General features: G+C 27.2%; 11 protein-coding genes across 21 annotated transcripts in view; 6 read left to right on the plus strand and 5 right to left on the minus strand.

Annotated features, from left to right (window-relative positions):
• The first annotated feature begins 7,142 nt into the window (after positions 1-7,142).
• Positions 7,143-95,283, plus strand: LOC109609534 (tyrosine-protein kinase Dnt-like). The gene is made up of 11 exons (XM_020026201.2): positions 7,143-7,248; positions 36,621-36,748; positions 64,851-64,957; positions 65,017-65,144; positions 80,778-80,952; positions 84,169-84,373; positions 92,159-92,327; positions 92,769-93,078; positions 93,133-93,292; positions 93,344-93,480; positions 93,533-95,283. Exons 1-11 carry the CDS (start codon positions 7,155-7,157, stop codon positions 93,642-93,644), a joined length of 1,725 nt encoding a protein of 574 aa, XP_019881760.2. The 5' UTR covers positions 7,143-7,154; the 3' UTR covers positions 93,645-95,283.
• Positions 95,284-102,061: 6,778 nt separating this feature from the next.
• Positions 102,062-113,236, plus strand: LOC109609538 (kinesin-like protein KIF21B). Of its 2 annotated transcripts, none has more exons than XM_020026215.2 (10): positions 102,062-102,415; positions 102,470-102,520; positions 106,876-107,067; positions 108,767-109,028; positions 109,311-111,234; positions 111,288-111,619; positions 111,682-111,839; positions 111,886-112,062; positions 112,620-112,677; positions 113,022-113,236. In XM_020026215.2, exons 2-10 carry the CDS (start codon positions 102,483-102,485, stop codon positions 113,202-113,204), a joined length of 3,324 nt encoding a protein of 1,107 aa, XP_019881774.1. In that variant the 5' UTR covers positions 102,062-102,415; positions 102,470-102,482; the 3' UTR covers positions 113,205-113,236. The 2 variants fall into 2 exon arrangements, with proteins under 2 accessions (XP_019881774.1, XP_019881776.1); XM_020026217.2 differs by having other exon boundaries at positions 102,071-102,415; positions 111,892-112,062.
• A 7,865-nt stretch (positions 113,237-121,101) lies between these two features.
• On the minus strand, positions 121,102-129,552 carry LOC109609536 (SKI family transcriptional corepressor 1 homolog-B). 2 transcript variants are annotated; one of them, XM_049962014.1, is made up of 5 exons: positions 129,503-129,552; positions 125,402-125,504; positions 125,185-125,326; positions 124,274-125,124; positions 121,102-121,160 (listed from the first exon to the last, which is right to left on the minus strand). In XM_049962014.1, exons 2-5 carry the CDS (start codon positions 125,477-125,479, stop codon positions 121,137-121,139), a joined length of 1,095 nt encoding a protein of 364 aa, XP_049817971.1. In that variant the 5' UTR covers positions 125,480-125,504; positions 129,503-129,552; the 3' UTR covers positions 121,102-121,136. The 2 variants fall into 2 exon arrangements, with proteins under 2 accessions (XP_049817971.1, XP_019881762.1); XM_020026203.2 differs by having other exon boundaries at positions 125,185-125,332.
• Positions 129,553-140,347: 10,795 nt separating this feature from the next.
• LOC126264361 (uncharacterized) lies at positions 140,348-141,491 on the minus strand. 2 transcript variants are annotated; one of them, XM_049962016.1, is made up of 2 exons: positions 141,007-141,491; positions 140,348-140,741 (listed from the first exon to the last, which is right to left on the minus strand). In XM_049962016.1, the coding sequence occupies exons 1-2, from the start codon at positions 141,447-141,449 to the stop codon at positions 140,711-140,713; spliced, it is 474 nt and encodes a 157-aa protein (XP_049817973.1). In that variant the 5' UTR covers positions 141,450-141,491; the 3' UTR covers positions 140,348-140,710. The 2 variants fall into 2 exon arrangements, with proteins under 2 accessions (XP_049817973.1, XP_049817972.1); XM_049962015.1 differs by having other exon boundaries at positions 140,348-140,818.
• Positions 141,492-142,722: 1,231 nt separating this feature from the next.
• LOC126264362 (uncharacterized) lies at positions 142,723-143,668 on the minus strand. Its single transcript, XM_049962017.1, has 2 exons — positions 143,185-143,668; positions 142,723-142,975 (listed from the first exon to the last, which is right to left on the minus strand). Exons 1-2 carry the CDS (start codon positions 143,583-143,585, stop codon positions 142,798-142,800), a joined length of 579 nt encoding a protein of 192 aa, XP_049817974.1. The 5' UTR covers positions 143,586-143,668; the 3' UTR covers positions 142,723-142,797.
• Positions 143,669-148,465: 4,797 nt separating this feature from the next.
• LOC126264326 (germ cell nuclear acidic protein-like) lies at positions 148,466-151,277 on the plus strand. The gene is made up of 6 exons (XM_049961823.1): positions 148,466-148,568; positions 148,885-149,106; positions 149,504-149,593; positions 149,988-150,077; positions 150,510-150,590; positions 150,988-151,277. Exons 2-6 carry the CDS (start codon positions 148,995-148,997, stop codon positions 151,275-151,277), a joined length of 663 nt encoding a protein of 220 aa, XP_049817780.1. The 5' UTR covers positions 148,466-148,568; positions 148,885-148,994.
• Positions 151,278-154,198: 2,921 nt separating this feature from the next.
• On the minus strand, positions 154,199-154,953 carry LOC109609535 (protein KRTCAP2 homolog). The gene is made up of 4 exons (XM_020026202.2): positions 154,858-154,953; positions 154,578-154,796; positions 154,462-154,528; positions 154,199-154,406 (listed from the first exon to the last, which is right to left on the minus strand). Exons 1-4 carry the CDS (start codon positions 154,859-154,861, stop codon positions 154,295-154,297), a joined length of 402 nt encoding a protein of 133 aa, XP_019881761.1. The 5' UTR covers positions 154,862-154,953; the 3' UTR covers positions 154,199-154,294.
• A 264-nt stretch (positions 154,954-155,217) lies between these two features.
• Positions 155,218-174,405, plus strand: LOC109609537 (endophilin-A). 7 transcript variants are annotated; one of them, XM_020026205.2, is made up of 12 exons: positions 155,218-155,345; positions 164,041-164,107; positions 164,170-164,238; positions 164,294-164,644; positions 164,897-164,963; positions 166,162-166,221; positions 166,605-166,705; positions 166,884-166,987; positions 167,044-167,132; positions 168,767-168,853; positions 171,098-171,213; positions 171,279-174,405. In XM_020026205.2, exons 2-12 carry the CDS (start codon positions 164,063-164,065, stop codon positions 171,396-171,398), a joined length of 1,209 nt encoding a protein of 402 aa, XP_019881764.1. In that variant the 5' UTR covers positions 155,218-155,345; positions 164,041-164,062; the 3' UTR covers positions 171,399-174,405. The 7 variants fall into 7 exon arrangements, with proteins under 7 accessions (XP_019881764.1, XP_049817970.1, XP_019881767.2 ...); XM_049962013.1 differs by lacking the exon at positions 168,767-168,853 and having other exon boundaries at positions 164,294-164,402; positions 164,460-164,644; positions 167,044-167,294; XM_020026208.2 differs by lacking the exon at positions 168,767-168,853 and having other exon boundaries at positions 167,044-167,294.
• Positions 174,406-177,809: 3,404 nt separating this feature from the next.
• LOC126264328 (uncharacterized) lies at positions 177,810-179,060 on the plus strand. The gene is made up of 3 exons (XM_049961824.1): positions 177,810-178,053; positions 178,689-178,847; positions 178,999-179,060. The coding sequence occupies exons 1-3, from the start codon at positions 177,864-177,866 to the stop codon at positions 179,058-179,060; spliced, it is 411 nt and encodes a 136-aa protein (XP_049817781.1). The 5' UTR covers positions 177,810-177,863.
• Positions 179,061-186,898: 7,838 nt separating this feature from the next.
• LOC109609533 (uncharacterized) lies at positions 186,899-194,311 on the plus strand. 2 transcript variants are annotated; one of them, XM_049962009.1, is made up of 7 exons: positions 186,899-187,111; positions 190,508-190,781; positions 190,853-191,079; positions 191,136-192,351; positions 193,319-193,657; positions 193,818-194,021; positions 194,076-194,311. In XM_049962009.1, the coding sequence occupies exons 1-7, from the start codon at positions 187,040-187,042 to the stop codon at positions 194,210-194,212; spliced, it is 2,469 nt and encodes an 822-aa protein (XP_049817966.1). In that variant the 5' UTR covers positions 186,899-187,039; the 3' UTR covers positions 194,213-194,311. The 2 variants fall into 2 exon arrangements, with proteins under 2 accessions (XP_049817966.1, XP_049817967.1); XM_049962010.1 differs by lacking the exon at positions 194,076-194,311 and having other exon boundaries at positions 193,319-193,667; positions 193,818-193,960.
• Positions 194,312-205,511: 11,200 nt separating this feature from the next.
• The window catches only part of LOC109609532 (lachesin-like), a gene marked incomplete at its 5' end in the record, with an annotated part of 106,603 nt that continues 23,756 nt past the window's right edge, over positions 205,512-288,358 (minus strand). The window contains 8 exons of the mRNA XM_049961825.1: positions 205,512-207,187; positions 208,580-208,820; positions 208,875-209,045; positions 217,188-217,307; positions 225,738-225,866; positions 234,415-234,604; positions 241,940-242,125; positions 253,253-253,359. Of these exons, the coding sequence (XP_049817782.1) occupies positions 207,121-207,187; positions 208,580-208,820; positions 208,875-209,045; positions 217,188-217,307; positions 225,738-225,866; positions 234,415-234,604; positions 241,940-242,125; positions 253,253-253,359 (1,211 nt within the window). The remainder of the gene's footprint in view (positions 207,188-208,579; positions 208,821-208,874; positions 209,046-217,187; positions 217,308-225,737; positions 225,867-234,414; positions 234,605-241,939; positions 242,126-253,252; positions 253,360-288,358) is intronic.

The following is a 288,358-nucleotide window of genomic DNA, read 5'->3' on the forward strand; positions in this document are numbered from 1 at the left end:
GTGAAAAATGTGATTATTGTTTAGTAATAAAATTAATCTCTTTATTTATAGACCTATTTAGAGAGAAAAAGTTGACAATTTCAACATTTCTGAAAGCAGGGAATAATTTCTAAATAATAACTAGATAAATAAATCATTTTTCTCCTTTTCAGTATTTTTTATATAAAAAAAAACAGAGAGAATTCAAGGAGATTCAACTCGAAAATCTACTACCAATTTTGATTTTGAAAATATATTTTGAAATTTACAATTGTCAAGGATAATTAAGGTTTCAATATTTAGAAATGTTCACGTCAAAAATGTGATTATTGTTTAGTTATAAAATTAATCACTTCATTTACAGACCTAATTAGTGAGAAATAGTTGACAATTTCAACATTCCTGAATGCAGGGAATAATTTCTAAACAATAACTAGATAAAAAAATCTTTTTCCCCCTTTTCACTGTTTTTTATAAAAAAACAGAGGAAATTCAAGGAGATTCAACTCGAAAATCTACCACCAATTTTGATTTTGAAAATATATTTTGAAATTTACAATTGTCAAGGATAATTAAGATTTCAATATTTAGAAATGTTCACGTGAAAAATGTGATTATTGTTTAGTTATAAAATTAATCACTTCATTTATAGACCCATTTAGTGAGAAAAAGTTGATAATTTCAACATTTCTTAAAGCAAGAAATAATTTCTGAATAATAACTAGATAAATAAATCTTTTTCACCCTTTTCACTGTTTTTTATAAAAAAATCAGAGGGAATTAGAGGAGATTCAACTCGAAAACCTACTGCCAATTTTGATTTTGAAAATATATTTTGAAATTTACAATTGTCAAGTATAATTAAGGTTTCAATATTTAGAAATGTTTACGTGAAAAATGTGATTATTGTTTAGTTATAAAATTAATCACTTCATTTATAGACCTATTTAGTGAGAAAAAGTTAATAATGTCAACATTCCTGGAAGCAGGAAATAATTTCTAAATAATAACTAGATAAATAAATCTGTTTCCTCCTTTTCACTGTTTTTTATAAAAAACAGAAGAAACTCAAGGGGATTCATCTCGAAAATCTACTGCCAATTTTGGTTTTGAAAATATATTTTGAAATTTACAATTGTCAAGAATAATTAAGGTTTCAATATTTAGAAATGTTCACGTGAAAAATGTGATTATTGTTTAGTTATAAAATTAATCACTTTATTTATAGACCTATTTAGTGAGAAAAAGTTGACAATTTCAACATTTCTGAAAGCAAGAAATAATTTTTAAATAATAACTAGATAAAAAAATCTTTTTCCCCCTTTTCACTGTTTTTTATAAAAAAAAACAGAGGGAATTCAAGGAGATTCAACTAGAAAATCTACTGCCAATTTTGATTTTGAAAATATATATTGAAATTTACAATTGTCAATGATAATTAAGGTTTCAATATTTAGAAATGTTCACGTGAAAAATGTGATTGTTGTTTAGTTATAAAATTAATCACTTTATTTATAGACCTATTTAGTGAGAAAAAGTTGGCAGTTTCAACATTCCTGAAAGCAGGAAATAATTTCTAAATAATAACTAGATGAAAAAATATTTTTCTTCCCTTTCACTTTTTTTTATAAAAAAAACAGAAGGAATTCAAGAAGATTCAACTCAAAAATTTACTGCCAATTTTGATTTTGAAATTTACAATTGTCAAGGATAATTAAGGTTTCAATATTTAGAAATGTTCACATGGAAAATTGTGATAATTCTTTCATTTCTAGACTTATTTACTAAGAAAAAAATGATATATAAAATTTCAAAATTTTTGAAACGAGAAAGTGATTTTTGACAATTGGACAAAAAATCTGTTCCTATTTAATGTTTTATTTTATAATAAAAAAGGAATTTAAGTAGATTCAACTGCCAATTTTGATTTAAAAAGTATATTTTAAATTGTTAAGAACATTTAGCATTTGAATATTCGCATGAAAAATGTGATTATTGTGTAGTTAAAAAATAATCACTTCATTTCTAAATAAAATTCGTAAAACTCATCAGAAAATTCGACATATTTTCATAAGAAAGATCCTCATTATCACAGAAACTATTCAGCTGAAACACAAGATATTTGCACAACGAACACCATGGGAAATCCGCCAAAAACCAACGTAAAACCGCAGACTACGACAAAATTTGTTAAAACTGCATTGGATGGTGACGTGTAAAAAACGTTTATGCGTGATGAGAACAAGACGTATCCGTGATTTTTCGTCGTTTTTCACGGATTTTCTATTGTGTTTATTGTGTGAATCTGTCCCGTGATGTTTTATGTTTCATCTGACACTGATTTGTGAGATTTTAACGCAGGATTTTACTGTAATACGCCCGGTTTTACTGGGTGTTTATTGGGAAACTCATTTTAAAAGTCAGCTGTATTATAGCTGTAATAAAAAACAGTCACATTTTTCCCAAATATAATATTAATTGAGAAGGGTTGAAGACTGGTTTCCCACTGTTCAACAGTTTCCTGCATTTTGCCTTTTTATAAGGAAGAGTTTAAAAGATGATTCATTTTATTTTCAATTCTGTAAAAAAATATTCAGAATAACGAGTAACCTAACCCAACTTCTTACATCTCTGGCCCTTTCTGAAATATGTTTTATAATCTGTGATATATTAAATTACATTTGGCTGAAATATTTTCGGTAAATTTCGAGATTTTGATTAAAATCAATAGTAGGCATCAATTTATAATAAATTCATATTTCATACAAATTGGCAAAATATTTTAATATTGTTTACATGGTTTAATTAAATTTGTTGAAAACGGATTTATTTTTACTGGGACTCGTTAATTTATTATTCCTCATTGATTTTAGTTAATATGAACATTTATTCGCAGTTTATTTAACTTATGACATTCAATGCATGTAATACTAAATGAATTTATTTATGACAATCAATAAAATTTTAAATTTCCAACCAAAAATAGCACAGCTTGTTCACAAATTTTTGATTAGCAGTATATTTTATAACCTAATAAGGTATTTGAAGCCGTATAAATGAATTATTGCAAATGTATGGATTCTCTCATCTCCCCGAACTAAAATCATATTCCGTACTCAACACTGGCAAATTCCTGCAAATCCAAGCATAAAAATTTAAAGTTTTTTACGAATTGTATCCCCGTTTTGAACATATATTATGATTTTATATTTTACGTCGATTTTACAGAGATTTGGAATGGTGTACAACTAAAATTAAAAATAAGTGCTCTATTTGGAGGAGCCTTCCATCCTGCTCGTGTCCATGTATTGCAGGATTAAGTGGAAATAAATATATAAATGGAGCATTGAGATTAAGATAGAAGTTTGTAAAGGAAGTGCATCAAAATGGTTTTTGCCATAATGAAAACTAATGGTCGTCTCCTTCCGATGCTTTTTCAACTGACACCCCCGAGATAAAAAAAACTGTATTGTAATGGTCAAATAACTGAATTAAAATGTGTATGTATGTTATATAAGCAACTTGCATACGTTTAGATGTTCATGCATATACGTCACATAAAATTGCAATTACAGTTCCATCCAACTTCTGAATTTCTTCGGGTTTTATGGTTATTGCAGGTATAAAATAAATTGTTGATCTTCAACAGACTTTGTTACTTACTACTTTGAAAGCAGATATCCCGACAATTTGTTACTGTAAAATAATTGCTGGCGTTATAAATGACTTATTCAACATTCCGGAACCGGCAACGAATGAAATTTGCATTAAAACTTACTTATTACTAAAATGTAAAGTAGCTATGTGAGCATAATACCGCATCACAATTCCAGAACGTCATGTATAAACCAATTTATTCATCAATATCAAAGTTGTGTTTGGAACAACACACATGCTTTATAATAAATCTAAACAAATATCAATGCATGTGAACATCATAGATTCATCGCATACTGATGGCTCGTGCATAGATACAATCATTTGTAATTTGAAATTCGTTTTTAATTGAATTAAAGTGGCAAAACACAAATGGTACCTTTAAAATTTTACCAACAAAGCTCTGAATATAGATAAAAAATTAAATTAATTCTTTTCGTTTAATCTGGAAACAAGAAATTTGACAAGCTACTTTGAGAGTCTCATGTTAGATTGTTCAGTTCTGGCTGATTAAAGTGTTGAGGAATCGTTAGATTTGCTTCAAACTCACTTTCGTTTGTCTTCATTGGATGTTGATTTTTCTGTACCGTCTTCCTTCAGTACAGAAATACTGTTGAAGGCTGTGAATGGGACTTCTTCAGAATATGGTACAGGTCTTATTAATGAATTTAGATTGAGATACCTCCATTCCCATGCTTAGTAATACTTTTAATAATAAAATATTCTTAGAAGAGCTTTTGCTGATTAAGACATTGGGGAATGCTAAATATGCTTTGAAATTAGCTGAACGTTTGTATTTCTGTACCACCTTCCAACAGTTCAAATCAGTGGTAAGTCAAACTCTAGAGACTGTCCCTCCAATCGTTCACTGCAACATCTGTTTAAACAAGTTACTGACGAGTTATAGAGTTTAAAAAATAGAGAAAAATCTTTGTTATCATTTTATATTGCCGTTACGTACATGCGAAAAATATTATTTTATTTTATTTTATTTTATAAGATGTTACATCTTAATCTATATATTTTCAGCCACTTTTTGAAATTAATTGAACATACATTTTATTAATAATTTCCCTAAAATTAAATATCATATTAATTTTCACAGACAATACTATAAATTACGTAATTTTCAATATTAACAATATTATTTTTGTCATTTATGGCTTATGAGTTTTCATTTCATACTTTCACGTTTCATTATTGTCGTTAAAGTTTTACTACAAATGCTTAAAGATTCAATTTAGTATTTATTATATTAAATTTCTTGCTGGTTTACGATAACTTAAAAGATGGGGAACATAGTTTAAATGAAATAATTTATATTTGTCGTTTCAGTAGACATTTTATTATTTGATTGTTCAATTGCAATTAATTAAAATCGGTAAACGTAACATACAAAATTTATTAGCAAATTATGAAAAAGGAACTCCAATCAAATTAGACTTACCAAATTAATTGTTTATTAGCAGTAATTGATTATTAATACCTATAATTATTAAAGCAACCGTAAAATTAATTTTATCTAAACATATATAATAAATATATTATTGTACAAATTATAATTTAATTTCCCGCACATATTTCATTTCCACTTCATGTAGTTAACTTCACAAATATTATTTATTATTATATTACATAAAAAATGAAATAATTGCTTTCAATAAATAATTATTGATATATTATTTAAATTTTGTGAATGATGTGATTATTAAAATCTTAAAAATAGATTTAAAATATGGAATACAAAATTTTAGCTTTTATATAATGCATATTAGTACATATGGTTACAATTATTTCAAAAAATGTGATATAAGTGATTAATTAAAAATAATTATTAATTTTAATTAATATAACTATTATTTAATCTTCAGTTACATTATAAAAATTATAGAGAATCTTAAAATATAAAATATAAAATTATATATAACTTTTATATGTTACATATTTTACTGTATAATTCAGTATAGAACAGTGTAGTACAGTGTAGTGCAATATAGTACTGTATAGTATGGAATAGAACAGTATAGTCCGGTATACTACAATGTAGTCCAGTGTAGAATAGTATAGTACAGAATATTAATGTATAGTACAGTTAGTACACTATAGTATAAAAATATGTAGTATAATAAAATATTGTTCTTTAGCTTACAAAAAAATTTTAAATATTAAAATTATATTATTTGTAGATATTATAAAAAAAATAAAAAAAAAATTTTATGAAATTATTTCACAATAAGTAATTTGATCATATTTTATATTAAATCAATTATATTACAGTATAGTACAGTATAGTACAGTATAGTACGGTATAATTTAGTATAGTACAGTTAGTACAGTATAGTATAAAAAATATGTAGTATAATAAAATATTGTTCTTTAGCTTACAAAAAAATTTTAAATATTAAAATTATATTATTTGTAGATATTATAAAAAAAAAAATTCTTATGAAATTATTTCACAATAAGTAATTTGATCATATTTTATATTAAACCAATTATAGTACAGAATAGTACAGTATAGTACAGTATAGTACAGTATAGTACAGTATAGTACAGTATAGTACAGTATAGCACAGTATAGTACAGTATAGTACACTATAGCACAGTATAATTCAGTATAGTACGGTATACTACAGTATAGTACAGTATAGTAGAGTATAGTATAGTATAGTTCAGCATAGTAGAGTATAGTACAGTATATTCAGTATGGTACAGTTAGTATAAAAATATGTAGTATAATAAAATATTATTCTATAGCTTACAAAAAAATTTTAAATATTAAAATTATATTATTTGTAGATATTATAAAAAAAAATTCTTATGAAATTATTTCACAATAAGTAATTTGATCCTATTTTATATTAAATCAATTATAGTATAGTATAGTACACTATAGCACAGTATAATTCAGTAAAGTACAGTTAATATAGTACAGTATAAATGTACTATAGTATAGTATAGTATAAAAAAATGTACTATAACCAAACTATTGTTTTTTAGCTTACAAAAAAACAGTTTCACATATTATAAAAAATTAAAAAATCCTTATGAAATTATTTCACAATAAGTAATTTGATCCTATTTTATATTAAGTCAATTAATAACAATATTATATTTATTATATTGGTAATAAATGTTACGTTACAAAATTGGTGGATGCGACAGTTTCAGACGTGAGAAAATACTGTAATGAAATCCACTCGATACTTCCATACTTTTCCTTCCATTTTATCTTTATATTGTTTAAACAAAAAAAAAACCCTCATTAAAGTTTAAGTCGCTGTTGGGGCGCTGATAACGGCTTGTGCCCGACGAAGGAAACAGAGAATAGAAAAAACGAAAAACAAAAAAAAAAAAAAAAGAAAAAATAGCGTTAGTAAAAATCGGGGTAAACAAATCGTGCAAAAGCGGAACGTGTCGAAGTTGATCGAATAGTGTTTAGAGTTTGTTTGTAAGGCCTTACAGACGTCGAGACGCGTAGTAGCGGCCGAGGCCGCGTCGCGTTGTGTAGCGTCGCGATGTTGCTACCGCTGCTGTTGCTCGCACTCACCACTCGTTTGCACGCGCATCTCAATTTTTTTCTCACCCACGAGGAAGTTCTGAAGTTATTAGGTAAGGCTAACTGTTGAATGTGTGGCAGGATGATTTAGTATTTATTACGTGGGTTTACGTTTTATTTTATTTTATATATTTTTTTTTTTTTACGAGTTTAGGATTATTATTATTGATGGGGGTTCAACAAGTTTTTCGGCGTTTTTAGGCTACGCAACTTTCGGCGTGTGTTATGAGGGGTTAGACCACATTAATAAGGAGACGTTTTATATAGTCCTTATTTTTGATCTTTATACTTGCTACGTGGTGTTTGAGTTTGATGGTGGAAGACTCTGTACGTGCTGTTTAAGCTAGTTAAGCCATTCGCTAGTTGATGAAACTATAATCATCCCTTTAATTTACTTTGTATGAACACAAGGGTGATTAACTGTTGTTCTAATTTTCTACTAAGCATTAAATAATGATAAAAAGTACGAAATTACTAGAACATTGATATTTAAGACTGTTTATTAGTTATGTTAAAATACGTGATAAAGATTATGTCTTAAATTAGTCGATTTTAGATATTATGGTTATTTCCAGACTAGTCACAAAAAAGTGACATAAACGTCCATATTTTAAGCGTTGATTGCCGCAAACCGCATTTTGATGCCTTTGACCATTCGTGAAATATTTACCAAAATTGGCTGTTGGCAGATTTCAAAAAGGTGATAATTAACTTATTTATTTATTTGATAAACGATAAAAGCTTTCAATACATTTTTAGCTTGTCACAAAAATATATCTCCTCAAAATTTTTAATATAAAATGTAATAAAAAAGCAAGCTTCTGAAAATAATATTTTAAACTAAGATAAATATAAATTTCGAGATATTTAATGTTGTCTAGAAAATGTATAGAAAGTATTATTTGCCACAGGAGAGAATGTAAAAGCTTTCAAATATGTTATTCGACAAAAGTTTTATAATGTGTCTTAATCATTGATTATTTGTTTAAAAATTCATAATTATAAATTTTCTGAAAAACACTTACATGCATATTTTAAGTAATAAAATATATTTCCCCAAAAATTTTTATTTTAAATTGTAATCATGATTGAATTTACATTAAAAAATGTTAGAAAAAAGAGTATGTAAAAGCTTCCAAATATGATATTTGACAAAAATTTCATAACCATTGATTATTTGTTTAAAAATGCATAGTATATATTTTCTGAAAAACTCTTAAATGCATTTTTTAAGTAAATTTTAATTTTAACTGAAAACCCTGATTGAATTTATCTTAAAAATGTCAAAAAAATAAATTTTTCCCAAAATATACAATTTATTATATGTTAAATTATCTATTTGAAACTAAGATATTTCTCATAAATTTCGAGATATTTAATGTTGTTTAAAAAACTTATGGGAAATATTATTTGCCATAGGAGTATGAAAAAGCTTCCAAATATGAAATTTGATACAAGTTTTATTAACGTGTCTTAACTATTGATTATTTGCTTAAAAATTCGTAATTACATCACAATTATTTATTTTCTGAAAAAATCCTATAGGCACTTTTTAATATATTATATTTACCTCAATAAAATATATTTCTCCAAAATTTTTATTTTAAATGGAAACCCTGACTGAATTTACCTCAAAAATGTCAGAAAAAATCAAGTTTCCCCAAAATATACAATTTATTATATGTTAAATTATTTGAACCTAAGATATTTCTCATAAATTTCGAGATATTCAATGTTGTCTAGAAAATTTATGGAAAATATTATTTTCCTCAATAAAATATATTTCCCCAAATTTTTTATTTTAAATGGAAACTCACAATTTACCCTTAAAATATCAGAACAAATAGTTTCCTGAAAATATACAAATTATGATATATTACATTATCTGAAATTCAGATATATCTCATAAATTTCGAGATATTTAATGTTGTGTAGAAAACTTATGGAAAATATTGTTTGTCACAGGAGAGTATGTAAAAGCTTCCAAATATGATATTTGACAAAAGTTTTATTAATGTGTCTTATCCACTGATTATTTGTTTAAAAATTCGTAATTATATCACAATCATATATTTTTTGAAAAATTCTTATAAGCATTTTTTAAGTAAATGTATTATATTTACCTCAATCAAATATATTCCCCTAAAATTTTTATTTTAAATGGAAACTCTCAATTTACCTTTAAAATATCAGAACAAATAGTTTCCTGAAAATATACAAATTATGATATATTACATTATCTGAAATTAAGATATTTCTCATAAATTTCGAGATATTTAATGATGTCTAGAAAACGTATGGAAAATATTGTTTGTCACAGGAGAGTATGTAAAAGCTTCCAAATATGATATTTGACAAAAGTTTTATTAATGTGTCTTAACCATTGATTATTTGTTTAAAAATTCGTAATTTTATCACAATCATATATTTTTTGAAAAATTCTTATAAGCATTTTTTAAGTAAAATATTATATTTACCTCAATCAAATATATTTATTTCCTCAAAATTTATATTTTAAATGGATACCCTGATTGAATTTTCTTTTAAAATATCAGAAAAAAGAAACAAGTATCCTGAAAACGTATAAAAACTTATAATATACATACATATATTATTATACACTTTTGGGCAGTTTGATATTTTTTAGTAAGTTATTATGCTTTTTCATTTGAAATAAAAAAGCTATATCTCAAAATTTAGAGAGGTATAATTTTTTTAAAAGTACTAATATAAAAAAAATATAAAAAATTTTTCAGATATTTCAGAAACAGTTAGGCTGAAAACCCTCGTAACAGCCAAAATAAACCAAATTGAGACCACAGAGTACATTTATATGAAATACATATTGGAATTAATTGCAATAATTAAAATAATTATAGTTGTTATATTATTAATACCAATGATCATTTAAACATATTTCTGTATATTGTTTTAATTAAACACAAAATAAATTAAAGTGGGTGCTATTGTGGGTATTAAAGTACGTGATATCATTATGTTATTCAGATGTGATTCGATTGAAGCGCAGACCTGCACACTCTCATCACACTCACAAATTCTTATTTTGGCACAAAATATTCACCTGGAGATGTCAGATAAAAATTGTCCTTTATAAAACTAACATACAATGGAATTAATTCTGTTATTAATTAAGTGTTAAAACACAATTTAATTCCCACACAAACACATTTTTGTCATGCAGGAAACAATTATTGTCGTGATTTTTTTTTTTTGTAATTATTATGGGTTCACCGATTTAATTAATTTAAACATGAAAACGTTGAAATCCGTAAAACAACGACAGGAGATTAAGTGCTTATTTATTATGAGGCTTTTAAAACTCAAAAATTAAAACAAGTCCTTGTCAACAGATTAAATTGGATTTTCCTTAATCCAGAAATGCTAAATTATTATCCTCGGCAAATTCCCACATTAGATTTCATTTAATTAAACTCACAAAGCCCCAAAATTCACCTTTAATGTCCTACGTATCAATCAGAGAACAAAGCTATGGCACGGATTTAAATTCCAATGGGTGTGCGTGTTACGGAAAAATTATTGAAAGTATTAGGGCACCACTTTTGATGTTTTGTTTTGATTTTTAACCCCCAGATGTTGTTTATTAATTACTTAGGTGGTGTTTGTTAAACGTTGCGTAAAACTTGACGTTATATTATTTGCTGATGTACTAAAAATATGAGCTGAAAGAATTTAACAAAGACCTGAGTAAATAATAAACCTGTATACATTATCTAATATTTATTATGGTCTCTTTCAGCATCGTACTATCATTTACAGACCGTAAATTAGAAAACTTTTGTTTACTATTTTTAATTAGCTTTGAGTTTAGCAATTTTAATCCGGTATGTGTGTGCATCCCCTGAAAATAATGTAGGAATTAAAACGCATAGGGTCTGAGAACTTCTCAACATCACCTCAAAACTTTTGTTCTTGTCAAAAACATTAAAAGTTACTTATTGTAATACAAATAATTGTTTTTAGTCATAACTGTACATGTACGTAATTTAATTTTGAATTTCTAGTCATTTGAAATATAAAAGTTATGTCCGAAAACTTTCAGAATATGTAAAATTTTTGAGATATTTATCTTATATACATAAAAAAGTGCCTTTGCCAATGTCAAAAAACATGAAAACAGTCATTTGAAATGTACCAAATGTCAGTTTTCATATATTTCAGAAACAGTGAGTTCCTATTTATACTACAAAAAATTAAATGTTTTACGAAAGTATCACTATACACCATTGTTTCACGTCATCAGATTGGCAGACGGTTTTAAAAATTTTTCAAGAAACAAATAAATACCCCTAATGTCTTAAGTCCTTAAAAATACAAAAGTGCAATTTTATAATTATGTACTCACATTTAAGTAATATAATTATATTACTTAATGGAGCCTTTCTTGTTAATTATTCCAGAATTATGACTTGAGTTACTCCAGAATACTACAGTATTAAAATTTACATTCTCATACAATGTTTATGGGGTTGTAAGTTTAACGGGAATATAATGTAATTACGTTTTATTAATTACACTACTGTTTAATAAGATTTAGTTTTGCTAAATATATTATCCTCAAAAAAAAAAGGATAATTCTAAACTTAATTGTTGAATTTCATTTTTACCCTTTGTCTGCAATTGATTTGGTTTAATTAACCTTTATGGTAGACTTTATTCGATTTTTAAACTTTAATGTTGTTTACATGCCAGTTCATTACAGAAGTTTCGTTTAGTATTTTTAATTAGCTTCGGCTTTATTATTTTTAATCTGGGTTTTTTGAATTAAAGCTAATTACGACTGTAGGAGTTAAAGCTAATTGTTTATACAATTAATTATGAAATTTCCATTGACAAAATAATGAATGAGAAAATACTAAGTACTTAAACTCAACATACATATATACAGGGAGGTCGTAAAATAGCTTTACTTGAGATATTAATTTCTATCTACATTTTTTCCTTTTACTTCAGATATTTTACATTATATTATAATAATAATAATTATTAAACATTTAAATTAATGTTTATTGTAGGATTTTCGAATGTTTTTGATTCAGTTTCGTGTTTTCGAACATGTTTCCTTTTTTAAAGTAGGCACAAATGAAGTTCTCGAGTTACATAAACGCTATGCCTTTGTTTAAATTTTAAATGAATGAAATGCTCGTAAAATAGTATTGATTAAACCGTAAATGTTTTGTTAATAATGCATTTCATCCAGTGTTTATAAAATCGATATAACTTTGAATTTTAAACAAGCCACAATTGAAAACTGAATTGTTTTTTTATTTTCGACACAAAAGAAACAAATTAATTACATAAACTCTCGTTTAAATAATCAACGTACTGTAAAATTGCTAATAAATAAATATTTTGAAATGAAATTATCACATAATGGAGTGCAATTGTAACAAGACTTGGACGTTGGGTTTGACTGTAGTTTTATCAAATGGATTCCCACTGAAGGAATACTTTTAGTAATTGTTATTTATTTGTGTGAAAGGAGATGCAAAACGTGAGAGAAGTATTCGCTATGACGGTTACATGTTTCATAATTCAATCAGGGCACTAAAAAACCTTACTAAAAGGTTTTAATTTTCTGGCTTTACCGGCGTATTCATCCGCGGAGCTCTAACAAAATGATATCTCCTTTTACATTAGCTCTCGACGAAATCATATTAAATAAGATGGATGCTCTGAGAGTATTATAATTTTTTTAATAAATTGCTTGTAAATGCAGGTCTCATTAAATTATTATCTAAAAATTTAAATAGATTGGCATGAATGTGAAAGAACGTTTTAATTTAATTAGACGTTGAAGTGGATATCACATTTCTTGGATGATATTTGGGGGCAGATTTCAAAATGGCCATTTAATTTATGTACTTCACTATTACCCTCAACTACCAGTTAAAAATATAACAAGTTTCTGTACTTCTCTATTAGCCTCAACTGCCAGTTAAAAATGTAACAAGTTTAGCACCACTTAAACATTTTCTGGATTACTCTGGATACAAGTAATTCAACAGATTCCTCTGAGAGGTTCAGGTCTCTTATGAGATCGTTGACTTATAACTGATTAAAATGTTGGGGAATTGTTAAATCTATTAAAATTTCTGCACCATTTTCTGACAGTATAAGAAAGGTTCTATGGGATGAAATGGGTATTTCTTCTCTCTATTTCGATTTCAAAAGATATAATTCTTTACTTTTGTCTTTTATCTGAACTAAAATGGTGGTCAGAGGAATAGCACACATTACTGTTTATTGTCCTATATAATGATAGGAAAAGGTACCCCAAACCAACACACACCAACAATATTTGGATCTTGATGTTTCATGTTACTTAATATTCCTTCTTCTGTTATTTGCATTAATTTAAAGCATTTATATTCAATATTTTCAGTCAAAAAATGTGCTAAATACAATGTAAGAAAATAATAACTGTTATTCATTTATTAACTAATTCTATATTCATCCATGATTCATTACAACGTTTTAATTTAATTAAACGTTGAAGTAGATATCACATTTCTTGGATGATATTTGGGGGCAGAATTCAAAATGGCCATTTAATTTATGTACTTCTCTATTACCCTCAACTGCCAGTTAAAAATATAGCAAGTTTAGTACCACTTAAACATTTTCTGGATTAATCTGGATACAAGTAATTCAACAGATTCCTCTGAGAGGTTCATGTCTCTTATGAGATCGTCCACTTCTAACTGATTAAAATGTTGAGGAGTTGTTAAGTCTGTTGATGTTTTTGCACCATTTTCTGGCAGTACAGGAAGAGTTCTGTAGAATGAAATGGGCATTTCTTCTCTTTTTTTCGATCTCATAAGATATATTATATTTCTTTACTTATGCCTTTTAACTGAACTAAAATTGTGGTCAGAGAAATAACACACATTATTGTTTATTGTCATATACCATGTCAATAAAAGGTACCCCAAACCAACACACACTAACAATATTTGGATCTTGATGTTTCATGTTAATTAGTTTTCGTTCTTCTGTTGTTTGCATTAATTTAAAGCATTTATATCCAATATTTTTAATCAAAAAATGTGCTAAATACAATGTAAGAAAATAATAACTGTTATTCATTTATCAACTAATTCTATATTCATCCATGATTCATGACAACGTTTTAATTTAATTAAACGTTGAAGTAGATATCACATTTCTTGGATGATATTTGGGGGCAGAATTCAAAATGGCCATTTAATTTATGTACTTCTCTATTACCCTCAACTGCCAGTTAAAAATATAGCAAGTTTAGTACCACTTAAACATTTTCTGGATTAATCTGGATACAAGTAATTCAACAGATTCCTCTGAGAGGTTCATGTCTCTTATGAGATCGTCCACTTCTAACTGATTAAAATGTTGAGGAGTTGTTAAGTCTGTTGATGTTTTTGCACCATTTTCTGGCAGTACAGGAAGAGTTCTGTAGAATGAAATGGGCATTTCTTCTTTTTTTTTCGATCTCATAAGATTTATTATATTTCTTTACTTATGCCTTTTAACTGAACTAAAATTGTGGTCAGAGAAATAACACACATTATTGTTTATTGTCATATACCATGATAGGAAAAGGTACCCCAAACCAACACACACCAACAATATTTTTAATCAAAAAATGTGTTAAATACAATGTGGGACTGTTATTTATCAAATTCCATATTGAATTGTACATGACATAACATGTGCTTATATTGAAATATAGCTGATGTCCAATCAATGTTGTTGGGGCAAAGTAAAAACTTTCGTGTGTGGGTTGTATAATTTTAAGAATTTAACAGTAATTGTTGAACGTGCCTGATTGAGGTTGGGCTTCATTAAATTGTATACGACGTGTCAACAAAACTGTCAAATACAGATTTGTTTCCCCATATTAAATCCCCTAATCTTTGCTCGCCCCTCCGTATGACGTTTGTTAGCATTCTTTCGCGCGTATACAAAAATCCAACCCTCGAATATATATAAAATGTAAATAGCGAATGCCTGTCTACATTTTATTGGAGCCAGGGATTACCGTAGAGTTATTATGCGTTTTTAGCGACATAAATAATTAAAATTTTACGTGTGCAATAAAGAAAAGCACTTAATTATAATTTTAGGCAGAGTTGGAAAGACAATTTACCCGGGTATTATTAAAATTATCGTTTAACATTGTTCGTCCGAAAATAATTAGCAATATATTCTCCCACAGCTGTGACATGAACAGTTTAAATCTTTATAAGAGCCATAATAAAAGTTTTTAGATTCTCATTAAGGTCTTCCACCTATTTTAACCACAGGTGTCTGTTTATTAATTTAATAATTCTCTTCTGCAAGACTTATCGATTCAGTTAAATTAAATTTGGATCAAACTTGGTAAACAACCACGACGTAAATTATTCTCTGTTGTTAGCCTGACACAGATACATACTATAGTATCTGTGGAGGGTTTGGAAGACAATCAGTGTAAGTCACTTTTTAGCTTTTCCTTGATAAAAGTTTCAGTCTTTTTTTTCTACTGTACATAAATTTGTGTTTTTACCTCTAATAGATCTATTCACAAGTAATTACTTGCCACAGTACTTGGCAAATTTAATTTTTTTTTGTCGAATTAATTCATTTATTTAACAATTTATTCTTAGCAGATTTGTGTTATTTTATTGATTAACTCAGTGGGAAGAAAGACATGTTGCACACCAGAGAAGAGGGAAATAATAATTAGCATGAAACATCAATGTTGAAATATTGTTAACCTTACTAAAAACGAAAAATGTTATTAACAAATATGAAACAACACACTCAATTGGAAATACAATAAGGAAACATTCTAAAAAAACTTTTATAGACAGACAAATTGGAAGAATCAGTAAACGAAACCCTTCCTTGTCCTCTAGGCAAATAAAAAATGAATTAATTGAGTCGTACAATATTAATGAGTCTAATAGAAGAGAAGTTGACATAGTGAACAAATCTTGTAAGGATGTATAGTAGTAAAGAAACCATTGGTATCAACAACAACAACAAGACTGCTTGATTGCTCAAAATATCAGAATATTGTCAAAGAGGAGTGATGAATCATTGTTCAATAAATAGGATCAGATAGTAAACAATACGTTGGACAATAGCTTGGATCTCAGATATACTAAACAAAGATTTTAAACATGATGGGGGAAACGTTGTGGTTTGGGCTTTCTTTTCTTGGCATGGTGTAAGACCATTACAGAAGATTATTGATAATATGGACCATTTAATATATAGAGATATCATGGGAGATGTAATGGAATTATTTACCAATGATACTTTACCATTTACATGAAATTTTATGCATGATAATGATCCAAAGCAGAGGCCAAAGTTGATTAAAAGATAATCATGTTGAGGTTCTTGATTGGCCAGCACAAAATCCGTATCTAAATCCAATTAAAAACTTATAGAACAACATGAAACCATCAAATTTAGATGACCTCTGTACATATATTAAAATAAAATAAATATTAGCTACATAATTAATTTTTCAGCATTAGTATTGTTGCCTAATTTTAATTTAGTAAATTAATATATTACATATTGCATTTATTTTTGATAATACAGCATTTTAATTAAATTTGCCATACCATGTATACGTAATGTAAATTGTAATTAAATACGGAATAAAAATTAATTAGTTCAATTTATAATTCAGATTAAATATGTGCTGAAATGAAATCGACGTTCTTTCATGTATATAATATTAAGTTAAAATAAAAATCCCCATACCTTGCTGTAATATGTCAAATATATCAAGCATGACTGGAAAGTTGAAACTGTATCCTACAATATTATATTCTGTAAATGACAGATATGATGTAGGTAAAAGTGAAGATTTACTTCTCTGTTGGATCGTGTTCGTTATTTTGGAATCAGTCTTTAGAACTTGAACTTTGTATTCTACATTGTCCACTAATAGAAAAGTTAAACTATTTGACGTATACTTTAAAGTTTTAGATTGCTTTTTAAAAATCCGGTAATTGAGTTGTCAAGAATTTTGTAACGGCCACACTTTTATAAATCTTTTTATAAATATAACAATTCTTATTTGATGGGATCGACGAAAATTTTCGCGCTCAATAACTTTACACAGGATCTCATTAGATGTTTTGTCAATTAGTAAAAATGAACGGGGAGCTCTCAGTGTTTTAATGAATGTCGATTTTATAAATACCATTTGTGCATGACATTTTTAATTTCATCTTAATTAAAAAACGTTTACAACAACAGTGTAAATGACAACGGATTTGTTTCGACATGGAATCAGGCGATTTGAAAGTTTTATAATTAACTCTCGATACAAATTTACAACTGGAAGGAACTTCTAGGGATTGTAATTATTAAATAAAAAAACTATTGAAGATGAAAACAACTCCTTAAGTCTTTTATTTTTAATTCGATTTTAATGAATAAAAGCTGGAAACGTAGACAAGTCCTTTATGTTTTTATTAATATTAATAACAGCAATCAAATAATCAAGTTGTATAATAAATATAAAAATTTAAATTTTTAATTAATTTGTCGGTTTTTTTACATTTTAAGTTCATAAAAAAATGTAAGAGATTTTGTTTAATTTTCATTTAATCCGATGAAAGCTGTTAAGTATCTGGTAAAAAATAAACGTTTTTACTTCGTACTCGTTTAATTAAAATGTACAGCAATTTATATAAAAATTGGAGGACCTTTTGTTGTCGTTTTTTGTAACTTTTTAAGTGCATACAACAATTTGAGTGCTCCTGTCTATTTAATTTTCATTTAATCCGACGAAACTGAACAAAACTTGAAAACATGAGTTTAAAAATGAATTTATTTGTTAATTTTATTTACATTAAAGTATTTTTTTACTTTGCAGTAAATGAAATATATTCATGTCTTCAAATTTAAATATTAAATAACTAAATTCAATTCAATTAATACTTGAATTCATCTAAATTTGATGGTTTTTGGTGTTTCAATAGAGTTTTTAATTGGACTTAGGTTCGGACATTGTGGTGGACAATCGAGAAATACAAATCTTTACCTAAGATATAACGATATTTCTGTTAAATCTAGAAATATCGTTATATTTTTAAACTATTTTTTATAGTTAAACATTATTTGAAATTATTTAAACAGTAACTTTACTTCATAAAACACCATTTACTAAAAATAATTATTACATATAATAGAAACTGAGGTAATATTTTATGTTTATAGTCACTTTCGTAGTTTATTATAAGATATAAGATTTTTAAAAGTTAAATCCAGGATAAACCATTTTACATTTTATAGTGGATAAAGGACGAGTATTAGAACTGTAATATGTCACATAAAATTTAGGTCGGCATCCAGTTTTAAATGCAGTAAAGTTTTAATAAGATTATTATGTACTCGACACGATTTTCTGATTTTCTCAGCATAATTTACCAACTATTTAGTAATTTTATAAAGTGTGTAAAACATTGAATTTGAAATAGAAAATCTTTAACTTTATTAATTAATATTGCAGTATACAAAAAGGGGGAAATTATTATTAAAAACACACATTTTGGTTTGAATAAAATAACTTGGTTACAATATTTTTTATTTGTCATTTAAATTTAAATTTTAACATTCACTTTATATAAATTGTGTGTGTGTATTGTTCGGTGGTAAACTTGTATGAATTGTTAAAAAATATATTTAATTAAAAACTAAATTGAATTTATATTTAATTATAAAGGATTATGAAGTTTTGCGGTGTAAAAAATAAAAAAATAGTTCTGTTGATACAAATTCAGAGGTTCGTAGAAAATATTTCATAATTAATTAAAATTGCAATTTTATTAAGAAAAAGGAAATAATGAAATGAAATATGAAACACAAGTATACCTAATTAAAATAATTCTTTCAAAAGAAGAGTCCACAATAAATTAATTACTGAAGTATTAATTACGTACTTAATTAATATTTGTTCTATTTAAACTCAAGTTATCACGTAACTTGCTTATTAGAACCATTTTATATTGGAAATTGTATATAAAAATGGAAAAAATAGACACAATTTAATTAAAACTTCTTGTTTGGTCTGTTATTTTGAGTATTTGTGTTTTATTATAAGAATTTTTAAGTTTGTTGAAAACCAATTAAAGTAATCCGTTTTGTATTTCACACTTGATAAAGTACGAGTACTAAAACTACGATATTCCATTTAAAAATTTGGGTCAGCTGACAGTTTAAAACACAAAGTTTTAATAAGATTATTATGTTCCATTTTTCTCTACTCTTGTCAATGGGTATGTATATTGTAAAATGTCACCAAAGCTCGACACGAAATGTTTTATTCGAGTATTCGCCGTAGTAACAAAAAATTAATGATTTACCTCAGCCAAAAAATAAGATGGGGCCCCGAAAGAAAGGAAAGTTATCGTTAATTTATAAAAGGAAGTTGCCGAAAAATGTAAATTCAACTTTTCAACGGCTTTAATTATAAAAGTCTTGTAATTTGACACAAACATATCCTTTTATCTGGTCTTAATTGTAGCCAATGGGGTCGGCAGAGGCGGCGGAACTTACAAAGCTTAAGATATTCTAGTTAAATGCAATTCGTACCAATTTAACCCTCTGAGGGACTGTCGAGTGAGATTGCCACTTGCCCAGTTTTAATGAGTTATTTTCCGTCCTCTTCTTTCAGTTTATGTCTGTAAATAGATACTTTAGTTTTATCGGTTGATGCTTTGTTTTCCAAACCGATGTGTTATAAACTGTCCAACCCCCGTCCCAGCACAATTATTTCCCGCTCATGTGGGTTAATCGAAAAACCCTTCTCTAATTGTTTCATTATTGTCTTTCACCACCCCACACACAGTCACACCCAAATGCGCAATTTGAATCTGTGAAATTTATTTACAACTTTCAATACGTTATTGTTTTCTAGTCCAACTTGCCCAACTTAACGTTTTCCTTCGAAAATTTCTTGTCAATTGAAAATCGTGTTAACTTCATTTTTGCACACTTTTATTTATACAAAATTTCATTAAATATAAAATAATTACAAAATACGGTTTTAAAATTCGAATCTGTTCTGCATAAAAAAATAAATGGAATTTAATTGAAACAATTATAAAATTATGGACAACGATGAATAAATATTCAATTTTATAACAGCACTTAGGTATTTGGGCAATTTTAATTAGAGCAAATTAAATTTTAGGATATTTATTTAATTTGACAGGAATTCAGTTTGATATGAACATTTTTTACATTAATTGTATTAATATAAAATGTAATTGACTTATACAGGTTGTTTTTAAAAGGTTTGTTTATCTAAGCTTACCTTGGCACAAAGTTCTTTTATTTTTAATTTTCTCCATTTGTTTTATACGTAATTATAATCGTTGTAATAAATTAGTTTTTGTATGAATATTTAGTATAGTAATATATATTCTGAATTGATTAAACCAATTAAAAGTAAACAATTTACTTAATGTGCTGCCAACAAAAAATCGACTGCATTGACTAATTCTGAACTGCATTAATTAATTAATACTGATATTGTTGACATTTGGACAAATTTAATAAGAGCAAATTTGAGAATATTTATTTAATTTGACAAAAATTCAGATTGATGTGCAAAACTATTTACTTTAATTGCATCAATCCAAAATTTAATTGAATTAAACAGGGTGTTTTTGAGAGATCCTTACAAAGCCCCACCCCTGAAGGTTACTATTCTTTAGATTCTTTAGATTCATTAGATTCTTTTCTTTAGATTCTTTAGATTCTTTAGATTCGTTAGATTCTTTAGATTCTTTAGATTCTTTAGATTCTTTAGATTCTTTAGATTCTTTAGATTCTTCAGATTCTTTAGATTCTTTAGATTCTTTAGATTCTTTAGATTCTTTAGATTCTTTAGATTCTTTAGATTCTTTAGATTCTTTAGATTCTTCAGATTCTTCAGATTCTTTAGATTCTTTAGATTCTTTAGATTCTTTAGATTCTTTAGATTCTTTTCTTTAGATTCTTTAGATTCTTTAGATTCTTTAGATTCTTTAGATTCTTTAGATTCTTTAGATTCTTTAGATTCTTTAGATTCTTTAGATTCTTTAGATTCTTTAGATTCTTTAGATTCTTTAGATTCTTTAGATTCTTTAGATTCTTTAGATTCTTTAGATTCTTTAGATTCTTTAGATTCTTTAGATTCTTTAGATTCTTTAGATTCTTTAGATTCTTTAGATTCTTTAGATTCTTTAGATTCTTTAGATTCTTTAGATTCTTTAGATTCTTTAGATTCTTTAGATTCTTTAGATTCTTTAGATTCTTTAGATTCTTTAGATTCTTTAGATTCTTTAGATTCTTTAGATTCTTTAGATTCTTTAGATTCTTTAGATTCTTTAGATTCTTTAGATTCTTTAGATTCTTTAGATTCTTTAGATTCTTTAGATTCTTTAGATTCTTTAGATTCTTTAGATTCTTTAGATTCTTTAGATTCTTTAGATTCTTTAGATTCTTTAGATTCTTTAGATTCTTTAGATTCTTTAGATTCTTTAGATTCTTTAGATTCTTTAGATTCTTTAGATTCTTTAGATTCTTTAGATTCTTTAGATTCTTTAGATTCTTTAGATTCTTTAGATTCTTTAGATTCTTTAGATTCTTTAGATTCTTTAGATTCTTTAGATTCTTTAGATTCTTTAGATTCTTTAGATTCTTTAGATTCTTTAGATTCTTTAGATTCTTTAGATTCTTTAGATTCTTTAGATTCTTTAGATTCTTTAGATTCTTTAGATTCTTTAGATTCTTTAGATTCTTTAGATTCTTTAGATTCTTTAGATTCTTTAGATTCTTTAGATTCTTTAGATTCTTTAGATTCTTTAGATTCTTTAGATTCTTTAGATTCTTTAGATTCTTTCTTTAGATTCTTTCTTCAGATTCTTTAGATTCTTTAGATTCTTTCTTTAGATTCTTTAGATTCTTTAGATTAGGTTACTCAAGCTAAATTTTCATTAATACAAAATTGCTTTGTTTGTGAGTTATGTTGGCAATTTTTAAAATCGATTTTTTGTTAAAATTTAAAACGACTTTATAATAAATATATTATTACATTTGTATGAATATTACATTCATAATAACCAACTGGACATTCAAATCAAATATGCAGTGGTGACACAAATATTTTATTTATGGTATATTAACCAGGTTTTGGTACGAATTTAAGCAACATTGTACTAATATAAGTTAAGCTGAATCGACATAATTTGGGTCGTACTTTTTCTGGTGGAAATATTGTACATTATAGAACATATATGTTCTTGTAAGGTTACAATATTATTTTAAAATAAAATATTAAATGTTTCACTGATTTCACACATTTGTAAATTTAAATATCATGAATTTTGAACTATTGAAAGAATAAATCAAGTAAATCTATTTAGTTGGTAAGGGGAGATAAATTTTTAGATACTGCTGTAATTAATTTAATAATACTGATTTTCTTAACGACCCTAATTCAGTTAATTGGACCTTTTTTAATGAAGGATAATCAAGGAGTTAGTGAATTTAGGATCAGACTTTTGCATTTGGTGTAGAAATCAGACCAATCAAATGTATTAATTTTTTTTTTTACATATTCACGAGGCACACAAAATTTTATTAATCATATTTTGTAACAAAATACATATAAATGTTAAAAACTGACATCAAACATTGGGTTAGACAAACTTAATTAATTAAATTTAAATATCACCCCCCAAAATAAATATAAACCATATTTATTACAGTAATTGAACAATTACTTAGATACTAATTTCCATAATCTGGGAAACTATGAGTACCAGTTTAAATACGCCACACCCAAGTCTGCAAACTTGGCTCTTTGAATATTATTAGTTCAGTTTGTGTGCCATAATGAGTGCTACTTAATATTTATTAATTAATGAAGTCATTTTTGTTTATAACGTGCACTCGCATTTATAACGCTGGAAACGGTAATCGCAGATTTTCATTATAAAAAGCTGTGGAAAATTTGTGAAAGCAATTACATTTACAAATTGTTTTTGTGGTACGGTGTAGTTGTCATCGGTTAAATGTTATATGAATATCAATCAGAATTTTTATAATATAAATTGCCATTGGACGTTGTTGGTGGTGTACAATAAAAAATACCTAACTTAACCCTGTATAATTTTGTTTATACATCTAAATTAGCACGAGAGTTCCTGGGAAGTTTAAATATTAAACACTTCGGAGAAATTCATAAAAAATGTAAATTTCAACATTGGAAAGTTTTCCCCTCGCAGAACAAACAGTTTTAAGGAAGATTATAGCAATATATTTATTTTGTATTAACTGTGTTAAGGAAAATTTTTAGACTAACAAATCAGGATATTAGCTTATAGCTTTTCGGGCCATTGTTTACATAATATCTTGGAACAGTCTATAAGAGTTTGGTCGGTTCAATTTTATAACACAATTCACGTAAGTCGCAAAGAGGATTAGTTTTTCGAATGCACAAATAGAAACATCAAAACAAAATAATTTCAGTAAGTCCTTTGCGGGACTTTCACATTTAATGTCACAATTTATTTTATACGAACTAAAAAAATACTGTGTACAATCAGTGGCGTAGAAAATGGAACACAGATCCATTAGACCAATTTTAGGCTGAGACAAGAATTAAATTTTGGTTTTTAGAAATGTAAATTAATAATTTTGTTTATTTTTTAATATAACTTATTAATTTAATTTTATTTTAATATTACAATAAAAAAATTTATAATTATAAATTTAAATTAATTTTATTTTTTTTTAATTAAATTTGTTAATTTCAATTTTATAAATTTATTATTATTATTTATTTTAACTTTTTATTTTTTTTTTAATCTAATTTGTTAATTTTATTTTAATTTAATTTAACTTGAATTATTTTTAGTTTTTATTTATTTAATTTAATCATTTTAATAATAAATAAATCCAATTCATTTTATAAAATTTTAAAAATTTAAATTATTAATTAATTCCATTTTATTTTTAATTTAGCTTGATAATTTTAATTTTTTGTGTTAAAATTTTAATTTTTCAAATTTCATAAATTTAAATTATTAATTTAATTTTTAATTTAGCTTATTAATGTAAATTTCTTTTATTTATTTATTAGCATTTTTTAATTTAACTTATTAATTTTATTTTATTTTAATATTACAATAAAAAATATTATAAATTTAAATTAATTTTATTTTTTTTAATTAAATTTATTAATTTCAATTTTATAAATTTATTTTAGTTTTTAATAATTTTTAAATTTGACATTAATGTTAATTGGTAATTGTTTAATATTTTTTAAGTTGATTATTTATTTTAACTTTTTATTTTTTTTTAATTTAATTTGTTAATTTTATTTTAATTTAAATCAACTTGAATTATTTTTAAATAAATTCATATTATATTAAATTATTAATTTAATTTTTAATTTAGATTTTTAATGTAAATTTATTGTATTTATTTATTAGCATTTTTGAAAACTCAATTTAATTTTATAGATTTGAATGACTAATATTCTTTTCTTAAATTTAATTTTTTTGTTTATTTTTTAATTTTATTTTCAAATTCAACGTATATATTTAAATTTTTTAAATATATTTTTAATTTATTTACTTTAATTTTTTAAATTTAAATTTTTAATTTTAATTTTTTAGATTTGCAAATTATTTATATTATTTTTTCTTAATTTAATTTTTAACTATATTTTTTCAAATTTAATAAATTTAAATTGTTAATTTAATTTTGCTTATTAATATTAATATTTTTGTTTATTTATTGGAATTTTTCAAATTTAACTTATTCAGTTTATCACTTTAAATATAAATTAAAACTTTAATTTATTGTTTTAAATTTTTAATTTGATTTGTTAATATTAATATTTTATAAATTTAAATTATTTATTTAATTTTATTTTATAATTTAGCTTTAAAATTTTTAATCTAAATTATTTATTTCAATTTAAATTAAAATTACTGAATTAATTTTAATTCTTCAAGTTTTATAAATTTAAATTTTTAATTCAATTTAATTTAATTTTTAATTTATCTTATTAATATTTTTTATATTTATTTATTTAAAATTTACAAATTCAACTTATTTATTTCAAGTGAAATATAAGTTTTTAATTTTTCAAATTTTATAAATTTAAATTATTAATTTACCTTATTAATATAATTTTGTATTTATTTTCTTTCATTACAGCATTTTTCAAATTTAACTTATTTACTTATGATTTTTTAAATTTTATAGATTTAAAGGAGTAATTTTCGTTATTTAAATTTAGATTCCTAATTTTTTTGTTTTTTTTTAATTTAATTTGTTAATTTTAAAAATTTAAACTAATAATTTAATTTTATTTTTAATTTAGCTTGTTAATATTAATTATTAATAATTTATTTATTAATTGTTAAATTAAAATTACCTGAATTAATTTTAATTTGTCAAATTTTATAAATTTAAATTTTTAGTTTAATTTAATTTAATTTTTAATTTATCTTATTAATTTTTTTGTATTTACTTATTTAAATTTTTCAAATTGAACTTATTTTTTTAAATTTAAATTTCTAATTTTAATTTTTTAATTTTAAATTTCTAATATTAATGTTTTAGATTTACATTTAAATTATTTTTTCTTAATTTAATTTGGCTCATGAATATTAATTTTTTTGTATTTGTTTATTTTAATTTTTTAAAAACTTTACAGATTTAAATCATTAAAATTTAGTTTTGAAATTTAGATTATTTATTTTTTTAATTTAATTTTATTCAAAAGAGTAAAATAAAAGAAATCATTTTTTTATTTATTTCATGACTTTTGCTAAGAAATGTTTTTAATTTTACATAAATTACGTAAACTTGGTTGCATACTAGAACATGTGCAAAATAAAATAAGGCGAATTATTTATGACATAGTGTCTACATCTCTTCGGTACAAATATCACGAAGTAATCAGTAGATTGACAACTGCTTGTCACCCCATCCATATTTTCATCACAATTTGTCTCCAAAATACGTTCTCCTCATAACTTCATTTATATTTATATTTTCCCAGCATGCGGTTCCAGTACAGACGATTATTTGTTATAATTATATCATAAAAAAATTGTCTAATATCCCTAAATAATAAGTAAAATCGATCAAATGCACTAAGGAATTCTTCCTTGTTACTATTAAACACTTGTTCAGTGATGGAAGCACATCTTCTGTCGCCGGTAATCCGATTAAAACAGACGTTCCTGCACACGTTAGATATACTGTTGGAGTCTTCTGTATTGTTGACCTCTAAAACTTCGCACATAGTTTTGTTGATGTTCAACAAATCGTAGTTAATAAACTGGCTGGCTAAAAGGTAGCCGAGAAACAGTGAGAACAACCGGTCCATACTACGAACCAAACTTTACACTAAACTGAATGATCGGCCGATCATTGCATGGGATATTTATATACTCGTGCTTTGAGCACTTAACGTTGTGCAATATTTTTCGAACTGTTGTGCAATATGCTATAACATGTACAGGTCCCACTTTGATATTGAATTTTCTATGCGCACAAGAATTTTACTATTGGAAAGATTTGCAGTTCTTTTATTTATTAAATTTTTTCTCTAGATTTTATATTTCAGTTCTGAATTAGTTTGCAGGAAATAAATTTAAAAAGTTCCATATGCATATGTAGGAAATAAATTTTCGTGCTTATGCATATTCAAATCAACGAATTTTATTCAATTCTTTGGTAGGTTTCGGTCCAAAAAGATAATTTATACGTGAAAATTAAAACTGGAAGTGTAAATTCCTATTTATGCATTCCATAAATTCTGCATATAAAAAGGTGTATGTTGAAGGAAATCAATAGTTATTGTGTATACTTACGATAGTGTTTTAATGGAAATAATTTTGTGCTTTTAAACTCTTATTAAAGCATAAGTGGTACACATGAATTCCATTCTTAATTAATTAAGTGCGGGACAAAATAACTTTATTCAGCTAACTTATGTGACACAAAATGTTTTTAAATTTAATTTTGTTATAAATCTGACGGTAGATTAGGTAATTTGTTTAATAAAAGACAAAAAAATTAAAAATTGCAACATCAGAGCAGCATATTGCCCAAATTAAATAGCTTTGAACCATGGTAAGTTTAGATAAATGGGGACTAAATAACACTGTTCAGCTAATTTATAAAAATTTATTTTTTGATATAACAATGACAGTAGATTAAATAAATTGTTTACTAAAAAAGACAAGAAAATTTAAAATTGTAACCTTAGAGCAGCTTATTGCTCAAATTAAGGAACTTTGTATCAAGATAAACCTAGGTAAATGTGAGGCAAAATAACATTATTTAGCTAACATGCAAAATTATTTTAAATCTAATTTTGTTATATCATTGACAGCAGATTAAATAAATTGTTTACTAAAAAACAAGAGAATTCAAAATTGTAACCTTAGAGCAGCTTATTGTCCAAATTAAGGAACTTTATACCAAGATAAGCATAGATAAATGAGGGACAAAATAACACTATTAATTTTGTTATAACAATGACGGTAGATGAAATAAATTATTTACTAGAAAATACAAGAAAATAAATATTTGTAACTCTAGAGCAGCTCAAATTAAGGAACTTTTACCAAGGTAAGTTTATATAAATAGGGGAAAAAATAACACTATTCAGCTAAATTATATAAAATTATTTTAAATTTAATTTTGTTATAACAATGTCAGTAGATTAAATAAACTGTTTATTAAAAAAGTCAAAAAAATTAAAAAATGTAACTTTAGAGCAGCATATTACTCAAATTAAGGAACGTTGTACCAACGTAAATGTGGAACAAAATAACACTATTCAACTGACTTATACAAAATTATTTTAAATTTAATTTTGTTACAACAATGAGAGTAGATTAAATAAATTGTTTACTAAAAAGACAAGAAAATTTAAAATTTAGAGTAGAATGTTGTCCAAATTAAGAAACTCTATATCAACGTAAATTTAGATAAATGGAGACAAAATAACTCTATTCATGCAAAATTATTTTAAATTTAATTTTGTTATAACAATATCGGTGGATTCAATACATTGTTTACTAAAAAAAATGTTATCTTACAGCAGCATATTTCCTAAATTAAGGAACTTTGTACCAAGGCCAGTTTAAGTAAATAAACATTTTAAAAACGACCTGTATAAGCAAATTAATTTTTAGATTACTACAATTAAAGAAAAAAAAATGTTTCCAACAAACTGAATTCCTGTTAAATTAAATAAATATCCTAAAATATAATTCGCTCTAATTAAATTTGCCCAAATGCCCAAGTGTTGTTATTAAATTGAATATTTATGCATCATGGCCCATAATTTTACAAACGTTTCAGTTAAATTCCACTTATTTTTTTATGTAGAATAGAATCGAATATTAAAATCGTATTTATTCATGATTTATTTATTATTTTATAAAAATGATAAACTGTGTACAAATAAAAGTATGCAAAATACGTTTAAATATAAAAATAACAAAATGGAAAATAGGTTTACATGGTTACAGTTTAAAAAATAATAAATTACTAACGAATTTTTAAAATTAAAATTAAAAGTGGAATTTGGGAACTATTTAAAATAAATTATTAATTTCAGTATATATATATATATATATATATATATATATATATAAATAAAAACACGGTCCAATTTAAACAATTTAAAATTTACGACTCAAATTAAGTCAGTGTAGCTCAACTTAACTAGTCCAAAATTGCTTAATGTAATAGTCATCCAAATATAATAAATTTATTATAAGGTTTTAACGAAAAATCGATTTTAAAAATTGTCAACATAACTTACAAGCGAAGTAATTTTTGTATTTAAGTAAATTGAACTAAATCGTCTCATCTTGAGTCACCTTGAGGGGTGCGGCATTGAAAGGACCTCTCAAAAACACCCTGTTTAATTCAATTAAATTTTGGATTGATGCAATTAAAGTAAATAGTTTTCCACATCAATCTGAAGTTTTGTCAAATTAAATAAATATTCTCAAATTTGCTCTTATTAAATTTGTCGAAATGTCCACAATATTGCCAGTATTAATTAATTAATGCAGTTCAGAACAAGTTGATGCAGTCGTTTTTTTGTTGGCAGCACTTTAAGTAAATTGATTACCAAATAAGTTAATTTTAACTCTTTTAGTTTAATCAATTGATACAGGTTGATTTTAAACCCTTTAAAATCAACCTGTATAAGTCAATTAAATAAATTCAATTAATGTAAAAAATGTTCACATCAAACTGAATTCCTGTCAAATTAAATAAATATCCTAAAATTTGCTCTAATTAAATTTGGCCAAATGTTCAAGTGTTGTTATAAAATTGAATATTTATGCATCATGGCCCATAATTTTACTATTGTTTCAATTAAATTCCACTTATTTTTATGTAGAATCGAGTCGAATTTTAAAATCGTATTTGTTCATGATTTATGTTTAATAAAAATGACAGACTGTGTACAAAAATATACGTTTAAACTTAAAAATAACAAAAATAGGAAATAGGGTTACATGTTTTCAATTTTCAGTAGTCTCCTAAAACTATAAATTACTAATAAACTATTTACAAATAGACAACAAATTTTCATTGATTAGTAGGATTTGATAACACAGAACCTATTTATTTAAAATAAATTATTCATTTCATCTATGTTAATATAACATAACTTTATATAGAAATAAAAACACAACCACAAAGTTGGGTTGTTAATATAAATAGTTGTTTCGTCTGTTCTTTTAGCAAATTACATTAAACAACGTTTATCAGAACCGATATTTCCTGGTGGCAGGGTGAAATTACCCCGTTTCCAGCAGGTACGTGCAAACAGTTCTGAGAAAAATGTTGTGTAAATAATTTGCGGGCGAATATGAAAGCGCTGCTTAAAATAATGATAAAGGGTAAATACAGTGATAAAGTTGCGTTACGATGTCTGAAAGTCATTTTTATTTGAAGTGTATAAGGAACACGTATAAAAAATAATGTTGAACTTACGCTTGGTTGAGTACGTATTGCGGAAAATATAAAAGACGCCTCGTGGGGCTTTTTTATTGTTTTATCAGCCAAAAAGATATTTACCTTTCATACATTTTTCATTCCGTTTATAAATTACACATAGCCCGAGCATCATCCGTACGGTTTTTGGTGAGTGGAACAAATCCGCAAACTCATCTTTTTGCCACCTAACCCCTGACTACCCTAGACGTTTAAAATGTCTTAAATTATCTCGAAGCCGTAATTCACTTACAATGTAAACACAAAACATAATTGGCTGTATTGAAATTTTGTTTGGTCAACTCAAACACGGAAAACTCATTGAAAAATATATTTGAACTGGTCTGTTTGCCATAATAGCACTAATTAAAAATGTTATTATCCGTTTACCGGAAAAAAATAGTGGTAAAAATCAATTTTGAATAAAGATTGTATGTGATCAATAACAGTGTTCATGTTCCAAAACGTCTGACCTTAGGCTGCATTTTAAAATAGATATTTCCAGTGTATATCGTTCAAGACAATCAATGAATAATATATGAAACAGTGGCCACTAATGTCGCTGTATTACGATACAGGGAACTTTTATAACTCATTATTGCATTTTCATCATTAGATTCGATTGATTTTCAATAAAAAGGGGTCAATTAATGTATCCAACTTCATAAACGCTCCAAACATAATTTTTTTTTATGGTACACTATCGATTTATTTACGGGTGGTGTGTTTCGCTTCATGGGATGATAGACACAAAAAGTAGTTTTGAAGTAAACAATTCCAATTTCAATTAACCAGATAGTCCAATAAAAGCCTGTGGCGAGAGTTCCGCTATTGCTATATCTTGTTACAATGTATTTGAGGCTCTTGTGTGAAGTATAGTTAACATTCCTTTGAATGCAGAATAGATACTTCAAAGCATGTAGTGTCAAATTGTCGGGGTATTTCTCATTTTCTAACATTGATTTGTTCTGGTATGCAATATTATGTATGAATCACGAATAGCAATATAATGGAATGCTACTTATGCAGATAAATTTTGAGGCTACCATTTCATTTAGATTATACACTAATATTAATCAAAGTTTGGCATAGAATTTATGTCTTCAATAAAATTTTAAATTTATAGAAAGTGGATTTAAAAAATGGAACTTTAGAGTTGCATTCACCAAAACTCTACTACTAAATGGACTTATTTTGAATAAGTTGGTTGATAGAAAAAAAACTGACTTAAGTGACCAGTACACTGTTTTGAAACAATATGTGAAAGCTTTCCAAAAAATCACCAATACCAATATAATAGATGGCTATTTATGTAGATACATTTTGAGGCTACCATTTCATTTAGATTATAAACAAATATTGGTTAAAAGTTTGGTATAGAATTTATGTGTTCAATAAAATTTTAAATTTATAGAAAATGGATTTAAAAAATGGAACTTTAGAGCTTCATTCACCAAAACTCTACTGCTAAATGGACTTATTTTGAATGAGTTAGTTGATAGAAAAAAAACTGACTTAAGTGACCAGTACACTGTTTTGAGACAATATGTGAAAGCTTTCCAAAAAATCACCAATAGCAATATAATAGATTGCTAGTTATGTAGATACACTTTGAGGCTACCATTTTATTTAGATTATAAACAAATATTAGTTAAAAGTCTGGCATAGAATTTGTCTTTATTAAAATTTTAAATTTATAGAAAGTGCACTTAAAAAATGGAAAATTAGAGCTTCATTCACTAAAACTAAACAACTACTAAATGAACTTACTTTGAATAAGTTAGTTGATAGAAAAAAATGACTTTAGTAACCAGTACACTGTTTTGAGATATGTGAAAGCTTTTCAAAAAAATGACCAATTCCAATATAATAGATGGCTATTTATGTAGATACATTTTGAGGCTACCATTTCATTTAGATTATAAACAAATATTGGTTAAAAGTTTGGTATAGAATTTATGTCTTCAATAAAATTTTAAATTTATAGAAAGTGGATTTAAAAAATGGAACTTTAGAGCTTCATTCACCACAACTCTACTGCTAAATGGACTTATTTTGAATAAGTTAGTTGCTAGAAAAAAAATGACTTAAGTAACCAGTACACTGTTTTGAGACAATATGTGAAAGCTTTCCAAAGAATCACAAATAGCAACATGATAGATTGCTAGTTATATAGATACACTTTGAGGCTACCATTTTATTTAGATTATAAACAAATATTAGTTAAAAGTCTGGCATAGAATTTGTCTTTATTAAAATTTTAAATTTATAGAAAGTGAATTTAAAAAATGGAAAATTAAAGCTTCATTCATCAAAACTAAACAACTACTAAATGAACTTATTTTGGATAAGTTAGTTGATAGAAAAAAATGACTTTAGTAACCAGTACACTGTTTTGAGATATGTGAAAGCTTTCCAAAAAATGACCAATACCAATATAATAGATGGCTATTTATGTTGATACATTTTGAGGCTACCATTTCATTTAGATTATAAACAAATATTGGTTAAAAGTTTGGTATAGAATTTATGTCTTCAATAAAATTTTAAATTTATAGAAAGTGGATTTAAAAAATGGAACTTTAGAGCTGCATTCACCAAAACTCTACTACTAAATGGACTTATTTTGAATAAGTTGGTTGATAGAAAAAAAAACTGACTTAAGTGACCAGTACACTGTTTTGAGACAATATGTGAAAGCTTTCCAAAAAATCACCAATAGCAATATAATAGATTGCTAGTTATGTACATACACTTTGAGGCTACCATTTTATTTAGATTATAAACAAATATTAGTTAAAAGTCTGGCATAGAATTTGTCTTTATTAAAATTTTAAATTTATAGAAAGTGCACTTAAAAAATGGAAAATTAGAGCTTCATTCACTAAAACTAAACAACTACTAAATGAACTTACTTTGAATAAGTTAGTTGATAGAAAAAAAACTGACTTAAGTGACCAGTACACTGTTTTGAAACAATATGTGAAAGCTTTCCAAAAAATCACCAATACAAATATAATAGATGGCTATTTATGTAGATACATTTTGAGGCTACCATTTCATTTAGATTATAAACAAATATTGGTTAAAAGTTTGGTATAGAATTTATGTCTTCAATAAAATTTTAAATTTATAGAAAGTGGATTTAAAAAATGGAACTTTAGAGCTTCATTCACCAAAACTCTACTTCTAAATGGACTTATTTTGAATAAGTTAGTTGATAGAAAAAAAACTGACTTAAGTGACCAGTACACTGTTTTGAGACAATATGTGAAAGCTTTCCAAAGAATCACAAATAGCAATATGATAGATTGCTAGTTATATAGATTCACTTTGAGGCTACCATTTTATTTAGATTGTAAACAAATATTAGTTAAAAGCCTGGCATAGAATTTGTCTTTATTAAAATTTTAAATTTATAGAAAGTGAATTTAAAAAATGGAAAATTAAAGCTTCATTCACCAAAACTAAACAACTACTAAATGAACTTATTTTGGATAAGTTAGTTGATAGAAAAAAATGACTTTAGTAACCAGTACACTGTTTTGAGATATGTGAAAGCTTTCCAAAAAATGACCAATACCAATATAATAGATGGCTATTTATGTAGATACATTTTGAGGCTACCATTTCATTTAGATTATAAACAAATATTGGTTAAAAGTTTGGTATAGAATTTATGTCTTCAATAAAATTTTAAATTTATAGAAAGTGGATTTAAAAAATGGAACTTTAGAGCTGCATTCACCAAAACTCTACTACTAAATGGACTTATTTTGAATAAGTTGGTTGATAGAAAAAAAAACTGACTTAAGTGACCAGTACACTGTTTTGAGACAATATGTGAAAGCTTTCCAAAAAATCACCAATAGCAATATAATAGATTGCTAGTTATGTACATACACTTTGAGGCTACCATTTTATTTAGATTATAAACAAATATTAGTTAAAAGTCTGGCATAGAATTTGTCTTTATTAAAATTTTAAATTTATAGAAAGTGCACTTAAAAAATGGAAAATTAGAGCTTCATTCACTAAAACTAAACAACTACTAAATGAACTTACTTTGAATAAGTTAGTTGATAGAAAAAAATGACTTTAGTAACCAGTACACTGTTTTGAGATATGTGAAAGCTTTTCAAAAAAATGACCAATTCCAATATAATAGATGGCTATTTATGTAGATACATTTTGAGGCTACCATTTCATTTAGATTATAAACAAAAGTTGGTTAAAAGTTTGGTATAGAATTTATGTCTTCAATAAAATTTTAAATTTATAGAAAGTGGATTTAAAAAGATGGAACTTTAGAGCTGCATTCACCAAAACTCTACTACTAAATGGACTTATTTTGAATAAGTTGGTTGATAGAAAAAAAACTGACTTAAGTGACCAGTACACTGTTTTGAAACAATATGTGAAAGCTTTCCAAAAAATCACCAATACAAATATAATAGATGGCTATTTATGTAGATACATTTTGAGGCTACCATTTCATTTAGATTATAAACAAATATTGGTTAAAAGTTTGGTATAGAATTTATGTCTTTAATAAAATTTTAAATTTATAGAAAGTGGATTTAAAAAATGGAACTTTAGAGCTTCATTCACCAAAACTCTACTGCTAAATGGACTTATTTTGAATAAGTTAGTTGATAGAAAAAAAATGACTTAAGTGACCAGTACACTGTTTTGAGACAATATGTGAAAGCTTTCCAAAGAATCACAAATAGCAATATAATAGATTGCTAGTTATATAGATACATTTTGAGGCTACCATTTTATTTAGATTATAAACAAATATTAGTTAAAAGTCTGGCATAGAATTTGTCTTTATTAAAATTTTAAATTTATAGAAAGTGAATTTAAAAAATGGAAAATTAGAGCTTCATTCACCAAAACTAAACAACTACTAAATGAACTTATTTTAGATAAGTTACTTGATAGAAAAAAATGACTTTAGTAACCAGTACACTGTTTTGAGATATGTGAAAGCTTTCCAAAAAATGACCAATACCAATATAATAGATGGCTATTTATGTAGATACATTTTGAGGCTACCATTTCATTTAGATTATAAACAAATATTGGTTAAAAGTTTGGTATAGAATTTATGTCTTCAATAAAATTTTAAATTTATAGAAAGTGGATTTAAAAAATGGAACTTTAGAGCTGCATTCACCAAAACTAAGCAACTACTAAATGAACTTATTTTGAATAAGTTAGTTGATATAAAAATAACTGACTTAAGTGACCAGTCAACTGCTTCGAGATAATATGTGAAAAGTTTCAAAGAAATCACCAATAGCAACATAATAGATTACTATTTATGTAGATACATTTTGAGCCTACCATTTCATTTAGATTATAAACAAATATTAGTTAAAAGTCTGGCACAGAATTTGTCTTTATTAAAATTTTAAATTCGTAGCAAGTTGATATAAAATATGTAACTTTAGAGATGCATTCACCAAAACTAAACAACTACTAAATGAAATTATTTTGAATAAGTTAGTTGATAGACATAAGTGACGAGTCCACTGTTTCGAAATAATATGTGAAAACTTTCCAAAAAAATCACCATTAGCAACATAATAGATTGTTATTTATGTAGATATATTTTGAGGTTACCGTTTCATTCAGTTTATAAACAAATATTAGTTAAAAGTTTGGCATAGAATTTGTCTTTAATAAAATTTTAAATTTATAGAAAGTGGATTTAAAAAATGGAACTTTAGAGCTGCTTTCACCAAAACTAAACAACTATCAAATTATATCATTTTGAATAAATTAGTTGATAGAAAAAAAATCTTACTTAAGTGACCAGTCCACTATTTTGAGATAATATGTGAAAGCTTTCCAAAAGTCACCAATAATGGAATGCTACATGTGTAGATAAATTTTAAGGCAATAATTTTATTTACATTATAAATGAATATTAATTATAAATACATGACATTTATATCTTTGATAAAATTTTGAAATTATAAAAAACTGGATAAAATCCTAAAAACTAAAGCTATTTAATGTTCAATAATTTGGATTAGTTTATTTCCTGCAACATTTAATTAGCCCCACCAATTTTGAATTCCTGAACTAATAAATTAAGGTCGTAACTTTTTTCATCAGTTAAGTAACACATAACGCAAAATAATAAAAACCCGTGCTAAAAGCCACATTATTTGGTAATATTTTATTCGGCTTCAATTAGACTAATTCACTGTTTTGTGAAATTTGTTGATTAAATTAATCTCGGCTGTATTCGAACACGAAAACCCGTAATCAGCATTTCGCATAATGAACCAAAGACTAACAAAACTGAGCTTATATTAATGCATTAATTTACATTTTGCAGGGATTAACACTGATTTGTTCTACATTGAAAAAGGCGTCATCAACAATTATGCCCTGACCTTCACTGTATTGATACCGGCGCATGTATCCAATATATTTTTCTCGTGGCAGAGTCTCACCAACTATTCGGTAAGTAACTTTTACGTTCAAGCTTTCTATGAATTTTTTAAATGCTTTGAAAGCTCTAGGAATATTTACTGTGCGGTGCAGATGTGCACTATTACTTTTTGTCGACGAGTTGATGCACCTAATTAAATTTTGGATCACTGTTTGAAAATAGTATTTCAGCTTGTTTGATTTTTGGAGGCTCCAACGCAGCGGTTAATTATTCGTAGTCGCTACATAATTATTGGTATGATAATATGATTTATATATCGTACGTTGCTGAACCTTTTAGTGCAAACAGAGGCATGGTAATTTAATATAGTCGTTTAACATGTAACGGCTAGACTGTAAAATGATGTGAGTCTTTAATTAACTGTTTGTTGGGAAGTCTAACAACTCCTACCGTTTGATGCACTTTCTTGGATTCGGTTATTTCGATATGAAACAATAACAAAAATTGTTCGTCTTCAACGCGACACGTGTAAGCAAACAAAAGTCAAGCCTCGTAGGTTAATTGCATTTTGTGCTGCCTCCTTTTTATCATATCAAACGAAAAACAATACCAGAAATTTTTAATTTTAAATTGAGCAGACAGTAGGAAAAGGTCGAGTTACCGCATTGACAGGGTCTTGTTGAACAAGGGAAACAGAATCTAAAGACAAATCTCGACACTTCAATGACAACGTACAACTTTAATTGAATACCAAACATTCCTGTCCCTACGTTGGAAAGAAGCTACGCCATTTATTGACTGTTGGGCCTCATCGATCCTGGTGTCAATTCTGGTTAAAACACTTTGTATTTCAAACTGTTTGCTACACGGTTCTATTTGCTATTGTTTTTAATACACGGATTCAGGCTTTTTAATGGGTTCGTTCAATAATGTTAGTATTTTGGTTTAGTTTGTAATTCAAATTACTGGGTAATTTTTCGTCTATTTCGACGTTTTCCCATTTGTCCGCTTTTATTTTGGTGAATTTGGTTTTGTCATTAATAACTAAATGGTTGTTTCTTGAATGGTGACAGTTAATTCATTTGATAGAGTGCCTTCAAGGAATAATCATTGGTGGAGCGACAGCTCAAGTTCAGCTCCGTCGTTTTTTTCCCTAGAATGACAGGACTACATCCTGTTCTCCTCTTTTTAAGACTGTTATCCCATCATCAAACCTTTGTACTATTGTGCAGGATTGCTGCAAAATTAATCATTGCTCTTCGAATATCTTTTATCTGTCAACGTTTATACAAATTCAACTCACTTATGTCTATATTTTCTACTAAAGTGAAACCATCTTTTGAATTTCTTAAATTAAATAGATTTAGAAACAGTTACAATACTTTTATTACCAGTGATATTATATAAATATTTGCAGACCATTCATCATTTAACAGAGTATCTTCAAGGAATAATCATTGATAGTGCGGCAGCTCAAGTTCAACGGTTTCTTTACCTTCATCGTTTTCCATCAGAAAGACAATCTGAAATCGTCTTTTGAAGTGGACTATTTGTATTTATATATTAAATAGATTTAAAAACATTTACAATACTTTTTTTACCAGTAATATTATATAAATATTTGCAGACCTTTCATTCATTTGATAGAGTACTTTCAAGGAATACTCATTGATGGAGTGACAGCTCAAGTTCAACTTTTTTTCCCTCCATCGTTTTTTCCCTTGAATGTGTATTTTAGTAATTTTAGTAGACCTACATCCTGTTTTCCATTTTTAAAATTCTAATCACGTCTTCAACCCTTTGGTCTACTGTGCAGGATTGGTATAAATTTAATCAGGACATTCTTCATTACTCATTAAATATTTTTTATCTGTCAACGTTCAAATTCAAGTAAATCATGCGTATATTTTCTAGTAAAGTATACAAATGTTTAAGAAGAAGTGTTATTTCAGAAAGACAAACTGAAATCGTCTTTTGAAGTGGAAAATTTGAATTTCTTAAATTACATTTACAATACTTGTTTACCAGTAATATTATATAAATATTTGCAGACCATTCATCATTTAATAGAGTAGCTTCAAGGAATAACCATTGATAGTGCGGCAGCTCAAGTTCAACGGTTTCTTTCCCTTCATCGTTTTCCATCAAAAAGTCAACCTGAAATCGTCTTTTGAAGTGGACTGTTTGTATTTATATATTAAATAAATTTAAAAACATTTACAATACTTTTTTTACCAGTAATATTATATAAATATTTGCAGACCTTTCATTCATTTGATAGAGTACCTTCAAGGAATACTCATTGATGGAGTGACAGCTCAAGTTCAACTTTTTTTCCCTCCATCGTTTTTTCCCTTGAATGTGTATTTTAGTAATTTTACTAGACCTACATCCTGTTTTCCATTTTTAAAATTGTAATCACTTCTTCAACCCTTTGGTCTACCGTGCAGGATTGGTGTAAAATTAATCTGGACATTCTTCATTACTCAATAAATATCTTTTGTTTGTCAACGTTCAAATTCAAGTCAGTCATGCGTATATTTTCTAGTAAAGTATACAAATGTTTAAGAAGAAGTGTTATTTCAGAAAGACAAACTGAAATCGTCTTTTGAAGTGGAAAATTTGAATTTCTTAAATTATTGATAGTGCGGCAGCTCAAGTTCAACGGTTTTTTTCCTTCATCGTTTTCCATCAAAAAGTCAACCTGAAATCGTCTTTTGAAGTGGACTGTTTGTATTTATATATTAAATAAATTTAAAAACATTTACAATACTTTTTTTACCAGTAATATTATATAAATATTTGCAGACCTTTCATTCATTTGATAGAGTACCTTCAAGGAATACTCATTGATGGAGTGACAGCTCAAGTTCAACTTTTTTTTCCCTCCATCGTTTTTTCCCTTGAATGTGTATTTTAGTAATTTTAGTAGACCTACATCCTGTTTTCCATTTTTAAAATTGTAATCACTTCTTCAACCCTTTGGTCTACCGTGCAGGATTGGTGTAAAATTAATCTGGACATTCTTCATTACTCAATAAATATCTTTTATTTGTCAACGTTCAAATTCAAGTCAGTTATGCGTATATTTTTTAGTAACGTATACAAATGTTTAAGAAGAAGTGTTATTTCAGAAAGACAAACTGAAATCGTCTTTTGAAGTGGAAAATTTGAATTTCTTAAATTACATTTACAATACTTTTTTACCAGTAATATTATATAAATATTTGCAGACCATTCATCATTTAATAGAGTAGCTTCAAGGAATAACCATTGATAGTGCGGCAGCTCAAGTTCAACGGTTTCTTTCCCTTCATCGTTTTCCATCAAAAAGTCAACCTGAAATCGTCTTTTGAAGTGGACTGTTTGTATTTATATATTAAATAAATTTAAAAACATTTACAATACTTTTTTTACCAGTAATATTATATAAATATTTGCAGACCTTTCATTCATTTGATAGAGTACCTTCAAGGAATACTCATTGATGGAGTGACAGCTCAAGTTCAACTTTTTTTTCCCTCCATCGTTTTTTCCCTTGAATGTGTATTTTAGTAATTTTAGTAGACCTACATCCTGTTTTCCATTTTTAAAATTGTAATCACTTCTTCAACCCTTTGGTCTACCGTGCAGGATTGGTGTAAAATTAATCTGGACATTCTTCATTACTCAATAAATATCTTTTATTTGTCAACGTTCAAATTCAAGTCAGTTATGCGTATATTTTTTAGTAACGTATACAAATGTTTAAGAAGAAGTGTTATTTCAGAAAGACAAACTGAAATCGTCTTTTGAAGTGGAAAATTTGAATTTCTTAAATTACATTTACAATACTTTTTTACCAGTAATATTATATAAATATTTGCAGACCATTCATCATTTAATAGAGTAGCTTCAAGGAATAACCATTGATAGTGCGGCAGCTCAAGTTCAACGGTTTCTTTCCCTTCATCGTTTTCCATCAAAAAGTCAACCTGAAATCGTCTTTTGAAGTGGACTGTTTGTATTTATATATTAAATAAATTTAAAAACATTTACAATACTTTTTTTACCAGTAATATTATATAAATATTTGCAGACCTTTCATTCATTTGATAGAGTACCTTCAAGGAATACTCATTGATGGAGTGACAGCTCAAGTTCAACTTTTTTTTCCCTCCATCGTTTTTTCCCTTGAATGTGTATTTTAGTAATTTTAGTAGACCTACATCCTGTTTTCCATTTTTAAAATTGTAATCACTTCTTCAACCCTTTGGTCTACCGTGCAGGATTGGTGTAAAATTAATCTGGACATTCTTCATTACTCAATAAATATCTTTTATTTGTCAACGTTCAAATTCAAGTCAGTTATGCGTATATTTTTTAGTAAAGTATACAAATGTTTAAGAAGAAGTGTTATTTCAGAAAGACAAACTGAAATCGTCTTTTGAAGTGGAAAATTTGAATTTCTTAAATTACATTTACAATACTTGTTTACCAGTAATATTATATAAATATTTGCAGACCTTTCATTCATTTGATAGAGTAGCTTCAAGGAATATTCATTGATGGAGTGACAGCTCAAGTTCAACTGTTTTTTTTCCTCCATCGTTTTTCCCCTTGAATGTGTATTTTAGTAATTTTAGTAGACCTACATCCTGTTTTCCATTTTTAAAATTGTAAACACTTCTTCAACCCTTTGGACTACCGTGCAGGATTGGTGTAAATTTAATCAGGACATTCTTCATTACTCATTAAATATCTGTTATCTGTCAACGTTCAAATTCAAGTCAGTTGTTCGTATATTTTCTAGTAAAGTATACAAATGTTTAAGATGAAGTTATATCTTAGAAAGACAACCTGAAATCGTCTTTTGAAGTGAACATTTTGAATTTATTAAATTAAATAGATTTAGAAACTTTTAAATATTTATTTTGATTGATAATATTATTGAAATATTTGAAGCTGCTTCATTCATTCGATAGAGTGCCTTCAAGGAAAAATAAGTGATGGAGCGACAGCTCAAATTCAACTGTTTCTTTTCCTCCCTCGTTTGTTTCCCTTGAATATCTACTTTAATAATTTTAGTAGGACTACATCCTGTTTTATATTTTTTAGAATGTAGTGACATTATCAACCCTTTGGACTATTGTGCAGGATTGGTGTAAAATTAATCAGGAATCTTTTTATTACTCTTCGAATATCTTTTTTCTGTTAACGTTGATTCAAATTCAACTCACTTGTGACTATATTTCTAGTAAAGAACTCAAATGTTTAAGAAGAAATATTATCCCAGAAAAACCTGAAATCGTCTTTCACAGTGAACAATTTGAATTTCTTAAATTAAATAGATTTAGAAACGTGTTCAACTTTTTTTACCAGTAACATTTATTTAGATATTTGCAGTTCTAGGCGGTCAGATTTGAACATTCTTAATTTAGCTAATTTTAACTGAAAATACCTCAAAGAAAAGTGGTTTAAAGTTCTGTGGTTGATGCAATTTTCTTTAATTTATGCAGAAGATTCACTGTTTATTAAAACGTTTCATAATATATTTATGAGATAATTGAAATTATCTACTTCAAAAGACAAAAGGCAGTATATTATTACATATAGAACAATACTCCAGTTGATTTTTTGATTAAGTAGAGAATTCGAGCACGAAAAACATTCATTAATGAAAATGTTTATGACGTCATTAAGATGGTTGTTGGTTTTCCACCACAATAATATTTTCAGTTCTCACATTTCAGTAATTTGAACCTCTCCCCCCTGTAAACGTTCCTTTCGCAATAAAATGCGGGGAGAGCCTTTGAAGTGCCTCGTACCTCTTAAATAATCGTTGGATGCGACGCTTAAAACGTAGAAAGTTTGGATATTGACATACATTGGTACACTTGAAACAAGGCGGATTTGATTTTGGAACGTAACTTCAATAACTGGTTACCCCTAGTAACCAATATCACATAATTGGCGGCGAATGCATCCGACTATATAAATTTTCATTTTATATTCGCCTTTTGCCGAAGTCCCGTTGCAGCTCACGATTATCCAATAGACACATGCTGCTGTATTGCCCTCGGGATGTTTAATAAACAACATCCCCATGTACTCGATCAAATTATTTTTATTCTTTGATGATAGGTATTATGTAAAGGGCTGAATGATGGCTGCGATAGGGTAATCTCTTTTTAAATGGAGTTTCCAGCACAACGCCGAAACTATTGCTTAACTCGGGGGGCGAATGTAATTTAATAATAACGAAAACGGATTAAATCTTAAATTGCATCCTGTTTAGCCCTTTGTTTATACCTTTAAAGTTGTCAATTACGCAGCAGCTTTCACACCTATTAAACTAAGAACGGTGTAATGTGTTACACAATAAGCGTTCCAATTAAAACCCTGTGTTTGCTAGCTGAAACAAATTCACAAAAGATGTGATAATTGAAATTTAAGAATGGAACTGGAATCTGCAAGTTACTACTAGACTTCATTCGTGTCTGTTTTACTATACTGGCTGCGAAAATATTAAAAAATATCTTTAATAAGTCTCACCTAATGAATTATATTGTACTACATCAAAAGTTGTCAATTGGCGTGCACAGAATTTACACGTTAAATTAAGGACAGTGTTAAATTCATAATGTGTTATACCAGACGCATCTAAATGAAAACTGTGAAGCAGCTTATTCACTGGAATAAATCCTTTTTACTTTCGTTTTAATATACATATTTTAACTTCATGTAATCACACAGCTAAATTTGTACCTATATGTCACACGGCCATGAAGTGATATTATAATATTTATTTTTGTGTACGTTTCCAGCCATCATTAAAAAGTTTTTATTCCCGTTTTCATTTAGCTCATTTTATTATTCCCCGGCTGATCCCCAGAAAAAATATTCGCCGTGTTCACATGGAAATTAAGTCGCGTTTGTTAATATTTCATCCCTCTGCAACCCTTTTAGCGTATATTGAAAATTCAAATACTTTGACTTCCTTTCATTTACCTTTCAGTCAATATATTGAAAAAAGGAAGTGGATTTGTATTTGAAAATATCATTCATGCGTATTTTTCTTTGGCGAGGGATGTTTTATAAATATTCCGTTCCATTTTATAGGTATTGTTAAATATTTAGTGAGAACGTTTTACTTATTATACTTTGACTATTGATCGGAAATATTGTACATTATCCTTTAAGTTGAAGTTTATTCAATGGGGAAGAGCTTTCTACGTTTTAAATTGGACTAAATCTGATGTCTCCTTCCATTTGAAACTGTGGTAAATTTTCCATTTATTATATAACAGGATAAAATGCTCTAAAGCTAAATATATCGAGTTTTAATTTTACTAGTCAGGACTAAAATAAACATTAAAATTGAAATATCGCAATAACGGCTGTAATAGTTAAAATTAATCAAGAGTATCTTTCTCTCTTTCAAATTGTGTAAATAATATGAAAAGCTTGGCATTTTTAAAATATATTCAGTGGCGTAGAAAATTGGGCGAAAAAAGGGGATACCCCTCCAGAATCTATTGCAACCTTATAGAAAAAGTTTATTACACAATATTTGTATTTATAACTATATAACTCTCTCAATTTTTTTGACCAGCTTGCTATGTTCCAACCTTATGTCAAAACATTTGAAACTTGTAAATTCAAAATTCATTTTTACGGAAATAAATTATTTTAAAGTGCAAATAACTTTAATAAAAAAAATATTATTGCCAATAGGTTTGGTATACGAGATGTTATAGATACATATTTAATATCTGAATTCTTCAAATTCAGTATTTAACGGCAATTTTACAGAAATAAATTAAATATATTACAAAGATAAATTACTTACAAATTCAAATTACTTCAATAAAATATATTAGTGCTAATAGGCTTCATATACATGGTGTTATAGAATAACAATTTAGAACCTAAAACTTCAATAACCAAATATTTTTAATGAAAAAGATTAGTGCCAATAGGTTTTATATACGAAGTGTTATGGAATACATATTTAATATCTGGCACTTCCAAATTCAGCATTTAAAGTCAATTTTACAGAAATAAATTAAATATATTACAAAAATAAATTATTTAAAAATTTAAATTACTTTAATAAAAAGTGTTTGTGCTAATAGGCTTCATATACAAGATGTTATAGAATAAAAATTTAGAACCTAAAATTTCAATATTTAAAAATTAATATTTAAAGTCAATTTTACAGAAATAAATATATTAGAAAAATAAACTATTTAAAAGTGCAAATATCTTTAATAAAAAATATTATTGTCAATAGATTTGGTATACGAGGTGTTATACAATTTAATATCTGAATCCTCCAAATTCAGTATTTAACGTCAATTTTACAGAAATAAATTAAATATATTACAAAAATAAATTATTTAAAAATTCAAATTACTTTAATAAAAAATATTAGTGTTAATAGGCTTCATATACAAGGTGTTATAGAATAAATATTTAGAACCTGAAATTTAAATATTCAAAAATCAATATTCAAAGTCGATTTTACAGAAATAAATTAAATATATTACAAAAATAAATTACTTACAAATTCAAATTACTTCAATAAAATATATTAGTGCTAATAGGCTTCATATACAAGGTGTTATAGAAAAAAAATGTGGAACCTAAAACTTCAATATTCAAAAATCAATATTCAAAGTCATAAATAAATATATTAGAAATATAAATTATTTAAAAATGCAAATATCTTTAATAAAAAAGATTAGTGCCAATAAGTTTTATATACGAGGTGTTATGGAATACATATTTAATATCTGACATTTCCAAATTCAGCATTTAAAGTCAATTTTACAGAAATAAATTAAATATATTACAAAAATAAATTATTTAAAAATTTAAATTACTTTAATAAAAAGTGTTTGTGCTAATAGGCTTCATATACAAGATGTTATAGAATAAAAATTTAGAACCTAAAATTTCAATATTTAAAAATTAATATTTAAAGTCAATTTTACAGAAATAAATATATTAGAAAAATAAACTATTTAAAAGTGCAAATATCTTTAATAAAAAATATTATTGTCAATAGATTTGGTATACGAGGTGTTATACAATTTAATATCTGAATCCTCCAAATTCAGTATTTAACTTCAATTTTACAGAAATAAATTAAATATATTACAAAAATAAATTATTTAAAAATTCAAATTACTTTAATAAAAAATATTAGTGTTAATAGGCTTCATATACAAGGTGTTATAGAATAAATATTTAGAACCTGAAATTTAAATATTCAAAAATCAATATTCAAAGTCGATTTTACAGAAATAAATTAAATATATTACAAAAATAAATTACTTACAAATTCAAATTACTTCAATAAAATATATTAGTGCTAATAGGCTTCATATACAAGGTGTTATAGAAAAAAAATGTGGAACCTAAAACTTCAATATTCAAAAATCAATATTCAAAGTCATAAATAAATATATTAGAAATATAAATTATTTAAAAATGCAAATATCTTTAATAAAAAAGATTAGTGCCAATAAGTTTTATATACGAGGTGTTATGGAATACATATTTAATATCTGACATTTCCAAATTCAGCATTTAAAGTCAATTTTACAGAAATAAATTAAATATATTACAAAAATAAATTATTTAAAAATTTAAATTACTTTAATAAAAAGTGTTTGTGCTAATAGGCTTCATATACAAGATGTTATAGAATAAAAATTTAGAACCTAAAATTTCAATATTTAAAAATTAATATTTAAAGTCAATTTTACAGAAATAAATATATTAGAAAAATAAACTATTTAAAAGTGCAAATATCTTTAATAAAAAATATTATTGTCAATAGATTTGGTATACGAGGTGTTATACAATTTAATATCTGAATCCTCCAAATTCAGTATTTAACTTCAATTTTACAGAAATAAATTAAATATATTACAAAAATAAATTATTTAAAAATTCAAATTACTTTAATAAAAAATATTAGTGTTAATAGGCTTCATATACAAGGTGTTATAGAATAAATATTTAGAACCTGAAATTTAAATATTCAAAAATCAATATTCAAAGTCGATTTTACAGAAATAAATTAAATATATTACAAAAATAAATTACTTACAAATTCAAATTACTTCAATAAAATATATTAGTGCTAATAGGCTTCATATACAAGGTGTTATAGAAAAAAAATGTGGAACCTAAAACTTCAATATTCAAAAATCAATATTCAAAGTCATAAATAAATATATTAGAAATATAAATTATTTAAAAATGCAAATATCTTTAATAAAAAAGATTAGTGCCAATAAGTTTTATATACGAGGTGTTATGGAATACATATTTAATATCTGACATTTCCAAATTCAGCATTTAAAGTCAATTTTACAGAAATAAATTAAATATATTACAAAAATAAATTATTTAAAAATTTAAATTACTTTAATAAAAAGTGTTTGTGCTAATAGGCTTCATATACAAGATGTTATAGAATAAAAATTTAGAACCTAAAATTTCAATATTTAAAAATTAATATTTAAAGTCAATTTTACAGAAATAAATATATTAGAAAAATAAACTATTTAAAAGTGCAAATATCTTTAATAAAAAATATTATTGTCAATAGATTTGGTATACGAGGTGTTATACAATTTAATATCTGAATCCTCCAAATTCAGTATTTAACGTCAATTTTACAGAAATAAATTAAATATATTACAAAAATAAATTATTTAAAAATTCAAATTACTTTAATAAAAAATATTAGTGTTAATAGGCTTCATATACAAGGTGTTATAGAATAAATATTTAGAACCTGAAATTTAAATATTCAAAAATCAATATTCAAAGTCGATTTTACAGAAATAAATTAAATATATTACAAAAATAAATTACTTACAAATTCAAATTACTTCAATAAAATATATTAGTGCTAATAGGCTTCATATACAAGGTGTTATAGAAAAAAAATGTGGAACCTAAAACTTCAATATTCAAAAATCAATATTCAAAGTCATAAATAAATATATTAGAAATATAAATTATTTAAAAATGCAAATATCTTTAATAAAAAAGATTAGTGCCAATAAGTTTTATATACGAGGTGTTATGGAATACATATTTAATATCTGACATTTCCAAATTCAGCATTTAAAGTCAATTTTACAGAAATAAATTAAATATATTACAAAAATAAATTATTTAAAAATTTAAATTACTTTAATAAAAAGTGTTTGTGCTAATAGGCTTCATATACAAGATGTTATAGAATAAAAATTTAGAACCTAAAATTTCAATATTTAAAAATTAATATTTAAAGTCAATTTTACAGAAATAAATATATTAGAAAAATAAACTATTTAAAAGTGCAAATATCTTTAATAAAAAATATTATTGTCAATAGATTTGGTATACGAGGTGTTATACAATTTAATATCTGAATCCTCCAAATTCAGTATTTAACTTCAATTTTACAGAAATAAATTAAATATATTACAAAAATAAATTATTTAAAAATTCAAATTACTTTAATAAAAAATATTAGTGTTAATAGGCTTCATATACAAGGTGTTATAGAATAAATATTTAGAACCTGAAATTTAAATATTCAAAAATCAATATTCAAAGTCGATTTTACAGAAATAAATTAAATATATTACAAAAATAAATTACTTACAAATTCAAATTACTTCAATAAAATATATTAGTGCTAATAGGCTTCATATACAAGGTGTTATAGAAAAAAAATGTGGAACCTAAAACTTCAATATTCAAAAATCAATATTCAAAGTCATAAATAAATATATTAGAAATATAAATTATTTAAAAATGCAAATATCTTTAATAAAAAAGATTAGTGCCAATAAGTTTTATATACGAGGTGTTATGGAATACATATTTAATATCTGACATTTCCAAATTCAGCATTTAAAGTCAATTTTACAGAAATAAATTAAATATATTACAAAAATAAATTATTTAAAAATTTAAATTACTTTAATAAAAAGTGTTTGTGCTAATAGGCTTCATATACAAGATGTTATAGAATAAAAATTTAGAACCTAAAATTTCAATATTTAAAAATTAATATTTAAAGTCAATTTTACAGAAATAAATATATTAGAAAAATAAACTATTTAAAAGTGCAAATATCTTTAATAAAAAATATTATTGTCAATAGATTTGGTATACGAGGTGTTATACAATTTAATATCTGAATCCTCCAAATTCAGTATTTAACTTCAATTTTACAGAAATAAATTAAATATATTACAAAAATAAATTATTTAAAAATTCAAATTACTTTAATAAAAAATATTAGTGTTAATAGGCTTCATATACAAGGTGTTATAGAATAAATATTTAGAACCTGAAATTTAAATATTCAAAAATCAATATTCAAAGTCGATTTTACAGAAATAAATTAAATATATTACAAAAATAAATTACTTACAAATTCAAATTACTTCAATAAAATATATTAGTGCTAATAGGCTTCATATACAAGGTGTTATAGAAAAAAAATGTGGAACCTAAAACTTCAATATTCAAAAATCAATATTCAAAGTCATAAATAAATATATTAGAAATATAAATTATTTAAAAATGCAAATATCTTTAATAAAAAAGATTAGTGCCAATAAGTTTTATATACGAGGTGTTATGGAATACATATTTAATATCTGACATTTCCAAATTCAGCATTTAAAGTCAATTTTACAGAAATAAATTAAATATATTACAAAAATAAATTATTTAAAAATTTAAATTACTTTAATAAAAAGTGTTTGTGCTAATAGGCTTCATATACAAGATGTTATAGAATAAAAATTTAGAACCTAAAATTTCCATATTTAAAAATTAATATTTAAAGTCAATTTTACAGAAATAAATATATTAGAAAAATAAACTATTTAAAAGTGCAAATATCTTTAATAAAAAATATTATTGTCAATAGATTTGGTATACGAGGTGTTATACAATTTAATATCTGAATCCTCCAAATTCAGTATTTAACGTCAATTTTACAGAAATAAATTAAATATATTACAAAAATAAATTATTTAAAAATTCAAATTACTTTAATAAAAAATATTAGTGTTAATAGGCTTCATATACAAGGTGTTATAGAATAAATATTTAGAACCTGAAATTTAAATATTCAAAAATCAATATTCAAAGTCGATTTTACAGAAATAAATTAAATTTATTACAAAAATAAATTACTTACAAATTCAAATTACTTCAATAAAATATATTAGTGCTAATAGGCTTCATATACAAGGTGTTATAGAAAAAAAATGTGGAACCTAAAACTTCAATATTCAAAAATCAATATTCAAAGTCATAAATAAATATATTAGAAATATAAATTATTTAAAAATGCAAATATCTTTAATAAAAAAGATTAGTGCCAATAGGTTTTATATACGAGGTGTTATGGAATACATATTTAATATCTGACATTTCCAAATTCAGCATTTAAAGTCAATTTTACAGAAATAAATTAAATATATTACAAAAATAAATTATTTAAAAATTCAAATTACTTTAATAAAAAATGTTTGTGCTAAGAGGCTCATATACAACGTGTTATAAAATAAAAAATTAGAACCTGAAACTTCAATATTCAAAAAACAATATTCAAAGTCTATTTTACAGAAATAATTTAAATATATTATTACAGAAATAAATGTATTAGAAAAATAAATTATTTAAAAGCGCAAATATCTTTTATAGAAAAGATTAGTGCCAATAGCTTTGATATACAAGGTGTTATAGAATATATATTTAATATTTGTAACAGCATTTAAAGTCAATTTTACAGAAATAAATTAAATAAATTATTTAAAAATTTAAATTATTTTAATAAATAATATTAGTGCCAATAGACTTGGTATACAAGGTGTTATGGAATACATATTTAATATCTGAAAGTTTCAAATTCAGCATTTAAACTCAATTTTATAGAAATAAATTAAATATATTACAAAAATAAATTATTTTAAAATGTAAATAACTTTAATAAAAAATGTTAGTGCCAATAGGTTTGGTATACAAGGTGTCATAGAATAAATATTTAGAATCTGAAACTGAACAATATTCAAAAATGACTATTCAAAATCAATTTTATTACTTTGAGTGGTAAGTATATATTTCAGGACAATACATACTGAATTTAAATACTACGAAATATTAGGGAAATTTGAGAAAAAAACAATTTTTGAAATTTTATTTTGTGGAGCTGTATTCCCTCAGCAGAGACTTCAGACTTTAATTTCTTCATTATTAGATTAACTACTCCTAAATTTTGACCACCCATTGTGCAAATACATTGTATTTAATTTTTTTTAAGTTAGTATTTATAACTACGTACTCTCTCAATTTCTCTGGCCAGCTTACTATGTTCCAACCTTGTGTCATACACAGATTATATTAAATTTTACGATTAATAAATAAATTCATCAAAGTTACAGAAGTAATTATTCGAATTAATTGGACATTTTGTAACAATATTGATTAATAATTTTTAATTACAATATCTAAAAATATGTGATCAAGCCTCAGAAACGTTCAGTAAGTTTTCCATTAAACTTAATTTATCGTTATTGGAGGAAGTTTATAAAATTATAAACTAAATTGTTGAGAATTCGTCGGAATAAATTCCTTATCAACCCGACTGTATGGTTTGCAGCAGAGCAATACGACAGTCGAATTTAATTCACTAACGAATATTCTGATTCCATTTTATAAAGTTACGCTTTAATAATTGGATAGCATAGCCCCTTTCTCATTTCTGTTTGACATTTTGCCAATTTCTCTCTTAGATAAACGCAACCGTTTCAAACACGTCGATATTTTACACTTTCGATTGACTGACACACCTTACGGAATTTTTTCCTCGACGTCGCCGAATTGAAAAGTAAATTGTGTACATTCATGGCAATTTATCACCGAGTAAGATTCCATTAATAAAATTCGATGCGAAAAACTGGCACGGCGTGGCTGAAGGATTTCCATAGTTAATTGGTTTATCAAGACGGACCGTGGGTGAACGGTGATAATATGATGGGAAATTAACAAGATTTAAACTTTCACTTTGCCGTCGTCTCACCCAGCTTTTAACTAATGCAGCTTTTGGCGAGCGAACAAAAAAAATGGTTTTGATAACGATAATCCGGCGACGGCTCATAAAAGTCTTTGAACGCGTTGTACCTAAGAGTTACAAATGCTGCTAAACCCAGAAAACATGAGGAAAAAAAAACACACTCATATTTAACTCAACGGCGGCACAATGGTCTTTATTTTGGTGCATGCATATTCATTTTATTCCTGACAAATACAGATGATATTGTGTACATTTTGCAGGCTAGATTTTAAACTGATAAATATGATAAAGTCGAGTCTATTGTTAAAAACTGACAGAGAAAAAACTAAATTATGAGGAAACAGTGAATTACAAATGGATCCGATAAATAAAGATTATACAGTACATTAGTCTACATTTGATGAATAACACATACATAAAAGTGTTACGATAATTCTGTAATAATGTTTTTTTCTTGGCTTTTGTCTCAAATACCTTTCACATAGGATCTAGATCAAATAAATATAACAAAAGTAACTGATTTAGATCAGCCATTTTGACTAACATTATAATATTAATATTTCCATGATAAATATAAAATACACATTAGCATTCAAACTACTCATATTTATATTTCATTTATAGTCTTATTACTCAGTAAATTACCATATAAACATTGCTTTTTATATATTTTATTGTAATGGAAAATATTGATTAATAAAGTCCATTCTTGGATATAAAATTATTCAATACTTATATATTATTAAATTTAAATAGTTTTAATTTACAAGGTGTTATAGAATTAATATTTAAAATCTGAAACTTTCAAATTCAAAAGTCAATTTTACAGTAATAAATATATTACAAAAATAAATTAATTAAAAATGCAAAAAACTAACTAATTAACGATGCAAAATTATTATTGCCAATAGGTTTAGCATACAAGGTATTATAAAATACATATTTAAAATCTGAAACTTCCAAATTCAAAAATCAATTTTACAGAAATTCAAAATACAATCTCTAAAGTCAATTTTACAGAAATAAATATATAACAAACATAAATTAATTAAAAAGCAAGTAACTTTAAAAAAAAATTATTAGTGTCAATAGGTTTAGCATACAAGGTGTTATAAAATACATATTTAAAAACTTCCAAATTCAAAATTCAATATTTAAAATCAAATAAATTATTTGAAAATGCAAATAACTTTAATAAAAAATTAGTGTCAATTGGTTTGTTATACAAGGTGTTATAGAATACATATTTAAAATCTGTAACTTCCAAATTCAAAATTCAATTTAAAGTCAATTTTACAAGAAATAGATATATTATAAAAATAAATTATTTAAAAATGCAAATAACTTTAATAAAAATTATTAGTGCCAATAGGTTTAGTATACAGGGTGTTATAAAATACTTATTTAAAATCTGAAACTTCCAAACTGAGAATTCAATTCAATTCATTTTTACAGAAATAAATATATTCAAAAAAAGAAATATTTAAAAAGTGCAAATAACTAATAAAAATTATTATTGCCGATAGGTTTGGTATACAAAGTGTTATAGAATACATATTTAAAATCTGTAACTTCTAAATTCAAAATTCAACATTGAAAGTCAGTTTTACAGAAATAAATATATTACAAAAATAAATTATTCAAAAGTACAAAATATAAATATTAGTACCAATAGTTTTGGTATACAAGGTATTATAAAATACATATGTAAAATCTAAAACTTCCAAATTCAAAAGTCAATGTTTAAAGTCAATTTTACAGAAATAAATATATTACAAAAAAAAAAATATTTAAAAATGCTAATAACTAATAAAAAATTAGTACCAATAGGTTTGGTATACAAGGTATTATAAAATACATATTAAAAATCTGAAACTTCCAAATTCAAAATTCAATATTTAAAGTCAATTTTACAGAAATAAATATATTATAAAAATAAATTATTTAAAAATGCTAATAACTAATAAAAAATTAGTACCAATAGGTTTGGTATACAAGGTGTTATAGAATACATATTTAAAATCTGTAACTTCCAAATTCAAAATTCAACATTGAAAGTCAATTTTACAGAAATAAATACAAAAATTACATAAAAAGTGCAAAAAAGCTTTAATAAAAATTATTAGTGTCAATAGATTTACTATACAAGGTATTATAGAATATATATTTAAAATCTGAAACTTCCACATTTAAAAGTCAATTTTACAAAAAAATATATTACAAAAATAAATTATTTAAAAGTGCAAATAACTTATTATATTAGTGTCAATAGATTTGGTAAACAATGTGTTATAGAATACATAATTAAAACCTGAAACTTCCAAATTCAAAAGTCAAGATTTAAAGTAAACTTTATAGAAATAAAAAAATTGCAAAAATAAATTACAAAAATGCAAATAACTTTAATAAAAATTAGTTCCAATGTTTGGTATACAAGGTGTCATAAAATATTTTTTTTAAAAATCTAAAACTTCAAAATTCAAGTCAATATTACAAAAATATTTGTTTGCCGAAATTGAATAAAAGAATGTGTATATTTTAAAATATACAGGGGGTCACTAATTGGTTGGTTTTCAAATCATTTATAAAATATCTACGAAGACTGACATTTATTTCGTAAAAGGAAAGGTTCAGAGACAACATTTAAAAAAATTAGTGCACAGTAGAAATTAGTATAATATAATAATATCAGAATAATAATATAAAAAAAAATAATTATTTTATCAACAAATAAGGATGATGAATTTATTAATTAAAGTTGCTTTTGTAACATTTGAATACCACTTTAGAGACAACCTGTTAGTTGTAATTGATAATTTAATTTTTACATTCAGTGTTGCAATAATTATTTTAATTTAATTAACATGATACACTGTTATTTAAACATTATTTTTTCTGCTCTATAAATGAAACAAAGAGAAATTGTATACAAACCATTACAGTGTTTTACCTCTGATTTGATATTTTAATGATATTCTAAACAAAAACATTTCAATTATATATGTTCGGAAAGCCAAACAACGATCTGTTTAATTAATTAATTTGCAAAATATTTTGTAAACATATAAATTTAAATAAGATTGGAGAAATCTAATACTAAATGTCAAATAAATAATGTAGTTACAAGCTCGTTAATTTATTTCCCTCTTGTAGGTAAGTCAGGAAAAGCTTTTACCCAAAATCTTTAACCGTAAACAAAGTTACAGACACAGACACAGACAATTTATATTATTCATGCCGTCCAACAGAAGTATCCAACAAATAAAGGAAATATGTAATATTAATTTCTTTAAAAAAAATTGCATTTGAATACATGCACATTTCCCCATTCCACCATTGTTTTTCATCTTGCAGGACCCGGAAATATCTACATATCCCGGTTGTACGCAATTTGCTAGTTCAATTTATTTTACGCCGAAACCAGAGACCTACAGAAACCTTATAGTCTATTTCGCATCAAAGAAGGCAGTGTTTGTTTTGATATGTTATAACTTGTCGAATTTCCTTTTAACAGTTCTTTCGTACGGCGGCGAAGACGCCGAACGTTAAAATAAAATATTTAGAGAAACCCGTTTTCGCATTTTCTGGCTTTGAGCTTTGAGCCGTGTCCCGTTAATTAAAACGAAAAAAAAACGCCTTTCTATTGCCATACGCAGGGCAGTTACTTTCTATTACGAATAATCAGATGTCGTGTTTGGCGGGAGTGTTGCCGGCATTAAAGGCCGAAGAACTTTTTCCATCTCCGCAGCCATAAAGTATTCAAGTGGCTTCGGACACTTTATTTAACACGGAAAAATGCATTGGAACAAACCGGAACTTATAGGTTATGTGTTTTAAGTGAGATATATTGTTTTTGGCGGAAATCCGGAGATAGTGTGGATACATGGTAAATGAATTAATGTTAATCTGATTAATAATGAAGGGAATCAATTAATACTCCCTAAAACATCGCTACTGATTAAACTGGAAGCCGGATAATGGAAAACGCGTTCAGTTTAGTTTACAACAATTCAGAGGTAACCTCTGATTAAAACTTTATCATTGGCGACATGTTCTTAAAAGTTTTTTCCAATAAATTCTAACCTACGACCCCTTCGACCAAACTAACAGCCAATTTTATATTTATTTTATGCTTTCCCTGATTATCTACATAGAATTGTCCATGTCAGATAAATGTAGCGAAAACTATCCAGAATGGGGTAAAAAAAGATATATGTGTCTCCCGATAGAGCATATTAGTGGGGTGCATAAAAATGAGTGTTCTCTTTGCCAAGAAAACTTCGAATTAATTCATAAAATGTTTGGGTTTATCATTCCCCGTTATTTACACAAAATGTTTTCGAACCAGTTGAATCATTCGGAACGCCCCTATTGATGAATAATGAGTCTGGAGATCTTGGAAGACGTAAACCATAAAGACCTACTCAGCAAACATTAAACACTTTTTATGTGTGTAATAAGCTAAATTATTACATCCACTTCTGACTAAATGTGCAGTTGTTAACCCGTGTACATTCCAATTAAAAACTAACCGGTAAGCTAATTGCAAAAGCGGCAACAGAGTTTTAACTTGTTCCAGGATCTAAAACCTTTGCCATTGAGTTTTCAGCTCTTTCAATTTCACGCTGTCTTGGATCAGATACAGAGTACTTCAGTTTCAGTTTGGTTAATAATTGTTGTTTAAAAAACATACACACACTATTGCCAAAGTTAACTAACTACGTTAGTTAACAACTCCGAATCCCCGGGCCAATTCGATAATTTCCGAATTTGGCAATCGGCAATCAATTACGCAAACACCCCCGAAATTTGGATCTTTATGGAAACGTGTGTGAGAGGCCCGGCAGGAAATGAAAATTTAAAGACGAAATATTTATAAACAGTTCTCAAAGTCCAAGGGTAAAATTTCCACCGGAAATCAAATTCAAGGGGGGTTGAATTAAACGTAAGCACTTTCAAAGAAAATTACAGATGAACGATCTTGTATTAAATGATATACAGGACCGGAGTTTAGGAATTTCACTTTGTTATTTAGAGAAAATACACACAATTTTGCTTAAAACAATTCTATAAATAGTGGTTTAATGGTTTTAATTTAAACGATTCAAATTAACAATTTGTAAATGTAAGTTACATTTAATCTATATGATAACTCTATGAAATTTCAAAAGGCAATTGAAAAAGTTTAAAAGAAATGATACTACTTCATTCTTCCTAAATATTCCCTTCGAATACTTGATTTTGTTATTTTTGTGTTGTCCATTGTATGGTTTCTTTAAATAAATACTTATTCAGCTGTAATAAAATTTAGAAAAAATGATGTTACCCTTAAATATTCTAAGAGGGAACATAGTTATTTGTTAATAATACTTAATTATTTTATTCCTGGTGGTTCTTTATAAAGTATACATTTTTAAAACTTTATGTATTATCAAATTTTTCTACGTACATTGAATTTTGCTGAAGATTTAAATTTACATAAATAATTATAAAATTATAATATACCTCAGAATGAAATTCACCATAAAATAATAAGTTTACTTTGACAAAAAATGATGGTTCTAAATTATCCTTGGTTATCTTCTAAAGATACTTAATTTTGTTATTTCTAAATTATTTTTGTGTTGACCACTATGTGGTTTCTTTCTTTATAAAGTTCTTATTTTATTTCAATTACGGTGAAACTAACAAAACGTTTAATTAATATTTTAGCACTTGGAAACTAAAGTGATTATATTAACTTACAAAAACCTCACTTATCTTAAAGTATACTTTCTTAAAACTCTATTTATCTTCAAATTTTTCTATATATGTTGAATTTTGTTGAAGATTTAAATTTACATAAATAATTATAAAGCTATTATATATCTCAAAATAAAATTCACCATAAAATATTAACTTTATTCTATATTGCACTTAAATATTCTCATTGGTACCTTAGTTATCTTGTAAAGATATTTAATTTTGTTATTCCTAAATTATTTTTTTTGTTTTTCACTGTATGGTTTTTTTCTTTATGAAGTTTTTTAGCATCTCACTTATCTAAATTATACTTTCTTAAAAGTCTATTTATCTTAATTTTTTTTATATATGTTGAATTTTCTTGAATATTTAAATTTACATAAATAATTGTAAAGCTAATATAACTCAAAATAAAATTCAATATAAAATATTAGCTTTACTTTGGAAAGAACTGTAATGCTATGATATACCACAAAATGAAATTCGCTATAAGAATTAGCTTAACTTAGAGAAGAAATGATGCTTCTATATTACACTTAAATATTCTCATAGGCAACTTAGTTATCTTCTAAAGATACTTAATTTTGTTATTCCTAAATTATTTTTGTATTTTTTACTATGAGGTTTCTTTCTTTATGAAGTTCTTATTTTATTTCAGTTATAGTAACACCAACGATATGTTTAATTAATATTTTAGATCCTTGGAAACTAAAGTGACCCTTATCTTGAAATGTACTTAAAATCCTATTTATCTTCAAATTTTTCTATGTACGTTGAATTTTGTTGGAGATTTAAATTTACATGATTAACTGTAAAGTTATGATATATACCTCAAAATGAAATTCACCATAAATATTAGCCTAACTTTGAGAAGAAATGATGCTTCTATATTATACTTAAATATTTTCATAGGCAACTTAGTTATTGTTTCAACTTTCAAAAACTTCACTTATCTTGAAGTGTACTTTCTTAAAACCCTATTTATCTTCAAATTTTTCTATGTACGTTGAATTTTGCTGAAAATTTAAATTTACATAAATACTTGTAAAGCTGTAATATACCTCAAAATAAAATCAACATAAAATATTAACTTTAACCATCAAATATTCTCATAGGCAAGATATTTAATTTTATTCCTAAATTATTTTTGTGTTATAGTAACACCAACGATATGTTTAACTAATATTTTAACACTTAAATCTTTGGAAACTAAAGTAATTGTTTTAATTTTTAAAAACCTCACTTATCTTAAAGTATACTTTCTTAAAACTCTTTTCTATGTACGTTGAATTTTGTTGAAAATTTAAATTTACATAAATAATTATAAAGCTATAATATACCTCAAAATAAAATTCACAATAAAAATTAGCTTTTCTTTGAAAAGGAATGATGCTTCTATGTTACTTGAAATATTACCATAGTTATCTTCTAAAGATATTTAATTCTGTTATTTTTTCATTGTTCATTTTGTGGTTTCCTCCTTATTTCATTTCCGTTACAGTAACATTAATAAAGTATTTAACGAAGCACAATATTACCATAAAAACTTAGATTTAAATTGAATAACTGTTCAAAAAAAGTATCTTAATATCAGGCTAATCATATTTACTACATAGAATAATACATCGATCAGGACTACAAAATAATTCATACATTTTTTTATTCAATTTCCGTATTGAAGTTACACAAATTTGATCAACTATTTGTATACGTATACACATGAACATTAACCAAATGATAGCTAAAGCTATCTAAAGCTTTCATATACCTCAGAATGAAATTCACAATAAAAATTAGATTTACTTTGAAAAGGAATGATGCTTCTATATTACCCATAAATATTATCATAGGTAAGTTAGTTATCTTCTAAAAATACTTAATTCTGTTGTTATTTTTTCGTTGTTCATTATGTGGTTTCCTCCTTATTTCATTTCCGTTACAGTAACATTAATAAAATATTTAATGAAGAACAATATCACCATAAAAACTTAGATTTAAATTGAATAACTGTTCAAAAAAAGTATCTTAATAACAGACTAATCATATTTACTACATAGAATAGTATATCGATCAAAACTACAAAATAATTCATATATTTTTTTATTCAATTTCCGTATTGAAGTTACACAAATTTGATCAACTATTTGTATACGTATACACTTAAACATTAACCAAATGATAGCTAAAGCTATCTAAAGCTTTAATATACCTCAAAATGAAATTCACAATAAAAATTAGCTTTACTTTGAAAAGGAATGCTGCTTCTATATTAACCGTAAATATTATCATAAGTAAGTTAGTTATCTTCTAAAGATACTTAATTCTGTTGTTATTTTTTCGTTGTTCATTATGTGGTTTCCTCCTTATTTCATTTCCGTTACAGTACCATTAATAAAATATTTAGCACACAATATCACCATAAAAACTTAGAATAACTGTTCAAAAAAAGTGTCTTAATAACAGACTAATCATATATACTACACAGAATAGTATATCGATCAAGACTACAAAATAATTCATACATTTTTTTATTCAATTTCCGTATTAGAGTTACACAAATTTGATCAACTATTTGTATACGTACACACATAAACATTAACCAAATGATAGTTGCATAATATCAAACTGTTACGAACACAAACAAACATTTAATTAGTTAACCAGACTTACAATTGCACGGAAATTAATCTGAAGTATCCGTAAACTTGGCTGATATCGAATTGGATTTAAATCTGGGGGATAATTTTCGTAGCCGCTTTTGTATTAGGTACTAGAATACAGCTCACAATATACACAGCAAGTTCCATAGTCCCAGCAGTGTCATTCATAACATTTCCCTATATAGGTGTACACCTATAAATTTCTGAAATTTTCTTGCAGATTGTTTTTTGCATAATTCAGGTGATTTATGTCCGACGGGTGGACGCCTTTGTTATGGGGAGCGAGTTTACCTTAACTTGAAATAGGCACATGCTTTATTTTTTATTGGATGCTCCACATTTCAGCGTAATTATGCACGGAAACTAGTTAAGTTGATTTTTGTGCGAGACGCACAAATAAAGAAGTTCGATTTACAACCGTAAATTTTAATTGGATACGGTGATATTAAAATATAATTAGTTAAGTGCGATGGGCCCGGCCCGAAAAGTAGATCTGTACTACAGCTCCAGGCGAAGCCGGCAATGCAGTCCCAAAGGCAATATGAAATTATTGCCACAACGTTGTTCATTATTATTTATAAGCCATTCCCTACAAAACTAATTTAAATACATTTTTCCATTACTGAATCGATGTTGAAATAAACAGGAGACAAATTCCGGATTACCCGCAGCGTAATTAAATCATTTCCACTTAACAAATTCAACAATCCTACCGGAAAATTATTTAGTTTTACGCCATATTACTTTACTGTGTATTTCATGACATGCACAAAGGTTTGTAGTGATTGTTTAATTTTTTTCTGCTCAAAATAGTCCATAAAGGTGCGAATGATAATTCGAAACCGGCCTGAAATATGTAAAAGCTATGCAAATTCCCTCACCTCGATACATAACCAAGCTCGCATAGTGATGTATTTTAATTATAGTGCACACCACTGCCATAAACAAACTTTTAAACTTTTACCACCGTCATTTCTAGGGCATCCCGCCATCGTAAATTTCACAAACTCTAATTTAAATTATGTGAATCACTTACGGCATAGTTGACCGTCAAGATATTCATTAATAAATTCTATGTTATATTCCTGGTTTAGAAAAACCCATATGATGACAATTTAATTAATAATTTTTTTGTGGATTAACGTTCTTTGCGCAGCAGTTGACTGATTACCATGCTAAATGTGAATAAGTGGAAGAACCGAGATTATTAAAAGACTGAATTAAAATGTGAGTTAATTTGAATAATTAGTAAATGGCAATTTAAATTTCAAGAGATAGTTCATAATATGAAAAATTCATTTAATTTTTAGATAAAATCGAGAGCGTTAATTACAAAAATATTTAAATTATAAATATGACATTCATTGGCATTGATCTAATGAGGTGATCAATTTTGTCCTTTACTTGACGCTTCAAAGTCTCTGAAGAAGGGCCAAATTCCTCCATTTATATAAAATTAAATTAAAAATTTAAATTGTGAACAAATTTAAAAGTGAATTAAACAATTCATTCAACATTAAACACTCATTAAATGTATACCAGATGTTGGCAACTTAAAGGATTATTTTGGAGATTAATGAAATTTTAATTAAGTCCTGATCGAGATAACTATTAACTAGAAATTAGTAATTATCATACTCAAAGGGAGGAAGCAAGTTGAGGAGCCAGAATTATTAAAAAGAAGCTGATGAACTGCAATACGAAATAAATTAAATAATTTATAAATGGCAATTTAAATTCAAAGGGGGATCAAATTGTTCACGATAAACCAAATTAATTTAATTTTTGATGCAAATTGTCTGTTCAAATTTCGCATATGCTTTACAAAGGGGTAAATTTTGATTAAATGATTTGGTCGGAAAAAATTAAACGAAACGTATCACATAAGTCATGATGAAACCTAAAATAAATGAATTAAACAGCTAAAATTAAATCAATAAGTTTTAAATTATTATTAAATATAAACTGGGTGTTGAAAAATTTAATCATCCTTTTCAAAAATAATGAAGCATTAATCGGCTAGCATAGCATGGAAATAACTAATAGCTGCTAATTAATAAATACAATACTAAAACTGAACAATTGGAGGATTATTAAAAACAGATAAATTACCATTTGAAATAAATTAAAATATTTATAAATGGCAATATAAATTCAAAGAGGGATTCATTTTGTTCATTATAAATAAAATTATTTTAATGTCTGACACACGTGACATCACGTGATTCACAAAGAATTAAATTTTGTAAAACAATTTAGAATTTTTTATGAAAAAGATTTATACAAACTAATTAAAACAAATTATGAATAAACAAAAGTGAATACGATTAACAAAGAGAAACGATTTGTAAATAAATTTTCAATTTATTTATTTAATTTAATATTCAGGGCAAGCATTTTAGTTAAAATTCAACGAAATAGTTATCAATAATTTTGCAGAAAGACTAATATCATTTCTAAACAAAATGTGCAAAACAATTCTTTAAATTTTATAAATTTATCTTTTTAATTTTAATTTCTTTTATTATGATTGGTTAATTTCCTAATATTAGAAATTTAATTTTTTATATATAATTAGTTAAATTTACTTTTTTAAATATTATATAATTAAATTACTAACTTCATTTTGTTTATTTTTTTAATTTAATTGAGAAATTTTAATTTTAGTTTAATTTTTTAAATTTTATACATTTAAATTATTAATTTTAAATTGTATCCAATTTAATTCGTTAATTTTAATTTTTTAATTCAATTGGATAAATTAATTTTAATTTTTTTACAGTTTATAAATTTAAATTTGATAACTATAATTTTCCTTTTCTTAATTAAATTTTTAAATTTTTCTTTAAAATTTTATTAATTTATCTTATTAATTTTAATTTTATTTAATTGGTTAATTTTAATTTTCCAATTTTATTTTTTTAAATTTAAATTACTAATTTATTATTTTTTTAATTTAATTTGTTAAATTAATTTTAATATTTTTCAGATCATAAATTTAAATTTGATAATTTTCCTTTGTTTAATTAAATTATTAAGTTTTAATTTTTAAAGTTAATTTTTTTAAATTTTTTTAATTTATCTGCCTAATTTTAATTTTTATCAAATTTAATTGGTTAATTTCAATTTTTCAATTTTATTTTTTTTTTTTTAATTTAATTGATTTTTACACTTTTTTAGCTTATTTTAATTAAATCAAATTACTAATTTATTATTTTTTTAAATTTAATTTTAATCTTATTAAATTTTAATTTTTTTATATTTATTTTTTTTTTTAATTTTATTAATTTAAATTACTAATTTTAATTTTATCAAATTTGATGGGTTAATCTTTTTTTTTAATTTATAAATTATTTATTTTTTTAATTTAAATTTCTAATTTTATTTTTAATTATTATTATTATTATTTTAATCTGAATTTTATGGGTTAATTTTAATTTTTTGAATTAAGAACTTAAAACTTTTAACTTTTGGTATATTAAATTATTCAACCTTAAATAAATTTGACAAATTATCCTTTCCACTATTCTTAACTGATCAGTAAATAGTAATTAAAACTATTTATTAAAGTGGATAAACCAGAACAAAAAAAAAACTAACTGACGAATTTCAATTCGAAATCAATTAATTATAAATTGTTTAATGATAAATTAAATTCAAAGGGAGAACAATTTGTTCATGGTAAACCAAATTAATTTAATTTCAGAGCACAGATTGTCAGTTAAAATTCAGAACATATTATCCAAACATTTATTTAATATATAACAACAAAACAAACAGATGTGTTTGTTACTAGAAAATTGATAGTTTAATAATAATCATTGCCCAAGACTACAAAGGAGAAGGCAAAGAAATCGCTGTGCTGTTAAAAGTTGAAAATAAACGACGACTGAACTTGAAGAAATACGTTTTCCAACGTTTTCAGATCAAACCCTTGAATTCGAGTTATTCCCAATATCAAAAGCTTTTAAGGCGCCATTTGACAGTCACGATTTAACGTTTGTTTACAAAAATAATATTAATTAAACTTTTAACTAAAACTTTTAATTGTTTCTCCGTGTCGGTCCTGTTAAACAAACGTTAAATAATAAAGGGAGGCAAAGCTGAATGTACCGAACTTTACAGCGGTCGGTTCAATATAAATTCATCATTGACGAGCTGATATAACAATAGGATTTAACTCATTGTTTGGTTCAGCATATCAGTTCACTGATATCTTACCTCAGGAAATTTGGCCGAAATGCGGCACGTTAATGAATCAATCCAATCGATCGAATCATTGTAATAAAATTTGCAATATGTGTTACCCATTAAATGATTAAGATGAATGATTTATAAAATACTCGGGGTGTATGAATGTACTTGGAGTGTTTATATTCCCAAGTATACTTGCATATTGGGATGCATAAACATCTCTTTAACGTGACGTTCTAAAATATTTTACAGTACTTTTATAGTTTACCCTAAGTGCATAAACCAGCCGTAAAACATTCCTGACATCCCCTGTATTGTGTTGAAATATTAAAAAGCAGTATTTCATTCGCACGTTGATATTTTTAAGTGTAACACCGAATAATATGACAACTGGTCTCACATTTTTTAATCGATACACGTATATGATTGCATGATTTATTCCTGGAGTCTCTGACCCCTAAGTAATATTTACCAATATTGATATTTCAGTTGCCGTATGTACTAGCGGTGAACTACGAAGGGGGAGAGGCCCTGCTGCCGCCCGAGATGAATATTTCAGCAAGTGGTGTGATTCCAACATCTGTTCAGACATTTAGGTCCGTATAACCGGAAATATCACCCAAGGAAATGTCTTTGATAATAATTATATTTTCAGAATCACACTGATGTGCACAGGACTAAAAACTGCCGAGATCTCCATTCAAGTGCAACTTAATGTCAGCCTCTATAACGGTTTCAATACCACGTCCTTGAGTTTCAAGAGGAATAAAGTCTGTCTTCAAGGTGAGGAAATATGTATATCAAGTTTTATTTTCATGACTTTTTTACTACGTAAAATTGTATAAATTTGACGCAATACACTCTAAAATTAAAAAAAAAAAAAACATTTTTAACAAAATTTTGATGATTTGTTGATCAACATTCAATAAATTTATAAATTAACACGAAGAAACTTTCTATGGTTTCCTCATAATTAAAATATTAGATTTTCCAGATAATGTAGGTTTTAAAATTTGTTAGTTTTATAAAGATTTGCAATTTTTAACAAAGTGTCAATAATTTGTTGATCAGCATTTGATTAAATTACACATGAATAGGAAGAAGCTTGCTATTGTTTCCTCTTAATTAAAATATTAGGTTTTCTAGATAATGTAGGTTTTGGCAATTATTAGTTTTATTAAGATTTGCCATTTTTAACAAAGTCTGTTGATCAGCATTCAATAAAATTATAATGAAACAAGAAGAACCTTTCTATGATTTCTTCATAATTAAAATATTTTCTAGATAATGTAGGTTTCCGCAATTATTTTTTTTTTTATAAAAATTAACTATTTTTTAACAGAATTTCGATGGTTTGTTTAACAGCATTCATAAAATTTTATTGTTTCTTTATAATTATAAATGAACAGGAAAAAACTTTCTACGGTTTCGTCATAATTAAAATATTAGATTTTCTAGACAATGTAGATTTTAATAATTATTAGATTTATGAATATTTGTTATTTTTAACAAAGTTTCGATCGTTTGTGGACCAGCATTCAATTAAATTACACAGTAATACGAGTAAATTTTTTATGGTTTCCTCATAATTAAAATATCAGATATTCTAGATAATGTAAGTTTTGATAATTATCATTTTTATAAAGATTAGCTATTTTTAACAGAATTTCGATGCTTTGTTGATGAGCACGCAATAAAATTATAAATTAACGAGAAGAAACTTTCTATTGTTTCCTCATTATTAAAATATTAGATTTTCTAGATAATGTAGGTTTTAACAATTGTTAGTTTTATGAAGATTTCCCATTTTTAACAAAGTGTCGATCATTTATTGATCAGCATTCAATAAAATTACATAGGAATATGAAGAAGCTTTCCATGGTTTCCTCATAATTAAAATATTAGGTTTTCTAGATAATGTAGATTTTGACAACTATCATTTTTATAAAAATTAGCTATTTTTAACCGAATTTCAATTGTTTGTTGATCAGCATTCAATAAAACTATAAATGAATAGGAAGAAATATTTTATGGTTTCCTCATAATTAAAAGATTAAATTTTCTAGATAAAGTAGGTTTTAAAAATTATTACTTTTATAAAGATTTGCCATTTTTAACAAAGTGTCGATCATTTGTTGATCAACATTCAATTAAATTACACAGAAATAGGAAGAAACTTTCTATGGCTTCCTCATAATTAAAATATTAGGTTTTCTAGATAATGTAGGTTTTGAAATTAACATTTTAATAAAGATTAGCCATTTTTAACAGAAAGTCGATGATTTGTTGATCAAAATTCAATAAATTTATAAATTAACACGAAGAAACTTTCTATAGTTTCCTCATAATTCAAATATTAGATTTTCTAGATAATGTAGGTTTTAATAATTATTAGCTTTATGCAGATTTGTCATTTTTAATAAAGTTTCAACCATTTGTTCACCAACATTCAATAAAATTACACATGAATAGGCAGAAATTTTCTATGGTTTCTTAAAATATTTGATTTTTTAGATAATTATAAATTAAAAAGAAAAAACTTTCTGTAGTTTCCTCATAATTAAAATATTAGCTTTTCTAATTAGTTTTAACAATTGTTAGTTTTATGGAGATTTGCCATTTTTAACAAAGTTTCGATCGTTTGTCCGTCGATCGATAATTTTTCTATGATTTCCTCATAATTAAAATATTAGATTTTCTAAATAATGTAGATTTTGACAATTATTATTTTTATAAAGATTAGTAATTTTAAGAAAATGTCGATGGTTTGTTAATCGACATTCAATAAAATTATAAATGAATAGGAAGAAACTGTCTATGGTTTCCTCAAAATTATAATATTAGATTTTCTAGATAATATAGGTTTTAATAATTATTAGTTTTATGAAGATTTCTCATTTTTAAATCATTTGTTGATCAACAGTCAATGAAATTACACAAGAATAGGCAGAAACTTTCTATGATTTCCTCAAAATTAAAATATTAGATTATTTAGATAATGTAGGTTTTCACAATTATCATTTTTATAAAGATTAGCCATTTTTAACACAATTTCAATGGTTTTTTGATCAGCACGTAATAAAATTATAAATTAATAAGAAAAAGCTTTCTATATTTTCCTCATAATTAAAATATTAGAATTTCTAGACAATGTAGATTTTAACAATTATTAGATTTATGAAGATTTGCCATTTTTAACAAAGTTTCGATCGTTTGTGGACCAGCATTCAATTAAATTACACAGCAATAGGAATAAATTTTCTATGGTTTCCTCATAATTAAAATATTAGATTTTCTAAATAATGTAGGTTTTAATAATTATTAATTTTATGAAGATTTGTCAATCATTTGTTGATCAACATTCAATGAAACTACACACGAATAAGAAGAAACTTTCTATGGTTTCCTCATAATTAAAATATTTGATCTTTTAGATAATATAAGTTTTGATAATTATCAGTTTTAGAAAGATTAGTCATTTTTAACAGAATTTCGATGATTCATTGATCAACATTCAATAAATCTATAAATTAACACGAAGAATTATGGTTTCCTCATAATTAAAATATTAGATTTTCTATATAATGTAGGTTTTAACAATTGTTAGTTTTATGAAGATTTGCTATTTTTACCAAAGTTTCGATCGTTTTTTGATCAACAGATATTCTATGTTTTAACAATTGATAGTTTTATAAAGATTTGCCATTTTTCGATAGTTTGTTGATCAGAATCAATACAATTATAAATTAAGACGAATAAACTTTTTATGGTTTCCTCATAATTAAAATATTACATTTTCTAGATAATGTAGGTTTTAACAATTATTTGTTTTATGAATTTGCCATTTTTAACAAAGTTTGATCATTTGTTGATCAACATTCAATAAAATTACACAAGAATAGGAAGAAACTTTCTATGGTTTCCTCATAATTAAAATATTAGATTTTCTAAATAATGTAGGTTTTAATAATTATTAATTTTATGAAGATTTGTCATTTTTAATAAAGTTTGATCATTTGTTGATCAACATTCAATAAAATTACACAGAAATAGGAAGAAACTTTCTATGGTTTCCTTATAATTAAAATATTAGATTTTTTAGATAATATAGATTTTGACAATTTTCATTTTTATAAAGATTAGCCAAATGGCCAAACAAAATTTAGATGATTTATTTATGAGTATTCAATAAAATTATAAATAAACAGGAATAAACTATGGTTTCCTCATAATTAAAATATTAAATTTTCTAGATAATGTAGGTTTTGACGATTATCATTTTTATGAAGACCAGTTTGTGGTTAAATAAAAATACATGAACATCTTCGAATTCTACATAATACTATAGAACAGTTGTTTGATAATTAAATTACTTGATAAACATGGTTAATTAAGTCCTTAAAACAGTTTTAATGAGCAAATCTAAGGAACATGGCTTCATCACGTCTTACATACCGCCACATCATTGTTAATTTCCAGTGAATTTCGGAAATTGATTTTCCATTAAACACGATGATACCGGAAGCTTAGCAAGTGTGAAATGGCGCAACGTCTGCGTGGGGACCTGACAAATTTGGACATATCAAAACGTGCGGATATAAATTTTAATATTGTGAACGTCTCACACGCATTTGGGCCGCCCGTTTAAACCTAACATTTTATTATGTCGTTCTAATAAGAAAAAAGGGGATTCACAGCGGATATTAAAACTGTATATTGGCTGGGGACGGGAAAAAAACCGAAAGAGGAGACGTTCGTTTTCATTTACCGTGCAATTTATTTCAGGTAATAGAAATTCATTCAGAAACAAGAGTTTGGGGTGGAGAATTACCTCTTTGTGTTTAAATTCTGGACAAATATTGTTGCGGTGCTCATTAATGACTATTCCAACAAAATGGATTTTTCATTCGTTTTCGAATACATTTGAGAGCAACATACATCAAAAAGGCACAAAGCGTGTGACACACACATACACACACACAAAAAATGGCACATTTGTTTTGTAACTTACACTGTTTTTTTTCGCCATGAATAGAAACTGGGATACACGTTTGGTATTAAAGAGCGGTGGGTGTAATTGTATCATACTGAATTATCGAAAGCTTCGACAATAGTTCGTCGTGTTGGTGTGCTGCGATGGAAGCTACGTTATTCGTGTTTCATTTGCTAGTCCCACACATGATGGCGCGTAAAAAATAGATGGCGGTTTAATAAAATGGAAAGTATGAAGTGTTAAAAGTCTTAATGGGCAGGTTTAAATTGCAATTTCGCTGAATCCGCTTTTAATTGCAAATAAAATTAACCGACCTATCTTCGGTTATTGTCAGTTCCAACGAATAAAACACTATGAGTCTCCTGTAATTAAACTAACGAATAAAAAGTTCAATTTTAGATTAGTTAAATTCTTGAGCTTGCTTAAATTGATCGAAGTTTAACAAAGTTGATATGTTCAGTTCAATAAATATGCGATAATTATCAATTTTATTCTGATAAATACCAATTTTTTAGAGTTTATGAAATTTTTTTTAAGAATAAGAGCTTTTTCAAGCTTTTTCCATGATTGACATAATAAAAGGTGTAATTTTTTAAAAGAATTACATAACATTTTAAAACAATAAAAACATTTTCCTAATATTAAGTATAAAATGGAATATTATAAAACATATTTCTTCTTTAATTAAGATAAAAAACAGTACACACACACATAATAATAAAGCATTTACAGACCAAGATGGGAATTAATGTAGTCATATTTCCATATTTTTTGTGGATATTTCAAAACCAGACGCCAACTTTAAAAAACCATTAATATTTTCGAAATCTTCAAGAACTTTTACTTCAAAAAAATTGTGTTTTGAAGAATGGACTTTTCCAAAATTTGTAAACTATCATCCAATTTTTTTATTATTATTTGAATAAACTGAAAAGTGCATTAATTGTCATAGTAACATCTAAATATTTTCTTAAGTCAGTATTTTACAAAACTTTATTAAGATCAATAATTTACTATTAATTCTTTATTTATGTTATTACACCTTGTGATTAATTAAACATTCTATTCTGTACCACCTTAAAAGGTAATGTTGTTACGTGAAATGGACTATAGTTTTTATCGATTCACCCTGAATAACTTTCTCCCCCTAAACACTTTCTTAGTTACACTTAAATTAATTCTATTGCTCTGCCCTTAAATTTAAAGCAAACCTTTTTCTCAATTTATTAAGTATAAATAAATAAACAGTGAAATACGTATTTTATTCATAATAATGATTTTTTAAACTTAGATTAAACTAAATTTCATTATTTCAAACAATTTGCTAATTATAATTAATAACTAAACTATAGGCTAAAGGTAAACAATATAGTTTAATAACAAAAGATCATTCGAACAATAAGTCTAACAAGAACAACAATTAAAATGTCGACTATCACTTTGTTATGTTAATTATGTTTTTATTATTTATAGTAATTAAGGGATGATTGAGTAAATAAAACCAAACTAATATTCTTAAAATAATTGTTGTAATTCAGTTAAGTTATGAAGATATAATTAATTATTCCTCAATTATTAATAATAAAAATATTAGTAAACTAAAATTGAAATGAAAATTAGTAAAACAAAGTGTATTTAGAAATAAATTAACCACAATTTTCACAGACACTTCCTTTTCTAATTAATATTAATTAAACATATTTTTAACTGATATTAACTATTATAATTATTATATATTGAATAATAATGTTAGTTCGATCATATAGAATCTCCATATCGACGTTAGAGAGTTTTCATAAATGTTTTAATCCAAGAAAAACTTTTAGTTGTAAAAACTAAAGTTAAAAGCTAAAAAATATAATGAAATTTGTTTACAACAATTTAAAAATGTTATAACTAACATTTACGTCTGTTCTTAAAAATATTAAATACACTTTGTTATATTAATTATTTTTATATTATTTAATTTATATGTAATTAAGGGATAATTGAGTAAATACAACTGAGTAATATCCTTAAAATAATTATTGTAATTTAGTTAAGTTTTGGAGATATAATGAATTATTCCTCAATTGTTAATAATAAATATATTAGTAAACTAAAATTGACATGAACATTGGTAAAACAAGGTGTATTTAGACACTTCCACTTCTAATTAATATTAATTAAACATAGTTTTTAACTTTTATAATTATTATATATTGAATAATAATGTTAGTTAGATGAAATAAGACATGAAATAATATTTTAAACCAAGAAAAACTTTTAGTTGTAAAACAACAGTTTAACAATGTTACAACTAACATTTACATCAGTTCCTAAAATATTATATAGTATTCACTTTGTTATGTTAATTATGTTTGTATTATTTATAGTAATTATGGGATAATTGAGTAAATAAAACTGACTTATATACTTAGAATATTTATTGTAATTTAGTTATGAAGATATGATTAATTATTTCTCAATTATTAATACTGAAAATATTAATAAACCTAAATTGAAATAAAAATTGGTAAAACAAAGAGTAATTAGAGATAAATCAACTACAATTGTCACAGACATTTCCTCTTCTAATTAATATTAATTAAAAATAGTTTTTAACTGATATTGTATTTTATAATTATTATATATTAAATAATAATGTTATTTTGATCAAATGATGATCAAATGATCAAATTTCAGGAATATTTTAATACAAGAAAAATTTTTATTTGTAAAAAATCAAGTTAATAACTAAAAAATATAATGAGATTTGTCTACAGTAGTTTAATAATATTACAACTAACTAATAATATTGAGATATTATCCATTTTGTTTTGTGACATTAAAACAATAATTTTCAATGCAAAATGTTAGTGGGTAATTGTTTAACCTTTAAGGTGAAGATTTTTTAAATAGTTATTATTTAAACTACTCATAATGACAGATAGGTACCCACTCAAATGATTAATCTCAATTTCTAGGGTAATAGCTATCATTATACGCTTGTTAAATAATATGCCATTTTCTAATAATACTGAAACAATCAATTTGGAATAATTTTATTTATAAATCCTCGTTCATTATTGGGTAACTAATTTAATTTCTGTGTTAAAACTATGTCTTCGTATGCAAGGAACACAATATTATTGACATATTCTACTATATTTGGCTCCTCACAAACTACCATGTATCCAATTTAACTGGCGAGAGTTATTGGATAATTGTTGAACCTATAAGGTGAAGATAATAATCTAGACACAGTGACAGCTAGGTACTCACTCAGATGATAAATTTCAATCTCTGGGGTAATAACTATCATTGTACACTTAGTACATAAACGCCATTATCTATTTTGTTTCCTAATACTGAAACAACCATTTTGGAATTTCAGTATTTCATCGTGTAACCAATTAAATTTCTATATTAAAACAAGAACTTGATACGTGTTTCCTCCCTACACTTTTACAATTTTGTTGTGCTTCTATTTATGGTACAATACTATTGATTCTAAACCAAGTCAAATCCATTTTTTAGTACAGAAAATAACAATTTTTACTACCTCGTTAAAGTAGTCACTTTAGGGTATAAGAAATATCAGGAAAAATATTGTCAGCGACGTTAGTACAAGTTATACGAGTCTAATAATATTTTGCGTAGTTCGTTGAAGTTAATTCCGCAGCGATGTGATAAAGCATGCTTTCCATAATAAAATGAAATTGAGCTTTCGCGTATTAAATTCTGCTTTATTAAATAAAACTTATACACTGTGACACATTTTTATGCGTTTATTGAAAATGTTAAAGCGGATTAAAATTAAAATAGTTTCCTGTTTCTATTATCCGATGCATTTTGTTTTATGGCAACATTGAAGTTAATAAACTAACAAACATCGGAGGAAACAGCAATAAAAAACGATTCGATATTGGAAATGTTATATACAATTACTGAATGAATTATAAAATTAATGAAATTTTACATGCCAACTAGTAATTCCCTTGTTGTAATCATGTTTATCAGTAAACATCAGCTCAAACCGTTTCAATCAATGATGTAAAATAACGGAATTAAAAACTCACAGGGGAGAATATTTTTTACGGTTGAGAAATATTAACACCCATTGATTGATTTTAACAAATACCCATCGAAAATTCAATGTAATCAAGCCCTTTTTCATAAATGTTGACAACATATCGGGTACTGAAATTTGTGTTTTAACGTTGATCAACTATTTTTTGGCAACGTTCTACAAGCAATTTTGACATGGGAAAAAATTGCTTCTGGGTTAGGTTCTTTTCAATATTAAACCGTTTATTACGTGCAAAACTGGACAATAACAATAATAACAAATAGTAAGAAATTTTATTTAACATTTTAAAGTGTTCATTTATACATTCAATTAAAATACTTAATTAATTTAATATATATTAAAATTTAAAATTAAGAAAATAAATAATTAAAATATATAAATTAAAATTAAAAGAATAATAAAATATTTAATTTATAAATTAAAAATATATATATTTAATTTATAAATTAAATATATATATATTTAATTTACTTTAAAAAATAATTACAATATTCAATTTGCATTTAAAAAAAAGTATAAATTTAATTTCAATTAAAAAAATTAAAATATTTTTTAAATAAAAAAATTTAATATTTATTTTAAAATTACAAGAGTAATAAAATTTTCAAATTAAATTAAAAAAGTAATTAAAATATTTAATTTATCTCAAAAAATAATTAAATTGAATATTTTAAAATAAAAAAATAAATAATTAAATTTAAATTAAAAATATAAAATATTTAATTTAAAATAATGAAATATTTCGTTAAAATTTAACAAAAAAATAAAATATTTAAAAAAATAAATAATTAAAATATCTAAGTTAAAATTAAAAAAAAATAAAATGTTTATTTATAAATTAAAAAAAAAATAAAATATTTAATAAATATAATATATATATATATATATATATATATATATATATATATATATATATATATATATATATATAAAATATATATATTTAATTTATAAATTAAAAATATATATATTTAATTTACTTTAAAAAATAATTACAATATTCAATTTGCATTTAAAAAAAAGTATAAATTTAATTTCAATTAAAAAAATTAAAATATTTTTTAAATAAAAAAATTTAATATTTATTTTAAAATTACAAGAGTAATAAAATTTTCAAATTAAATTAAAAAAGTAATTAAAATATTTAATTTATCTCAAAAAATAATTAAATTGAATATTTTAAAATAAAAAAATAAATAAATAATTAAATTTAAATTAAAAATATAAAATATTTAATTTAAAATAATGAAATATTTCGTTAAAATTTAACAAAAAAATAAAATATTTAAAAAAATAAATAATTAAAATATCTAAGTTAAAATTAAAAAAAAATAAAATGTTTATTTATAAATTAAAAAAAAATAAAATATTTAATAAATATATATATATATATATATATATAATAAAAAAATTAAAATAATTATTTTACATAAAAAAAATCAATATTTAATTTAAAATTACAAGAATAATAAAATATTCATATTAAATTAAAAAGAAATTAAAATATTCAAAAAAAAAATAATTAATTATTCAACTGAAATTTAAAAAAGCATAAATTTAATGTCAATTAAAAAAATTAAAATAATTATTTTACATAAAAAAATCAATATTTAATTAAATATTAAATTAAAAAGAAATTAAAATATTCAAAAAAAATAATTAAATTGAATATTTTAAATTAATAAAAAAATTAAATTTTAAATTCAATATTAACAAATATTCAAATTAATTAATCTAAAAAAATAATTAAATAGAATATTAAATTAAAAATATTTTTTTTACATTTAATTTAAAATTATAAAAATAATGAAATATTTCATTGAAATTTAACAAAAAAATTAAATATTAAATTTATATTTAAAATAATAAATAAATAAAATATTTATTTATAATTTAAAAAAAAACATAAAATATTTAATAAATTCAAACTATTTAATTTAAATATATATATTTAATTTACTTTAAAAAAAATTAATTATTCAACTGAAATTTAAAAAAGCATAAATTTAATTTGAATTAAAAAATTTAAAATAATTATTTTAAATAAAAAAATCAATATTTATTTTAAAATTACAATAATAACAAAATATTCATATTAAATTAAAAAAATAATTAAATTGAATATTTTAAATTAAAAAAAAATGAAATTTTAAATTCAAAATTAACAAATAAAATATTTTATTTAAATTAAAAATAAAATAAATTTTTTAGTATAAAATTTAAAAAAGTAATAAATTATAATTACAAAAATAATAAAATATTTCATCGAAATTTAACAAAAAAATAAAATATTAAATTTAAAATTAAGAAAATAAATAATTAAAATATTCAATTTAAACTTAAAAAAATAAAGTATGAATTTAATTTTAATTATAATAATTTAAATATTTATTTTAGAATTATAATAATTATAAAATATTTAAAATTACACTGATAGAAAAATATTTCAATGAAATTGAACAAATAATTAAAATATTTAATTTAAATAAAAAAATATTTAATTTAATTTAAAAATAACTAAAATATTCAAGTTAAATTTAAAGAAAAAATGAAATATTTAATTTAAATTAATAATGTTGAATATTTTGACAGTTATTAAACAATTTTGTTAATCTATCTTAATTATATAGACCACATTTGTCTAACGTTTTGATGAAATTCTGTTGCTTTAAGATGAACTTTGAACTCATAAACAGTGTATGAATAAAATAAACAACATAGTTAGACAGAGTATAAAAAGGTTTTCCAATAATATATGCACAACTATTTTTCAAATAAAAGGTTTCATAGTTATTGAATTATTAAATATAAACGACCTTCCATTATTTACTTGGCACGACGTAACATGTTAACATGTTTATCTTAAAACCTTCCTGTATTAACGGCAACATGTTGAGAAAATCCTAATCTAATATCCTGAAAACGTTGTTCGTATGTAGGAGCATGACATGTCGTTAATTTGATCGATTATTGAAAAAGTCCAGCATTAATGACAAGCTATAAAAATATTATATCTCTAATAAAACACCGGGGGGATGTCTTGCATGCCTTCAATCGATATCAGTAGTCCGTTTTAAACAAAAAACCGGTACATCATTTTACTTCTTTTGTATTTAAAAAACCGCAAAAGGATGGTTGTTTTCAAACTTACGTCCCGATACATCTGACATTAAATTTAATGGAAATTTAAGGGCAACTAAACACTGCTTAACAAAATTTGTAATTCAAATGCAAAAGAAACAAAGCAACAGCATACTGTTCGATGAAAAGGTCTTTTTTACATTTTACATCCCCAACAACGCAAATTTCTTTTTAAAATGCCCCACGATCGAGTGCTTCCATGACGATATTTATCATCATTAAAACATAATCCACAACATTTTTACAATACATTTCGACGTTCACAAATAAATATTAATATAATATTCGATTCGGCCTTTTGTTTCCACGATAACGCCCACCACCGATCGAATTAATTTAATTATTCAGATGTATTTTTCGAAAATAAAAAGGTCACATTGTTGTTCCCGAACCGCCGTGTTTAGGGTGGAACAAAGAAGTGATGTGTAGATAAAATGTTTAGTTTCAACAAGTGTAAGTAAACACAATGGGGAGTCGACTGTCTAAAACAATAACGCTGCGCGAAGTTGACTTGCTTATCTCCACTATTCATAACTCACTAATGAAATCATTAATTTTAAGCTAATCAACGTATGTTCTCAGCCAACTTGTATTCCGTAAGGGCTATATCATAACAAACAATTACTAAATCAATATTTGTACTTAGCTTTGGAATATGTAAGGGGATAATAAGCTAACCACTATTGATTTGGTTTGTTGACTTCTCTTGACGTGCAATAGAATATAGTACAGTTTTTTAACCCAAAACTCAATTAGGTCGTCTTACTGTCTGGTCACAATTTCTAAAAGATTAGTTCATAAAAATGTTTGATAAAATATATAATTATACAATACAAAGTGTAAAATAAATTTGAAATTTTCTTGAGACAAAGAGAAGCTTACAATGACTTAGTTAAACTACCTTAGTTAAAAACAGAGTCTTTTAGATGCTTTACTTAAATTGCTACTTATGAATGGCTTTTTTAAGGGTTGGACTATTTAATTGACAAAAAACAAGTACTAGTTTGTTGAATAATTACATTTTCCATATTTTAGCCAATAAACGACGTTAAACATAAAAAAATTTGCCATAAAAAATACTGTCGATAACAATCAATTTATTTGAAATTTGTAGGACTTGACATGCATTCATTTTTGTTTTATTTTCATATATGTAACAATTTTAATTAGTTTTTTATGTAAAATATTTATTCCTATATTTTGTTTTTTTTGTTCTATTAAAAGTATCAGCAAAAATAGTTAAAATAAAAAGGTAAACCTTTTAGTTTACACTCAACAACAGCCAAGTTAAATTTTATCGTACAAAAAGCTACAACTTGGTTCTTTAGTAATTACTCTTTGAATATTTCTACGCTAATAGAGTAAAACGATATTAAGTATAAAATTTAAGTTAACTAAATTGTTTGCTGTAAAAGAAGTACACTTGATAACGCTTTATTTTAAAATGAAAATTAATTTGCAAAATTATTCCTCATTGTTCCAAATGTGCTTTTATTAAAAACAGAATGCAGTAATTGTGTTTCTTTTTTATTAAAATAAACAAATTAAAAAAGGGACTAATCTGATTTTAAATATATAAATAAATTAATTTTTAAAACTTAATTTTTTTAAACTTTATGAAATTAAATTATTAATTTTAAATTTGATAATTTCATTGACTGTTTTTAATGTTTTAATATTTTATAATTGTGAATTAACAATTTCAATTTTTTTATTTAATTGTTTATATTTTAGCTTTTTAAAATAAATAAATAATTTAATTTATTAATTTGTTCTCATTTATTTATTTAGTTTAAATTTTTTAATTTAATTTACTAAAATTAAATTCTTAAATTTTATAATTTTAAATTAATAAATAATAATAGAATATTTAATTTTTCTTTAATTCAATTCATTTCTCAGTTTAATTTTTTAAATTTTATAAATTTAAATTAATAATTTCAGATTTCTTTAATTTAATTAGTCATTTTTATTATTTTACGCTTAATTTTTTAAAAAATAAAATAATTGCTAATTTTGTTTTTTTTATTAATTTGTTAATTTTTTAAAACATAAATTTAGATTAATATTACTTTATTTTTTCTTTAATTTATTTGCTTATTTTTAATTTTTTAAGCTTAATTTTGAATTTTATAAATTGACAATTTAATTATTATTATTATTATTATTATTATTATTATTATTATTATTATTATTATTATTATTATTATTATTATTATTTTAATGTAATTGTTTTTTTTAATAATTTAATATAAACTGTTAATTTTTCATTTAATTTATTTTTTAAAATTTTAATTTTACAATAATAATTTTATATATATTTTTTAATTTAATTAATTATTTTTTATTGCTTAAGCTTAATTTTTTAAGTTATATAAATAATTTTAACCTTTTTCTAATTTGTTGATAATTTTTTTATCTTAAGCTTAGTTTTTTAAATTTTTTAAATTTAATCAGTAATTTTTAATATGTCCAACATAACTTATGTTTTTTTTAAATTGAAATTAATATCTGTTTTCCTTTTTTTTAAATAAATTAATTTCATTCATAATTTTTTTTAAATTTTTATAAATTTCATTTAATTGGTTATTTTTAATTTTTTTAAGCTTAGTTTTTTTAACATTTATAAATTTAAATTAATAATTTTAATTTTTTTATTTAATTAATTATTTTTAATATTTTAAGATTAATTTTGGAAATTTTTAATTTAACTATTTTATTATTATCATTATTATTTTAATTGTTGTTTTTTAATAATTTAATATAAACTGTTACTTTTTTATTTAATTTGTTAATTTTTAAGTTTAATTATTTTAGAATAATAATTTTAATTTTTTTTAATTCAATTAATTTCTAATTTATTGATTATTTTCATTATCTTAAGCTTAGTTTTTTAAACTTTTTTTAATTTAATTGGTAATTTTTAATATTTCAAACATAATTTTTTAAATTAAAATTAATAGTTTTTTTTTATTTTTTTTTAATAAATTAATTTAAATTGCTTATTATATTATTTCAATTTTTATAAATTTAAACTAATAATTCATTTAATTGATTATTTTTTTTAAGCTTAGTTCTTTAACTTTTATAAATTTAAATTAATAATTTTCATTTTTTATTATTTAATCGATTATATTTAATATTTTAAGCTTTTAGAAATTTTTAAATTAACTATTTTTTTATTATTATTATTTTAATTTAAGCCTAATTTTTTAAATTTTATAAATTTAAATTATAATTTTTTTTTTTTGGAAAATTTAATTGGTAATTTTCAATATTTCAAACATATTTTTTTTGTTTTTTAATTTTAAATTAAATTGATTATTTTTAATTTTTAAGCTTAGTTCTTTAACTTTTATAAATTTAAATTAATAATTTTCTTTTTTTTATTTAACTGATTAGTTTTAATATTTTAAGCTTAATTTTATTAATACTAAATTCGCCGAAGTTCAATATCATATTGAGCCAAGTAAGGCAAAGAGAAGTGGAAGAAGATTAGTCGAATCATGGCCATTTCCAAGCTAATTAGATTTTAATATTAAATATGAAATTTCCATTTAGATCACAAAAGATATCTTTATATCTTTACTTCATTAGGATAAAATTTAATGAATCTGTACCTCAAAGAGTAGATCAAATACACTAAATGTTTTCAATTAACACATTACAAATGTGGTAAGTCAGGATCTTCGTTTTCTCATCATTTTGTTAGTCTGTATAATTATCATTAATTATTATTATTAATAATTTTATTCCTTTTTTCAGTATTCAATATTTAAAAAGCAAAAGTGAATGCCAAATGCTGAAACAAATTTAAATTGTAAACAAAATTACTATAAGTTAAATAAAATTAAAAAAAATATATATATAAACATTTCAATTTACACCCGACACCCCAAGTTAAACGGTCCTACAAAGGGTTAAATTGATAAACATTTTTTCCATCGGTTGGAACTTTATCGGGCGCTAGTTATGGGCAAGTTGGGAATACAGTCAACAGCGATATATTTTATTTACCTGACTGCCGAGCAAATTGGAACTGACAGCGAACAAACGCCATCAACCACGGCTGAAATGCGTGCGTGAGAACCACGAGATAGGGAATTTATCTAAATCAAAACCACATTACATTACAATCACCCACCGTTTCGGTGGCCAAGTGGCCAACGGTGATTTGTTAATTCGTAATTAAAGCCACTTTAATTTGCAGGCATCGGGAACACGTACCGGAACGACTCCATACGTCTGGACCCGGAGTCGTTGGGCAACGCGACGGGGTCCTTGTATGTGGCTGTGGCATGTGCCATTGGTATGATTAGCCTTGTGGTGGCCACGACATCAGCTGTTTGCATTAAAAACAAGAAGGTCCGGTCGCAGGAAGCCCAGTAAGTAACTTTGCATGTTCGACATGCAATCATAAAAATTTTAGTCCCGACATCGATTTCGGTCGATGGCACACGATTTTTTATTTACGTATGTAATTTCTGTGTCGACAATAGTTTCATCGGTGCACTGTCACGTAGTTGTTTTTTAAGTCCGAGGACTTTTATTATTAAAACGACGGACGCGGACTGGAGAGTTCGAAATTTAAATGGGGGGAATGTCAGCTGTTCCGGGCCGCAAAGTCTGTGCCGGCCTATGGGGGCCGCAAGATTTGATTTCAGAATTGAATATTAATATTCTCTGTTAAATCGTGTTATTGTTGTATATTGAATTCGGGGGATCAACATTATCATGCATTTATGCAGCACATTAAGTGGAGAACTTCTTAACAGTTAAGTAAAAGTTAAATCCTGTCCAACTTTCTTAACTTGTTGATTGATTTTGCAAAATTAATTCGGTTTATTTTATCGATTAATCATAAGAAACGAAGGGATTTATTCAATTTTGTTTTGAACTCCCATCAATCTAAAAAGTATTTATCATTATGTAAATGTTATTGTTTCAAATAAATGGCATTTGTTAAATAGGCAATATACTGGAATCAGTGTTTGACAGCTTTTTAAATTGAACAAAATAAATTTTGACATTTATAAAATTGTATTTTTAATTGCAAATTCAACAAATTATATAACTGTTGCGATTTTACACCAATTTATATATAAAATATTTAAATGACAATTTAAGAAACATTTTTATTATATTTAAAAATTTTGAAAATTTCCGTTAGTGTGTTGATAAATAATAAATCAAAATTTCTCCACATTTTCTTAAAGCATGATAAAATATTCAAATAATTTTCATTTTTTCATCAAAATTAGTTGCTATTTACTATTCTATTAAACTATTTAAATATTTATAAATGTCATTTTTTGCTATACAAAGTTTTCTAAAATATAATAATAACTAAAATATATAATTTGTCTGTTTATTAACAAGTCTTAAAAATAAAAAATGATCAAATATTTACCTATGTTTTAAATTAAAGAATAATTGCTTCTTCATTGTAATTTTTGAATAGATAATACTATTTATATTTCTGCATATCTATATTAATAAATATTTATTCAAAATTTGTCTCCACTTTTTCTTTAACTACGATAAAATATTTAAATAATTTTTATTTTCTTTAATAAAATTAATTTAAAATTTCTTCAAAGATTTCCTAATATTTACTATTCTATTAAATTTCAATTTTGTACATTTTAAACAATATTCAAATATTTATAAATATCATTTTTTACTAGCGAAAGTTTTCTAAAACAAGAATTATCACATAATTTATCAAATAATAACTAAAATTTATATTTTTCTAATTTATTAACAAACGTTTAAAATTAGTTATAAATAAAAATGATCAAATATTTACCTGATGTACTAAATTAAAGAAAAATTACTTCTATATTATAATTTCTGAACAGATTATACTATTTATACTCCTGAAAATCTATATTAATAAATAATTATTCAAAATTTGTCTCCGCTTTTTCTTAAATTATGATAAAATATTTAAATAATTTTCTTTATTTTTTACAAAATTAGTGTAAAATTCCTTCAAAAGTTTCCTAATATATATTATACTACACTATTTTCTCGACAATTTTGTACATCTTAAACAATATTCAAATATTTATAAATATCATTTTTTACTATCGAAAGTTTTGTAAAACATCAAATATCACACAATTTACTAAATAATATCCAAAATGTATATTTTTACAATTTATTAACAAACGTTAAAAATCAGTTATAAAGAAAAATGATCAAATATTGATGACTGGTGTATTAAATTAAAGAAAAATTGCTTCTTTATTATAATTTTTGAATAGATTATACCATTTATATCCCTACATATCTATACCAACAAATAATTATTCCAAATTTGTCTCCACTTCTTAAATTATGATAAAATATTTAAATAATTTTCATTTTATTTAACAAAATTAGTTCAAAATTCCTTCAAAAGTTTCATAATATTTAATACTTTACTATACTACACTATTTTCTCGACAATTTTTAAATATTTATAAATGTCATTTTTTACCATCGAAAGTTTTCTAAAACATCAAATATTACACAATTTACTAAATAACAAACGTTAAAAATGTGTTATAAATAAAAATGATTTTATTTACCTGAAAATTAAAATTAATTTAATTAAATTAAAGAAAAAGTGCTTCTTTATTGTAATTTCTGAATAGATTATACTATTAATATTTCTGCAAATCTATACTATGTCACTTTTTTAGCAAAATTAATTTAAAATTCTCTGAAAAATATACTAATATTTACTATTCTACTATATTCCGCTATTTTCTCGACAATTTTGTACATCTTAAACAATATTTAAATGTTTATAAATGTCACTTTTTACTATCGAAAATATAGTATTAAAAAATCCATGTTCATTGAAATGAAAGTGATGTTGTGAATATTTAAAAACAGTATAAACACAAAAATTTATTTACAACTATTTATTAACGCCAGGTTAAATGATTTGAAACGAAAAATGTTTAACAGTGTCATTTAAAAATTGAAAATTCTAGTAATAATAAAAATGATTTTGTATCGAACCTAATTCGTGGTTTCAATGTGATAAAAATGAAACACACATTCGAAAAAATGTTTAATAAAACCCAGACCTTTTTCACAAATGGAAGGCATTAAAAGTTGGTTGTTTTTTCTGCAAATAAACGTACACTAAAATCGCAGAACAAATATAGATGTAATTGGCAGATGATTCGTAACAGAGTTTATACAGTTTGGGCAATTAAAAGCAAAATATTGTCATGTAAATCATTTTTACAAATGCAGACCACGTAATTAAAACACGAACATTTCGAAACGACTGATGCCACCGAAGTCATAATTCATGAAATTTTGTCAATTTCATTACAACGTTTAATGCCGTCCGACGGAATATGAATATGATAGATATTTATATGATGTATTATAGCGAGGCAGAGGGCAATATCATACCTTTACGTATTCATTAAATAAAATTTATATCTGTCATTTTTGTGAGGCTTTTATTGTTTCGGTTCGTGCACTTTTCCACCATCAACAACCAACCCGTACCGCCTCACTATTTTACGATCAAATTAAAACTTAAAAAATATATTAATTCCTGTATTCGCTAACGTCGTTATTCCTTTTAATAGTTATATGACAGCAATATACGACAATAACCAGCATGTGTTTCTGCGTTTGGGTTCGGCGTTGGGCAGAGCTTCCAGCGCTGGTAGTGGAAGCTACGCCACCATAGCTAGCATCCAAAAATCACCCCCGTCTCCATCACCGTATGCCACCAGCGACGCATGCCGTGTCTCCTACTATGCGTCATCGCAGATAATGCTAATGACACAGGTTAGTAAGGATTATACTGTTTGAATATCATATAATTGCATGAGGGATGGAGTGTGAATGCAAGATGGTTTCAACGAGATAATCTAATCCCTGCATGTTAATCAACTTTCAAAATCTAAAAGGTTAAAGCTTTTTCATCTATGTATTAATATTATTTCGTGGATTTAATGATCGTGGAGGATTATTTGGAAGGATATGATCAAAAATTGAGAAAAATTGATTAAGACATCTTAAATCCTCCAATTATATCCTTCATCTTTCAAAATTGATATTAAATTTTGTTTTTACAATCTTCTTATCAGATAATATCAAATAACAATTTTTATAATAATGGTACAAAATGGTACTTTTGATTTAACTCTTCTGATCAATTAAACCATGGAATAAAGTGTCAAAAATATCTAAGAATATCATCATCAATAATACCTTCCATATTTTTATGAAAATTGAACAAATTGGAACTCTTAATTTAACTCTTCTGATCAACTAAATTATGGAGTAATGTATCAAAAATATCTGAGAATATCAAACTAATTACTACTAAACGACCCACATCAAAAAATATAATTAATAACACCTTCCATTTTTTTATAACAATGGAACAAATTGGAACTCTTAATTTAACTCTTCTGATCAACTAAATTATGGAGTAATGTATCAAAAATATCTGAGAATATCAAACTAACTACTACTAAAAGACCCACATAAAAAAATATAATTAATAATACCTTCCATTTTTTTATGACAATGGAACAAATTGGAACTCTTAATTTAACTCTTCTGATCAACTAAATTATGGAGTAATGTATCAAAAATATCTGAGAATATCAAACTAACTACTACTAAAAAATCCACATAAAAAAATATAATTAATAATACCTTCCATATTTTTATGAAAATGGAACAAATTGGTACTCTTAATTTAACTCTTCTGATCAACTAAGCTACGGAATAAAGTGTCAAGAATAGCTGAGAATATCAAACTAACTACTACTACTAAAAGACCCACATAAAAAATATAATTCAGAACATTTTCCATATTTTTACGTCAATGGGACAAGATGGTACTCTTGATTAATTCTTCTGATCAACTAAATCATGGAATAAAGTGTCAAAAATATCAGAGAATATCAAACTAACTATTACTAAAAGTCGCACATAAAAAATATAATTAAGACCATTTCCCATATTTTTACGTCAATGGAATAAGATGGTACTTTTGATTTAATTGTTCTGATCAACTATATCATAAAATAAAGTGTCAAAAATATCTAAGAATATCAAACGAACTACTCCTTAAAGACCCACATAAAAAAATATAATTAAAGACACTTTCCATATTTTTACATCAATGGAACAAAATGGTACTCTTGATTTAACTCTTCGGCTTAACTAAATCATGGAATAAAGTGTCAAAAATATCTGAGAATATCAAACTAACTACTACTAAAAGACCCACATAAAAAATATAATTAAGAACATTTTCCATATTTTTACGTCAATGGGACAAGATGGTACTCTTGAGTAACTCTTCTGATCAACTAAATCATGGAATAAAGTGTCAAAAATATCAGAGAATATCAAACTAACTATTACTAAAAGTCGCACATAAAAAGATATAATTAAGAACATTTTCCATATTTTTACGTCAATGGAACAAGATGGTACTCTTGATTTAATTGTTCTGCTCATCTATATATATATATATCAATTACTGTCAAAAATATCTGAAAATATCAAACTAATTACTACTAAAAGACCCACATCAAAAAATATAATTAATAACACCTTCCATATTTTTATGACAATGGAACAAATTGATACTCTTAATTTAACTCTTCTGATCAACTAAATCATGGAATAAGTGTCAAAAATATCTGAGAATATCAAAGTAACTACTACTAAGAGACTCACATTGAGAATTATAATTAATAACACTTTCCATATTTTTATGATAATGGAACAGATTGATGCTCTTAATTTAATTAACTCTTCTCATCAACAACATTAGGGAATAAAGTGTCAAAAATATTTGAGAATATCAAACTAACTACTACTAAAAGACCTACATCAAAAAAATTAACTATTAACACCCTCCACATTTTTGTAACAATGGAATAAATTGGCACTCTTAATGTAACTCTTCTGATCTAATTACAAATTATGGAATAAAGTTACAAAAATATCTGAGAATATCAGACTAACGGGTACTAAAAGACCCACATCAAAAAATTAAATAATTAATAACACTTTTCAAATTTTTATGACAATGGAACCAAATAGTACTCTTAATTTAATTCTTCTGATGAATCATATCATGGAATAAAGTGACAGAAATATCTGAAAATATCAAACTACTACTTTTTAGTAAATTAAAAATTATAATTAATAAATCTTTCCATATTTTTAAGAGAATGGAACAAATTGGTGCTCTTAATTTAACTCTTGTGATCTGATTATAAATTATGGAATAAAGTGTCAGAAATGTCTTAGAATATCAAACTACTACTAAAAAACTCACATCAAAAACTATAATTAATAATATTTTCCATATTTTTATGCCATTGGAACAAAATGGTACTCTTGATTTAATTCTTAAAATGAACTAAATCATGGAATAACGTGTCAAAAGTATCTGAAAATATTGAATAAGAAGTTAAATAAGAAATACGATCTACATGAAAAAGTGTTTAGTGTTACTTAAATTATTTTTAATTTTTATCTAGTGGAGCATTTTAAAGAACCTAATTGATCACCATGTATCTGTACACATAAATAAATAACAAATAAAATTTATATACATAATAACGTGTTTAATAAAATAATAACTCGCGATAAATTGGCAATATGCCCAAAACATATAAAATATTTTTGCCTATAAATCCTTTAAAACAATTTGCTAACACGTATAGCAACTGTATCATAATAATTTCTGTTAAATCATTGTGCGTTAATATTTAACAATAATTTATTTATGTTAAAATTAATAACAGCATCCAGACAGAATTACAATGTTCCAATTCGAGTGTTTTCATGTCATTAAGAATTATTATATATTACACATAAAACGAAAACACGTTTGGTTTAATTCGAAATTAATTTTTCCATCCGGAACAACGGCCACCGATTTAGAGATCTGTGAATGAAACGTACAGGAGAATTTAGATCGGATTTTTTATTTAATTAATGGATTAAGGCCACAAATCTGTTTCTAAATCTAGGCTTTGTCGGCGGGATTGTAAGACAAGATAACCGCTATTTGTAAGGCTTAAGTATATTGCTTTCCAAAATACCGATATCATCCATTTAATTTAATTGTTTCAGTAAATAGAAAAATGTTCTTAAATTATTGGATCAGGGGCTGCATTAAGGTCTTATCGGGGAAACACGAAAGGTCCTCCTCACGCATCAATTCATTATCCTTGTAACTGCCATTACCATTTTTATTACTTCTCAGATGTGAATATGATACAGCGATTCATATAAGAAAGGAGGAGAAGAGTAAATAAAAAAACCTATGAATTTTTATGTCAATTTGGATTTTCATTTGGCCAAGCTACATAATTTCTGTTTCGCAAGACTTCCCCCCTTAATCACCCCGAAGGTAGTATTAGACTTTCTCGCTGGGTAAATCACCCTAAATCGGCTCGTTTATTAATGTAAAATAAAAGATCGGCGTTACATTCATGCATATTTTATATTATTTTTCCATTATTCGAGGCATCGTCATTTTTATGAGGGCGGAGAACTTTGTTTAAGCCCCAATAAATGATTTTTTTACGCTCTTGTTTAATGTGGCGGTACTACATTATTGGCTGGGTTTTAAAATGGATTTAGGATAATAAAAACTCCCAACGATTTTACTCTAGCCGTCGTAAAACTAAATGTACAAGCACTTTTAGTTGCTTCCACAACTTTCGATAGTTGTTTTTGTTAAATGGGTACTCGTTTATTGATTGGTACTCCGAACCTATGAAAGGACGCAGGCGAAGGAAACTTGTTTATACATTTGTCCCAGTAAATACAATTAAAACAATTAAAACTATTCCGGTTAAAAAGTTTAACGTGTTCAATAAATCAATGAATTTATACTGCACACAAAAAAATTAAAACACCTAGAAATAATTGATTTATTCCAAATTTTTTTAGAAAAATATTAACCTATTATATTTGATTATATTTGACTCCATCTTTTAAATAGACACTCATTGACGTGTTGTGGTATCGATCTAATGAGATTATCGACATTTTCTTGTGGTATCTTATCCCACACTAACTGAATCTGACGTCTTAGTTCATTAAGGCGTGGAGGGCGCTGTAAATTTCTTAAGCGACGCCTCATTATATCCCACAAATGCTCGATTGGGGAAAGGTCTGAAGATCTGGGAGGACAAAGCAGTAAATTCACATGGGAAGCTTCTAGGAAGTTTAATGTATTCCTGGCAATTTGTGGACGGGCATTATCTTACTAAAAAATTAGTCCGAGATCTCTTCTTATGTAGAGATAAAAATAAGTCTCCAAAACGTCATCCACATATCACTGAGACGTCGTTTTACCACTAATAGAAACTGAAGGTGATCTGCTACCATAAGCAATAGCACTCCAAACCATTAAACTCACAGTGTTATGAATATGACTCTCCACAGCAAAGAAAGGATCACTTCTTTCTTCACGTCACTATCTTACTAAGACATGACCAACGTGCATGCTTAAGTAAAAGCGTAATTCATCACTGTACACAATGTGATTCCATTCCTCATCCCACTGTTGACGTTCCATACACCAGTCACTACGTTGGCCTCTATGGTTTGTTGGTAGAACTAATTCCAAAAAAGGAAGATAAATCCCTATGCCAAAAGACCTTATACGGAGGTAAACAGACTGAATCCCAATTGGACTACCTTCATTAGCAAAAAATTCATCAGGAATCATCCGCATTGAACTCATCGTGTCCCTTAGGGTCAATATTTAAGACGGCGGTCTTGTGGCTCTGTGGTAGCTCTGTTTCTTCCGGAACCTCCTGCTCTACCTCTTCTGCCCTCTTCACTCCATGACTGCCAACATCGTATTACAATACTCACGTTTCTGTTCAAACGGGCTTTTTTTAGAATCGAACTTTCTGCTTCCTCCAGGCCCACCATCCTCCATCAAACTCACTTAATTGGATAAAATTCTTTCTTCTTCGTACTCTAGGCATGTTAAACTTTTAGTATAAATTACTAAATAAAACAAATTGTGACAATAACTAAGTACAGACTTGTCTGAAATACCTTAAAGACATGAAAAAAATGAACAAAAAAGCGCTTGACTTAAAATATAAAATAAAAAAGAAATAAACTGAACGAGTTCTTATCTGTAAAACCCCTGTAAGCAAACAAATTCGATGCACACCCAGCAAAAACAGATACAACTTTGCATTTTTACCCAACCCAATAAAACAAACTTCCGACTGATGTGCCCAATTGTTTAAATTGTGTTAAAATTTGTATTTACACAGCATTTGATGGTACACGCAAAAGTATTGCCTTTACGGCGGTCAATTCAGTGCTTCGGTTTTTCACGTTGTTTTACCGCCCGCAAAAAAAAATTCACGTGGCCAAAATCACTGTTGCAGACGAAATCCAGACGAATTCAGTCCGGACAATTCCGCTGCCATAATGTGTGTGATGAATGATGGGGGGTATTAAAGTTTTTATGTTGACAGTTGCAGCAACATTTCTATGCTAATTTAGTCGAATGCTCTGATTTACAACGGCTAATTAAAGGGCCCTGACGCAATTACATACTACTAAGTGCTTGGAGCTTACACGTTTACATCGTATAATAACCGCAGCGAATTGTCAATCAATAATTATTGATACGGTATTGGTATATATAAACTTGGTTTGCCATTCCGTTTATTGGGGTTTGTGTTGGTAAAGCATTTTGTGACAAATTTGGGGAGTTTTCATCAATATTAAACCCAGGAAATGCATAAGTTGTTCACATAACAAGTACAATTAATTGTTTTACTGATGCCATTCATCATTATTACGATTTCAGTAATAGTGACGGTTTGATTGAATAATACTATTCAATTGATCTGTCAAATTCACATATAAACATCTCTCTGTTGTTCAGCTTTTAAAACTGAAAATATACAAAAATAAACCTGCCAGATTATTCATGTGAATAATCAAATTTAAAACAGGAAAATATAATTACATTTGTTTTCAATGGTTCAATAATGTTGCACAATTTTAACACAAAAGAATGTTATTTTCTAATTGACTGAATAAATATTAAATTAACTATTTTCTGTTTAGACTTTTGTTCAAAAAAATTGTAGGAAAAATTTAATATCTGACTCACAATTAGTGACTTTATATGTTTATAGTGGTGGCCATAATTATACCAACAAAAATATGAGGAATATAATAAACTTGTATAATTGAAAAATGGTCGAGTCTATGCCAAGGAAATGGACCAAAATTATAAAACAAAAAGGATATTATACAAAGTGTTAATGTTAAATTAAATAACACATATTTAATCATTAAGAATCCCTTTCAAATTAAAGTTCCTATATTTGTGTCGAGTTCAATGTAAAATTTTATAGAATAAGAAGTAGTTTTTTGAATAATAAGGCTTAAATATTTCACATTTTAAAAAAATTGCTATAATAATGACCACTAATCTACGTCTAAAAACAAAGAATCGTGTGGTACGATTTTTGCTTTAGTTACGGGTGATATTTGGATACGACAAAGAATGTATCAGTGTCTTATTAAGGAGGGGAGAGCACTTTTTCAATATGTTAAGAAAATCAAACAAGGGTAAAACTCCCGTGACAATAGCCTGAGACATTATAAAACCGGGTCCCTGTACACATCAAAATTGATTAGACATATCCGTTTGAAATGCATTACAGTAATTGGATGTGCAACAGTGCTGGATCATAAGCAACTTAAGAGTTGAAAATGGTTTTACTGTGCTCGAGGACAAGTAAATACGGAGAGCCTATGATTACTCCTCCATGACTAAGCTTTGCCCGTGTTAATCCCTTGAGAACCAAAGCAATACTATTTACTTTAGACATTGAATTTCCCTCTTGCAACACGTTATCTGTTTTTCGCATAACCACCCCACAGATTTGTGTGAAATCAATCAACTACTGTTCGGGATGATATTATTTGGGGGACGGAAATTAATAAGTTTTTGTTAATGTTCGCTTCGTTTGACGGGGCCGATAAGACACAAATTTCTTCCATTCTTTGATTTCCAACTATTTTTTTGTTGAGGGATGAACATTTTTATTCCGTCAAGAGGAAAATGCTTCATTTATTATCGCGAATCCCCAGATTCGTTTAAATGGTTTTCAATAGCATTGTTATTTTTTAATTTTTCTGTAATTGTTAACAGAAGGAAAATATATTTTATATTTTAGTAGTTGTTGTTTAGTTGGAATTCAATGTTCTTTATTTTATTTACTATGTAACTGGAAACTTTATGATAAATCAATATCGTTATTATTATAAAACTTAAAAGCTCTGACCATGTTTACATGTTTTATACATTTTATAACCATTTAACACATTTAATTTTAACTATTCATAGTCACACACGACATTTATTTTAATCTTTATTACACATTTAGTTTTTATCTGATTTACTGAATATTTTTAGTGCAACTCTAACCATAAAACTTACAATAATCACCACATATTTAAATATAAATTCAAAATACAGCATTTATCCAATAATTTATGAAATCTTTTTCATAAAAATTTCCCCGCTTGTTTCAGAGACCTCTAGTTGATCCACGCTTAATTGACCCCACAAAACGACTACGCGCTCTGTTGGTACCCGTTGGAACTGTTATACTTAAAAGCGTCGTTAAAGAAGGAATCTTCGGCAGGATTTATTTGGCACAATTCGGACAACAGGAGACAGTTACCGTTAAAGCCATCAAAGGTGAGTTTTTTGCAAAATATAGATGTCACTACAAGTTTAACTATTAATTGGTGATTTTTAGATAGTTTTAACTAATGATTAAGATATTTTATAATATACAACATTCATTTAAATAAATAAATACAATTTTTCATTGAAAAATATTTTAATTAAAATAACTTTTTATCATAAAATGATTTTATTAAAATAGTAATGATAAAAATTTATTTATTAATAAAAATTTATTATATATAAATAAAAAAATTATAATATAATATAATATAATAATTAATCAAATAAATCATCAACCAAAAAGTTAAATGACTCTTTCTGGTGCCACATCTAAACCAATTTAAAATGTTTTAAGAAAGCTGCAGTTTAAAAAATATAAAATTTGATTTTATTACCAAGGACCTTGATTTATTAAGTGATAGGTCTCATTAACGTTTATTTTTGTTACAGAAACTGCTTCCAAGAGGCAACTCAATCTATTTTTGTCAGAAGGCACTATGATGTTTGGAATGGACCACAAGAACGTTTTGAAAATTATAGGCGTGAACATGGATAATCCGAAACAACCTTTACTAATATTCCCATGCATGAATTTAGGTAACTTGAAGAGGTTTTTGATCAAATGTAGACAAAAGGATGAGACTCACTACACTTTGTCCACCCAGAATTTGGTGGACATGGCTATACAAATACTGTTGGGTTTGATGTATCTTCACAGTCAATGTGTTTGTTATAAGGATTTGGCAACAAGGAATTGCGTGTAAGTACTAAAGTATTATCTCAAAGAAAATCATGTGTATGGACATATTTGTAGACTGGATGAAAAACTTCAAGTGAAGATCGCCGACAATTGTTTATCTAGGGATCTCTTCCCCAACGATTACTTTTGTTTGGCCGACAACGAAAGCCGACCAGTCAAATGGTTAGCTTTGGAAAGCTTGCTCCACAAACAATATTCAGTCGGTTCAGACGTCGTAAGTTGACTCACCCATCCAAAAACAATAGTTACATTACCTGTTTTCCAGTGGTCTTTCGGCGTGGTTCTTTGGGAACTCACCACGTTGGCTCAACAACCCTTCCCAGAGATCGACCCGTTCGAAATGGGGTCGTATTTGCGGAACGGCTATCGATTAGCACAACCATTGGGATGTCCTGATGAATTGTAAGTAACACGGCTAATTTTACGTGCGTGTGTAATTTCGGAAATATTTCAGATTTACTGTGATGAGTTATTGCTGGTTGGCGAATCCGACGGAGCGACCTCAATTGCCGCAACTGTTGGCTTTTCTTCAGGATTTTTACACTGCTCTTTGCAGATTCATTTAAGTATACGCGTACAATTCCTAGTCGGAAATTTATGTCAAAACTTTTAGTGAAAGTACGAATTTCATATAAAAATATTAAAATTCAACACAGGTATTAAAGTAAATACATTCCAAATGTAGTGAATGGCACAAAATTGCAGTATTATTTAAATAAGATGATTTTTATTATACCTACTGATATTTTTGTAAATGTGAGAGACTGATCTTATAGGTAAAACTAGTCAAAGAAACATATTTTTATAAAACTAGTGTCACCAAATAATATTGTGATGGATGTTTCGCAGTAAAACTATTATAAAACAAACTGAGTCTATTGCAAAATATCCCGATTGTTGAGTTTATTGTTTGGTGACAACTACTTGCATCATGAATAGTCCCCCAAAATCAAAAGAAGAGTTTAATCAAGGTGGATCTTTCGTGGTTAAATATTGGCTCTAATAACTTCTATTATATGGACGATATAATAGAGTAAATGTAATACAGGTTCCTAAGGATCTAGTATACCAAGTAATTATATATATATATATAAATATAAATGTATTGTTGTATTCTATACAGACTGTTACTATATTGTTCAAATATCTACCACCTATTTTAAGCCTGTTTTATGAATTTCTTTATTAACCTAATTGTAAGTAGATCTGAATCAAACAAACAATAAACATTAATTATATTTTAACGTCAAAATTATACTGTGTTTAATTAAGAATTTGATGTTACTGATGACAGTCTGTATTGCTAGTTGTTGCATGTCAAGAATTTTTTCTTTAATGTTTATTTAAGCGTTATTTCAATCCGAAATTTGGTACACAGGGTTAATCTATTATATAAAAGAAAATTAAATGTTTATTAGAATAGAAATAGAAATATGGGATCAACTATGATAACTAATGTAATTGTTACTCTCTCAATTTTATTAGTCTAATGACATTTGGATGGAATATTACTAGGGTAAATATTTTCAGTGGATAAATGTGTTACTACTACTGCCATTTATTATAGGCTTTATATATTTTGTAGTACTGGAATCTATATAATTATTATATATCAAACAATTCAAAATATGTATATGGATTATGTGTTAAAAAAATGTATGTAAAGACATTTTGATAAAGAGTCTTAAAACCCGAAAGTTTCATTTGAGTAAAACACCTGTACTCAAACAAGAATTGTGTAAATGTGACGTTTGATGTGCTTTATTATTTATACAATTAATATAATTATATATGTATGTTTATATATTATTAATAATAAATGTTATTAAAAGCTGTAACTGGTCTTTACTTAAAACAACAAAATCCAGAAAAAAAAATAGTCCAACTTGATTAACAATAAAAACTGATAGTTGATATCTACAAGTGTCTATTGTAAAATACTATAATAAATCAAATAATAGCCTTCAACTCATTCTAGAATTTGAAAACCACTCCTGGATATTTCTCCTGCCTGGTAAAAGGTCAACGCACACTTCTTGGCTATTTAATCTTGAAATACTTCTCCAGTACTACTAAAATAACAAAATCCAGACTAAAAATAGTCCAACTTGGTTAATAATAAAAAGTTATGGGTGATATCTTCAAGTATCTATAATAAAACACTATAATAAAACAAATAATAGCCTTCAACTCATTCTAGAATTTGAAAACCACTCCTGGATATTTCCCTTGCCCATTAAAAGGTCAGCGCACACTTCTTGGCTATTTAATCTTCAAATACTTTTCCAGTACTACTAAAACAACAAAATCCAGGACAAAAAATAGTCCAACTTGGTTAATAATAAAAAGTGATAGGTGATATCTTCAAGTGTCTATTATAAAATATAATAATAAATCAAATAATAGCCCTCAACTCATTCTAGAATTTGAAAACCTCTCCTGAATATTTCTCCTGCTCATTAAAAAGTCAGCACACATTTCTTGGCTATTTAATTTTCAAATACTTTTCCAGTACCACTAAAACAACAAAATCCAGAACAAAAAATAAGTCCAACTATTACTAATAATAAAAAGTGATAGGTAATATCTATAAGTGTCTTCTGTAAAATACAATAATAAATCAAAAATAGCCTTCAACTCATTTTAGAATTTGAAAACCACTTCTGGATATTTCCCTTGCCCATTAAAAGGTCAGCGCACACTTCTTGGCTATTTAATCTTGAAATACTTCTCCGGTACTACTAAAATAACAATATCCAGACAAAAAATAGTCTAACTTGGTTAATAATAAAAAGTTATGGGTGATATCTTCAAGTATCTATAATAAAACACTATAATAAAACAAATAATAGCCTTCAACTCATTCTAGAATTTGAAAACCACTCCTGGATATTTCCCTTGCCCATTAAAAGGTCAGCGCACACTTCTTGGCTATTTAATCTTCAAATACTTTTCCAGTACTACTAAAACAACAAAATCCAGAACAAAAAATAGTCCAACTTGGTTAATAATAAAAAGTGATAGGTGATATCTGCAAGTGTCTATTATAAAATATAATAATAAATCAAATAATAGCCTTCAACTCATTCTAGAATTTGAAAACCACTCTTGGATATTTCTCCTGTCCATCAAAAGGTCAGTGCACACTTCTTGCCTATTTAATCTTCAAATACTTCTCCAGTACTACTAAAATAACAAAATCCAGACAAAAAATAGTCCAACTTGGTTAATAATAAAAAGTGATAGGTGATATCTACAAGTGTCTATTGTAAAATATAATAATAAATCAAATAATAGCCCTCAACTCATTCTAGAATTTGAAAACCACTCCTGAATATTTCTCCTGCTCATTAAAAAGTCAGCACACATTTCTTGGCTATTTAATTTTCAAATACTTTTCCAGTACCACTAAAACAACAAAATCCAGAACAAAAAATAAGTCCAACTATTACTAATAATAAAAAGTGATAGGTAATATCTATAAGTGTCTACTGTAAAATACAATAATAAATCAAAAATAGCCTTCAACTCATTTTAGAATTTGAAAACCACTTCTGGATATTTCCCTTGCCCATTAAAAGTCAGCGCACACTTCTTGGCTATTTAATCTTGAAATACTTCTCCCGTACTACTAAAACAACAAAATCCAGACAAAAAATAGTCCAAATTGGTTAATAATAAAAAGTTATGAGTGATATCTACAAGTATCTATAATAAAATACTATAATAAAACAAATAATAGCCTTCAACTCATTCTAGAATTTGAAAACCACTCCTGGATATTTCCCTTGTCCATTAAAAGGTCAGCGCACACTTCTTGGCTATTTAATCTTGAAATACTTCTCCAGTACTACTAAAACAACAAAATCCAGAACAAAAAATAGTCCAACTTGGTTAATAATAAAAAGTGATAGGTGATATCTATAAGTGTCTATTGTAAAATACAATAATAAATCAAATAACAGCCTTCAACTAATTCTAGAATTTGAAAACCACTCCTGGATATTTCTCCTGTCCATTAAAAAGTCAGCACACACTTCTTGGCTATTTAATCTTCTAATACTTTTCCAGTACTACTAAAACAACAAAATCCAGACAAAAAATAGTCCAAATTGGTTAATAATAAAAAGTTATGGGTGATATCTACAAGTATCTATAATAAAATACTATAATAAAACAAATAATAGCCTTCAACTCATTCTAGAATTTGAAAACCACTCCTGGATATTTCCCTTGTCCATTAAAAGGTCAGCGCACACTTCTTGGCTATTTAATCTTGAAATACTTTTCCAGTACTACTAAAACAACAAAATCCAGAACAAAAAATAAGTTAACTATTATTAACAATAAAAAGTGATAGGTGATATCTATAAGTGTCTATTGTAAAATACAATAATAAATCAAATAATAGCCTTCAACTCATTCTAGAATTTGAAAACCACTTCTGGATATTTCCCTTGCCCATTAAAAGTCAGCGCACACTTCTTGGCTATTTAATCTTGAAATACTTCTCCCGTACTACTAAAACAACAAAATCCAGACAAAAAATAGTCCAAATTGGTTAATAATAAAAAGTTATGGGTGATATCTACAAGTATCTATAATAAAATACTATAATAAAACAAATAATAGCCTTCAACTCATTCTAGAATTTGAAAACCACTCCTGGATATTTCCCTTGTCCATTAAAAGGTCAGCGCACACTTCTTGGCTATTTAATCTTGAAATACTTCTCCAGTGCTACTAAAACAACAAAATCCAGAACAAAAAATAGTCCAACTTGGTTAATAATAAAAAGTGATAGGTGATATCTATAAGTGTCTATTGTAAAATACAATAATAAATCAAATAACAGCCTTCAACTAATTCTAGAATTTGAAAACCACTCCTGGATATTTCTCCTGTCCATTAAAAAGTCAGCACACACTTCTTGGCTATTTAATCTTCTAATACTTTTCCAGTACTACTAAAACAACAAAATCCAGACAAAAAATAGTCCAAATTGGTTAATAATAAAAAGTTATGGGTGATATCTACAAGTATCTATAATAAAATACTATAATAAAACAAATAATAGCCTTCAACTCATTCTAGAATTTGAAAACCACTCCTGGATATTTCCCTTGTCCATTAAAAGGTCAGCGCACACTTCTTGGCTATTTAATCTTGAAATACTTTTCCAGTACTACTAAAACAACAAAATCCAGAACAAAAAATAAGTTAACTATTATTAACAATAAAAAGTGATAGGTGATATCTATAAGTGTCTATTGTAAAATACAATAATAAATCAAATAATAGCCTTCAACTCATTCTAGAATTTGAAAACCACTCCTGTATATTTCTCCTGTCCATTAAAAGGTCAGTGCACACTTCTTGGCTAATTTGATCTTAAAATACTTCTCCAGTACTTTTCTGATTAATAATGAATAAAATTATTTTTGTTGTCACATAAAACTTTGTTCAGAACAATAAATATTATGTGTTTGGATAAACAGTGTTTTTTGTAATGCACTTTCGCTTCAGCTGAAACGTTAATAAATAATAACACCTCCATCCGAAAATAAACAGGAAAATAGGTTAAATAAACAATTATGCAAGGTACTTGACCTTGAATTTGGAAATGCACAAACGGCTTGCAACCGCAATGTGAAAATAGCAGCTCAAGCTGGACGCTTGAAATTGGCGAACAATTCCCTAGACACGTTTTATAAATAGAAAATCTTGAAATTCAATGGAAACAATCATTAATATTTTACGACTTCTACTACCTTATGCCGTGCAATTAGAGAATTATGCACCTGTCGAATGTATCGCTTCAACAATTAATATAATTGAACCTTGTTGCCGGATCTGGGAGCACGATGCAACCGGAATCCTTCACTCTTAAAACAAGCATGAAATGCATTCAATTTTTTCTATCAGTCAGCTTCAGCCACTTTGGAAATTAGCTTCTTTTGGGTCTTAACAAAATGATGAGCTTTCTTGGCTTTTTTACTTAATTTGTGGTTGTCTGGCTTTTGGACAAACCTTATTGATTCTAAAATGTTTAATATAAACTGTCTAATCATGTAAACAATATTTAGATTTGAGATAATCTAAATTATTTAAGGAATGCATGTTTGAGTTCTATCAATGTTCCATTCTATATTAAAAACTCATAATGTAATTATTCATTTTGCTATCAGAGGAATACAAAAACTCATTTTAAATTCAAATGTTATATTTTAAAAAATCTGATTATGATAAGATATAATCTATATATAAATTAGACTTTTTTAAAATATAGTTTCATATTAAAAATTAGTAGTACTTCAAAAAACATTATTAAAATGAGTTTGTTGGACAATAAATTTTTGTGTAAAACAGCTATTAAACGGCATTGGCAGCAATTTGTGTATATCGCGTACCAATTTTTCGTCAGTATGGACAACATGTTTGTTTTTAGGTTAGAATATTATAGTATATACAAACTGTATATGCAAATAAACAAAATTTATTCGTAAGATAATTAGCAAAAGATGATATTTTTTCTTCCAGCAATTAAAAATTAAATAAATAAAATATTGGCAAATTAAATTATTAATGATAAATATGCATCAGATTGTATTAGATTAGACTTTTTTAAAATATAGCTTCATATTAAAAAATTAGTGGCAGTGCTTAATACTTCAAAACACATTATTAAAATGAATTTTTAAGGAATTGAGTGAGGGAAATTGATTTCTGGGGTGAATTATCTTTTTAGTAAGAAATATTTATTTAAATATTAACCTAAAATAAATATATAGTGCAACACACCAATTTATTGTCCAATTTAATGACCTTCAATTCATTCCCAATTCAATAACCTTGAAAAACAGCTGAAAGATTCTACCAACTTCTACAAATTATATATTCTAAAATAACCTAACCTAAAAATAAACATGTTATCCACACTGGCGAAAAATTGGCGCGTAATACAAAAATTGCAACCAATACGGTAAAATGAAGGTTACAAAGTTGGACAATAAATTGGTGTGAGTAAAACAACTATTAAATTGCATTGGCAGCAATTTGTGTATAACATGTGCCAATGTTTCGTTAGTGTGGGCAACATATTTGCTTTTAGGTTAGCTTATTTTAATATATACAACCTGACATGCAAATAAACAAAATTTGTTCATAAGATAATTGGCAAAGGATGAAATGTGGTTTTTCTTCCAACAATTAAAAATTAAACAGTAAATTGGCGTGTACAAAACAGTTATAACATTAACACCTTCACATTTGCTCTATTTTCAACATGCTTTCTTTCATTAAAAAATATTTCTGTAAGATAAACGACATTAAAATATTGGCAATATAAATACATTAATAACAATAATTCATCAGATTGTAATAGATTAGATTTTTTTAAAGTATAGCTTCCTATTAACAAATTAATAGCAGTGCTTAATACTTCAAAACACATTATTAAAATGAGTTTTTAAGGAATTGACTGAGTGAAATTGATTTCTGGAGCAAATTATCTACTTAGTAAGAATAATTCATTCAAATATTAACCTAAAATAAATATCTGGTTCAGCTCACAAATTTATTGTCCAATTTAATAACGTTAAATTGATTGTCCAATTCAATGACCTTGAAAACTGCTGAAAGATGTTAGTAATTTTCCATTCTACCAACTTCTATAAGTTACATATACTAAAATAACCTAACCTAAAAATAAACTGGTTGCCTGCAATGGCGAAAAATTGGCGGGTAATATAAAAATTGTTCCCAATACAATAAAATGAAGTTTACAAAGTTGGGCAATAAATTGGTGTGTGAAAAACAGCTATTAAAGCATTGGCAGCAATTTGTCGTCAGTGTGGGCAACATATTTGTTTTAAGGTTAGGTTATTTTAGTATATACAACCTGTACGAACAAATAAACAAAATTTGTTGTAAGATAATTAAGAAAAGATGAAATGTGTTCTTTCTTCCAGCAATTAAAAATTAGACAGCAAATTGGCGTGCGCAAAACAGTTATAACATTAACACCTTCACATTTGCTCCATTTTAAATATACTTTCTGTACATTAAAAAAATATTTCTGTAAGATAAACGACGTTAAAATATTAGCAAATTAAATATATTAATGATAAACAAATATAATGCTTCTTTGTTTAAACTTGAATATAATTATGCCCTCAGGAAATTCGTGGAAACATTGTTTAGATGAAAACCGTTATGGAAAATTGTTTGTTAATTACAGATGACGACATTTATTCAAAATCTAATCTGTTATTAATTTCTTAAAGTAGGTGTGAAAAGACATTACTCAACACCTAGTTGGATATTGAATTGGTGTCAATTATTTCTTGTTTTTCTATTCGAATGTCATATTAAATTTTGCAAATTTGTACATTTGATAAAAAACATCTTCAAAGCTATTTATGACCTCAAATTTGATTAGATATTAGGTTGCTACTTCGAGATAAAAGTGTGTTCTATGAACGAGTCGAAGTCTTAAAAACTTGTTAATACAAAATTATATCTGTTTCAAAATAGTAAATAGTTAATTAAAGCTGATTAACTCAGTAAATATAAATATACAAAAGAGTATTTGTTGTTTAACTTTGTTTAAAATATGATATAGCAACAACATAAATGCCTACATGTCTAAGCACATGCGTTGCAAATTACTCGTGAGTCTGCGAGACGAGAGAGACTAATGAGATTTATATCAGTAACAAACAATAAATTAAATCCTGACGCAGATCACTTTATTACATAAAATTTATGCTATTCTACATTTTAATTAATTTATCTGATCCTTAACAATGTTTTTATCTCTTAATCATTTAAAAATATTCAAGCTGTGCTACGTTGAACTAAGGTGCAAATAATAAAAGTTCAGAGAGAAAGCCATGTAGGTCAGGAAGCTTTGTCCAGGTAAGGAGCCCGAAGTAAATATCCATCGATCCGTTTTAACAACCTGTTAATCTGTAATTACGAATTAGGTTCTGAGCGTGGTGTGTACAGCCGGTCCCAACTCAGCTACATGGTATACAGTCAGTTACGGTTGATCCTTCACGGACGGCAACAGTGGTTTGCGTAAAGTCCATGCGCATTCGTTTAATGTTTTAAGTGGGCTTCAGTTAGGTTAGTTAGAGTTTACTTTCACTTGTATTGTATCATACAAGTGTATTTCAAAAACACAGTGTGCATTCGATAGACCATTTATCGAACATGTTAGATGACATGGGTTCGATAAATTACTTTGCTCGGTACTATTTTGTTTGATGAAGTTGTATTTTTGTATGCGGCAACTCCATATGATCGATGTCATGTAAAGTAATTGTTTGAATAGGTAGGTGGTTAGCCAGGTGTTTTAGTGCAGATGTATAGTTGGACGATTTTTTAGAAAATACAACAAAATGGATGAAGACGATAGTTCCGTACGCGTCGCTGTCAGGTAATATTTTTGTATGTCATTTACATAATTTTAAGTTAAACCTACCCGGTTCACCCGTTATTTAGTTTTTGTTTTCATCCTGTCCCCCCATTATATATATACATAGATGCATCTATATTTAGGTGCCCACAAAATAAGAATAAATCTAAGATGAGACAACCGTCTCTTCACAGGTAAAACTTCATATTTCCGTTCCTAATTTAGATGTTAATGAAAAGCTCAATAGAAGCCGCATTAATTATTCTATATGCGACCTTCGAGGATTGTCGATAGACCACAAATTACCTTTATTTACGGTACAGCACAATTGTTAATGGTTTATGTTAATTAAAAAGGTACTTCCAACAAAAACCTATTCACAACCACATATCTATATATATGTCAACCAGGCTGCGATTTTAATTTTGTCGTTTGCCGTTCTTCCGTAAATTAAATACGACGTATCTCAATAACTAATTTACAGCTTAATCGAGGAAACATCAATAAGTAATAGAACTTATGTTGCTTTTTTTGGTATCATTTCTTATTTAATACGACCTTCGAGTTTTGTCGATACGAGAAAATTACATTTATTTATAGCCACACAAATTGAATACATGAAAATGTTAATTAAATGTATTAAATCTACGTTTATTTAAGTTAAAAATGTTGGTTTTATGATTGTTTTTTGGAGATTTTTGGGTCAACCGTTTTAGAGATAATCATTGTCTTGAACCAAAACATTGATTATACAAATTGTATTATCTTGACATATCTTAATTGGAACTCATTTTGAAAATATAATTGTACTTTATCAAATATATTATTTATACAGGGTGCCCCCGAAAAGTCTTCACAGAATTCTAGAGGTAAAAATACTTTAGTACACAAGTTGACAATTATTGAGATACAGGGCGTCAAAATTAATAATTTACTTCCATTTTTTTTACTTCAGACCCATAAATACCTAAGAATTATGGAGACATATTCAAGATTCAGTTCATTTTAAAGCATTTTCTTGGTCGTATTAATCTCTGTCTACATAAAAACGGTTGTTACTTTCAACACATGCTTAAAGTGTTTGTGTTCAATTAATAAAAGTCACATTTTTCAGTTTTATTTTATTCTGTATTCTTTAATTGCATTTTTCCGGCACACGGTTGCTCCTAGTGACATTAACCAGGTATATTTTTTCAAGCCAACAGGTAGACGAATAAATATTGCCATTCCAGAATCATGTACAGTGAATGACAAAAAAGTTAGGACGGTTTGAACATGCTCTATAGGCCGTATGTGGGGCCCTCGACAATATACACCAAATTTGTTTGAATTTTTCACCCTAAAAAATCCCTACGTATTAAGTTTTATAGCGTTGAAATGTTTATTTCAATAAAAAGATGAAGAAAATTGATAATAAATTATTAACTTTGACGCCCTGTATCTCCGTAATTGTCAGTTTTTGTACTAAGGCAAGATAAGGTAAATCGACTTATTTTTATATCGAGAATTGGTGGCAGAATTATGTACAGGCTTTTAGGGGACACCCCGTATATTTTCTTAATTTTACCACAATAATTTTTTTTAACCTGTATAAAAGAGATGAAAATATTATTTAATTCATGATAATATTTTTAACTTTTTAATAATAATTAATAAAATATTTTTTCTTACGACGATCTTGAACAATCGACTGACTTCGAAATAAACAATTTTTAACAATGTTTTAGAAATTAATGTCAATATATTACAGTAATCAATAATAATTAACGATTTGTTTATAAACATGTACTGTACAGTGAATGGCAAAAAAATTAAATGGACTTACAAGTACTTTATAAGATGTAAGTGGCGCCCCCTACACATACATCAAATTTGGAAATATATTTGAAATTTTTACCTTAAAAAGTCTCCATATATCAAATTTTATAAGGTTGATACACGTATAAGCATAAAAATTTAAAATAAATTATTAAATTTGATACCTGGAGAATTGTTGGTAGAACTCTATAGAGACCTTTCGAGGACACCCTGTGTAAAATTATCAACTGGAAGATTTTTTAATCCTTTAAATTTATCGCAATAAATTTGATTTTTTAACATTTTTGAACGAACAACTGATTTAAAAGTCTTCAATTTTAAACAATGTTTTAGGAAGAAATGTCAATAAAGTAATTATCAACTATTTGTTTATAAACATCAATATATTATACAAATTTGTACTAATTAATTCAGTTGTACTATCTACAATATTACCACATAAACAAGAAAGTACTTATTCCAGGCCAAATTTGATTTAATTATTATGCTGACAATAAAAGATAACTTTTATAACAGTTATAAATGTTACGTTGTCAAACAACCGGATAAAAAAGGTTGCAATTCATTTTACAATTAAATTAAAAGATTTACTCCACTACGATACTATCTCAAAGCCAAATTAAACCCATGAACGTGTTAAAAAACTTAAAACATGCAATAAATTTAGGTATTAAAGTCTCGAAAATTATTAAAATAACATTTTTTAAAACCAGTTTTACGTGTGTCAGGCATTTTATCCATGCACAAACACCGTTGTTCGACAAAGAGAAAGAATCCACACAAAAAAATTAACTGTGTTACTTTAGTTAATATAATGATAATATTTTTTTTTTCACTGAGCACATACACATTTCAAGGTACACAAACAGCGATGTTTTATAATAACAACAAATCTTAAACAAACACCTTTATAAATTGGTGCGCATAATTTAAGTCCACACACAACAATCATCTCTATAAAAAGAAGTGGTATCCTAATTGATTTTCTTTTAATGAATTTTTTCCCGATATTTTTCTCTGAAGGCATCCATATATTAGCATGTTAATCATGGTAATAAATTAATTTTCGTGTGCGAGAGAAACAGTGATATTTGGTCATTTTTGCATGATGGCTCTAAAATTGTTTGTTATGTCATGTGGACAAGTAATATTATTCCGATGATGACATTCTCTTTCGTGTGGGCAGATAATTTAACAACAAATTTATTAAATCAATATTTATAACACCTCTTACACAATTGTTGTGAAAATGTTTTATTTGCCTCTCAATTATGACAATAAGATGCGAATTTTTCAATCTAATTACTACAATAACTCTTTGTAATGTAACGTAACGTAATATTGTCAATGCTAAACTACTGCCAATGCCACATTAGTCATGTTACCTTTAAAAAACTGATTGTAAGGATGTTTATGTTTATGTAAGGCAACACGGTTCTAGTTTGTGCAAAAACCTTAGGTCAAGGAGGGATTTTGGATACACATCCATAAATGTTATCTCATCTGCACACAAGATAAAATATCTGACAACACATCTGTCGATAGAAAACTGATCATTTATTCCTGTTCTCATTCATTCATTATTGACATTACAAAATGAATGCCATATTTTTAAAAATTTTGTTCTAATATTAGTCATTTAAGATACTATTCTTCACCACCATTGTACAATTATCTGAGTGAATATGTTTAAAAATTGGTCACCAGATAATTGTCTAAGTAGATACTTAGAAATTCAACAAATAAATGTTACCAACACCTTAATAAAAGTGCTGTAAAATTAAACAGTTTTAAGAAATAATTATGCATTCTATTTATATTCAAATTTTATAAGGAATCAGCTTTTATTTGTTTTGGTTGTTTCGTGTTAATATTTGAATCATCTTTTTAAAGAGAACATATTTCGCAATTTTGACAAAATCAATTCTAGAGGCGTGGGGAATTCGCCCACGGCCCCACCATAATGGTTCTATGTGACCCATATCAGACTTGCGTACTAAAGTAACCAGAACAATTGTTTTTAATGTTAAAATGCGGAAAATGTTTAAAAACAGGAGTTATTACTAGGATATAAAAAGTAATAATGCATTTTTTTACTGGCTATTTCTTCCTGTAACAGTAAAACATTGTTAACTGTAAACATATTAGTTTAATTAAAAAAGCATGAATATTCATAAACATGCATAGGCAAGATATGCATGAAATGGTAAAAGATTATTTTTCCTGAAATTAATACGGTTCTACAGTTAGAACGTTAGTAGGAAACGTATCGATTTTGTAATGTAATATTCAAGACCATATTTAATTCATCACGGCGAAGAGTCTCCAGATTAGTAACATCACAGATCGATGAAAGCAAAACAAACAGGTCGAGCCGTCTATTTAAATCTAACATTTCCATATCGCCATTCAAATTCGCATTGTTTTTCTGTTTTATTGTTCCATCTGTGACATGTTCGTTCGCATTTTTTGTTCCGCAACAACATCCTGATGTTCATGTTTCACTTTGTGAATGTTTGGTATGCCCTTTGCACTGACACGTCCTTTCTTTATTCTAGGATCCGGCCACAAACACCGCGCGAGATCATTGACATGTGTCACATATGCACCACTGTCACACCCGGAGAGCCACAAGTGACCTTAGGAAATGACAAATCCTTCACTTATAACTATGTCTTCGACACTGAAGTTGTTCAACAAGCTGTATACGAAACATGTGTCGCACCTCTAGTCGAATCTTCCCTAGAAGGGTAACTTCTTTACCAGATGCTTATTTCAGAAACATCTTAAGTCTTCATTTCAGTTGAAGTTCAAGTTATATATAAACCAGTGGCTTAAGGTGTTTCTAGAATCAATGTTTTTGTTTATTATTAGGTACAGGAAGAAGTTATTTACGTTTTTAACGATTAATTTTAAAATAACATCATTATAATTAACAATTTTTTGATCTTGGAACTGAAAAAATGGTTAACACTTTTGACTTCTCTTCGGGATAAAATTGTTTATTATGTCTAAAATAAGCACATGAAAAAATATTTGGACTATATGGTGGATAAAGTAGAACCCTTTTATCATTTTGAAGCTTCCTTTGAGTCTCTAATGGGACTTGTGGTCTTGCATTGTCATGAAGAAGTGGAATTACTTTCCTATTGACTAAAGAAGCTCTTTTTTGAGTAAGTTTTTCATGAATTTGGTCGATTTTTTCAATAATAGACAGTTACATTGAACGTTTGATGTCTTGGAATATAGTCACTAAGTAAATTTATACCCATAGCCCACCGCAAAGTCATCAAAATCTTTCTTGGATTTAGAGTACGTTCTAAATTCCTCTCCACTAATTCTTCCAGGTTCAACCTATTGTCCAGACCTCAAAGAGTTATCTTAATCAATCCATGTTTCGCCACATGTAACAATTCGATTAATAAGGTCCTTCTCCGCTATGTATTGAAGGTCCAACTTTGTTGTCCTTCCTTAATTTACATGGTATCCATTTTTTCAACTCTTTGATGAAATTCATAGCATGAAGCCTCTTTCCAATGGATGATTCATTACTGTTTAATGATGCATGAGGATTTTGTACAGGATATTGCTTAATTTGTTCAGTGGTACACGTTTCAGGATGACCTTGAAGATCTTCGACATTGTCATTTTTAAACCGAAGAAACCAATATAACCACTTAATTCCTTACAACATCTTCTCCAAGTGAATTGTGTTGCTTTAAAAGTACCAAAATGCTTTCAACTAACATTTACTTTAGTGTACGAAAATGATAAAGTATAATATGCACCAAAAACGTAAATGACTCCTTCCGGTGTCTAATGTATTCTGTTAGAAAGGACGCCAGAGTAGTTTCAAGGGGTAAAATTATTATTAAACTTCACCAATTACTAAAAATAACCAGTTTTGCCTGTAGATTTTCCTTCTTTGTACAGACATCTCATTAGCATTTATTTCTGAAATATTGGAAGAAGCTCTTAAAATAGAACCTAATAGAACAACGTTGAAGTAGATTTCATAAAATATTCACCTTTCGAATATAGGTACAATAAATATCAGAAAAGATAAGATAACAATAAACAGCCGGTTATATCAATATTGAAGACCACAAAATTATTAATATATACTCGGATCATTAACAGGGTACAGTTTAGACAAGCCTGTTCTATTCTCGACTCTTACATAACGCCGATTTTCTAATAATAGTCCCAAAACTCTTCGCACTTTAACATACTTACAGGTAAAGCGAGCAAACATGTTGTTTTTAACAACCATCGCAATTTATCACATTGACAAATTGTACGGCCACTATTGAAAGAATTTCAGTATGACACTGCAACGATGCCATAACTGACATAAAATTAGAATCTGGGGGAATGTCCAAATTAAATGGCTGTCCTAATGTTTATTAATAAACGTAGTTTTACAATAAATTTTACAATCAATCTTAGGTACAACGCTACAGTATTAGCCTATGGGCAAACCGGTTCAGGAAAAACGTATACAATGGGATCAGGTTTCGATGTGGACTTACAGATGGAACAACTGGGAATAATACCCAGGGCGATACATCACTTATTTGACGGGATGCACAACAAAATTCAAAATGCCCAAGAAAGCGGAAATTTGCCACCGGAATTTAAAGTCACGGCTCAGTTCATGGAACTGTACAACGAAGAAATTATTGACCTTTTCAATCCCACGTATAATAAAGTAAGTTTTAGGGTAATAACATGGTGAAACTAACATATTTTCGCAAACAAGTTTAACAGTTTTATACCTTTAGTGAAGGTGTGTTCATTTCTAGTAAATTATGTAATGTAAATTAGTACTTGAGATACCATTTTTTAATGTTACCAGTAGTAATAGAGGAAAATTCTATATAAGGATTTCCAATTATATCCCATAAATCTCGACACAAGCACTTAGCACCATGAACTAGTTTGGATTTGCCTAAATAAAAATTCCATCAAATTACACCAACATCATTTCTAGGACAAGGTTTACAAAATCCACGAAGATCCACAAGGAGGCATCCAAGTAAAAGGAGTCACGTCCAAGACAATAATATCAGCTGAAGATGCCTTACAATGCCTGAAAATTGGTGCTCTATCGCGAACGACTGCCAGTACACAGATGAACACCCAGTCTTCTAGATCCCATGCAATTTTCACACTACACATTAAGCAACACCGCCTAGTGCCCGCCGACGACACCAACGAATTCGAAACGTTGTCGGCCAAGTTCCATTTTGTCGATTTGGCTGGCTCGGAACGTCTCAAGAGGACAGGAGCCACCGGAGAAAGACAAAAGGAAGGAATTTCCATAAACTGCGGATTATTGGCGTTGGGAAATGTGATATCCGCCTTAGGTGATAAAAGTAAAAAGGCACTGCATATACCCTACAGGGATTCGAAATTGACCAGACTATTACAAGATAGTCTTGGTGGCAATAGTCAGACTGTGATGATAGCTTGTGTAAGTCCAAGTGATAGAGACTTTATGGAGACTTTAAACACCTTAAAATACGCCAATAGGGCTCGAAACATTAAGAATAAAGTATTCATTAATCAAGATAAGAGTTCGAAAACTATATCACAACTTAAGCAACAGATTGCACAACTTCAATTAGAATTAGTAGAGTACAAACAAGGCAAGCGAATAATAAACCAAGATGGCACCGAAGTGGTCAACGACATGTTTTATGAAAATAATATGTTACAAGGGGAAGTTAACAACTTAAGGACGAGAGTAAAAGCAATGCAAGATACTATAGATGCACTGACACTTAAAAATACTAACTTACTAGCAGAAAAAGCGATGGGCTCTTGGATTGGTGGTGGAAACGATAACGATGTAGCATGCATGGTGCAAGCGTACTTAAAAGAAATAGAGGAACTAGGCGCCAAACTAATGGAATCTAACAAAACTTGCGAACAACTACGAAAACAATTAAACAGATCGCAAGTAATAATCAACCATAATTTCGATTTGGACTCATCAATAGATAACAACTCAATAATCATAGAAGAAGCTAAAAAGAAACTACAGGAAGAAAAGGCGGCTCTTAACAGGAGATCGATTGAAATTGAAAGTGACCAAGAGAGTGATAACGATTCGGAAAGTGATAGCGAAGACAAAGATATTGATACATCATTAAAACACGAGCTAATCTCACTGACCAATGACATAGATATGAAACAGAAGCTTATTGATGAGCTGGAACTGTCACAAAGAAGAATGCAGACCATGAGGCAGCATTATGAAGAAAAGTTGATGCAACTGCAGCAAAGAATAAAGAACACCCAGGATGAACGTGACAGAATCCTGCATTCTTACAGCGCAAGCCCAGAACCTACTGACAAAGTAAAGAAAGTAAAGGATGAATATACTAAAAAATTGAATGACATGCAAAAAGAACTTAAGAGACTTCAGGCAGCTCAAAAAGAACATGCTAGGCTAGTCAAGAATCACAACCAACACGAAAATCAATTAAAATCGTACAAGAACGAACTGTTGGAGATGAAGAGGGCAAAGGTTAGGTTGATCAATAAAATGAAGGAAGAGTCACAAAAACACAAGGAAGCTGAATTGAGACGATTGCGGGAAATTGCACAACTTAAAAAAGAATCGAGAAAGAATGCAAACACCATTAAAAATATGGAAAACGAAAGGAGAATTAAAGATCAAGTGCTAAAGAGAAAGCAGGAGGAAGTGAGCGTACTCAGAAAGAGTCAAAGGAATAAACTTAGCCTTAAGGCAGCTGGTAGGGTCCCAAAAAAGAGTTTCTCGGAGAGATCTGCTAAACAGAAATGGCACACAGTAGAGAAGTCCATTAATAATATTGCGATGAGCAGGAAAGGTCTTGTCGAACAGGAAGTCAGAATGGAGCACTTCTTAGAAAAACGGGAAGCTCTAGGTAAGAAAACTTCTTCTAAATTTTGTCATATATTCATTGTGTTTTTTTAATAGGTAAGGAATTGGATGCGTTGGAAGAACGTCGTAAACAGGCTGTTTTAAAGAATCAGGATACACAACAACTTGATAGTTACATTGAAGATCTGAAAGAAAACATCAATTATGTCCAAGAGACTATTGCCGAAACTCAACATAATGTGATGCAAATAGAAGAAGCGCAAGATATAAATGAGCACACTGATATCAACAACTTAGTGGACAATATTTATAATATTGAAGAAGCCAAATATATCATAGAAAAGTTGTGCAATATGACACTTAGCCAAAGTCATGCGGTTGCGCAGAGAGATGCTAAATTAAAGGAGAATGAAGCTACGTTAGCAGAGGTAATCATTCATCATCATTGGCCTTATTATGTTCAATTTGTAATAACATAATATTTTTTCAGTTACAACAAGAAACAAACGTTAAAGGGCAGCTACTGGACCACGTCCTGCAGAACGAGATCCCAATTTTCTCAAAAGAACTGATCACAAGCGTGTCCAGCAACGCCAACGACACTAGTTCCAACAATTCATCACGTTCAAACTCATCACTAGATATACAGTACGTTTCAACTTAATTATTGAGATTTTTTAAATAATTCCATAAGTTTTAGGACAATTGAATCTCAAGCAAACAAGTCGAAAATAAGGAGACGCACTGTACAACCAGCCGAGTTACTTTTTGGTCTACAAACCCAACCAAAAATGACCCAATCACATGATCCAAACATGATCAGACCTGATTATCCTATCCAAAGGGTTCCTAGTGTCCCCGGAAGTTTAAAGTTAGTAAACGTTAAGTAGTTTTAACACATAATTATACTAGAATAACTCCAAAAGTCAAAGTAGGCCACATCACTGTCCATACATATACTACTAATTCACCTTCACCTTGTATTAGTTTTATATTGGTATTTTAATGTCGGTGTTTGTAATGTTTGTATAGCAGACGACGTCCACAGAATTCAGTAAAAGAAACTAGATCAGTCGTAGTTCATTTAATTTATTTTGTCGAAAATCTATTTATTGAACAGGTGACGTCCGTTATATTTTGCTGGTGTTAGTTACTTGCTAGTTATGTCTCTAATTATAAGAACAATGTTACAACCAAAAGCGCATTGCAAGTTGTTGATTTTGTTTCTCCATATGATCCACTGATGTGTGGATGTTTAATAAATACAGACTAAGTGCTTAATTTAAATAATTTATAATTATGTATGTCGTAACGTAGGAATATTATGTAACTAATTGTATTTGACTGATACATAATTAAATATTCTGATTGATATAGACACTGAAACAGTAACTCAAGTACAATTAATTAATCAATAACTTGTTTTAGATATACTTTGCATGATGATAATCAAAATAGAACAGAGGCAACTAGTCAGGATAGAAAGGTAGAGATAATCTCTAATTTATTAAAAATCGCTTCAATGTATAGCTGCATAAGTGGGGGATATAGAGACATATTTTCTGTAGCACATTTGATAAACTTATGATTAACTGAAAGTATGTCTTTAATCCATGCATATATATTGTGGGTATATAATTAAGTAACTAGGTATTAACATCATCTTTGACTTTTGGTGTTGTTTGTTTAACAATTTCGATGGAGTATTATTTTGATGGAACTCTTATCTGTGTAAGCATTAATATAGGCTTCATCTCTAATTATTTATTTATTGGTTGAGTTTTTCTTTGTATCGTATCATCACATCCAGTTTTTGTTTTGTATTTACAGGTTGAATTCGTAATCGTTCAGAAAATGAAATTTTCTACAACTGATGGAAGTGTTGATTCCACAAGTGCCTGCAGTTTAAAGTATAAATTGTATACTGAAACAAATTTTTCGTGTCCAAATTATCTAATGTCTATAGTATTTTTAATATTAATTTTAACTTTATTAATGTTGTTAATTATATAATTTATTTATTAATAAAAACATAATATTTTGAATTGTTGTTTTTTAATACTTAACTTAAGTTTTATATAATTTTTGAGAGTATAATTATAAATGAATATGAGTACTAGAAAATTAAATTAATCAACTTTCATTGTGCTGCTCCCAATATGTGTAATCTAGGTTGCATATAGTGATGGATCAAAACTTAAAAGCTCCAAGAATTCTTTGCGAAAGTAAAATATTATTTGGCGTATTTAATTAATAATTAATCCCATATATTCGTTGGAATATCAATTAGTAACCATAAATAAAAAATAAAGAATTAAGAGACCTGTAGACAAAAGTTTTATCAAAGAAAATTTTTGCTCATTTACTAAATGGTTTTTCAAATAAATAATAAATAACTTTAATTACAGATATTTTTAAATACTGACCGTGGCTGTCATCTTAAGTTACTGATACATTATTGTCACTTTTAAATCCACAAAAATAAAAACTTCATTACTTACAGCATCTTCTCCAAATGCATTGAGAGTAGGACGAACCACTGCTGTTGTTTAACTACTATTTGAAGTCATAAGCAAATTGCATAAATTGAAGCACTTCACACACCATTTTTAAATAAAACAAAAACGTTTTAATTACAGTGTAGGAAAAAAATAATAATATACTTAGAATAAGCTTTCAAATGAGATATACAGTTTATAACAAATTAATTATTATTTTTTCCGGTACCTAATGTACAATTTTTACAATTAATACAAGTTTTATTATATAATATAATTATAATATACAATATTTTAGTTATATATATTTTGACAAGTTTCCAAATTTCTTTTGCCAAAATTAACTAATCAGTTCCACAATTTTATGTATCAGTTGGATGTTTTCTGCAACATTTAGCTTTTTCAAAGACCTGAAAACATTTGAAAAGCTTTAAAAAGTTAACACTATTACAAACTGATAACATAATTAACTTATTAAAAGTAATCAGAACAAAAGACATTTTTGGTGTGGTGAATCAGCTACGTTGAATTACAAAGATTATTTTGAACCATATTATGTTTAAAGACCTCATAAAGAGCCATATTGTTCTATTAATTTCAAGCTTGAATAATATCTACTTTAATTTTGTAGGGTGGGTAAAGGTCAGCGAGTGACATTTTCTAAATGTTTCAGACAACCCCATTTACACTACTTATTAAGTTAATACCTATGTAAATCAGTAAATAAAAATTATAGTACACATTTTTTACTGTTTTAGGATAAACATTTTCATTGTTGCTGTTAAATATGTTGTTTTAATTCATATTACCAGCTTTTGCATATAGATTAACTACTGTTGAAATGCTGAATCAAAGGGGAAGGGTAAAAAATCCTCACCTATTCACATATGATGTATTTCGTTCATATATTATTTACGTTAATCGATTTTACATGCTTTGTTGTATCACGTAGTCATATAATTAAAATGTTTTTTAAAATAAAGCAGATTTAATCTATATATGCATACGGGGCACTAAAAAAAATCTATAATTTCTATTTTATATTACGACGTTATTTCACATTCTTTTGTAAAATAAAACTGTTTTAACAAAATATAAATTTCTATTTTATATTATGACGTTATTTCACACTTCTTTTGTAAAATAAAACTGCTTTAACAAAATATAAATAAAACAGAATTTTGAACTTTGAAATATTAATTTTTTTAAATAAATTAAGCATGTAAATCGGTCGGTTGATAAACCTTTATATTGTGCACTTTAGTTGAGTGTATAGAGTTGAAATTTTAATTAAGCTTTGTCGAGATATGTATTCAATAATACCATTATGTAATTTTTTTTACATATTTCAGATGTCGTGCCTGATAACCTGCGGTGTTGGTAATACAATTTATAAACTTTAAAGATTGTACAGCTCGACAATCACGAAATGTGAGCATTTTGTTGATTAATTTTTAATATTCACATTAGCTCGAATATCGGTTAAAGTTTTACATACACATACATAACTGGAATTATTTACACATTGACACCAATTTTAAATGAGTCAATTTAAAATTGTCATTTATACAGTAGAAGAACACTAAAATGTTCTATTACTGTATATTACATGAACCAAAATAAATAGAAAAGTCTTCATAAACATCAAGATTTTTTTATTTATTTTTGTCCAGATTATCCCACTTTTAATATTTTTTCCATTTTTCTTAACACCCTATAAATTTGTAAGTGGTAGTTATGGTGGAAGGCAAAAATAAGTAAAATATATAAGACAGTTTATAAGAAAAACAACATAAAAGTTTAAAATATTTAATTTTTAGTCATTTTTTGCGACACATCTAACCAATCAATCAATAATTTTTATAATAAAAGATTTAATAATTTTAAGAAGTCAATTAATTACATAAAGTTTGATAATCAGGCTTTTACTCTTTATTCATACTTTTTATAATCAAAAGTTTCACATAATTTACAAGGATTAATCACTTGTTTGAAAAAATCTCTATTAATATTCATTTTTTGTATAAGAAATGCTTATACCAATCGAAAAGTTGTCTAAAATTAATTTTAATTATGCTAAACATACATGGGGTTCCATAGAAAATGACAAAGTTATTGATGTTTTAAGATACACAAAATTAAATGTAAATAATGAACACCCTGTATAAAATTTGGGAGTACTAATAATGATTTATCATAGGATAGTCTTTGGTTTACGTGTATGCCAAAAATCAACAATCTAACATCAAAATTTGTGGCTTTTTACATTTTAATTAGACTAATCTGTCAAAATTAAAAAAAAATAACTCAAAAACTATTGGAATTAGGTGTAGGACATGGTATAGCCATTTTATTTGCAATAACATGTAAAATTTGAAAATAAGAAAATTAATGTTACTTCCGGTGAAACCGGAAATGAAATTTTATTCAAAATTATAAAGAAAGGGAGTTGAAGTCTCATTATAATTGCTATAAAAATTTCAAATTAATTCCTTTTTCCGTTCTCCATAAACTTCTAATGGATAAACTGGGTGAATCACCCTGTATATTAGTAGTATATTATTAACAAAGTAGTAATCAAATATAGTAGTTAAAAGTTTAAATAAATATAGAATCCTTGAATAGTTTTTTAGTTCATCAAAGAAACAATTGTATTTTTATAATTTAATTTAATAATAATAATAATTTTCATAGGCTTATAATTTTTATAATTATGAGCAATATTTAAATATGTGATGAAATAAAAATAACTAATTGTACTTGTAGTTAAATTTTTGTAAATACAAGATTAGACATAATAAACGTTTAATTGAATCTGTGAAATATAATATGCCCAGTTGAAAGAAGGAATGGAATAAAGTGGATATAAAGAAAGCAAGAGCAGGAAAGCTGAAGTCGTTTTTACGGTTATTGAGCAAAATAATAAAAGCTAACAAGATAAAAATGTGAAGGTGTAACTATAAAAAGCGGAGCTTTAGAGAAAAGTTGGTAAATTTCCATATTATGAAATCTCCTGTCATTATTTTTAGAGGCAACGAGGCAAGACAAACATTTTAGTTGTTTCCAAATGACCCTGTTATCTTGTAACTGTACGTGTCCTGTTTGCAATATAAAAAAAGCAATCATGTACAAAATCAGAGCTGGTATCGACTGTTTGTATGTTTCCGCTGGGACGCATTTATACGCTTGTTGCCAACTCCCTCAAGAATAAGAACTCATTTAACTTAGAATGTGTATTTATTGCATGACTGTCACAACTAATCGTCTATTATACAAACCTTATTGACGTACTCTCACATAAATTCACACAGATAAATCAAGATTATGGCCACTTACTGTTATAATATATCAAAACCATTTCAACGCCTAGTTTTACCTTTTTTCCATCATAAAATTGATATCCAGCACCCCAAATAATACGTATCATTCTCTTACTTTTTTTATTAATTGCATTACTAAATTGCCACCCATTAAAATATAAAATGTTACATACTATACAGTAAAATAATAAATATCACATGATAATATGAAGTAGTAAAATGCCTGAACATGAGTTATCTATTGTATTCCTAACGTAAACACTTAATTTGTAATGTAATTTTAGACGTCTAAAGGAGTTAATTTATTAATTGCGCTTAAATATTGACCTTTGAATGAAATGTATTTAACAAAGAGAGGGAGATAGTGTTTTTTTCTTGAATTTAATTTATCCTCCACACTCCCCAGTTGCTACGCTTCTATACGATGCTAAACTGAATATATAAAGAAATATGCAAACATCCAGGCACAATACAATTCTTACAAGTAAATTAAAAGCTATTATAATGAATACGATATCACAATGAGATTTAACGTTTGTATAACTTAACAATGGATTAATTACTGTCTTTCTATAGCAGTTTGCATTATTAAGTATTTGATCTGAATACTGTACAATGGTAGTATTGAATTTACTGAGTTTAGACTGTTGCCTCAGGCAAAAAAAGTGATAAAAGAATTTGACAAAGCCATTTTCCAACTTACGTAATCCCCGTTTATGAAATTTACTTTTGACGTTACTAAACAATTAACAATCGTCCGGGACTAGTTTGAGTTTTTAATTTGATTGGTGAAATCCTCTTTGGTTGTTATACTGGTGTCGAATTAAAAGTAAAGGTTGTTTTAAATGTTTTAATTAATTTTACTTTTAATTCAATTAAATTATTAATGATGCAGATCCGTTATAAAAAAATGCTAAAACGTAATTATATTAATTACATTATATTGTATAATTTCTAATTCTAAATGTTATATTAATTAAAAGTATAATATATATATATATATATATATATATATATATATATATATATATATTAATATAAAATATATTATATCTATATTATTATTATAATGAAATCTTGTATTGTAAGTGTATTCTAAATGTTATATTAATTAAAAGTATAATATATATATATATATATATATATATATATATATATATATATATATATATATATATATATATATATATATATATATATATATATATATATATATATTAATATAAAATATATTATATCTATATTATTATTATAATGAAATCTTGTATTGTAAGTGCACATTTGATAATAAATATTTTATTGTGACTAAAGTATTAACTGTCAAAACTTTGTTTCTTTTTTGTTAATGTTTTAAAATTTCCAGAAAATTTCTTAAGGTTTTAGCAGAATCATTCTGTATATATTTAAAAAACTAGTCGCTCTGATTTTAATAATAACTGTGATTTCATTAATACATAAATGTTTTAGAAGAATGTTGTTTTATTTTTCTTAGATAGATAGGTAGTCAAAATTTCAAATTTAGTAACAATTAAACTTAAAATTAGCAGATAATTTGCAGAACGTTTCAGTAAAATTTCAAAATTTCAATAAAATGTATCATCAAGTGTTATTAATTGTAATTTCATTAATAAATAAATGTTTCAGAAGAAAATACTTAAATTTCTTGAACTTTTACTCCAAATATTGTTTTATTTTTCAGATGTCAGTCAGATGAATTTCAAATTTAGTAAAAATAAAACTTAAATTTAGCAGGTAATTTGTAAGATTTTTCAGTAAAGTTTAAAATTTTCAATAAAATGTATCACACAAAAATGCATTTTTATTTTGAGTTTAAATAATGTTTTATTTTATTATCTTACAATTCCAGTAATACATTGATAAAATAAAAATAATCTTGTATATATTTAAAGAGTTAATAACTGTAATTTTATTAATAAATAAATGTTTCAGGAGAAAATTCTTAAATTTCTTGAATTTTTACTCAAAATATTGTTTTATTTTTCTTTGATGTCTTAAAATTAGCAGGAAACTTGCAGTATTTTCAGTAAAATTACATATTCTTAATAAAGTATATTACACAAAAACGTATTTTTATTTTCAGTATAAATAATTTTTTACTTGTCATACAATTCCAATAATACATTAATAAAATTAATATATCAACTTAAAAATAATCTTGAATATACTTAAAGTGTTAATAATTGTAATTTCATTAATAAATAAATGTCTCAGGAGAAAATACTTAAATTTCTTGAATTTTTACTCAATATATTGTTTTGTTTTTCTTCGAAGTCAGAAGAATTTCAAATTTAACTTAAAATTACCAGGAAACTTGCAGGATTTTCAGTAATATTTCAAATTTTTAATAAAATGTATCACACAAAAATGCATTTTTATTTTCAGTTCAAATAATATGTTACTTTTTTATCATATAATTCCAGTAATACATTGATAAAATTAATATATAATCTTGTATATACTTATATAATTAGTAATTGTAATTTCATTAATAAATAAATGCTTCAGGAGAAAATACTTAAATTTCTTGAACTTTTACTCCAAATATTGTTTTATTTTTCAGATGTGAGTCAGATGAATTTCAAATTTAGTAACAATAAAACTTAAATTTAGCAGGTAATTTGTAGGATTTTTCAGTAAAGTTTAAAATTTTCAATAAAATGTATTACACACAAATGCATTTTTATTTTCAGTTAAAATAATCTTGTATATATTTAAACAGTTAGTAACTGTAATTTTATTAATAAATGTTTCAGGAAAAAACATTCAAATTTCTTGAATTTTTACTCAAAATGTTATTATTTTTCTTCAAAGTCAGATGAATTTCAAATTTAGTGACAATCAAACTTAAATTTAGCAGGATTTTTCTTACTTAATTATCATACAACTCCAGTAATACATTGACAAAAATTTAAAAATCATCTTATATAAGTTTAAAATGTTAGCAACTGAAATTTCAATAATAAATAAATGTTTCAGAAGACATAATATAAATTAGCACATAATTTCCAACATTTCTTTTAGCAAAGCTGTAAATTTTTAACAAAATTTAAGACGAAAATAATTTAACTGTCAATTTTATTGATTTTTCCCTTAATTACCACTTCAGTAATCCACTATTAAATTAATATCACCTTCAAAATCCCTCTGTATACTTAGTGTCATAGTGATAAATAAAATTAGTGTCGAATTTCAATGAAATACTTCTGATGATTTCAATTACAAGAACAATTTAAAAAAGTCTCGGTATAAAAGTAATAATAGCTTAGACAGGGGCGCCTCTATACAAGCTTGGTAAGCTTTGGAGCGTCACACAATATTCCCAAAGGTATTACAGTTACAGTCATCGGGGATTAGGAATATTGTATTATGGCAACTAAACAGCAACCAATCAGGGTTGGTAGGTTATCCAAAGAGGGCCTTTTAGTTGTACATAGATTTGGAGCTTAATACCATTCACATATGCAGCTAATTAATAAAACTTTATCTATATAATCACTTGTATTCACAGTTTAACGGTAATTAACCAGTTTTTTAATTGGTACTAAATTTTAAGAAAACTGTTAACTGTGTTAAGTTAATTTATCCGGATACTTTCATAAAAACAACAGATAATTATCCAGTTCCACCTAAAAACGTTTTGTGTAACAGAACAAATATTGAACACCCCACCCTTGTAGGGTCAACCCTGCACTTACATCTTATAAGTTCTTTTTAATTAACTAAACTGAAGTAATGCGTCCTTAGAGATGCTGAAAATACTTTATTTACTCTGAAGTTTTAATTGAACGAACTACATGCATATAAAGTTCCAACAGTTTTTAAACTTTAGGTGTCCATTGCATATAAATGACGTATTTTTTTCTTACAAACTGCTCAAGCATTTGATCATTTTTGTGGACTGAATAATTGTTAGTAAAGGAGCTGTAACTTACCTTCGCTTTTTTACTTCTTAACTAAGAGGAGGGAGAGGAAATAAAATAGCAGGTCTTCTATAATATAATTTATTACGATATAAACAAATTATTTAACGTATACTATCAATAAATAATAAATAAATATACTTTTAAGAACATTATTCGTTGTTACTATTTAATATAGTTGATTGCTTATATTGATGTCACTTTAAAGTCCTGCAACAAAAGAATAATAACGTAAAGAGCAATAATACTTTATTTTTATTTTTTATTAAATACAATTATCCACAGAAATGTGTTTCATATAATAATATAATTGTATTTACCTATATATAAATTGTTAAACAAATATTTGGAACTAAAATACTTACAGTAAGTAATTTTACTAAATAATTCAAATTTAATTTCTGAAAACACGCTGATGCGAAGTGTTTACCTTTAATCATTGTGAAAGGTTACTTTAGCCAGCGTTAAACATAAACACATGAGGTATTAGGTTACATTTGATTAAAAAGACTCACACATTAATCAAGCGATAGAGGGTGGTGACAATAGACATTTACCCCTATTCAATCTATATACACTCACCCTACAAGTGACATACTTTAACGATACTTCTGTCATAACACTTGCATTCTTTACCCTACTATTAATAGAGGATAAGAAGCTTGTGTTTATTAATATTTTCTTGCAGCCAGTATATTCATGAAGACATAATTAAATGGATTACTGAAAAGATGGATGTTATCCTTGCAATTTTTTACTATTAAATTTTATTTATGTAATTATGTGAACAAAATACATTTTTATTGTTATCGATAACCAGAAAATATTTAATTGTAAAAATTTGATTAATTAAATATAAAAAATATCACCATAAATATTTTAAAAAATTAAAAAACAATGATTTTTTTAACAATAATTTCTTGTATAGAGTAAGATATATAATAAATAACACCAATTAAGCACTTTAACATGTTAAAACTATATTTATGTTTTGTGTAATATTTAAAATCTGTAAACAAATAAATATTTTTTTATTTTAATATCAAAAAATTATTTCCTTTAGATAAAATATTTCTCAATGTTTTTTAATTAATTTCATTTACATAATTAATATATAACCATTTGTCATTAAAGTATTTCGAATATAGTTATTACCTTTAAAGTTATTAATTCTTTTGAGGTTATTTTTTATAAATAAAAGTCTCTATTATCTCAGTTTTGTGATTTTAATATTGGCTTTTTATGAGAAAAAAATATTATTTATTGTAACATTTTATTTTAGAATTCATTTATATTTAATTTTTGTGATGGAAATTTATTCATTAATACTAAAATATACTTCATTATATTGTACTTAGAACTAAAAATATTTACTAGAAAATTACAAAAAATTGACAAGATATATACCATGTAAGCATATTCCATTAAGATATTTTGAATATATTATTTTTCTTGAAGTTATTAGTTTTTGAGGTTATGTTCTGTAACCTCAAAGTTTTGCAAATTTAATATTGGATTTTCATGAAAAATTGACTTTACTTATTTTAACAATGATAAAAATCATTTACTAGTACTCAAAATATTTACTAAAAAACTAGAAAAAGTTACCAAGATGTAGATATTTCTTACATAATAAATATTTATTGTTTAAAACCTTTAAAAATGTAAACATACTCATATTTTGAATCTATTATCTTTGAAGTTATTAATTGTTGAGGTAATGTTTTGTCTATTAACTAAATGTCTTGCCAATTTAGTATTGGATTCTTCACGAGAAATTAACTATTACTTATTATATTTCATTTTATACATACTTAATACATAATATTAAATTATTAACTATTATTAATAATTATACTTTAGTTATTATTAAATTAATTTAATTTTTTTCCATTCCATTTATTCATTAAAACAAAAATATTCCTCATAATGTCGTACTACTATTTACTAAAAACTACAAGAAATTGACAAGATATAAATTTTTTCACATATTTTGATATTGATTATATAAAACTTAACACTATATACCAAGTAACCATATTCCATTAAGATATTTTGAATATATTATTGTTCTTGAAGTTATTAATTTTTGAGGTTATATTCTGTGTATTACCTCAAAATTTTGCTAGTTTAATATTGGATTTTTCATGACAAATTGACTATTACTTTTAACAATGATAAAAATCATTCATCCATTAAAATAAAAATATTCTCCAGAATATCGTGCATAGTACTCAAAATATTTACTAAAAAACTGAGAAAAATTGACAAGATGTAAATATTTATTGTTTAAAATCTGTAAAATGTAAACATATTTTATTATGATATTTTGAATATATTTTCTTTGAAGTTGTTAACTTTTGAGGTTATGTTTTATTATCAATGTTTTATGAATGTAATATTGGTTTCTTCACGAGAAATTAACTATTACTTAAGAATAGTAATTATTTAATTTAATTTAATTTATGAGCAGTTATATTTAATTTTTATGTTGGAAAAAAAAAATCATTTATTCATTGAAACAAAAATATTCTTCATGATATCATACTTAGTACTCAAAATATTTACAAAAAACTACAAAAAATTAACAAAATATACCATGTAACATATTCCATTAAAATATTTTAAATATATTATTGTTCTTGAAGTTATTAATATTTGAGATTATGTTCTCTCCATTACCTTAATGTTTAGTTAATTTAATTGGCTTTTTCATGAAAAATTGACTATTATAATACTTATTTTAATAATTATAAAAATCCATTAAAATAAAAATATTCTCCAGAATGTCGTACCTATTACTCAAAATATTTACTAAAAGACTAGAAATATTTGACAAGACATAGAAACTTTTTACATAATAAATATTTATTGTTTAAATCCTTTAATAATGTAAAAAATTTCATTATGATGTTTTGAATTTGAAGTTATTAATTTTTGAGGTTATGTTTTGTCTATCATCTCAATCTTTTGCCAATTTAGTTTTGGCTTATTTACGAGAAATGTACTATTACTTATTACATTTCTTTTTAGACATACTTTTTCTTAAAATTAAATTAATAATTATTAATAATTATAGTTAATTATTTTTTTAATGTATTTAATTTAATTTAATTTTATGAAAAGTAATATCTAATTTTAATGTTGGAAAAATAATCCAGTTTTTCCATCAAAATAAAAATATTCTCCATGATGTCGTACCTAGTACTCAAAACATTTATAAAGTAGATATTATCAGGGTAGGAAATGAAAAAAATAATAAAGCTTCTAATTCAACTAAAAAGTAGTCAGATTCATGCAACTTATCAACAAAATCCACATACCTTTTCCTCTTTGAGATCCCAGTGCAGGGGACTCGTGTTATCATCAGTAGTCTCGATGTCAACCTCGTCATCACTATCCTGATCCTGCTGTACGACACTCCTGTCTACGATCGGCTGTACCGGCTTGAAAGCCGACTGGTACGTCTTGTCGATCGAAAAGTAGTGATTCTCCTGCGGGAATATGATCGGCCCCCTCTTCAACCACGGAAACGTGGAGTATGGAGAGAACGCCAACGGCTTGTGATAGATAAAATCCATCGCGACCCTCGAAATGGGCAAGGCTATGTCCTGACAATTCGGGATCCTGGGCGACGGTATGATCGGCGGAGACTGGGACTCGATTTTGGTTTGTTTGGAGGCGCGAGGAAGGATGTTGTTGGTCAACAACCTCTTCCTGGTGCCACCGTTGAACATGGCCTTCACGTCTTCCCAGGCGTGGACGATCTCGTCGTGCGGACTGCCCGACAGCTTCATGTGCCTCCGCCAGGAGTTGAAATTGGCGGCGTCCGGTTGCACGTACTTGTCGTTGGGACTCAAGCGGTGCGAGTGAAATATGAACTTGTTTGGGGAGAAAAACAAACCACACACTGTACACTTTATGCATTTTGCCCTCGAGGAGTTGTATCTCGACGGCAGGAACGATCCGGAGCATCCCCAGGCGCATTCGTGGTGCACGGCGAAAGCGAAATCGTCCGGCAGACGTGGCGGGGCGTTGTCGCCGATGAAGCTTTTGCAGAGACGTTCCGCCTCCCTTCTCGTGATCATGCCGCATCTTCTGGACGAAACCGGCATTGCACCCGCCCGTCGCAATATCTCCAGCTGCACCGGCGTACACTGAACGCACGTTATTCCTGCAAGATTACAAGGACATTTTGGTGATTTCGAGTGACACCCGGTGTTCGCTGACTCACCAAGTGCAACCCTCCTGTTGTGTATTTCATTGTAGCTGTACTGTTTTAGAAGTGTGTTGGAAATTTGAGCCAGACATAATCTTTCCTGATTCTCGATTACCAGTGATACAATTGGCACCCCGTATAAAACGACTGTTCCTACCTGGAACTGGAGATTATTAGGTGAACATAGTTATCTGTATTGTTTAGGACGACAACTATTAGTTTCGTCACTAACCTGATTCATTTTTGGGGACAGATCCTTCTTAAGATCCAGCGACAAAGGTTCCGATATTTTTTGTTTAAGGTGATCCATACTGAGACAATAGCACCAGGACACACTGTTAGGAAATAAGGAGAATAAGTTGTTATCATTCAAAAATCATCTTTATATTTTTTAAAGAAACTTTATTAGTGATTTTGTTAGTTCCAACATCAAATCTGATTTTTTATTTCTACCTTAATAAGAAATATTTTAATTTTTCATGATGTTACAAATATACTTTATATACGAGCATACGAAATTATCAGGCTATACATATTTATAATGTATTTGAAAGGGAGGAGGATAATATTTAAGTTTTCACAATGAATTAGAAGATGAAATTTATCGTCGGACATTTCCATCACAAAAGAAGACGTTAATTCTAGAAAAAATAGTATACACAAAAATCAAATACCATTTAAAATGAATATATAATATATATTTTTTATAAATAAAATAATAAAATAATTAAAATAAATTAATTTATTCGACTTTTTAAATATTTTTTCAACTGTATTTTAAATAATGGTAAGAAACGAATATATAGATAACATAATAATATTTATTACTTAAAATGAATAATTTAAATATATAACATTTTTAAAAACAAAAAAAAAAAAATATTTTAATTTATATTTACGACACAAAATAAAATCTTTTTATTAGATAACAAAATACATATTAATTTCAAAAGATGTAACTGTAAATACTATATAAAATAATTTAATAATAATGAATCTTTCAAAGTAAATAATTTTTTTAATATTTTTCATATTACCTTTTTAAGACGGAATAGAGAAGGAAACCTTCAATTAAACATTTTTTTTTTAATTAATTTTGGACAAAAATTCAACAACTTCTATTTTATTATATATTTATTACAGTGTTCATTTAAATTATTAATTTTTAATACTACTTTTTAGACTTATGGAAGTGATACTTTCTTTCAACGATCAATTAAATATTTTTTAATTAATTTATGAATTTAAAATAATGCAAGAATTCAAATACTTTTTTAATATTTTGATTTAATTATCTATTAAAAATGATTTTTATGCTACAAAATAATATAAAATTTTCTAAAATTTATAATTAAATGTATTAATATAAAATTTTAATACATATTTTTTAATATTTTTAATGTAACAAGATAAATTATAAGTAGAAATTGCTAATATTGTGATTATAAATGATTTTGAAGAAAAAAAAACATTAAATTTCATAATTTAAAATGTTCTGAGTGAATCTAAAAAAGTATTATAATTTAAATTTGAAATATAGAACTTAATTATAATTAATACATTGATAATTAATACATTGATAATCTAAAAATATATTATTAAAAAATAAATAAAATATATAAACTAGCAATGTTTATCTTCTAAATTTTATACGTTGATTATTATTTGTAAAATGAAGATTTTAAATTTAGTCTTCTGTTTAAAATATTAATATAATACTTTTACACGGGTTTTTTTAAATTTTTAATGTAACAAAATAAACTATAGGTGAAAATTGATAATATTGTAATTATAATTGATTTTTTGAAAGTAAAATATTAAATTTCATAATTTAAAATGTTCTGGGTGAATCTAAAGAAAGTATAATATAAAAATATTAAAATTCACATAATTTTTAATTATTCTATAAATTTTTCTTAATGTAACTAAATTAGTTATAAAACAATTAGATTTTGAGTATTATAATTTAAATTTGAAATATAGAACTTAATTTAATTTATAAATAATACATTGATAATCTAAAAATATATTATTAAAAAATAAAATAAGTATATAAACTACCAAAGTTTATCTTCTAAATTTTATACGTTGATTATTATTTGTAAAATGAAGATATTAAATTTAGTCTTCAGTTTAAAATATTAATATAATACTTTTATAAATGTTTCTTAAAATTTTTAATGTAGCAAGATAAACTATAGGTGAAAATTGATAGTATTGTAGTTATAATTAATTTTTTGAAGGTAAAATATTAATATTTTATAATTTAAAATGTTCTGGGTGAATCTAAAGAAAGTATAATATAAAAATATTAAAATTCACATAATTTTTAATTATTCTCTAAATTTTTCTTAATGTAACTAAATTAGTTCATAAAACAATTAGATTTTGAGTAATATAATTTAAATTTGAAATATAGAACTTAATTTAATTTATAATTAATACATTGATAATCTAAAAATATATTATTAAAAAATAAAATAAGTATATAAACTACCAAAGTTTATCTTCTAAATTTTATACGTTGATTATTATTTGTAAAATGAAGATTTTAAATTTGGTCTCCTGTTTAAAATATTAATATAACACTTTTTACATGTTTTTTAAAATTTTTAATATAGCAAAATAAACTATAGGTGAAAATTGATAATATTGTAATTATAATTGATTTTTTGAAAGTAAAATATTAAATTTCATAATTTAAAATGTTCTGGGTGAATCTAAAGAAAGTATAATATAAAAATATTAAAATTCACATAATTTTTAATTATTCTCTAAATTTTTCTTAATGTAACTAAATTAAGTCATAAAACAATTAGATTTTGAGTATTATAATTTAAATTTGAAATATAGGACTTCATTTAATTTATAATTAATACATCGATAATCTAGAAATATATAACTAAAAAATAAATAAAAGTATATAAATTACCAAAGTTTATCTTCTAAATTTTATACGTTGATTATTATTTATAAAATGAAGATTTTAAATTTGGTCTTCTGTTTAAAATATTAATATAATACTTTATTATATGTTTTTTAAAATTTTTAATGTAGCAAGATAAACTATAGGTGAAAATTGATAATATTGTAGTTATAATTGATTTTTTGAAATTTAAAATGTTCTAGGTGAATCTAAAGAAAGTATAATACTTAATGCAACTAAATTAATTCATAAAACAATTAGATTTTGAGTATTATAATTTAAATTTGAAATATAGATAATTAATACATTGAAAATATAAAAATATATTATTAAAAAATAAAATAGCTATATAAATTACTACTACTATTGAAAATCTAAAAATATATTATTAAAAAATAAAATAACTATATAAACTACCAAAGTTTATCTTTTAATAATATATACGTTCATTATTATTTGTAAAATGAAGATTTTAAATTTAGTATATTAATTTTTAATATATATATTAATAAAAAATTCAGGAACTTGTTGTTAAACATTTAATTGATTATAAAAATAATGTAAGAATTCAAATATTTTTTTAATATTACGTATTTGAGTTAAAATATAAGTGAAAAATTAAATTATTTATTAAGAAATAGAAGTATAGAATAAAATTTTCTAATTTGATTTACAACCAAATTTCTAATAAAATATATTCTATATTTATTTTTAATTGTAACATATTAAACTATAAGTAAAAATTGCCCTCTAATTGTTCATTTCAAAGGAAATAAGAATATTTAATCTTCATAATATAAAATATTGTGACTAAAAAAAATATAATATAAAAATGTTAATATTCACATAATTTTAGATAAAACAGTTTATAGAATTACATTATATTATGTAATTAAAATATACAGCCTATTCTTTAACTAAATTTTCATCATTAAAGTTAATTCGATTACTATGAATACATTAAATAACTGATGTTAAACTATAACTTAATAATTGTTTGTGACAATTAGACAATTAGAAAATTCCTTAATATATTATCATTATAAAAATTAATTGTATATCACTTATACTGATTTTAAACTACAAATGAAAAATACAGATAATAAAAAATTGTAATAATTTAATTTAATAATAAACTCATTAAATTACTTTGTTCTTTATATTAGATTAAATAATAATTGCTGTTGAAGAAACTGAAAGTGGATATGTTTAGAAATTAATAAATCAAGTCACATTTTAATTAATTTAAAACAATATAATTTTTTTACAATTCCAGCACCACCTCAAAAAAAAATGCGCCTGTGCCAAAATAAAAACGTTGTTCCTATACAGCGCTTCGTAAGCTCAAAAAAAAAAATAAAAAATAAATAAATAAATAAATAAATAAACAAAAAAAACACCACCTACCTTATAAATGTTTTTTTTTTAGTTGTTGCGATGCAGCCAAACTGTTTAGAACGTCATACAAAACTCACATGTATCCACAGCACGTAAACACTGCGTTGTATTCCGTGCGAACCCTTGTTCAAGAATGATGTTATAGTTATTGTAAGGGTAAATCACCCTCGGTAAGCTCCGCCTAGCACATTGCGGACTGGGATGTGTTTACATTTAAACCCCTGCCTCCTTCCAATGAGAATGCTTTATTTAAACTATCAGATCACTGCATACACCAACCTTTAACAGTGGCCAATGGGAAGACGTCAGCATGCGCGGTTATGTCTTTCACAAATTACATCAAATCCACCTAGATGTTTTTGTATTATCTAGTTTATTGTTAAGCATTAACAATAATGGCTTTTTTAGGTGTACGTGTTTTGGCTACTTTTTTGAATTTATATGTTTTATTTGCTTACAGGAAATTTAGGGGTTGATCATCTGTTATATCCTTTATTATATTATTAAAAAAAAATATTAATTTGTTATTGAATACTTAAATTGTTACTTAATTATAACCCATACAATGCTGACAATTAATGAATTAACTGTGATGGTATTTTTAATACCAATAAAGCAGTAAAAATTGCTTGGTTTAATTTTATTTTGATGTTTTTTAGTTGAGCATTTTTAGAATATTTTTTGTCCCTATTTGTTTACACCAAATTTAGGGGTTGATCAGTTGTCTGCATTTTTGCCTTTGTTATACTTAAGTCACGTTAGATTAAATTACGTTAAGTTAGGTTAGGTTACTAACCTAACCTAACTTTAGTTAACTTTAGCTTAGGTTAACTTTTACATACATCTTACATTATTTATAGAGACTTTACGGTTTGAAATTATTAATTTACTATTGAATTATCAAATTGTCTCCTAATAATTATCCATACGACGTCAATATTCAATTAATTAAGACCCATTAGAGCTGGAAAAATTAGTTGGGCTTATTTTTAAAAACTAATTTAATTCAATTTGGTGTTGCGTTAATTTATTTCAATCTGGTAAATTATTATTCGTATCAATTAATTGCCGAAACACGGCAGGACCGATTGTATGTACGACAATAATTGTCACACTAGCTGTGAATCAATTTCGATTAGTGGTAAATACAGGGACAATCCTTTGACTGGGTCTTGCCGCGTTTAATTAATTAGTGTGTTGCCGATAAATAAGATTACACGGGGTTGGTGTGAAAGCGTTATTCAGTCGTGCGCAAACATTTTTGGAATCAGTAAATAAAAACATACCATATATTAATTGTCGAACAATTTAGAATTTAGTTTACAGCAATTCCGGCCAAATGATTTTATAGCTGTCCAGATTAATTTCAATAATGCCCCAAAATCGAATTATATATTTAAATCAAATTGGTGAAACATTAATTTGTTTTAATGCTGTAAATTATCAGATCTGCAGTGAATTTGATTTGAATTAATTGCCAGAACGTGGTGGTCTCTATTTTATATGTAGACATGTGCCACAATAATTGTCACACTGGCTGAATCACGATGGAACGGTGCCAAATGAAAAGTACAACCAACAGTCTTGTTAAAGCGAAGAAAGTTACCATTGTTTATTTAAAACTATACACTGATGACAATTTAAAATGAAAACACTGTCAATTTTTTTATTTATAAATCTGTTTCAATGAATAAAAACTCAAAAGCTCTTTTCCAGACTAAAGTTTATTGTACTTTGTATGGACAAAAATGAGAAAAATTCATTAGGACGTTTTTTAGAAATAAGTTTCCCATTAATATTAATCTTTTACACTTTTCAAAAAGGGTTTACACCAAATTTTATTTTAAAAAATAGTCTGAAAATAGTTATTCCAGAATTTATTTAAGCAGACTAAATAAGTTAATTTGCTCTGTCTTGGTGTTAAACTCTAAAATGGTTTGAAAAGATTTTATACTCATTTTTTCAGGCTATCGTCGAAACTAACCACTAAGTTCATGAAAAACTTATGATGAGGAGCTTTTTTAATCAAAATTAAAGTCTTTCTTTCTGAAGACAACACAAGACATATCCCGTTAGAAACTCAAAGCTTCAAAATGTTAAAAAGGAAGTTTAACCTGATTTACCATATAATACAGATATTTCTCCATGTGTTTAATTAATAATTAATATATATGTATAATTAATATACATTAAAAAGAGGTTATTAATATTCAATTTGTTCCTGTAAAAACTTTTCAGCTTTTCAGCCATGGATACATACATACGACTTTGGAATAGTATCAGTTATTAGTATGAAATAATTGGAGAAATTACACTAAATCAATATTGATAGGATTACATACGATCATATCAGTCGAACAGTATAGCTTTTGTATTTGCAATGCAACATTTAATCTACTTACTTCAAATTGCATTAATTGAAGTGGCGTTTAAAACCCCATTAAAGAGCTTTTATAATACGCATCTACTATAATTATAAATCGTACTAGTTTACCGTAGTCTTCCGGTTAATTAACTCATCAACATGCTTTATATTTAAAAAAATATATATCATTAAATATAGTTGAGGAATGAAATTAAAGTTTATAAAAATGTTTCGTCAGTCAAAAATATTATAAATTTAATTTTATTATTTAACTAAATAATTATTGATCTTGAGTAACAGAAAAAAATAAAAAAGCTGGTTTTCTTTTACCCTTTACCTTTAATCATAGCACAATTTTTAAAATAACCTAACTAAAGAATTCATGAAAAAAATGAAAATATAGATACGAATTTTGTTTTACTATTCAGTTCTCTAAACTGTTAAGTTAAGTTAGGTTATGTTAGGTTAAGTTAGGTTATGTTAGGTTAAGTCAAATTTTTTTTCACAAATAATTTTAAAGTATTAAGCAATTATTGACCAAAAAAAGCATTAAGAAAAGGATAGTTAAGTGATATAATAATGCTTTTGCGGGAATAAAATAATTAAGTTACTGACTTATTTTAACAGTAAAATATTTGTATATAGTTTTCTGTATTTAAAATTGTACAGCTTTTTAATATTTTGACTTTTAACAGTTTCTGAACTTTAAATACTATAGTACCATCGATTAAAACTTTTCGTAGAATCTTTATTTGTTATATGGCTTAGAAGGTACCATTTTAAGAAAAAGTACTAAATTTGTAGTAAGAAATAAATAATTATTGATCTTGAGCAACAGAAAAAATAAGAAAAAAACTGCTTTTCTTTTACTGTTCAATATATTAATTGGTACCATCTCTAAATTAAGTTTTAATTTTATTATAAGAACTAAACAATGATTCTTCCTGAAAAACTGAAAATATAGATGATTAATTTTGTTATATTATTCAGAACTGTTAGGTTAGGTTAGGTTAGATTAGATTAGATTAGGTTAGGTTAGGTTAAGTTAGTTTAGGTTAGGTAATTATTGTTATTATTATTCAAAATTTTACTTAAAAATTGTAAATAATATAAATCTGTAATTGTCTTAATTAATTAAGACATTGGTTAAGAAATTCAGATTAAATAAAACTGATTAAACTCAACTATGTTCTCATTTTATAAGGAACTTGTCAATTATTTGTGAAACAAGCCTCCTATTCAAATTTTTTGTACTTTCTGTACTTCTTAGTGAGTGAATATTTTATTACACAGTATATACAATTATTGCTCCTAATAAAGGGAAAGAAGTGAAGAATAAAATATGTTTCAATTTTTTTCTTTTAATTTAAAAACACTTGACAATCATCCGTCGCAAAACAAATTTTTATATGTATCATTATTTAATTTAAAATTTATCATCTTTAAACAATTGAAAAATTACCATATTTGTTCTCAATTAAATATATGTTTTAACTATACAGTGTGAACGTAAAAAGTGACTCCTCCCCTAATACCTTTTGAATGCAGCCATATATATAGACTAATAAAAATCAGGTAAAATATTATTAATCTAGCTAAATTTTGACATGAAGTTGATAGGTCCCAAATTGGTACCTAATTGGCTATTATCAACCATTTTTTATGAAAAGGGTCTTGTGGTACCTCATTTGAAAGATATTTTTATTCTCTATTCAATGTCATTTTGATGGCTAAAATCGGATGAGTAGTTACAGAGTTATGAGTTTTTTAATGTGTTAGATAAACTATCGAATGTGTGTATTTCTAAAAAATTCAATATTCCTACAAAAATAATTATTGTAAGTCAATATTTATATAACAGAAGTTAGTTTTAATAGTTAGTATCCCGTCTATTTTGAATTAGTGGTTGTAATAGAGTGGGGGAGGACTTTTTATGACCACTCTGTACAGTAGTATTATGTATTAAAAAATTTGGAGTAAAAAACAAAACTAGTAGTTAAGGTTCCATTGTAAACCATAGTATTGATTTAGTGCTGTAATAATTAGATAATTAATAGAGAATTTTTAAAATAATTAAAACAAAAATGTCCGGAAGTGACAAATACATATAACCAAAAAGTAAATAGAAAGTTATTTTATACATTTGAATAAAATACTTGTGTGTAACTCTGAAATTATGCGGTGCTTATTTGTGGACAAAACTAATAAAAAACGTCGAAAACCCCCCCAATGCAATAAGCACCCATTATCTTTAAAATATTCGTAGGAAGGAAGTGAATGAACAATTAATATATCTGGCGAGTGTAGATTTGTGATATAATTGAATATAGAATGAATAATACATGTGTCCTCGGAATGGTGTTTCCCGCAAGCGACTCCCATGGGACGGAGTTAGTTAGTGTATCTCATTCCCTTGCCCAGCATCCCACCCTATTACATCTCTCAAAGCGTTACAACATACCATATATAATGCGAACAGCTTCGGTCCGTTCCGATGGACCTGGCTTTACACGCCTAGCTGAGCATGTTGTTTAAATGAACATACGTCATTCTACTATGTTTTCAATTACCTCTATGTAATGATCTTGACACTTGTCAAGCCAATAAAACCGGGCAACTAGACTGACACTCACGTGTCTTAGCTGCAGTTACCGGCAAATTGACTCGTAAAATGTTTTATGCTGCCATAAATATGGGCGGGACGGTTTAAGAACCGAATTAATAAGTTTGAGTAATGAGCTTTTTAAAAGTTTAGATCTATTTATTGCTTGCCATTTTCCATAACAATGTTTTTGTTTCTTTTTTACTCAAGTTTCATTTGATGAGGTGATCAACTTTTACTTTATCTAATTGTAAATAATGAAATGTATTCTTATCATAATTTAAAACTTACTCATATGAAAATTATGTTGTTATTACATTTATATTTATTTACTTACACATAAGAATGGAATTTAAAAGTTAGATTAAACTGCCATTTATTAAATGATTCATAATAAAACCAAAGATTATTAAATTATTATCAAATTCAATGAATGTAAAGTAAATTCTATCATAATATTTTAGATATAAATATATAATAACATGTGCTTATATAAAATTGTTTGCCTTAATAATTTCAAATTTTCATAATCATTTATTTTAATGTTTTTAATTTTTATGACTTGTATAAAAATCATATATTTAATAGTTTTTTATATAATTATTATATTATTATATTTATACCAACATTAATTCTAAAAGAAAAAAAGTCTCTAAAAATAGGAAACATGTTTTATTTTCACCATATTTAAACAATATGATTTTGTCCAATAAACTAAGTTAAATAAATATTTTAAATATTATTATATATAATAAAATTAATTAAATTAAATATATAATATATAAAATAATTGATTTTTAAAATAGCCCCAAATAATAAAATAAAAATGTTGAATTAATTAATAATTTTTAAAAATACTAAAATTAATAATTATGTTATGTTTCATAATGATGAATTGAATATTTTTGTAAAAATTTATATATTTAATTATTCTTTAGTATAATAAGTATATTATTATATACTTAAACATACTTAATTCTATAAGAAAAAGATATACTTTACATATGTATTTTACTCGGACAGGAAGATTTTAAACATATGGAATTGTTGTTTTTTTTCATCACATTTAAACAATATAGATTTATCCAATTAACATAATGAAAAATTATATAATTAATATTAATTAAACTAAATATGTAATATAAAATAATTCATTTTTTAAAAGTTAAAACAGATATTTTGCAAATATATTTTTACATAGTAAGATAGAGAGCTTTTAAAAATTTGGAAATGTTTCTTTTTTCATCATATTTAAACCATATATATTTGTCCAATTAACATAATTCAATATTATATAATATTTTAATTAAATTAAATTATAATATAAATAATTTTTAAGCAAAAACAGATATTTTACAAATATATTTTTACCTAGTAAAAAGAGTTTTTTAAAAATATGCAAATGTTTTTTTTTTTCATCATTTTTACACAATATATATTTGTTCAATTAACATAATTAAATATTATATAATAATATTAATTAAATTAATTATGTAATATGAAATAATTTATTATTTTAAAAGTTAAAACAGATATTTTACGAATATATTTTTACCAAGTAAGACAGAGAGCTTTTAAAAATATGGAAACGTTTTTTTTTTCATCATTTTTAAACAATAGATATATTTGACCAATTTATATAATTAAATATTATATAATAATATCAATTAAATGAAATATGTAGTACAAAATAATTCATTTTTTAAGTTAAAACAGATATTTTACAAATATATTTTTTCCTTGTAAGACAGAGAGCTTTTAAAAATATGGAAATGTTTTTTTAATCATTTTTAAACAATATATAGTTGTCCAATTTATATAATTAAATATTATATAATAATATCAATTAAATGAAAAATGTAGTATAAAATAATTCACTTTTTAAAAGTTAAAACTGATATTTTACAAATATATTTTTTCCCTGTAAGACAGAGAGCTTTTAAAAATATGAAATGTTTTTTTTTTCATCATTTTTGAACAATATATATTTGTCCAATTTATATAATTAAATATAATATAATATCAATTAAATGAAATATGTAGTATAAAATAATTCACTTTTTAAAAGTTAAAACTGATATTTTACAAATATATTTTTTCCTTGTAAGACAGAGAGCTTTTAAAAAATATGAAATGTTTTTTTTTCATCATTTTTGAACAATATATATTTGTCCAATTTATATAATTAAATATAATATAATATCAATTAAATGAAATATGTAGTATAAAATAATTCACTTTTTAAAAGTTAAAACTGATATTTTACAAATATATTTTTTTCCATTTACATAATTAAATATTATATAATAATATTAATTAAATTAAATATGTAACATAAAATAATTCATTTTTTAAAAGTTAAAACAGATATTTTACTAATATATTTTTTCCTTGTAAGACAGAGAGCTTTTAAAAATATGGAAATGTTTTTTTTTCATCATTTTTGAACAATATATATTTGTCCAATTTATATAATTAAATACTAAATAATAATATCAATTAAATGAAATATGAAGTACAAAATAATTCCCTTTTTAAAAGTTAAAACAAATATTTTACAAATATATTTTTTCCTTGTAAGACAGAGAGCTTTTATAAATATGGAAATGTTTTTTTTCATCATTTTTAAACAATATATATATTTGTCCAATTTACATAATTAAATATTATATTAAATATGTAATATAAAGTAATTCATTTTTTGAAACTAAAAACAGATATTTTACAAATATATTTTTACCTAGTAAGACAGAATGCTTTTAAAAATATGGAAATGTTTTTTTTTTCATCATATTTAAACAACATATATTTGTCCAATTAACATAATTAGATATTACATAATTATATTAATTAAATTAAATATATAATATAAAATAATTCATTTTTTAAAAGTTAAAACAAATATTTTAGAAATATATTTTTACTTAGTGGGGCAGAGAGGTTTTAAAAATATGGATCAAAATAAAAAATATAAATTTAATTCATAATATCGAAAGGAAAAATATAAAAATTAAAAATCATGGCATAAGTAATTTTACGCTTATTAAATAAATAAAGTCCTATTAAAACTGGGAACACAAGGAAATATGCATAAATCAACCCCTAACGTAGAAAGTAATTTAATGTATATACAAATTAGAATTGGCCCTAAGTAAATCGAAAGAAGGAAGATGGAATCGAATAAAACCGGGTGATAACTAATAATTATGAATAACAAGGTAACAATAAGTTTGGCGGAGCAGTAGCAGCAAAATGCAATCATTCTACTCCAGTTAAGGTTTAGGTTTGCTTTAGTTAGATTGTTCCTCGATGTTCACTGTCGAGTGCTCGCGAGCCGTAACAAGCTAAACTGATTACATAACAATCTGTGCTAAGCCAAATAGAGTTTATAATTGAAAAAACCACCCGCAACCGCCCGCATTGCACGCTTGTTCGATGCTCACCACTGCCGCTCCGTCTCGCTTGCCCATCAGCCGGCTCACTCTAGCCTCCATCCACGTTCAATCGTATTACTCTCCCCTGACTCCATAATGCACGGTTCTCTAAATTATTTTTCAATTGTTCTATTTTTACATATAAATAACACCACGGACTTATTTTGTACAGCTATATTTTGATGAAGTCTATCAATTTTCTTCTTAGAAGAAAGTATAAATGTACCCCCAAAGTATGTACAAATATAAACTTTAAGCAACTTTACAATACATTATCAAATTGAGCTAGAACATTTTAACTAGGAATCATGAGGTATTTCTACATTTTTATTCTGATGAACTCAATCAGAATACACTTTCTTTCCTTAAGAGAGACGAATTGAACTGGAACATTTTGACTCGATATCAGAAACTCTATTATACAGTTATATTTTGATGAAATCAATCCTTTTTCTCCTTAGAGGAATAAACTTTAGGGAATTTTACAATAGATCATTGAATTGGGCCAAAATATTTTAATCAGGAACCATGAGGTATTTCTACATTTATATTCTGATGGATTCAGCCATAATTCCATTCCTTTCCTTAAGAGAGACGAATTAAACCAAAATATTTTGATATGGTATCAGAAACTGTATTATACAGTTATATTTTAATGAAGTCAATCACTGTTTCTCCTTAGAAGAAAGTATAAATGTACCTCAAAGTATGTATAAATATAATACCATCATAAACTTTAGGCAACTTTATAATACTTCATCGATTTGAGCCAGAACATTTTAACTAGGCACCATGAGGTATTTGTACATTTTTATTCTGATGAACTCAGTCATAATTCACTTTCTTTCCTTAAGAGAGTCGAAATGAACTACGACATTTTAATCTGGTATCAGAAACTGCATTATACAGTTATATTTTGATAAAGTCAATTACTTTTTCTCCATAGAAGAAGGTATAAATGAATCCCAAAGTATGTATAAATATAATACCATCATAAACTTTAGGCAACTTTATGATTCATCATCGATTTGAGCCAGAACATTTTAACTAGGAACCATGAGGTATTTCTACATTTTTATTCTGATGAACTCAGTCACAATTCAGAGACGAATTAAACTGGGATATTTTGACTTGGTATCAGAAACTGTATTATACAGTTATATTTTGATGAAGTCAATCACTTTTTCTCCATAGAAGAAAGTATAAATGTGCCCCAAAGTATGTATAAATATAATATCATCATAAACTTTAGGCAACTTTACAATAGGTCATTGAATTGAGCCAAAACATTTTAACTAGGAACCATGAGGTATTTATATATATATATATATATATATATATATATATATATATATATATATATATATATATATATATATATATATATATTCTGATGAACTCAATCAGAATTCACTTTCTTTCCTTCAGAGAGTCGAATTGAACTAGGACATTTTAATTTGGTATCAGAAACTGTATTATACAGTTATATTTTGATGAAGTCAATCACTTTTTCTCCATAGAAGAAGGTATAAATGTATCCCAAAGTATGTATAAATATAATACCATCATAAACTTTAAGCAACTTTACAATAGATCATCAAATTGAGCCAGGACATTTTAACTAGCAACCATGAGTTATTTCTACATTTTTATTCTGATGAACTCAATAAGAATTCACTTTCTTTCCTTAAGAGAGTCGAACTGAACTAGGACATTTTAATTTGGTATCAGAAACTGTATTATACAGTTATATTTTAATGAAGTCAATAACTTTTTCTCCTGAGAAGAAAGTATAAGTGTACCCCAAAGTATGTATAAATATAATACCATCATAAACTTTAGGTAACTTTACCTGAATTGAGCCAGAACATTTTAACTAGGAACCATAAGGTTCCTACAGTTATATTTTGATGAGCTCAACCATAATTCACTTTTTTTTCTTAGAAGAGAAACGAATTGAACTCAGTTAACTCAGTATTAGAAAATATTCCATCCATTAGTCCATCACTTTCCCTCCTTAGAAGTATAAATATATCCACTTATGTGAAACAATTACAACCATTAAGTTCATTTAATAATACATAATTACTGCACAGGTTAAGAAAGTATTAAATTTTTCCATACAAACTTCAAACTCAAACCACTGTACGACTTATTAAGGGCGATGTTCCCCATTTTATTACAGTTTTTTTCTTCAGCAAATACTGAGCGTAATAAATCACATTTTGATTCTCTCATTATATTTATGAATATATTAAATAATGGAAATTATTTGGAATTTAATTTTATGTAAAATGTCTAGAGTGAGTAAAAAATATTATTCCAGTCTAAGTATAAATGTTTTTAATTACAAAATATTTCATATTATAATTGTGTGATATAAATTGTCACTTCATCTCAAATAAAACATTAATTATAAAATGTTATATATAAATATTAAATAATAAAGCATACATTATAAAAATTGTTTATTTTTTTAAAGTGGATCCAAAGTTAACAATTTATTGAGGGTTATTTAGCCCCATAAATAATAATAATTCTAAAGTAAAACATAATTAAATTACTTACTAATAAAAGTCCCATTTTTTAAATCTTGGCATGTTTCGCCCTTCCACAAATTTTAATTATTTTAAGGCACATTTAATTTTTCAGAACCAAGTGCAAAATTAAAAAAAAAACTAGACCATAGATAACATTACGAATTTCAATTTAAATTTACTTGTATTTATTTAGATATATTTAATTATTTGTCAACCACAACCCTCTTTTGAGCCCTAGTTTTTCTCTTGCCTCGACGCGTCTTCTTTTTCTTTTCTTTAACTGGTTCCTTGTTTTCTTCCTGACATTCTAAATTAGAAGAGATTACTTCAACTTTGTTTGTATCCTTTGTCATAGGAGAATTTCCGTGCTTGTTATCAACAAATCTAAAAAATATTGTTGTATACCAACTCATTATAATTTCACTTGATTAAAAATACTCTTATTTCTTCTCAAAATTATCAGTAGCTCAAATCAATTGCCAACTTCTACTTTCTACTTTCATTCCAACAATAATAAAAAAAGATATTTTATATCTCTACTTAGAAATATGACGTAAAAAGAAATTAATTACCTTGGACCAGTTCCTTGTACCTGCATGTCGAATGTCTTCGCCCTGGCTGCCGCCCTCGCCCTCTTGTTCTTACGCTTCTTCTTCTTTTTGACCGAACACACCGTATCCGAGGTGGTCACCGCCGAAAACTTGTTCAACAAATTCTGATCGATCAAACTTATCGGATCATCGTTCTGTGTTCTCAATGCGTCATTCTCTATGTCCGTTAAGTTGATTTCTAGAGAGGATGAGGAACTAAATTCATCCTCCTCCTCTTCTTCTTCCTCCTCCATTGACGAATAACCGTCCACTTCGCTGTTTTGCCGTATAATTCGTATAGAATTATACGCGTTTAACTCAGGCCTCTTAATGATCGTTTTCATGTTAAGTTCTTCAGACACGTTCGAGTTTCCTGACGATCCATCTTCGGAATCCGTTGACACTATGGTCACCAAGTCACACATCTCGCGAACCGGCGCTTTCGAATGGCTGACCGTTAACCTACGATTTTGAGAGGTAACCTGTTTCATGTCAAACTCAAAAGCGATCCACCAAGTGCAATCGGTGAAGTCTGAATGAATATTAAGCGATTTATGCGCAAGGTGCAATTTTGTGCCACTTTATCAACTATGAGTAATAATTGTTTTGTCTTTAACTCGAACAGGATTTTGTGAAAACTATTCTACAATATTTATTCTGATACGAGACGTGCCTCTTGCAATTTATTCAAGTAAACAAGGTCTAATTGTAAAAATAAACATCACATTTTGTGGTGCAGTTCATAGATTTTTAGATTATTGATTCGTATTTAATATTGGATCAAAAAGTGTCGTCTAATCACATATTTTTGGCTATGGTAAATTAAAGTGAAAACTCTCCTAACAAGATCTTAATTAACTTTTTTCTGACGTAGTGGACCCTCTGTCAACAAAAAATGATTGTCATAAAAGCATTTATTCTATTAAAACAGATTTATTTGACAATATTCAAATTAAAATGACCGGAAGAGAAACCTAAGAAGTAAAACACACATTTTAACTCATTAAACTTTATTGAATACTGTAACAACAAACGCGAATAAACTTTCTTTAGCCCTTAACACATACAACTGTTGAAATTGTTCTTTGAGTGGTGTTGATTTAAAATTGACATGGAGTACTAACCAATGAATACAAAAAAATATCCCTATAGAAAAAATATTAAAAGAAATTTCAGACGTTCATGACAATTACAATTTTAATATTTTTGCTCAAATTATACTTTCAGTCTCATGGGCACTCAAAGAATTCCTAGGGGCTTCCTTAATTTAACCTATATCTCTAATAACTTAGTAGATATTTACTGGCTAATATCACAACTCCTTTAAAATTATAAATATGAATAACACCTGGTTACATGGAATCTTTAAATTAATAAATCCCAATTAAATAACTAGTAATAACAAAATACTTAAAGCTCCCAAGTTACTATTTAACACAGTTAAATTTAAAATGAAAAATGAACTAAACTAATTAGGAACTGAGTAATTTTATTATTAAGTAGCTATTTAAATATTTTATCAAAACTAAAAGAAACCATTTATTCCAAAATAACATCTTAACTGAAATTGTTTAGTAATATAAACTTAATAGGTTTATTTAAAATTGCCATTAATTAAAAGCTAATTTAGATATAACTTCTCAGTGTAATTTATAGGAGAACATTTATATATAATAAAATGGTTTCTTCAAGTTTGAACACAAAACTAATCTAACATAAATTATACAAATTAACCGGAAATAAATTGTAATTCTTCAAAATTGACTTTAACCTTCACAACACATTTTCTTTACCCAATTGTTGCTTAGCTTTTTCCTTTTTCTGCGCTCTACTCGGCCTTTTGCCACGTCGTACCCTTTTTTTTTGGGCTGGCACCTTCTCCCCTTCGCCTACGTGGGCTCCAGAGTCGACAGATCCGGAGGAAGGCCCCGGAGTATCAGGATCACTGAAACTGACAATGTTTATGATAATAAATTGTATTTTGTGGAACACTCAAAAGAATTTGTAGTTCCTAAAACCATAAAACTCGTTAATTTTTGGATTGGGGCTGTGACGTTTATAGCCCCCAAACACCCAAACTGTCAAATTTTGACATATCTACATTGAAGGATGTCAAATTCTATAAAATTTTGTCCAACCTTAACTTTTTCCTATGTATACCTTTGTTGACTAAAACTCCTCACTAAGATTCTACGCTTCATGTTGGCTCTGGACTTCTTATTCTTGCGCTTCCTCTTACGTCTCACTGCAAGCGAATCGTCCAGATCAACCCCGTCCAATTTGGAGCAGAGCGGCCCGATGGAGGTGCCTTCATCATCCGCACCCTCTCCACTAATATCGCTGTACCAGCCCTCAGTTTCGTAGCCGGACGCGTCCGGCACGACAGCGTTCTGTTGGTCTTGTTTGACGGTCATTCCTTGGGGCCCATGGACGGTTGCCACCGGAATCCCGTTCGCCTGTGCCGTTTCTGCCAACGGTACTTTGAAAAGTGAATCCATGCCAGCAGACGGCTTCGGGGGGCTCGAATCCTGAAAACGGTCGGGAGACTTTGGGGATGCCATACTCGCCTGTTGTTTGTTAGGTTATCCTAGCGTAAATGGCCGGCTGAGATTGTGCGGCGTAGACAACGCTATCCCGGATTCAAACGGACTAATAAACATTTCAGCCAATGGTAGTACCGCATTAATCGGAAGTGGGAAAATGCGCCATTTTTTATGTTATTGTTGAAAAGTGCGTCTTAATTATTTACGAGGGATGATATATTTATTGATTATATTGGTTATTTTGTTTAATTATGAGGAGAGATATTCAATAAATCACCTTCAGGAAGCCCATAATTTATTTTGTTATCCTTACATATGTATTTTTACTATAAAATTATTAAAAAGGATTTATTTTGAGTTTTTTGCTATTGTTTATATGGTATATTAAAAACGGAGTATTTAAAAATGTTTAAAAGATATAAAATGAATGAATTATGATTACCATTAACTTTTTTACCAAATGTGATGTGACAATTTTCTGCAATGTTTGTAGTTTTTTTTTTTTTCATTTTAACCTTTTAAAAATATATTAAACACACGGGAGTGTTTTAACAAATAAAAATATGTTAAGAATATTCTAAAAATAATAAACAATCAAGGATAAATAAACTTTATTCGTAATAATCTTATTATTAAGACTTTTTAAGTAAATCAATTACTTCGAGTACAAATATATTAGTATTTACAAAAAATACAAGAAATCATGTATTTTGTAAACAAAATAACTATAATTATCCATTTCTAACTTTAAGTACATGCCTATCCTATAATTAAATGTATTTCTATAATGTATAAAGCAAACATATTCTCTTAAAGATGAAAGGTAAAAAATAAAACTTTTAAGGAGTATAAATTAAACATTTATATATATTTATAACATTTATAACACATCGGTATTTATATACTATATACTACTTATATAATTTTTTAGCAATATAAATACTTCTTAATAAACTTAATAAAAACTGCATTTAGATACCCCTAATAATATTTTCATATAATAATTTTAAATGTATCTTACTATTTCTCAAATACATTGTGGTGATCAATCTAGGAGGTTTGAATAAATCCAAATAATCAAATCACTTTCACAAAGATGAGTACAGGAAATACACATTCACACCTACAGTACCCTAATTGGAACCTTAATATAATAGTTTTATGTATTTAAAACAATATTTTACATATTATACACAACCAGACGTTTAAAATATTGCACATATTGAAATTATATTATAATATAATAGATTACTTGCACAAAATACCCGAAAACTCAAAAATAATCACAATTACGAATAGTCAACTACATTTCAACATGTAACATTTCCTGGAATTTTATAATATGAATTCCAAATTGAGAACCTTCTTACAGTCTACTTAAATGATAAAAATACAGAAAATTAATTTAAAAAACGGTTTACAAAGTTTATAAATATTACAGTTAAGATCTTAAAAATGTTATTTTAATTTCATATTTTCCTTTCACCCTTAGCCCATTAGTAATATCGATTTTACCCTGACTTCAAACTCTTGTAATCCGTAGGCGTTGCTCCAAATTCCAATTATTGGATATCTCAGGCCTAGCTTCTTGATAGAAGAATGATTCATCTCATTGACAGACCTAAAACAACAGAAATCAGTGTCCAAATCGAAATTAAATATAATATAAAGTATGATGATATAGGTATATAAGTAAATAAGAAATGAATACAGTGAGGAGAATATTAAGAAGTATGAAAGTTAGGTATGGTGCTGAATACAGTTTCAATTTTGGATAAATGATCTACCCAACGACGCTTTGACAAATAGGTTTCTTCAGGTTCATCTATAGGGGCTGCTAAAGCGGGAAGGTAGCTTCGTGAAACCGAGTTGTTAAGTCCTGTTGCTGATTAGGCACGAGGGTCCTTAAGCAGAGTCGCCGAGCCATAAGTGGGAGTAGATTTTCGTTTTGACCAGGATTTTGGAGCATGATGATAGCTGCACAAAAAAACAATCAATGTTATAAAAAGAAACATTCTACTTAAACATAAAAATATAAGAAATTAGTTTACAAAATATATTATACTTGCCTAAAGACATTCTTGTTACTTTCCTTGTGAATAACGTCCATCTGTGGTGTCTCCAAAACATTCCTATGCCCTAATTCAAAGGAAAGTTGCCCCAAATTCTGGAATGCCCTGTTTCTAATCCTTAAATGACTGGCGTTTATTCATTTGGTAGAAAACTGGTTGATTACATAGACAGACCTAAAACACAACACAGGGATCAGTATCCAAATGGAAATTGAACTAAAAAAATTTCTCCAATTGGGCATACATCTAATACTACTGATAACTACTTGAAAAATACTTTCATGCCCACAATATCCCAATTGGATCATAAGATCTAATGTAATTCTTCAACCGACACTCTTGGACGAATAACAACTCAATATGTTCCGGCACAGGACCGCGTCTCGACATGTTTTGAAACATATATATTAATTTACTTACAACGCATCCAAATCAGACATACTTTACACAATTAGGCGATTGAAAACAACACAAAACCCATAAAACACGTGCACCACAATTAACAGTTGTTCACTATAGTTGGGAATATTGTGTGTCAATGTATTATACGGTCAAAATAATAAACTCATATTAATATCCCCACATTAATTATTAATTAGTAACAATTTGCTTATTTGTTCTTCAATTTCCTTAGATGATAAAAATACAGAAAACACAAATGTCAAGCAACTTATATTGTAGGTACCTATATTATACTTACGCACATAGTTACTGACAGATGGCTCTGTCTCCGTTTGAATGTGTCCCATTTTTTAAATTAAATGCATAAATAAAATAACAAAAATACACTAAAATTAAATTTTTTTTACTAAACATTAGACAATAAATTCGTAATGTTATAAAATTAAATAATTTTTGTACCACTTTGTATATTAAAAGGTATTGTAAATTACATGTTGGCTGGGTATTTTTTGAAGCTTTTTGTGGAGACCTTGAAGAAAAGTTTAGATAAAAATGTAACGGAAGAACCGTGCCTCGAATATCCAGCATCGGGAGCCGGTTTCAAGGGTTAAAAATACATAAATATATAATATTAATTTTTTTTGGTCGTATATAGGGACTTTATTTTTTATTTTTATTATATTTGAAGAATTCAAATTACCCGCCACAAATTTATTTAATTAATTTAAAATTTATTTCAAACTATGGACGTTTATTATTATTATCATGGATATTAAATGAATGTAAATTAATCAATCCATTTATAGTACTGAATTTACACAAAATACTGAATTTAAAAAAATATCTACAGTACTCGACCCCGTGGACGCACAGTGGTCGCATATAATCGCAGTGATCGTGATATCCGCCATTCCGGTAAGTCAAAAGTTTTATGCTTCACATTCTGTCGGATATAAAAATATATTTGTATTATTGTATCAACTTTGCAACATAGTGTCCTGCTTTTTAGATTACATGCTTTAAGCACAGTACTAATTAGACGTTGCTGTTTTATCTGCTATAAACATGAACAGACTGTCCCGAGCAAAACTCCGGCTGGCCATCTTAGCGGAGAGAAGAAAAATTTTGCTGAAACATCAAAAGCTAATTTCCTTGATTAGGAATAACGAAATGTTGTGGAACGAGAGCTGCCCGCTGTACCACAACGAAAAGGAGACAAGGAAGGGATGGTTGAAAGTTGCGAAATCTATGTTTCCAAGGTGGACCAAAATGTACATGTCGCTGAAAAACAAAATGCGTAAGTCTCTGACATTTTAGTAGAACATAATTTTACGAATTTATATATTTACTATTTTTTGTGAAAGTTCGAATTCGAATGTCTTGACTTTTTTTAAACATAACCTATTATTGATTGTCATTTTAATATTATTAATTTGAAGTTTTTTCAGTTCACTGTCTGTCAGGTGAGGAAAAGGGGGCGCCAGCAAGGGCAAGCAAATATAGGTGACTGCCCACTGCGATCACCAATTATAATCACCATAATCACTCACCATTGTATAAAAAAATGATTGATTAAAATATCGGGAAATTGCATAAATGTACTTCAGTGTTATTAAATTTATCATTTTATAAGATATTTTAACCACTCTATGTATATGTAAAAACTATATATTAGTATAAAATTGGTGATCTGACAGGAGTGGCATCTACTTAAGTAGAAGGGGGAACCATAACATCAAATTATTGGGGAATTAATTGAAATTTGATCTCAGTTTAATAACACCTAGTTCATTTTGGAAGCTTTTTATAGTTATCATATAAGTCGTTGTTCCTCTTTTAGTGTTATTGTTAAAGGAAACATGGAGACAGATGTGGATTTTTACTAACGGAGAAGATGCGTTGAATGAAGATTTCATCTATATGAAAAGAATGGATGAGCAATTAAGAAGAAACTTGCCATCAAATCGATGCAATCAAATTAACCAACCATTGGGGGCCCTAAGCCGCGGGCAGCCAGAATACGATTGTATTGACAATTTGGAATTTATTTCTTTGGTTGAAAACCATGAACCAATATGGAATATCAGGTCTCCCCTGTATAACAATTGCATCGAGTTGGACAGAGCATGGGATGAGATTGGGTATGAATTATTTGATGGTTGGGGATTTATGAGCACTTCTAGAAAGGAGAATCTAAGTAATTTCACAAACTACTTTACATTTCGCTAATAATAAGTGTGAATTTCAGTATCGTTGATGGTACGAAAATGGAATTATTTGCATGCAGGCTATTTAAATTCGGACGGACAACATATTTATGAAAAAGAATTGTCGTTCATTTATGTTGGAAAAGATTCGCCAGATATGACCAAGCGGATTAGAAAAATAACTGCTGAGGTAGAGCAATTGCTTTTAATAATCCTGGACTATGAAATAGTGTGGAATTTATGTCACCCTTTACATAGTGACATTCCTAAAAGGAAGAAAGCATGGGATGAAATTTTAAAAAGATTGGCAAGGAAAAATGGTATGTTACTATAAAAGATCTAACTAAATATTGAATTATTTTTTACCTTTTGTTATTTAGTATAAAAGGTAAAAAATATCTAGTCATGTGATAACACAAAGTTCCCATTTGGTACTCCTCTTTTGAACAAACTATCTAAATTTTGCCAAAAACATGGGTCAAATTGCTCAGTCAAAGTTTGTGTATAATGTATAATGTTTCAGAACAGTCTTTCGATAATTAAACTTCTTGGAATGACACAATATTATAATAGTATTAATTTAGTACTATATTGAAAATAGTTTCTTTATAAAGAAATATTAATCAATGTACGTAGTTTCAGCAGTTACAGTAAGGCGTAAATGGCAATACATTCGAAGAACTTTACTAAAGACTTCATATATTATTAAACTACAAAATAGCGATAGGTACCCTGATATCAAGTATATGCGGGACACCATTTGCTTCAATTATAAGGTGCTTAAGAAAAATAAATGTCCTGCTGATAATACAGAAAATTGGGAAGGCACGTTATTTGCATCGGATGATGCTGACAACGGTAAGTATGAATTAAGAAACACGAGAGCCGCTCGTGGAACCATCGAAATAGAACGAACCAACAGCGAACCACTGGCAATTAGGCGATCGGTTGGTTGTGAACACGCCAATCGAAGTCGGTACTCGGTATCCCTTCCCTACCTGCGATTTAAAGTCTTAACAATAATATGAATGATACACTATCTGAAAATGGTTCCAAGAACGACTTGTTTGTATATTTTATGGAAATGTAATACTATCCGTTTTAATGTAATATTAGAACAATCCAATTGAAATTATTCACCATTAACTATGTCGTGAAAGATTCGTGTACATCAATAGTGGGTCTTACGTGGTTCGAAGATTAATATAAACGGTTTAAAAATTTTAGAAAACTAATTATTATCTTATATTTACAGAAGAAAATAGTGACAGTGGTGACGAAAGTCAAAACTCATCAAGTCAACTGGATACGTCGAGTGAATGTACCAACGACGATATGGAGACAGGTAAGTCATTGACGATATTAGACCATAGGTAATTAGGCGATCGGTTGGTTGTGTACTCGCCAATCGGTACTTCAAATCCCTTCCCTACCTTAGATTTAAAGACTTAACAATAATATGAGTGATACACAATCAGAAAATGCTTCAAAGAACGTGTCGTTTGGGATTATTGGTTATAAAATTTTTATATTTTTTGGGAATCGTACTACTATCCATTTTAATGTAATATTAGAACAATCCAATTCAAATTATTCATTAATTAACTGTGTTGTGAAAGACTGTACTTCAAAAGTAAGTCTTTAATTTCCGCACTTCCTTACGTAGTCTAAAGATTAAACCAAGCAATTTAAGAATTGTTTATAATTTCAGAAAACTAATTATTATCTTATATTTGCAGAAGAAAATGATGTCAGTGATGACGAAAACCAGGACACATCAAATCAACTGGATACTTCGACTGAATACACCAACGACGATATGGAGCCAGGTAAGTCAATGATGAAAATACACCACACGTGGAATCCATTGAAATAGAACAGACCAACAGCAAACCACCAGTAATTAGGCGGTCGCCAATCGAAGTCGGTACTTCCAATCCCTTCTCTACCTGCGGTTTATAAACATCAACCTGAATGCAATGACAATTCGGCGAACTATCCACGAGGTGTCCCAATCTGTGAACGCCTACTGGTACCACCATTCACTTTATGACAATGGGAGCCAAATGATTCTGAACGAATTCAGTCTCGGTCGAGCTCATCAAATTTATTAACTGTGGTATGAAAGAGTACTCTAAAAAGAAGCTCTTAATTTAAATTCTTAAGCAATAGCTAAAGAAGTAATTAAATAGGTTAATCCAAAAAGTTTAAAATCGATTTATTGTATTTTTTTATAGCAAAAACTATTATTTTTGTTGCAGAATATTCTGTTAGTGGTGATGAAACGTCGCTTTCTAGGACGGAAACTGCTAGTGAATATAATGGCAGTTATTCGGAATTAAGTAAGTCAAAATATTATAATAAAATAAAATCTCTTAAGCCACATGAGCCATTCATAGACTTCAGGTGGAACCTGCAATTAGTCTGTTAGTTGATTGTGTACTCGCTAATTGAAGTCAGTACTTCATCCTTTTCCCTTTCTATATTTTTAAAGTCTTAACAATTACACATGAATAACTCAGTGACACACGACCTGACCCAAAACTAAACTGCGGTCGTTTTTTTGTTTGTCCCAACACCAACAGAAGGTGGTTCCAAGAACGGTATACAATCGAGTTCTCTAAAAGGAAGTTATATTTAAGTTAGCTTTATTTCTTACATAACTTCCAAAATTGTTTTGTATACGGGGCTTAAAAACATAGACAGTAATAACTAATTATTATCATATATTTGTTGTAGACAATTCTGACACTGATGAAGGAAATGTAGATACGTGTGAGTCGCAATCTGTATTTGACGACGATTCAGAAGACGACATTTGTGGTGGTACCGCTGATGAGTTTCAGTCGAAGCAAATACTTGAATACCTCATAATGGGCCTACCTGTGTTACGCCAAAATGATGGTCAGTTCAATAATTTGTTTTTGCTCTCGATGGTGCCTGCTTACAATATCCTGACTGCTAATGATAAAATTCTATTTAATGAGCAATTACAAGAGTTCATTAATGATGCTAGAAGATTTCAGTAGGTTTTTAAGATAATTCATTTATTCCTAGTTGGAAACTTATGTTTCATGTGTTTGTGAATAAATGTAATAAAAGTTCAATAAATAATTAATTTCCTTATTTTTGTTTCAGTCTTTGAAAATAATTAATCATTATATTTCGCTAATCAGTGCTTGGTCGGTCCATTCTTGATCCATAGCTCTCCCTTTTTATTTAAGACCATTAATAAGGCCCTCCAAATTTTGAGGACGGCGGTTTAGTGTGTAAATTTGTTTTTGAAGAAAGTATCATACGTGTTCAATTGGATTGCAGTCTGGTGAACGCGGGGGCCACTGCATCTGAATAACATCATGATGTTGCAACACCAAATTTATGTCTCGTACGCTGAGGTCGAACATTGTTCTCTGCAAAAAACTAAATCTGGTCCAAATTATTGAGTAAATGGAATAATAATTGATTGAATAACTATGTCGTGATATCTAGGGAATTCAAATTATCCATTTCAGTCATTTAAACTTCATAAATATTATCATTATTTTACAAAATATAATCGTTACTTTACACATGTTATTGAATTTAATTAACCACATAATTTAAACATTTTTAAATAAAGTCAAAATATAAAAAATAATCCCCTTTTTAAAGTACACGTGTTGTCAAGCTCTAATTGTGACCATAATTGTCATGTTTGTAATTGAAAATCTAAAGCACAGATTATTGAAACGTTAAATGCTATTTAAAAAGGGCCGCATTTGAATAGGTATAACGTTAATTGGAATAAGCGTTTTAAAAATGTACGTTATTTAAAAAGGGGAGCCACAAACGCAGAACTCAAATGAATTGGAGCGATTTTATTCAGGTAGGATGTTGCATTTGTAATTTCATTCAAAGCGATTTAAAACTAAACAAAACATATTTATCGCGCTCAATAGCGAATTATTGTTATTTCCTGCGCTTTTTATATTAATTGAAACGACTGAAAAACGAAAAAAAAAGCGAAAAAGAAGGTAAAGAACACATTATTTCGTCTTGTCATTTTATAATTAAGTCCCAAAATAATTTATGACAAAATACTTGAAACTTGAAATTGAACGATTACGTTAATTTAATTTCTAATCCTTTACCGGCTAGACATTACATATATTTTTGGATGCACCCCGTAAATAGCTTTAGACTGATTGTTACGTTTGTATGGGATGTTAATAAGCGTTTGAGATTAAACTACCTAAAACGAACTCAATTCGCGCAAGAATACTCGTCTCTTCAATTACTGCTGGTATTATGTCCCCTATAAATACCGGGGAGATAATCCAGGATTTTAAGATGTAAGAGAAGTTCTCAATGTATGTAACTTGTATTCTGAAAGCTCCAATCTGCTACTAGCTGTAGTTCGTCTTTATTCATTTTAACGGTTCTTTTGTTAGGGACTTTATTTACAAATGGTATGTACAATAAAAGGATTTTGACGAAGCAAATCAATTATGGAAAATTGTTTCAATTTAATGAAATTTTGGCTTTATTTAGGAAAATACAAATATGATAATTTATCAATGTGAAAATAATTTCTCTTTAAATAAATTATTTATAAAAAACGTAAAGTTTCTGAAGCAATGAAATTATTTTTATATTATAATGTACAGTAGTGGACAATATTATATCAACTTTTTACGTTAAATATTTTAGCCATAACTCTTTTATTTAATGTTAAAATAATATTAATTTAATTTATTATAGTATTTTATATATAATTATAAAAACTATTTACCATATTATATTTTATGTTACACATATTTTTCTAAATTGGGCTGGACATTAATTTTGAAAAAGATTTTTAATGATTAAATTTGTGATATTTAATTTGTATTATTTAATAATAGGATATTTGATTAAATGTGTTATTTAATTTGTATAATCTAATAGGATGTCTAACATAGAAGAAATTAAAAAATAAATAAAAACTATTTAGTATATTCTAGTAGCTTTAGTAGAAACCAGGATTTGTAAGTCTCTGATGAGACGACCCTCCATCCACTAACCATCTTCTTACAGACCTTGAACTAATTTCAGCAAGTCCTATTTCCTCTAGACTGACTTTAATTTCAGCAGACGATAAAATTGGATAGTTTTTTGAAATTCAAATTATCCATTTATTGATTTTCTTTGAAGTGTTCCAAAGTCAGATAATATTTTTTGTAGTTACCACTTGACTTATTTAACCCTAAACTATCTTGTTTCTCTCGGTCATGGTAATGCTGAATTATATTTTTTTCTTACAGTTTCACTTCGACCAATGATTAAATAATTAAAATAAGCAAAAAACCTTTAGTAAACGATTATTTATGAAGGACAATAAAGTAACAAGTTACAACAATTTTGTCAATAGAAAAATAAAAACATAGGCAATTTTTTACAGAATAAAATTAAATTGACCATTTGAAAATTTTAATTTGAGCAGTACTGTTAAATTCCAATGTAATATCAAATTTCGTAAAAATTATGTAATACTCATAAGAAATAATTAAGAAAAAACATATTTAGATATAGTATTTATGTAAATAAACATTGTGGTGTTGTTTAACAGCTTATTTAAATTGCAAAACATGTTTTTTAAGAAGCGTTTGCAATTTATCTATTATATAAATTAATTTTGTACAATAAAACACTGTAAAAGAAATATTTTTTGTTCATACATCTCCTTCCTTTGGGCATTGATGTGTCAAGGAACAAAAACAATTTGTTAAAACACTGTTTTCAAACAGTCTTTCTTGTTATAATAAAGTTTTTATTAAATAAAACTACAAAATTAAATGTAGGAAGCATTTATTTAAACCTTATATTAATACTAAACTTACAATCTACTGATTAATCATTTGTCATATTGTACAATAAACATAAACTTCTTTTTAAGAAATAAAATGTTTGGTATATAATAAAAGATAAATAGTGGAGTGTGATGTATAGAAATTTATTGATTCAAATAAAAATATAAAATGCAGATCTTTCTAAAACTGAGAGTATAATAACATTATTTATATGGGTATCAGGCATTCTTCTTCTTTTTTCCAGTTTGAACTGTTGAGGTAGGTACAACCACATGTACTTTTTGAGAATATTTGTTGACATAATAGAGAGCCATTAGAGACAAAATTATGCTACAAAAAAATAAATATTAATATTTTATTATTAATTGTTAAACACCAGACATACCAAGTTGTTCCACAGACTCTATGTATTGTGGCTGAAGCGAATAAAGCAAGTAAAAGAGACACAGACACTAAAAAACACAAGTTAATTTAATTCTATGAGTGTAAGAAACAACATACCTTCGGGAAACAGTTTAAGTTGGAAGGACTTTCCAAACCAACACGTTTCCAGGTTTCCGATTGCAGTAAGGCTCAATACGAAAAATAGGGAGCCCAAATATCCCCCAAGTAATGTATGAATTTGAGATGAGACCAGCCACGGCTTATACATTTGCATTCCAGAAAATACCAGTATAGCACTTATGGAAGCTAAGGCCAAAGATGTACCGGTGGTTACGGCTAAAAATTACAATAATATAAATATAAATAAATTAATATTCATTATAAAAATATTTTTTACCCATTTTAATTGTAATAGTAAACGCCGCCTGTCAAAATTCTATAACATAACCTCAGTTTTAGATCCAAACAGATATTTCTAATACGTAAACATAAATTGTTATAGGCAACTCCGTTTACAACTAATTATTTGTTTTAAAATTTTCGTTTGTTGCTCAAAAAAGTGAAATTTTACTTCCAAAATGTTATAGCAGTAACAAATAATATAACGTTAATCTCAATGTACTATCAAAATGCGGAAATTTCAAATTTAATTACATAGAGACGTTTTATCTGATGGGAATTAGGATTCACGCGAGTGGCTAACTTGGAGAGCTAAGTTTATTTATCTAATGGTACAGACAGCTTCATAGTCTTGACAGTTGGTGTCAATCTGACAGATGTTCAGTGTGTATTTTTGGTTTAAATTATTATATATAACAGAAAACCGCGGGTGAAATTCTCGAGACGCAGGTGCATCAAAAGTATTGTCGTTTGCAAATCGAAAAGGTAAGTGTTCGATTTATTTAAGTGGCGCATTTTAATATAATTCACCATTGAGATGGTACACAAATGTGTATGTTGCGAATTTCAAACACCAAATAAAGGAGATGAATAAGATCATTGTGGAGGTGAGAACTGGATTTGAATGTGGGACTTTAGACCAGTCGAGGAACTCGAGATAAGTCAGAAAGATCGTCGGGTACGTTGAATCTAATTCGCCTGTTAAATTGTCGGTTGGTGTTTTTATTTATAATTTTAACGACTTACTAACAATCCCGTTGTAAATGTCACGGCTAAAATAGACTTATTTAACTCGTAAAATTAAGAAAAAATCGATACATCACAACGTGAGGGTGTCAGGAAATTTTAAATTTTTGTTTTTGTCCTACAACTTACTATCTAATTTAGATAACCAATTTATTACTTAAATTATAAATAAAATTTAGATATAAGTTGGGAAAAATTGAATTTAAATTTTCCCCGACCCAATTAATTTTCCTTCAGTGCGCCCCAACCCCCATCGAGACGTCTAGTCAAATATTTGTGTTGCGTGGGGTTGACTTGATGTACGACTTGGTTAGTTTTACGTGCTGTCCTATTGGGGTTTTTTTTTTGGTGAAAAATTTTGGTTTCGTTGCGGGTGCCTTCAATGCGTCGGTGTATGTAACTTAAACGGCAAAGGTATCGATATGTGCGCAGTAAGGGTGCGCTCGGTTCATTCATTTTCCCTCTAGTCGATAATTTGTATTTTAGTCCTTCCATTGAATGTTATACGTATTCTATATTGAAATATCCAACTGTCACTAATTAGTAGTGTCTTTTACCGGTTAGTGAAAGTGGTTTTTATTTTCCGGTATGTTACACTTTGTAATACTTTTGTATGTTGTTATTTCACGATTTAAAGAGCCTGCCTAGACTTTAATGAATCCTTGAGGAAGTTACTCCGTACATGCAGTTTGTTCATTCAATCTTTTCTATTATTGCAATACAAAAGGGTTTTGTGTCATGTAACTGGTCCTCAAGGTGTATTCAATTAGGTCAAGCCTTTTTCGTTTGTCTTAACTATGCTCATGCATGTCTTAATTAAGGTGACTAGAATTTTCACATTTTACAAGGATTTATTAATTTGCGTAAGGTTTTATCAATTCACGTGCCTGTAATTTTTAAAATGATTATTTGTATACACCAACTTATAAATTTTCTTAATGGTTTTAACTGAAGTAATTTACTTTTACCCTAAAGAGACTTCACAAATTGCTTATTATTTAGAAGGCTTGTGTAAGATTTCGTATTTTGTGAAGCTTGGCTATATACAGCTTTATAAGACAGAGTGCCAAAAATTAGGTCAAGCATCTTTTGAATATGAAGGGATTTGGATGACTGACGTAAATTTACGAAACATTATTAAAGCAGTTGTTTTAATTAAGTGAAGGTTTTATTTTGCTTATTATTCTAATTAATACTTACGAAATATATATAACATAAATAATTTATTCAAAATCTTTAAACATTATTTTTTATAACGTATAATGTGATTCAATATTTATTTAATTAGACTGTAATCTCTTATCAGTCTAAATATGTACTCATTTGATATAATGGAAAAATCATATAATTTTTACAATATTCAACCCAACAGTAATTTAAAAACTTCCAGACCGATCACATTGTGTTATTAGATTGATTAAAAACGATATGTCCTAAATAAATCATCGAAACCCGAAGCTTGATGGATTTGTTAATAAAGTAACCTAATAAAAAGATGATGGACGTGATGAAAGTTTAATATTTCCAGAGATATTTTATTTCAGTAATTGGTAAGCCACTCCGGTTTGATAATATTCAAATAATTAATCATCTTATATGGTCCATTTAAAGCGACATCAAGATTCCTAACAGTTAACTTTCGTTTCAAACATTTTTAGCATTAATCCACACAATAAATGAAAATACTTTAAAACCAGTTTTGTGATTTATACGATAAGATCGATAATTCCACGATTTCCATCACATTAATTTACTCGATTTATATGTTAAAAACAATTGTTTTACTTTGGTTTATTAAGAAATGCAAATAAATGAAGATCTTACGTTTATCTGTAATGTATGGAATAACGAAGTTTCACAATATTGATAAATATTTACATTATTTTATGTAATAATTAAGATAGCCATGTTTTATTGCTTGTTAAAGCTATAGAAGGCTTTTAAAAATTGTGGTGTTAACTTTTAGTGAAAAATGCCCAGTAATTTCATAGTTTGATGTTATAACAATAAAATGGACTAGAATAACTGCAATATCAATTTTCTTAAGCAGTCTAATAAAGTTTCTATGTGGTTTACAATTACAACAAATAGTTTATTTTTGAGGAAAAGTAATTATTCATTGTAAAGTTATCACTTTGAGTGACTATGAACTTCAGTAGTGGTTTAACCACTACATCATTAAGATAAGGATAACGGAATAATGGTACTACACTATTTTTTAATTTATCGATATTATTAGACAGAGTAAAACTAATTTATAAAAATATACAGTAATGATCATTATTATAGCAATTTTTTAAAATGTTAAATATTTTAGCCTTTTATTTAAGGTGAACTGTTAAAATAATATTAATTTACTATTGTTACTTTTAGTGACACTTTTATATAATATACTTTTTGTTTTATAATTTGGCCCATCTCCTTGGCATAGACTGGACCATTTTCCAAATATACAAATTTATTATATTCCTTCAAGCTTCTTGAATTGCTGAAATGAATTTATTTAAATTTGTAACATTTTTTATCGAATTTGGTTATAAACGTTATCCCCATGTTTTCTTTATGATTGATTTCTGGAGAGTCGGACGGGCAAGACAAAACATTGATGCTTTGGGTTTTTTACCAATAAGTCACAATTTTGGACATCACTAAAAACTACTCGTCCCCACTGTTCTGTGGTCCAGTGAATGTGATTCTAAACAAGCCAAAATTGAACTTTCACATTTTTAGTAGAAACCAGGGTGTTTTTTCTAGGTCTGGGGTCACACGAAGCCCCATCCATTAACCATCTTCTCACAGTCCTTGTACTAATTTCAACAAGTACCATTCCCTCCAGGTTGGCTTTAATTTTAGTTGACAATAAGATTGGATTGTTTTTTGACATTCGTATTATCCAGTTACCAATTTTATTTAAAGTTTTACGATCTCAGATAAATTTTTTCGTAGCTACAACTTGGCCAGTTTCTCTAAGTTCTCTTCTTGTTTCTCCTGGTCTTGGTAACTCTGAATTATAATTTTTCTTACAGTTTCACTTCGATCAATGATTAAATAATCATAATAAGCAAAAGACCGTTAGTAAATAATCTATTTAAATTCAGAGAGTAATGAAAGGCCATAAAGTAAAAGTTGTTGTAATTTAGTCCATTGAAAAATAAAAAAGTAAGCAATTTTTTAAAGAATAAAGATTAGCCAATTATCTATTAGACACAACAATAAAGGGGGCAAAAATGAATTTTGTAGGTACAGCTCATGTGTTTAATACATTCTAATAAGTTACCATAATTTTGGCCATTACTGCACAACTATATAAAGTTGATAAATCAATTAGTTTTAATTTTGTTAATTAAAAATTCCGTATCATAATTTAATCCTTTTGGTCACAGTAAATGTGTGGATCAGCTTAAAAATTCTGAGAGCTGATATCAAAGAAGTTGACCTATCATCACGCCCACTATAATGTATAATTAACATTTTTATCGTTAGGAGTGCGGAGGATGTTTTGTTATCGTAAATAACGGGCAGATAATAAACATAATGAATGCCATAGATGCAACAAATGAAGCATATTTAATTGAAACATTTCGCTTACACACACTAATAATTAATTGCGAGGGAACACTTTGATTTATTCTTAATTATATGTAAAGTAAACCTTTGCAGCAACTTCATGTTTCTGTTTTTATGTAATAATAATAAATTAAGATTATAATTTAATTAATGAATGTGTGATAAATAATATTTCATGAATGAATGATAAAATTGCCTTGTAAAATTATAATTAAATCCGTTGTTAAGGTCACGACTTGATCATTTTTGCAACGTGTATATTTTAATTTCCGTATGCTGGAAATCTAATAAATTACTGGTATTATTATTTAAAGTTGCATGTTGTGTCCAACAATGCGGACAACAATTAAACCTTAGTTTGTTGTAAGATTTGTAGTGACTTTTAATTTAAATTTTACTAGCCTAACGGTACTACTCATTTAAAAATCGTGATTAAGCCAGGGATAAAACTATTAAGTTTTACAACTTGTTTAGATGCATTAAACAATATTGTTGTGTGACGCGTGTTCTAGGAATATTTTAAAAATTGCGAATACTTAGAGTGTGGCTACTGACAATTTCTAACTTATATAAATGTTGTTGGCTAACAGCATTAATTATTTAGTCTATCATTATATAACTTCAGAAGCAAACACCTTGAAATTAATACGTGGATGCACTAAAATCGGTCGGCACTTCCTCGTTACAAAATTGTTCACTTATTTATAAAAAATCTAGTAAAAATTTTCGTTGCCGCAGTTTTGTGCTCCAGTTTATGGACTGTTTAAATCAGTGCTTGCATTTTCGCTGGCTATTTTTAGATGCGCGTTTAGTAATTGTAATTTTTATTATCAAATTATTGTGAATTATCGTTATGGTGGTCCGATAATTGCGTGACCTGAAATCTATGATTGACATGATAAATTAATAATCAATGAGGCTATAAATTGGAAAAAACAATAATGTATATTCATATAATATTCAATGTAGTTGTTATAAATAGGAGATATAAATTATTTAAATTTTAATACTGAGTTCTGGGACTATCTACTGACGTCATGAGTGCTCATTACCTCTTAATAGTATTGTTCCGTGGTCTTAAGTGAAGATTAACAGTTGATAAATTATAGTTAGCAGGTTTATTATTGTGAAAATGGAAAAGGGATTTCTGCTACAATAGATATTTTGTACTGAAATCCTCGGTTTAAAGGTATCGAGGTAAACACTAAACCTGTATTCTATTCTCGTTCTAAAATAGAGTAATTTTTACACATATACATTTATTCAAGTGCAAAGAAACTGTGTTGAAGTTTCTTTCTTCCTTAATCTGACTTAACTTCAAGTATAATATGCGCTCAATTTTATAATGAGTTTTATTAAAGAGAATATGTAATACAGACTAACTTACTAACTATTAGAGCTTGTCTTTAACAGTAATAAGAGCTTAATAAATAATTTATTTTGATCTTATATTTAACTTTTAAAAAGAAAGTAATAAAATAATGTTTAGACATTGAGATATAAATATAATACAGCTAAATAACAATTTTAAATGATTTTACTGCAAAACAGGATCATTTTTATGCATAAATTTATTTAAATATGTCTCAAATATAATGGTAAAGAAAATGTGTTAAAAGTATCTTTATTCCTTAGCCTGTCTTAACTTTAACAGTAATAAGAGCTCAATAAATAATTTTTATTTGATCTTATATTTAACTTTTAAAAAGAAAGTAATAAAATAATATTTAGGCTGTGAGATATAAATTTAATACAGCTAAATAAGTGTAACAAATTTAAATAATTTTTCTGCAAAACAGGATCATTTTTATACACAAAATTATTTAAGTGTGTCACAAATATAATGATAAAGAAAATGTGTTAAAAGTATCTTTCTTCCTGAGCCTGTCTTAACTTTAACAGTAATAAGAACTCAATATATAATTTTTATTTGATCTTATATTAAACTTTTAAAAAGAAAGTAATAAAATAATATTTAGACTGTGAAATATAAATATAATACAACTAAATAAGTGTAACAAATTTACATAATTTTACTGCAAAACAGGATCATTTTTATAAATAAATTTATTTAAATGTGTCTCAAATATAATGGTAAAAGAAATGTGTTAAAAATCTTTCTTCCTGAGCCTGTCTTAACTTTAACAGTAATAAGAGCTCAATAAATAATTTTTATTTGATCTTATATTTAACTTTAACTTTTAAAAAGAAGGTAACTCTCTGTGAAATATAATATAAATATAATACAGTTAAATAGGGATAAAATATTTAAATAATTTTGTTACGAAACAGAATAATTTTTAAGCACATAAAGCTTCCAATTAAGTAAACAATGTCCCCATTATTGTATAAACAAATAATTAATCACCTAAACCTTCTTCACACACACACAGACTGAAATTTATTTAGATAATTTGACAGTGCGATAATAAATCCATCCCGTTTATTTTCAGCGACGTGCATGACAAATCTGTTGTCATATAGATTATATCGGTATGCTTTATGTGACGTACGCGAGAAAACATCAAACGGAAACTTTACTAATAATTATTGATGCTAAGTTTGCGGTCGGAGGTAACATGCATTTGTCAATTAACCGACGTAAAAGCTTTCATTTCAATATATTCGGGAAACAATCAATTAGAAACTCGAGGTGGAGTTTAAAGCTTATTCGTCTTTAATTAACTGACTTTAGTCAATTTTGTGGCACTCAATAACCACTTGAACGTTTTAATTAAAATTGTTTTTAGTGAACCGGTAATAATACCTGATTTATCTCTATGAGATATTGAAAAGTTTTGTTTTTTCATTTAACGTAATAAACAATCAACCTAAGTTAGGTTTTGTGATACATTTTATAGTTTCTTCATAAAACGTAAATGTTCGATACCCAATAAATTAGTGCGTGTCATCTAAAAATAGTTTTTGTTATTTTGTTTTGCATTTTATGTTTTCTTAAAGACGTGCATTTGAATAAAACTAGCCGAGTCGTGAATTCCTAACTATACACGTAACGTAACTACATTTTGCAGTAGTTACTTATTATTTATTTAGTTTTTGAGAGAAATCACAACATGTTAACAACAAACATGTTACTAAACAGCCAAGTAATTATTGTTTGTTATGTCAAATACAAACGAGGTTATTCTTAAAATAATATTACCATGATTTTTTAAAAATTATCTTTGGTAATAATAAACTTTAATTTTCAGGTTTGGTTGAAAAGAAAACTTTTTTATATTGTGTACAGAGCTTTTGAGATATTATTCATTAAAAATTGAATTATAAATAATAAAATTAGCAAAATTTCTGATTTTCTTTTCTTTTATGATTTTTGGTAAAGAAATAAAATCCCAGTCTAGTTATATAGAAAACATTTTTTATATTACGTACAGACATTTTTCTCCTCTGTCTTCTGATTTTATTATTCATCAAAAAGGGAGTTATAACTGATAAAAGCAGCAAAATACATTATTTTCTTTTAATAAACATAACAACAATTATTTTATGATATTTTGTAAATAAATAACATTAACTTCAGTCTGGTTATTTTGGAAACATTTTTTATATTATGTACAGAGCATTTTCACCTCTGTCTTTTGAGATATTATTCGTTTAAAATTGAGTTATAAATAATAAAATTAGTAAAATTTCTGATTTTCTTTTAATAAATATCACAACAATCATTTTATAGAAATTTTGGAAAGAAATAACATCAACTTCAGTCTGGTTATATTGTTAACATTTTTTATATTATGTACAGAGCTTTTTCTCCTTTATCTTAATATTATTATATTAATATTATTCACTAAAAATTGAGTTATAACTAATAAAGCAGCAAAATACATGATTTTCTTTTAATAAACATCACAACAATTGTTTTATGGTATTTTGGAAAGAAATAACATCAAATCCAGTGTGTTTATATGTAGAAAATATTTTTTATATTATATACAGAGCTTTCTATTCTCTAACTTTTGAGATATTATTCACTAAAAATTGAGTTATAAACTAATAAAAGCAGCAAAATACATGATTTTCTTTTAATAAATATCACAACAATTGTTTTGTGATATATTAGAAATAAATAACGTCAAATCCAGTGTGTTTATATATAGAAAATATTTTTTATATTATATACAGAGCTTTCTATTCTCTAACTTTTGAGATATTATTCACTAAAAAATGAGTTATAACTAATAAAAGCAGCAAAATACATGATTTTTTTTAATAAACATCACAACAATTGTTTTATGATATTTTGTAAAGAAATAACATCAAATCCAGTGTGTTTATATATAGAAAATATTTTTTATATTATATACAGAGCTTTCTATCCTCTAACTTTTGAGATATTATTCATTAAAAATTGAGTTATAATTAATAAAATTAGAAATTTTTTTTTGATTTTAATAAACATAATATTAATTGTTTTATCATGCATTGAAAAGAATTAACATTCTTAATTTAAAACTTTAGAAAAAACAGGTTTTTTAACCTTCAAAATATTATAAACTTATCTATTTAGTGTTTATCAGTTTGTTTTATAAAATAAAGTGAAATAACTAAACTAAAAAAGGCGATGTGAATAAAATATAAAACCAGTTTTGTTGGTTTTTTATCGCTATTCAACGTACTAGTGTTTTTTATAATACTGTAATCATGTAAAAAATTTACTAGTTTTTATATATTTAGAGTTTATATTAGATCAAAAGTCAAGCCTCTGTCTGGTACTACCTCAAAATTGTTTTAAAATTTTGATTTTAAATTTTAAATTATCCATTATTTGTATTAACCCAAAAAGTATCCAGTAACTTTACCCCATACAAAAAATTCAAAAATATGACGACAGAATTTATTGTTACAGGTAGAAGACATAAATTATCAAAATGGCATTTGCCGGGTTAAAGAAGCAGATAAATAAGTGTAACCAAGTAAGTACAATCCTTTTCCCCCCGACAATTCGCGTTTATTTGTTAACTGGTTTATTTTTCAGTATGTCACAGAAAAAATGGGTGGTGCAGAGGGCACCAAGTTGGACCTGGACTTCATGGACATGGAAAAAGTAAATCACCCTAATTGCGACGTCCTACAGTGTAAAATAACAAATTGTATTTCAGAAAACCGATGTCACGTACGAGCTGGTGGAAGAGCTTCAGCTCAAGACCAAAGAGTTCCTACAGCCGAACCCGACGGCTAGAGCGAAGATGGCTGCAGTAAAAGGCATTAGTAAGTTGAGTGGTCAGGCGAAGTCGAACACATACCCCCAACCTGAAGGTGTGTTAGGTGATTGCATGCTGCTCTATGGCAGGAAATTGGGGGATGACAGCATGTTCGGCGGAGCCTTGGTCGAGATGGGTGAAGGGTTAAAGCAGATGGCCGACTACAAATATTCCTTGGACGATAACATCAAGCAGAACTTCCTCGAACCCCTTCACCATCTGCAAACGAAAGACTTAAAGGAGGTTATGGTAAGTACGTGGTTTCGCGGTGGTGGTAAATGCGGCCATTAAGCTTATAAATGTAACCATAATTCGGTTAAGTTTAATGGCTGTCGTAGGCGACTAATATTACTGGGGAAATTTCAGGGTAGGTTTTTACTACATGCGATCGACAATAACTCATTTTATAATGTGTGGCTTGTTTCAATAAAAGTAAAGTAAATTTTAATATATCACATCGTGTTACTGTCTTTGAATATGTCATGTTTTATTCATTTACAGCATCACAGGAAAAAACTTCAAGGACGGAGGTTGGACTTCGATTGTAAGCGAAGAAGGCAGGCCAAGGGTAAGTTATACGTGAATTCCTATTTTTGCTCTGGCTGTGGAAGATTGTCTTAAATTATAAGATATTGATTTTAAGGTGACATTAAATATAAGTTACAAATTTTGTTATCATACGATATAGATTAGAATTGACACAACCAGACATTTTAAAATATAAATGTATATAAATAAAAATTTGTTGTATAGTGAAGACTAGTATTCATTTTTTTTGCCTGATTTTCGTTGGTTTGTGTTAAGTTTTAGATTATTATCGTTTAGTTATTTATCTTTTTGAATTATAATTACAAACACTCGTAATGATTGTATTGAGATAATCTTCTACACTACAATAAATGTAATTTTACTAATTACTATGTCACTTAAATACGTCTGATTATTTATGTAATGGATGGAAATAGAATATGGGACCATCTTAATCATTGTGGATGTATTTAGACCCTTTATTGAGCGTTTATACAAATTAAAATTTGCCGGCGGTAATTTGTTCGAGGGTGTTCATTAAACATTTAATGAAATAATCCAATTACAGATCTTGGATGCTAAGTTATGTCTCTAGAGGTTTTAATTCGATCCCGGTGGGTCGGGTATTATAATAAAGTGTGTGTTGGAGATACGAATAGCACATTTTCATTATTAATTTTATATTATTTATTTATAATAGTACTGCGTAAATTTTCCATTTTATCATAACTGATTGATTCGTAATTTTAATGTAATAATTTATTCGATTTTAAAAGAATTATTGTTATAAAATTACTCATCTGTTTTAAATATACAGTGCTAAACGATTAAACAATAAACTGTAATTGTAGATTTGAATTAAACTTGGGTTTATACTAAATTTTTAGACAGTTTTTATTAACAATTCCTTTGTAGTATTGTTAAATCCATCAATAACCCCCACTAGTAGGCAACCCAAGTTGCATATGTATTGACTTACGTCGGGTATTCCCCTATCATTAAATAATATTTCATGTATCTACTTGGCTATATTTCTCATTTATTTTACTACATTTTAAAAGGATTATACGTTTCCATCATCACTCATTTTTAATATTTATTTTAAACCCAAATTTATTAATAAATGATAATATAAAGGGTTAAAATACACCATTTCACCACATTAAAATTGTTCTAGTGGCATGGTAATTGTTAAATAAAATGTTCAGGAATGTGTCAATATAAGCATGAATTTATAGCTACCAAAACGACTCTTAGTCCTTATTCGAGTCCTGTTAAAGTACAAGCGAATGTTTATGGTATGTTTTCATTTATTTTATTTTCATTTAAAATGAGAAACCGTCACACGTATATTAGCGAGCTAAACGTTTATTTTATTTGTCGTTATGAACATTTGAGATTGAAATATTGCATGCGAATGCTCCGTTATTCCATATTTATTATTTACATTTACATACGCATATTAAGGCCACACGATTTTCACCACCAGAACCTATCCGAATTAGAACGACAATCAATATGTTTCTTTTACAATTATGAACATGGAAAGCTGCTAGATCTTGTTTTTTTTCGTCCCCATAGATTACTATAGATTTTAATATTTATTTTGTCATGATTATTTTTTGTTTGCTTCTTGGATTAATTGCATGTTTATTCCTGTTATTGTTTTCCAACATGACAGGAGCAAATTTTTCAGATGATGAAATCAAAATGGCCGAAGACAAGTTCGCTGAGTCGCTACATCTTGCCCAAATGGGGATGTTTAACTTGTTAGAAAATGACGTGAGTAAATCCCTTCAGTTCGTAATTAATCAATGAAAATTACTTGTATTGTCACTGGTTTTTTAGCAAACGGTAAAGACTCTAAGTATATGTAGAAAGATCTAGCTTATAATTATAATATTATTTAATACGTGACTAAAGGGGTGTTTACAGTATATTTAATGTGTGTTGTCCTTAGGTCGAACAAATATCTCAATTAGCGACATTCGCTGAAGCATTGCTGGATTACCACAGACAGTGCACCGAAGTCCTCGAACATTTGACTGAAGCATTGCTTGATAAGTGAGTACCACCGAACCCACGTCAGTTCCCAAACACGTTCTCCGTTTAATTTGCAGGAAAAACGAAGCTGTCAATCGTCCAAAGGTCGAATTTGTCCCGAAAACACTCCAAGACCTCAACATAGAAGTGACAGACGGATATAACGGTATAAATGATAATAATTTCATTAATCAACATGGCAGCAATACAAACCTGTCGGGCAGTTATCAGTTTAAAAGGCCTGCCCCGAAAACCGCGCCCAAACAGAACAAACCAGACTTGCTACCCTTAAAACCTGACCCCCTTGATCCCTGGAGTTTTCCTCAAGGTATTTTTGTTTGTTTTTATTTTGTTTATTTTAGTTGTTATTAATTGTTTACTAACAGTTGGTGGTGGAGATGTGTAAGGTAACTTTTTTATGTCTAACTGTAGTGGAACTTGGATAACTCGAGCCAAAAGTTGCCAAGAAAAAGGTCTGACCTATTAAATAGACTACCAATTAATTATGTTCCAGGTGGTCAAGTTGTTAATCAACGTTTCCCAACATGGCCACTAGGGGGCTTGACATCAATAGCTTATCAGATCTTTTTAATTTTTAATTAAAGGTGCATTTAAGACGTTTTATTATTAATCTTGAAAACATTTGCCATATTTTTAGTCGTATCTTTTAACATAAAGTAGTGGTAAGACAATAAATGCAGCATCAAAAGGAAAGAGATTTATCTTCTACATTAGTCTCCTTAAAATTGATAAATTAATGTAATGTAATATTCCTTTATTTCTTTCCAAAGTCCTTTCAAAGATTTTTTCTAAAGAAAAAGTTTTCTCAAATTGTCAATTAATTATAGTTCCTGTAAAATTCATGGAAAATTCTTTCAAAAATTCGACTTATTAGAATTTAGTTAGAATATTCCATTTGAACTATCAAGACATCAAATAAAAATTAGTAATCCTCACCTTTGACGCCATTGCCAACCAATTTGACTGGAGTTATCAAAGTTCGACTGTGTTTCATTATTAATGGAATATTAATGGAATAACTTTGTGGTTTATCTATGAATTGAAATGAGTTAATAGAAGGATTTTTACTGGACAATTTTTAATTTATAACTCTTTAGTTATAATCTTAAACTTTAAAATATGATGCACATCTCTGTTTTATTTTTTGTTTAACTTTAGTATAATTTAATTAATACAGTATGATTTTTTTACACATGCCAGGTAATTAGGTAAGGTATGTACTTATAATTTTTTAATTCATTTCTTTATAAATCAATTTATACTTGCGTTTTTTGCGTTCGTTTTTTAAATCTTGTAAATCCCTGTACCCTCCCAAAAAAAAAAATAAAAAATAATAATATATAATGTTGAGGAATGAAATTTTCTTAATTGAAATATAAGAATGAGGAAGGAATATTTTCTAACCAAGACCCCAATATTAAAATTAAAATAAGACAATAATGAAATATCACAAATCAAAAAATATATTAATTAATTAATTTTTATTGTGAGCAGTGTATTACCTGCAACAAAATAAGTGCATATTACGTTCGAAGGTGGGTGTGGATATTCCGAAATGAAAGCTATCAATGAACGAAAAGGCCAAAAATAAAATGATAAGCAAGCATCGCTTGGTACAGTGCCAAAATCTATTCACGCACATTCGCCATCCATACATGCGATTCATTCTGAGTACTGTAAACAACGTCGATTTAGTGATATTTCGTTGAATCTTGGTTAGAATGTCGCCTCCTCACGTGCTATCGTTTCTGAAATGTATGATTTGTTGTTCGGAAAAAGACGGATTATTAGGCTCTTCCCAAGTGTCTTCTCCACAACACAAGCCCCATGAACTTCAGATACACCCAGGTCAACAATCTGCTAACGGTAAATTTAGTTCTGAAGCTTATCCTTTTTTGTTACACGGAGAAATGTTATTTATGATAATTATTTACTAGTTATTTTTTATTGATACTTTCCAAAATTATTAAGGCTTTTAAATATATTGCCCTAGTTTTGATACTGATGATGAACATCTCTTTAAAAATTAATTTTGATCTTAAATTATTGATAATTATGAAAAACGATTGAATTGCAGAGTTTTTAATTTAAAAATAACGTGTGATCCATGGTTATATTTAAAATATATATTTGAGTCATTGTATGTTGATGCTCACCTATAATTTATAAATTATAAATATTAAAAATTAAAAAAATATTTACTGGTTCAACAAGTTTGGCAATTTTGCTGTTTTCAATGCAGTAAACCTGTTTGAATATAATAAATTTTCCAATATTACACTTTAAATCAAATGATACATTACAGTTTTGTGTGAAATAATAATAAAAAATCAGTAAATTTCCTAGATTCATGATTAGTAATATTAAAATGGAAAATTTTAATGCACGCAATAAATGTCACGAATTCTAAAAAGTCAATCAAATTAGAAATCTCTTTGTATTTGCTTTTGTCCAATAAAATTATTGATGTATTTATTTGTATACATTTACATAGAGAAAATTATATAGTCGATTTTTAATGGCAAAGGTGATTAAATGAAGTATGTGAAAGGATATTCAGTGTGCCCCATATTTTGTTTATTTATAATAACCCAAATGATAGATAATAACCACAGGCAAAGAACCATTTGATTGATTTTATTTTTCATCTGTTCCTGAGTAATATTTAGGATCAGATCCAACATTTTTGAGTTCAGGTTTTCTTTGAGATCAGTTTTTGTTGTTAAAGTTATTATTTTCTTCATAAGACGTTGAGATTTCTGTACTTAAAAATATTTAAATTAAAAAATTTAAAATTTACTTTAAATTAATAATATTTGAAATGTTGAGCTTAAAAATATCTATTTAAATTAAGAAAAATTAAAATATTTAATTCAAATTTATATATAATATTTGAAATATCAAGCAAGAAAAATTAAAAATAAGGAATTTAATTTTGGAAGTATAACATATAACATATTTAAATTAAATTATAATATTGAAATATTGTGATTAAAAAAATTAAAAATGTCAGATTGAAATATTTAATTTAAATTTATATATAAAATATTTGAAATATTAGACTAAAATATTAAAAATAGGCAATTTAATTTTGGAAATATTTAAATTAAATTAATAATATATGAAATATTAAGCTCAAAAAATTAAAAATAAGAAATTTAATTTTAAAAATATTAAAACATTTAACATACTTATAATATTTGAAATATTGATCTTAAAAATTAAAAATATCAATTTGCATTAAAAACAATTAAAATATTTAATTTAAATTTATATATAACATTTGAAATATTAAGCTAAAAAATAGGTAATTTAAATTCAGAAATATTAAAATATTTAAATTAAATTATAATAAATATTATAGTAATATATTACAAATAATTTAAATTAGTTAAAATCTGTATTAATAATATTTGAAATATTAAGCTTAAAAGTGAAAAATAAATAATTTAATTTTAAAAATATTAAAAAAATTAAAAAATATACTTGAAATTTGTAATATTTGAAATATTAGACTTAAAAAACAATTTTTCAATCTTTTCTATGTGATGGAACAAAATCTGGGGTAACATTTGAATTGTTATATTATTACCTTCGTCATCTAAAATCCACCCAACTAAATTGGTCGGTTTGAAAACATAAATAACTGTACAACTGTTTTTTAATTAATTTAAAATTACAATGATATGTTATTAAAAAATTACAGTTTAAGTTTTATGTTATAATTTTTATTAAAATATTTTAATATATTAGGGCCAATATGAAATATAGGACTAGCAGTACTAATAAGAAAAATTATTAAACAAAGGACACTCAAAACCTCAAAAAATGTTACTGCAATGTACTAAATACATTTTCAAACACAAATATATACAAAACATACTGTAATGTAATGAAAGTTAAATCGACTTCTAGAAACGTATCTGTTTAAATGAGATTTTGCATCAGGTACAGCGATGGTCCAGCGCCTCTCTGTTTCTCTTGATACATTTTAGTACTGTGGTAGAACTGTTATTAACCTAATTTAGTATTTAGAAACACAATTAACCCATAACACAACTGTGTAAGTTCCTGTTGATATATTATTTAAATAACGTAATTTTAATGTAGCATCGCCATTGCCATCGCCCATGAAGTCTCCAGCAAGAACCCCGATGGTCCGGCAGCCATGCTGTACAGCTCTTTACGATTTCGATGCGGAGAACCCTGGCGAACTGGGTTTCAAGGTGAGTTAACCCTAAAACAAACTCAAACTTCATTGGATTTACTCATCGTTTTTGCCTTTTTTCAGGAGAATGAAGTAATAACCCTATTGAATAAAATAGACGAGAATTGGTTCGAAGGTACGGTGAATGGGAGGACCGGTTATTTCCCCGTAAATTATGTAAGAGTCGATGTGCCATTACAATGAATACTATCGGGTTAATAATATTTACAAGTATCAACTGAATACAACCCCTGTTTTGCTTGTTTAGAAATGAAACAAATTATTTTAGCTTTATTTTGTAAAGAATTTACATTGTCTAATTCAACTGCACTTATTACTACTAGTCCCTTTTTATCGCGGAGAGGTTATCATATATTAAGTAGAAGAAACCAGTTACATATTAAACGTATGTGAGATGCTTTATCGTAACATTATTAACTAAACTGTAATTGTAATTGTAAGATTGTTGAAAATTTGATGAGCGACTTATTGTAACGGCAGTTATATTTTTCATAAAAATTTTGTATAAAGTTATGGTGCATTTGATTTAGTATTGAATTAGTGATATTTTGTGAAGTTTCGAATGAATATCATAGACCTGATCTACAATTTAAATAGCCATTGTAACTGGACAGTACTGAAATAACGTGTTTTTAAATCGTTTTGCACAACGAACGTCGTTCATTGTGGAAAACCATGAAATTGTCGATTGGGTATTATTTACTTAGTTTATCTGTATAGGGAAAAAGAAAATGCAATATTACGATATTAAGGCGAATGTTTTTAAATAGTTTTCGATCTTCCCATTTTAATAATTAATAATATGCATTGAATTTTGACGTTACGATATATTGTGCAGTTGAAAAGTTCGATTACATTTCTTGATTGTTACATACAATATTAACATAAAAACTATTTAAGAATAATTCTATTGTATATATGTAGTTTATTTAGTTTTTAATTATTTTATATAAGTAGGTCCATAAAGAGTTAAATAGTCGATCAATGCAACACACGAAGAAAGTTGTACTAATGCTCATTCATATACAAGACTGATATTATTATTCAATTTAGTGATTTTTATTTAGTATAGACACATTCAAGAGATCAAAAAGGCATATGTTCTTGATAACAAATGATTTTTTCATTTAGTAGCCCACAGTTTTACGTATATATATATATGTGTGTAAACAGCCCAGTTACAAAACTGAACCCATCATCGAACAGCTAGTGTCAAATTGATTAGTTGTTTAATTAAGTTTTTGTACGGATGAAGAAGGGAAAATTTACCAATTAAACATGTTGTAAAACGGTTTTTAATGGCCTCAAATGATTATAATTCAGTTCTTGTGGAGCAAGCGACTACGAAGCACATTTCTATAACTTAGTACCTGATTTTATTGTTTTTAAATTAATTTATATCTCCATTGTTGTACAATATAATTTTAAGGATTTTAGCCCCTATATTGATGTATTGTAAAATATTTGATTAGACTGTAGTTGTGGCCCCAATAATTAGACGTCATTCACGGTTGTGTATGTATATTTGTTCTTATCAATTTAGTCAATAATGACCGATTTTCGATCATGGAATTATTTCGACGTCATGATCTCACTGTAAGATTTAACACCAGATTCAAATTATATCTAAAACAAATCCTTGTGTTTGTGCTGGGTTGTACACGTGATGTTTTGGTTTTGGTACTTTTTATTTTACGTAAAGGTAAATGAGAAAATCAATGTTGGTCTCCTATATGAACATTAGTGAAGCTAAATTATTTCTTGCAATTTGATGAACCTTGATGTTAAATGGTCTTCTAGTTATCTCTGTATGAACTAATAAAGTTAAATTGTTGTTTCTATTGTGAAATATCTTAAAATTTTATATTATATGAAATATATGCAGAATAAAAATATAATATCAAAAACAAAACAAAAAAAAATGGATGAAGTTACTGGCGCTGGGAGCCATATGATTCTGGTTGTATGCGAGGTTGAAGACTTAACTATATTATTAACTTTAATGATTTTTAAGACTTTGTCTCAACCTTTCACAACTTGCCAAATATGTTAAATTGCATGAATTGAAAAAAAAAATTAAAATAAATATATGTGTTTAAAATATAAAAAACAACGTTTTGTTGATGTTTTCAATGTAGATATAGATTTCCGCTGAAACTTTATTCACCCTATAATGTTATCACATCATTTTGTCCTGTTCCAAGTCTCGTTTTCGGTGCTGCTTCTTACGTACTGCACTCATTTTTTGTGTGACAGATTTTAATAAAGTTTTAGCTGAAATAATAAATTATTTGAATTTGTCATTTGACATGCTATAGGTGTATTATATTTGTGTGAAATAATACCAGGTTGTCAAACAAATATTTTCCTGTGGCTTCATGTAAATCCTTCAAAATAATTAAAAGACATAATCTAGATGGTGTATAAATTTAAATTGTTAACAAAAGCACACATTAATACAGACAACGTTAAGTTTAAGTCCAATTTTAAAACACAATATAACACAAATGACAATATAATATGTAAATTATTAAGTGTGACCTAAATGTATCGACAAATTAACGCAGTAAGAATTGTTGAGCTCTTACATACTGCAAACTTTAATGTCAATTATTACGTGACGTTGTCTGTATTAAATGTGATGTGATTAAATAGGTTGTGCTTGTAAAAACATGTTTAAAGTGTGCCTATTGTTACTGTTTATTGGATGAAGGGGTTTGGTGCATATTTGGAGGATATTACATCGCAAGAAAATAGTGTAATTACTAATCTGGTTCATGACAATACATTAGATATAAATATTAAAAATAAGTATATTCATTCAAGTACTACATAAGTCATTAAAATCAGACTATATTGAAACTGTATTATGTTATTGTAATATCGTTCAACAATAACCTAGATATCTTGCTGCTGTGAGTCTTAACTAAAGTTAATCCAATTTCATTTTAAACAATAAAATCTAACAGCGTTCATTTTGTTAACGTAATATGTACCACTGCTTCACAGTACCTATAATAATAAATTACGAGATATTATTTCCATGACTGCACTTTCCTAAAACTTGTAAAAAATATTAAGGGCCATATTTTTTGAAATGTAGCAAGTTACCCATAAACTATTGTTAATACACATGTATACAATTTAAATGTTACCGTATTTGTGCATTAATAAAAAATGTGTCATATTACTTTTTTTGTTTTATTTACTACCCTCACTATTTAAGAAATTTAAGAGTAAAATTATTAGTTATAGGCGTGATCCCTCATATTTTCTATGGGGTTGATGTCTGGAGATTGGGACAGGCAAGACAAAACATCTTTGTTTTGGTCTTTTAACCAATCCGTCACAATTTTAGTTTTGTGTTTGGGATTGTCAATTGTCGTTTAATATATCCCTGTGTATAAATCAGTCTAAGGTGGCCTATACTATAATTGAATCGCCACCATGTTTTACTGAGGGTATAACAAAACTTTTTGGTATTTTTGTCTCTGTAGAATGTTTAGTATAAGCAGGACCATAATTCAAATTCACCTCTGAAAACTATTCATTACTACTGTTCATTGGTCCAGTGAAGGTGATCTTAATCAAAAAGTTATCCCCATGTTTTCTATAGGATTGATGCCTGGAGATTGAGACAGGCAAGGCAAAACATTGATGCTTTGATCTTCTAACCAATAAGTCACAATTTTTGATTTGTGTTTGGGTCGTTTTTAGGTCGAAATACATTTATTGAGAGCATCATATGGAAACAAATTGTTGTTTAATATATCTGTAGGCAAATCATTCTAAGAGGGCCTACGCCAGAAGAATTGAAGCATCCCCATAGCATAATTGAACCGCCACCATGTTCCACTGTGGATATAACAATCTTTTTGTCTCATATGTTTAACATTAGCAGAACCATTATACCACTGTTCTGTGGTCCAGTGAATGTGAACTTAAACACACCAAAATTGGAATTCACAGTTTTAATAGAAACTAGTGTTTTTCTTGTAGATTTGTGATCAAATGAACCCCAATCTACAAGCCATCTTCTCATAGTCCTTGGACTAAATTCAGCAAGTCCCATTACCTCCAGGTTGGCTTTAATTTCAGTTGATGATAAGATTGAAATGTTTTTTGACATTCGAGTTATCCAGTTATCGATTTTCTTCCAAGTTCTTTGGACAATTTTTTTCGTAGCTACCTCTTGGCCAGTTTGTCTAAATTTTTGTATAATACGTGAAATGATTGACTTAATTAGCCATACACTCTTAGTCATCTCTTCTTGTTTCTATCGGTCTTGGTAATGCTGATTTATAATTTTTCTTACAGTTTCACTTCGTCCAATGATTAAATAATTATAATAAGCAAAGGACCGCTATTAAATAATCGATTTAAATTCACAGAGAGCAATGAAAGTCCATAAAGTAAAAAGATGCTATTTTGCCTATCGAAGAATAAAAAAGTAAGCATTTTTTTAAAGATTAAAATTGAACTGACCAACTGCATAATAGACACAACAATAACAGAAAAACAATAAACATTATAGGTCATTAAATTCAAGTAGTTCAGCTCATATTTTTAAGTTTTTATAATTATGCACACTGCTGTAGATTCAGTGGCCATATTTTATTTTACCCTTTAAAGAGAAGAAAATGAGTAATGATGATGCATAGACTCATTAATTTGGCTTGGAATTGATCTAGTGAGGTGGTTAGCTTCGTTCTGAGGTACTTGACGCTGAATGGTTACCAAAGTCTGTGGTGGGAGGACAGAATATCAAAGTCTCCCTCCTGTAAAGTCTGACACGTGTTCAGTCCTGGCCATGGCAACAAATATGTATTGAACATCGTTGGTAATACTCCAATAATATTAATTCGGGCATTATCCTCATTGAAAAGTTGGATTTGGAAAGTCCAAAAGTAAGACAGAAAATGGGATTCCACAATTTCTTGAATGTATTAATGGACAATCAAATTATCTCTAACTAAAATGAAAAGTGACCGACTAGATTAAGGAATGACACACCAATCTATAACATCAGCTTCACAGCACCAATTACTACTTCTTTTTCCAGTTTCAAATTTTTAGTCGTTTTCAAAATTTCCACGAAATTCACATCTATCGTTTCATTAAAATCATTAAAATAGTTCTTTTATCGTATTAAATTTCAAAGCCTGAATGGATGGCTAGCTGTTTATACTGTTACACATCATGCTGTAATTATTTCATTTTATTATAGACAAATAAATAAACATCCAATGCACCTAATTATATTATTGTATAATTATTTATTGTACTTTAATAAGCTGCTATGCCAACATGAATATTTTAGTTATCAGTTATCAATACCTGTTTTAAGAAATCATTTGTTTATATTAAACAACACAGCTACTTTCCTTTCATGAGATACACTTACACAGATTGCAATCCAGTATATTTCACGTTCAACACGACTGTAAATAATGAATCATTTCCTATTAAATTTATCGCATAGGAATTCTAAAACATTTCGGTATTATCGCATCTTCGAATTTATTCCGAATGCCAATACTTTTCTACCATATATCGACTATGCTTATGCCAATGCGTTTATATAATTATACGTTTAAAATTTAGTAACACTTATTAAGAATGAATTGGCTCCTCAAATACTGAGCACAGGAAAAAGTAATTTTATGACAGCGTCGTGTAAAGAAATATCTGGACTTGGTGGATAAGTTAGAACTTCCAATTTAACATTTTGAACCCTCCTTTGAGTCTCTATTGTAACATAATATCTGGCGTTGTTGTTAACTTAAGAAGCTTGTCTTTGGACCTTCCTCTGAGCAGTAGAAAAGAGTTATGATAACAAGGATCCAGTCGATGTATTAAAACATTCCATGTATTGTATTGAATGTCTAATAATTCAACTTTATCATAAGCTTTCAATATCAAATTTCATAAGATTTGTGCAGTATATTCTTATCTACATTATAAATATTAAAAAAAACACTTTGAAATATAAATAAATAAATTGGAGTCTTGAAACTAGGGGGCGTTTCAGAATAACATATTAAATTAGTGACTTCCTGAACCATCCTGTTTTTAATTTTTTATTGTTAATAGAATCTTTACAATAGAGAACATTTCAAATTAATTAATTAATGCAGTTCAATTTTATAAAATTGTACATGCACAATGATATTTAACAAGATACTACTTAATTTGTTGCTGATCTTCAAAAAAAGTTTTGAATTAGATAGTTTAACAAGAAGCTACTTTTTGGTCATTCTGTTCTGCTTCAATCCCAGAGTGCTTCTAGATAAATCTTACATCACATCCAGTTTACTTCTTCAGTAAGCTTTATAACAAGCTAAGAATCACTAAGTTTATTAGGGATTTCGTTGTCCATCAATTTTAAATATACGATAACATATATTAAATCTTTTATATACAATAATTAGCAAAGTTAAAATATATTTTAAGTTTTGCACACAGAAATTATGGTAGATTCGAATGCGTAAGACACATGCGCGTATGCAAAACACACTAATATCCCTGCATCTACTCCAATCCCGTGTTTAACACATTATTCAATCGCCTGCACTCCGTGGTTCACTACAAATCGGCACCACCTCGGAAGCATTGGAGACGACAAGTCACTGAAGTCAAATCATCGACATGTCTTTGTCCGGATCAGCATCTTCAGACTACTCATCCGACGAGTCTTCCGAAGACATCGGGTTTTACATGTCCGGAACGTCCGGATCCGAAGAAAATTATATTGTAACGCAATCGACACCATCGCCCAGGGTGCATCAAGATGAACCCTTGGAGACGAGGAATCGATCCATCCCGACTGCGGAAAACGGTGAGTTAATTTCTAGGAATTCGTGGGATTTTCACAATTTGAAATTTAAAATCGATTGTTTGAATTTGCGAGAACATATTAAAATAAATTAATTTAATTATTTTAATTTAGTTTAGTAATTAAAATTGTAACTAAATTTTAATAAATTAATTTACTTAGGGCTTGTATTGGCACTTTGTATTTTTTATTGTTCAGTTGTCTAATTTTAAGTTTTGTAATGTTTAAGCCAATTCCCTAATCAAAAAAAATATTTATTATTTGTGTACCGGTGTATTGAGATATCAGTTAATTTCGCTGACAATACTGACGTCAAGTCATTGCCGATTTATCTGAAGATATTTTTTTTACGACTGAGGTATATTTATTTATACAGGATGTCACTAAAAGACCTTACAACGCTGCACCAGTATAAAATTGATCGATTTAATAGGCCAAACTCTAAAACACCGAATAATACAAAGTTTTTTTTATCGTAAACTCGTTAGTTTATTAATAAACTACAATTTTATGTTCATCTTACAATACAGTAATAACTCAGGCACTGTTATTGTTAGTAACTACAACAATCATAATACTCACAGTAATCCATAAAATTAATTGTGCTCATATAATTTTTAAATATTTTTTTCTTCCAGTCATATCTTCATCCCTTATAGATCTGCCCGATATACCAGAAGTTGATTTATCTGAGTCGACAACTGACGAGGACGTATCCGTTGCTCCTGTAACCTTATCTAAGAATGGCACTATGAATGGAAATGATAAGGTGAAGGATATAAAAAAAGGGAAAACGGGCAAGTTTCATTTTATTTATATTATAAGTAATTAATTTTCGTTTTGGTTATTAAGATTCTTTATTTTTATTAATTACCTTGATTTTCTCTATTATTTTTTAAATGGCAAATTAAAATAATGTAATAAATTAATGATTAAATGTTGTTGCAGATGCTGCAGGAGCGGTGAAGTCCAGGAAACGTCGTCTGTCCACTGACAGTGAATCAGACTAAATAAAAACATATTTAAGAACTTTTAAGTTCCAATATTATGAATTATTTATAAGAACTGACCACTTTTACTATTATTAGCCATTTATTATTATTTTTGTTTTTATATTTTTGTATTAATTAATGTTTTAAATAAAATATTAGTAAATCACTCTTATATTTCTTCCTTAAGAACATTCAACTTAATTACGGTTTGTGAGTCCAAAAAGGTGTAGTAAAATTAATAAACATAAAATTTTTATATTTCAATTCACACCGTTAGAATTGAATGTTAGATAAGTCTAAATTGTGGTGACACAACAAAATCCAACAAACTTAGAAAATAATGCAATTTTTTATTACTTTTTAATTAAGGCAAATATGACTAAAATATTAAATTTTGGCAACAATATTTTTATGTTCCAATTATAAAATAGTGTAACTAGTGTAATTAATCAAAATCGTAGTCTTAAATATTTTTTTGTTAAATTATAATTTTAGAAATCGTTGCATTTCTATAAAATTATTTACAGTTTAATTATTTATCACCTATATTGAAATGATAGGAATATATAAACAAGATATTGATACTATAAACATCTAAATGCCTAAAGATGCCAAACAAAACAATCACCATAAGAATTTGCAACTTCCGCAACTAATCATGAATGTAAAATAATCCGATTGATATCTTTCAGGTGATTCAATTCTTTCGTTTTGATATTTATTTCCTGTAATACAGTAGTAATCAATAATATTTATTTTTTTTCCTGGGAATATGTCAAACTATTATTACAATTGATTGGTTTTGGCTGTTACAACTGTTTCCAATCTAGAAATACTAACTTAAGTGATATAAGCATTTTTTTAATAAATATAAGGTAATACCACAAAAAAATCTTCTTAAAATGCTTTGATGTAAAAAATAAACCTATCTTGAAAAGTTGTAAGATCTGAAAATCTAAAAAAATATAACAATGTTTCTATAAATTTCCAAATAATAAAATAAATGTAATTAACAGACATACATGATGTAACTAATAATTTTTTCAAAAACCACTTGTGACTTAATTTTCAAACAAATTATCGATGGTTAATGTTAATGTTGTTAATAATTTATCCTCTAAACATATTATTTGTTATTAAAGATGTTTGATCATATTTATTTAAACGTTTTAAATAAATTGAACTAAATAAAATTAGTTTTTTCTTTGTACAGAATAAGTTAGGTATTAATCTAATAACTCTTTGAATAAACATTTATTTTAACTATCGTATAAGAATCACAATAATATTTAAAGTAAAATCGGAATTTTGGTGAAAAACAAAAATTTACGTATTATTTTAATAACATTTCATTTATTTTACATTTCTTTATTTTGTAAATGTATGAAATTTTAATATAAAATTTTATATAAAAATAAGGCGTAATCGAATGCGTAAGATACGTGCGCATCATAAAAATATACTCAAAACTCTGCCTGCGTGTTCACTGAACACTGTTGTTTATCAGTTCCAGAAAGGCATCAGTTGCTGCAAGCACATTTGCTGTTACGCAGCTAGTTACCACTCGTCATTGTATTATTGTATTAAATATTCTTCGAGATGTCGTCACCCAGATCATCTTCGGATGAATCGTCCTGTGAAGGAGTTAAAGAAGTTTGGACTGTCAAGGATGAAGATGACCGTAGACAATTACCGTCGTCTTCTAGCATAATTCGAAATGAACTTTTGCTGGTTACTCCATTCAACAAATTCGTGCAAAATAGTGAGTTAATGTTTTTGTAAAATTGTTTATATCTGGTCACGTATTAACTGAAAACAGAATAATTTTGAGTCACGGAGACATCGGAATGGAGAATTTCCAGTTCTTAGTCACGTTATACATATCCAATATACAAAAAATTCTTTTTAGGCGCTTCTTCTGATCCAAAGACATCGGAAACATCAGTAGTTGAACTTGACTCATCTGATTCATATTTGAGTGATGATGTATTCATTGTGGAAGACCAAGACAATGACGGAAAGACTGTGAAGTCAACAAACCTGAAGATTGGTAAGTTCGATTATGTTTTTATTATAAATAAATGTTGTAAAACGTCGACAATTCGACTTGGAGGTCATATTTTGGAAATTATTAATGTATTAGAGATGGAAAATATTACTAGCAAAATTGGTGCTAAAAGAATGTTCTCTTTAAAAGAAATTTTTATTGTCTTTTCAGTGTTATTTTGTTAATTACTGAATTTATAAAAGATACAAGTTTTTATGTAATTTATTATTGTTAATGTTTATTAGTAATTCTTAACATGTTTCAGGTACAAACAACAGTGATGATGATGATGTCTTGGTTCTAGAAAATGAAGAAAATACGCCATTGGTCACAAAACATGTTAAAACCGGTAATTTCCATTTTTATTATATAGTAATTTCTTAATATATTGAAGTTTACTTCAATTTTTTAAATATAGCCATGCAAATTATTATTACAATGTTTATTGGGGCCATATTGACACATGAAAGTCAAGGTAAGGTTGAAGAAAAAATAGAAAATGTATTGAACCTAAAACATGCAAAAATTGGTAACTTTAATTCTAGATTTATTATAAAAATTTTAAATTAAAAAAAAAATAAGTTGGTCAGTGTAAATATGTTTTAGACTCCCAGTCAAAAGAAAATGAAGTAGTTATTGTAGACAGTGAAGATGATGATAATGAAAACATGAATAAGGCAGAGGGAGCATTCAAAGGAAAGGTCGGTAAGTTTCTGAAAATATGAATTAACATATATATGCAGTGGTGGAAAAAAGTATGGAATATTTATTTAATTTTACTTAACGTTTTCTCAAAGCTGTTGCAAATCTGAACAAATCTAATTTACTTCAGGATTGGTCTATTAACCATAATGATCATTATATTCACAGGTTTCTACTTGTTTTTTAATAAAAAAATAATTTAGTTTGGAAAAAAGTATTCATAAAAAATTAACAATAACTCTATATTTTGTGATGTAACCTTCTTCTATCACTGCTTGACATTTTTTAACCATATAATTAGTTCTTGTAAGCTTTTGATGTTTTTTGTTCGGATTCAGCGTTCTAATATTTCCCAAAGATGCTCAATAGGATTTAAATCGGGGGACTGAGCCGGCAATTCAAGCACAGTTAAATTTTTCAAGGGTCCAACTTTGGATCGTGAAAAGCATCCCCAAACCAAAATACTTCCACCACCTTGTTTAACCGTAGGAATTTGGTACTTAAAATGGTCTCATTGCCCAACTGGCCGTTCTACCATCTGACCTATACAAATTAAATTTACTGTCGTTATTCCAAAGGACAATGGTTTAGTTTTCTTTAGTCCATGACAAGTTGGGATTTGTAAATGTTCATTTTTTTGATAGCACTGGTCTTTTAGCTGCAACGACCTAATCAAGAAAAGATGAGCAGCAATACTAGTATACTAGACGGTAAACACAAACTAGCGTATTTAACATCATTACAACAGATATGAAAAATCCCAAGAGATAAAAATTCAATCATTAAGAATATTCCATACTTTGTTCCACCACTGTATATTAAAATAAAGTTAAACGTACAAAACTTAGTTCATATAACTACAAAATAATTTTATTGATTCTAGATGAATCCTTTCATATTCAATTCAATATTTTAAAATAAATAAATGCATTTAAAAATAATTGTGTTTACAGAAGCAGGGGCAACAAAGGCATCGAAGAAGCGTCGCCAAAGTAGTAGCAGCAAATCTAACAAAAAAGTAGTTTAGTAAAATATATCTGATAGTTTTGTTTTATTATTATTTCTTTAGTTTTATCTTTCTTTAGTGATTTTTTTGCTTTAAAGGGTTGGAATGGGTAATTAAAATAACTAACACGATATTTTTTATACGGAAAATTTTAGAAATATATTGTAACATTGCCAATTTAATTAATAAAACACTAATTTTGGGGTAGAGAATTATTTTATTAGTGCAAAGCCCTGAAATTTGGTCATCACTCATCCATCATTGTTAAGAGAAGACCTTTCCATTGTAGGGTATACTCCGGGGTATACTATGAACGTAATCTTCAATCATAGTTCTGTTTATTTAATTTGTTAAACAATTCGATTAAATTTCAATCCATCTTTGGAAACGTACGACTATGAGTTATGTTCAGTGAGTATCTGTATTTTAGAACAAAACTGTTTGACTACTTGTTAACAGATGGCGCATCACGTCGCAAAACTTGAAGAATATAAGTTCATTTTAAGTTTCACTCCATTTATCATCTTAACACAGTATATCAATTACATTGCTTGCCAGTAACCGCAGTCATGTTGCATATATTTTAAACTAAATTTAATTATATGTTCGGAGTTTCGAGTGGACCAATAAAAAGGGGCAATAAATTCATATCGGCCAATTATAAATCATTATGTCGTTGGTTACATTAAGGAAATAATGCGGAAACAATGTATCAATTGACAGATCATTAATAACTTAAAGCATAAACTCACCATACAGGATCTTTGAATTAAAACCTTATTTCGTGGTTTACCTACTACTCCTTCCACCCCAAAAAATCTTTTGTGACGTTATGTTTTCTCATACAATTACCATAATTGTGGTAATGTTAAATTCTCTTCATTAAAATAAAAACATGTCTAAATTACCCAGTAATATTTATTTTGTTTTTCGCGATACGTTTTTAAATAATTATGGTGTATTAGGGAATATAAAACAATGTTGCAATTTTAAAAATCATGGAATTCAATATTTTAAAACATTCAGCCATTTATAAAATGTATTTTTAACATTTCTTGTCATACGTACTCTAAAATTTGACATGACGTATGTGTTTTTTGCAACGAGAAACATTTATGATGTACCTATTTTTAATATAATAGCTATAAAATATTTGAAATGAAATAAATCAAAATAATTCAGTTAGTTTTCTATTAAAAATTATACCACAATAGTCGTATTAAGTATTTAGATAATCTTTATCATTTATTTTTAATTGTATTGTATTATTTAAGTGTTATTGTATATCACGTCGGTTGCATGCGAATACTGATTTCAATAACCCATTGATATGTATTTAGTTCACAATTAAAAGGACGAGGACGAGGATAACAAACAAAGCAAACATACACTTACGTATATATTTTTTAAAAATTAAATAAATCGTCTGATAATATTTCAAAAGACGTAAACGAAGTGCCAGGGGACCAAAATTCAAATTAATTTTTGAATACAATTAAAACAAGACAGTGACTGATTTTGTATATTTTTTAGAGGTAGTAGAATGTTTACATTGTAGTATGGAATTTATTTAATATGAAATACTATTTTTTCATATTAATTTTTACAAATTACTGACAATTTATTTGAATTATTTCAGCATAAAACCTTTTGTAAAATCTATTCAATTATTTTATTTTTGTTTTTAAAATGTCATTTTTTTTGTTTCGTGTACATGTTAACACTAAAAACAAAACTAGTGTTACAGAATGTATAGTTATATGATGTTTTCTCTTCTACCTAATCTTTACAATCGAAAATTATTATTTAATTGCACAGATTATCAATAATCCTGTTAATTACATAAAAACATTGGAGTGAACACATAATGTTATCATAATGTTTGCCCGATCAATCCCCAAATACACCTTTTATAAACTGGGACTGGGATTAAAAATTAAAAAAATATTCAGGCACTAAAAATTAAGTATATGTTTATTAAAAGTTTTGATTTGATTTGAAAATCATGTTTTATGAAATGGTGATTTTACAGTAGTTTTGTTGGTACAAAAAGTTAAAATGAATAAAAAATATTTTTTGATATATCTATATATAATATATACAATATAATTTAAGAATGATGTGAATAATGTATAGTAGTGGCCATAATTACAGTAACTTAAAATTAAAATATATTAAAAATATTAGATGTACTACTTAAATTAGATGTCAGTACCTATAATATATAATATATTGTTGTATCTACAATACAACTGGTCAATCTAATTTTGTTCTATAAAAATTGCCTACTTTATTTTTCGATGGACAAAATTATAGCAACTTTTTACATTTTTTTATTATAATTATTTAATCAATGGTCGAAGTGAAGCTGTAAGAAAAATTATATAACTCAGCGTTATCAAAATCTAGATAAACAAGAAGAGATGGTTAAGAGTTTACGGCTAAATAAGTCAATCGTTTCCCGTATTATTAAAAAATACCACGTGGTAGATACGAACAAAATTGTATGAGTTAAAAGAAAATGGATAACTGGATATTTAGCTATTTAAATAGTACTTACCAAACAGGATCTGGCTATAAACTATGTTCTTTAAATATAATTGTAAATTTACAAATATGTAATTATTTATTAGTTTTTCTTATTAGTTATTAAATTATAATAAACAAAATTATCTTGTGCTATTTAAATACTATTTATTGATTACCCGATTTTGGCTGAGCAATAATTTATTATTAATTTTTGTTCCTTCATTAGCTGAGTAAAATCAAATAACTTTTTTATATGTATGTAATATCGTTGCAAAGATACAAATATGTTATTATTAGTTATTCTAATTTATTATATAAATATAATAAATAAAATATTCTTCTGCTCTTAAGTAGTATTTACGGAACAGACCTTTATTGTAAAGTATAATTGAGGTATTTAAATAGAGGAGCCAATAAATATCTACAATTTAATTTTATAGTTTACCTTGTAAGTTGATTCTTACAATTACTAAAAAGTTGGCCACAATGATTTCTGGGAGTCCTTGTTAAAGTAATGACAAGTAAAATAATAATTAAATATGGATATATTTTATTCATTTTTAATATGTGTAAATAATTTATTACTAATTATTATTTGTATATTAGCATGGTACACTCAAAAGACTTTATTTTCAATATGTATAGATTATTTGGAGAGAAGGACCAATATGTATAATATAAACCGATTGGAAAGCCTTTGATACTACTGATCTTTGAGAGAGACATCATGCACGACAGAGACAAAAAAGATTCCCATAAATTTCCAGATTTTTACTGTACGTTGATCACATACCTACAAAAAAATCCTGATTTCTACTAAAAATGTCTTGCTCAGGATCACATTCACTGGACCATAGAACAGTAGAGGTGTGTTGTATTTAAAGACGACTTTAAATTTAATTTATAAAAAATGGTCAGTTTGTTTTAAACATCTTACAGGGAAAAAATTATACAAAAAGTTTGTAATATTCACAGTGAAACATGGTGGTGGTTAAATTATACTATGGGGATGCTTCAATTCTTCTGACATAGACCCCCTTTAACTAATTAATGGACAAGGATATACTAAACAACAACTTGCTTCCATATATTAAACAAATGATGCTCTTAATAGTGTTAAATTAAATGTCAGATTTAAACAATAAAAATCCATTTAAAAAATAAAATTGCTATATTTATGTCCAGCTCAATTCAGAAAAATATATGTAACATTTTATAGAATAAGAAGAAATTTTAATAATATCGTATAAAACAATAGAAAATTAATATTACTATAACAGTTCACATTAAATAAAAAAGTTATGGCTAAAATATTTAACATTTTCAAAAGTTGCTATAATAATGGACAATACTGTACAACAATTACAAAACAACAAATTTCATTTTTATTTATTAAAGGGTAGTTTTAAAAGTGGTGAAACAATCATTAAAATTAAATGGGTTCCTTATAAATTAACGAGACGCCAATGGCTTCCACATAATGAGATAATTGGCTTATCAATAACAAATAAACAATAAAAATGTTAGTTTTTCTAATAACCTAAGGTCAGTTCGTTCGTATTACCTATAAACGCCACACAGTAAACTTAAGGCAGACGCAATGTTATCAGTCTGATAAAAATCATTTTAGAGTGCGACCTTATATTTCGTGCTACACTGTAATGAGTAGTATACTGTGTGAAAATTCGTGCTTCATCAACTAGTGCCCAGATTATGGAAACTATGGATACACCCCCCGATGGGGGCTGGGGTTGGATGGTGGTTTTAGGAGCAGCACTTATAAATGTAAGAACTTAACTTAAAAGGAGACAATCCCTAAGTGCATTTGACAACTACTTCTCTTTTGGATATTTGCTTAGTTTTGCCTTAATCTTAAAATTGTGACTCTGTAACTAAAAGTCGGATAATTGTTTTTTTCCTTCTAAATTTTATTCCGGGTCAAAATATCAACCTCAGTGTTTTTACTATTTCAATTACGGTTCTGTTCTAAACGTAAATGTATCGTTTTAATGAACGTTTCAAAACGTCAAGTTGTTCAATGAATAAATTACGAGCACTTTCAACTAAAAATAAAGTTTAAATTTACGTTAGTATTAACAGTATAATGTATCATTGTGGCGATAAAAAAACACGATTGTGGGACGTAACTTCAATTCATTCAATCCAATTTTTGGTCAGCAACAGTTCGGAACTTCATAAAAATTATTTAACATATCAATATTTAATTAATTACATCATAGGTTTATTAGAATCGATATCAAATCAATGTACGTATTTATTCACTGATATTAGTTAAGTGTTGCGCTATATCTATAGATATGGACTACTTTATGTGCCTAAAATTTTACTATTTTTGTCATTTATATGGTGCATAAAAATGAATTTTTAGTGTAAATGTTTGTACAACAACTAATGACAAATGTAAACTTTTACAAAACAAAATTGTCAGTAAATAGCTGATAGTATCTTAAATAAATATAAAGTTTATTTGGTTTCCAATTTCTTATCAAGTTTTATTTTCTACACATTCCATATTATATTTCTTGAAGTCAATACTTCAATTTCAATAAGTTTACCTTTACTATTATGTTCATAGGATTAAAAATATTTAGTGGAGTTATAAATAATATTTACTTTGCCATATTTTCGAAATCCCAAGTGTTATAAATTTAAATCACTCTATAAAGTCATAAAATATTGTATATCTATGAATAAGTCTTGTTGGCTTTGAAAATATGTAAATGATATTTAATACAATTAACTTGGCATGAAAGTCAATGTCTTTGTATTTACTCATTCGTAAACTCATCAAAAATTGTCTGATCTTCATTTTTAATCAATTTAAAATATTGCAAATGTTAAGGAAATCTTATCACAGAAGATAAATTTGCAAAAAATTTGTAAACTGTGACTAAATTTTGCCTCGTTAATAGAAATCATTAAATATTTTAAAAAATATATTTTTCTGTGATAAGATCACTGACCTTGTAGGAACCAAAACTTGACTCTGTCAAATAAACGTACAATTTATAAGCATGTTTTTAATTACAACAAATTTGTTTGAATAATAATGAGAAAGTGTTTGTTGTTGCCATGACTCAGAAAGGTGATTGTGTGAACATCTTTTACGATGCTGATATTTGTAAATTTATATGATGATAAGACAAACGTGATCATTGGCAACTATTTTTTAATCTCAGCATTTTGTTTGGTGATAAATTATATTAAATATTAATGACCGAAATAGCACATGTTTTATATTAGTCAAATAAAATTGTATTTAAATGATTTTTGAGTTGAATGTACAGTTGTGGTCATAAATATAGCAACTTTATGCTCTTTCATTGCTCTTTAATTATCACTTGAAGGGAAACTAAGAAAAATTATAATTCAGCGTTTCCAAGACTGAGAGAAACAAGAAGAGATAGCTAAGATTTTATAGCTAAATAAGTCATATTATTAAAAAATTTAGAGAAACTGGTCTAGTGGTAGCTACGAAAAAAATTGTCTGAAAAAATAACTGGATAATTCGAATGTCAAAAAACAATCCAATCTCAACTGAAATTAAAGCCAACTTGGAGGAAAGGGACTTGCTGAAATTAGTTCAAGGACTGTAAGAAGATGGTTAGTGGATGGGGGTTCTTTTGACCTCAGACTTACAGGAAGAGTCTTAATTCATACTAAATATGTGAAGGTCCAATTTTGATTTGTTTAGGTTGACATTCAGTGGACTACACAACAGTGTGGACGAGTAGTTTTTAATGATGAGTCTTAATTTAATTAATAAAAAATGATGGTTCTGCATATGTTAAACGTCCTATAGAAACAAAACTACATAAGAAGTTAGTTATACCCACAGTGAAACATGGTAGTCGTTTAATTATACTGGGGGCTTCAAATTCGACATAAAAATTTTACAAATTTAAATAAATTCCTCATAGCAGTAAAAGAAGCTTCAAGGAATATATACTATTCGAAAAATGAACTAGTTTATGCCAGATATGGGCCAAATTTATAAAATAAAAAGGATATTATCCAAAGTGTTAATATTAAATTAAATAACACAGATTTAATCATTAAAAATTCCTTTAAAAATTAAAGTTGCTATATTTGTGTCCAGCTCAATTCTGAAAAATATATGTAACATTTTATACAATAAGTATATAGTACTTTTTATAACACAGTATCAAACAACCACAGTAAATTAATATTATTTTAACAGTTCACATTAAATAAAACATCTAAAATGTTTATTTAAAAAAGTTGCTGTAATAATGTCCACCACTGTATGTCAAAAATATAAATATTATATTTTATATATTTACTGAAATAATTATCCTGCTTGTAATTAAAAAAATAAAACAATTTAACTTTAATAGAGGAGTAAACAAACTGCAAACATATAATATTTATCTAATTGACCATATGAATATATAAATATTCAATTATTGAAAAAGGTGACTCCACTGTTTTTCGTTTACAATTTATTTATATTTCCAATTGCGCAGTTTAATTTATTGGCTACTTCAGAAGAATTGAAGGTTTTTTCAATTAACATCAAACATAGAATTAAATTTCTCTTAATTATCACATACGAAGAGTTCAATAAACAATAAATGTGTAACCATTTAATAAAAAGACGTATACTTTCCACCTAACATAATAACACCAGTACATTTTCTATCCAGTTTTACGGGATGCACACAGAGCCCCTTTATCGGAATATTATACGGAAAACAAAGAAGTTTTTATGAATATCACTTCAAATATCCACAAAGTGTCTCATATTTTACATAAATTGAGGTCTAATCCCAGTATTAACACCAATAAAACTATGATTCAATAATGCCCTAGGAATAGTTGCTGTTTTTTGTTTATTTACCAGGCATTATTCCTTTCGCGTTTTGCCCATAATTTATTTATGTATCCGCTACCGTTTGCTTCCTGTTTTTCATTTCCATATAAAGGTTTTACGCCACTGACCAGGGTTTTAAAAATAAACCATAATTTACATTGCAAAACGCCTTGATACATTTTTTTCGCCTCCTTGTGGTCGGTATGAAATTGAAATATGCGTTAGGTTTTATAAACAATGCGGCGGAAAATTTCATCGATACCAATTGATTTTTATTTACTCTTTGCTGTGATGCAGCCACGGTTCATCATTGTTTTCCATTTCAGACCGTAAACCAAGCTCTCTTCTCAGTTTTCGGCCTCATTTTTGGGGACACGTTGAGCGACATGGCTGGAGGAAAGGCGACCGGCTTAACTCTCGTCATGGCCATAAACGTAATGGTCACGAATTTCTCCGGACTGGCCGTTGCGTCCATACTAAAAAAATTCACCATACAACACGTGACGCTGTTCAGTGTTGTCTTAGTTGCCAGCGGGATGATCTTAAGCAGCTTTGCTACTCAAATCTATCATATTGTTATTGCGTATGGTTGTATGACAGGTAGTTAAAATTTGTGATGAGTACACACTAAACTGGCACCATCATAAAATCAATTTTTAAAACGATTTTAGGCTTGGGATTGGGTTTTTTGGCCTCCTCCACGTTTTTAATTATTAACGAATATTTTACAACAAGGAAGGGCACCGCAGTAGGTATGGCTATGGCTGGCACCAGTACTGGACAAATGTTGATGCCCATGTTTGTTAGTTTTCTGTTAGATAACTACGAGTTTACTGGAACTACAAGAATATTGGGCTGCCTCAGCTTGACTGGCTTAATTGGTGCTATATTTTTTAAGGTACTCCCAAATTAAAACACGTTAATTAAGTTTGTACTAAGTACGTTCCATTTTAGCCTTTTCTTTGTTTTAAATCCAAATATCCCAACATTAATGTAGAAGCACCTAAAAGCAAGCCAAAAAGTCTTCCTCCAACTGAAAAAGAAGCTCCAATAAAATTAGAATATAAGCAAGAGACGGAAAAGCCCAAGATGGAGGCAATAGAAGCACCAAAGTCTGAATTAGTTAGTGATATTGAGAACAACAATGTAGTCAAAGCCCCAAGCCAAAAATCACTTAATCCATCAACATCATCTGAACAGTCAAAACAAGAATCACATCCAGAAGAAACTGAAGTTCCACTACAGAATTCAGCACTCAGTACAGAAAGACTTAGTGTGGACCAACACAACGAATCAGAGTATTCAGAAGATGACTACTCGTCAGGAGAAGAGTTAAGGTTTTCCAAAACCAAGGAGTCCAAAGAACAGTCCGAAGATGAAGGCGATGATGAGCACGAAACTGAAGACGAACCCGAGGCGGAACTACGTTATAACAACACCACCCAATACGTGCGCCCTCCAAGTACCAACCCCTTCGAATCGGACAGTGAATCAGACGGTGAATCTAAACGGGTCGAAATAAGGAATAAATCAGTGTCCGAACAAAACTTACGTCCCCCAAGCACAAACCCCTTCGGATCCGACAGCGAATCAGATGAGGACAACAAAACTGGTTCCGGCATTAGAAGAAAATCGGTGTCTGAGCAGTACCTACGTCCCCCCAGTACGAACCCCTTCGAAAGTGACGTGTCTGAAGCCGAGTCCGCACACGAACGATTACTCGACGAAGAGGCTAAAAACCTGTTTCAGAAAATTCAGAATTTCACAGCTAGCAAAGTTTCCGTGGATGCTCCGAAGAAAAGCTCCAATCCCTTCGGCTCAACGTCCGACGTGTTGGGTATCGAGTCTGGTGTTGTGCCCAAGAAATTCAGCAGCAATCCCTTCGGGTCGATAGACCAACTAGCCGAGGAGAAGAAAACTTACAAGAAGCGACCGAAGCTGTTCCAAAAACAGGACGAAGCTTATCAGAAAATTGGGCCGGAAGTGCAAAACAATTTGGCGCAAAATGGGGTTGAAAAAAAGAAAACTCGACTGGATTTCCCGAAGCCAACGGAGTCTGCACGACCTAACGATGACTCAGATGGGGAAGACGACAATAAGAACGACAATTCGAAGTTGCTGGCGGAGAAGAAGCTTGATAGCAGTTACATGTATAAAGCAAAGTTCCAAAGTGAGTACACACTTGAGCACTTCTTTGTCTAGTCTTTTAACAAGTTACATGCTTTTTTAATGGTTTCAATAACCACATGTTGTGTGAAATAATTACTTAAATATATGCTATATTCTGTGTTTACGTCGTTAATAGTGTATAATATTTTAGTCAGCTGTGCCTGTTGTTAAATATTGTAATTTAAAAGTCGTGTTATTTTTTTAATTATTATAAGACACGTTTCAAAGCACACAATTAAAAGGTTAACAGTAGAAATGTTTTGAATATCGTTTCCAACACGAGTCAGATTTGAATAACTGAGGGTCAGAAGTTGCCCATTTCAATTGTTCAATTATCTACAAATTTACGTCGTACCTGCTAAACAAACCTTGTTTCTAACATGAATTTTTCATTTAAAAATTGAAATTGGACACAACTAAATTTGAAACACGTATCAAATTGAGTTGAGTGTTTGTTTAACAATAACAGTGGGATTAAGTGTAATACTTGTTAATTTTTATTCAAACTACAACATCATTTAATTATTAACAGTATAAATAAGAATTGGAACACAGGGTAGATTTTGCACCCCGTATTTGTGGTTGTTAACTTTGCACCCTAACTCCATTAAATTTTAAGCAGCTGGATTTTATGTCAGAAAAAGAATCTACGAAATTTTTGTTGCATAAAATAAAAGTATACAGCACAAAACAAATAAGAAATATCCACTGGGACAATCCCTTATATGGATAGATAGGCACGTGAAGTAAAAGGGGAGAACAAGCGTAAGATCCACTAGGGATTACACTGAAAGTTATGTAATAAATAAATGCAAATGTTAAATAGATTTATAGTTTAATTTGCATTCAATGATTCTTCACAAGTATGTTTTTACATTCAAATCAAGTTTTATATTATTTTTTTAATGGTTTATTCGATAATTTGTCCTTGAACTTGTAATTAATAAAGATAACATGTAATATTTCAGGTTCCACTTTGGACTTCGTGTCGCAGAAGCCTCCCACGTTCTTCGGAAAACTGGGGGAGTCACTGGGACTTCGTCTCCTGACCGACGTGAAGCTAATCCATTTGTTGATTGGCTTAGCCTTTGGTTACGTCAGTTCCGTGTCCTTCAGCACGTTCTTCCCACTCTTTCTGCTGCACGAGGCCAACCTGAGCAAAATGAACTCTTCGGAATGTATGACGGTGCTGTCTTTGGCCGACGTCATTGGAAGACTGACCGTCTCCTTCATTGCCAAGAAGTTGAAACTGAGCAGCAGGGGTCTGTTCATGGTTGGCGCCATAGCATTAGGATTGTGCAGATCTAGTATGACGAAGTAACATCAAAATTACTTTTGTTTTTTTAATTTTAGACTCACTAATTTCGAACTGAGTACTTCTAAAATTAAAAAAAAAACTTTGTAATTTGACGTATCTAATGTCGTTTGTGCGTGTAGGCTTTATATTAAAATGTAAATGTGTTTCAGTTATGGTTGAGTTGACCAGTTTCAAAAGTTTGATGGTGGCGTCAGTATTAATTGGATATGCAAGGTCAGCTACTGTGATCACACAAAATTTGGTTGTGTCCGAGTACATCCAATCAATTAACCGTCAAGATGATTTACCTGCGGCTGTTGGATTGAACATGGTTTTCAAGGGGATATTTGTTTTTACTGTCGGCCAAGCACTAGGTAATAAATGTGGATAATTGGAGGGTGTAATTATTAATCAATTTTTATTTTTAGGGTTATTGAAAGATGCATTAGATTATAGGTGGTGCATACACGTTTTGGATGTTGTTCTGTACATTACCACCATTTCTTGGTCAATTGAGATTTGCATTAAAAACAATTTACACAAACGATTATTTAACAAAACTTAAAACAGTATTAATTTAATTTATGTGATATATTTACAAACCCTAAGGACAAACTACGTTTTTTATTAAAACAATGATATTTAATATATTTTATTTGGTTTACATTTTATTTTATTTAATAGATAATTGTCGGATTTCAGTATAAATAAAAATCATGCTTTTTACCAGATAAAAAAGTTGAAAGCTTTTTGACGGCAGTGAAAATATTTCACCTAATATATTAAGTGCCAAAAACATTTTTTTGTTGCTTCCATGTTAATAAACTTAATAATAAGTAATTTCCTTAACGGTGTACCGACACGACCAACAAAACCCTTGTGAGGATATAAACTATATTAAAATTCATAATTCAGAAAACGTGATGCAAGTTTCCCTATAAATTTTTATTAAAACACTGTGAAAGGTCACATTTGATGGATCGTAAAAACGGAAATGTAGCACCCAACGATAACGTTTGAGTTCTAAGCTCATTTTTTTCCACCCGATATATGCAAAAAATAATTACGTTTTGGGAGGCTGAGGCAAAAACTAAAATTGAATGTGTGTGTCTAATTTTCAGTTTGTTGTAAACGTAGCGGCGGCAGTGCCGAGTCGATTGTGTTTCAGGATTTTGTGTATATTGTGCTGTAGACGAAGTATTTTACAAAGTTCATTATTCATTTAGGATGTTAATGAGAAAATCACGTCACAGTGATGATACAGAAAAACCAACTCCTCCTGCAAGATGCTGTGAGCAAAAAACAAAGAGTTGAAATGTATTGTTCATATTTATTCAGCACTTTGCGTTATTTATACAGGATAATAAATGTGATACATTAATTTTTAATATGACAAATTGATACTGTGATTTGTTAATATGTAAATAGCTTTTAATTGCTCATTAATAAAATCAAACAATATCTTTATTTATTAACAAACAATTTGATAGGTTTTTATTTATAATTAATTAAATTGTTAAAATATATTGTTTAATATGCGATGAAGTATATTTCATGCAATGACATTAAAACGAAATATGGTAAAAAACTTTTATTAATAAAACAACCAATTTTATATACATTATTTTTTTAATTTCAAATCTCAACAAAATGTTGTCTTCATAATACATAATGTTCAAAAATTAATATTTTAATAGTTTCATTATATTTCACTTATAATTCGCAATAATTTTTATTTGTTGATTATAATACATTGATTTGGTGACATAGATTCAAATGATATATTAATTTTAGATGTTTCCTCAGTATTAATTATTGTAACTAACAATTTATCATTACTTATTTCTTCTTATTTTATAATTTTTCCGTCCTTTTTGCTTCTTATTCCTTACTTGCTACTTGTTCCTTCATTCTAGTTATTTACTCCTTGAATCTTTTTTCTTTCCACATTCTTTTTTCTTTTAATTTCTTGCTTCTCTCATACTATTTTTTCTTACTTCTAGTTTCCTAATTCTTCTTTCTACCTTCTTGCTTAGTTCACAATTTTCCTGTAACTTTTTGCTTCTGTTCTTTTCCATTCTTATTCCATTTAATTTCCTGTTTCTTTCAAACTGTTTCTTGTTACTTCTTATTTCCTAGTTCTTCTTCCTTCATTCTTGGTTCTATTTCTTCTTTCTAACATTTTACTTATTTTTTCTTGCTTGTTTCTTCTTACTTATTTCCTAATTCTTCTTTCGTCCTTTTTGCTTCTTATTCCTTACCTTCTACTTCTTCCTTCTTTCTAGCTATTTGCTTCTTCGTTCTTTTTTCTTTCCTCCTTCTTATTTCATTTTACTTCTTGCTTCTTTCATACTGTGTTTTCTTACTTCTAATTTTCTAATTCTACTTTCTTCCTTCTTGCTTAGTTCATAATTTTCCTGTAACTGTTTGCTTCTGTCTCTCTCCATTCTTAATCCATTTAATTTCCTGTTTCTTTCAAACTGTTTCTTGTTACTTCTTATATTCTAGTTCTTCTTCCTTTCTTCTTGGTTCTTATTTCTTCTATCTAACATTTTACTTAGTTTTTCTTGCTTGTTTCTTCTTACTTATTTCCTAATTCTTCTTTCGTCCTTTTTGCTTCTTATTCCTTACCTTCTATTTCTTCCTTCTTTCTAGATATTTACTTCTTGGTTCTTCTTTCTTTCCTCATTCTTCTTTTATTTTACTTCTTGCTTCTCTCATACTGTTTTTTCTTACTTCTAGTTTCCTAATTCTTCTTTCTACCTTCTTGCTTAGTTCATAATTTTCCTGTAACTTTTTGCTTCTGTCTCTCTCCACTCTTATTCCATTTAACTTCATGTTTCTTTCAAACTGTTTCTTATTACATCCTATTTCCTAATTCTTCTTCCTTCCTTCTTGGTTTTTATTTCTTTTTTCTAATATTTTACTTATTCTTTCTTGCTTGTTTCTTCTTACTTATTTCCTAATTCTTCTTCCGCCCTTTTTGCTTCTTATTCCTTACCTTCTACCTCTTCCTTCTTTCTAGCTATTTACTTCTTGGTTCTTCTTTTTTTCCTCATTCTTCTTTCTCTTTATTTCTTACTTCTAATGTCCTAATTCTTCTTTCTTCCTTCTTGCTTAGTTCATAATTTTCCTCTAGCTTTTTCCTTTTTTCTTTCTCTATTCTTATCATTCTCATTTAAATTCCTGTTTCTTTCAAAATCTTTCTTGTTTCTTGTTACTGTTTCTAATTCTTCTTCCTTCTTTCTTACTTCATATTTCTTCTTTATAATATTTTACTTATTCTTTCCCACATTTTTATTTCTTTTAAGTTCTTGTTTCATTCGGTGTTTTCTTATATCTTATATCCTAATTCTTCTTTTTTCCTTCTTGCTTCTTATTTTTCACTTCCTTCTTCTTTCCTTTTCAAGCTTCATGTTTTGAACTTCACACGTATTACTTTTCTTCCCTTCCTTCTTCTTTTACATCTATTTATCTTTTTTTCTTCCTGGTTCCTTCTTCGTCCTTTCTTTTTGTTCTTATTTCCTCTTACTTTTTAAACTTTTCTTCTTGTTTCTTCCTTTCTTGTTACCTCATTCGCTACTTGTTCTTTCTTCCCTACTTTTTCTTTCTTCTTTCTTGTTACCTCATTGTTTTTTACTTCCGATGCCTTCCTTTTTCTTTCTACCTGGTCTTTTCAATCTTTTTAATTTCTTGCTTATGGCTTCTTAATTCTACTTTCTTCCACTTGCTTCTTTACATTTTACTACATTTAATAATTTGCTTCTTTCCTTTTCCATTTTGTTACTTTTTACTTCCCAGGCCATCCATTTTTCTTAAATTCCATGTCTTAATTATTAGACAAAATATTTTTTACTTCATAATAAAAGTACAAATTAAAACCAGTTTAATTATATTATTAAACGTTTGTTATAATTTGAAATGCTGTAACGTCACTTTTAGTTACATAGACGTAATTGAAATGTAAATTATAAATGTTTCTTCAATATTTATGACGGATAATAATTTATCATTTAAACGATTAAAAATTTAAATTTTAATTGCCAAATTACTTATCTACAACACGTGACGCTTGTTGAGTTCATTGCGCGAAGTGATGCAATAATGATCGGGCAGTTTTAAGTTAAATAAATAAAATTCCTGCGATAAGCGAATATAAAATAAAAAGCGATAGCAATGTAATGCTTTATGTGCAATTTAATTTGATAACGAATAAAAGCGAAGTAGAATTACGAATTGAATAAAAATTTATGATAAGAATCTAGATAAGACACGAGAATGGTTAGTGTGTTAGGCTTTGCAGGAAATGATATTCGGGTCCGGATTCATCCCACCTGTTAACCACACATCCAATTCAATAATATAAATAGTAAAGGGGAGGTCGAGGATATTTTTATACGTGTCCTTCAGTAATAGAAATAATTAAATTCACAACACGGATATTATTAATAATAATAATAAAAAGATGCAGTATCTACCATAAAAGAGACGTTGACTTTAAATATGGATGTCCATCTATTTATAATATGTTAATGTCCGAGTTCGTCGCCTGAGTGTCCATATAAGTGGGCTAATCTGCGTTGAGAAAAGCGCCGTTTGAGAATACAAAGTTCGGAATTAGCAAAAGAAAAATTGCGAGTTGTATTGTAAATGAACGTGAATGGACCAGTCTTCTGTTTAACTATGCATCGCGCGTCTCCATTCTCTATTCCAATCTCGAGAATATATACATATAAGCCTTGAGCAGTAAACACAATTAGCGTTTGTTTTCAACATTCTAATAAATCGGATTTGCACCCCTATTTTGCAGATAAATAATATGCCCTTTATATTTCGGTTATTTTTTTTTGATCTCAGTATCGCTATTATATTGTAAATTTGTTTCCAAACCTACAATATTGTCCATCGTCATTTTTTTCTGTGTCTGTCGAATTGTGTTTGAAGACGGAATAATAATTGCTTTAAGGGAATATTTCCTATAAATCGTTATGAAATTATGTATGCACAAAGTCTCTTCCCAATATCTTTGAATTTAAATTCAAAAGGGTTAGCATAATAAACATTATTTAGCTTTAAAGTCGTTTCATATTACTTTATCTAATAATCATTTTTGAGAGAGACTTACACTGTACAACTCACTTCCTTCATCTTATATCTTCTTGTTACTTTTTAGTTCTCACGCCGTATTTTCCCTTCTTCTTTCTTCTCACATTTTCATTTGTCCTTTTTTTCTTCGTCAGTGTTCTTTCTTGCTCCTCCTCCTTATTTCTTTATTCTTCTTAGTTGCCATGTCATTCATTTTCCTTATACATCCTCATGTTCCTTCTTCTTACTTTCTTCTTCTCTCTTCATTCGTTCTAGTACTTTCTTCCTTTTATCTTCTTGCTTATTGTTTCCTATTTCTTAGTTCATATATCTATTTTCTTCATTTACTGATCTTATTTTATCCTCTTTTGCTTCTTGTTTGTTTACTAATTCTTTTTTCTTGTTTCTTCCTTTTTATTCTTTCACATTATTTTTTTTTACTTCTTTTTACTGTCACTATTATCTAGTTTTTTTACTTTTCATTTCTCCTTTCTTTTTCGTATATCTTATTAATTCCTACTTCTTCCTTCTACTTTCTGTCTTCATTTCTATTTCTTCTCCATTCTCCATTCTATCTTCTCTCTTCTACTTTCTTCTTCCTCCTTTGTCCTATTTTCCTTCTTCCTTCATATTTTTTCTTTTTTACTTCTTGATTTAGGGAAATATTTTTCCTTAAATCGTTATGAAGCATAATAAACATTTTTGAGAGAGATTCACATTGTACAACTCACTTCTTCCATCTTACATCTTCTTGTTATTTCCTTTTCCTTGTTACTTCTTAGTCATCACGCCTTCCTTTTCCCTTCTTCCTTCTTCTCAGATTTTAATTTGTTTTTCTTTTTTCTTCCTCCATCATTGTTCTTCCTTGCTTCTCCTTTTTTGCTCCTTATTTCTTACTTCAGATTTGTTGCTTCTTCGTAGTTGCCATGCTTTTCATTTTCCTTGTCCCATTTTCTTTCTACTTCCTTCCTCATGTTCTTCCTACTTTCTTCTTTTCCCTTCATTCGTTCTAGTACTTTTTTCCCTCTATATTCTTGCTTATTGTTTCTTATTTCTTAGTCCATACTTATATTTTCTTCACTCATTGTTCTTTTTACCTTCTTTTTCTTCTCGTTTGTTTACTTGTTAGTTACCATGGCTTCCATTTTCCATCTTTTTTCTTGTTTCGTCCTTTTTCATTCTTCTACATTATTTCTTCTTCCTTCTTTTTTCAGTTACTATTATCTACTTTTTTTACTTTTCATTTCTCCTTCTTTTTTCATATATCTTATTAATACCTACTTTTTCCTTCTATTTTCTTTTTTCATTTATATCCCTTCTCTATGTTCATTATCCACCTTATCTTCTTTGTTCTTCCTCCTTCTTCGTCCTATTCATATTTGTTCATTTATGCTTCTTAGTTTAGAGAAATATTTTCTTAGAAACTATTTTCTTTTCTAATATAAACCCACGGATTAGAAAGGTTTAGAATGCTTCTTTTTTGTTCATGTATCATGATATGTAACTTCTTTCCTTTTTTATTCTTACTACTTATTTCCTGCTTCTTACTTTCTATTTATTATTTCTTCCAATTACTTATACTTACTTTCTTCTCCTCTATCATTTTTAAGTAAATAAATCATAAAAATTGTAGTCATTAAAATTTTCTCAATTATTGATATTAATTACAAAAAAATTGGGAAAAGTGAAAAAAATATTCACTGACTACTAGTTCAGTATAACGAGAGAAATTAATTAAATAGGAAAACAGGCAGAACACAATTTTCGTCCAAATAGTCAAAAGAATCATATTGCAAATTAATTGTTGCCATACACTGCTTTTTTACTTATTTATCAGACCATCAGATCAAAAATGGAAATAAACTAATGACATTAACTAATTGTGGTTTTATCTCTTTATAACAGACATAATTGAACATGAAATGTAAACAATAAACAGTTTCGTAGTTTCTGTGAACAAAAACAATTTCCCTATTTGCAAAACAAACAAATAAAGTTAATGACTATAAGGAACAAGAACAGTGTGTTTCTTTATAAATTCGATAGTGCTTATTGTAGTAGTTTATAATTGTCGGAGCGAATTTGAATAGACCATTATAATATCAATGATTGTCAGAAAATAAAATCTTTCTTTGGTGAGAAAAAGGGTGGAAGCGGTAGGCGGTTGAGAATAATGCACGTATATCAAGGCGGCATTCCCGATTTTGAAGTCACCATATTTAATAGAGTCATTGACAAGAAAGTCAGTGACAATGCAACCGGAGTCCCAATACATTAATCGTTAATCGGCAGACCTCGCCTGCAAAGACTGTGAACAATGGATCCATGATCTATAAAGATGGGCCGTTCTTTACCAATTTCTCAGCTACATTTACTTTGAAATGTGTGCTGAAAGGGACGTGTGACTGCGGTCGCCCCACAACCGGGCTTTCCTGGCTCTTCTCCAGAATGATAACACCTGGTCTCCATTTTTGCGAATTTTCAACTAGAACTCCTAAATAAATTACAGCTAGCCTAATTCCCCGTATCGCTTTAAATACACACAAGAAACATATTTTTTTAAATGGAAATTTCGCTCATAATAAAAAATTATTTATGACGAACACGCCTTACCAACATTTTCACACTACGTGATTCTATTGCAATAAAAGTTTACGTTTTGTAAACACACACGGACAAATAACATCCAAATATAATTTAACAATGTTTACTCTATCTATGGATGGAATGTTTTTATGTTGAGCAATTACACACTGAAATTTGATTAACAATTATAAATGTAAAAGTCTACAATATAAATACAACGAATAATTTAACATTACTGCCAAGATGGTGACTGTTGAGTCAACTTTTATAGCTTGAACAAAATTACATCGGAGCAAACAAAGATTTCTCCCTTAATGTAGTTTAAATAGCGGTCACATTGTTGTATATTTAATTACAGTTGAGGGGCGATACAAATTAATTGAAAGAGATGATAATTTCCCCGAAGAATATGAACGTGTCAAATTGCATCAATTTTCATTTACCCCTTCAAGATCTAGCGTCCCAGTGGAATACCCAGTCTGTATGTTTTACCAAATCTATATTATGCAAGATAGAAAATTTTGAATGTAGCTTTTAATTTACTTAACATGTTATTTGGGTCTTATTCATCCAGAACAAATTTCTTTACTAAAATATGAATGTTCATTTTGAATTGATAAAAATGTTCATTTAATTTCACTAATTTATTGATTTTAAATTTTTGTAGCAATATTTCAAGATGTACAAAATTATAGGTAAATAACGCACACCCCATATAAAATTTCGGAGTACTAATGTGTGGCTCTTTATAGGCTCTTGGTTAACGTGTGTTCCAAAAATGACCTTTTCATCATCAAAATCGGTTCCATTACAGTCATTTTAGTTAGGCCATCAATCTTTTTGTAAAAAAAATAATAAATCAAAAACCATTGGGTTTAGGTATAGGACATGACATGGCAATTTTATTTGCAATTACATGTAGAATTTAAAAGTCCAAACATATACTATTGTAAATAACAAAGTTGATGTCACTTCCGGTGAAATCAAAAATGAAATTTTCTCCAAAATAAATTAGAAAAGTAGTTTAAGTCAAGTTATAATTACTATAATAATTTTAAATAACTTTTCTTTCTCTATAAACTTATGTGAAATTAGTTAGCTGAATCACCCTGTATATTAAATTAATTAATATAATAAATAAAAAATTACAATTAGGCATTGAATTAAAACAAAATATTTTTTTTAGAAAACAGAATTGATTTAGGATATCTTTAATGTGCTGATTCCAAAAATTTCATCAGATCTATAACCTCTAGTTTTAGAGATACAGTCTAATAGAGATATAAAAGTAAAACCCAATCAGCCAGATATACTTACAGTCTGTAAATTTTGGTGTACCAGTGACTTAGAGAGTACCAAGATACCAATATAATGGGTACTATTTTTGAAAAAGACTTTGAAGCAGAACTGAACAATCTCATGAGATCTGAGCATCTTAAAGGAACTGAATTACTCGAATCCAGATTGAACGAAAATAATCTATTTTATTCACGTATTCTTACGCCTTCCTTTTCGTTTCTTCCTCATTCTTTCTTTCTTCTCACTTCCTACTTGCTCCTTCTTCCTATTACATCTACTTACTTTCTTCTCCTCTATCATTTTTAAGTGAATGAATCTTGGAGAGTACCAAGAAACCAATGTAATGTGTACTATTTTTGAAAAAAAGACTTTGAAGCAGAACTGAACAATCTCATGAGGCCTGAGCATCTTAAAGAAACTGAATTACTATCCAGATTGAACAAAAATAATCTATTTTATTCAGGTACAAACGTATTTTTACGTCTTCCTTTTCCTTTCTTACTCATTCTTTCTTTTTTCTCACTTCCTAGTTATGCATTCTTCATATTACTTCTACTTACTTTCTTTTCCTCTATCATTTTTAAGTAAATAAATCTTGGAGAGTACCAAGAAACCAATATAATGGGTACTATTTTTGAAAAAAAGACTGAAACAGAAGTCAACAATCTCATGAGACATGAGCATCTTAAAGCAGCTGAACTACTTGAATCCAGATTGAACAATAGATGAGTTAAATAAAGATTTGCTGCCATTTTTCTCTCATGAAAATAGCCTGGGATAGCTAAGTGATGGTTAGCTGCCGACGTAGTCTTCAGCCAGATTGTCCAAAGAGACTCCATTCTAGAAAGTAGTACAAAAGAAAATTTTTAAAATACTGGATTAAGTAAGTTTTTTTACTGGCCGTTAAAAACAGTAAAAATAATAACTGGAAAAGAACATAATTAATAAAAAAACGATAAATCTCTAAAACTAGATGTGATAGATGGAAAATGATGGTTATTTGAAATTATGTTTGTACAAACTATTTTCTTTTCTAATATAAAACCACGAATTTGAAAGTTTTAGGATGCTTCTTTTTTGTTTTTTTTCTTTTCTTTTCTTACTCATTCTTTCTTTCTTGTCACTTCCTACTTATTCCTTCTTCCAATTACTTCTACTTACTTTGTTCTTCTTTATCATTTTTAAGTAAATAAATCTTGGAGAGTACCAAGAAACCAATATAATGGGTTGAAACAGAACTGAACAATCTCATGAGACCTGCGCATCTTAAAGGAGATGAATTACTTGAATCCAGATTGAACAAAAATAATCTGATTTATTCAAGTACCAATGTTACATTTTATAGTAGATGAGTTAAAGATTTGCTGCCATTTTTCTCTCATGAAAATAGCCTGGGATAGCAAAGTGATGGTTAGCTGCCGACAGCCAGATTGTCCTAAGAAACTCCATTCTAGAAAGTAGTACTAAAGAAATACTAAACTAAATAGGTTTTTTTTACTGGCAATTCAAAACAGTAAAAATATTAACTGGAAAAGAACATAATTAATAAAAAAAACGATAAATCTTTAAAACTAGATTTGATTGATGGAATTTGATGGTTATTTTGGATTTTAAATCCAATAACGATTGATAATGGTCCAAAAAATGTCTGTCATATTTACGTATCGTCATATATTTTTTTAATTTAATTGAACAGTTTAATTTACTCTTAATTAATTGATTAAAAAATATGTACGAATACGGATTCATTAGATTTTATTAAGGCATTCGATTTTAGCCCCCAAGGCTCAAGCTTTTTGATATACGAAATTCATATATTTAAAACGGAGAGATAAAGAAGAGAAAATTAATGAGGTTCTTCTGCATAAGACACGGGAGCGTTTTTTTTTTTTTATTTGATACTGAATTATTGTTCTGTAAAGTTTTATAACGCACGCAATTTAGGGAAATATTTAAAATCCACACCCCGAAATAATAACGTATAAAAAGCCATATTTATTTATGTCTCAACGGCATCTTTTATTTTTTCTTTTAAATCTGTATATAAATAACCAAATTGTCCTGTTTTGTCTTTTAGCAAAGAAATTGTAATTTTGTCGGCTTTATTCGTGGCTGCGAAGTTTTATTAAAGTTCAAAATAAATTTAGTACACGTCAAACTTATGAAATATTTTAGAATGCGTACAAATATTTCTCATTTGTAAGTTAGACTGCGCGAGGCGATTCGGTGTCGCTTGATTAAAGAATTTTGCGCCACAAAAAAAAAGTGCAAATGAATTTTAAAGGCTTATTTTAATTTGCAAATAGGCAAGACGGACGGGTAAGCAGTGCACGTCAAATCCGTTATGTGCAACGTTCCATATTTATATAAATTAACTCAGGACAAACTTAGTTTGACACTGTGGTTTTGTATAAGGGAATGCATTATACTAATTTATGTACTGGATTGGGAAATACATAATTCGTGGAACTTTGTAATTAATAACTTTACCTACGTTTTAAAACTATGTACACCATGAGCAAACCGGATTAGATGTTTTAAAATTTAACAATTCGACTTTTTGTTGTGACTTAAGTTGTTGTAGATTATTTCCGTAGTTCAACAATGTTATACATTAGAAGCTATTGTGAATTAGTAGCCATTTGTTTAAATGGCTGTAGTAAGCACTTTGGATAGATATGCTGGACCTACGAACAAGAATAATTTAACTAAGAATTTAAGTCGTATAAATCAACCAACTTGATTTATAATTAAACCGGAATTTAAATATACTAATTACAAAATGAGACCTTTAAAAAATATATTGTGGCCTTACCTGATTTCGTCTCCTCACAACAAACAAATAAAAGTCTGGTTGGGTATTTTACACCGTTTATTTATATCATATTTTTCCATATACAGAACATACAATGGTGAAATAGTATAGTCAGCGAATATTAGATTATAGATGAACAAAAACATGAAGTTATAACCAAAACTAACCGAATAAAATCTTTTGAGGAACTATTTAACACTTATAATTCTTTTCTTTCTAAAATGCCTAAAATCTTACGCTAGAATATTTATTTGACATATCTTATAAGGCAACATACCGTATGGTCTTTCATTTTATACACTTAAAAAACCCCATACATATAGAAGATCTTTCTCTAGTGGTCAATAAATAAATTTAACACATACGAAAAAGGTGCCATTACAAAATGGTGTCACTAAAAGCATGTCTTTGGTCCGTAAAGTCGTTTGACGTGAATCATTGCATTATGGAGAAAATAATTCTGATTTATGTTTATATTTAACTGTACATAAAATACAATTTTGCTAGAGGACTAATTGATTGAATTGTATTTGAAAATTGATTATGCAAAAACGTATATAAATTTATAAACGTGCACTAAAAGTATATTTGCAATTCAAATTATTTTTGTTTAACTCTACAATTTTACTATAGGTAGAGACACTCATTTTGCAACAACCATAAACATTTATATATTTTCATAATTTTATATACACATGAATTTATAGAAACAATAGGAATGGCAAATTAATTCGGTATAATTACCAACTTTATATTACTCTAAAAAATATATTTCCTATTAAAACTACAATAAATGTAACATACAACATTTTTTCAATAACAAATGAACTTAGTACTAATATTAAACAGTAAAATAGCCCCATTAATTTAATATTGCCAACGATACAACAAGAAATTTAGTTTTATTAAATTTATACAGTGTAGCCAACGGTCATGCACGTTGGAGGATTGTATCCAGTCTCACAAATGCATTTCGTTGGCAAAAAATTCTGGATAGCAGTCCTATTTGTCTGGCGTGAAAGTTCTTTAGTTCCCTCCCTGTTCGCGTTACCCTTAAGCACTCAGTATAAAATTCTAGCGAATAAAGCAGAGCAAACTGGACAAGTCAGCTTGTTATCATCAATGGGTTTAAATATATCACGGGAATCGCTGTGAGTTAATTAGATATGTTTATACCAATATATTTTTTCTATAATATTATACATATTTGATAATTTTGATGCATAAAGTTTAATATATGAGATTGGACGATTTGAACTAATAATTAATAATTTATATTTGTACTGGTAATTTTTTGGTGAAGTTTTAGAAATATACAAAATACCTAAGGCTAAAATAATTGAATGTTTTACTACGAGGATTGTATGATAAGTAACTAGCTTAGGCCAAATTTGACCACTGTTATTTTTTCTAAACATAACCTTTAAAACTATTAAATTTCTGCATAATTTTTATATTTTGAAAAGTGGAAAAAAATTAATATTCATATATGTTTTAGAAAAAGATAACAAATCATCAGATTAAAATAGATTCTATATTCGTCAACCATAAGAATGTAAATGTGGTTAGGTTAGGTGTGGTTATGATAGGTTAGGTTATTTTAAGTTAGGTTAGGTTAGGTTAGCATATCAACCTTTTTAATGAAGATAGTCCTAGTCGATCAAATGGGGTTACTTCTTAAAAAAAATCTACGAAATCCTAATAACCGACAGAAGAGTAATTGCTGAAACTGTAGGCATTTCAGTTGCAGAGCATCTTAACAACTCATTTCATAAACATATAAGCATGTCAACTTCAAAAAATGTTGGGTTAGGTGAGGTTATGTTAGATTATATTAGGTTACGTTTGGTTAGGTTAGGTTAGCTTATCACCCTTTTTAATGAAGATAATCCTAGTTGTCCAAATGTTACTTGAAAAAAAAAAAAAAATCTAGGAAATCATGTTAAACGAGGGTAGAAATGCATGAAATTACTGAAACTGTAGGCATCTCAGTTGAACGGTTATACAGCACCTTAACAACTTATTTGATTGACAATAAACACATAAGTATGTCAACTTCAAAAAATGTCTGAACTACTGCGGCATTCACGATACTCGCCTGATTTAGCACTCATTATTTCTTAATATTAGCTCTAATAATGAGGTCCTTGCTGGAAGGTTGGAAAAATCTTATTTTTTGAGGAAAATGCTAAAGATTGAATTAAGTGTTTCAATCAGAAAGCTGATTTTGTAGGCCAAATATGGCCACTGTCATTTTTCCTAAACAAAACTGACAAATTTCTGCATAATTTTTATATTTTGAACAGTGGAAAAAAATGAATATTGGTAGATGTTTTAGAAAAAGAAGACAAATCAGTCAGATTAAAAGAGATTCTATATTTCTCAACAATAAGAATGTAAATGTGGTTAGGTTAGGTTAGGTGAGGTTATGTTAGGTCAGATTAGGTTAGATTAGAGTAGGTTAGAGTAGGTTATGTTAGGTTAGATTAGATTAGATTAGCGTATCAACCGTTTTGATGAAGATGGTCGTCCAAACAGGGTTACTTCTTAAAAAAAAATCTACGAAATCGTGATAAATTACCGAAGGGTAGAAATGTATGAAATTACTGAAACTGTAGGCATCTCAGCTGAACGATTATAGAGCATCTTAACAACTCATTAGATTGACAATAAATGTCTGAATTACTGCGGCAACCACTATACTCGCACTCATTATTTCTCAATATTAGCTCTAATAATGATACCCTTACTGAAAAACTGGAAAAATCTTATTTTTTAGAGGAAAATTCAAAAGATTAAGTTAAGTGTTTCGACCTGAAAGCAGATTTGGTAGAAAATAAAATAAAATTTACCCCGTTTTTTGTTAAAGCTAGGTACTTAGCATACATTCCTTATATGTATAACAGTTAGACCTTTAAATACATACATAGACACAACATAGAATGTTGCTGCTCCTGCTGAAATCGAGAAATTTTTTATCCTAAAAAACCAACAATAAAAACTAGAAATATGTAGTTAGACTTAATTATTGACCACACAGACCATAACAAGGAAATTTCAACAAAACAAAACTACCACGAACGTAGAAGATACAAGAACCGAGGAATGTTATTGTCCTTAAATCTTTAAAAAACCATAAGATGTCATATCCTGAACAATATAATGGGAACGGTCAACAATTTTAGGGCCGAAAACGAATAACGCGTCACTCCGGCGTCGACCGCGACCGAATTATCCCTGTCGCTCGTACGTGTGGTCGTGTGGGAGCCCCGTCCTCTTTCCAAAACACTGTTCGACATGTCGTCGTCCCGTTCGGCGGAACCCTGCTGTTCGTTGTAGTCCTCTTCGTCGATCGCGATTGCGTAACCTCTGGTCGGGCCCGGTATTTCTAAGTCAAAACGTTTAGAACCGGTCGGATGGGGGTGGTGAGTTCGGTACTTACCGTAAACTCGGATGCTGCTCTCGACCTCGCCCAAGGAGTTCTTGGCGATGCACCTGTAGGAACCGGAATCGTCTCGTTGTAGATTTCGTATTGTTAACGTCATTTTTACCTCGAACGCCGATTTGCTGATCTCCTTCACTTCGTACTTCTGGCTGGATATTACCATTTCACCTAAGATTGGGTACAAAGGATTATTTAGTTGAAAATGGAGATGAGTGTTCATGATATGTTTGTCAAAGAAGTTTTGCTTCTCCTCTTACATCTGAAGATAATTAATATTTCTTGAAATGGAAGAGAATACGCAGTGACAAACAATAGATCACATAGACTCGGTGGTCAATTTTAGGTAATAGAGATATATTGCATCATTTTCTTAAATTAATAATGCCTTGACTATGATCCAATGAGGTAGTCTATTCTATACCTTCTTTAGTTGAAAGATTCGCCACATTTGGTGGAGGAAGAACTGAGGTATATAATGTTCACACGTGTTCAATTGGAGATAAACCCAGAGATAATGCTGGCCACATTACATAGAAATGTTGGAAACACTTCAAACCAACCCTTACAATTTGAGGTTGGGCATTATACTGTTAGAGAACTGAATTTTGAGGGCTTCAGGGATGAACCAGCTAATGAGCTTCCACAATTTTTTCGATGTATTAATGGGAGGTCAAATTGCCTCTAATAAAAAATATAGGTGACCAATCAGTGATCCCAGCTTTTTCCTTGATATCTTGTGATATAAGTCAAACAAAATCAGAACCCAATGAAGATATTTTCTTCTACTTTCTAAAGCTATCGTTCTCTACATCACTCTAGTCTTTGATCACCAAGGGACAATGTAAGAAGAAGCACAACCAATGTTTTTTTTACGGTAGACAATTCCCAGGAAGTCTATCTTCTACTATAAATCAGCTCGATGTCTTCCTGAATCTTTAGGACGTCGTTCACAACCTTATCTAGCAATTCCAGACAGTGCTTCGATTCCAATTGATTCGATTAGCAATTTCCACTCTTTTGAGCCAATAACAAAAGTTCACTAATAATTTTTTGTCTTCATATTAAATTTTGTTAAAATTGGACCACAGAATTTATGTGTTTTGGTTTCTAGGTCACTGAGTAGGAATAAAATGAATTATAAAGTAATGATTACATAGTATTTTATTACAACTACTAAATGGGTCATAATAAAATAGGTTTTGTGACACCTCATCCTTTTATTCAAAGATGCAACATTAACGTAATTCCCAATTTTCTTTGGTAAATCCGTCGCCGCCGAAACAGTATCTGTATACGAAAAGTAGAGTTGAAATAAGGAAATGTTAAAATAAAATACAACATAAACTAACATTTGACTATATCTTTAACAAGATATGTTACAATACTTTGTAAACTTTACGATAGAATGCGAAATGTATAAAGTTTGTGGTCGTAGTATTGGCGTATTATTTGATGGTTACGCGTAAACTTTTTATATAAATCTTCGAAACAATATGTTTTATTAAAATCATCAGGGAATCGTATAAACTATTCGTGTGCATTTAAAAATACCACATTGTCCCACGTATAACTGCAAATGGAAAACTTAACTTTACAGTCGTTATATATTTCCTCCTGACTTGCTTCCTATTCTGTTTTACGCGTCAATGATATAAACCCGTGTCAATGATATAAACCTTTACGAGCAATACAACAATAGTGAATTTCGGCAAAAGTCACAGCAAATTATTTCCCTTCAATAGGATTTATAAAATTTACGTCCCTTATTATTATCCTCCTAACGTCACATTCAAGTACCAAATTATAATGTGATAAACGCACAACACTGTGCGTACATATTTAAATTTACGAAAGATTATTCACATAACAAAGGGAGGACTTTAAATAAATTTATTTAAATTATCATAAATATTAAAGGGAATGAATCAGCCGGCAAGTTGATAAATGATTACAAAAAGAAATTTATAAAGCCTGTCAAGAAAATGTAGCGAAAGATCAATTACTTTTAGTGATTGGCCTGATGGGTTAAAATGACTAAAATCCTTCATATCAAAAACCATGAGATGAGACGTGACACATTAAGAATTAACGGGATAACATAATAGAATTAAGCAGGAAATTCAGAACGACGCTTCTGTACTCCCCAATATGCTAAACCCGAGTGGTTGACCCAATTCAATCTTTGTTCTATAATTGTGCCATTACTTCCCAAGATTTTCAATATAAAAATTTTGAAATTTTCGACAGGTGACAACTTAAAATGGAAGCCGGAATACTTTTAAGTATTTAAGCTTTTTGTCTGAGCCTATGATCTCTTAAATCACTAATGGTTGCAAAATCATTTTAATATTTTGCATTTTAACGTAAAATAACACTTTTAAAAAAGTTTTTTATATGGTATAATCATTTATTGAAAATTAGATAAATTTATTCTATGCATTTAATATTAATAAATAATATTTGTCTTGAAATAAAAAGAAATGCAAATTAATTTGAATTAAAAATACATCTGCAATTGTTACATAATTTTTAATTTTTACATAGAGAAAGAAATCTGAATCTCTCGTTTTAAAATGTTTTATCGTTAAATATACTTTTAACTTTTTTATGTAGTGTATATATAATTTAAAAAACGATATTGGTATGAAATATTGAAAATGAATTAAATTCATTGTATGTAATTAATACCAATAATTAATAATTGTCCTGAAATAGATAAAACTATAAATTAATTTAAATTAAAAAAAAAAACATCTAAAATTGTTATATAATTTAATAAACAAGTAATTAAAAAAATATATTAACAAAACCATGACGTATAATTTATTTTTTACATAGAAAAAGGAAAGAGCCTATGGTCTCCTAAATCTCTAATGGTGGCAAAATCGTTTCAATATTTTGTGTATTATCGTAAAATAATACTAAATAATAACAAAAGTTTTTTATGTAGTGAAATAAATTAATATAAAAAATGATATTGGTATGAAATATAATATCCTCAATTGTTACATAATTTAAAAAACAAGTAATTAGAAAAACCATGAAGTGTAATTTAATTTTTATATAGAAACAGAAAAGAAGTTATGGTCTCCTGAATCTCTAATGGTGGCAAAATCAATTTAAAATTTTATGTTTTATCATAAAATAATAAATAAAATAAAAATTTAATTTTTATATAGAAACAGAAAAGAACTTATGGTAAAAAAAACATCTACAATTGTTATATAATTTAAAAAACAAGTAATTAAAAAAGTATATTAACAAAACCATGAAGTGTAATTTAATTTTTAATAATTATTAAAGTAAAAAAAACATCCTCAATTGTTACATAATTTAAAAAAACAAGTAATTAAAAAAGTATATTAACAAAACCATGAAGTGTAATTTAATTTTTATATAGAAACAGAAAAGAAGTTATGGTCTCTTGGATCTCTAATGGTGGCAAAATCAATTTAAAATTTTGTGTTTTATCATAAAATAATAAATAAAATAAAAATTTAATTTTTATATAGAACAGAAAAGAACTTATGGTCTCCTGAATCTCTAATGGTGGCAAAATCAATTTAAAATTTAATGTTTTATTATAAAATAGTACTTTTAGCAAAAGTTTTTTATGTAGTGTAATATAAAAATTGATTTTGGTATGAAATATTAAAAATGAATTGTCTTTAAATAAATAAAAATGTAAATTAATATAAATTAAAAAAAATATCTACAATTGTTACGTAATTTAAAACACATGTAATTAAAAAAATATATTAACAATACCATGAAGTGTAATTTATCTTTTACATAGAAAAAGGAAAGATCCTATAGTCTTCTGAATCTCTAATGGTGGCAAAATCAATTTAATATTTTGTATTTTATCGTAAAATATATTTTTAACAAAAGTTTTTTATGTAGTGTAATCAATATAAAAATTGATTTTGGTACAATATATTGAAAATGAATTAGATTCACTGTATGTAATTAATGCTAATAAAAAATAATTGTCCTGAAATAAATAAAAAAAAGAATACATTAATGAAGTGAATTTAATTTAATAGTGGCAAAACCATTTTAATATTTTGCATTTTATCTTAAAATATACTTTAAACAAAAGTTTTTTATGTAGTAAAATCAATATAAAAATAATATATTGGCATGAAAATTAATTTAAATTAAAAAGACTGAAAAACAAATAAATTAATAAAATAAAGTTTACTTAAATTTATCCATTGAAAAATGTCTATATTTATTTATATTCACACATTCCCTTATATAGTCAAAAAGTCATGCCAAAAATTACATAAAAACAAACAAATATAATAAGAAGAATAAAAAATCTAACTGAAATAAGTGGAAAATGTTAGTCATGGTGGCAAAACCATTTCAATATTTTGTGTTTATCCTAAAATAGTACTTTTAGAAAAAAATTTTTATGTAGTGTATATATAATATAAAAATTGATTTTGGTAAGAAATATTGAAAATGAATTAAACTCATTGTATTTAATTAATACTAATAACAGATAATTAAAAAAATATTATATTAAGAAAATCATGAAATGTAATTTAATTTATACATAGAAAAAGAAAAGAGCCTATGACCTCCTGAATCACAGAATACTTTAACAAAACCATGATGTGTAATTTAATTTATACATAAAGAAATGAGTCTATGACCTCCTGAATTTTTAATGGTAGCAAAACCATTTTAATATTTTGTATTTTATCTTAAAATATATTTTAAACAAGTTTTTTATGTAGTAAAATCAATAGAAAAATAATATATTGGCATGAAAATTAATTTAAATTAAAAAGAGTTCTGTAATTTTAGATTATTTAAAGAACAAATATGTTAAAAATAAATACATTAAACAATTTGTAGTGTAATTTAATTTATATATAGAAAAATAAAAGAGCGTATGACCTGTTAAATCTCTACTGGCAGTAAAAATTATTTTAATACTTTATGATTTACCTTTAAATATTAATTTTAGCAGTTAGAAGTTTTTATATAGTAAAATCAATTATAATGTAATATATTGGGACGAAATGTTGAAAATTAGTTTAATTTATTCTGTGTAATTAATATTAATAAATAATAATTGAAATTGAATTGAACAGTAATGTAAATTAATTTAAACAATAAACACCTACAATCATTACTTTAAATAAGAATAAATATTTTAGAAACATTTAATAATTCGTATTTTACCTTAAAATAATACTTTTAACAAAAGGTTTTTTATATGTTGTTGGTACGTATGTTAAAAATAAATTAAATTTATTCTATGAAATTAATTTCAATAAATAAAAATTGACCAGAAATAAATGCCAGAAATGTAAATTAATTCAAATAGGAAAACAACTACAACCATTACATTAATTAAAAAATAAATAAATTAACAAAATCATAAAGTTTAATTAAATTTATCCATTAAAAAATGTCTATATTTATTTATATCCACACATTCTTTTATATCTGCTAAAAGCTGAAGTCAAAAAGTCATGTCAAAAATTACATAAAAACAAACAAAGATAATAAGAAGAATAAAAAATCTAACTAAAATAAATGGAAAATATTAGTCATGGTGGTAAAACCATTTCAATATTTTGTGTTTATCCCGAAATAGTACTTTTAGAAAAAGTTTTTTATGTAGTGTATATATAATATAAAATGGATGTTGGTAAGAAATTATATATAGAAAAATAAAAGAGCGTATGACCTGTTAAATCTCTACTGGCATTATTTTAATACTTTATGATTTACCTTTAAATATTAATTTTGTTAAAAGTTTTTTATTTAGTAAAATCAATTTTACAATATTGGCACGAAATGTTGAAAATGAGTTTAATTTATTCTGTGTAATTAATATTAATAAATAATAATTACTCTGAATTGAACAGTAATGTAAATTAATTTAAACAAAAAACATCTACAATCATTACGTTAATTAAAAAATAAATATTTTAGAAACATTTAATAATTCGTATTTTACCTTAAAATAATACTTTTAACAAAAGGTTTTTTATATATTGTTGGTAGGTAATGTTAAAAATAAATTAAATTTATTCTATGAAATGAATTTTAATAAATAAAAATTGACCAGAAATGTAAATGAATTCAAATAGAAAAACAACTAAACTTAACTTAAAAAACAAATAAATTAACAAAATCATAAAATTTAATTATCCATTGAAAAATGTCTATATTTATTTATATCCATATATATATAGCCGCTGAAAGCTGAAGTCAAAAAGTCACGTCAAAAATTACATAAAAACAAACAAAGATATTAAGAAGAATGAAAAATGTAACTGAAATAAATGGAAAAAGTTAGTCACAATATATTTTAGTACAGCTAATTGTCATATTTGAATTAACACAGACCGTTAATTAAACAATAGTTAAACCCTTCATAATCGTTATTGTATAAGGATTAACAATGAATTGTAGTAATTTGAATAATACACGTTTTACATCAGGAACACTCTCTCAATATTTCCATTCACTTACATTTACACTGTTTTGCTAAAGGCTTTTCAAAGTCAATAAATTAATCGTGTTGTGAAATTTTCAAATATTTCGTGTCTTAATTATTTTGTCCATCAGTGACAGTTAATTAAAAAGTCAGTTTCAGTTGTTGACAATCTACTTAATTCATAACATATTTATAGAGCAACTATAAACTGTATTGAATTGTAAATTCTACGTTCCAGTAGAGCTTAAAATTTACATAATGAGAATTAAATACTATTGTGAACATAGAATTTTAAAGTTCGCTTAACTTAGGGCATGCAAAGCAAATAAAACAGACTATTAAAAATGCAGTTTTAACTTGGGGTATTTAGCTCGTGATAAATGATCTCCGGAAAGGAAATTTATAAACCCTGTCAAGTTATCCTATCTGGAAATCAATTACTAAAATTTTTGTTGCGATGACTTCCTAACGCATTGCATTAATCTTAAAATGGTCTATTAAATATTTGTAACCGTTTCCTCGAGTTGTTTTAATTTTATGTTATTGGGGACATTTCAAAATCGTGATATGAATGTGAATGGAAAATTTATTGAATCGTGAATCGTAGGTAAGATTCACTATTATTCCTTGAAGTAGTCCTTATACAAAATTCAACAAGAAGTCTGTCTCACGTGTATAGTGTTTTAACCTTAAAAGGGTGTATCTAAATTTGGCCGTATATATCTGTCACACATTTGTATTGAGAACCTACTTAATCTGCTTTTTACTTTAAAAATTTACATGGAGCCAAGTTTCAGATCTTGATCTGTTTTACATTAACGAACGTTCGATGGAAATTGAGCAAATAATTATGAAACAATAATATATATTATATAAAAGTTAATTAGTCTGTTTTGACCGCATCTGGTTAATTTACTGGTAAATTACATGTTATTACAATGGTTCATATTCAAATTTGGTCAGTTCAACGGAATATTTATAAAACCAACGGATACACATTTTAACCAAATCAAATGTAATGATTTTATTTCAACCAATTAAAATTAAAGCGTCTAGTCAGCAAAAATTGATAAAATTAAATTAGAATTTCTTGAAATAAATTTATTTATGACAGGATGGAATTGATTTGATTTTTAATTACATTAATTTGATGTGGTGAGACCGTTAATATTTCTGATGAGTTACTACTATCATATAATATTACACCTTGTTTAGTGCCTATTAAAATTCGACTGCATTTGTAGGATTTTATTTGCAATGTAATTAGGAGAATGTTATGCAAAAGTTTTTAAATTAAATGTAACTTTTTGATTGCTGTGATAAATCTAAACTAATTTACATGACAATTAAAAAAAAGTTAATTTAAGCACTCTGTACTAGCAAAAATCACAGACTTACAATAAAATATTATAATTAAATATTTTTCTTCAATTTGATGTTACTATTTTTAATTAAAAAACAACATATATTAATAATAGTTGAAAATATTTGGTCGGTGTGAAACTTGAACAAGTATTCAATAATGAAAAGAAAACATTATTTTTAGGCCCTCAATAAATAGTGAATCAAAACTTGTGTGTGTTTAGAAGAAATTTTGTAATGTAAATTCAAATTATCATCCATAATTCGAAATATAAACGGCCTGGTTAAATTTTCCGGCGTGAAATCGATTCAACAAGTTTGAATTTAAATGGGTCGAAACATTTTAGCCAGAATTGGGCTTAATAAGCAACTGATGGAGAGAATATCATGCATTATAAGTTATAAGTGGCATATATTTAAATAATTAACTTAGTTTTGTCTTTGGAGAAGTTTACTAATAAGAGAATGAAATTAAGACATACCTCCCTCCTTAACCCAATAGTTGATGGATTTTGGGTATGCCTCCACACGACATTCTAGTGTCACATCGGTGCTCAAGGGGGCCCCCACTAACTGATTTGGCACTGATATGACGGGATAGACTGGAACAAATAAAATTATGGAGGGAACGACTCTTCTCTAATACCTCTAATTACTCTGTACACGAGGCACAACTTCCTCTTTGCTGAAGTGCTAAGAAGCTATAAAGCAGCTAGGCTATTCAGGGTTTCTTTAAATTAGCAAAGAAGTAGTTGTACCATAAAATAATTTATAAATAAATATTTTTACTTATATGAACAATTTTTTTATTAATAATTTGTAATAAAATAAAAGTTATTTTTCAAAATTTTGTCAGTTATCCAATATACTTATAAGGGTCTCAGAATTCACACAACATTAGTTCTTGCATATCAACATTTCCACCGGTTAACTATTGAATTAGTTCATATTTTCTGGATGACTGGACAGCTTGGAAATTTCGAGCGTTATGCTGGACACCATAATACGTTAGATATAATGTCAATTGATACAGTTATGCGGAACAAAAGGTGTAGTGTGGCAAAGACTGATCCTGATGTGTGTTATTCAACGCATCACGGAGTTAATTTAGAGGCCAAATTTGAAACAAATGATATTGGGATTAAGAGATTAATTTTTGCTACGCTACAACAAAACTGTAAAGCATAAAATAGTCTTTGAACAAGAATTTAATAAAATTATTATTGTATAAACTGTAGTAAGAGACTTTTCTAAATTTTCAGTATTTCTTCTCTATGGAAGACTTTCTTCCAAATTTTGATTTTGATTAAAATTTCTTTAGGATTTTTTTTTTAAATTTTAACTAAACTAATCTAAAAAGATTATTAATTTCTTCTTTTTTCAGTAAAAAGAAGCACATATTTAAATGTTGTTTGAATATTGAAAGTAATTAAAAATCATCGAAGTTATGATTCAGAGATAATTGACAGTAATATATAGTATATAATAATAATGAGAAAAATATTGATAACAATAATAATAATGATGATACTGATAGTAATGATAATAATGACAAAGATAATAATGATAATAATGATAATGATAATAATGATAATAATGATAATAATGATAATAATGATAATAATGATAATAATGATAATAATGATAATAATGATAATAATGATAATAATGATAATAATGATAATAATGATAATAATGATAATAATGATAATAATGATAATAATGATAATAATGATAATAATGATAATAATGATAATAATGATAATAATGATAATAATGATAATAATGATAATAATGATAATAATGATAATAATGATAATAATGATAATAATGATAATAATGATAATAATGATAATAATGATAATAATGATAATAATGATAATAATGATAATAATGATAATAATGATAATAATGATAATAATGATAATAATGATAATAATGATAATAATGATAATAATGATAATGATAATAATAATAATGATAATAATGATAATAATGATAATAATGATAATAATGATAATAATGATAATAATGATAATAATGATAATGATAATAATAATAATGATAATAATGATAATAATGATAATAATGATAATAATGATAATAATGATAATAATGATAATAATGATAATAATAATAATGATAATAATGATAATAATGATAATAATGATAATAATGATAATAATGATAATAATGATAATAATGATAATAATGATAATAATGATAATAATGATAATAATGATAATAATGATAATAATGATAATAATGATAATAATGATAATAATGATAATAATGATAATAATGATAATAATGATAATAATGATAATAATGATAATAATGATAATAATGATAATAATGATAATGATGATGATAATAATGATAATAATGATAATAATGATAATAATGATAATAATGATAATAATATTAATAAAGATATCAATAAAAATTCTCTTTTATCAAATTTTTTTAACGATAATGATAATAATGATATTAGTGATAAAAATGATAATAATGATGTTAATTATAATAAATAATATTTCAGTTCTGTGCCTTTGGCTTGACCTATCGGAGATTACCTACCGCATCTTTCATGCATATTTACCCAAAGTTACCAAATTCAGGCCTCAGTCCTGGCCGAAGGAGGGGATTTTCCCCACCACTTGGCCTTCATGGTGCCGGGTAGCACGCACCGCTTAGGTCCGTGAGTCGTTAGTACGCTATTGTTTATCGAGTAGTGTGTATGTACCCAAACGTTGTTGTAACGTTCGAAGATTGGTGAATCTTATTTAATAGAGATTAATTAATAAAATAATTAATCATTTATAAGTGAAAAGAATTACCCGTGCTTGTAGACCAGAGGTAAAGGTAAGATATCATGCTATGTATTAAATCTGTTTAGGTACACGGACGTATCGGCTCGAGGAGCCGAGACGTCTCCCTGGAAGGCTCAAGTGAGCCGCAGCCGCAGACGTTGCGGCTCGAGGAGCCGAGACGTCTCCCCGGACGGCTCAAATGAGCCGCAGCCGCAGACGTTGCGGCTCGAGGAGCCGAGACGTCTCCCCGGACGGCTCAAATGAGCCGCAGCCGCAGACGTCGCGGCTCGAGGAGCCGAGACGTCTCCCTGGAAGGCTCAAGTGAGCCGCAGCCGCAGACGTTGCGGCTCGAGGAGCCGAGACGTCTCCCTAGAAGGCTCAAGTGAGCCGCAGCCGCAGACGTTGCGGCTCGAGGAGCCGAGACGTCTCCCTGGAAGGCTCAAGTGAGCCGCAGCCGCAGACGTTGCGGCTCGAGGAGCCGAGACGTCTCCCTGGAGGCTCAGGTTGAGACACAGTCTTCGGTTTAACCTCCGCTAAGCAGCCTACGGCTCGAGGAGTGTCTCCGCAGCCCTCGGCTCGGGGTTTTTGCTGATACCGGCGTTCAATCCTGGAAAACACAACCGTAGCAGTTGCTCTCACGGCCTGCGAAACGCATAACCTCCGCTAAGCAGCCTCAACGGCTCGAGGAGTGTCTCCGCAGCCCTCGGCTCGGGGTTTTGCTGATACCGGCGTTCAATCCTGGTAAAGCATACAAAACGGAGCGATTCTATGTGTAGCACAGCTCACTGTTCGATGACACAAACTCCTGCTTGTAGACATTCTCTCTCACGCGGCTGACCAGAACCCTCACTGACTTCAGTCTTTCTTTCTAAATTTACAGATGGATGTTCGAAAATCGGCCTTCGTGACGATGGAGGACTTGGTAGAGGAAGCAGCTGAAACTGAGGAACAGGACAGGATCCTGGATAGATTGAAGCTGGTAGCGGAAGAGTGGCTACCAGTTGGCTGGAGAGACTGGAAGGTGGTTAATTTCTCCAAGGAAGAGGTTTTTGGGGACAAGATAGATCCCCAGGTGTTCAACAAGCTAAGATTTGCCCTACCTACGGTAGCAATTGCACGCGCCTTTAATCCGTCAATTCAGGATTTGCCGGAAAAGCAGTATCGGGACTTTAAGATCGATATGCTGAACTGGGCCTTCTGTAGGGCCCTGATTATGAGCCCTCCGGCAGTGGTGAACAGGATCAAGGGTTCGGCAAGTCAGGCAGAGCTATTTCTGCATGCCTTGAAGCCGTTGAGAGAGCAGTTTATTTCCCGTAGGCAAGCGGCAGTCTTGCTAGGACCGGAGGAAGACTCTTCGGAGGAGGAACAGGATGAAAACGATGCCCCTGATGGCCTTATTGAGTTGAGGAGGAAGTCATTTAAGCCCAAGGATAGTCATCTTGCGGTGAAGCTAGCTGAAATTCCTCCTTCTGAGTCTCACCTGTTCGATGAGGAAGCCTTGTCAAAGTTTTTTGATCAACGAGGTGGCTTTCAAAAAGTCTTTTACTCATACCAAAAGTCTCGGAACTTTCCCCCAAAAGCGGCTAGAGGGGGAGGTTTTCGCAATCCCAGGCCCCAACCAAGTCGTGTCTCAAATAGCTCGATCCAGCCTCGAGACCAAAGGAGAGGTTCAGACAGATCATCTAATTCGTCTTCATTTCGAAGACCAGGCACTAGCACCAACACCAGAAATTCCAGAAAACCGCCTTCAAGTTCCAGCTCGAGCAGAAGAGACCGCGTCAGGTTCAAGAGGTTGTGACTATCCGTTTCGCGGGGGTCAGTTGAAAAGCTTTATCAACCAGTGGCGGCAATTAGGGGCTCCGAATTACATCTTGGAAATGTTGCAAGGCTACAAGATCCCCTTCGTAAAGAAACCAATTACAGTGCCGTTTTTAAAGGAAAATATAAGAAGATTAGGGACCAGAGAGTCCCGGCAAATGTCTCGGGAGATAGAGAAGTTATTGAAAGAGGGAGTGTTAAAAAAGGCAAAGTGGTCAAAAGGGTTCATTTCGCCCATGTTTCTAGTCCCAAAGTCGGAGGGGTCAGTAAGACAGATCTTCAATTTAAAGCAGTTGAATCAGTATCTCAAGCCACACAAGTTTCGCCTGGTCAATCAACGGGGGGTTCCTCGGTTCCTCAGAAGATACGACTATATGGTGAGGCTGGACATTTCTCAGGCTTATTTCCACGTGCCGATTGCCATGCGTCACTGGAGATACCTATGTCTAGCGTACAAAGGTCAAGTCTACAATATGACATGCCTTCCGTTTGGCCTAGCTACGGCTCCTCTAGCATTCACAAGAATCAGCAACTGGTTGGCAAATTTTTTTCGTCAGTGGGGAGTAAGAGTTTTAGTATATTTGGACGATTTTCTCATTGTGCACCAGGACCCTCAGATCCTGCGGGATCACGTGGAGCGAATAATAAATTGCCTTCGATATTTGGGATGGATAGTGAATCCGAAGAAATCAGTGACCACTCCGTCAAGAAATCTGGAGTTCTTGGGAATCATCTGGGACACAGAAAGGGACTTGAAAATCTTGCCGGAGGACAAGAAGGTCCGTATTCTGGGCGTCATCGACTGGATCTTAGCGGGGAACAGATGGAACTGGCTAAGAGGAACGTCGCTACTGGGCCAGCTCAACTTCGCAGCAATAGTGAATCCACTGGGTCGTCTCTTCTCGAGGAATTTGCAGAGAGCGGTCCTGCAGCTCTCAGAGTTCAAACCGAAAGAGAAGAGGGCAATTCCGACGCCTGCCGTGAACGACTGTATTTGGTGGAAACAGAATCTCCACCTGACGAGTCCTTTATTCCAGAATCACCCGACAATATTTCTGACAACAGACGCGTCCGAGAAGGGTTGGGGATTCCATCTGAATGGCGAGACGAGAGCGGGTCAGTGGTCGCAGAAGCAGAGCCAATGGCATATAAATCACAAGGAGCTTTACACCGTGTTGATAGCTCTCAGGGAATTCGAGAGGGGGCTCCAGGGCAGGTCAGTGATGTTGCAATCCGACAACAAAACTGTAGTGGCTTATATCAGGAAGCAGGGAGGCACCCGGTCCAAAGTTCTGCAAGAGGTAGTCAAGGAGATCCTGATTCTGTGTCACCGAAAGCGAATTCACCTGGTTCCCTATTACCTGCCAGGAATATACAACTGCTGGGCAGACAGATTATCACGAGGAATGCCTCTCACGGACTGGCACCTGAAGAGCAATGCGACGCAACTGGTCTTCGAGAAGTGGGGAACACCGCAGATAGATCTGTTTGCAACAAGCCGGTCGAGGGTAGTCGAAGCATATGTCACGCTGGAGGCGAGCGACAGCGAAGCAGCATTCATCAATGCCTTCAGCAGGGCTTGGGTAGTGGACCTAGCCTGGGTGTTTCCTCCACCTCCATTGATTCCGGAGGTTCTACACCGCTTGAACTCAGCGAAAGGAGTATTTCTGGTCGTGGCTCCTCGATGGGAGAGAACCTTTTGGCGGAGCGAACTGAAGAGCAGGAGTCTGGCAGCTCCATTCGAACTACGGAACCTGGAGCACTCGTTGGTGGATCTAGCGACCGGAATGCCCCCCCAGAACGTGAAAGACCTGTGTTTGGAGGTTTGGCGGATACGGGGTGGGCCGATTTAGTGTCCGGCTTGAGTAGCTCCAACTTAGACCTCGTGTCATCGGCGTGGAGGAGTTCAACGTGGAAGACATATGGTTCCGCCTGGAGCCAATGGATGAAGTGGTGCGCTAAGAACCGGGTACCGCCTAGCCAGCCGTCGGGTCAGCAGTTTGCTTCATACTTAGGATATTTAGCAAATGAAAGGAAGCTGAGTTACCGGACTATTTTAACAAAGAAATCGGTGGTTAGCTCATTAGCCAACCCAGGTAGTGAAAATCGGTTGAGTGCTCACCCGTTAGTCAGATCAATGATTAAAGCAATAGGTAATCGAGAAGCAGCTAAGACACCTATTGAATCAAGTATCTGGAACGTCGAAGTGCTAATTGAGTGGTTGAAGAGTCATCCCCCTGACCGGGATAGCCTTTTCCAGGTCTCCAGACACACAGCGATTTTATTACTGTTAGCTTCGGGGAGGCGCATTCACGATCTCACTCTTCTAGCCATAGATGCGGACAGTTATGTGTCACAGCGAGAGTCTATTACCTTTTGGCCGATCTTTGGGTCTAAGACTGACAATATACGGCATCGACAGTCTGGATGGAAGCTGTCAAAATCTAAGCAACAAGAGTTTGATTTGGTCTTCTGGGTGAAGCGATTAATAGAAGTGTCAGCAGAGAGGCGCAAGGCGGTGCCAGGCTTAATTAGGCTATTTATTACGACGAGAGGGAAAGTCGCCGAGGCATCGAAAGCAATGATCGCCGGCTGGTTAAAGACGATTTTCAAAGGCCTGGGCATTGGCACGAGTCCAGGGTCTATCCGTTCGGCAGTGGCTTCGTACAGGTTTGAACAGGGAATGGAGCTGGATGGAATCTTGAAGCGAGGCAATTGGCAAGGTGCTAAAAACTTCTTTAAGTACTATTGTAAGGAGGTGCAGAAACCTAAATCTAAATCTCAAAATCAAGCAGTATTGAATGTGTTTGAACCAGTCAATTAGACTAGTCTTGGTTGACAAATAGAATAAGTGATTTCTCGAGAATGTTGATCCCCGCCTAATATTCTAAGCTTCTTTCTTTTAGAATTTCATTACTTACATGTATGACGTTATGTTTAATAAAAAAAAAAAAAAAGGGTCTTCCTGGTTTATTTGCAAGTAGTTAAGGTCGATAGGGGTAATTCTTTTCAGGGTCACAGTACGCGAGAGGTGCCGGCAGAAACTAAACATCTCTCCGATAGGTCAAGCCAAAGGCACAGAACTGAAATATTGAACGTTTCCTACCCCGAAGGGAGGGAAACGGTTATTTCAGGTCTTGCCAAAGGCTTGACCTGAGCAAGCCCTTGCCGGCTTAAATCGGAACATGTACTAACGACTCACGGACCTAAGCGGTGCGTGCTACCCGGCACCATGAAGGCCAAGTGGTGGGGAAAATCCCCTCCTTCGGCCAGGACTGAGGCCTGAATTTGGTAACTTTGGGTAAATATGCATGAAAGATGCGGTAGGTAATCTCCGATAGGTCAAGCCTTTGGCAAGACCTGAAATAACCGTTTCCCTCCCTTCGGGGTAGGAAACGTTCAATATTTTTTATTATTATCAAAAATTTTAAAGAAATAATTTTCAGAGAACAAATATTGAGAATAATAAAAATAAAGATAATAATGATAATTTTAATAATATTCATAAAGATAATAAAAATACTTTTTTTGATTGTCAAAATTTTCAAATATATATAACCTAACAAAGATAATGATAATAATGATAATAAAGAGGATTAATATTAATAAAGATTTCAAAAAAATTCTTTTTTTTTATCAAAATTTTTAAAAATAATGATAATGAGACTAATGTTAAAAATGACAATACTGATAATTATAATATTATATTATTATTATATATATTTGTGATTATCAAAATTTTTAAATATATAATTTTGAGAAAATATTTAACGGGACATAAAGTTTTGAAAAAATAATTAAATAATGAGAAAAATGATAATGATAATAATCATTGTTCTCATTATTATGTTAACAATGATAATTATGATTATAATGATAATAAAAATAAAATATTTTTTTTTTATTATCAAAATTCTAAAATATTATAAGCAACCTTCAGAGAACTTTAAGAACACTTAAATTCTCTAAAGATAATGATAATAATATTATGAATATTAATAATTATAAAGATAATAATGACAATAATAATAATGTTAACAGTGATACTTATTTTGATAATGATGAGAATAATGATAAAATAAAAATTGTAATAATTATGATAATAATAATGATAATGATAATTATGTGAATAACAGCACTTAAGACTTTCAAAGTTAAATAAAAAAATAGTTAAGTTATTATTAATTTGTAATTAATGAATCCATTAACAATTTATCTTCAAATTCTCAAATTGATTGAACTGTGAGTTTATTCAATTTTCATGTAAAACCCACACTTTTACTTGAAATAATAAAATGCCTCGAAGAATAAAATCGATACATGTTTATACATCGCGGAAACTATGAAACGTCGAGTAAAAATATTTCGTAAAAATTGAAATTGAAAAATTTGTATACTTACAGTGCACACTGACCATAATTCTCTTGCTGACTGTTGGCGGTATGCCGTTAGACGCTATGCACATGTACGCCCCCATATCCGATCTGGAAATTTTCGATATCACCAAGACCTCGCCAAGATAGGAGATCGCTGAAATAACCAGAGAAAAATGATTTCCACATGAAATTGCGTTTTGCATACGGTTTGTTAACGTTCCTTTTGTTGGCGTATATATTAAAAGAAAACAATTTTTCATGGTTGAATTTCCTACAGAACACATAAGTATGCGACCAATAACGTTATTATTGGTTGCAAAGGCACGTTACGTACATATGTAACAATAATAATAAGATGGCCCGGGAGTAATAAAGTGTGTCTGGCATCGATATTTATTTAAAAAATATATTCGGCCACATTTGTTCATATTAAGATGTGTACGTGTTAGGGCCTATGACAACAGTACGCTGGAGAATTGAGAGGCGTCCTTTTTGAATCTTACAATGCCTATTATTGTGCTACCCTAAGTATATTGCTTTGGTAAGATCAATGGTTCCCTATCGCTGGAAAATCCCTTTATGGAACTCCTAGGTGATTGTAAGGGTAGAATGTATGATTTCTTTTCACAGCTATTTTGTGGTCATCTAGATTTAAATATACATTCACTATTTGTCACGTTTTTTTTTGGCACACGATCGTGCTCACAATGTGCTCCGTTGCGGAAATTAAGTCTTGTTTTTTCCTATAAAACGTCACATTGTTACCTTTTCTACCTCGATTTTTATATTTGTACGGCGCATTGAAAATGCCTCGGCTATTTGTATTTACTATATTTTTTATCAACATTCTTTTGAACGCAATTTGATTAAACACGCACGTTCAATTGAATACCTCTATAATACTGACAAGCTCAATTTGCGAAATATTCTGTGACATTTTGTGTTCTCCACAAAAATTTCATATTTCAAAGCTTTTAATCACTAGTAGCGTGTGTGTTTACATAGGTATAAATACATACACAAATAATAAACTCCAAAGTAAATATAATAAAATTTAATTCATTAATATATTCATAAATCAGAATTCATATTTATTACTTTTTGTATGTTATAATTATAAATTTTTTATTCTTAACGTAATCAATTAATAGAATAATAAAATTTCTAATTAAAATTTCATAATTTTCAGGCCTTTCAGGGAAATCAATATTTAAACATGTTTGTGATATATTAAATTATAAAAAATATTCCCAAATTAGCTTATTTTGAGTATTTCTTTCATTAAAGAATTGAAAGCTCATTTTTTAAAATTTTCTGAAATATATACATATCTTTAAAATGTCGGAAAAAATCAAATTTTCCAAAAATATACAATTCATGGTATAATAAATTATATAAAAATATTAAAAAATATATACAGAATTCAAAATTAGGATATTTTGATTGTTATGAGTATTTCTCTAATTAAAGAACTGAAAGTTTATTTTTTATAATTTCATGAAATATTTAAATGCCTTTAAAATATGGCTTTCGAAAAATATATATAGTCTAAAGTATAATAAATTATATAAAAAATATTAAGAACTATATACAGAATGCCCTAAATTAGTTTATTTTGACTGTTATGAGTATTCCTCTGAATAAAGAATTGAAAGCTCATTTTCTAAAATTGTCTGAAATATTTAAATGCCTTAAAATGTTGAAAAAAATCAAGATTTCCAAAAATAAATAATTTGTGACAATAAATTATACATAAAATATTAAAAAGTCTCAAATGAGCTTATTTAGACTGATATGAATATTTATCTGATTAAAGAATTGAAAGCACATTTAATATCTAAATGTATTTAAAAGAGCAGAAAAATCAAGCTTTCCAAAAATGTATAATTTGTGATATAATAAATTATATAAAATATATTAAAAAATATATACAGAGTGTCCCAAATTAGTTTATTTTGTCTGGTAAGAGTATTTCTCTAATTAAAAAATTGAAAGTTCCATTTTTTTAATTTTCTGAAATATCGAAATATTTTAAAATGTTATAAAAATCAAGCTTTCCAAAATAAATAATTTGTGACATAATAAATTATATATAAAATATTAAAAATATACAGATTATCTCAAATGAGATTATTTAGACTGATATGAATATTTATCTGATTAAAGAACTGAAAGCTCATTTAATATCTAAATGCATTTAAAAGATCAGAAAAATCAAGCTTTCCAAAAATATATAATTTGTGATATAATAAATTATATAAAATATATTAAAAAATATATACAGAGTGTCCCAAATTAGTTTATTTTGTCTGGTAAGAGTATTTCTCTAATTAAAAAATTGAAAGTTCCATTTTTTTAATTTTCTGAAATATCGAAATATTTTAAAATGTTATAAAAATCGAGCTTTCCAAAATAAATAATTTGTGACATAATAAATTATATATAAAATATTAAAAATATACAGATTATCTCAAATGAGCTTATTTAGACTGATATGAATATTTATCTAATTAAAGAACTCATTTAATATCTAAATGTATTTAAAAGATCAGAAAAATCAAGCTTTCCAAAAATATATAATTTGTGATATAATAAATTATATAAAATATATTAAAAAATATATACAGAGTGCCCCAAATTAGCTTATTTTGTCTAGTATGAGTACTTCTCTAATTAAAGAATTGAAAGCTCCATTTCCTGAAATATCGAAATGCTTTTAAAATATTAGAAAAATCAAGCTTTCCAAAATAAATAATTTGTGATATAATAAATTATATATAACATATTAGAAAATATAAACAGAGTATCTCAAATGAGCTTATTTTGACAGTTATGAATATTTCTCTGATTAAAGAATTGAAAGTTAAATTTTTTAAATTTTCTGAAATATCTAAATGTCTGAAAAATTAAGCTCTTCAAAATTATATAATTTGTGGCATAATAAATTATATAAAATATATTAAAAATATATACAGAGCATTGCAAGCTTATTTTGATTGTTATGAGTATTTCTCTAATTAAAGAATTAAAAACTTTTTTTATTAATTTTCTGAAATATCTAAATGATTTTAAAATGTCGGAAAAATCAAGCTTCCCAAAAAGAGTGTCTCAAATATAATTCTAATTAACGAAATAACAGCTTATTTTTTTTTAATTTACTGAAATATTTAAATGCTTTTAAAATGTTGTAAAAATCAACCTTTTCAAAATTATATAATTTGTAATATAATAAATTATATAAAACATATTAAAATATATAAAGAGTGTTTCAAATGAGCTTATTTTAACTGTTATGAGTATTTCTCTGATTAAAAAAATGAAACCTCATTTATTTAATTTTCTAAAATATTTAAATGCTTTTAAAATATGTAATAAATTATATAAAAAATATTATAAAATGTAAATGGAATGTTTCATATTAGCATATTTTGACTATTATGAGTATTTCTATGATTAAATATTCGAAAGTTTTTATAATTTTCCGAAATATCTAAATGCAAAAAAACTTTTCAAAAATATATAAATAATTTGTAAACTTATGTAAAAAACAATAAAGTAAGTGTCCTAAATTAGTTAATTTGTTATAAGTATTTTATCTGACTAAATAAATTAAAGCTCAAATTAGTTTTGATTTTATCTGAATATTTGTCTAATTAAAAAATTGAAAGCTCATATTTTTATTTAATTTAATCATTCTTCGGGTACTTTTTTAATGAGGATCATCAAAAAAAAAATATCTTTTAGTATCTTACATTATTTTAAGATAAAAAGTGTCTGTAGTTCCCTACTAGATTGAACAAATAAATAAATAATTAAATTAATTAATTAAATAAATAAAACAAATTACATTTGTTATTATAATTTTTGCAAATATGGCAGATATTAGTTAGTTTTACTCCACTTAGGACACCACCCTAAAAATTAGAAAATTAAGAAGGCATTTAAATTTATAGGACATTTTGTATATGTTAATACTGTATGCGGTATGTACTGCGATTATTTATAAAGATTTAAGACGGAACGTTTGAGTTGGGAAAGTACCCAGTGCATAAAATAATAAAGTTTCGGGTTTATCGGTTTATGAATAACGAACGGAATAAATCTGAAAATGCATTATCGGAAAATGATATCGCACGACCATAAATTACTAAGAATACTAACTGGTGTCCGATAAAGTTTGACAGTAGATTTAGAGTTAAGAAAAACATTTTAGCCGGACATTCAAATAGCGAAACGCAATTCCTCAAAGACATTTCAGGGAAATGCAAAAATCAAATTTGTTTTCTGTCAGTAATGAAATAAATTAAATTGGGGCTGGTAAGGAAGAGACAATGATGTGAATCTATCATATGGTTGTAGTAATAAAAAACCATAATTTAGTTTCAAAAAATACCATATTTTACGCTGTGACATTTTAGAGTTCACCATCAATGTTAGTTATGAAAAATACGTATGCAGGGGGAAATCGTTAGCGTGATAAATCGGCATGTATGGGGAAAAACGCATTGAAATGACTGCGAATGTATCATTACTGACTTTTCGTGAAAGCGTCATTTTAAGGATAGATACTTTGGCTTTAAGGTGTGTTTTTACATTCCTTTTATGGCCACTGATTGCAGAATGGCCCGGACTATGGATACCGAGGACGGCTAACAAATTGTTTGGCGGCTCCAATTTTTGACTGGCTGATAACATAGGCCTGCATTATCTGAAATTGAACAAAACAGGGCCACAATTTAACATGTGTACGTCGCACATACGATAGGGAGCGGTTTAGTGCCGCCTTAATAGCTCTTTAAGAGATTGCGGGGACCAGTTCAGTTTGAGGGCGCAGTACGTATAAAATTTAATTGAGATTGATTATTTTCTTCTTTAATAATTTTACGGAACAGCCATGAGGTAAATTAATATTGAACACTTATCCTGCTTTATCCTGTTTAACTAATATTATCACTCGCTGATGAACGAACGAGGGTACAGGGTGTTCAAAATTAATGGTTAATTTTGTCCAGAACTCATTTTTTTGAAAATATTCATTGTTTTCATATCTATCTTTGTCTGGGTTTATAGGTCTACGTTTGTAGCACATCTTCAGAGGTCTGATTTCGTTTGTGTCTCTTTAACATCTGATTGACAACTAAATGACAACTTAGACAACTGATGTTCTAGAAATTTCGTTCTGTTCGTTGACCGTTCTTATCTGCTTAGCGATTTTTGTGTTTTTTGAGCACTGGTGTCCATATTTTAACAAGTTTCAATGTTTCTTCTTCTTTTCTGTTGAAGTTGTTTCCTGTTTATGGATTTCAATTGCTTCCCTAATCATTCTTTTGTGATATATATATTGGCAGATATAAGACTGTGTTAGATCTTCCTTATTGGTATAAAAAAATTTATGGATGTTACGTTTTAACAAGAAAAAAATCAGACCTCTGAAGAGAATAATTTCAACAAACGTAGACTTATAAACCGGAATAAATATAGATATAAATGAACAATCTCTAAATGCAATTAAAATATTTTATATTTTATTTAAAATAATTACAGTTTCATTTTGTACCCAATCAAAATAATTTATACTTAAATTGAATCTCACAGAAATAGCACACATTAAAAAAAATTATACATTTATTAAATAATTTTTATATAAATTACAGACACTGATAATTCTGGTTATGTTTGTTGATTTTTCCAGTTTGAAAAGCATCCTGTACTGAATGTATCTATACTGAAAGTAAAGCAATAGTTTGTGTATTTTTTTATTAAATGACATCCCAATGTTATTAATGAATTGGCTTATTAAACTCAACAGACTATTAAATTTAAGCAAAGAAATGCGGTATATATTGTTGGCTATAAAGTTCTAAAGTATTATATTATATTTCAGAAAATTTAGTAAAACGACTTTGCCTGTTTAATCTATCTAGTATTCTACTAATCTGCTTACAAGCTTCATTATTGTCTGGTATTAAAGTTTCCATTGTTGGACCCAAATAAATTTATTATAAATAGCATAGTTAAGGAACTTAATTGTCAATGCTGCTGTTATCTCGTTTTAAGATGTGTGGACCATTTTATACTATAATAATAAATCCAGAATATTAAGTGAAGGAAGGAATTTATTAAATAAGAAAGAAAAACAATGGATTTTTTAGCATACGATTTTAAAGTATAACTTCACAAACTTAAAATATACGTTATTCCATGTGACAGCTTGACACTTTTGGAGCATTCTATTAACATATTACATTAAACATAACGCTTTGTGGTTAAATATAAATTTACAAAAAGCTTAATGTAAAATTTATGTTCTGCTCAATATATATGTGTCAACGAATTTTATTCACATTTTCAACTTTGAAAGAAGCAGAATCAGTATTATTAGTTGCCTAGTTTTAGTTCAAAATATATTTCACAACTTTTAACTATTAATTAACTGAAATACTTATTTTTTTATTTTTCAGTGGGGAAAATTATATCAACTTTTTACTTTATGGTCTTTCATTTCTGTTTGTGTATTTAAATCGACTATTTACTAACGGTCTTTTACTTATTATAATTATTTAATCATTGGTTGTGTAACAGAGCTAGAAAACCGTTAATAAATGACTTCGTGGGAGAATTTTTAGACCACCACTTTGTTTAGATTCTCACGAATTTTTTCATATTTTTATGGGTTTTCTTAAAATTAATCTTACATTTGGTAATCGTAAAATAGTCGTAAAATACAAAATTTATTTTAAAAATTACTTATCTTAATCTAAACGTTCGTTGATTTTTTTTAACACATGTGTTCTTTTCGAACCCTTATCTAGTGTCAGGGTGTGGTCGCACAGTGGGTTCGAAGTTTAAATAGTGATATTTCTATGTAGAACTTATTCAGTAATTAAATTAAATTAATTAAAGGAAAATGTAATAATTTACCCCAACAGGAAATTTTAGAAAATTGTAACTTTGTTCTTTTATTTTGTCTTATTTAAGTTAATGAATTGATTTTTAAAAAAGATTGAAAATGTTTGTAAGTACAATGGTTTTTCCTTATGCAAATAACATCAGAATTGTAATATTATTGAAACAATGAATTGTATTGTATTTTGAATTGCATTAAGGTTTTTTAGACCAAGTACATTATTATTATTTAGATTAGGGTTTCATATAGAAAAACTCTTAAATTAATTTGGCAACAATGTTGAGAAAAGGAACATTTGTTTAGTTCATCTGATTGGTTGAAGTAGGATCGTTGTTGGAGACATTCAGATTCTTAAGGGTCTTAAGTCACCACCTACTTCACCCCTTCCTAGAATCCGAGTTTATAAAACTCTGGGATTCATTTATTTTGGTAGATTTTTACCCGAATTTTTCAAGTGTCGAGATCGAAGTTCTTTTAGTTGTTTTTACTTACTGTTTGTCAAAGTTCAACCTTTTTGCCAAGAATTTAAGTAAATTTAAATTATTCAATTTTTTTCTATTTATATTTATTTGTTTTTGTTTTTCTTATATTTATTTTGTTAATATAGTTAGGTTAATTAAAATTGAGTTTTAATTAATTCCGAACTAGAAATTAAAGAACAATAAAACAGTGAGTAGAAATTATCTAATATTTCGGTTTGGTGAAAGGTGTGAGTATTGAGTGTAATACATCACCTTAGTTGAAGAAGATCTGTTCAACAAAAACAAAGGTTAGTGATATTTAAATTAATTATGGAGTAAGAATTGTATAGTCTAACCTCATAAATATTTTGTGTAAAATTAAATCGCTCCCTTTAACCTGTTGTAACGAGTCTTTCAAAAAGACTTTGGTTATACCAACTGAATTATCATCGGTAACCCGTTACAGTTGAAGTGGAACTGTAAGAAAAATTATAATTCAGCGTTACCAAGGCTCAATTCTTCTATCGTAGGTCCCCTTAGACTGATTTATGTGTAGGATTATATTAAACAACAATTTGCTTCCATACATTGAAGAAATGATGCTCTTAATAAATCTGTTTCAACATGAAAACGATCGATGTGTCTTGCCTGTGTTAATGTTAGATTAAAGAACGCAGAATTAATCATTAAAAATTTGTTTCAAAATTAAAGTTCCTATATTTATGTCAAGCTCAACTCAATTATTTTTATATAAAATTAAAGCCACTTTAATTAACTTAAAAAATATATAAAAGATTTATATATTTAATGTTATATTTGTTAGTTTTGACAATAACTTACTTAACTACATGAACATTAACGTAGCTTTAAAAATATATAATACAAATTAATTTTTATATGGATAATGTTATTCGTAGAATTATAGAGGATTTAAATATTCCATTTGAACTGTGTAAAAATTTACATTTGCTGTTTAAATGTACGACAACATAATAACCAACTTATCTTTATTTAGTCCACTGCAGCATTTTTAACCAACTGGATGAAAAATTGAGTATATTCGTTAGTCTGTTATTAGGATAATTGGGCATTTTAATTTTCTTTGTTCTTTGCTTTATACAAACTCTTTCCCTCATGTGAATACACTTCATTTTATATAATTACCTTTGGCACCAATGCCGTTTAAACGTTAAATTCTGTCACAACTCAACAATTTAATCACATCACTGAAATATCGTTTCATTCAATTAATTGTCCATCCGACTCGTACCAAAGAACCGACATAATACGGTCAGACAACAATAAGACGTGTAGTAAAACATTCATGTCCTCACCCCGTGATTTTATTCCGTTGGCCTCCTTAACCGTAATTTCTTGACCATCCTCCCTTCTCCATTGCACGTGCGGCGCTGGGTGTCCCTTGGCACGACACGTTAGCTGTACCCTTCCACCTTCTGGGACCATAACGTCGCCCGAAGTTTCGTCAGAAAAATCCGGGGGCACCGTTACTTCCAGATAACCGACCTGCGAAAATAATATCAAATACGTGTCTTGCGATAGTTTATGGTGTTTTTTGTCGTGTTCTATCGGGACCGTGATTTATTTGGAATTTTTCTTTTTCGAGACGCTGCCAAATGACAATTATAAAGTGATTTTGTAGGAAAGTTTTTTGCGCTAACAAGAGCAAATCGCGTATGTTTATAAGGGAAAATTGTCATAAATCTGACATTTATTTAGCTCATAAACGGTATTCGCAGGGAGCGTCAAATTGTTTGCCTTTGTCTTTGATTGAACCTGATACTTGAAGCGTATAATAAAGACGATCTGTATTTGAAACTAAACTAAACTTAATTTTCTATGGAGCTCCAAGGTGTATTATTCAGTCGGGCTATTATTAATATAAAATTACAAAAGGTGTTTCTCCAATTTGTTCTTTGATTTTCCTTAATAGTCCTAAGCTACATGTTTTCCAGTTTAAAAATATATATCCACAAGGATATTCGATACAATAAACAAAGTGAACAAAGTAAAGTGTTCTTTTGTTCAAATCTGGGACTTAAAACTGCATTATATCCCCATTTTAATATATAAAGTATTAGAGAACTAGAAGGTTTTTAAGAATGCGCCGTAAAATATTTTTTGGCATAAAGCTGTATACATACCATAACATTACTCTATATGAGGTTTTAAAACCGTTTTCTTGCTTTCTTTTCTGCGAGAAAGTATTTCGTATTAGCTAATGCTTGAATTATGATCACAAAAATGTTATAGCTGTGTTATTTATTTCTTCGCATATAAATTCATTCTCCAGCTTTATACTCAGGATTAACTCTTATTCAAGCAATTATCAGAAAATACAGTGCTGAAAGTAGTATTTATTTAGCTAGATAAATTAGTGTTACAAGGTACATGTTTTAGAATAAATAGGCTAAAGCCGTTTTAACATAAATTTGGCTAAGTTGAAGTTATTAAGTCCGCAAATAATTTTCCTGTTCCGTAAAAATGTCTTGAGGAAAAATAGGAGTGTATTCAGCCTTGATTAAGACAACAACATTTCATGTGTCTAGAAACCATTTCAATTGTAATTGAGTCATTAAATATTTAAATGCGTCATTGTGAAATATGATTGTCATATTGATTAAAGATTTACCTACATATATGGAAAAGTAAGTAATTAGATAACCTCCACCAATTCGCTTTGTCAGATTAGATGTTATTTACATGATGGGTTATATATATAACTCCGATTGTAAAATGACTTGCTGTTGGCGAAATGGCATTTTGAATTAATGTTAATGTTATTTCAGTGAACAATGTATCTCCCTAGTGAGTTGTTTTCGTTAATCGAACAATTGGACCATATAAAATTCGAACCAGACTGCAAATGTCTAAATAGTAAATTAACTTTAGATCAGGTTTATTAGCAATAACTAGTTAAATTTATTTTTATCAGTATAATTATGCAATTTTACGCCTTTTAAATCATTATAATTGTTCAAAACGTAAATGCAGTGGTTTTGGATTTGATACGCATTTTAAGTAAATTTTGTTTAATAGGATTGTATGGTGTATAATTAAAATGAAATATTGTATGCTAAATGTGGACAATAAATAAAATATTTTATCTTTAATTTGTTTAACTTTTAGTGCACATAATGTACTGTATATACGGAGTGATCCCTATTGAATGAGCACAATTTTATGCCAAAACTTATACAGCTAAAATTTTATCAATTATTTAACAACATAACACATATATTTTTCATAAAATTAATAGTAATATTATTCATGTTATATTACTCCTGTTTCTTTAAATTTATATATTTTTTAGTCTTTATTATAAAACGAATATACAATGCGATTCCTACAGAATAAGTCTAAGTTACGTAAGTAATATTACTTAGTAATTATTTTAATCATATTCAAATTTTGTATAAAATTGAGAGTAATATTATTCATTTTCTATCACTCCTGCATCTTTAAATGTATATATTTTTTAGTGTTTATTATAAAACGAGGATACATGATTCTTAGAGAATAAGCTAAATTTCACCAAAATATTTTTACTGCTAAAATATTACTTATTTATTTTAATCAAATTTATCTTTTTTATAAAATTGAGAGTAATATTATTCATTTTCTATCATTCCAGAATCTTCAAATTTATGTATGTTTGGTGTTTATTATAAAATGAATTTATTCATAGAGAATAGGCATAATTTCACACATATTATTACTGTTAAAATATTACTTATAATTTATTTTAGGCATAATCAACTTTTTCATAAAATGAAGAGTAATGTTCACTCCAGAATCTTTAAATTTGTGTACCTTTTGGAGTTTATTATGAATTGAATATACAGTGTGATTCCTACAGAATAAGCTTAATATCACCAAAAGATTTTTACTGCTAAAATATTACTTATTATTTATTTTAATCAAATTTATCTTTTTTATAAAACTGAGAGTAATATTATTTATTTTCTATAACTCCAGAATCTTCAAATTTATGTATTTTTAGTGTTTATTATATAATGAATATACAGTGTCATTCTTAGAGAATAAGCTTAATTTCACCAACATATTTTTACTGTTAAAATAATACTTATTTTTCATTTTAGGCATATTCAACTTTTTTATAAAATGAAGAGTAATATTTTCTATTACTCTAGAATCTTTAAAATTATGGTATTTTATTTATTGTGTTATATATTGTATTGTTTAGTGTTTAATATGAAATGAATATACAATGTGATTCCTACAGAATAAGCTTAATTTTACCAAATTATTGTTAGTGCTAAAATATTACTTATTATTTATTTTAACCAAATTTATCTTTTTTTTTTATAAAATTGAGAGTAATATTATTTATTTTCTATCACTCTAGAATCTTCAAATTTATGTATATTTTGATGTTTATTATAAAATTAATATACAGTGTGATTTCTAGAGAATAAGCTTAATTTCACCAACATATTTTTACTGTTAAAATATTACTTATTTTTTTATTTTAGGCATATTCATTTTTTTTTATAAAATGAGAAGTAATATTTTCTATTACTCCAGAATCTTTAAATTTGTGTATTTTTTTGTGTTTATTATGAAATGAATATACAGTGTGATTCCTACAGAATAAGCTTAATTTCACTAAATGATTTTTACTTCTAAAATATTACTTATTATTTATTTTAATCAAATTTATGTTTTATATAAAATTGATAGTAATATTATTCATTTTTCATCACTCCAAAATCTTTAAATTTATATATATTTTGATGTTTATTATGAAATGAATGTACAATATGATTCCTACATAATAATATTTAATTTCACCTAAAGAATTTTACTACTGAAACATTACTTATTATTTATTTTAATCACATTCATCTTTTTTTATAAAATTAGGAGTAATATTATTCTTTAAATTTATGTATTTTTTGGTGTTTATTATAACATGAATCTACAGTGTGATTCCTATAGAATAAGCTTATTTTCACTAAATGGTTTTTACTGCTAAAATATTACTTTATTTTAGTCATATTTAACTTTTTTATAAAATAAAGAGTAATATTATTCATTTTCTATCACTCCGGAATCTTTAAGTTTGTGTATTTTTTGGTGTTTATTATGAAATGTATATAGAGTGTTATCCCTACAGAATAAAGTTAAATTCACCAAAAAGTTTTTACTGCTAAAATATTACTTATTATTTATTTTGTATAATTCCTGCATATTTAAATTTATGTATTTTTGGTGTTTATTATAAAATGAATTATAGTTATTATTATATTTTTATATAAAATTTATTTAAAATATTATTATATATATTTTAAAATTTTTATATCTTTTTCTGTTTTATAATGAAATATATATTCAGTGTGATTAATACATTATCAAAAATAATTTTGCTGCTAGAATTTTACTTATTATTTATTTTAACCGTATTTATTATTTATTTAATAGTATATAGTATTATTACAAAAAATACTCTTGTTAACCCCAATTTATTTAGGTTTTTTGTAATAATTCTCATGGGAAAATTATAAATTTCTGATAAACTATAACTTTATTATTTTTCTTAGTATGTAAAAAAATCACCTTAAATATGACATTTTTATAGAATGTTAATGTTAATTATTTATGTTGAATATAGAGAATGCAACTGATTACTTCATTTTTAATATATATTCATAGATTTTATTCTTACTAAAAAATCTACATTTTGAGAAACTCGATTTTATCCTCCATTTTAAAGACACATTCAGTTATGGCTGTCATTCTAAATAAGAAAATTACGTACATAATCTCCAAATCTAAATATGACAATATTCTTTGAAAGTAGTCTCGGATTCTACGCAAAAAAGTGCCTGAAGCACACTACAGACGGACTCATTCTTCTATAGTTATTTATTCTGTGCCTTAAGAAAGTTTTTACCGCTTCACAAAATCAAATAAAAAAGTTATTACACTCTCTGTCATAATGCGAATTGCGGCAATCGACGTTTTAGAATTGAGGCTCTTAACATTTAAGCTAGTTTGTTTTTATGTGGTGCCAAAATAATCAGTTCAGTATCAGTGGACACTCCGTATAACGTACACATTTCTGTGAATAAAAAATGAACTTTTGAAATATGTTTTTCCTTCGTGGGAATTCCATTTAAAAATTACCACCACAAACAAATCTGATTGATGCCTCATATATTATTATATGTGATTGAGTCCACTACTATACGTTTTTTAATTTCGTTGTAACCTTTTTAATTAATTGAAGTATTTGCAAAGGTAAATTTATTTACACGTTATGGTTTTAAAACCAACTACATTATTTAGTTTAACGCTTTAATGTCCGGCGCGTAATCAAATACATTAAATCATTTACCCTCGATCAACTGATTATTTTGAACATTTTCCAATCGCGTGTTTATTTTTATTTAACCCTAAATTCCTAAGTGGACTTCAGTAGCAACAATTATGTATTTGTTTAACTTCGGCGGTTTATTTTCCATCAGCCCACACATTAATTTATTTTCGCCTTCACGTTTTGTCGGCGGTTCTCTCAGGTAAAATTAAAAAAAAAACCGTCTGTTTTCTTTCGTATAATTTCACACTTTCACGCCGAAAAAGTTTTTCTTTTCACGGGAATTTAATGAAATGCTGTTTAAATTTTATACTTCTAATTAAGCGATAAGAAAACATAAAAATGGCCGCCTGAATATAATCAAAGCAGTTGAAAACTCCCTCAAACTATTTCTATTTTACTTCGTCTCCAAGCTGCCTACGGTGTATGTGGGTGTGTGCACATTCAACAAAAAAAACGTCTTTACTCAATTTCTCTGTTATTTCTAAATGTAGATTTTTTATGCATGGCAGTTAACGTATTTGCATTTCTATGCCTATATTTTCTTTTAATACAAACTGAAAATTTCATTTTAAATGTCTCTGAGAAAAGACATCTGGTAGGCACGAAAATATTCATTTCAAATTTACATTGTTCCTCAAGATATATTGTGTTTATATAAATTATATATTTACAAATTAAATAATATTTTTACATAAGAATAGTTCATATTAATTATTCTTGAAAAGATTTTTCAAAATTATTTATTGTTACAAATTAAAATAAGTATTTTATTTGTAAAAAATATAATAATAATAATTATTGTTACTGGATTTAATAAAATAATTTTTATAGATTATATTGATATTAACACAAAACTTTCTGTAGATTATTTACATAACATTTTAAATTTAAAAAAATTATGGTTTAATTATATTTTATCTTTACTTTGTTATAAATAGTTATATAAATATTTTTGTAATTCATTGATTATGTTTGTAAAACTTTTATTAACTAAATTTTTATAAACAGTAATAATTTAATAATATAATTAATATTGTATACATTGATATTAAAATAAAATTTTCTGTAGTTTATTTAAATCACTTTTTAATTTAAATAAATTATGGTATATAAATATGGTGTATAAATATTTTGTTAAAACCTAAATTTTGTAATTCTTTGTTTATGTTTGTAAAATTTAGGTTAACTCAATTTTTATAAGCTGTAGTAATTTAATAAAATAATTTATATAATATACATTGATATTAACACAAAATTTTCTGTATTTTATTTATTTTGGTAACACTTAACTTAGTTAGCTAAGTTTATTAAACAATTTTAATTTTTAAAAAATATGTTTTAATCATATTTTAACTTCACTTTGTCATAAAATATGTATTTATAAATTATAAACATTTTTAATGATAAAACACAAAATTTTTGTAATTCATTGTCATTGATATTCGTAAAACTTAAGTTAATTTAAATTTTATAAACTGTGACAATTTAATAAAATAATTGCTATAGTTTACATTTTTATATTTTAACGCACAATTTTCTGTAGTTTAAATATTTAGTACATTACTTTGATAAACAATTTTAATTTTTAAAATTTATGATTAAACCAGATTTTACCTTTACTTTGTTATAAAATATGTATTTATAAATATTTTTGATGATAAAACTTAAAATTTTTGTAATTCATTGTTTATGTTTGTAAACCTTACCCTAACTCAATTTTTATAAATTGTGATAATTTAATAATATAATTTATAGAATATACTTTGATCTTAACACAAAATTTTCTGTAGTTTATTTATTCTGGTAACTTTAAATCACTTTTGAACTTAAATTATTAGTTCGTAAGTTTATTAAATAATTTTAATTTTTAAAATTTATGTTTTAACCACATTTTAACTTTACTTTGTTATAAAATATGTATTTATAAATATTTTTGATGACAAATCTAAAATTTTTGTAATTCAATGTTTATGTTTGTAAACCTTACTCTAACTCAATTTTTATATACTGTGATAATTTAATAATATAATTTATGTAGTATATATTGATATTAACATAAAATTTTCTGTAGTTTATTTATTATGGTAACTTTAAATTACTTTTGAACTTTATAACTTGAATTTTATAAACTGTGATAGTTTAGTAAAATAATTTCTATAGTTTATATTTTTATATTTTAAAACTTAACACTTTAACTTTTATAAACTGTGATAATTTAATTAAATAATTTCTGTAATTTATATTGATATTAACACAAAATTTTCTGTAGTTTGTTTATTCCATTAATTTTAAATCACTTTAGGACTTAAATTTTGTTTCAATCATATTTTAACAATTGTATCTATTGTTTTAAACATTTTTGTTTGAAATTTAAAGTAGTTTCTACAAGATCACTTTGTGTTCAAATTATTTTTTTTGTGCTGGTATATTTATTTGGCAGCAAGAACATCCTTTAAAACAACTTCCCAACAAAGAGCACATAAAAGTATCATACCGACCTGACTTTTCATCGGATCGGTGTTAATTTGACACATATAGAGACCGTTGTCTTCTTCCTGCACATTCTTGATATGAAGATTCCACGTAATATGATCACTATGGGACACTGATACCCGTGAATTGTGGGTGATGACGTGGTCGTGGATCGCTTGGATCGCTTTTGTATCCGCCTTAACCCATCCCACCTGAAACCAAAAACAAAGACATATGTCAAACCTACTTGATATGCCGGCAAAGTATGGCTGAACATCTGCTCCAACCTGCAGATCAACCGCGAATGAGCCGTAGCGGAGATAAATAAATGAAATATCAATGTACATATTGAAATTCCCGTTGACTGCTGCTGTTACGGATATTTCTGTGTGAGATTTTCTTAATATTTTATATAAACTGCTGCGAGGAAGTTACTAACAGAATTATAATACGTACAAACAAAAAGAAACCATCATTTTTATTTTTTATTTCTAAGTGTATTATTGTATATATATTTCTGTGTGCAATAAATCTAAATAAAAAAATAAAATCATATAATTACATCAATTTTAAAGAAGCTATGTGAATAAATATCTTACAGATAAATATATAACTTATTTAAATTACAGAGTTTTAATGGAAATTTAAATGACTTTTAAAACCACTATCAATTATTTTTGATTCATATTAAAATAATATATTAATGCCATATTAAAACTATATATTTAAATTTAAAACGGTCCCAATATTTCAACTTATTTGCTTTAGAAGTACAGAATACAAGTTTTATATATAAAATATTTTTAAAATCCCAAAATATTTAAAAATAATATTTGAAATTTTATAAATTTAATTTAATTTCATTGACATATGTATTGTATTCATATACATATACGGGGTGTACCAATTCACCTTAAAATTTGGTGATATATATAGTATATATAAAATATATAAAGAAAGAGCTCTACTACTTGAAATTGGTGCCAGTAATTTTATTTTTTAAAAAATTGCCTACATTTTTATTTTTCAATGGACAAAATTATAGCAACTTCTTACATAATTCAGCGTTACTAAGACAGAGAGAAACAAGAAGAGATGGCTAAGAGTTTACATCTAAACAAGGCAATCGTTTCCCATATTTAAAAAAAAAAATAAAGAAATTAGAAAAATGGTAGCTACGATAAAATTTGAAAAAAAGAAAATTGGATAATTCGAATGTCAAAACACAATTCAATCTCATCATCAACTGAAGTTAAAGCCAACCTGGAGGAAATGGTACTTGCTGAAATTAGTTTAAGAACTGTGAGAATATGGTTAGGGGATGGGGGTACCAGGAAAAAACTGGCTTCTACTGAAAATGTGAAGGTTAAATTTTGACTTGCTTGGTATCACATTCACTGGACCATAGAAGAGCATGAGGAGTTTTTAATGACGAGTCTAAATTTAATTTATAAAAAAATGATGGTTCTGCTTCTATTAAACACAGTCAAACATGGTGGAGGTTCAATTATGCTATGGGGATGCTTCAATTCTTTTGGGGTAGGCCCCCTTAGGGCTGATTTATGTACAGAGATATATTAAACAACAATTTGCTTCCATATATTGAAGAAATAATGTCCTTTTCAACATGAAAACGACCCCAAACACAAATCCAAAATTATGACGGATTGTTTAAAAGACCAAAGCACCGATGTTTTGTCTTGTCCGTCCCAGTCTCCAGATATTAACCCTATAGAAATCATGGAGAAACAAATTCGACATAAAAATTTTACATACTTAAATGAACTCATCACAAGAGACCAATTTGAGAAGTTTGAAGGAATGTAGACTTGTCAAAATGATAAAACAAAAATTAAATAAATTAATTAATACACATCAATAAAAGACCCTTTTAAAATTAAGGTTGCTATATTTACGTACAGTTCAGTTCAGAAAAATATATGTAACATTTACATAAATGGTAAATATCAATTATAAAATTATAATTCGATGGGATTTTATTTATATTAAATATTTCACTAAGAAAATTTTGATTAAATTCTAAATATAACCCGATTTGGCTTCTTTATAGAATTTGTAAGACGATTAAGCTTGTAATCAGATTGTAGAATATCGTAAAATCACAAATGATTAAATACAACAATAAAGTTAAATAGTTGCTAATGATTAATCAGTACAGACACTTCTCACGGTGTCTGAGGAAAGTTTTGATCGCCAACACATCACGAGATGTGTCCCTCCGCATCGGAACGGTCCGGATCGGCCGGAGCCTCGGCCCCGGCACGGCAAGGCAATGCAGCAGGCGAAAGGGTAGTGGAAGCAAGGAGCCAAGCTCCAAACCATCGGTCACAACGCGACCTATACTTCGCAGCTGTGTGTATTATAAATGATCCCAAGTTTGTGGCGCTTTTTGGCTATTTGTCATATCTGCACTATTATTACTTCCGTTGAGCTGCGTGCTGCTCAGCTTCTCTTCATCAATCCGGACAACTGATGGGGCACAGATGCTCGTCTAAACTGCCCCCAATATGCGTTTGTTTCCAGACCGAACGACTACCATGTTTACAAAGTAACCCCCTCGTTTTATGAACCTTTCATCATTACTCATACACGCACACTACTTATTTATACACTGCGGTCATTTCGGAATTATTCATCTGAATATCCTAAACATATATTTGCCTAATGTGCCAGGCATAGTCCTTTGCGCAAACACAAACGTTTATCACGTTGAAATGTTCATTTCTAATTTATTTTATTTATTTATTTTTAATGTCTGCCATTGACAAGACTTGAATTGATTCTACAAACTATAAACTGAAAGAAGAATGTTGTTGTTTATATAAAAGATAATTAGCACATTTTAATTAAGTAATTTAGAATTGGTTCCATCTCAACTACAAAAATGTAATTATATAAAAAAAATTCCATCAAGTTTGAACCATTTTCGATAAAGTAAACATATACCTTCGAGCTATTGAAAATTTAAATGTAAAATACATTGTTTTATACATCACACTGATATTGGGGCTTAAAAATTATTCTAGTGATTAAAGTTGCCTATATTTTCCATTAAAATTTTTTTAATGTACTCAAGGGATTGTATTTTTAATACAGCTAATTAATTTATAAAAATAGAGAATTTATGGACAATTTTAGTTTTATTGTACTATTTATTCAATTCAATTATTTAGTACCAAATCCAAAAAAAAATGAGTAAAATGAGTTAGTCAATTAATTATAAGAATAAATTGTCAGCTATTGTCATTTCATTTGCTGTTTTTTCTTTATAAGATGTATAAAACAGGACACAAGAAAGGTAATGAAAGAATTGTCTATAATTTCTATTTAATCTAGAAATAAGATGTAATAAGTTCCATGATTTTTTTAAGCTAACTAAATAAATTATAAAAATGGGGAATTTATGGACAATTTTAGCCTTTTATTTACTATTTATTCAATTATTTGACACAATTTATTATAGACATTAGAACATATTTAATAATAGACTATTTTGAAAGATCAGTGCCAAAAAAACTGAGTAAAATGTATTAGTCAATAAATTGTAAGAATAAATTGTCAGCTATTGTAATTTCATTAGCTGTTTTTTAATTTGACGTGAATATCTAATAAGTTGTGAAACAAATAGGACATAATAAAGATAATAAAAAAAATTGTCTATCATTTTTATTCATTATAGAATTAAAAAATAATAAATTGATTTTTTTAAGCTAACTAATTAAATCGTAAAAATGGGGTATTTATGGGCAATTTTAGTATTTTAGTCTACTATTTATTTAATTATTTGACAATATTTATTATAAACATTAGAACGTAACATATTTAGTAATAGACTATTTTGAAGTATCAAAGCCAAAAAACTGAGTAAAATGAGTTAGTCAAACAGTTGTAAGAATAAATTTTCAGCTATTGTCATTTCATTAGCTGTTTTTTTAATTTGTCGTGAATATCTAATAACATGTGAAACAAGTGGGAGACAAAACAGATGATGAAAGAATTGTCTATAATTTCTATTTTTTCTAGAAATAAGCTGTAATAAGTTCAATGATTTTTTTAAGCTAACTAATTAAATTATAAAAATAGGGATTTAATGGACAATTTTTGTATTTTATTCTATTTTTTATTCACTTATTTGACACACTTTATTATAGGCATTAGAATATATTTAGTAATTGTAAGAATAAATTGTCAGTTATTGTTATTTCATTAGTTGTTTTTTATTTGACATGAAGATTCAATAACATGTGAAATGAACCTCAAGAAAAATAATGAAAGAATTGTTTATATTGCATGTTTCTATAGAAAATAATATTTAATAAGTCTAGATATATTGTTTATTAATTCATAATTTGAATGAACAAGTTTTAAATTTATTGAATCATTTGTTCAGTACATTAAAATAATGTAAAATTGCATTATTTTGCTTCCAATGTTTCCAATTAAGTGAAATTTTAAGAAAACTTATGTTAATTCTTATTCTTTATACAGATAAGACTAATTAGTGGGTTCAAGTACGTTTGTCTCGAACTAGAGATACGATTAATTTACTGACAATTTATCCACTTAGAATATATCTATTCCCAAATTACATGTGTACGTAACATGTCTAACAATAAGAGAAAATCGATGCGCAAGATATATGATTCAATTATTTTCTTTAATGTATGGTAAAATACGACCGAGCGATTCAAAACTGAAACCAATTAGACGTATATTACCAAGATTTACTTTTAATATTGTTCATTTCTCAACTTACTTATTTTTTTTTCCTTTATTCATCAATATTTTCCCTTTTCGTTCGTATAGGGTCGTAAGGAAATACATAAATTTATTTTAAAAGCATTATCGTGTGGTTTCAATTATATCGCATCAATTTCGCCTGGATTAAAATAAAGATGTACAATACAACCTAACATAAAGGAAAAATGGAAGCTATTTATCTGTTTTATCTTCCATAATATCCAAGTATATGAGTGTATAAAATAACTTTACAATGTCCTATTTCAATTTTTTGACATATCTATAACGCCGAATCTTGCATTATAATATTTTATTTATGTCGGAGCTGCATTCTACCTTGTTCTAACTCACCAAACAAAAAAAAAACAAGGTTATATTTATTCAAAGGTTGTTTGAGATTCTTAAAGCAAATGAACTGGGTTATTCTCCGGTAATTACAATAAATATTTTCAATTTAACGAATTGTAAATTTGTTTAACGAGTTTAGTTAGGATATTTGCCAAGTGTACATTGAAATAAAATACGTTGGCCAATTACCTTCATTTATACGTTTTCTTGTAGGAATTGTTACAATTAGCCAATGCTGAATATATTGGTTCCTCTGCAGTGTAATCTTTACTGGTTTCAGATAACACAAGTAACTTTAATACAAATGTTATTTTAACATTTTGTATTAAACTGTAAATATTATTTTAAAGCTTTTTGTGCTCTTTCTACCTATGCTGTTTATTTTTCTCTTACTTCATATTTAAGGCATTTTTTTTTCTTCTTAAAATGTGCTTTGTGTCAATTTGCTTTAGGAGTTCAAAGCTTAAACTGATAGGCACTGATAAATCTGTTGGAGCAGTATTTAAAAAAGTCTTAACCCAAGCAAGATTTTACTCAAAGATGAGATTCTTTAGTCAATAGAAAAGGTATGTTGCTTCTTCGTGAGACAGCATGAACATATATAGCTTTAGAGATTAAAAAAAATTCACCCACCAATTATCAGTTATTTTTTGTCCCATTAATAATATTTAATTCTCATTTATTATCACTTTTCGTAAACTATCTTATTTATTATCTTTTTATTTATCTTAATTGTTTGGATATTGAATTTTAAAAAGGATATTTGATTAAATTAAATAAATAAGTTGTTTAGATATTTTGTTTATACATGTATTTAATATTTTAACCAATTAATTATTATCATTAATATAATTTCTGTTTGAATTATTGAATTATTATTAACCAACCAATATTTAAATGGTTTGAATGTAGTTTTTTATTTAGTTTCACATACTTTATAATCTGTTTAAATTTAATATACATATTGATATTTAGTATCATTAAATTAATATTAATATTAATATTCTGAATTTAATTTATTAATATTATATTATACTTTAAGTACACATTTACATTATCTATTATTTTAAAAATTAGAGAATATTGTTTCCCACATTCATATATCAACTTTTTAATCTATGCTATTTAATGCATCATAATTATATTATATAAAATAATTCAAAATTAATTTAATTTACTGTTTTATGATTCTCTGTAATTTAGTAATAACTAAAATATTTCTGAAGTGTTTTAATTAACTTGTAATTAAAAATGAAACTGTTACCTTTCAATTAATTGAAAAGCACATTTTTATGAATTGCAGTGAGTTTTATGAATTAAATTAAAATTGCACATTTAAATTGAAATTTAGTTTAAATTAAATTAGTAAGGTATAAAAATTCTTTTGTACTTTTTTATAGTTTCCTTTGACTATACCTTGCTCTATTATTTTCTGCTACATAAATTGTTCTTTCATTTTTCAAATATCAATTTATAAAAACTAATTAAGTTTTCCTTTACAAATGCATTATAAAACATTGTTTCTTTTTTATTAAAGTTACGATTCCTTATTTCATTACAAAGGTTATTATTTAATGTAAAACATTTGATTTTCGTATGTGTACAGGATGTCCCAAAGTAGTAGGTTTTGGTTGTTTCACTGTTTACAAACCAGAAAGAGTATTTGAAGTTAAAAACCTAATCCCAACCTCTGATATTCTGAAATATCTACAAAAATTTACATTTATAATTAAAGTTTCATTTTCATTGCCTTAAAAAAAGTCTATTATATTAAAATAGTAAATAAAGTGTCTAAATTATAAAGAGAAAGCAGTATTATAATATCATTTATTAATTGTGAATTCACCATTTTATGTACTATTATCATTTAAAAAATGGTGAATGCGCCATATTTCATAAATGGTGAATGCGTCATACAGTTTTATAAAAATGGTGGATGCGACATATTTTTTATAAAAATGTGTTATATTATTTTCAAATTTATTTATTATTTATTTATATTTTAATAATATCTATTTTAAAAGATTAAGGGTTATTTGTTTACAAAATAAAGCATTTCTTAACCTCACACTTTGTGTTTTAAGTTTTAACATTTAAAAAAATGGTGAATTCATCCAATATTTTAGTATATAAAAATTGTATTTAAAAGAATTTTGAAATTAACCAAAGAAATTATCTAGAAAATTATAATTTTCTAGTTAAGTTAATTAATTATTTTTTATATATAAAAAAATTAACAATGTTTATTAAAAATTTTATTTATTTTTATTCATATTTTAAGACAATTATTTAATTTAAAAGCATAAGACCACTGTTTCAATGAAAACAGTTGTAATGACCCTGTATTGTTAAACATTGTTACGGATATATATAGTAACTAAGCAGTTATATTTTAGTTATTTGTTTATAACATTAAATTAGATTAATAGATAGAGCAATATTAAAATTTCATTTCTTAATCTCACATTTGTATACCCCCCATTTTAAATAATTTTTTTAATTTAAAAAATTTATTAAAAAAAATTCACATATATTTTATGAAATAAAAGTTGTATTGCATTTCAAAACTTTTAGAAATTTATTTCATTAAAAATAATTTTAAAATCAACTCAATTATCAACAAAAATTAATTTTATCTCATGTGTTAAAAAATTCCAGATTCAGATTTCCTCAGGTCCAAGAAGCACCTAAAATCAATCAATTTGGAACACTCTGTATAGGGTTTGTGAAGACAAAAGATCAATATTTTAATATGAATACTTTTAAGCAGAATTGTTCTTTTTTAAATGTCTTTAGACTCCTTTATTTTTATATATTCAATTAATATTTTAATTAAATATTTTTTATATTATAAATTATATATAAATACTAACTTGTTCCTGTTAAATACCTGGTGTATACTATATTATGTGTTCCTTGGTATAAATTGGTAACTGATTGTAATATTCTATTTCCATTAAATTTTCATTGCCATGTTAATATTTTTGTAATGATAATATAATGGAAAGGTGGTAATCCGAGCAAATGTATGCGTAATTTATTTAGTTGTTGCAAATGTAATAGTGTTTTAATCGTTTCATTTGATCTACTACTGCTTCAATTAAAAACGAAAATCCCTACCCTTGATGTGGTTTCAGGTGTGCACGTCCCGTCCACAATTATCGCAATCCAACATCATCACAATTTAATTGTACAATTTAATATGTATTAAAATAAAGCCCGACAACCATAAATTAACGTCACAATCATTTTTATTTACATCAAGCGCAAGTTCAAGCCGAGTCTCGAACGGGGATGAACCTGTTTTTGACAAATTGATTCAGTGAGGGCCCTCTCTAAATCTCATCTACCTGTTGCACGACTAATAAAAACAAACGTCTCTGCCCATTACAACACATTTGCAGATCACTTGATGATCGGCTCAGATAAATTATGTCGTTGCCATATCCATAAAAAGGCCGGACCTCTTCACTTCGTCTCTTACATATTAAATTACTTGTGCGAGCCGAGGATTTTATTCGGTTTCTTTTCGAATCTTTGATGTTTTATGTAACGTGGATCCGGGACAAATGCCCCAGTATTTCATGTTATCGCCATCATTTCAATTTAATCATTCATGAATTGCTTCCGGTGAGTGCAGTATGTTTTTACTGAAGTTATACTTGATAGGTACTATTGGGTAACTAATAATTCTTTTTTATGACGACTATATGACCTTGAGAAGAATTTTTTATTTTACTTTTTATCATTTGTATTTCTTCCAAAAATATGATTGATCCAACCCTTTAAAATATTATTAATATTAGTAAAGACCTCATCATTAGAATTAAATTTTCTTCTGTCCATTCATTATTTCATATCCTCTTAGAAAGTGGAGGCATCAGTTAAATATTTTTTTAATTAATCCAGTTCCTACACTTGATAGAAACTACTGAGTAACTATTAATTCATTTTCTTGACGACTACAAAGCTTTGGCAAAAACTTTTTATTTTACTTTTAAATATTTCTATTGTATTTCCTCCAAAAATATGATTAATCCCACCCTTAAATTAGGTATTAATTTCAGCAACGACCTCATCATTAGAATCAAATTTTCTTCTATCCATTCATTGTTTTGTATTTGGACATAGGAAATGAACGCCGGGTGCTAAGTCAGGCTAATATGGTAGATGTGAAAGTAATTTAAACATTTTTCCATCTTAGGGAAAGCTTTTTAATAACTAAATAAGTTTTAATAGCTTTCTGAGGTGCCTGGAAGTTTTACATTTCTGAAGTGGTTCATTTGGACAACCTGGTTGATTTTCATCAAAAATGCTGGTATGGACACATCAACTGTCTGATATTTTATGACTGTTAGTGAGGGTGCGGAGCTTTCATAAACTTTTCTGAGTTTGCCTTAATCTGACCATTTGTTTCCTTTTTAATATCATGTATTTCATCACTAATTGAAACTTGACACATTGACAATATTTTATGGGCCTTAGGCTGCCATACAATCCTTAGACCTCTTAGAAAGTGGAGGCAACATTTAATTGTTTATTTTATTTAATCAAGAGCCTACTCTTGTTAGAAACTACTGGCTAACTATTAATTCTTTTTCATGACCACTACATGAGCTTGACAAGAATTTTTTATTTTGATTTTTAAATCTATCTTTTGTATTTCCTCCAAAAAATATGACTTATCCAACTCTTTAAAATAGGTGTTAATTGCAGCAATGACCTCATGACTACAATCAAATTTTCTTCTATCCATTCATTGTTTTGTATTTGGACATGGGAAATAAACGCTGGGTGCTAAGTCAGGCTAATATGGTGGATGTGAAAGCACTTTAAACATTTTTCCATCTTAGGGAAAGCTTTTTATTAACTAAATGAATTATTAAAGCTTTCTGAGACACTTACAAGTTTTCCAGTCATTTCTAAAGTGGTTCATTTGGCCAACCTGGTTGATTTTCATCAAAAATGATGGTATGGACACCTTACTCTTCGACTGTCTAATATTTTATGATTGTTAGTGAAGGTGCAGAGCTTTCATAAACTTTGCTGAGTTTGCTTTAATCTAACCATTTGTTTCCTTTTCAAAATCATGTATTTTATCACTGATTGAAACTTAACACATTGACAATATTTTATGTACCTTAGGCTGCCATACAATCCTTAGATCTCTTAGAAAGTGGAGGCAACATTTAAATTTTTATTTTATTTAATCAAAATCTTACTCTTGTGAGAAACTACTGGCTAACTATTAATTCTTTTTCATGACCGCTACATGAGCTTGACAAGAATTTTTTATTTTACTTTTTAAATATATCTTTTGTATTTCCTCCAAAAAAGATGATTTATCCAATAATTTAAAATAGGTATTAATTTTAGCAATGACCTCATGATTATAACCAAATTTTCTTCTATCCATTCATTGTTTTGTATTTGGGCATGGAAAATAATCGTTGTTAAAAGCAATTTAAACATTTTTTCATTTTAGGGAAAGCTTTTTAATAATCAAACGAGTTCTTAAAACATTCTGAGATTCCTAAAAGTTTTCCAACCATTTCTGTGGTTCATTTGGACAACCTGGTTGATCTTTATCAAAAATGCAGGTATAGCCACGATACTCTTCGACTGACCAATATTTTATGGTTATGGTGTGAAAGTGCAGAGAATTTGCTTTAATTTGATCATTTGTTTCCTTTTCAAAAATGTTTATTTTGCCACAAATTGCTATTCCTGGCTTAGGTCATACAGTCGTTAGATAAGTTAAGATAAATCCCTTTTTTATTTTTCCAATTTGATTATCCAGCAAAGAATTTTAATAACATTTGAATTAAGTATAGTTTGACAAACGAATTGAACATTTAATGACATATAACAAAATATAGTATGTGTGTTGGTGTAATTGCATGTGCTGTGAACTGTTGAACTATTTCCAAGAACTTATGTTATTTACTATCACTAATTGCGATTATTGATTTAATTTAGACTTGGTTAATTATACCTGTTTAATTATCCTGTTTAACTAGCAGATCGACAGCCACTCACGTGTGAAACAACTCGTTGGATTTAGCTAAATCTATCTTGGTATTTAGGTTGTTAATTGTGTATATATGAACAGCCATAAGTTATTAAATAAGATTAGATGAAGGGACGTTGCTCTGTCTGACTGCATAATACAAGTTTGTAAATGTTGGGTTTGATTTTAGCATAATATTAATTGTGGATTTGTAACTTACCCGGTATCCTCCCAAATGGTGAACATTACATCGAAAGATCGCATCACGTCCCACTGGAATAGACAGATTAACTAGAGGTTCTGCGAATTCTGGTTGAAATGCTCCACCTATAACAAAATATTTCTATTTTCAATCACATTCAATAATTACAGGATTGTTCTATTTTAAATTGATCTGTCCATTCTGGTCAGGGTTTTATATTTTGAACAAATATTCTGGTGACTTGGGTGCCATTATGTTTTTAGAACATAAACCGATTATTCCATTATTTCTTTTTTTTTCAAACGTGCCTAATTTCATTAAACACCAACGAATTTTCACCTGTGTGTGGAATCAGTCGTTTACTGATTAAAATTATTAAAAATATTATGCTAAATTTTACAAGAAAAGGACTGTTATTTATTTCTTTGTCTATTAAATATGTAAATAGTAAAATAAATTTGAAATGCTCAAAATAATATTACTTGTCAAAATAAAACAGGGAAATTCAAATTATCCACTTGAACTGACAAGCAGTGTAATAAAAGTTATTACTTTAATCTTCCACAGTTAATACATATGATTTACATAATAATTGAAGGTCGTCAGAAAGCCAAACATTTAAGTTTGTACTTATAATATAAATCTAGTTAATAAATCTGTTGACGTTTATCGGGTGTGAGTTCGTTCTAATCCGGCTCATTTGCGTATTGGTTTTTATTGGTAATAATTCAGCTATAACTCTACAAAGGGGATGGTCGGGTCAAATATGTGGAATAACGTCAGAGTATTTAGTTGCAAGAACGCTTAAATTTATGAAAGGGTTAAGGCAGAGGTTTAACCTATTTTGCCAGCAAATTAACAGTATCTGGCGTTGTTCTATTTTAAAGATTAACCTGATGTATTATTATTGTAACAATTAAGAAATATGAATATGAATAATACATACATATAAAGGCACATTTCGTGTCTTTCTTATATTTATTAATTTTGTATCAAGCTTCACTGAGTATAAATATTTCTGAATTATTGATATTTCGTCCAAAATATTTTGGAAAAATTATCTTCAGGTAATGCATTCTTACGTTACCCTGGAAAGCCGTTTGATAAACAGTTAAAGGAATTCATTCCCCTCAATTTAAAATCGTCACATCAACAATAATTAATGGTGTAATAAAATATACGGATGACTACCAATTCCCATCGATTTCAATATTATCCCTTTTCCCCCTTTTGATCATTTTCACCCGGTGCTAACCCTAAAACGGACTTAGTTCACAAGAAAATTTTATTAAATTTTATCGATGTGTGCCCGACTCCTCCTCTATCTTATTAAGATATAAAAATGGGAGGAAGGCACGAATTAGCATATTTGCATGAAGTTCTTTGCAGGCAGTTTTTGGGGTTAATTGCGTTAAATCGAATTATCTCGTAATCACGTTGTATTTCATTAAAGGGATTTAAAATGAAAATTATAAGTCACTTTTATATAGATTTGGTGTTTTATTATACAGGAGCGTTCTTATTTAATATTTAGAACAAAATTTAAACGTCTATTTTCAAAAATTATTCAAAAATTAAAAAAAAAAAAAACATAAGCTTATAATTTTGTTTAAAATAATAATCAGATTTATACAATTATTAATTTTGTATCCAAATATAAACAATTTCTAGTTAAATTAAATCTATTTTATAATATTTTATGTTTTTTATAACCACCTGTAAATGGCAAGACATAGACTCAATAAAATATTGGCAACGGTCTTTTGAAATTAAATTCAATGACTCTTCAATTCATCTAAATTGTTTTTTGTTATTTTAATAGAGACTTCATCTAGTTTCACAAGCTTTCAATTGGATTTAGATCCGGACTTTGCCCTGGCCAATCGAAAACGTCGACAGGATTATTTTTTGATCAATTTTGAACAACTTTGGACGCTGATTTGGATCATTTTCATGTATAAAAATCATCTATTCATCACTCCAAAGTACTATTTTCCAAAATTAGAGGATAATTAATATATTTTTCTGGAAACTTTAGTCTTGTTCGAATATTCTTTTTTGATACCAATGGTTTCTTTATTAAAATACATTCTTGTAAGTTTTGTTCATTCAATCGACGTCTGATTGTTCTATTTGACACATTGACATTATATGACTCAATTAATTCATTTTTTATTTGCCTAGATGGCCAGAAAGGATTTCGTTTATTGATTCTTTCAATTTGTCTGATTATAAAGGACTTGTTAGGACGTGTTTTTATTGTTTTTCAATTGAATGTGTTGTTTATATTTGTTAATAACATTGTAAATGATTTTTCAGGAGCATCTTAAGTTTTTAGCGATGTCAGCAATATTTAGAACTCGGTGTTTTATGTTAAATATTATTTCCCTCTTTTCTGGAGTGTTTCTCCTCACTGAAAGTATAAAATAATACAAATATTTGTTCACAAAAAAGAAAATTTTATAAATAATTCTTTTCATATTGTATTTGTTTAGATAAAGCTTTAACAAAGATAAAGTTTTCTCTTTAATTGTTAATAATGTGTAAAGAGATTAGCATGGTTAATACATGAAGCATTATGAACTTAATCACATTTATTAATTCTTATGTAAATATGACAATATGAATATAAAACAAATTAAAAAGTTTTGCGGGTCCGCTTTAATTTACGAGTGGAAATTTGGAGGCCGGGGCGAAATGTATTTTTACTAAACATTCGAAATTCAAGATTGAAGAAAGATGGAAAAGCCGTTATGATGCAATCGGCGGGGGTTACTTTGCGATAAAACTTTTCTATCGTATTTTAATATAAATTTGCATGTTTTTGTTAATCCCTTGGTGGGACTAGAAAAGAATATTGAAAGAGTGACGGCTGGGCTAAAAGTGAGTTAATTTGAGCGAGTTTGAAAACCGCTGTGATGGAGAGTCGCTCTGTCTTATGTGCCGCCTCGAATCCTTAGACACGACAAACTGTTTTTAACCCAACTTTTAATAAGTTAAAGGATTAGCCCCGGGGCCTTCGAGGGTTTTTCTATTACCGCATTACTTCTTCCTAATTCCGCCATCAAAAATTTTCGCGCGTCTGATTTTAATGATCGATCACACACCGTTTTCCTTTTTTTAGCATTACCAAAATTTTATCGAATTATTGCGTAATACGGATAGGAAATTTCATTTTTATCGTTTATTGAATCTATTTGATTTGATAAGAGTAGCTGAAAGCAGAGTGGCTTATTAGGCGGAATAAATTGAATATTTTAAGCCCGAAAATTGATATAAGATTTTTGCAAGTTCGCAGAGGACCAATAAAATCTGATAAATTTCATTAAAACAGTTTTCCGCCTTGCCAGAATATAAATTTAATCATGGCCACGTGCGATTTTTTGATATTCAATCAAAATATTTTTTCACGCAAATTCACCGTGGCTTTTGAGATAATTAAATTATCCACCCTCCGGTGGAAATTGAATTCGTCAAATTGGGTGTACTTTCACGGAAAATTACTATATTTAAATAATTATGATTACCCTGTCAGGGGGTTTTATTAGCAGAACGCAAGATATTGCGATGTTCAAAACTTAGTTTAAGAACTTGAGAGTTGACATAAAATATCTTAGGGGTAATTTGTGGCTGTTGGAAATTTTATGTTTGCGAAAATTGTACCATAAGTGAGATGGATTTCATTAAACCTACACGCATTTGTAAATAGATTCAAAATTAAATAAATTTTAATTAATCGTCACCAGAATTTTAATTCAGATTTAATTTGTTCGTTATAATTATGTTAAATACTTGAAATAAAGTGGTGGCTACAAAAATGGCACAAAATTTAAAATTAAACATTTTGTAATATATTTCATTACAGTGAGTGGGGCTATTACAGAGGAAATAAAAAAAATGTGCTCTGAAAATTATTCCCTAATTGAACTACAAATATGAGTACAGTAATACAGTGAAAAAAAAAAATGTAATTTGAAAATAATTCCCTAAATAAACTACAAAATTGGGGGTGTTAATAAATAAAATACTCAATAGAAACAGTGTTTTGAAAGAAGTACTTTGATTGTAGCTACAAACGTGAGTACAGTAATATAGTGAAAAAAAATGTAATTTGATAATTTCTTAAATAAACTACAAAATTCAGGGTGCTAATAAATAAAATATTCAATAGAAACAATATTTTGAAAATAATTCCCTAAATGAACCACAAAATTTAGAGGTGCTAATAAATTAAGTATTCAATAAAAACCAAGTTTATAATGTACATTACATTGTTTCTATTGAATATTTTATTTGTTAGTAAACCAGAACTCTGTAGTTCATTTAAGGAATTATTTTCAAAATGAATTTTTTCTTTTCACTGTATTAGCACAACTCACTTTTGTAGTTACATTCAAAGAATTACATTCAAAACTTTGTTTCTATTGAATATTTTATTTATTGGCACTACTAAATTCTAAGAAATTATTTTCAAATTACATTTTTCTCTTCTCTGTATTAGCACCATTTACTTTTGTAGTTAGATTCAAAGAACTACTTTCAAAACATTGTTTCTATTGAATATTTTATTTATTAACACCCCTGAATTCTGTAGTTCATTTTTGTAGTTACATCCAGTTACTTTCAAAACTTTGTTTCTATTGAATATTTTATTTATTAGCACTACTAAATTATGAAGTTTATTTAGGGAATTATTTTCAAATTACATGTTTTCTTTTCTCTATATTGGCATCACTCAATTTGTAGTCACTTTCAAAGAATTACATTCAAAAAATTGTTTCTGTTGAATATTTTACTTATTAACACCCTTGAATTTTGTAGTTAATTTAGGGAATTATTTTGAAAATGCATTAGCACCACTCACTTTTGTAGTCACATTCAGCGAATTACTTTCAAAACTTTGTTTCTATTGAATATTTTATTTATTAATACCCATGAATTCTGTAGTTCATTTTTGTAGTCACATCTAGTTACTTTCATAACTTGGTTTCTATTGAATATTTTAGTTATTAGCACCACTAAATTATGAAGTTTATTTAGGGAATAATTTTCAAATTACATTTTTTCTTTTCTCTGTATTGGAATCACTCAATTTGTAGTCACATTCAAAGAATTACATTCAAAACATTGTTTCTCTTGAATATTTTATTTATTAACACCCTTGAATTCTGTAGTTCATTTTTGTAGTCACATCCTGTTACTTTCAAAACTTTGTTTCTATTGAATATTTTATTTGTTAGCGCCACTAAATTATGTAGTTTATTTAGGGAATTATTTTCAAATAGCATTTTTTCTTTTCTCTGTATTGGCACCACTCAATTTGTAGTCACATCCAAAGAATTACATTCAAAACATTGTTTCTATTGAATATTTTATTTATTAACACCCCTGAATTTTGTAGTTCATTTAGGGAATTATTTTGAAAATGCATTTTTTCTTTTTACTGTATAAGCATCACTCACTTTTGTAGCCACATTCAGCGAATTACTTTCAAAACTTTCTTTCTATTGAATAATTTATTTATTAACACCCCTGAATTTTGTAGTTCATTTAGGAAATAATTTTCAAATTACGTTTACAAAAGTAAGTAGTGCTAACACAGAGAAATGAACTACAAAATTCAGTGGTGCTAATAAGTTAAGTATTCAATAAAAACCAAGTTTTGAAAGTAATTCCCTGAATGTAAGTACAAAAGTAAGTGATGCTGTATGGTGAAAAAAATGTATTTTGAAAATAATTCCCTAAATGAACTACAAAATTCAGTGGTGCTAATAAATAAAGTATTCAATAGACACAAAGTTGTGAAGATAATTCTCAAAATGTGTGAAATGACAAAGTGTGTGAACTGTTTTGTAAAATATTAAACGGCTTCACTAATTTAAACTGTGATTGTTATCCAAGGAGAATAAAAAGGTTCTTGTGTGCCATAAAGTTTTGTGGCATTATCATATCTATTTATTGGTTTTGGCCATATGGTGGTGGGCTCACAGAAGGTGTTTTGTTGTAAATATGGGGTTTTGTCCGTATATGTATAATGCAATATTTCCTATGCTTGGTGCGCACATGAAATAGTGAAGCGGAATGTGGTGATGCGGTAATGCTTGCCATCAGGTGCCAGCCTAGACTAGCAGAGAGTTACAATTGCGATGTGCTTATACTGTTGATGTAACTACATAAATTTTCAATAGCTGCTTTCCTAGCATTTTCCACGTTAAATAAATTATTTACTTTACATAACAACTTTATATTATATTTATTATTTATTTATAACAGAACAACAAAGAGAAGAAATGAATTTCAAGCACGACGAAGCAATAATAATTTTGAAAAATCTTTTAGTTTATATAATAATTGTTTATTTACTAAATGTGAGGTAAACATTGGAAAACTCAATTTTATATTGTACATTTAATATTTATTTACACATGTAAGTTAAAAAAGTATTCGATTTTTAAAATAAATTAATGCTTTGTTCAATAAAATTAAATCGGTTATTGTTTATAATTTTTGTTACTGATATTTAAATAAATAATTCATATTTTATTATTCATGTTTTTTTTTACAACAACATGTAGTATCAAAGTACATTTAAAAATAAATTTATGAAGGCATATCAAATAAATTTAAATATATATATATATATATATATATATATATAAAACTAGTCACAAAGGTATGTACTAGATTTAAAAATTACATGTATTCCTTTTAGCATTTAGGTGTTATACATTTAAGCAATAAGCAGTGGTTTGCTCTTTTGTCACTATGAAATAAAATCTGCATATAATTTCGGGCGTTTCTCTTAGACTGATAAAATATATTAAAAATGATGCCTCTAAAATACGCCAAGTGCGAGAATAACAAATAAGTGCTCCTTTGACGACTTTTAGATGTACAAAATCTTATCAGTGTGAGACAAATATGGATTGTATTGTGCAAAAATTTACAAAGAATCATAAATGTGAGAAAGATTTTAGCCGAAAATGACAAAAACACATACACTTTAGTTTACATATTCATGAGTTTTGAAATGTTGTAATATTAATGTAGATAGACGAAAATGTGACTTTACATATTTGCCAATTCCCAAGCAAACGAATGTGGGGATATTTCATGAACTTTGTTTGCATTTTTACGTGATTGCATTAATTAGAATTGAAATTTGAAATAATACGGGCACGTTATTTAAATTACCAATTTTGAATCTCAATTAACAATATCCTATAAAAGCTTGCGTTTTAGTTTAATTATTTATGCTGTACAATATACATATTGGCAATTTACATATTAATTTAGTTTTTTTTGTTGCGGCTTTTTATTTTTACATATTAAACAGTTTGTGTGAAAGAAATTGTAAATCAAAAACCACTAAAATACACTCGATTAAAATAGGGTGCAAAAATTGTGAATGGAATGTATAATTTCCCCTTTTATAATGGGTTTTCTTGGACGATTTTAATATTAAAAGAAATTAATTATATGTGATGCATATTCTGTGTACAGAGCCATTCTTAATTCAGGCAATAAATTTTTCGTTCAAAACCAAAAAGAGTTTACTTATTCCTCCCCTCATTAAATTCAATTTAGAGTGATATTTTAGGGTATTTTACAATAAATCTGAATTCCACTCTCACACTTTCCACTCTCCAAACTTTCCTTTAAATATGGATATTTAATTCTCTTTCAAAGTAGATTTCTACGTGCTTAAATTATTTCGGTTCTTTCTGCAAAGTTTTTAAGTATTTATTACTTAAACTTAAACATGTTTCTACCACTACCACATGTATTACCTACCTACGATATTTTAAAGGATTCAGCAACTAATACTGAAATAATTAACTTACAGTAGTGGCCATAATTACAGGAACTTATCAAACTATTAAATTGGATGCAGTACCTATAACGTTTATTGTTTTTCTGTTATAGTTGTGTCTGGTCAATCTAATTTTATTCTTTAAAAAATGGTCAAAATTATAGCAACTTTTTACTTTATAGTCTTTGACTGCTCTATGTGAATTTAAATAAATGATTAACTAGCGGTCTTTTGCTTATTATAATCATTTAATCATTGGTCTAAAAAATTTGTCTGAGTTCTAAAACAATCCAATCTTATCGTCAACTGAAATTAAAGCCAACCTGGAAGAAATGGGACTTGCTGAAATTAGTTCAAGGACTGTGAGAAGATGGTTATATGATACTTTAAACATCATCAAAGCATCATGCTCATATTGATTAAATAAATCAGTATCAATAAATGATCAAAAATTACTACTGTTTGTATAATAACATCTGATAATTCATATATCTGTTTATTTAAACCTTGAGGTTCTATTTAAACTGAAACTTGCCCTCAGAACAATGGATAGTAATTTGTAACTATTAACTCATGTTTGAATTATTTTGAGGGATGGGGAAACTCCAAGGAAACCCGAAGTAACCTTATTAAAGGTAAGTTTGAGCTTTATTAAATTAACCAACGCTTAAACAATAAATTATTCTTGGTGAGGTGGACGTAAAACTTTAATGAGAGATTTAGATTAATTATCAAATAAATTGGTGCAATATTTGCATATGTAATTATTGAGTCTCTAGTCAATCCGAAAGTACAATAGAAACTTATTTATAAAATATTATATATTTTTCACCCTAAATGTTCATTTCTTTAAAATATTTAATTTAATTAATATTTAATGGCAAAATTGAACTCCCACTATGTTTATTTGTGTGTATAACAAACATTTATGATGTTTAACAATTTTTTTATAAATTAAATTTAGACTCGTCTCTAAAAACTACTCACTCTTATGTGTCCATTTCTTCCAGGTTGGCTTTAATTTCAGTTATTGATAAGATTGGATTAATTTATGATATTTGAATTATCCAGTTATCGATTTTCTTTCATGTTTTTCGAACTCAGACAAATTTTTTTTGTAGCTACCACTACTCTAAATTTTTTAGCCAAATTTAAAATGTTTAATTTTAAATTTTGTGCTACTTCTCTGTCCACAACTGTAACTTAAAATTTACCTTGAAAAACACGGGAATTAATATGACAATTAATATTGATTATGGTAATTTAAGGAACAATTTGGGGAACATTCGTTACATAAAATAAATCATCACAAATCCGTGATTAACATCACCAAAACGGAAAGGAAATGTTCTTGTGATTGACAACATATTGCCGGTTAATAGATCATTAAATCCGTTGGTGGAGGCAATTAAACTCACTCAGTTATTTGCGTAATTTCAAATATCCTATCGTAACGAAGTTCTGATTTAATCGAATTATCTGTTGTAATATCCATTTTTATGTTTCCCCTATAAGACTCCAGTTACATGGATATATCTGTTGCATACCGCAAATAACTTCCCGAGAGTCAAGAAATGAGCATCATTACTTCTCTTATTTTCATAAATATAATCCCACATTTACAGTTCAAGAACATTAAGCATATTAGTTATTTTTTACAACAGCTTTTTCCTTCCATCTTCTATTATAGTTTGTTGTAGTTATGGGAAAACAAATATATCAAATCCACTTTTTCCCGTTTTACAACTTGCCGCTAACATTAGTATGGCCATCTTCGAACGCGCGTAAGAAAAAACCCTAATGTCCTTTCAGTAAATTAATTTTTCTGAATTGCATGTGCACATAAAATGGATTAGATTAGATGTGGTTATGCAGCGTGCCAGTGCATAATTCACAATATGGTCCGACAAAGAAATATGCATTTGATATTCAAATAAAATTATTTTGAGAATTTTTAATATTGATTTTAGTGGCAGAAATTAAATAAAATTGTATTAAAGTTAAAACCCCGGAGTTACCAAGTAAGTTTCGGGTTTAAAAGGTCACAGTTTCCGAGAGTAATAAATCAGCGGAATTTGCTGTTAAAATTTCGTAAACCTCTTAATTTAACCGATTAGGTTTTCTAATCTTTGCTTTATCTTAAATTGTCTAATCTTCACATCGTTATATGCGAAATAATTAATCGAAGTTTGCGGTAAACGATCTTTACGAAATCTAGGTTAATAGGGGCCAAATTGTAAAGCATTTAGTGCATGATGTTAATGTGAACATAATTATTGCAAATTTAAATGGGCAATTAATTAAGACAAAACTACATATTTTAGGTCTCCATCACCATTAATTGTTTATTCTGCTGTGAGTCGAATTACGACTGTTATATAACCACATGTGGTGCTGATGGTGGTGGTTAAATATTTTCCATTTTATGGCTTTCATCATATTTATATTTGTTATTGTTTATTTTTAACTGTAACTGGATGATTATTACCAAAAACATGTTATTCTATTTATAGCGTGTTCTTGAAAACCATTTTCAACGTTTCATCACGTAAAATGCTAAATCGACTTACAGTAGTGTCCATAATTAAAGCAACTTATTAAAGTATATTAAAAATATAAATACCAGTATCTATAATGTTTATTATTTTTTTTGTTATTGTTATGTCTACTATGCAATTGATCAATCTAATTTTATTCTTTAAACTTATTTATTTTTCAGTGGTCAAAATTATAGCAACATTTTACTTTATGGTCTTTCATTGCTCTCTGTGAATTTAAGTCGATTCTTTACTGAGATTTTTTGCTTATTATATTAACATTTAATCATTGGTCGAAGTGAAACCGTAAGAAAAATTATAATTCAGCACTATCAAGACCGAGAAAAACAAGAAGAGATGGCTAAGAGTTTATAGGTAAATAAGTCAATCGTTATTATTAAGAAATTTAGAGAAACTGGCCATGTGGTAGCTATGAAAAAATTAGTAGAGTTATAAAAAATATTTACTTTGCCATATTTTCGAAATCCCAAGTGTTATAAATTTAAATCACTCTATAAAGTCATTAAATATATCTAAATATATCTATGAATATGTCTTGTTGGCTTTGAAAATATGTAAATGATATTTAATACAATTAACTTGGCATGAAAGTCAGTGTCTTTGTATTTACTCATTCGTAAACTCATCAAAAATTGTCTGATCTTGATTTTTAATTAATTTAAAATATTGCAAATGTTGAAGAAATCTTATTACAGAAGATAAATTTGCTATAAATTTGTAAACTGTAACTAAATTTTGCCTTGTTAATAAAAATCATTAAATAATTTAAAAAATATATTTTTCTGTGATAGGATCACTGACCTTGTAGGAACCAAAAATTGACTGTGTCAAATAAATGTACAATTTATAAGCATGTTTTTAACTACAACAAATTTGTTTGAATAATAATGGGAAAGTGTTTGTTGTTGCCATGACTCAGAAAGGTGATTGTGTGAACATCTTTTACGATGCTGATATTTGTAAATTTATATGATGATAAGACCAACGTGATCATTGGCAACTATTTTTTATCTCAGCATTTTGTTTGGTGATAAATAATATTAAATATTAATGACCGAAATAGCACTTGCTTCATATTAGTCAAAGAAAAATTTGAAAGAAAATCGATAACTGGATAATTCGAATATCAAAAAATAATCCATCCATCTTATGGTCAACTGAAATTAAAGCCAACTTGAAGGAAATTTATAAAAAATGATGGTTCTGCTTATGTTAAACATCCTACTGGGACAAAACTACAGAAGAAGTTTGTTATATCCGTAGTGAAGCATGGTGGTGGTTCAATTATGCTATGGGGATGTTCTAATTCTTTTGGTGATCGATTGATTTATGTACAAGGATTTGTACAAACACAAATAAAAAATTGTTTCAAATTGGTTAAAAGACCTAAACTCTCAACATAACAACATCAAATTCACAATGGAATTGGAGAAGAAGAACCAAATATCTTTTTGGATGCCCTAGAAAAAAGAGGGGGTTAACGTTTAGGCCATAGAGTATAACGAAAACCTACACACACTGATCGGTATCTACATAAACGCTAACCAAACGAGCCAGAAGGATATGTGCTCCATACCACCTCGCAGAAGAACAAGAACACTTCAGACCAACGGATACAAGTGCTCAGAAATAAATCGTATAATGAGATATATATAATTAAGATCCACCTAGTGAGCCCACGATTGGTAAAGCTTTTCTTCCATATATATCAAAAGTTATCGAAAGAATTGGAAAAATCATATTAAAACATCCATACTGTTTTTATACCAAGAAGGAAGATTCAACATAGTCTCAGATCTGCTAAAGATAGGAGGGACCTTCAAGCAGATTCTGGCATATACCGCAATCAGTGCTCTTGTAGAAAAGTATATATCGGTAATACAAAACTTTCAATGGGGACTAGGATTAGAAATTTAAAGAAACTGGCCATGTGGTAGCTACGAAAAAATTTGTTAGTAGTGTTTTAAATTTAAATCACTCTATAAAGTCATTAAATATATCTATGAATAAGTCTTGTTGGTTTTGAAAATATATAAATGATATTTAATACAATTAACTTGGCATGAAAGTCAATCAATGTCTTTGTATTTACTCATTCGTAAATTCATCAGAAATTGTCTGATCTTAATTTTTAATTATTTTAAAATATTGCAAATGTTAAGGAAATCTTATCACAAAAGATAAATTTGCAATAAATTTGTAAACTTACTAAATTTTGCCTTGTTAATAAAAATCATTAAATAATTTAAAAAATGTATTTTTCTGTGATAGGATCACTGACCTTGTAAGAACCAAAACTTGATCCTGTCAAATAAATGTACAATTTATAAGCATGTTTTTAATTGCAACAAATTTGTTTGAATAATAATGAGAAAGTGTTTGTTGTTGCCATGACTCAGAAAGGTGATTGTGTGAACATCTTTTACGATGCTGACATTTGTAAATTTACATGATGATAAGACCAAAGTGATCATTGGCAACTATTTTTTATCTTAGCATTTTGTTTGTTGATAAATAATACTAAATATTAATGATCCAAATAGCACTTGTTTCATATTAGTCAATGAAAAATTTGAAAGATCGATCGATAACTGAATAATTCGAATATCAAAAAATAATCCAATCTTATGGTCAACTGAAATTAAACCCAACATAAAGGAAATTTATAAAAAATGATGGGACACAACTACAGAAAAAGTTTGTTATATCCGCATGGTGGTGATTCAATTATGCTATGGGGATGTTCCAGTTCTTTTGGTGATTGATTGATTTATGTACAAGGATATATTAAACAACAATTTGCTACCATATATTAAAGAAATGAAGCTCTTAATAAATGTGTTTCAACATGAAAACGATCTCAAACACAAATAAAAAATTGTTTCAGATTGGTTAAAAGACCTAAACTCTCAACATAACAATATCAAATTCACAATGGAATTGGAGAAGGAGAACCAAATACCTTTTTGGAAGCAATTGAAGTCCATAAACACGGAAACAACTTCAACAGAAAAGAAGAAACATTGAAATATGGACACCAGTGCTCAAAAACACCAAAATTGCTAACTATATATGAACGGCCAACGAAGAGAACGAAATCTTTCGAACATCAGTCGTCTAAGTTGTCAATCAGATGTCAAAGAGACGAACAAAATCAGATCTCTGAAGATGTTAGCCAGTCGTGGTAGCGAAACGTCAGGAAATAATTCCAACAAATGTCGACCTATAAACCCGAACAAATGTAGATATGAAAACAATGGTGACGAAAGCCTTAATCTTTACAAAAAGGATATTATACAAAGTTTTAGTTAAATTAAATAACACAGATTTAATCATTAAAAATCCCTTTGAAAATTAAAGTTCCTATATTTATATCCGTCTCAAATCAGTAAAATGTAAGTAACATTTGTTAGAATAAAAATATGGCACAACATTTACACAAGCCTTTCACATAAGCCCCTCAAATTTTTGAACAGCATGAAAGCGGATATTAAATTAAAAGATTGCGCCGCAAAAACGAGCAATAATCTTGCCCAGCGATGATGTGAGGTCAGAGACACAGGTTAAAATATTGCATCTCCGGGGATAAAGTTAGAAAGAAATCCTTTACAGCTGTAGAACATTTAAGGGTTAGTTAGTATCACGGGGAGAGCAATGGAAAAGGAAATAAAAATGTCGTGGACCGCCCGCCGTTCCCTCGACGGGACACTGGGCCATTTTTTTTTTGTCTGGACAATTCGCATTTGAAGAAATCGCCAGACCTTAAAGCGATAAGTAAGTAAGTTACGTATGCTGACCGATTTTCGAATGCTGTACTGTCTCCGTTGCCGCCTACGCTGTTGCTATCGTTGCGAAGTTCCCCTTTCTCTAAACCGTTTCCGACTTAAAGTATAACTACCAGAAACTTCTAAATAGTTGCATATAATGTTAATCCAATATTTATCTTATATATTCACATTCACCATAATACTGCACAGCCTCCCACCTAATCCCGTGTTATCTTACATCTGCAGAATTTCAAGATATACATATTTGTCTTCAGTTAATTTACACGCACGACATTTTTTGACGCTTTCAACGAAAGTTATGTCGCAGCTTTATTGAGTTATTATGTTAGTTATGTGTAATTTTATTTATTACGTGTTATCAATCATAAACTTAAACATCAACTTTTAGGAACTTTTTTATTATATTAAGCTGTCGTTTATAATCATTAACAAAAGCTCGAGTCATACTGATTAAAACGAATAAAAAGTTTATGGAGTAATAGTTTTTTTTTCTTTATTATCGGGGACGGTTTATTATTATGGGAAGTAATGAAATTTATACACAGTGTAATTTATCTATGATCGAAAATTAATTTTCAGTAATTCAAACAGTCGAGATTCATAAAGGTCGTAATTGGTGGTTTTAATGTTCGTATATTTTTAACGTTCACTGCAAACTTAATGAGTGAAGTATCTATTTTAAATAAAATCAAGAGGTAATCTTAAATTAATTTAGTTTTAATATAAAAGAATGCAATTAACCAAATTTTGCGCACAACATTAATGAAGAAATTTACATAAAATGTTAACAGACTGTTAATTTAATTTGTATTTACTTAGTTAATGAAATTTCCGTTTGCATATATACACACTAAATTTAAAATAACCCAGTGTGCAGTTAAAATAATCAAAAAATTCAAGGGTCTGCGAACATCAAAAAGAGCTACACAATTAAAAAAAATATATATATATTAAAAAGGTAATAAAATTTTATAGCATTAGATAAATATTAATGCATTTAAATTTATTAATTCTAAAATTATAGTTTCAGTGATGATGATATTTTCCACCCTCTTAGTGTTAAATATTTATAATAGAAAAGACGTTTAATATAAAAATTCCAAGTTGAAAATATATTAAGTTTCCTTTCAGTAAGATTTTATTTCTGTTATAGGACAAAGGATAATTTCCATATCAAAAAGTGATATTAATTTATTTAAAACATCTAAGAAGAATTCCACATTTATACAGGTTTTCCATAATGGTTATTTTTAAGGGAAGCTTTTTAAATTTTTAGCAATATGGAAGTAAATATTTTTTCTCTCTCAGTGTTAAACATTTTTGATAAACATATTTATTTCATAATGATTTAATATATTTATGTAAACAATTCCATCTAGAAAAATTATTATATATAAGTTTTCCATAATGATTCTTTTTTTAGGTAAGACTCTTAAATTTTGAATCATATAAAAGCCAATAAGTTTGCAATATGAAATAATAAAGTCAGAAAAAATAAATTAAATACATACCATAAATTAAATACATTTTAATTCTATTACAATAAAAATGTATATTTATTTATATATAAAATTGACATTAATCTAATTAATGCTACTAAAAAAATTCATTTTTCCACATTTCTATAAGTTTTCCATGGGAAAACTTTTAAATCTTGAATCACATATAATCAAATGTTAATCTTTCTCTCTAATGATATAAAGTCAAAGACATAAGTTAAAATAATATATCACCTAAGACAAGTATGAAAATTGAAATTCTATATATTAAATTAAACACAATTGATGTTGTGTATATGTATGTTTTAGTCTTCTTAGTTTTCAACAGTAAATTCTATATTTTCTACTCTGAAGTTAAATATTTATAAAACAAACAATATTATTTATTTCACAATTATTTGATATATTAAAGAGAAAAATTTCATGTAGAAAAAATTTTTTTTCTTTCTAATAAGATTTTAATTCTATTACAGTAAAAAAGTATATTTATATATAAAAATGACATTAATGTACTGAATGATACTAAAAAAAATAAATTCATTTTTCCACATTTCTATAGGTTTTCCATCATGATTATTTTTGGGATACGACTTTTTTAATTTTGAATCACATAAAGACAACTAATGGATTAAAAAATTGCACCGCAAAATGAGCAATAATCTTACACTCTAATGATGTAAAGTTAAAGACATAAGAGAAAATAATATATCTCTTAAGACAGGTACGAAAATTAAAATTCTATATCTTAAATTAAACACAGTTAAAATTATCTTCTTTCTTCCTTAGTTTTCAACAGTAAAGTCCATATTTTCTACTCTAGACTTAAGGGGAAAATTCCATATAGAAAAAAATCTTCTTCTTTGTAATAAGATTTTATTTCTATTACTTTAAAAAATATATTTACATATACAATTATTATTGACATTAATGTACTTAATGCTACTAAGAAAAATTCATTTTTCCAACATTTATATAATAATAAACATAATTATTTGAATCATATAAAGACAAATGATGCATTAAAATGTTGGGCCACAAAATGAGTAATAATCTAACTTAGTAATTGTATAATGTTAAAGACATAACTTAAAATAATATATCTCCTAGAACAAGTTTGAAAATTGAAATTCTATATCATAAATACAAACAATGTTATTTATTTTACAATTATTTGGTAAAAATATATTTATGTATAAAATTGACGTTGACATTTATATAGGTTTTCCATAACGATTATTTTAGGATAAGACTCTTAATTTTGAATCACATAAAAGTATATCGCATAGATTACAAAATTGCACCAAAAATGAGCAATAATCTTACTCTCTAATGATGTAAAGTTAAAGACATAAGAGAAAATAATATATCTCTTAAGACAGGTACGAAAATTAAAATTCTATATCTTAAATTAAACACAGTTAAAATTATCTTCTTTCCTCCTTAGTTTTCAACAGTAAAGTCCATATTTTCTACTCTAGACTTAAGGGGAAAATTCCATATAGAAAAAAATCTTCTTCTTTGTAATAAGATTTTATTTCTATTACTTTAAAAAATATATTTACATATACAATTATTATTGACATTAATGTACTTAATGCTACTAAGAAAAATTCATTTTTCCAACATTTATATAATAATAAACATAATTATTTGAATCATATAAAGACAAATGATGCATTAAAAAGTTGGGCCACAAAATGAGTAAAAATCTAACTTAGTAATTGTATAATGTTAAAGACATAACTTAAAATAATATATCTCCTAGAACAAGTTTGAAAATTGAAATTCTATATCATAAATACAAACAATGTTATTTATTTTACAATTATTTGGTAAAAATATATTTATATATAAAATTGACGTTGACATTTATATAGGTTTTCCATAACGATTATTTTAGGATAAGACTCTTAATTTTGAATCACATAAAAGTATATCGCATAGATTACAAAATTGCACCAAAAATGAGCAATAATATTGCTGTGTAATGAAATAAAGTCAGTTTTCCATAACGATTAGTTTAGGGATAAGACTTAAATATTGAATCACATAAAAGCATATGTTAGATTAAAAAATTGCACCAAAAATGAGCTTTGCTTAACTTAGTAATTATATAATGTTAAAGATATAAGTTAAAATAATATATCTCCTAGGTTAAGTCTGAAAATTTAAATTCTATGTCTTAAAATTTAAAGTCCATATTTTTCACTCTCTTAGTATTAAATATTTATAATACAAACAATATTATAATTTCACAATTATTTGGTATATTTAAGAGAAAAATTCCATGTAGAAAAAATTCTTTTTCTTTCTAATAAGATTTTATTACAGAAAAAAAATATATTTATATGTAAAATTGACATTGATTAGCTTTGACTTAATGCTATTAAGAAAAATCCATTTTTCCAACATTTATATAGGGCTTCCTTAATGATTATTTTTGAGATAAGAGTCTTAAATTTTGAATCACATATAAGCAAATGTGATGATTAAAAATTGCACCATAAAATGAGCAATAATCATACTATGTAATGATATAAAGTCAGAGACATACGTTAAAATAATATATTTCCTAGGACAAGATTGAAAATTCAAATTCTATATTTTAAATTAAGTACAGTCGAAATTATCTCCTAGTTTTCAACAAGTCCATATTCTCTACTCTATCTAATGTTAAAACTTTATAATAATAATAATAAAATATTAATTTCACAATGATTTGGTTAGTAAATAAATAAATAAAATTAAAATACCTCAACTTTTCAGTACCAGAAATATTTTTCCTACAATCTTTAATATTAAATATTTAAATAGAATTTAATTTATTAATCTAAAAATAAATAATAACTAAATTGATGGAATTTCTTTAGAAATAATTTGATGATTAATGTTTTATATAAAACGATATTCCGCCCAAATGATGAAAAAGGAAGTGACATTGAATCGAATTTGTTTGAATTAATATTTAATTTACGCCATGATTGATAATGAATGGTCGCTAACAATATTTTACATGTCACAAAATTATAAACATAGGAAATTAATTTTATGACCTGCGAATATTCTAACGATAACCACTGGAAATTGAATTTATTTTGGGGCCTGTGTCTGAAACAAAACGGCAATGTGCATTTTGTAATTGAAAACGTCATTTGCCCAACATTTTAATTTATTAAGAACGTTTCCACTTCGATTTTTTACCACCAACTGCGACGCAGCATATGACGGTTCAAGAACGTAATTAAACATGTTAAATAATCCAGATATTATAATTCTTGGCCTTCGCTTCCGTTTCCTAGGATGTTATTAAAAATTAATTTTGTCCATCAGGAATTCAGTTTTCCAACAGTTTTCAATTTTAAAATTCCAGCAACGACCTGACAACATATCGCGTACCAAATGGACAACACAAAACAATGGATTTTCAATTTCTTCGCCCCGCACGGAGAAAATATTTTAATAAACCTCAAATGTACAATCAGAGAAAACGCATTTAAAAAAATAAATATCACCCCAACAAAACCGTTTAGGGCGGTGGGCGCTGAGAATTCAAAACGGCTAAAATTATGAAGAGTTCGTTGTGGAGTTAATTTCATTATAAAATGAAAAATTGATTTAATTACTTGGCTGATATTTAGAATAATAAATCCGTGTGTAATAAATCTTCCGTAGCAGATGCAAATGTATTCAGTTAACAATATTATTTTGGTAAGGAAGATAATAGTGTTAAACGGTTAAATAAGACTAACTGCTGACTTATTTAAATTATCTTATAAGGGTGAACTACGACAAATTAAAGCATTGCGGCCTTAATTATCGGCTAGACAAACGATTGAAAACGTAAAACAATTTTTTGTGTGAACCGTAATTTTTTGCCGATTGTATCAAAAATTTTCTACGCCAAAAGGCTTATCTATTGTAGTACGTTGTATAGAGGCGAAGTGGTTAGTCCAGTGGTGTCTAAGGTTTTGTTTGTAGCTTGTACGTGTTAAAGGAAAGGGCGACTAATAGCTGTTTTATAGTTCCTTTTATTATGTCGTTGATCCTCAAAACTTGAAATAGGGTTACCATTACAGACCTCATTATCCACTTTCAACACCACATAATAGCACATCGACAAACTTTTCAGTCGATTACTGTTATTTTTATTATCAAAGGTGCATTGGGCTTTTGAGAGTTACTCTCTACCTCAGATAATAATTTTCACTTACACTTTTGAATCAAAGTTATAATAACAAACATTTTTAGGATTAAGATTTTATTTTTTAATTTAGACTTAATTAAATTTACACTGATTTAGAAATGTATTTTGAAATATTTATAGTAATAATAAAATAATAACTTTGTTTTGACATATTTCATTCTTATATAAAATACAATGTTAAACAAGATAAATTTTATAATTTTTTATTTTATAAATTAATTGAGTAAAATTTACTGAATTCATAATAATTAATAAAAATTTAAAAATTTAAAAAATATTTTTCTTAGAAAAATCATATATTATTAAAAATTAAAATCAACTTTATAGAAGATTTAAAAGTTGATAATTTGAAATATTTATAGTAATAATAAAATAATAACTTTGTTTTGACACATTTCATTCTTATATAAAATACAATGTTAAACAAGATAAATTTTATAATTTTTTATTTTATAAATTAATTGAGTAAAATTTACTGAATTTATAATAATTAATAAAAATTTAAAAATTTAAAAAATATTTTTCTTAGAAAAATCATATATTATTAAAAATTAAAATCAACTTTATAGAAGATTTAAAAGTTGATAAATTAAGACTTTAAGTAATTTTATTTAAAATTTTCAAAAATCAGTTTCATTATTTAGCACATTCTTTATAAAACATAATGTTAAACGAGATTTATTTTTTATTTTATAATTTAATCGAGTAATATTTTTTTAAATTTAATTTGACACATTTCGTTTTTATATAAAATTCAATGTTAAACAAGATAAATTTTAAATTTATATTTTTATTTTATAAATTAATTGAGTGAAATTTACTCAATAATGTTTAATAAAACTATAATAAAAAATTATTATAATATTAATAAAATATTAAATCAACTTTATAGAAGTTTTAAGCAGTTTTAATTAACTTGTCAAAAATCAGATTTATTATTTATATTTTTTTAGATTTAGTTTTTTTAAATTTATTTTCACACATTTCATTTTTATATAAAACACAATTTTAAACAAGTTTTATTATTTATATATTTTAAGATTCATTCTTATGTAAATTACAATGTTAAACGAGATAAATTTTAATTTTTATTTTATAAATTAATTGAGTGAAATTTACTGAATTTAAAAAATTTTAAACTTTGATAAATTAAAAGATTTTATGCCGTTTTAATTAACTTGTCAAAAATCAGATTTATTATTTATATTTTTTAGATTTAGTTTTTTTATTAATTTATTTTGACACATTTCATTTGTTTTTTATTTATATAATTTAAAAGGATAAAATTTACTGAATTTATAATTATTAATAAAAGTTTAAAAATTTAAATATAAATAATATTCTTTAGGTTAAAAATATACAATATTAAAATGTTAAATCAACTTTATAGAAACTTTAATATTTGATAAATTAAAAGATTTTAAGCAATTTTGATAAAATTGTCAAATATCAGTTTTATATTTTATATATTTTAAGATTTAGATATATTTTTTAATTTATTTTGACACATTTCATTCTTATTCATTCATTCTTATATAAAATACAATGTTATACAAGAAAAATTTTAAATTTATTTATTTATTTTCTAAATTAAACGAGTGAAATTTACTGAATTTATAATAATTTATAAAACTTAGAAAAAAAATAAAAAATATTTTTTTAGTTTGGAAACATTTTATAATATTAATAAAATGTTGAATCAACTTTATAAGTTTTAAAATTTGATAAATTAAAAGATTTTAAGTAGTTTTAATTAAATTGTCAAAAATCAATTTTATTATTTATATTTTTTGAGATTTAATTTTTTTAAAGTTATTTTGACACATTCATTTCATTATATAAATTAAATATAAAAATATTAAACAAAATAAATTTTAAATTTATTTTTTTTATTTTATAAATTAATTGAGTGAAATTTACTGCATATAACAATTAATAAAATTAAAAAACATTTTTTTAGTCTAGAAACATCTTTTAATATTATTAAAATGTTGTATGAATTTTATAGAAGCTTTAATATTTGATAAATTAAAAGATTTTAGGTAGTTTTAATTAAATTGTCAAAAATCAGTTTTATTATTTATATTTGTTCTAATTTATTTTGACACATTTCATTTTTATATAAAATAAAACAAGATAATTTTAAATATATTTTATAAATTAGGTTAAACATATCATATAATATTTTAGGTTTAGTTTTAATATTTATAGTTTATAGTAAAAATATCTTAAAATTTAACATATTTTAACACAGAGTAAAAAATTAAACTACATACATAATTAAACGAGAATTATAAATTTACTATTTAATTTAGTTGTGTAGAGTCGAATGAATTTTTAATTATTAATATAATATTGAACTTTTAAATTAAATTAAATTAATATAAACATTAAAATTGAATAATTTAAAACATTTTAATTAACTTTAGTTTTGAGCAAAATTTTAACTATGTTTTAGAATTTTATTTCTATTATTGTCATTAATAACTTAATATATTTATCGAATTGAATCAAAAAAGAAAAAATAAAACGTTAAAATAACGAAGATACGAAATGACTTAATGAAATCAAAATAGCTTAATTAAGTTGAAACAACGGATCCTAAAAAGACTCGAAACCAGAATATTAACAAAATTAATAAGAATAGAAACGTTCCATAATCTTAAATAAACTGCAATCTGTGCAAGTTTCCGTTAATTATTCGTTGTCGATGAAATAAAAATAAAAACAAAAAAATAACAAAACCCAATCGCTAAATTACGATCGGTTAACTAAATGCGAAGATATCTGGCGCAGAGACCCCAGGTTTGTGAACTTCATTTCTAATAACGATAACGCAATAGCGAGACATTTACACACGAAAAACGGCCCAAACTACTTTAGTAATGAAGTCATTCCGAAACCCAATTTGGCTTCACCAAATTACAATGCAATGCTTTAATTTCGATTAATATTTTAACATTTCAAATTTCTCAGCTTTAATTAGACGTTCTGCATTTGGGGCCCCAAGAACCGTATCCGACGCAAATCACGGATTTCATCCCGAACTTCACTAATAAATATATGCGGAGGTAGATAAAAGTAAAATTTTAATGCTATTAAATTTGATAATGAGATAAAACCATTTATTTGTCTAACTGGATAATGTTTTTGCATAATATTAGGGACTTGATGAAGTCATTATATTTAAAACAGGTGAAAAAAACGCATTAACCCACAAATTTTGGTGACCGAATGTCTTATGAAAATTCTATCTTACCCACCATATATTCCAGATATTACTCCATGTGAGTATTATTAATGTTAGTCATTGTCCAATTTTTTAGGTAATAAACGGTTTAATTCTGAAGGGGTCAGAACTGAGTTTGATCATTTTTCCAATTTCCAGTTCCGGAAACATTAAAAACGTAAATTATATTTTCCGGCACCAAATATAACATACTGATTACGATTTATGTACCATAATCCAGTTGAAATCAAACTGCGAACATTTTCACTGTGCGTTAGAAAAATTGCTAAAAGATTAAATTAATTGCCTTGTTGGGAACAGTCTAAACTCGAGAGATATTAAGCCAGCTAAATGTAATTATCTTTTAATTGCATAATACTTTTTCAGCAAATTCTTAAAATTCAATTTAAAACTGAATACATATTAAATTAGCACCTAGATTACATCTTCAGATACGTATTGATGGACGTCCTTTCCTTCCCATTATTTGTATGATCCCAAATTTGAAAATAATAATAAAACACTAAATGCTTGACTTCAGACCTTTTTAAACTAATTTAACGCTCAATATGACTTTAATGGTGGTACGTATTATAAATTATATTGTCTTGGATGAGGATTAATCTTCAAAAGTGTCAGCTAAGCAATTTTTAATAAATTCAATGTGTGAGTCTCAAGCTTTATTCTTAATTTATAACGTATTATAATATCTTGTAAACTGTTATCTATAATTTATCAAACATTAAATCTTTATGTTTGTTTGACATACAAAATATAGTTTTTATTTATGGGCTTTATTTAAAAAATGAAAGTTTGAAGGAAATTAGCTGAGTGTTAAAATTCCAGGCAGGATTTAAAAGCATAAATAATAATTTTGTCCATTAAACTTTATAAAATAATCGAAATTTATTTATTAAACAAAATAGATATTTTGTTTTCTAGTCAAAATTCATTTCAGGAGCACCTTATATAATTGTGCTTTTTAAAATATTTAAATAATTTGACTTTTTGATAGGATTTGGTCTAAAAAAGCTTTTGAATACAAAAATATTAGTAATAATGTGATATTCAAATATATAATGTAATTCTCTATTTTTATTAATTTAAAATTGATTTAATACGATTTTCGACTCAAAACTCATTTAAGAGACACCCAGTATAATTGTACTCTTTAGAATGTTTAATTGACTTGACTTATTGTTAGAATTTAATCTAGAAAAAGCTGTACTATTCAAAAATTACTGCAATAATATTACATTCAAATATTTAATACGGTTTCTGTTTTCTATTTCCATTTTTTTAATTAAAATTATTGATTTAATATAATAATTGAATGTTTAGAATGTTTTATTGACTTGACTTATTGTTTATAGGATTTAATCTAGAAAAGGCATTGTAATATAAAATTTCTGCATTAATGTAAGCGTCAAATTTTCTGTAATCTAATTTCTGTTATCTATTTCTATTAATTTTTTAAATAAATTTATTAAAATATTACGATATTTTACTTAAAATACATTTAAAAAACATCCTGTAAAATTGTTCTCTTTAAAAGGGACTTGACTTTTTGATAGGATCTAATCTACAAAAAGCTTTTCAATACAAAAATAACTGCAATAATGTGACATTCAAATGTTGAATGTAGTTTGTTTTTTATTTCCATTAATTTATTAATTATTAATTTGTTATGATTCTGTACTCAAAACTCATGTAAGACACCCTATATAAATTTTCTCAGCAAAATATTTGATTAACTTGACTTATTGTTGGGATTTAATCTAGAAAAGCTTTGCAACACAAAAATTACTGTAATAATGTGGCATTAAAATATTAAATAGAGTTTCTGTTTTCTATTTCATTTAATTTTTAATTAAAATTATTGACTTATTACGATTTTCTACTGAAGACACATTTAAGAAACACCCTGTATAAACTCTTCAAAATGTTTAAATGATTTGACTTATTGTTGGGATTTAATCTAGAGAAAGCTTTGCAATACAAAAATGACTGCAATAGTGTGATATTCAAATGTTTAATGTAGTTTCTATTTTCTATTTCTATTAATTTTTTAATTAAAAAAACACCCTGTAAAATTGTACTCTTTAGACTGTTTAATTGATTTGTCTTTATGTTAAGATTTAATCTAGAAAAAGCTTTACAATACAAGAATTACTGTAATAATGTGGCATTCAAATATTAAATGTAGTTTTTGTTTTCTATTTCCATTAATTTTTTAATTAAAATTATTGATTTATTATGATTTAATCTAGAAAAAGCTTTGTAATACAAAAATGACTGCAATAATGTGACGTTCAAATGTTTAATTAATGTAGTTTCTATTTTCTATTTCTATTAATTCTAAAATTATTAATGTATTACGATTCTCTACTTAAAACTCATTTAAGAAACACCCTGTATAATTGTATTCTTTAGAGTGTTTAACTGACTTGACTTATTGTCAGGATTTAATTTAGAAAAAGCATTGCAATATAAATATTACTGCATTAATGAGAGAGTCAAGTGTTTAATCTAGTTTCTGTTTTCTATTTACATTAATTTTCTACTTAAAACATTTAAAAAACAATCTGTTCTCTTTAAAAAGATTAAGGGACTTGAGTTTTTGATAGGATTTAATCTAGAAAAAGCCTTGCAATACAAAAATCACTGCAATAATGTGACATTCAAATGTTCAATGTAGTTTCCATTTTCTATTTCTATTAATTTTTTAATTAAAATTATTAATTTATTACGATTCTCTACTCAAAACTCATTTAAGAAACATCCTGTGTAATTATACTCTTTAGAGTATTTAATTGACTTAACTTATTGTTAGGGTTGGATCTAGAAAAAGCATTGCAATATAAAAATTACTGCATTAATGTGAGTGTTTAATTTAGTATGTTTTCTATTTTAATTAAATTAAATTATTAATTTATCATGATGTTAAAACACTTAAAATACATTTTAGAAACATTCTATTCAAGAAAAATCTTTGAAATACAAAAATTACTGTATTAATGTGACATTCAAATGATTAATGTAGTTTCTGTTTTCTATTACTATTAATTTTTTTTATTTAAATTACTAAAACTCACTTAAAGAACACCCTGTATAATTGTACTATTTAAAATATTTAAATGACTTGACTTATTGACAGGGTTTAATCCAGAAAAAGTTTTGTAATACAAAAACTAACTGCAATAATGTGATATTCAAATGTTCATCCCGAAATAGAATTTTAAACTTCAATAACCTGTTCGCCTTAAAAAGCCAGACAAAATCCTTTAGTTGTGTTTACCTACGACGAAAGTACATACTATTGTACTTGCATAGAATTTTCTTGCGGAGCATGTTTTCAATATGCTAATACAGTGGGGGTTTTATGTTTAAACAAAACTTTTGCCAGTTCCGCGGCACCGAACGAAACAATTAAATATTAAACGTTAACAATACGATTATGTGCACAACGCGTTTTTGTGCGCTTTTGCACAACGTAAATTGCAAGCGTTATGGAATGGAAGTAAACAGATAAATTTGACGGACCCCCAATGTTCGCATTCTATTCGCCATTTCGAACTCTTTATATTAATGAAGTAGTTCTATTAAAATTCCCAACATCATTTTTCTTCATTACTGTCTTTCGCCGTGGACATGGCATCTTGCAAGAAATGTTGATGTTTATAATTAATTACACGGACCTTGTTAATGCATGTATACAAAAGGGGAGCCTATAAAAAATTTAAAGAAAGCCAAGGCCTGAGACAACATAATTATAACCAAGCAACATTGATATTTCAAATTTGCCTTAAGGGCATTTGAAGTTAATTACGAGATTATTTTTTTACTGAAATTTATTTTTTTTATATAACTGGTTTTAAAATCACCAATTAAGTATTTCACCCGTCCAATACTGATGAAGGTGTAAGTAAATAAACAAGCTTCAGTCCACCGAATAACGACAATAATAATTTATTTGTCCAGTCAAAAATGAGGTTTCACAAAGTTTATAAATTATAAATCGTGCTGTCTAGTGCTTTTCGCCTCATTGTACATTATTTGGCAAAGTGAGTTCTATAACATTATATTTTAAAATCAATTTAAACTGTTTAATAAACAATTGAATAAAATTTCCTAAGACTTTTCTTAATTTATATGCAAAATACATATTTTTCAAACAACAAAAATGAATTACTGTTACATTCACAAAATAATAATTAATATCAATTGATTGAAAATTGTAAAACTAAAACAAAATGTTATCAAATTCAGATATTTCTGTGTACCAGAAAATAAAATTTAACATTCAGTAACAGAGTTGGTAAACTTCCAACAATTTAAATGAAATAAAAATAAATACATTCAATATTAAATAATAAATAAATTGTATTTATCATTTTAATATGACGAACAAAAATTAATTGCTATTAACTTAAATATGACAACATAAGAATATTTAACATAACAATATTGATATTTAAAAAACAAATATATATATATATATATATATATATATATATATATATATATAAATATCACTTTATTATATACCCTCTGAGAAATACGTGTCAATTTGATTATGATAAATTAAATAAAAAATGAACTATTTTTGTTTTTGCAACAAAGTATTGTTATAAATATTTCCATAAACAATTAAAAAATACCAAAACAATGTTCAAAAATTATTACTACCTTTATTCTATTATGAAAACACTTTTTTGATACAAACGTAAATGAAAAATCAAAATGATCCACTAGGAAATAAAAATTTAATATTTTTTGTTATATGTTAAATTTTAGAATTAATTTATTGATATTACATTAAATAGCATGTGGTTTTAAATATATTTCACGAGGCCCTGATAAAATTTAAATAATACTATTTGATGCCTTGCAGTTCAATTTACATTATTTGACATGAATTCTTTGATATTATATTGTAAAATAGATATACATAATTAAAGGGAAATTTACTGTAGAGTATTTGAAATATATTTAATAGTTATAGTTTATACGATACTGTTAAACAGTTGTAACCTTTTCCAAAATTTAACCTTTGTGATTTACAATTAGATGACATCATTTAGTTCCTTTAAGTCAACAAAGCTTGGAAAGCTGATAGACCTCAATATATATATATATATATATATATATATATATATATATATATACATATACATTTTCTTCAGCTACCACGTGACTGTGACCCAGTAAAAATTAGAGAGATTACCAGTTATAGAGCACGTAAGAGCATCATCCAAAACTATATAACATGAAAGGCTGTACAATCCAATAAAGACTGTACAAAGTCTCCTGAAGACACAATATTAAGTTCTCAGTGAATCTTTTGAATATTTTCAAAAAGAATTTCAGAGATTGTTCTAAAAATATAAAAGTTGCAACAGCTTCAGAACTTAATTAGTTACCTTGATTTATTATAAATTTACAAATCTTTCACGATGACCTGATAAAATTTAAATTCCATTTAATGACTTTCTGTTTAATTTACATTAATTGAGATGAAATATTTGATATATTGTAAAATAGAAAAACATAATTAAAGGGAAAGACTGTAAAAATCTCTTGAAGAGACAATACTAAGTTCTCAGTGAATCTTTTGAATATTTTCAAAAAGAATTTCAGAGATTGTTCTAAAAATATAAAAGTGAGCTAGCAACAGCTTCAGAACTTAATTAGTTAACTTGATTTACTATAAATTTACGAATATTTCACGAGGCCATGATAAAATTTAAAAACCATTTGAAGACTTTCTGTTTAATTTATATTAATTAATCTTTGATATATTGTATAATAGATATACATATTTAAAGGGAAAGACTGTAAAATGTCTCCTGAAGAGACAATACTAAGTTCTCAGTGGATCTTTTGAATATTTTCAAAAAGAATTTCAGAGATTGTTCTAAAAATATAAAAGTGTGTTGCAACAGCTTCAATACTTAATTACTTAACTTGACTTATTATAAATTTACAAATCTTTCACGAGGACCGGATAAAATTTAAATACCATTTGATGACTTTCTGTTTAATTTACATTAATTAAGATGAAATCTTTGATATATTGTAAAATAGATATACATAATTAAAGGGAAAGACTGTAAAAAGTCTCCTGAAGAGAGAACACTAAGTTCTCAGTGAATCTTTTGAATATTTTCAAAAAGAACTTCAGAGATTGTTATAAAAATAAAAATGTGAGCTAGCAACAGCTTCAGAACTTAATTAGTTAACTTGATTTACTATAAATTTACAAATCTTTCACGAGGCACTGATAAAATTTAAATAATACCATTTGATGATTTTTTGTTCAATTTACATTATTTGACATGAATTCTTTGATATTATATTGTAAAATAGATATACATAATTAAAGGGAAATTTATGAGTATTTGAAATACATTTAATAGTTTATACGTTACTGTTAAATAGTTGTAACCTTTTCCAAAATTTAACCTTTGTGATTTACAATTAGATGAAATCATTTAACTCCTTTACGTCGAGAAAGCTTGGAAAGCTCATAAACCTCAACATATTAAAAGGCTCATACGACGATATGTTTGAAGTTGAGAGATCAATGGTACATAATGTTATTTAATCCAACTGATATTAATATTACATACTAATTGATTATTTTAATGTAGTATAATATATAGGATGTCGTAAATTTGTTGATTTTGGTAAGTACGAGTATTTCAGACCAAATTGTCCCAATCTGACTATCTACTAAAACTGACATAATAGTAATATTATGTAAGTTTTATATAACTAGTATTAATTAGAGAATAACCTTAACATATGTAGGGTAACCATATGGAAATTACTAGAATATAATGAAGGTGGAGAGACATTAGAAGTTATTAGTAAAACGTGCAATAATTTTATTTAGAAGGTGTAACTAAGGCAAATAATTGCGAGTCTCAACACAACTGTAGACAACTTTTATCCAGCATTATTTGACCACGTTTATACCATAAACAAAGTCGAGAGAACAACCGGACTTGTTTCTATTTATTACCATTGTTTTTGGCCTAAGAAGTTCCAACAATCCCTAATTCACTTCCAGTTTCGGTGATAAACTTGAATTGTCATTTATCAGAATTTGATAAGGATTCACTTTAAACTTTTGCTATTTACTGCTTCCTATGTATATGTTAATTTTCTTACCGTAATTACCACAATTAAAAACACGCTCTACATTTACTTAAAAATGTTTCGGGTCCTTAATTAAAGATTTAAACACGCCATACTTCTTTTACTGCCCATAAAATTTTACTAATCTACTTCCTAATGATTTTTGTAAGCGCTTTATATTAATTAGAGCCCGACTTACCAAACACACGTTTGATATATATCTAAAGCAAATTGTTCGCAAACTTGTGTTAATCTTGAATAATATTGTCAGGCATGGCGAGATTAATTTATTACATTTGTGTGACGTAATTAAATAAGGGTCATTCAGTTATACAATTTTGGGGCCAATGCAAAACTTTCTGCGCTGTAAATTCAGAATATTAATCCCACATATATTCGTAATTGAAATAAATTGAATATTAATAAGAAGACCTACAATTCGTGACAATAATGCTGTGGCACGTGTTTCGTCATAAAATTAAGAATTTGGCCAGATTCTCGGTTAAGTCTGTGCTCCCTCCGGGAAACTTGGGTCGAGTATCACTTAAAAACGGGCAATAGATTCATTGATTCGCAGAGAAAGCTTATGTTAAACACGTAATTAGCGCAGTAGTGAATTTACATAATTGCGGCAACAGGAACATTATGAACAGGTAAAGTTGTACCAATAATTTATAGTGACAACAATAACACCTGCTACAATCGACAATGCCTCACGTCTTGCCCCAGAGGCCTAAACGTTTACTACCGTCTCTAATTTAGGAGCCTTCGCTGTGTTGCCTCGCTATGCCACCACGGCCCTTTTCCGATATAAATGCCTAGACGCGAAAATATCCCACACCAAATATATGTTCCTTTGCTTTCCTTTACAAAACAATTTACCTTAATAGAATGTTTAATTTATAGTTTTTAAATAAATTTTCCTCTTATAATAAATTGCTTATCGAAATTGTTTCCTAAATAAATTCAAAATTGAATATTTAATGCTAATTTAATTACAATGATTTATAAAACTGAAAAAGTTTAAATTAATTACTGAACGTTTAAAAAGTAAATAAATTTTATTAAACTATATTAAGAATATATAAATATTTATAGAATAATTAAACTAAGCCTTAGTGCTGTCCACAAATATACAGTGTGTCACAAATATACAGGGTATCCTATATTGGTTTATTTTGTCTATTACTTTCTTTTTAAATTGACAGTTATCAATTGTCAAAGACATTGTCACAAATTTTGATATTGGATATCAAAATCAGAATAGAAAATTTGAGACTAACTAGCTTAGTGTATCTCTTAAATATTTTCAACAAGAATTCCAAAGATTCCTCTAAATATAAAAATGAGTTATTAACAGCTTCAGAACTCAATTAGTTAACTTGATTTACAATAAATTTACAAATCTTTGAAGAATACAAGAGTCAGTTTTTATGTAAAAGAAAATTTGAGATCAAATACATCAAAAGCACAGAAAAACTTAAAAATGGGTCTACAGTGACGCTTTAATGATACATCATAGGAAATGTATACATTTTCTTCAGCTGCCATGTGAGTCTGACCCAGTAAAAATTAGAGAGATTACCAATTATAGAGCACGTAAGAACATTTCCCAAAACGATATAACATGGAAGGTTGTATAATCCAATAAAGACTGTACAAACTCTCCTGAAGGGACAATACCAAATTCTTAGTGTATCTCTTAAATATCTTCAGCAAGAGTTTCATTGATTACTCTAAAAATATAAAAATGAGCTAGTAACAGCTTCAGAACCTCATTAGTTATCTTGATTTACAATAAATTTACAAATCTTTGAAGAATACAAGAGTCAGTTTTTATGTAAAAGAAAATTTGAGATTAAATACATCAAAAGCTCAGAAAAGCTTAAAAATAGGTCTACAGTGACGTTTTAGTTATACATTATAGGAAATGTTTTTATTAAATTTAGATTATTTTGCTTGCATTTTATTGTTGTTACGAAAAATATACATTTTCTTCAGCTGCCATGTGAGTCTGACCCAATAAAATTTGGAAAGATTACCACTTAGAGAGCACGTAAGAGCATCTTCAAAAACGATATAACATGGAACGCTGTATAATCCAATGAAGACTGTACAAACTCTCCTGAAGAGACAATACAAAATTCTTAGTGTATCTCTTGAATATCTTCAACAAGAGTTTCACGGATTATTCTAAAAATATAAAAATGAGCTAGTAACAGCTTCAGAACCTCATTAGTTATCTTGATTTACAATAAATTTACAAATCTTTGAAGAATACAAGAATAAGTTTTTATGTAAAAGAAAATTTGAGATCAAATACATCAAAAGTACAGAAAAATTACCAGTTATAGAGCACGTAGGAGTATCTTCCAAAATGATATAACATGGAAGGCTGTATAATCCAATAAAGACTGTACAAACTCTCCTGAAGGGACAATACCAAATTCTTAGTGTATCCCTTAAATATCTTCAACAAGTGTTTCAGAGATTACTCTAAAAATATAAAAATGAGCTAGCAGCAGCTTCAGAATTTAATTAATTAACCTGATTTACAATAAATTTACAAATCTTTGAAGAATACAAGAGTCAGTTTTTAAGTAAAATAAAATTTGAGATCAATTACATCACAAACTCAGAAAATCTTAAAAATGGGTCTATAGTGACGTTTTAATTATGCATTATAGGAAATGTTTTTATTAAATTTAGATTATTTTGCTTGCATTTTATTGTTGTTACGAAAAATATACATTTTCTTCAGCTGCCATGTGAGTCTGACCCAATAAAATTTGGAAAGATTACCACTTAGAGAGCACGTAAGAGCATCTTCAAAAACGATATAACATGGAACGCTGTATAATCCAATGAAGACTGTACAAACTCTCCTGAAGAGACAATACAAAATTCTTAGTGTATCTCTTGAATATCTTCAACAAGAGTTTCACAGATTATTCTAAAAATATAAAAATGAGCTAGTAACAGCTTCAGAACCTCATTAGTTATCTTGATTTACAATAAATTTACAAATCTTTGAAGAATACAAGAATAAGTTTTTATGTAAAAGAAAATTTGAGATCAAATACATCAAAAGCACAGAAAAACTTAAAAATGGGTCTACAGTGACGCTTTAATGATACATTATAGGAAATGTTTTTATTAAATTTAGATTATTTTGCTTGCATTTTATTGTTGTTACGAAAAATATACATTTTCTTCAGCTGCCATGTGAGTCTGACCCAATAAAATTTGGAAAGATTACCACTTAGAGAGCACGTAAGAGTATCTTCAAAAACGATATAACATGGAACGCTGTATAATCCAATGAAGACTGTACAAACTCTCCTGAAGAGACAATACAAAATTCTTAGTGTATCTCTTGAATATCTTCAACAAGAGTTTCACGGATTATTCTAAAAATATAAAAATGAGCTAGTAACAGCTTCAGAACCTCATTAGTTATCTTGATTTACAATAAATTTACAAATCTTTGAAGAATACAAGAATAAGTTTTTATGTAAAAGAAAATTTGAGATCAAATACATCAAAAGTACAGAAAAATTACCAGTTATAGAGCACGTAGTAGTATCTTCCAAAATGATATAACATGGAAGGCTGTATAATCCAATAAAGACTGTACAAACTCTCCTGAAGGGACAATACCAAATTCTTAGTGTATCCCTTAAATATCTTCAACAAGTGTTTCAGAGATTACTCTAAAAATATAAAAATGAGCTAGCAGCAGCTTCAGAATTTAATTAATTAACCTGATTTACAATAAATTTACAAATCTTTGAAGAATACAAGAGTCAGTTTTTAAGTAAAATAAAATTTGAGATCAATTACATCACAAACTCAGAAAATCTTAAAAATGGGTCTATAGTGACGTTTTAATTATGCATTATAGGAAATGTTTTTATTAAATTTAGATTATTTTGCTTGCATTTTATTGTTGTTACGAAAAATATACATTTTCTTCAGCTGCCATGTGAGTCTGACCCAGTAAAAATTGAAGAGATTACCAATTATAGAGCATGTAAGAACATCTCCCAAAACGATATAACATGGAAGGTTGTATAATCCAATAAAGACTGTACAAACTCTCCTGAAGGAACAATACCAAATTCTTAGTGTATCTCTTAAATATCTTCAGCAAGAGTTTCATAGATTACTCTAAAAATATAAAAATGAGCTATCAACAGATTCAGAACTCAATTAGTTAACTTGATTTACAATAAATTTACAAATCTTTGAAGAATACAAGAGTCAGTTTTTATGTAAAAGAAAATTTGAGATCAAATACATCAAAAGCACAGAAAAACTTAAAAATGGGTCTACAGTGACGCTTTAATGATACATTATAGGAAATGTTTTTATTAAATTTAGATTATTTTGCTTGCATTTTATTGTTGTTACGAAAAATATACATTTTCTTCAGCTGCCATGTGAGTCTGACCCAATAAAATTTGGAAAGATTACCACTTAGAGAGCACGTAAGAGCATCTTCAAAAACGATATAACATGGAACGCTGTATAATCCAATGAAGACTGTACAAACTCTCCTGAAGAGACAATACAAAATTCTTAGTGTATCTCTTGAATATCTTCAACAAGAGTTTCACAGATTATTCTAAAAATATAAAAATGAGCTAGTAACAGCTTCAGAACCTCATTAGTTATCTTGATTTACAATAAATTTACAAATCTTTGAAGAATACAAGAATAAGTTTTTATGTAAAAGAAAATTTGAGATCAAATACATCAAAAGCACAGAAAAACTTAAAAATGGGTCTACAGTGACGCTTTAATGATACATTATAGGAAATGTTTTTATTAAATTTAGATTATTTTGCTTGCATTTTATTGTTGTTACGAAAAATATACATTTTCTTC

The sequence above is a fragment of the Aethina tumida genome, chromosome 1 (genome assembly GCF_024364675.1).
Source record: "Aethina tumida isolate Nest 87 chromosome 1, icAetTumi1.1, whole genome shotgun sequence".
Taxonomy (NCBI): domain Eukaryota; kingdom Metazoa; phylum Arthropoda; class Insecta; order Coleoptera; family Nitidulidae; genus Aethina; species Aethina tumida.

Coding starts and splice junctions, on each gene's coding strand:
- LOC109609538 (XM_020026215.2), top strand. CDS start 102,483: ATGGATGAAGACGATAGTTCCGTACGCGTCGCTGTCAG. Junction 109,029..109,310: donor TCAATCCCACGTATAATAAA/GTAAGTTTTAGG, acceptor CATCATTTCTAG/GACAAGGTTTACAAAATCCA. Junction 111,620..111,681: donor ATGAAGCTACGTTAGCAGAG/GTAATCATTCAT, acceptor ATATTTTTTCAG/TTACAACAAGAAACAAACGT.
- LOC126264328 (XM_049961824.1), top strand. CDS start 177,864: ATGTCTTTGTCCGGATCAGCATCTTCAGACTACTCATCCGACGAGTCT. Junction 178,054..178,688: donor CATCCCGACTGCGGAAAACG/GTGAGTTAATTT, acceptor TTTTTCTTCCAG/TCATATCTTCATCCCTTATA. Junction 178,848..178,998: donor TATAAAAAAAGGGAAAACGG/GCAAGTTTCATT, acceptor ATGTTGTTGCAG/ATGCTGCAGGAGCGGTGAAG.
- LOC126264326 (XM_049961823.1), top strand. CDS start 148,995: ATGCGGGACACCATTTGCTTCAATTATAAGGTGCTTAAGAAAAATAAA. Junction 149,107..149,503: donor ATCGGATGATGCTGACAACG/GTAAGTATGAAT, acceptor TTATATTTACAG/AAGAAAATAGTGACAGTGGT. Junction 149,594..149,987: donor CAACGACGATATGGAGACAG/GTAAGTCATTGA, acceptor TTATATTTGCAG/AAGAAAATGATGTCAGTGAT.
- LOC109609534 (XM_020026201.2), top strand. CDS start 7,155: ATGTTGCTACCGCTGCTGTTGCTCGCACTCACCACTCGTTTGCACGCG. Junction 7,249..36,620: donor GGAAGTTCTGAAGTTATTAG/GTAAGGCTAACT, acceptor TACATTTTGCAG/GGATTAACACTGATTTGTTC. Junction 64,958..65,016: donor ACATCTGTTCAGACATTTAG/GTCCGTATAACC, acceptor TTATATTTTCAG/AATCACACTGATGTGCACAG.
- LOC109609535 (XM_020026202.2), bottom strand. Junction 154,529..154,577: donor ACTTAAACTGTTTCCCGAAG/GTATGTTGTTTC, acceptor TGTGTTTTTTAG/TGTCTGTGTCTCTTTTACTT. Junction 154,407..154,461: donor AGAGTCTGTGGAACAACTTG/GTATGTCTGGTG, acceptor ATTTTTTTGTAG/CATAATTTTGTCTCTAATGG.
- LOC126264362 (XM_049962017.1), bottom strand. CDS start 143,585: ATGGCATCCCCAAAGTCTCCCGACCGTTTTCAGGATTCGAGCCCCCCG. Junction 142,976..143,184: donor AGGAGTTTTAGTCAACAAAG/GTATACATAGGA, acceptor AAACATTGTCAG/TTTCAGTGATCCTGATACTC.
- LOC109609537 (XM_020026208.2), top strand. CDS start 164,063: ATGGCATTTGCCGGGTTAAAGAAGCAGATAAATAAGTGTAACCAA. Junction 166,222..166,604: donor AGTACAAGCGAATGTTTATG/GTATGTTTTCAT, acceptor CCAACATGACAG/GAGCAAATTTTTCAGATGAT. Junction 171,214..171,278: donor CTGGCGAACTGGGTTTCAAG/GTGAGTTAACCC, acceptor GCCTTTTTTCAG/GAGAATGAAGTAATAACCCT.
- LOC126264361 (XM_049962015.1), bottom strand. CDS start 141,449: ATGTGTGACTTGGTGACCATAGTGTCAACGGATTCCGAAGATGGATCG. Junction 140,819..141,006: donor GTACAAGGAACTGGTCCAAG/GTAATTAATTTC, acceptor AATATTTTTTAG/ATTTGTTGATAACAAGCACG.
- LOC109609533 (XM_049962009.1), top strand. CDS start 187,040: ATGGAAACTATGGATACACCCCCCGATGGGGGCTGGGGTTGGATGGTG. Junction 187,112..190,507: donor TAGGAGCAGCACTTATAAAT/GTAAGAACTTAA, acceptor TTTCCATTTCAG/ACCGTAAACCAAGCTCTCTT. Junction 190,782..190,852: donor TGCGTATGGTTGTATGACAG/GTAGTTAAAATT, acceptor AAACGATTTTAG/GCTTGGGATTGGGTTTTTTG.
- LOC109609536 (XM_020026203.2), bottom strand. CDS start 125,479: ATGGATCACCTTAAACAAAAAATATCGGAACCTTTGTCGCTGGATCTT. Junction 125,125..125,184: donor CAACAGGAGGGTTGCACTTG/GTGAGTCAGCGA, acceptor GTAATCTTGCAG/GAATAACGTGCGTTCAGTGT. Junction 121,161..124,273: donor GGGATCTCAAAGAGGAAAAG/GTATGTGGATTT, acceptor CTTTTGTTGCAG/GACTTTAAAGTGACATCAAT.